Source organism: Syngnathus typhle, linkage group LG8, assembly GCF_033458585.1.
Source record: "Syngnathus typhle isolate RoL2023-S1 ecotype Sweden linkage group LG8, RoL_Styp_1.0, whole genome shotgun sequence".
Classification (NCBI taxonomy): domain Eukaryota; kingdom Metazoa; phylum Chordata; class Actinopteri; order Syngnathiformes; family Syngnathidae; genus Syngnathus; species Syngnathus typhle.
This window is the reverse complement of record NC_083745.1, coordinates 8,173,635-8,399,345: the sequence shown is the minus strand read 5'-3', so window position 1 is coordinate 8,399,345 and position 225,711 is coordinate 8,173,635. Positions and strand designations below refer to the sequence as shown.

Sequence of the window (225,711 nt, the reverse complement as noted above, 5' to 3'; positions counted from 1 at the left end):
TAATAAATAGTCATGTCTTGATAATAAAAAATAAATAACAACGGTGGATACGATAAAGCTTTCCACTGCGTGCCCTGCGCCAAAAAATATTTCACGCGAAGGGGAAACGCAGGAGCTGCAGACTGCACTGGCTCACTGGCGCGCAAATGACGAGCTCATTCCACTTTACCATCTCGCCACAAGAGAAAGGCACCCGACTGCTTTGTTGCATGGAACGTGTGAATGCAGACCACAAAAGTGCGTACGTCGTGTGCAGACCACAAAAGTGCGAACGTCGTGTGCCCAATATGCTTTTCAAAAGTTTTGCAGAAAGCTTTGAGCGTTTTCAAAGCGTCTTGACAAAAACACGTGAAATGACCACCTTTATACATGTGCAAAAGCAGCTTTTTCTTAATTATTTTTTTTTTTTAATAAGTAATAATGTTTTATTTATTAAGTTCTAACTGGGAATGACACTGGCTGGACAGCATTGAGATCCTGAAAAGTGAGTGGGGTCAATCCTAAATTGTTTAAAATATTGATAGTAGATGTAAATACCATTAAATAAATGTTAGAATTCTGAACTGTTGTCTCATCACCATCTTTTGATCACAAAATCAAATGTATTAGTTATAGAGTACAACAAAAGCACAGGAATTAACCTTGCTGTTCCAATATTTTTGGTGGAGACTTGTATACTTCTTGCAGTTTTTCTGCTTGATGAGCATTTACAGGGGCTTCAATTAGTGCCCACTAAAAGAACAGTATGTGTGTGTTACACCTTGGCAAAATCAATGGTGACCTCAAACTGCTGATCCATGAAGATGGCCAAGTAAGTATTGACTATTTCTTTCAAACATGAACGCTTGGATGTATGTGTTCCAAGAAACTCTCACTTTGTCACAGGAAGGAAGAAGACGATCAATGTGTTGTGTGACTGGGAATAATTTGGAAAATTGTAGAAAATTAGAGACTGCACATGTGGAAAATCTACTTTTGGAGTTTCCAAAGAGAGGACACGAGTGCTTATCCTGATTGCAAAATACTGCAGGTAGCTGGTTTGCCTTTTCTAATCGAATTAATAAATACAACCCCTTGATCCTCACGCTCCGCCCTCTATAGTTTCTTCTCAGGGTTATGTGGAGGGGCAAGGTCATTCCAAGATTTAATAAAAATGAAAACACTGCTTTGAATGTTAGCGAGACAAAAAACAACATTATTTATACACTTGTTTACAAAGTTATACCTTTTAAACTTTCAATATCAAACCAACAAGAGTAGCAACGTTGAAGTATGACCATGTTGGTGTCATGGTAAATCAATTCATGTATTACCGTTGTTTTTTTTCCAGCAGATCAAAATCAAGTCACACGCAGCAAAGTGTCCATCAAAGTAAAGCGGTATCGAATTAGAATTTGCATAGTAAAGTAATTGACTCGGCTTCGAGCTTGCACACATTTGTTGGAGAAGGACCCACTTGCAAGTCCCGTCCGTCAGCAAATGCTGAGCCGTGTCACTAATTTCAACAGCGCAAGCACCCAAACCATGGTAGCCCATAAGTGTACGATTACAAGAGATACAGAGGACATGTGGGCTAGACAGAGGTGAGGTTATCCTTCAAAATGCTGCAGGGAGAGCAGCTCCTCCAATGAATAATGATGAGAAAACAAGGGAGGACACACATGCACGTAGACTGAGAAATGAAGCAGCTGAGGGAGGGAGGGGGAGAGGGATTTCCTTTCACCCTGCTGAACGAAAGCGGCCTCGCCATCATTTCGAGGTGGAACCGACCCTTTGTCATCCAGGAAATAGTCGGGAGACAGGAATGCTCAGTGGTGGAATGGGATCTGATGAGTCCCGTGAAGTTCTCTAAAGGAAGGTTAAGACAGGACACTTGCCTGGTTACATTAAAATAAATTAGCGTTTATTGATCTAGCTCTGGCTTGACAAAGCAAATTAGGCCAGTCCTCTGAGTGTCCGGAAGAACACCACACAAAGTCATTTGTCATGGTGGTTTGAAGCAAAAATGAGAATGAGTAAAGAAGATGGGACTTGAATCTAGAAACTGTGGATTAGTAGACCAGCAGCACTTTAGCTTTCAGGCTGCTGGAATGTCACTTTTTTAACGAGGGAATTGCCAACCATGAGTCTCGTGCTTCATGAGATATTGTGGTTTGGTACACAAACGCCATAAATAATAAAGGCGTCTTTGATAACATTGGTAAGTGAGTGTCTGCCAGGCATTTCAATTCACTTTGACTGAAGCAAACAAAAGATTCATACTCCCAAATCGTATACATTTTTCTTTTTTTTCTTTTCGGATGTGTTGCTTGATCAGAATCATAAAGCTTTGCCTTTTCAGTGTGCTTTGCTTTTAAGTGTGTCGCTGGTAAATTGCAGCCATGATTACTAACTTATTTAACATTATTTATTTATTTATGCATACATTATATTGTCATAAATGATGCACAGTGAAAATACAAAAGCTTGACAGCCACCCACACTCCATTTGGGTACTTTTAACTGCTCTTTAAATGTAGAGCTTTAAATGGCAGAGGAGGAAAAGGGCCAACAATCTAACAACCCGTCGTGTTTTGTAGAGTAGTAACACTTTGTTTCTCAAGTGGCAACAGTGATTCATCGGCGTGAAGGAGCCAAGAATGTGTGACTGCATCGCTCACCGTTTGTCGTCTCTTCCCAGAGCTTCTCGCATATCGGGGGAAATGAAATGAACGTTCAGCCCAGTAAGCAAAATTCTGCATTTATATTGATTTAGCCCTGAATGCGTGTGAGTGTTTTGCAATTTTGTGTTAAACGTCCCTTGATGACACACTGTGTGACCAGAGTCCAGTGAAATCATGGAGGTGGACATTGGAAGGATTGCTGCAGTGTTTCATCCGCCCACCTTTTCTACAGCTCTCAGTGGAGAGGAGTCACAAAACTAAATATGCCTCAACTTCCCGATAAGCAACATAAATGTCCTATTCAACAAACATTTATATTCCTGCTTTTTATGTGTGACTCAAATTGATGAGGCAGAGCTACTCTGCATATTTGAAGAAATGCACCTCAATGAGGTCAAGTAAGGTTAAGAGTCACCCTGAGATTCTTCTCATTTCAGGAAAAAAAGCTGATGGGACATGTTCACAATTCCCAGGCTGCACCGGTGGATGCTGCGATTTTCCTGAAGCAGCAGATGTCTCAGTCAAGTCATTTTAAGTGGCACTTGCACAACCACAACAGTGCAGCTCTCCGTTGGGTCTTTTATTTGCCTACAAATTTAATACTAAGCAACTATTATTGGGTGAAGCAAGTGGCAAGTATACCATCACAAGAGGCATGGCAATAATACAGTAAATAATAACCCCAAATTAATGACTAAAGCTGCATAGAGGGTTAATTTAGCAATTTAATATTTTTTAATAATACATCTAATATTTGAGGTTCCTTATTTAACTTTTAAAAACAAAATATTTATTTTTATACTAGTCCATTCGGACTAGAAGTATATTTTTCTTACCGCTGTTGCTAATGAGATAATGCTATTGTTTCTAATTCTAACGCCAGTGAGTTTTGTTTCTCTCTTACTTCTTTTACCAGAAGAGGGAATTGCCCACGGGAAAACAAAAATCAATTGGAACCTATAGATTCTTCACGTTATGAGAAGAGGTCCTGAAAGCTTCGACTCACAGAGCCCACCGAGACTTTCAGTTGTACAGTGAAGGGAAACTAACTTGGTCCGATGCATTCATCATGCTGACAGACTCCAATAGGTTTCCTCTCCTTTCCTTCCATACGGGCTCTCTGTTTTCTCATTTAGATTTCTTGGTGTGATAGAATCAGCAAGTTTAAAATGCACACAAACAAATTATAAACATAATAGCAAGTTGCAAACTTGGGTTGTCAAATGAAATTTGATTATAAAATGACAGCATATAAAAAAAATGATGCATACAGAAGCTAAACTTGGACACAATAATGAAACGTTTACGCAAAATTTGAACGACTGCTATTCAGCGTTCAAAACTGTTCAGAATCACAAACTGGATGTTCAGCAGATGTGAAGGGCCCGAGGGAGTTGAACACTATGTCATGTTGTCGCAGCATGGACACTGTGTCTTCATCAAGCGATTGTGAAAGCTCGCTGCCCATGAGAGGAAACAAGGTTTTGACAAAGCCGACAGTGCACTTCATTCACTTAACAATGATAACAAAGCATTTTACATTTGTACTTGCATAGAATGAAAACTCAAATAAAAAGAACTACAAAAGAGCCTTTTTGATATTGATGGAGTTGCGTAATACAGCATACATCTATGAGAGTGTCCATCAAAATTGAGCTTTTTTTTTTCCATTTGGAGCTTTTTTTTGTTTTGGATGTCATGTGCAGGTCTGAGATTTTAAGTTGACACTGCGATAGGTACGAGTGTATGAATAGTTTAATTTTTTTATGCTAGTGCTCATAGCAACAAAAAAATCTTTGCATATTTTCCATAGAATAAACTCCGACAATACAGAATATCAATAACTTGGTGTAGTCTCAGATTATTCACCCCAGGTAGTTATATTAGGTTTAACAAAGCATAAAAATAAACACCCCTTAATTTTCACAATCCCTAGCAGTCTGTTTACCTTGTAAAAATCGGCAAAGTTCACGAAGAGCTGAATTCACTGTCACCCATAAGTCAAAGCAAAAAAAAAGGAATGTTTGGACAACACCATATCTCAAAGTGCCAATGTAATCCATCAACTGTATTCGGAATGTAGCCGGGGGGGTTTGAGATTTTGACGGATGCTTCATTTCTCCCTACAGGCCCCTCTTCCACTTCAATAGTTTCTCCCTCCATCTTAGACCCGCTGTCAGAACGGGGAAGGTGGGGAGCGAATGACAGTTATCAGCGGGATTGCTTTTATCATCTTACACAAAGCATCACTTTAGTATTACCACAGGCATGATGATGAGTGAGCAGATAACAACTCCACTCTGTTAATACAAGGTCACATGTGCAAACGTCCTCTTTTTGTCCAAGCCTATCGGAGGGCGTAGACTTAGACAACTGCATCTTCTTCGCTGGCAGATGCCTCGTTGTATCCCCGAACATTGGAGTGTATCTATCTGAACATGTGGTCGTGGCCTTGTACAAGCTAATAGGCGTTGAGAGATAAGGCTGAGGCCAGCAGTCGTTTTATTCAGTTTCTCCCTTCTGTCACTCCGTCATTACATATTACGTCCCTGTTGTAAAAATTTGACGACCCCATCTTTCACTTATAGCATATTTAAGATAACAACTCGCATAGGACAGTTTTGTATATTATGGATCATCAAGTTTCATGATATCAAGTTTCTGTTGCACGCAGATTTCAGCTTTAATCAATTTACAACCAAGTGCACAGTTCCCTGCAGAACGGCAAAAATAAATGGTACATATGTCTCCAAAGCGTTCATTTTATATTTTCTGGAAGCCTCGTTGATCTTATCAAATGATTAAAAAAATTATAGACGAAAAATGAGAAAAAGATCTATCGAGCTATTCTGTGAATTTCCTCTTGTAAAAAATACGCCTGTGGTATTTCTACTCAATATTAGCGGAGACAAAACCAAAGGTCATACATCATTTTGAATTCAAATAAAATTTTGGAAAAAATACACCCATACCAAATTTCAAAACACATATCTTGTCAAGCTACGGCATACAATGAATATGAAAATTCGAAACACTCCTGTTCGAATGCTCGCTTTTTGTGCGATAGAAAAACGAGACCCAGATAAGTAATTTCAAGATTTTCTCCACCATTAGTTTGACTGCTAACGTATGCAACACAATAACTGGGATCAGAGATTTCCCGTTGACACTTTTTCTTTAGATTTTCTTTGTTCTTTTGCATTTCACAAGAGGGCACCAGAAATAGTGAGATTGACCACAGAACCAGAAATAGAACTTACTGCGGTCCTCAGTGTATACGTTCTATGCTAATGAGTGGTTGAGGGAGGGGCGGGGATGAATATGCAGCTTTTCTGCACCATGGTGTTCATGCCATCTGGAAATGCCACTGGCTCTGTCCACTGAGGAAGATGGCAATCCGACTGCTAGAAATGAGTGTTACTGTGACGAGTGCAGCCTTGTGAGAAATTGGTCCCTGCTTCATAAAACATCTTCATTTAGCCATTTCTTCCCAAGGAGCTGTTGTAGCTTTGCGATGCATATGCACTCCATCACTCGGAAGCCCAAACAATTATGAGAAGAATTACGTCCTCATATGTTCTCATATCTCCCTCTTTCTCTCTCTTTATATATAGTCATTTTTTTCCCTTCCAATGCAATGCAGCATGACAGCAAATTTCAGCAGCTAAGTCAGCATCGCCTATGGGTAAGAGTCATCCTTTCTTGCTTCCCGTTGGGATTATAAAGAACGTTATTCTCCTGATTGATGACACAAAAGGTAGAATTTTAAAAAGTAATTATTTCCTAAGGGGCAGTGGGGGACTGATTATTGTGTGAATCCCTATCGCGGCAAATTCACTCTTCCATTCCTAGTAAAAGACTGTGATTTATCAGTTCACCATCATAAGCTCCTGATTAGTTTTCATGAGCACTCTACACTGGCAAGTTGAAAACATCAGCAATCGTGAGTTTTGCTCATAGCGAATCTTGTTCCATCCCACACTTATGTCACATTTATTTATGCATGCTGGGACATGATGCATGACTGTAAGCCAGCTTGTGCAACAAGACAACACCCTGAAGCTCAAACAGTAGAAGTCATTATGGGATATAAAATTTACGGTTTTATTTCTGTGAAAAAAACTTTACAGTAAAAAATTCATAGAAATTTATTAAATGAAACTCAAAGATTATAATCATTCCCCCTCGTGCTTTTGACACAGTGTCCATGTGAGAGATGACATTTAAATCATTTGACCTTCTGGTTTGCTACTTTCACTTGAAGAATGTTCACGTTTCGACAAAGTTCTCATTATGCCCCTCCTCTGTTCAAGTCTTTTTCACAGTTGTTTGAAAATATGTTTACATGGTCTTGTGGAACAGATGCTATTTACCAGTCGTCTATTGTTTCAGCCCGTGTCTAATACTCTTTTGCTTTTCTACTGTGAGTAGTGCAACATGTGCAAGCTGCTTCTCTGCAAAACTTCATGGCTTCATGGCGTTGGAAGGGAGCTTTGTTGTTGGTAACATCTGTGATGTCCCAAAATGACAAATTAAAAAGGGTTGCGGACGCAGTGGAATTGAACTTTTGTTGTTGCAGAATGACAATGATTTGGGGTTTGTTTTACTTATAGCCCGACTGGCAACAATATAACCATCTGCGCAAATTAATTTAGAGTCAATTACAATTGTGTCACAATTTCTGCTTTTACTGCGATAACAATGACAAGTTTCTGTATTGTGATCATGGTTTGGAGTGGCAAAATAGCTTTGAACCTCAGCCAGCTAAAGCTACCAAACACCAAAGAAAAAAAAGAAAAACACTTCTAAGATCATTTAACACAGCAATCAATATCAGTTACTTTCGTAACGGTAGAATACTTCATTTGGCTATTGTATTGGATCTCATTAAATTGTGCAGTCATAATGTTATGGACAGTAATTACGTTCTTTTTTTTTTACTAATATTTTGTGTGAACGTACACAGCAATACTCTTATCTTTGTAGTTAAAATACCAAATGCAAAATGAAGTGTTCTTTATGAAAAAAGCAAGGGATTGTTGTTGTATTTACATGATTTGGCTAAATGATCAATCCAGCAGAAATGCTTGCCATCAGCCTGCAAACATTTGGCCTCCATCACTGATTTCCATTTGGCAAAGGCCACATGATCATTTATTTGAATTAACATAATTAGTGCCCGCACTGTATCTTTTCCACTTCCTTGACACTGATGAAAATATGCGTTAATTCTACACTTGTTGGGGAACAATGCCCTTTAATGGCCACAAGTTTTTTGTTCATATGTAATGCTGTGCACAAACTGATTGTGCATTCAATCTGCCTTTTCCAGATAACATTATTGACATGAGGTCATCCGTCTTTCCATTTTCTATAATTCTCTCAATCAGTCTCATTATATTATGCATGTTAAATGCCATTTCAGCCATTGCATTGCGTACATAAAATTTCTCCTCTTAAGAAAACAAAACAAAAACAAGTCATTGTGCAATGAAGTGCAGCAATATACCGCTCTCTAGTGGACATCTCCCCCATCATTCAACAACCAAGTTGCCTTTTAATGCCAGATTGGAACTGACTGATCACTATTATTGATTAATTGATTAATATCCAACATTGCAAAATTGGGAACCAGACTTAGCAATACTCAATGATAACAAATAATAGACAGGTAATACTATAGGTGTACTATATTAAATCCACAATTAATAAAAGTCAACATTGACATCTCAGTGGCTTTCAGTCATTTCTAACTTCAGTATTTGTATTATACCAGCAACTCTGGTGTTCAACCTTTAAAACAATATTCTTTTGGTTAGTCTGATCATGTTTGTAAAGGCAAAATAGGACATACAACCCTCGGAGTTGGCTTGAATCACAGTGACAGAAGGCACTGCCACTTTCCAATGATGACGCCATATGAGATGCAAAAGAGTTGGTCAGTGTATCAGCCCTTAATTACTAATATAATTCCCAAAACAGTTGGTGTGTAAACGTGAGCAACAGATGCATGCAACCATAAAGACAAACTTCAAATAACATTTGGAAAGAAGTTGTTTGTGCTGCAACTGTTTTCTTTTCATTTGGCAGAAGCTGAAAACAAAATTCATAAATTAGACACGAAGCAGATGCATTTTATACATTTTCACCATGGCACATTAATTGCAGCATGTTGCTGGAATGCCATTAACCACCCATTGTGTAACTTGAAACCCATTGTTCCAAGCCCCCATGCATCAGTCATATGTATAGGAATGGCATAAAAAATAAAGACTTAATGTGATGCCTTAGGGCCCAGAAACTACTTATAATGTCACGATTTTCCACACTACAAAAAAAAAGTCAAACTATGTTTGCAGATGCAAAGTCCAAATGGAAATTAATTTCTTTTCCGTCAGCTTCTTGGCTCAGTTGGGAGGACATTATTGTGGTAGATTGGATCGAGCACTCGGTGCAGAAGAAAAACACACTTAAATATCCGCCCAGGGCGTTTTCTCTTCTTTTGTTTTCATTTTTCTCTTTTCTGTGGGTGTCATGACAGCTGGGGACTAGTCCTTTAAATCTCTGACGTTTCAGCTGTCTTCCACGTTGGCCGCACATGCGCAGAAAGCCTGGTCACCTGCACGAACAAGGAAGTAAAGAAGGATCACTGGATGTGAAATCAAAATACTTCTCCGATCGACAATTGTTATCCGATCGTCAACTTTTTTAAGCAACGTCGACGGGACAAGATGTTTAAAAAACTCAAGCAGAAGATAAACGAGGAGCAGTCGCCGCAGAGGAACGCGCAGACTCCCCAACAGGCCCAGGTTAGTTGTTGTGCCTTTGGGAGCTAACTGGCTAGGCTAACATCTGTTTACCGTGTAAACTTGTGGCCTTGGCGAACGATCGCAGAGCAAAGTGATCGTGACATTGGGATCGTTGATCGTTGTTTTCCTTATCCCTCTTACTAAGCTTATTAAGATGTAAAACGCTTCCTCGAGTTGTATTTTTAGTGCTTTGCCATCGTAGATGTATGCTAACAACTCTGCAACTCACTTCCAACATAGTGAAGTTATATGCTCGTTAGGAACGATCCAGGAAAAACTTCTTGTTGATTCTAATACTTGGGAGTGACTTTCACGAAGGGTACGGGACCTTCGCTCAAATGTGTTTATGGGCGTGGCTGTTGCTGTCAGTGGGCTGCAAGTGGAGTTCGGATCCCGTCGGTGCATGACAGCTGTCTGCTTACGAATATGTAAAAAGACTAAAGCAAATTCTACAGTGCATAATATTGACAGTAAGGGTGTTGGCAGATTAATATGATAAAAAAAAAAAAAAATCAAACGTGGCTATTCAGCATCGGTTTGCATGGGCATTGTCTGTCTGTCACGTGGTTGAACTCTTGATGTTCTATTATTTACTCATTTACTGCAAGGTTTTCACCAATACTGGTTGTCTTAAAGACATTTTTTGCCTAATGAGTAAGTCTGTTGATAGTTTAACTGTGCAACTCTAGATGTATACACTTAATTAGTTTGACGTTTTTTTTGTTTTGAAGTTTTTAATTGAGAGTTATTTGTGTGTAACTCACTAATGAAACATTTACAATCCATGTTACAGTGCTGTCGGTGGACATGGAATAAGAAACATTAAATCCCCGTCCGAATGAGTTGCACCACCAAGTAGTTAACAATGGCAATAAAAATTACATGATGAATAGATGTATTTTCTTTTCTTTCTTTCTGCCTGTGCGTGTCTCTCTCTCTCTCTTCTCTATCAGCTGGGGTCTGCAGACCACCGGAGCAGCCAAACCAGCCCGTTATACAATGACGCTGTTCCCTCTGCCAGTGACCGAGAGGTGAGCATGACGATGATATCCGATAGCTAGAGACAGCTATTTATATCTCCTCTGTTTTCTATACAAGAAAGTAAGTGCAATAATTGCGCAAGAATCCAGTTTGTTATGCTCTGATCTCCTTTAATAACAAGTCCTCAACTAATAAATGTAACCCAGCTACCCTGCAGCGCCTTTTAAACCTTTAAAGATGCTTCCAATGAATCCTCATAATATACATCGTCAATGACTGACTCACATTGAATTAAAAATATCTTCACTGTATGTTCCACACGTATCACAGTTGTCGGGATTAATTTCTGTCATTTTCTATATCAAGCCCTCGTCATTACTTTAAACCCATCATAATGACTTCGCACTGCTCTAGAGCAGCAATTATTGTAATGAAAAGCCAGATGCTTAATAAAGACTGTTTCTGATGTTTGACCCTGAAAAATCACAACAAAATATCATTTATTAAAGCTCGGTAATATAAGTGGATAAGCAAGTTGTTTCCCCATCATTGTACCAGAACCCACCATTAGGTTTCTGAATTGGAAGCATTGTAAAGGATGATTGAATGGTATAGAACAGACTACTTTTTAGTGCAGTGTATATTTTCATTAATAATGAATGCAACCTCAAGTGATTTCTATCCCTGGTGAGTTGTTGTATTTTCTTTTCTCCATAACAGTCTCAGTTTGAGGATATGGACAAGACGAAGGTAGATGATAATGGGTTGTCGCAGAATCAGGCTGAAAGAGCCTTAGATGTTTAGAAGTACCTCTGCTTTGGTTCAATTTCCATCAACATCAAATATTAGACTAGTGACGATACGGCCCAAATAGTCGTGGTCCTCCTTTATTTTCCTACATCTAGATTAAATTGATTGTAATTGAGGTCCTCCAGCCAGCCCTCCATTTTATGACATGTCATGATGGCAGCATCATTTTCACTTTGTAAATCTCCAACACTTTGACATCTTTGGGAGTGTGTTTTCAACTTTTACCAAAGGAAGAATTCATTGAATTTTTGTTGTTGTTCTTTTTTTAATTTTAAAGAACAAGACAATATTTACAACTTAAGTACATCAATGATCAATATGATTGTCCTGGCAAGACATGCAGAAGTTTCCACCTCTGGACAATTCAAATAAGAAATTGAAGCAGCTGCCCAACTTGAAGACCACTCACTTGGATGTTAAACTGTTACTTGTGACATTAACATTAACTATTTCATGTACCCGCTTCTCTTATTTTTCTTGCTCTTTCATTCTTGCTTATATAGTGGAGCCTCTATTGTTGAATCCTGTAAGAGTTCCATTTCCCTAGATGAAATTTGAACAGAGAAAAAAAAAGGGGGCTCATGTCAAGATCATATACTGTTGGTGTAAAATTAACTGTACAGCATGGTCAAGATTTGAATAACGTGTAAAACAACAAAACATAGCACTGTTAAGAAGACTTGCAAAGAATAAAATGCTCTTAATTTTAGTTGTCATCGTGCGTTGCTTTGCAGATGATTATAAATGATGAAATAGATTCAGAAAATAAAAAAAATGCATATCAATTTAATATGTTCTTTATTTCATTGAACTATTAATTGATTATATTTACATTATTACTAAATTCAGTTTCCGATTATTATCTCAAGTGATACCAGTGTCACATCTTTTCTCGAATGAATGAATGAATGAATGAATGAATGAATGAATGAATGAATAAAAATTTCAGCATGAAAGTTTGCTCCGGCCCATCTCGAAAGGCACAAAAGAAACCCTCCAAATGGTCAAATTATGAACTGCGTAACTTAATTCGACTATAGAGGTTCCATCTCTCTCTCTCTCACTTTGCCTCACACTCCCCACAGTGCCGTTCCACTGTCATGGTGTTGTTGTTTTTCTCATTGCTCTCTGTGTTCCTCTCCTCCCTCCACCTTTCGACCCGTAACTGCACTGATGGGGGGGTCAGGTGCTGGCCGGGATGATAGCAGAACCCGCTTTTCTCTCTGAGTATACTATCTTTGCTCTGGACCATTCAAAACGACCCAAAACGGCCCAGGTAGCCAGTGTGGTGAGTTTGTCCTCACGTCCTGCCTCTTCTTCCTCCGCATCGCTGCTCCTCCTCCTCCTTCCTCCTCCTCCTCCTGCTCTGGTCCTCCGTCCTGACTCTGTCCCCCTTTGGGGAAAGCGGAAGCGGGTTGCAGCCCATTTCGGGAGGGCCTGTTCCCTGCTCTTCTGTCGCCCATTTGCTTTTGGGTTTAGCGACAGGAAGGCATCTCCATTCAGGGATATCTCTGCATCTGATGAGCGTTTATAGCTTATGTTGTGGTATAAAAAAGCCTGTCTGCTTTTTGCTGTATGTGTTACGCCCACTTGTCACAATCTATACCCCTTGTCTTTTGTCCACAATTGCCTGCCTTCTTTAAACCCCCACCGATACAGCATCTTTTTTGGTCGCCTGAAAGTCCTTGCCCCCTTATGTGTGTTTATTCCAAATGGAGAGTTTATATTTCATAACTTTGCTTTGCTGTTATGATTTTTAAGCAATTGGGGGGGGGGTTAGTAGATAAACAGGATAACTGAAATAATTGTCATCATTTAAAATCTCGAGTATATAAGGGCGAGTATATATTCTTATTCTATAATTTTGTTCACATACTGCGATTTCAATCCTAATCTCTTTGCAAATACAGTGGCGAGAACGAGTATTTGATACACTGCTGATTTTTCAGGTTTTCCCACTTGAAAAGCATGTAGAAATCTGTCATTTCTATCATAGGTACTCTTCAACTGTGAGGGATGGAATCTAAAACAAAAATCCAGAAAATCACATTTTATGATTTTTCAATAATTAATTTTCATTTTATTGCATGAAACAAGTATTTGGTACATCAGAAAAACAGAACATAATATTTCGTGCAGAATTACAATTACAGAGATCAGACTGTTCTATCTCCATCTTGTCAAAATATTGTCATCAGGGCCACTCAAACTCTACAACTGTGTTTGGAGGTTTTTTTTTTTTCCTTTATTTCCTTATTAAAATGTTCTTGGAAAATCGAATAATTGATAATTGTAGTACAATGGACGTTTATGTGAAATATGTATGAAATATGAATGAAATATCTCCCTCGGAGCAAAAAATAAAATAAAAGATCAACAGGACTTAACGTCTATATATGTGCCTTTGGAATCTAAAATGTTGTGTATCATGAGGCCAGGGAAGCTTGGAGCTGGACAAGTGAGGAGAGAATAATTTGCTTTGCTAAATCTGCTTCTAACCAGTTGACTAAACCAGCTAAGCTGCTCAATGTTCAACTTGGCCCAGTTATAACTCTCTTGTGCTCTCTTAAGACCAACTCTCCGACTTGAATGTAACTGTCCGTCCGTTCTTGCTTTGTGGCTGGTCAGTCGCGTTTTAACCCTTTTGTTTTGTAGAGATGCCTTCGTTTTATGTCTTTAACTCCTCAGTTTCCCTCCCCTTTGAGTTGCATGAGGGTGCCCAATGCCCCTGCATTGCTCCCAGCAATACTAATATTGCTCCCGTCAGAGTAATCAGGGAGTCATGCGGGGTTTGGATAACTAACTGACCCAGGACATCAGTTCACCCGACATAGGAGTAACCGCTCTCTTTCTAATAAACGTTATCTCTGCAGAGTGCCTCTAAAGATCCAACCAGATCTCCCAGTGGAAGTATCAACGGGGATGGAAGTGTGTCTCCTCATGTGCGTCACCACACTCTTGTCCATCTTCATATATATATTTTTTTCCCCTTACCTGTTTTTAAGATTTTTTTTTTCCATTTGGACCAACTTTCTGACAGAGAGAAGAACCTCAGTCCTTTGCCCAAAAACTACAGCTGAAAGTACCCTCAATGGAGTCCATAATTCGAGGCGGCGCCAGTCGGGCTGAACTCCTCTTCCGCTCTCCCTCTAAAGAAAGCCTGGTTCGGAGCTCATCGCGCGAGTCCTTGACACATTTAGGAGAAAATGAAGCCTCTGGTGCCCCTTCGTATGACCCACCTTCAGACATTGAGAGCGAAGCTGAGGAGGCGCCAGGGAATGCAGAGTCTCTCCCCAAAGAGCAGCTTTTGCATCGGTTGGTCCGAGTGGAGACGAGCCTGGGGAAGTATCGCGGGAAGTACTCGGAGGTGAGTCGCCTTCAGGTCATTTCTGTTGACTAGTTGACCTAATTAACTTCATTGTCTACCCTGTAGCTGGTTACTGCATATCGCACAGTGCAGCGAGATAAAGAAAAAACACAGGTAACCTCTTGCAAAATCCGTCGTCGTGTTTCCCTTCCCCCTTTTAAAAATTTATTATATAAACATGTCCATTTTTCCTGCAAAGGCCATCCTAAGCCAGTGTCAAGACAAAGCTCTGCGCAGAATAGGAGAACTACGAGAGGTCAGGCTATATTAAAAATAATGTCTCCTAAGAGCAATCATTTTTATTTATTTAATGTGTTTTGTATGGTTAAGTGATGTTAAATCCTAGAATGATTTTAGGAGTTACAAATGGACCAGCAGGCAAAGAAGCACCTTCAAGATGAGTTTGATGCTACACTGGAGGAGAAAGACCAGATGATTACTGTCCTGCAAACTCAGGTAACTACCTCATTGTGTACTGTAGATGGTCACGTTGACTAGTCAAAAGGTAGGGAAGGAGTAGTTCTCATTGTGGATTTTGTTACTTGCATTAAATGAAGACTTTGAAGACTCTAAATTGTCTTCTATGTTTCCCTCCGTTTTTGCTTTTCTTTTAATCAAATTCTTTTTGACACAGGTTGCTTTGCTGAAGAAACGAGTTAAAGGAGTGTCTGAGGGTGCTTTGGTGGCTGAGGGTGAGCTGCCCGTTTCTACAGATGCCGCAGAATCCAAATCCACCAGCCCTTTAAATGACCAAGAAGTTGAGCCTGAAGTACCTGAGGGTGTGTTTTTATTTTTACCTTGGTAAAGTACAGTTGAACACAAACCTGGATTTAAATGGTGCATTCTATTTTATTACAGAAGAGGGCGTCAGTGATCCAGCGAAACTTTTGGAAGCGCTGCAGAAGCGAGTGAAGCGACAAGAGAACCTACTACAGAAGTGCAAAGAAATTATACGTGTGCACAAGGAGCGCAGCGTCCACATGAGTAGCGAGAATGAAACTCTGCAGGAGCAGCTGCAGGAGAGACTACAAGAACTTGAAAGGATGAAGGTGTGTATAAGCATTACCGTTGCCACTTTCAAAAAATGAGTCACAATAGCTCATGTCACAATTACAAGTTGGTTTGCAAAATATGTTGGTTATCATCCCAACATGTATTTTCCCACAGAATATCTCTGTTAGGCTGAGATAAAGCCAATCAGAGCAAGTAATCAATAGTTTCTTGAGAAAGGCTGTCCGAGTCAATATTACACAGACTTTTGTGACACTGTGGTGTCGAGTCGCTCAATCCAAACACTCAGCCAGGATGTTTGCTAATGCTGTGTCACTGTGACATGCCTGAATCATTGTGTGTGTGTAGGGGGGGGGGGGGGGGCGGTGGGGGTTAGTGCCTCAGTGGAATGATAATATTTTTTGTCATTTCTCGGATGTTTTTTAGTGCCTCTTAACACAAAGCAGATGATCTTGCAAAATCTTTGACAAAGCACACTGCATCATTAAACAGGAATCTATTAGTACTCTCTATGCTATCAGTGTTGGTCCTAATGCTCATAAGCTCAAACCTGGTTGTTAGTCCGGTCTGCGTGTGTGTCGTAGCCAACGGTCGTAAAACGTACATTGCTTCTACAAGCCACTACCACTAAACTGGGCTGTAATTTAGGTCAGTGTTTTGGGTTTATCTGGTTTTACACGGCGGTTTGGCTTGTGGGTGGTGGAGCAAGTGAAACTTATCATAAGCATTTACAATTTAGGTCCAAAGATCAAAAGTGAATGAACAATTTGGTGAGATTTGTTTTTGTTCATAATTTGTAGGAACGACACACGACTGAGAAGAGTAAGTTGATCAATCAGTTGCGTGATGTCAAGAACCAAAATGAACAGCTAGAGCAGGACAAGGTCAGTGGGAAGAGCTCTGAATTTTTGATGTTTTTCATCCGCTCAATGTTTGCACTAAATTTAAGACAAAACTAATTTGAATGGCTTTTAGGGTATGGTGATTGCTGAGACAAAACGGCAGATGCACGAGACTCTGGAAATGAAAGAAGAGGAGGTTGCACAGCTCCGCTCTAGGCTCCAGCTGGCCAATGCCCAGAATGAAGAGCTGCAGGACCAGAAGGAAAAAGCTGAGAAATCAGGTGTGTGAAATTACTTCCTGGAAGCACATATGGAACATCTTGGAGTAACAATCTATTCATGTGTTTATTATTTGTGCATTTCTTGTAGTATTTGAAGAGCTCGAGAGGGCATTGAGTGCAGCACATAAGGCCGAGGAAGCACGAAAGCAGCTGCAGGTTCAAATGGAGGACCAAATGAGTGAATCGGAAAGAATCAATGAAGAGGAGAGGAAGAGTCTGCAGCAGGAGCTTACACGAGTCAAACAGGAAGTTGTCACAATCATGAAGGTTAGAGCATGATATCTGCACTATATGTACAATAGCTCCATCCAGCTTTGCACTTAAAGCTGATTGCCCCTCATCAATATTTTGGTCAAGCAGTTGACTTTGTGAGCCACAAAATCACAATTTTATTTTTTTCCTCAACATTAGAAATCATCAGAAGAGAGGGAGGCCATTATGCAAAAATCCCACAGTGAAGCCCTGGCAGCCAAAGAAGAGGAGCTAAATGACAGAATCAGCAAAGCTGTGGTAAGTGTCAAAGTTGATCATTTCCTCACAACAAATTCCAATGGTTCTATGTCACCATTTCATGGGATTGCTGCACGGGTTTTCAGGAGCAATGTAAAGAGGAGTTTGCTCAGCGAATTGAGGAAAAAGAGCAGCAGGCTGCTCTTGCGCTGGAGGATGCAGAGTTGCAGAAGACGGCTCTTATTGCAGAGGGCGAGAATAGAGTTAAAGAGATGCGGCAAGAGTTGGAAGTAGCAAAAACTGTGAGTTGTGTTTTTTATAGGCAACTTTGAAGAATGTCATGTGCTAGTTTTATGCTTCCAACTTGTGCTGTGAAGCGCAACATTGTCAGCTATTTTTTATTTTTATTTATTTATAATATTGTCTGTTGTGATTGATGAACTACATCTTTTTTTTTGCATTGAATGAATCGCCCTATGCCTCCAGAAAATAATGGAGTTGGAGAGCTCCCTGGAGAAGATGTCCCAAGATGGATCAGATGAGCAATCCAATCTTCTGGACAAGATGAAGGATAACCACAAAGAGCAAATGTCAGCATTAGAGGAAGAGCACCAGGCACAGCTGGAAAAGCACAAGGACGCTTTATCCCAACAGCACAATGCTGCTCTGGAAGAGCTCAAGGAAAAACAGAGGGTTGAGTTGGAGACACTTCTGAAAGAGAAAGACCTGCAGATTCATCTGCACACAGAGGAGATGAGTCAGAGATTGGATGCAAAGCGGGTTGAGCATGAAGCAATTTCAGCTGAGCTCTCTGAAATTTTGAAGAGTAAACAACTTTTGGAACTGAAGTTGGTTGAAGTACAAGATGTGCATAATTTAGCTCTGCAGGATCTGGTGGTAAAGCACAGTGCAGAAATGGAAAATATTAAGCTGGTGCATGAACAGTCACTTGGGGGGATGGAGAAAACGCTGAAAGAGGAAGTTAATGCTTTGAACCTTATTTTAAGAGAAAAGGAAAATCAAATTAAAGAGCTCGTTCAAGGAGAGGAAGTTCTAAAAGAAAAATCGCATTGCAGTCTCGAAGCGCTCGATGTCAGAGCAAAGCAACTGGAAGATTTGCAGCAATCCTTATCACATCTCCAGCTGGAAAATTCAAACTTGAAAGAAGTTAAAGAAGAATCAAATAAAATCTCAAATGATCTTGAGCAGTCCAAGAAGGCCTTGATAGATTTGCAACATCAGCTTGAAGCGGCAAAAAAAGACTGTCAAGACAAAGAGTTATTACATCAAGAATTAGAGCAGCAATTACAGCAGAGCAAAAAGGAACTCGCCGAGGAGAAGTTGCACAGTGAAGATCTTAACACTAAAAAGGAAGAGCAAACAAGCCTTCTGAAAAAATTAGAGGATGAAAAAGCTGCTCATGAAAAGAAGCTGAACGACACTATCGCCGAGATGCAAGATAAACTGAAAACACAGGAAACTAAAATGGAAAAGATCAAACAAAAAGCCAAAGAAATGCAAGATCACTTTAAGAAAAAGATTCAGCAGAAAGAAGAATCCATGAAGATGGCACTTGCAAAGAAAGACGCAGAGCTTCAACAAAAGGAGCAGCAAGTTCAAGAGAAGATTTTAGAGATGGCCCAGAAAAATTCTCAAGGCTTAAGCAATACAATGGCAGAGCTGCAAGCTAACCATTTGGGGGAAGTGGAGAAACTACGGGAAAGCCATAAAGACGAGCTCGCTGAGACGGAGCGCCATTGGCAGGAGAAATTGGGACAGCAGGAGGAGGAATTAACGGAAAAACACTCGCACATACTCCAGGAAAAGATACAAGAATTGAAAGAATGCTCTTTAAAACTCAAAAGCAGCAAAGAAGACAATGAGCAACTACTTATTGTAATGAAGAACCAAAAGGAGGAGCTTGCGATTCAAGAAACAACAGTGCAAAAACTAAAAGAAGAACTTCACCATGTAGGGGTCAAGTTCGAAGGTTTGTCAACAAGTGACGCTATGCTGAGAGAGCAACTGGAGTCAGTGGAGAGGAACCTCGGGCAGGCTTTGAATGAGCGAAACTCCCTGCAGGACAAGCTCAACATAACAGACGAAGAGAGCAGAGAGAAAATCAAGACATTATCCGATAATTTGGTGGGTATGGAGAAGCAGCTTCAAGCCCTTGAAAGTGCCAGACGGAAGGAATGTGAGGACTTGCAGACTAAATCTGCGAAAGATGCAGTTCAGAGAGAGGCTTTGGAAGCCCAATTCCAACAGCAGTTCATTATGATCAGCAACCAAATGCAGCATTACTGTAAGGACGTCCAGTGCAAAATGGCCGACGGGGCCGCTGAACTTTGTCAGAAAGTTGAATGTCGAGTCTCGGATTTAAAAGAAAGACTTCTTTGTAGCCAGAAAAATATTGCGCACCTTAAAAATGTTGTCTCTGACAAAGTAGATCGAGTTTGCACTTTAGAGGAGGATCTCCGCCAGAAGTGTGAGGAGAAAAACAAACTATGCATTTCATTAGAACAGGCGACTGCTCAGGTAAATGCTCACATGGAGCAAATCAAAGCCTTAACGATTGAGAATGAGAAGAATTCTCTTTCGGCCAGTGAGACGGCTCAGAAGACAGAGGAGTTAAACCGAGTCATGTCAATGAGTCTGAAAGAAAATGAGTTGCAAGTGGTTAACTTGGAAAGCATCATCAGTGACTTGAAACATCAAGTAAACGGTAAGGAGAAAGCCATACTCGAGCTGAAGCAACAGCACGAAGAGGAGAGACAAAAAGCGTTAGTTGAAATGGAAGAGACCATTCAGGGGTTGAAGCAGGAGCGAGAGTCCACTTCGGAGCAGGCCAAGGCTCTCAAAGCTAGTCTGTCTGAAAGTGACGACACTGTAGCATCTTTGAAGACCAGACTGGAAGAGCTGGAACGCCTTGTCTCTGAGAAGAACGAAGCTTTGCAGAGGCTCACGATGAGCTTTGACAATCAGTCCATCAGCAAGTCGGAGATGGACCAAGTTTTGAGCGAGAAGGAGCAGAAGGTGAGCGGGCTGACTGCGGAACTGGAGAGTGCCAACCTTAGACTCTGTGAGCTCCAGGAGCAGTTGGCCTTGAAGATAAAAGAGTGTGAACAACTCTCACATGACCTCACACAGCAGCATAGCATCAGGGAGAACGAGAGGAAAGAATTGGTTGAAAAGCTTCAACGCAACGGGCATCTAGAGCAAGAGCTGGAAGAAAAACTGCACCATCTCCAGGAGGACAACCAAAAGAGCAAAAACCAACTCAAGACTCAGGAAGAAGAATTTGAAAGGTTGAAAGAGGAGATGATGAAAAGCAAAGAGCAGTGTGTGAAAGAAACCGAGGAGAGGTTGACAACAGAGAGCAGTCGTAAAATATCCGAGCTGAAGAAGAAAGCGGAACAAAAAATCGGACAAATCAAGAAGCAGCTGACGTCACAGCTCGATGAAAAAGATGAGCTGATCAAGAGTCTCGAGTCGAGCCACAAGGAGTTCAAGAAAAATGAAATCTCCAGTCAAGAATGCATTGACACATTAGAGGCAAAAAACAAATCTCTCGAGGAGGTTCTTGTCAAGCTCAAAGAAGTGCAGGCAAATGAACTGGAACAGACACAGGCTCGCGTGAAGCGGACATTGGAGGAGTCTTTCGAGGAACTGAGGTGCACGTATGAAGACAAGCTCTCGGCACTTCAAGATTCAGTCCATCAAATGAAGCTCAAACAAGCGGAAGCACTTGAAGTTGAATCGAGGCTTAAAGAATCTGAAAAGCAGAAAGAAGAGCTTCTTGAACAAGTTAGTGCTCTGAAAGAAGAAATCCAACAGAAGGTTGTTGAGTTTGAGCAACGTCAAGCTGCTTCGATGCAGGCCCACACATCAGTCGAAGTTGACAGCAGAACGGAACGAAATAGTCTTCAACAAACAAAGAGCGTGTTGGAAAATGAAATGGAAAACCACTTAGCCAAACCGGATGAGGATTCTCTCGATTCTCTCAAGAGCAAACTAAATCACATGAAGAGTGAGAAAGAGAAAATCCACAAAGATTTCACCAGGTTACAGAAAGACATCCGATTAATGAGGAAAGAGCACGAGCAGGAACTTGAATATGCAAAGAAGCAGCTGATAGACGAGAGTGAACAGAAGCTTAAGTAAGTCATGCCTTCAAAATGTCTTTTTTTTTTTTTTTCTTTTTTTTTTTTAAGACAGCTGTCATTAGATTATTGAGGTGTGCCATGAACTAAATGTTATTATCATGCTACTTTTTGACCCAACAGATTAGAATTAGAAGACCTTGAAATGAAGCACAACTCGGCAATCAAGCAGCTAATGATGGAGTTCAACACACAAATAGCCGTAAAAGAGAAAGAAGTTGACACAGCAGTGAAAGAAACCATCGGTAGGTGTATGATGTTTTCGTAAAAGGATTTTAGTGTCTCAATTTGGTTGTTACCCATTGCAGGTAAGGCCCAGGTTGTGGAGGCGGAGCTTCTCAGTAGCCATCGGGAGGAAACCAATCAGCTGAAGAAAGTGATTGCCCAGAGGGAGGAAGACTTGAACAAAACAGTTCAGAAATACGAGCAGGTCATACAGGTACTGAAGAAAATAATTCCAGCCAAGCTCCATCAGATGTACCCCGTTTAAAGGGTGGGAGTTTTGAAATAAGGCCGTGACGAGACCAACATACTTGAGTCGTGATGCTTTTGTGATACATAGGAAATGACTCAGTCGTTGTCATTTTCTTCAGAGTCGAGAGGAGGAGATGGGGACTCGAGTGTGGCAGGTCCAGAAAGAACTGGAGGACCTACAAGCTAGGAGCCACGACACGTCTCAGGTACCTAACGTCAAAAACATTTATTATAAGTTGCCAAGTAGTTCCAGTAAATTTTCCTTAAAGTTCAACTTTGCTCTCATACTCGAGTCCAATCCGTCCGTCTCTCTGGCCTCAGCCGAGTGGCGACTCTCCAAAGTGTACCGGAAGCTGCGGGGTTCATTTGAATGGCTCAGGAATTTTCTTTTTGGAAAACAAAAACTTGCGAGGCTGAGGCCAAACTCTGTCCCTGCTCTTAATTATTATTCGGAGGTGACTCAAGACCCTGGCCTCTTTCGGCAACACTATCATGCAAGAAAATGCACACTGGAAAGTGGCCAGGTAGGACAAAAGCACCTCAGGGAGACGCTTGACCCAGCTGATGTTACACTGTTTAGATCCAAGTGCTGATTCCTCTATCTTTACCACACTCGCTCAGATTTACAAGAATTAGTGTCTGTATGGCATATTTCCCCTGTGAGGTAATAACTTTAAGGATGGATTGTATAGTTTAATGCTCAGGGAGGCCTTCCCCTGCAAAGGGCCTCAGAAACCATTCGTCATCGGAAGAGTGGGTCAGTGTGTCTTTCCGCTGAGACGGCACACCAATACGCCGGTATTCAAGACTCACTTAGTTCCAAAACATGCCTTCTGAACATTCCTTTTAGCAGAATGTGCAAATAAAGTTGGTGAGAGTCTGGAGTAGTTTAGTCTCAGATGTGAGTTTATTGCAGGGGGAAAATAAATCTGTTCAGCAGCACACAGAGCCACTGATTTTCACTGAAGATGAGCTTTTTAAAAATGGAACACGACAGTATGCTCGGGTCGGGGGAAATAAAAGCAGCTGGGCCTCTAAAATAAATCTGCACATATTGTAACATGGGATGTTGTGTTTGTGTGTGGGGCTGTCCGCAATTGTGGAACTTAATTGAGGATTTACAGCGGCAGAATTTGGGAATGATTTCATGCCTCCTCTACAAGAGTTGAAGTTGAATGCAGTATTGTGGACGAATGTTAAGGACGTTAAGTTGTATAGTACACGATCAAAAAGGTTCTAGAAAAGAATGCTGATTAGATTTTTATATGAAACTGCATTAGGATGGTTGGGGCCTATCTGTAAAATGTATTTTACTTGTTAAACCCATCATCCTATTTTTAATTATTTACTTATTTTGGTATTTTTGGTAGGAGAAAAAGACCATGAGTGGATTCTTGAGCTCGTAAAAGTTTCAATTGGATTATAATATTAAAAATACAAAATATCTCCAATTTTGAATTGCTATGTACACAACATATTCCATTCCAATGACCTAAATACATATTTGTTTTCTTTTGCCTTTGACGCAGATGAGCTCTGAGGAACTGCAGGTATGTGCTGTGTTTTTCATTGTGAAAATGTTTCGTATGTTTTCCAACCCTAATTACTTTTTGTACCGTCCCCAAAAATAATAATAATAATCAAATTTGGAAATGCCATTCATTGAACACACATTGTATTGTTTTTTTTGCTTTTTAATAGCTGTGATGAAATTAACCCAATTAATTCATATTTGCAATCTCATTAGTTCTTGACAGATTTTTTTTTTGCTCGACGGGTTCGTTAGGACAACGTGAAACTACTTAAAGCATCAGTTAAGGTTAAGTAGCTTGTTTCCAAAGGCGGAATTCTTTTGGCCTGGCAGTGTTTTCCATAGCCTGATTGTAAGAACACACGCGTCCTCGCTTCCTGTTCAGATGTTACCCTTGGAGCTCTCACTGATCCCATCCTCTCATCCATCTGCACTGTAGGCGCAACTTGCCGAGAAGACGACTTTGCTGAGTGAAGCTCGGCTGAAGGAGCAGAGCTTTGTTGAGAAGGTGACTATTTGCAAGTGTGCTTTTCGGGACGAGTGAACGGCAAATCTGGAACAGTGTGTTGCCATGCTTTGGTGGCCTCCAGCCAGCGCTACGGCCCTCCCGCTGCAACGACTTAATTACTCCACATCTGTTTACATTTGTTGTTAGCCACATAAACAATCAGAGCAACGCCTCCCACGGTTTCTCTCCCATACATCATCGTTCTCACAAACATCCCGATCCCCAAGGACGTTCAGCAAAATGCTTCTCATTTGTCCCACATATCAATTAAGCTAATGGAGGAAATTAACCCGCTGGGGTCAAATGCTTTGTTTTATGGCAATTTCTCTGCTTGTTTTTAGATTCACTCGCTCGAGGACAAGATTAAATGTTTCCACCGGAATGCAGTCGTAACTCATCTGGGAAGCGCATACAAAGGTAACAGTGCAAATTGATTAGTTCAGCTTCTGGATTCCATTTCCCTTATTGTTGCTGGGTAACACCAAATTTTCAAAACGGAACTGCAGCCCCTAGACCGGAGCACATGCATATAAGCTTATCTGTCAGCGGCCATGTCTCCTTACACATCTGAGGGGGACACAGGATGTGCGGAGGTATTATGTGGAGGTGTTGTGGCATGTGGCCACGTGCTTTAGAGGACAGTATGGCTACGTATGATTGAGGCCTCAGTTGAGCTCTGCGGTTTGAACTGCCCTTTGGTCAAGGTTAGCATAAGAGGTATTCGGGGTCGTCGTGTAGCTGAACTCCCCTGGGATTATAAATCAGTGCCATGTCTCCATGTATACAGTATGATAAACCTGTCATGGGATCAAGTGAATTTCCCGTTTTGAACTTTTCCTGCTGCTGCTGCTGCTGTAAGAAAGTGAAGCTTCTGTCGGAAGGTGAAAGGTGGAAGGGAGGGGGGGGGGGTGCGGGGGGGTTCTGTGAAGCAGCTATTCATGAAAAGAATGACTTTTGCAGGCTGGGATGTTAAATTATTTGTCACTCTGACTCACAACTGCTGTTATCTTCTGAATCTGTTTTTTCCTCTCAAGCATTTTTTTAAAGGATACACAAGTACAACATAATGACATGTTGATGATTTTATTCATCATAAAATGCTTGGCGCATGGGTAATATATATAATATGTCTCATTGTAATATAATTATTATAACTGTGTTGCTATCTCAGGCACAGAATAAAGGGATCTGCACTTGGTTAAAATAGTAATAAAATCTTTGTATCCCAGTGGTAAGTGTTAACAGCCCTCAATAGCAATGTGCATCATTGATTTTGGAACTTTAATGTTATGTACCTTTAGGCGATGGATTAAAATGCTCTGCAGACCTGTTCACGCTGAGCTTGGACTCGCAAGCCCCCACTTTTATTTCGTGTTTAATTTGCATCCGTGCCACTGTGCAAAGTGGCGCCAATTGTTTGGTAGCACTGGGAGGAAGGGGGGGCTCTTACAACCGACATTTCTGACAGCTTGGGGCATGTCATTGGCTCATTAGTCACACTCGCGTGCTGTATCTGCTTAACTTTTATTTTGTCAACCCCCCCCCCCCCCCCCAAAGGTGCTGCACTCAACAATCCTGAGCCACTCTCCGAAGCCACTGAGATGGAGTACCTGAGGAAGGTGCTTTTTGAGTACATGATGGGACGTGAGACAAAAGTACGATTTTATTTATTTCTTTAATAACAGTGCACCAACAATGCGACTGAATCTTTTTTCCAACTCTGCAAATCGTTGCTGGACTGAGCTCTTGACATTGGCACAGAAACATAGTCATTTCCCTGTTTTCTCATTTCTGAAGTGAGGTTTGTTATATTTTATAGATCAATAAAAATATTTGAAATAAACCAAACGTTCATAACTGTGGAAGGTTTAAAATGTGGAGATTGGAAAAAAAATACAAACCCATTCTTATTTCAATATTTGTTCCTCTGCTTTATTTATTGTGGTAAGGAAAATACACATCATGGCAAAAATTTGTAATTCAGTTAAACATATACTTAAGATATTGTAATTGCCTGTTGTGTCATATTACTTTAAAGCCAAGGCATGAGAGCATCTTTCAGTCTTCCTATACAAAGCTTTACAGAATTACAAAATAATAGTCATGTTGTAATTAACATCAGAACGGAAAACTGCAAAGCTGCAGCAGCTGTACCTAATGGAGTGACCAAATGTGTCCACATTAGCTTGTTTGAACTTTATGGGAACATTACCTAATGACACGAGTACCTGATAATTGAGGTCTGCAGCACACAACGTGTGTCAACATCTAATTAGCATTGATCCCCCTAATTAACAGTGCTGTTGACATGGTCCTAAAGTCAGCAGGATTTTTCCAGCAGCTTCCAGAGCGTCCATGTTTATAGCAGCATGGTAGCGTTCCTTGTGTGCAGGATGTCCTGCAGGCAGACATAGAGCACATATGTGTTGCATGACGCACACATTTAAAGACACACTGCGCTTGTTTATTGTTAGACACGCAGTTGGGTTTCTCTGTTCGGCAGCTCTGTTCTTGATTATCCCCGTTTACGGCTTGGTGCATGCACCCTGGCAAGATAGGCCTGCTGTTGATTATGCACAGGATTTTTTTCTCATACTTAAATCATCCCTGATTTTTTTTCTTTTTAGTAGGATGAGTGCATCACACGTATATTTTATCCTGTGTATTTGTGCTAAAGCTATTTTTCTCTGCGTGACATAAAACTAATGAGTAAACATACATTTGTTGAAGATGTTAAACTAACTATTGAGTTTGAACTTTTATTTTGATTTCACTCGCAGACGATGGCCAAAGTGATAACATCCATGCTAAAGTTTCCTCCAGACCAGGCTCAAAAGGTTTTGGACAATGAGGAGTCCAAAGCAATGGTAGGGCTGTTCTTTTATTTTTACCTTATGACTGGAAGTGTGTCTAATTCGCATAAATATGAAATAAGCCACATAGAAAGGTGGACAGCAAGTCTTTTACCTTTGTACAAGTAAGGTGGTACAAATACGGTACTTCTTAAGTATTTCATTTAAAAACAGATACTTTAAAAAATACCTAGAAAACTACTTGAATGGCTGATTACTAAAAATTTGTTGACCGGAGTTATTGAGACCTGATTTCTTCAGCTTTTTTGTCTTTGGTTGTTTTTCCTCGAGTGTTTTTTTTTTTTTTTTAAATTATGTTGGGGATACAATATCTGATCAGAGAAGACTGATATATTTATTTTCTCTAAACGTCCTTTTACTGATGCACAACTGTCAGGTCAGACTGACAATTTTAAAAAATGTGACGAAATGTTTGTGAATGACAAAAGCCTGATAGTGGCTTGTACATGACTTTAGACATAAAGGTCAATAGACGTCAAGTGCTTATTTACAGAATACAGTCATGCAGTGTACAGACAATTGATGTTTGTTTCTCTGCAGCATTGGTTGAGCGTCTGATGCTTTGAGATGAAAATCATGCTGTTGCTGCTGCTGCTGCTGCTGAAAGGGAAGACTGCCAAGGATTTAATGACACCCTTCTCTCCCCATTATGTATTTGTATGTATGCACGTATGAATGGCCAGCAATTGAGATTTTAGTGCGCTTTGTATAGTTTGGTATGTATGAGTAACACTACAAGTATGAGGGAATTCAAACACAGATCTTCCACAAATCTGCTTTTTTTTTTTTTTTTTTTTTTAGATTAACTGGTGTTTTAGGAGGTATGATTTTTATTTAATGTGTTTATACAGATTGGCGTGTGCAATAAATGGTACTGTTATCACATATCGAAGGCGAGAGTCGGTTGATTTTAAAGTTTTCCTGTGCTTTTCTGTCATCTGGTTCACTTCCGCTGCAAACCTGTAAATGACCTTTTGACCTCTGCCCTCACTACATATTTAAGTTAGACGCCTGTTGATCTTTTTTTTCTTCCCCGAGCTTTGTATTCCATCCCACCAACCCCAACAACACTGCAATTTGTATTAAGATGTAAACTGTACTATAGGGCTCTATATAACTTGCTATACATTTTCTGTATAACAAATTAAATATTATTTACAGAATATATCCGGCGCCTAGCGCATCTCTTCTTCCCGCCCTATCACTTTTTGTACATATTCCAACTCGCTAGTGACGTGTCATCCAAATCTGTTATTCTCTCTGAATAGACCCAAGAAACATTTTTTTTAGCTCGTGTTTATTTCATCATTGAGAGAAAATGGTTCTGGTTCTCAGCTGCCTTCAATAACGGCCCTCTCAGTAGGGAGCACATTTACAGCAGGATATAAATAAACCCATAAAGCTTTTATAGCAAGTATGCACTCAGAAGAATCAGATCCCCAAACACCTGTATATTATTCAGGCCTAATTTCATTTTAATGAAACAAGAATACGTGTTTTCCTATGGTTTTTGTGCATGCACGACATGCGATACAACCACAGTATGCAGAATTTTTCCAACTTATAACTGTGCATTAATATGCAAAACAAAACACGAAAATAACTCAAATGTATTGTGTGTTGTATGGTAGAGCTCTGTTCTCTTTTGGTTTTGTTGGCTTTTGCAGACTTAAGTGTCCTGTGGCGTTTTCCAGAGGGCAACGTCAAGCAAAAAGTGAGTGGAGAGTGGAGATCTTAGTTGCACACAAAATAATAATAATATAGTAGCCCTTGTGATAATTGTTGCCATGTCTTTCTATGTCTTTCTCATCCATAGATTCTCTGAGTAAATGCAATTGCCCTCATTCATCCCATGCAACATTCCTCCTTCAGTTTTTAGTGATTTAAGTGAGGTTTGCACTCACTAGTCTACAACCGATAGAGAGCGACATTGCTCCCCGAACGCAGTGCCAAAGAAATTGAGAAATGCAATCACGTGTGAGCTGAAAATGATTTTGCGCCTCAACAGTCCAGATTTGTTGCCCTTTCAAAGTAAAACGGACTGCGACCAACTCCGTCGTCAATTTCTCCAAACGCTCATGCTTTTACTTTGTTTTTGTTTTTTTAACTTCCCATCGCTACTCCTTTATGTGAGTTTGATTTTGCAAGTCCGCGTTTATCTCATCCCGTCAGGCACTCTGGCAATCCACTGCAACTTTATCAGATGGACTCAGAATGGAGAGAAGCTGACGCACCGTTATTCTGTGGACCGTTAACTTTCCTCGGCGAAGTTTTTCCTCATGCCATTACAACCTATGTGCGACAATAAAGCAGGAACCGCGCTCCACATTATTTTGGAAACTTTTTGACCAGTGTGCAACTGACTTTGTTTTCCCTTTGGACACTTTTACTGCGCAATTACGCACGATACACAAAAAGGAATGGCTCCACGTCGGAGACAAAAAACGGGACTACAAACTATTTTGCATGTGTGCCTTTCTATTTCTGTGGTTTTCTCATACAATATAGACTTGGAACATCCCTTGGTGTTCCGTGGACCTAATTCTAGTTTTTTTGGCTATTCTGTGCTGGAGCATTATTATGACAACACACGCTGGTGAGTCCCATTTGTCCTTTTGCTGCTGTTTTGCTCATTTGTAAGATTTTATTAGCTAAAAGAAATCACACATTAACTATTTTATTGATTTATTAAGAAATGACGAGATGCGTTGAATATAAAGACACTTGAGGGATGCTCATTGACTTTTTATGGTGCGCACTCCTCTTCCCTCTCTTGGTTTATTCAGGGTCATCGTAGGGGCTCCCAGAGCCAACTCTACCTACAGTAGTTCAGTGCACGCTCCTGGTGCTGTGTTCAAGTGCAGAGTCCACAGCAACCCGGAGCGCCGCTGTACGGAGATGGACTTGGGAAGAGGTTAGTCGAGCTCGCAGCATCCACACCACAGCCATGTGATAAATTGTGACACCTTCCAAAATCTACAAAACTCCTCCAAACATCTGTTTTGTTTTATCACAATAATGCAGCTCTTGTCTTTTTTTTTTTTTAATCATAACCTGCAACATTCACGAGACAAGAGGCTTCTGTGCGCAGAAGTTTTTCTCACTACTTGCCTACATAAATATGATTTATTCCCCAGCTAATATTTCCTTCTGCATATGACAAAGCCAAAAAAAGCTTCCACCACCCACCGTCCACCCTCATTTTCTGTTCTTGTGAAGAACACCGGGGTTCGTGGATGACTTTGATATAATCAGCGTGTTACCAAAAACACATGCTGACAAACAGGAAGAATCATCTTGATAATTATAGACAACAAAGTGTCCAATCTGACCAACCTACCCATTACCAACATGCTTGAAAAAAAAAAAAAAACTGTCGTGCTTTTATCCTATCACAATACAATTAAACCTCTAAAGTTGAACATGCTGGTTAATTTTCAGTTTTACCCATTTGAAATCAATAAAAACTGAATTAATTTGCTGAAACTTCCACTATCATACAACCTTTATTGGAGATAAAAAATAAATAAAAATTCTATCTTTTACAAATGTAAAGAAAAGTTGGCCACTGCATAAGAAAACTAAAATTAAAAATACTCAGGCGTCAAGATGCCTGAAAGCCATGTGGCAAAAAACCCCGGCATCATTTATGTCCAAGCTAATCTGGTCATGGTGTTCATTAGCTATTAGGCTTATCTTCTATTTATCTCAGCATCTGTTTGGTAAAATTAGCTTTTGGATGCAAATAGGTTAGTTGCACTGCCCATTTTTTACATTCATCATCACAAGTTTCATTTACTATGTTCTATTCCGTGTTTTTTGTCTCGTTTTATAAGCCTTCCGTAGCATCACAAAAAAAGCCAAAGATAAAGCAAAATACTTTAATGGAGATTTTTTCTTATGTTTTTGAAGATTTGTCAATATCTAGTGTGACGTTAGACACAATGATGTTTAAGACCCTACTTAACACGAAATCCTTGATCGATCTCCAAATCAAGCCACCTTTGGAGCATTTTCCTTAAGCAATTCCACTGTACATGTATTCTCTTGGCTTGCAGCTACCTAGCAACCACATTTAAACAAACAAAAGACTTCCATGTTTTTAAAGCATCAGGATATTGTTTGCCAAGCTGACAGGACAAGACCCAAAAGTCCGACAATAGCGGACAATTTTTTTTTTTTTTTCCGGCAAGGCATCCTTTGTCCTGACGTTGTGACGTCTGCAAACTGCTCTCATTGTCCATCAGGAAACAAGCCCCGAGAGTCGTGCGGGAAGACGTGCCAAGGGGACAGAGATGACGAGTGGATGGGAGTAAGCTTAGCGCGTCAGAACAGAGCCGACGGCAAAATACTGGTGAGTTGATTAATGAGAGTTGGGCCTGATTACAGCGGCATCATTGTTTCAAAAAAGAGTTCAAGCATGTGGTTTCACATTATGTGTTAGTTTTCTCTCATTAACACAACAGTTGCCTTGTATAAGTTGCCTATCATGGGGGGTCTTTTATGTAGCTCAATTCCGTTTTATTTATATACAGTAGCACTGATTCACAAGTTATTCCAAAGGTCTTTTTATTATGTGTCATGGATTGAAAAGTATCACAAAATTCAAAGACAAAGCAAAATACCAAAATAAAATAAAATAAAAACTAAACGCACACAAGGGCAGACTCATGTTTTTCGCTGTTCCCCTTTGGTAAAGCTTTAAATTCCTCTTCGGCTTGTACGTACAATATGAGCTCTATTTTAGTAGACGGCGTGTTTGCGTTCGGCAGATACTGATTTCCATATCAGCACAGGCCCGCTGCACTTTTGCCTATTTGGCAGCTCGAGTGTCTTGCAGACGCACCTGGCATAGTGGTGATTTTGAAATTCATCCATTTCTTCCTTCATTTACTTCAGAAACATGTGAAGAGCGGCCATCAACTTGCAATATGTCTTTTAAATCAGCCCATTGGGCAGTTAGACTAATAATCTACTAAAAAAATATCTTTGACTCCAGATGTGTTTTATTTAATGCAACAACTTGATTAAATAAAATTGAGTACCTAAATTCAAATCACCATTTTTTTGTCAGTGCATACCTCATCCCCTCTATGGTGGTCCTTTATTAACCTCTTATAATGGGCGGCAGGGGAACCATCAGTTAGACAAGCAGGAAAAAGTCCAAGCCATTTTCAAAATCATCATGAGTCACACAGATTTACTGTAAATACTAATATTGGCTCGAAAAGCCTTCCGTCTGACTTCTTCGTCATGCAGGAAAAATCAGAGGAATCTTTATGTCTCTCAGGATTTACGGTTCAGCCTGTATGAATATATTTTATATGCCCTGGTGGAATCGATTGGCATGATTTTGCAGCATCCTGTTACCCCTGGCTGCTGTTTCAGGAATGTGAGTGAGAAGTTACTCCACCTTCACCTGCAAAGTGTTGCGGCTGTCTCGAGAAGTGTATGATTAAAAGAAAGGTGCTGACTCATCATATCCCAATGTGTTGCTAGGCTGCTCGACAGCCCGTAACATTTTTTGTTCTCGTCATCTGAATGAGCTCATGTTGGAACGCATCAGGAGGGAACCGTCTGCTTGGCAGATGTTTCTTCCAAGGCTCTCACTGAACAAGAACATGACAATAAGATGTGGCGCCATTCATATGGGAGGTTATTCTATTGCCACTTAAATGTGTGAGGTTAATTTCAATTAATCCTGGGCCTAAAAGATTGGCACTGTCGTTTTGTAAATACACTCAACCTTTTATAGCGTATACGGCAGTGAAGTGACTGGCCAACGTAAAGAGTCAAATCTGATTGGACAAGAAAATTGGAAGAAACTATAATAAATCTAGGGTCTTCACAGCAGTGAAGGAGACACTATTCTCCGCTTTTATAACCCAGTGTACCATACAAATGATTTGGGTGTTATTTTAGGGTCACATTTTTGTTGCCTCAAGCTTTTGGATTGCTTAAATTTAGATACAATTCCTCCACGCTGCATGTTTAATGCCATAAAGCCTGCGTTGACTTATGCACCCTGCAGAGTCATTGAAGAAGGTTCCACATCCTCTGAGACCCACTGACTCCAGCCCAGCGCGAGAGCGTCTTGAGCAAACACAATGCGGTCGAGGTCAATCTGCTTTCTGTAGACAGTTTAAAAGAGCAAAAGTTTTATTTTCTGCAGGCCTGTGCCCACCGCTGGAAAAACGTCTACTATGACTCGGAGCATATCCTGCCGCATGGATACTGTTCGATCATCCCGCCATCTCTCCAGGGCAGGACGCAACCCCTCATTCCATGTTACGAAGGTACGTAAAGTGGACCACTTGAACAACTGTGTTATAAAACTAAAATAAAGTAAATTCATACCATATTGTTGGTGGAACTGAAATTTGCACTTCAGTGATGTTTTTCTGATTGTTCAGCAATAAGTTCCATTTAAGAGTCTATGGTTACCATCACACAATCTCTCACCAAAATCCTTCCGTGGTGGTATCACCAAAAAAGCCAAAGAAAAAGCAGAACACACGACGTAGTAAATCGTTCAGAAACTTTTTGGTTGAACTCCAAATTGCTTTTGGATCATCCAGTGTTATGGTCTAATGATAATGACAGCTTTTGTTTATTTCGATTTTAATGATGTGATTTATATGTCGTGCCTGCAACTAAGGACATTTATTATCAACATAAGGATGATTCATATATAAATATTGTTTTTACTTCTCACCCATCTTGGGAAGCAACTTGTTTACTACTAGCATGTGTAGTCCCATTCTAGTCACGTGACATGCGTGCATGGTGCCGTCACAGAGGCGCACATCTGTTTTTGAGCCTCTGAAAACAGGTAGAGTGAATTGTGATCCCCCTCCACAAGGCCAACAAAAGTACAAAGTCAAAAGTATGCATTGCTCAGTCCTTGAAGGAGATTGGGTATCTGTTCGCCTCTATTGTGAAAAATTCACAGCATTTGTGCTGCCAATGACGTTCACCAGGTCGAACTCGCTCGCCTCGCTTCCAGTCTGCAGCAGCGGACTTGTGACTTGTCTTGTATTCAACTTACCGTGCATTTTACGCTGATCCGAGTTGAGCTTTTTTTGTAATCCGAGAGCGTCCCCCTCAAATTGAGTGGTCTCGTTGGATGTTGCGCGGCTCCTTTCTGCCTACACTCCGCTCCCCCAGATTCCTCTTGGATGTGACCCGCTCCTTGACTAACTCCATATGGAATGCCGAAAGAGCGAAAACTCCAGTAAATGTTGGATCAAGCACACAGTGAAATAATTTGTGGTTTGTTTTTTTGTGTCCAGATTATAAGCAGAAGTATGGGGAAGAGCACGGTTCCTGCCAAGCTGGGATAGCGGGAGTTTTTAAAGAGGTCAGTAACGGTGCTTGTTCATCTTCCTAATCTTCGTGACACACGCAGTGATGTGTATTTTCATGTTTTCATCGCGAATGCATAAAATGACTCCTTACTTATTTTTACTCTACTTTGTTGGAACACTACTGCAAGGCTCTATTTTTCTTCTTTGACTCTGTGGGATCATGAGAGGATTTTTTTTATGTTAGATTGTGAAATGAAGTCGAATCTCAAACTTAATAAGAAATCCATGTCGCCGATAACTGCAATTTTATGTTTCCGCCGGCTGCAGCGGCCTTTCCTCACCTCTGGGGTGGTTCCCCGCGATAAAAACGATTAAGAAAACACACATTTCCCTTTTCTGAAAATAGCGGGGCCGGGGGATGCACTGCTGACCGATGACATCATCCACTATCGCACAATAGCTTTTTTGTACAGCACTCCATCCTTAAACGGTCGCCCAAGTGAGTAGAACAGATGCGGTCCAGTTGCGTCTTTCTGTGAAATATACTGTCGAGTCCATATAAGGTATATGTTAAAATGTGACATTAGCTTGTCTGTACATTTGCGATATAATTTTTTCCCGATGGTGCTCAGAAGTCTCACATTGCAGTCAGAGCCAATTTAAGCAGAGGCCATCACAGACCTGTCTTTCTTTGAAATGCATGTTCCGTCTCTGGAGAATCAAATGTGACGTTTGAAGTAGTCTTATTTATTATACATATTGGTTACTGAGTGCAGCTGCATTACTGTGTCACATTACAGTTATACAAGTGTAAAAAATAAGTTAACCAGCTAATATTGAAACCCAATGGTAAGTCATTTAACACAAACATGAGTTAACTGTGGTAAAACGAAAATAACAAATACCCTGTCATAACATTGGGAGTGCACTGAGCATTTTGCCCAGGTTCAACAATCAATTTGAGAATTGTTGTTCCATAAAACACAATATAGATCAAACTGTGGAAATGCACGACATAGATTAAACGGTTTGCAGATTGAATAGAAATAGATAGATGGTTTTATATCATGTAACTTTTTTTGCTCTCATTTCAAATAAGTGTTTAGAATGTAGTTTGAAATGGACAAAAAGTGAAATCATCAAACAGTTGAATCGACAAAGGTTCACTGTTGAGCTATTTAGTCGTTTGAATGACACTCCACCCCCACCAACAAGCCCTCGCTCCTAAAGGAATGTATGGAATTCCTTCAAAGGATGTCCAACTGTTAAATCTTGGCTTCATCTGCACCGAGCTCACCGGTCACCAGATGTTTGGCATCTGTGACGGATCGCTCGGACTGCGTGTGTGAGTGTGTGTGCGCGTGCGTGACTGAGCAACAATAAGGTGATGACACATCCAAGCAAGATGTTGTTTGCTTTTGTTTTCATATTTGTGTGGAGCCCAATTCAATAAAAGAGAGACTGTCAGAGAAACATTGGAAGTGATTATGTGTGGCAAGCCTTTATTGTCACTGACCGCTCACTGCGACGTTTGCACCAAGCTGTCGCGGTGCAAAGCCGTGACTGAACAAGCCATCCCGCAGCTGTCAATTTTGCACGGGCTCCACATTCCTCGTCACACTTCTTGGCCTCCGACCGGTTGATTTAGCAGCAACCGTTTGTGGCCTTCGGTTAACCAAAATTTCACCCCGAGGCACTTGAGCTGTGCAGATGAAAGGTAATTCATGACCCCAAAGAGAGAATTATCTGAATGAATGTGGTGGGGGTTCATTTACAGGAGCTGGTGGTGATGGGGGCCCCCGGGTCTTACTACTGGACTGGGACAATCAAGGTTTACAACCTGACGTCTGACACCTTCTACAGTCCAAACAAAGATGATGTCGACTCCCACAGATACAGCTATCTTGGTGAGAGGCTGCTATTATGTCTTAATGTGGAATATAAAAGTCTAACAAATGAAACAGCTGACCCCAATGTGTTTTCAGGCTATGCTGTGACTGCTGGACACTTCTCCTCACCTAATGTGATCGACATAGCCGCAGGGGCGCCTCAGCACAACGGCAGTGGGAAGGTAGCCACCTCATCTTTCTGCTGTTTTCTATCTGGTGCAGACCGCAAGACTGATGTTTTTTTTTTCCACCCTCAGGTTTACATTTTCAAAATTGATGGCGTGTCGTTGGTGAAGAGTTTTCAAGCCTCAGGGAAAATGGTATGGCTTCAAATGTGGTTTAAATGTACACACTGACATTTCTGTTTTTGATTATTATGGCGAGGCTACTGTATGCCTTGTTTTATAGATTTATGTGATGTTGATGATGTTGACTATCTTATATCAAAATGTACTTTTAATTAATGTAGCTAATGTTTTCTATTTGTATTTAATTTTAAGTTGTTAAAAGGGAACATACCACCAGTCAAGACTGTCTGCATGTCAAAGATGAAATAGGAAAAAAAATGTCTGTGATCTGACCCAATGCTCTGTGGCTCGGCTTGGTTCCAGATGGGCTCTTACTTTGGCTCCTCATTGTGTGCAGTTGATCTGAACAAGGACGGTCTGTCAGACCTGCTGGTGGGGGCACCCATGCACAGCAAGCTACGGGATGAGGGCCGCGTAACTGTGTACCTCAGCAAGGGCAATGTAAGTGGGTTGGCACAATTCTATCATGTGAACTGTACATGTTTCAAAAATCTGAAGTTGCTTCCAAACTGGCGGCACACTCTCAGTCTTCACATGCAACTTCTGTAGATTTTTTTTTTCCGGTAGTGTTATGTGGGCAGTATTTTTCCTACCACCAAACACAGACGTTATTCTGCTTCAGAGCTCTGTGTGATTCCTTTCTGAGTTTTCGTTTCACATCAGGAGTTCTGTGTGTCTGTTTTTCTCACTGCGTGCTTGCATATCATTTTTCAGGGGGTGATGGAGGAGCAGGCCGTTTTGACCGGAGACAATGCTTACAACGCCCACTTTGGAGAGTACATTTCCTCGATTGGAGACGTCGATGATGATGGCTACCAAGGTCAGTGTAAAGTAATAGCATCACGGTTCACTTATCAGGGGCCAACGTAGGGCAGCATGGCTCAGGTGGTCCAGTGGCCATCAAGTAATTGCTGCTTGCTCCATATCGCTCTTCTGACGACAAAGCATGCTCAAGAGATCTATTTTGGTTAGCCTTCACATAATTTGCAGATTTTCTTGAGTCACAAGTCAAATATTAATTGTGCAATCAAGGAAGTGTTTCACTAACTTTCATTCACTACTGTTGTTGTGCTTTACTCACCGTCGTGGAATAAGTAGAGCTTCTAAAAGACGAGCAACTGATGAGGGTTCAGAACAAATTATTGTTTGTCCAACTTTCAAAGTTGGTTAAATTATAGCTCAAACTGTCATTCTGACATTTTATTAATATGGCTACTTTCCTGGCTTCTACCTGGCTTGGCTCTCGGTGTGCCACCTGGCACCCTTCTCATGCCCCACTATTTTCCAGTTTCAACAGTCTCTCGGCATGCAGCCTTGCACAGTTTTTGTGTGTCGTGGAAAAATAGTCAGTTCTAAATCATCTAATAACCCATCATTATAATTACCCCCTTGATGGCAAAAAGAGCCAAAGCATCTGAGTGACTGACAGTGTTCCCATTCAATTTCAAGCAACATATGTAGAAATAATTGTTTTTATGAGGATAACTTCTATGTTGAGTCATAATTAGTTAATTATTGTGTGTTGGATACTCAAACGTGCTATCCCTTTTTATAATTCTCGCTTCAGCTTATATGTGTTTTATTTGTGGAAATGGGATATGGTTATTTAACTGCTCTTGCCAGCACTTTATAGTCTTGTTTCCACTCCCTCAGAAGATCGTCCAACTTTTTCTAGCCACTAACAACACTTAATTGTCTATCTACAGTTAGCTGTTTGTGGCCCCAGTGTGTACTGTCCAACGTAACGCACACCCAAGCCTCAATGCTTCACAACCATACAGTCTACCATTGTTGTATTTCAATTCCCCTGCAGATGTAGCCATAGGTGCTCCTAAAGAGGATGACTATGGAGGAGCTGTTTATATCTATCACGGGGATGCCACAGGAATCATCAGCAAATATTCCATGGTGAGACATTGCCATTAATGTGCACCAATGCATGTATAATGTAGGCTATGTGCTGGATTTTAAATAGAAAACATATGGGCACCATGCATGTGTGTCGAATAACTTGAGTTAAAAGAGAACTGTGAGGAGAATGTGGTCTAGGGAATTAATGTTAGTCCTGAAAAGGCTTTAACTGAGCTATGACCATTATAACCCACAATGCACTTCTATGCTGAAAATTACTTGGGTAACCCCACAAGCCATTTTGGATCATCTCGCTTTAGTCGTAATACTGATGTATGGTTACAACTTTAATGATGAGAGTGCTGACTGTATTACAGTAATTTGTAAAAAAAAAAAAAGTAGGCTTGTGTTTCTGTTCTGTTCATAATCATCTGCATTGCATTGAAGGTCTGCTCATGAGAACATTTTATTTGTAATTTCGGTTGGGTATTTAACACAAGATGTCGAGATGTGATATAGTCTAACAGTCAAGAGCTAAAAGTCGTTGTGTTTTATCATGATATCATTGAAGTACCATATGAATGTATTTGATCCGCCACTTGTTTTTTAGATATATATAAAAAGCTACTTTTGGGACACTCTTCCGATTTTTGACATGTTTTGCTAATTATTCTTTATTAATGACTGCTCTTTGACTCGACCCCGAATGCTTTTAAATCTGTCACTGTGGGAAAACAAACATAAAGCAGGGTGCAAGTGTCACAGTCTTAATGTTATCTTGAACTTATTTTAATGGGTGCTATCTTGTGTTACAGAAAATATCTGGGCGTAGTGTCAATCCTGGTCTCCAGATGTTTGGTCAGGCGATATCTGGCAATGTAGACATGGACGGTAATGGATACACAGGTAGGGACGAATCAGATGGGATTGAGGTTTGATAGATTTCCCCAACCACTGCATAAAGATCGAATGAAAACCTCAAAAACACAGGGAAAGACCATTAACCATTTCATTTTTCATAGTCACAAGTTTTGGCCCTCATTCTCTTGTAATAGACTCGTGACAGAGGCATTTTGTTGACAGCATTCCTCAATCCGAACCACAATGACTCTCAGTGGTTCTTTGTTTAGCAATTACAGGTGTGTATCGAGTGATGTCACACACCGTATGATCAATCTTTGTGGCGTATTCTTGTTGCAGATATCACTATTGGAGCTTTCATGACGGATAGTGTGGTGCTACTAAGGTGAGCAATTATGGTAAAGCAGCAGTCTATTTTTTATTTATTTTATTTACACTAACTCGTAATCCCTGTGGTGCAAGGACCCGGCCTGTCGTTACAGTGGACGTCTCCATCTTCTTGCCTGTGTCCATCAACATTTCTGTACCTCAGTGCCACGAAGGCCAGAACATAAATTGCTTCAACATCACCGTTTGCATGCGCTTCCATGGAAGACAACTTCCTGGACAAATAGGTGAGGCTGAGAGAACATCAGTAAGTTTCAAACACACAGTCCATCGCCATTGTATTCCCACAGTGTGTTAACACTTCCACAAAACGAATGTCCGCTACTTGAAACACTTGAGAATTTTTGCAGCTGAAGATCAACATTTTTGCACCCTGCCTGCTCTCAATTCAGATGATAATGTGAAAATAATGTTGAAAGCCAAAAATCCCATTAGGCGTTTACTGGTGCTATTGCTCAAGTAAAAATCTTACTTTCTGACCTTTTGCTGCTCATTTAAACAGAAGAAATCTTTTAAAGAAAGATCATGTTGATTCTGCCAGGACAGGAAGAGAGTCTGTGTGCTTAGTCTTTGCTGAGGGCTTATGGTGGCGTTGAACGCTGAGGTGCTGTCCTGTTCTAGTGTTTGGGTGCGGTGTCTCCCAGCTCCCACCCCCCGGGGAGTAAGAGACGTGTTGCATAATGAGCGCTTGCCGGAATAAAGCCCCTCTGTTTGGTCATCTGGCAAAGCGCGTGGAAAGTGCAGCGCCATGTGTTTGGTGACGTCCACAATGCAACCTTGCCTCCTTGAGAGTGAGCTCATGGTGCTCCACTGGATGGAAGAAACAGAGGGGTTCGGTCCTACCTGGGTGTGTTTGTTGCCCCTCCCAGTCTTTTAGCAGTCTAACACCCTGTGAAGCAATTACTACAGACTGAGGTTGATTCATTCACTGTACTGGAGCTTGAATGACAGGAGACGTGTGTGTAGATTTCTCAGAAATGCCAGTAACACTTGACCTCGTACTTGTGATTCCTCTTCAAAATGAGAGTAGTTGTTCATTTTCTCCATCACTAAAGCCAGGGGTGGAACCAGCCGGGGTGTAATAAAAACATCGTCTGCTTGACCAGCTGGAGGATTGGTTTCCTTTTTCCAATGTTTTTCATCATCTTCTCACCTTAAACTCTGTTATTACACAAAGTTCTGCTTCATTCATCCCAGAATCAAAATAACTCATTTTATTAGTCACCTCGGAGATGACAATCTCCAAATAAAATCACCACTCTAAATGCCAATCAGATTAATACCCATTGGATTCAATTGACGCTGTGTGTATGATCCGGTTTAGAGCTGCTGTACAACTTGACGGCTGATGTGGACAAGAGACAAAAAAACCTGCCTTCACGGATCTACTTCATTCAAAGTGGCTCTCAGATCAGCCAGAAAAGCCAGCAGCTCAACCTGGACGTCAACAATGATAAGTGCCAGCGCTTCACTGCCTATGTCAAAGTAAGTTTGGACTGTCTGGTTCTTCGTGTTGGCTTGTTTTCTTTCTTGCTAACTCCCTTAAATAGTCTCTCAGTTTCTTTCCCACGACGGAAACACTCAATGTGACATTAGAACTATTTCCTTCAGAAGTTTGTTTTATCTTCATCTGTTTATTTTGGAGGCCAAGTGCACACTTTTCCAGTTAAAATGTTTACGCTCTGTAATACAAGCGAGCAAAATTCACAATCATGGACGTGCTCTGAGAATATTGGCATCCTCCCTACCAACAGTTGCTGAGGTTAATGTAACAGTCATGCGCTTGGTGAAATCATGCTGTCATAGGGCTCTGTGTTATTAGCCTCAAGTGTACAAGTCTCAGAAAAAGACAGAAACAAAGTTGCTTTTGTCATCACAGTCCCTCTATTGTGTTCCGCTGTGATTAGGTTTTGCAGCAACAGGGAGGGTCCACGTCCTGAGGGCACCGGCCATGCTTCCTTTTCTTATAGACGGAAGCCCATAATGCATGCTTGTAAAATTCATGACCATTTTATTTTTTTACAGAGCACTCTTTGTACTTTTTGTGTGGGAAGTTGTGTTGTCAAGCTTTTACTTGGTGACCTACAGACACAATAGTTTGCATCACACAGCACAAATGAAAAATAGTGATATTTCATGCTTTATCTATGATACTGTTCAATCCATACGTCTGTCGCAATGTTGATATTTTGTTCCACTGCTACTTTTCATTTTTTGTGTATGTGTTGTATCAACACCGACACATCTATAGGTGACTGGATGTCGTAGCGAAAGATGAAGTGGTGCACACATAATGACCTGGTGTGACTCTTTTTTCTTTTCCACCATGTGTTTGTCCTAAACTTTAAAGAATCAGCATTAGCAGAGATGATGTCCTTGCCCTTTTGAGGACTCTTCCTAACCAGTGGAGTCATTTATCTTTCTCACATGTTGTCCCACATCAACCAGTCAGTAGGCCCATTCCCCAGAAGCGGTATACTAATGGAAAGCATCTGGTTTCCCAGTTGCATCCTTATGGGTGGGTTGGAAGCTTCACCAGGGAGTCTTTGTATACAGTGAACAGGGTCGAGTGCCTCAGCAGGGTGTTGAGACTTGTGTTGCTTTTATGTCGGCCCCATGTCAAAGTTGATTTCTTGAACTGTGACGCGCCAAAGTTGCTAAACATTGACTCTGAGCTAGCAATTGAAAAATATATATTTGCAGCCAGCTAGTACAGATTACCTACCAGTCCTGAATGACCATTTAAATGAAGTAAAATTATACAGCGTTAAAGAAAAATCCAACGGACCGGAACAGACATGCTCAATTTCTACCATTCAAGTGAAAGTCTAGACCAGTAAATCACACTTTGTGAAAACATGTAACATAGCAGCAGGTATGCCGCATGCAGAGGCTCATATTCAGTATTACCTGCTGAAATTATGCAAGTCTTTCATGTTGACCGTTTTCAACCTGTTTTCATTGGCATGGACTTGCGCCATACCAGCCATCCAGATGGTCCATGTTTGGTTATTTTCGGCTTAATAAAACCACTCACACGCTTTTGCCCCTGTTTGGAGGGGAAAAAAAAGATTTTGCACAGTTATGAGTAATTAGGATTTGAATGACCAGAGGTGCTGTGTGCCACTGAGTCATATTGTCAGGCAAGCCAAATTCTTCATCGTGATTTGTTGCCTTAAATGATTTGGAATAATTGACGTCCTTTTCTGGGGTGGCGAGTTTTCAATACATTAGGCCAAAAGAAACACCTCTTAAAACTTTGGCAGATGTGGACATTGAACTGAAAATGAAAATATATATGCATATCTCTTTTTACTAAAGATACCTGGCGTGTTAGGTGACAACATTCTTAAGACCGCCATGTTATTGTGAACATGAAGTAGGAAACCACATAGAAAGTTAGAAAGAGTATTTGCCCAAACTGGGCAACTTTTCACTAAAACATCATTGTTATGCTTGGTTCCGTGCGTATTCATGCACAAATGTAAGTAATGAAACCCTTCAATTCTAAAAATAGAATAGAAGCAAACATGGACTGTAATGTACAATAAACCACGAGCGAAGGTGGAGTAAGGAAGATGATTTGCACTATTATTATTTATTATTATTATTATTAGCTGCTCAATGATGTATTTTTGTGCAAGTTGTTTGAACTTGCCCTATCGCCACAGTGATGCGTTTGTGGTACAGCGGTTTGTATAGTTGTCTTTGAGAACTGGCTCAGTGTGCTCTTCATCTGCAGAATGTTCAGTGGCACAACAGGTGCGGTGTTAATGTGACATTGATATAAACAGCCTGTCTCACTATAACATAGCTATTATTCACTATGTCTGTGCATGGAGTCTACATGTCTTGCATTGCTTTGATTCATTTGATTCATAGCTCGTCCGAGCCAACAACCCCCTTTCAACTAAGGCCTTATTAGGTGCTCTGCACTTCTCCTGAACTCTCTCTGGTCACGTGTCATGCTTATGGATTGTTTACATCAACTGCAAAGTGTCCATCGTCATACGTGTGTTTTTGTTACAGCGAGTCCATCATAGGTTCATGCATGTGTGCCTTGAAATTACAGCAAGAGCATTTGTGGACATTGACTGGTGTTTTGTAGGTCAGTGGATGCATCTCAGTCTCCAAGGAGGAGTTAAAATAGGCTGCTAAAGCCCTGCTCGAAACAGTTGTCCGTTTAATTTAGCTTGTAAGTGTCTTGCTTGCTACACCCCAACACGTGCATTTTGCTCTGGCCTATATTCCAGTGCCCCACTAACATTTGCCTGGCACCATTGCAATGCTGTAGTTTGTGGAACTTGTCTTTTACGTCCGGCCACGGGGAAAATACGATATCACCATTGTTTCCTTTGGTTACAGGCGTACGTTAAACTCCATTGATGGGCTTATTCTCACCGCCTTGACTTACTGTTGCTTTGTAATTAACAGTGCTATATCATGAAAATGATGGGCCTTTGTCAAGAAATGGCTGAAGACAATTTCACTTTTAATATATTCAGATTTCCAAACCATTTTTCCAAAGGAAAATAGAAAAATAACATCTATTACCAGCGCACACTGTTGCAATCACAAAACCCTTATTTACAGTGTAGACTTTTGAATTATTAACTGTCACACAATTGTTGACTAGTAATAATAATAAATTATAAGATAATACCTATGGCGACATCACCTCAGTTTTGTATATTTGCATATCTTTCTATGGTCATCTTTTAAAACTACTTTTGAGGCGGATTTGGGGAATAGCTGTCACACAAATTCAACAAAAAGGCTGCATATGAACTCAAAGATTCTGACTCCTGTATTCTGAATTGTTTGGAATTATAGGGGTTACTTCCACTGTAGTCAGTTTTAAGTCTTGTTTTTCTGTTGTGGAACAAAAGCGCCATTCAGATGTTAAAATTGAAAAGTGTATCAGTCGCTATTTACAGTATACACTGGTTCTTTTGTAGTTGCCATCTTTTTAAATTAATCAAATAAATGGATGCTTTGAAATCCTATAATCCACTCCTTTTAAGTGAGTGTTCAAATGTTCCATGTCATTGGCACCTAGCAGCTTTCTCTTGACAGACAAACAGGAAACCCTGGCGAGAGAAAAGCAAACCAGCAGTTCCTGTAACAACCTCCCAAAGAGTCCCCCATGTGGATCAAGTCTCAAAGACGGCATCGCTTGGCACGTGGGAGCCCTGAGCCGGGCCTGCTGTCACACTGCCTGCTTTGTTTGCCGCTTTACAGACAAAATACAGACTCACCCAAAACGTGCAGTTCCCTTGATGCCGCCCCCTTGGTTTCATTTACCGAGAGAGCTGATACAGTGAAAGTACGTAGCGGGAAGGTAATCATATCCAGCTGTCTTCTGTCACACACGGCTGCACGTCAAGCATCGTGTCTAAAGAATATAATTAAACTGTGCTGTAGCAATATCGAAAGTGGAAAACGTCAATGGCTAATACTTGGTGCTTTGTCCTGAAATTCCGGCTGTTTATATCACAAGGTTATAAAGATGAATTATCCCAGTTAAATTTAGCATTGACTAATATTTTTGCCAGGATTTCCCTACATGGTCGTGCCAGAGGGAATGTGAAACAGTTCTTCTTCAGCCTTGTTTTGGGAGTGCACAACCAGCCGATTTTCTTTTTCCCCCCTTGCAGTAAAACATCTGACGTTCTTATAAATGTGCAATCGAGTCATTAATGAGGTGTCGTTTCTACCGTGGATCGTTCTACCGAGTTTGGTCATGCCATCGTAAATTCATGGCCAAATCTGACTGACCCAAAGTTGCGCCGATTGGCTGACTTTGTTGACTTTGGCAGCTGGGCAAAATGGTTCTGCAGGATTTTGGCTGTATGCTTACCGCACGATGCCACCGCAAGGAAACATTATGGGTGGCCAAGTCTGGCCACAATGAGGGGGATTCTCTCGCCTTGTTTCCTCAACTTCCACGGCAAAGGAAACACAAGTAAAGAGAGCACAATCCTGTTATCCTATAGAGTGGGGCGGGGGGGGGCTGCCATTACTTCATCACTTGGAGACATGGCCGTGACCGTGTTATCATTTCCCACTTCTCTTTTTTATTGCTTGTTATTGTAGATATCAACATCACCCTCTGCTTCCTGCATTAAAAGCCAGCGTCTGCAGAAACGTAAACATAAAAATGTATACGTGAGATATCTGTTTATATCCAGCATAGAGAGCTCTTGAAGGATGTTTAGCACCATCACGTTTGTGTGTTGTAGCTTTATTGGGGTTGGGCCCATAAATAATGTCTCCAATGACAACAGTAAAGCAGAGTGGCCAAAGGCGTTTGCGCTGAGTGACGAAATCAGCTCCAGGAAGCATCTGGAGCCTTCTTCCATCACCAGGATGGAACGGTCTCAAACACAAACACTGCACTTTTTAAGCTGCCCCTCCCTGTAGCTTTCTTTTGCATTTAGCACTTTAAGGTAACTTTCCCAAAGATTCAATCATCACACTCGAGTTTTTCTAACTGTATCACGGAACTATTCGTATCCGGCTAGTTTTAACTGGTTGCATGAGTGTGGAGATAATGATCTTCTTGTTTCTAGATTAAATTTAATCACCATGTTGGAGGAAGTTAATTTCTCAAAGTGAGGAAGTCTTTAGAGGGATCCTTTTGTAAACAACAACAGAATTTTGGCTCGCTGAGTGAATTATTTAACAATGAAACTGCCTGCTTGCATGCTAATGAAAATGTTTATTTGGACACAATTAGTTACCTTTTTTATGAGCTCTTTGCTGCAGTGGTGACCGGACTCTTTGATTACCCGTTGTTAGGAACTGTTTCCTTAAAAGGATCTCATCTGTACTCTGGTCTTTTGTTTAGTTTAGTTTGTTGCACGTGACTCCACAGTGCACTCATCGCCAATGTTTCTGTGTAGAAGTGAAGGATTAATGATGATGATGATAATGATGATTACAATAATAAGTTGGGTTAAGAATTTGTGGAATGTCAAAGCTGGAAGAGTAAACCTTTTGACCAGCCCACCTCTTGGTTCTGCTACCGTGCTGCTTCGGGGTCATTTCCAGAATTAAATCCGGTGATGCTGAAAATAGAACAGAAGCATAGGCCTGATCAAAAATGTAGGAGGGTTGAATGAGAAAGCCGTGAGAAAATCACATCTGTGTATTTATAGGCGATTGGCAGTCCTTCACATTCATTTGGTACAGAACACAACTGTGGTAGCTGGCGCTGAATCAAGTAGCTGTTGATAGAATGTTGTAAAAATAACAACGCAGATGATTTTGGTATGTTTGACCGGTAGCCTAAGCTCATTCCATCTGCCTATTTCAAGCTGGAACTTCAGGCACCTAGCTCTCCTCTTTTATGAAACCCAGCTGTGGTTTTCACTATCCAAGGGTCAAATGTTGAATGCCTTCTTCATGATGCATTCGAGGCTATAAAAGTTGAACATCATTTGGATTTGTGATATTTGATGATATACATGTAATCCGTTTGCCAAAGTGTAAATGTTAGGTTTAGCGCCTTATCTGCACCCAGCAGGTTTTTGTTGACTCAGCTTTGCCACAACATTGCATGCAAAGAAAAAAAAAGTTGCGTTCCAGTCGTGGACTTTAAATAGCAAATTTCAAGCACTTTTGCAAATTATTAACACGCATGCCTGATATTGTGTAACAGCTTCTTGCATGACAGTCCAGATGGTTTCCGTCAGTTAAGTGATGGTCAGGAGGAAATATGTATTTGCTCATAGGATGTGTTTCAACACTGCCACACGCTGCATTTTGCAAGATTTGCCTTTTCATGGATAGTCGCAACCAAATAAGGTTCTAAATGAAACAAAAGCAAAGCTGAACTTGTTATTTTCTGATTTGTGGGTAGTGTAAAGGAGAACTGCACAAATAAATCAAATGAAGTAAAAAGCATTCAGAGACTACATAGCTCCCCAAAAAAAATTGACGCAGCGATAACTGTGGATCAATTGAAAAAATGACACAAGTGAATAAAACTTGTTCTCTTAAACATGATTAGTTGATTTAATAATACATTGCAGTAAGTAAACAACGTGAGTACTGCAAAGGGAACAGTGTGCACTGACCTCTTCAATGCTCAGTTTGTTTGGATTGTGTCATGTTCACTATGTTGTGATGGACCGCAGGTTTTGGAGGTTATCAGGGTAATGCCTGAAGCTGGACAAACATCTCTGCCTACCACGGACGGCCACTCACATCAGACAGGCCGAATGTTTGATCGTGTGTTGGATGTTTGTTGAAGTTTTTCAAAACATACATCTGGTGTGAGCTGGACTTTCCAATAGCTCTCAAGCTTCCAAAGTCCAAGTCCATGTTTTGTTGGCTTGTAAGCTTTTTTTTGTATTCAGGCTTGCAATTACAAACAGCGTTGTGCGATTTTAGAAGCCCTTGAATCTTGCAAAGGTTAAGTTTAGGAAAAGTAGGAAGCTATTTTGGTCAAACTCATGCATATGTATTTGCAGAATCTGTCAGAATAAGAACAGCTTGAATGAAACCCAGCCAGTCGCTCTGTCCTTGACTCTGACACAACAGGCCAACTGTTGCATGCAGGTGGCGGCTCTTTGCTTTGACGTGTATGTCAATTCATACCGACTGCAGAATGTACTGGCACAAAATGAAACACATCAACAAGAACGCATGACTTCACTTGACTTATCCACCAATAACTGCATTTGAGTGGTGACTGAAGTGCTTGTGGAATAAGCAAGTACTGTAATGGAATGCATTCTGATCAGACATTTTCTGGTGAGGTAACTTCCATGCATGTATTTTCTGTTCCCATCGGGCCTTTGTGGTGGATTGGTTCACATGTTGGCAGGGAATCGAATCTCTGACTTGCCCTGTGATTGACGGGTGACCAATCCTACTAAGTCTGATGTGTTCCTTTAGCTCGTGCTGGGACCCTGGACAGAATAAATAGTGTCGATGAATGAATGATATGTTTATGGGGTGTTTTGGGGCAAGAGAACTTTCCATTTTTGGGAGTCTATCATTGCAGTGTGACACTTTTAAATGGTGACATTTGATCATATTTCAGTGCTTGACTTTTTCCAATGAATTCTCTCAAGAGCAACTTGGGCGGTTAGAAAACACACCTACATGAGCTGAGAATCATTTCCCCGAGACATCGCTTCCCGTTACCACTTTAGTCCAGTCCAGACTTCTCACGTCTTCAATCAGGTTTGTGGTTCTTGTGGAGGACACCACTTCTCTTCACATTTCTGGACATTGTGCCATAGTACAGTATAGGCTGGATTTTTTTCTTGCTAGTAATACACGTCTCATTATACACACATCTCACGCTAACGTTGGACAGGCTGGATTCATTCATCACTTAACTCAAAAGCTTTTTCCATTCGGTCTAAGATTCTCTGGCGTTCAGCCCTCCAATGAAAAAGCCTCAAGCTGCAAGTCATCCAAATGTCTATTGTCCTAATAAGGAGTGTAGGGTTTGTGTGTGTTTCCCTCGCAAGTTAATAAAACTTCCCATGACCAGGATCCAACCATATGCTTTTGAGGGTTTGGCTGAGAGAGGAGCTCTTGTGCATTTCAGGCAAGCGTGAGGCGCTTAAAGATCAGAGCCTCTTACAGCCTGACGTCACTCTTCCCAATGAACCACTGCGGTGGAGCTAAACTCCGACCCAAAGGGGGTGGCGGGTTATGGGGGGGGGGGGGCGGGCTTGGTTTGTTACCCTTATGCCGATCAGATTAACGTGAGTATCCGAGCTTCTCGAGAAATACCAAGGTGGAGTTTTGCAATAAGCCTCATTCACTGAAGCCTTTTGAGTCCAAACATACATTCTGTTTATGCGATTGTAGAGTGAGCACATACCAAATACGCTGGCTCTGTGTGTGAACATAAACACCAAGCGTTGGCTCCAACTCGGTTCCAGAGTGAGGTGGTGGTGTCGATAAAGCTCTGTGCCACAGCTGTTTTCTTTCATAACCCAACGAAGGGCAAACCTCCTGCAATTTCATGAATACATACTATATGGAAAGAAAGAGCACTTACAAGAAAAACACAACTGTGGTAACATGTACATTTGTCATATTATATTTGAGAGCTTACGGTTGCCAAAGCAGAGTTGGAAAGAAAATAGTTCCTGCTGGGTTGCACACAGTGTGACTGGAAGCATTAACAAGTCAGTGATGAGATGGGGACAGAGGATTACAGTCACCATGCAGTAATTGTGACATTTTTATATAGTATACACACAACAATGTAGGAAATAGAAATGTTTAATACTCATCTAGTTGTCTAGGTTATTCAAATGGCTCAAGATTTGGAGTAATTTATGTCCGTTTGATTTTGTTGCGGTACTCCCTCGAGTAGATGTCAAAAGTCAGCAGTGCCGCCGGCTCTGCTCAACGAGCAATTCTTCGTCAAGCAATAGAAGTGTCTCGCTTTCTCTCATGTCATGTTGGCATGCTGCTGTGTTAGCCAGGGATTAAACGGTCATCCTATTGACTGAGGTCAAGTACCATGTCACAGGAGTTGTCAGATGACCCGGCAACAAAATACCCCCTAAAAATTCCGACACGCTGCACTTCCTGTACTAAGATGTTGGAGAATGTCACATATCATTGTGTCACTACTGAAGCTAATGGGCGTCAGGAGTTCTTCCGTTAAGACAGTCATGATTTGAGTCCGATACAAATTGATGAAGGAATCCTAATGTATTGCTAATCTTCTTGACTATTGTTGAAGTGATCTTGAGCAAAACATCACACCCATGATCAGCATGATAACCTCGTGAAAAATGAAGTCATATGAGATCAAGATGAGCTGTAGCCTTTCAGTGTGACATCTTTCTTAAAAGTGACTTCTTTTGTTCCCCTTTTTTTTTTCCGCATTTCAAATTATTTTATCAAAGCAGTCTTAAAAGAAGCATCGCATTCCCGGAAATGCTGTCATCTGACCCTTAAGGAGTCTTTTGATGTAAGAAAGGCCCCGCACAAGCTTTCTGTTGTCCACTGTTTAGCGTTAAACAGTTGTTAAGTTTATTTCCATCAACTCAGCCTGTAGTTAACACTATCCGAGTTGCCTTTTTAGCTGGTGCTCAAGAATGCTTGTATGTGATGTCGGCACAACATCGGGAGGTGTTTGATCCAGGGGTGTGGTGGCAATTGTGAGCATTGATCAAGGGATAAGTGAAATTCAGAAGACTTGTTGTTAGTAGACAGATTCCAGCTTGTAAGCCTGCTCAGTTAACAGTCGGCCGTCTTGTCAAGATGTCTGTATCTAATGAATGTTCTGTTCAAAAGAAATGTGGAAATCCCTTCACAGCATAGTCGTTTAATAGAATAATTATGCCTATTTAGTGGTCCAAAAAGTCACTCCTTCAGCCTGCAAAATTTCAAGTCATTATGCCCCATTCCTCGCTAAAGCCTTACTTCTCATGTGGCTTATGAAAACGTGAGATAAGCAGAGGGACTTTCGGGGCTCCACACCCGAGCAATGAACTCCCAGGGGGTTCAGTTCACACAGGGGCCATTAGAAGCATGCTGGTTTAATGGCTACTGAGGGTGGAGACAAGTCTGCCGCCATTTCTCATGGCTCCAACACTGGTCATGTTACCACCCTCCAATTGAACAGCAGCAAAACCCAACACAACACAATCTCTGTCCAATGCGGCATGAATCTCAGATGGCCAACTGATGGATTGAACTCTGACCTCTGTCTCTGGCCAGCTGCTTTATTAATATTGATCAGTAGAGTAAGTGACATATAATGACTTTTGGTCCTCAGGTGTCCAACTGAGTAACCGAAGGGAACCCATCCCTAATGGCTCAATCTACATGTTTCCACTTTTAAATCATAGTTTTGCTGAAAACGAGTGTTGGAAACCAAATTGAATGATGTCAGCTGTGTTTTCACTGTATGTACAGTATCATAGTAATCAAGGCTCAAATCATTCTACAAAGCCCCTTTTTTGCACTAGCAACTCACTGTTGTCGGCAACCAAATAATAAAGTGATATCATCTCAAGGCGGGCTCTTTATCTGCGTGCTACACCGCTTCCCAAAGCAGACCCAAATCTGTTTCTGTCTGTTCATGTCCTGCTCTAATGAGTGCTGTTTCCTGCTATTACTCTCTCACTGCTGATGAACTGGGTGGATTCACCACTCGTGATGCTCAGCATGTTCAAAAAGCCCAGACTGGCTGTGTGCCTGTGTGAGTAAAGAGGATGGGTGGGTGGTCAATGGAAAATCTTGTGAAAGTGGGCAAAATTGAGTGTGTGATGCCCGGAAACTGGGTGTTTTCATTGTGGATTTTGGCTCATCGTCCTTAGATTACTGATGAAGCCTCTGCGTGGTTGTACTGTTGACTTTGAGACAGTCTGACCTGACCCACTCGCTATATATAATGGACAAAGGAGATGAAAAGAGTTTTTTTCCAGATGATTCTGTCATCTAATGAAGATATGAGAGTTGATCAGATGTTGCTCTATTTTCCATGTCTCAACATGTTTCCAAAGCCGATGCCAAAACAAACTGTTCTCTCGTGGTCTCTGATTAAGGATATTTCTCATAGGCACAAGTTCAGGTTAAAAAAGTGCTGCACGTGTTCAGAATAATTACACCGAACGTCCTCATCAGCGGCTTCGCTTGCGTTACTTTCAGTAGATTGTCTTGATGAATTGAGTAAATCAGACAATAATAGCAATTGAGATGATCTTGTTTTGCAGGAATTCACTGCAGTCATTGATTGAAAACCGGATTGTATTTCATTTGTGTGTCATCAGTCTGTCCGTCTGCAAAATGTTTCATTTCATATCCGTGGATGTTGGATTACTAATGATTTGTCATTTTGTATTTCTTTTAAAATAATTATACAATTAAAATTCCAAACTGTTGTGGATCCCTTATTGTTCAATAAGAAAACAATTGTTCCTTACTTGACCATGAAGAGGCCAATTGGTTCTTTTGGTAGAGTAGAATTCACAGTAATTTCCTTTTTTTTTTTTTTTTTAAACAGAAGGATGTGAAGGACGTATTCACAGCCATCACGTTTGAGGTGGCATACAGCCTTGGGAAGCATGTACTGAGTGGACATCAGGACCGAGACTTGCCGGCTCTCACCCCTGTGCTTCGGTGGAGGAAAGGAAACAAGATCGCAGTGAGGAATGAGGTATAAGACAATAAAACATGGCCATGAGCCAAGTCTTGTTGTGGCTTCTCCAAGCTGATTTGCAATGATGCAGTGCATTTATTTTGTGGCCAAAGCCAATTATTCTGGTTTCAACCAAATTACAAACTGTTCCAACATCAAAGCTATACTATTTGAGTATGATGACGGACGTATCAGCAGGCAAATCATCAAAGTGTGGTGTAATACTTCACTGCTGCCAGCAGAGGCGCTGTTGCTTCGGCCACTAAATAAAAAATATCTCAGAATTTCAGCCGTACAAATTCAGAAATTCAGATCTACATTGGTAGTTACTAGCTTGTTATTATCTGTGTAAGATTTTCTTAATTCAAAAGACAGATTCATCTAATTTCACTTCACCAACTCTAACCTGGTCCACATGCTTCCAAGATGGGCGGCACTTCTTGAAAAGGAAGGATTTATGTCTTTCAGCACCCACAAAACCCATTTATCTATAATGAATCGATAATGTCGCATTAAAGAACATTCTGACCTGCTGCTCTTGAAGTTTCTCAGTATGAATCAACCTGATCATAGAAAGACTGATGAAAAAGTTCAATATAATAACCAAGACCTTCCCATTGCTGGCAGTCCGACATCAGTGCAACACTGCCCCCTAGATTGAGTTGAGGAAGCCTTTGTGAACTTTTGTGTTTCTTCTTCAGACTTGGTTTGAGAAGAACTGCCTCTCCGACGACTGTGCTGCGGACCTGCGTCTCCATGGGAAGCTGTTGCTCTCTGGGTAAAAACAAAACTACTACCTCATTGTTCTGATTAAGTCGGTTTTGGACCTTTTTGCAAAGAGGAGACATCAGCCTTGTGGGTGTGGGTCCATGACGCATGCTTGGAGGATATCCATATGTTTTTCCATGCACAGGGTGTTCCCTCTCTTTTTATGGCGTATTACTCTATGAATACTCACTGACAGTCTTGCTGGTTTCTTTTTTAACATTTTTATTATAAAGTACAGTTCAATGAAGCAACCCTGCCTCAATAGCATACGCTTGTAGAAAGACAGAGAAATTCTGCTACCTTCTCTTCAGATGTTCTCTTTTTGTCATTTATATTATTTATGGAGCTGTGGAAATTTTATTTGAATGCTCAGACAGATGTTTTCTTACTTTCATCCTCCCTCTTTTACATTAGTGAAAACCACCTGTTGGCATGCAAGAAGATTAGACACCTCCATAAAATGTTGGATTCATTTTACTATTGTATGACTTGTTTGACATCAAACAATGTGTGCATTATATTTTGTGGTCCAAAAATTGGCATTAAATCAACTATATTAAGTTAGGACATTAGGTGCAGTCTAATAATATCCAATACAACAGATGAATAAAAAGAAAATCCTAATTATTTCCTAAAACTGCCTCTCTGGCAAGAGCTTGATTATTGTTGAGGTTGTTTTTGTTTTGTTTAGTTTTTTTAGGAACAGCATCAAAACCGATCAAATACATAATAATCTTCATAAAAGCCAAAATTCTATAACTTGTATTAGCTGTCATTAGTCTTTAAGATCATCGAACGTTGTGGCTTTTGAGGAGTGAATGACCTTTCAGAAATTCTCTGTGACATTGCTCAGAGTTGTTTAGAAAATAGTTTATTGGCTGATATATTGTTTATTTTATGTTTCAATCAGAGCACACAGCAGGCCACATTTGGCTCTGGGAGGAGTAAGGAACGTGTCGTTGAACTTGACCATCTCAAATGCTGGTGACGACGCCTACGACACCAACGTCTATCTCAACTTCTCCCGGGAGGTTTTCTATATCAACTTCTGGCAGAAGGTCAGTTCCTCGCCTGGCTGGCTGTTTCTCTTTCTTCCATTTTACCCTTAAAGTTTGATTTAATACAATGATGGTAGGCTAAGCAATAGGAGATAAAAAAAACTGATATCCAATATCCGATTAGAGCTTCACTTTACTCATCATGGAAATCCATCATGATGTCACCTTTACAATAAAATTCAACCCACTACCATCTCCTGCCATACCTGGAGGAGAGATTTTCTTAATAGCAAATGGATTTCACAGTGGCAACCTCTGCCTTCGCTTACGTCAGTCGGAAGAGGAAGCGCTCAAATCTATATGAGCGCAGAGACACCCCATCAGTTTGCTCTTGGATGCTACACAGGGACCACATCCTATCTGCAGACTGTCATCAGACCCAAGTGATGGATGAAGGCTCACATCCAATGATGTAAAATAACAATAAAGATCAAATTTTATTTCAGTAGAACCGGAGGTATGGGCAAGTTTTATTAGAAAAGCAGATTTATAGTGCCCTAGTTAATTTAATGTCCCCTTATGACGTCATTTATCAGACTGCCAAGATTCACAGAGCCTCATGTGCAGCGGGAACCTGATAGTTTGGGTAACCTGCTGTACTGAGGAGATAGGGAGCCAATTTTATGAAGAGGTGACAAACTGGCCAGATTTAAAGCTCTTAGAGATACTTCTAATTACTACAGGAGAAGACCAAAGTAATGATATGTGCTGTATTTATGCAAAGCTGAGGCTAACTCTCAGTCCTCCCCAGAGGTAATTTCCTACGATAAACCCAGCGTGAACCTGTCTGTCCCTCAGATTTAAGAAGGAGGGGTTAGCTCACTGTTGTTCTTGCAATGTAATCTGTCAGAAAGCTGTGGAAGCCAATTGCTTGGACAACGCTGCTGGGACTACTGTGGTGCCGCAGTAGCTTCCTTTTTTAGTAATTCTTGGAAATATTTGCATTCGTCTGCTGTATGTGTGTTTGTTTTTTTCCCCCAAGAATATCATTAGGTCTCATATACCAGAAACTCAATCCATTTTTCAATTCCTCATGGCATTTATTATTATTACAGGCTCCCATCGCCCACTATTTAGGGTAGATAGGTACATGACATTGAATGGAAGAAATGCATTTTATCTTTAGAACTAGCAGGGGTACTATATCTTACATAATCCATATTGTGATTGTCTTGGGGGAGGTTGTTACAGAGGTGAGGGGAGGCAGAGTTGTGAAAGGATTGAAACCACATGAGGGTCATGGAGGACATGAGCGAGCGGGCTGATGTGATGTGTAGGAGTGCAGAGAGTGAGGTTATGGATGTCCTTTAATAGTGAGGAGCAGAATCTTGTAATCAATGTGGCATCTGACATGGATCTAGTGAAGATATAGATTGTATATGTAGAAAACTGATGTTATATTTACAGAAAATATTGCTAAGTGGAGAAAGACATATGATAAACACAAGGAGACCAAGAACAGAACCCTGTGGAACGCCAGATGTGATTGGAGAGCCAACTGTATAAACATACAGATGCTGAAGCGATGCAAAAAAACAGCACCGCCTGTGAATTGTCATCCTGATGAGTTTCCTCCATGAGAGGTTTGGGATGACGCTAAACAACACTAACCAGTCCAAATAACACTTTGGGGCCCGACATTTGTGAGAATCCCAATGTTTGTGCGTGCATGTGTTTTCATGTGAGACTTAACAAAGTAAGCAAGCGACAGAAAGTGAAGAAGCGCTGAATAAACAATCTTGTCATTTTCCCCATGGAGGAACTTTAGGACATTTCTGTGCTCTGTTCTTGCTCAAGGACTGCCAGGTGGGTGATGAGTAAACAGCCCGTCTTCCCTCGTGCACTGCATGCACAGCCCCACGGGATGGGTGCTGTTTGCACAGAGGAATACAGGAAATTCCATCATTGCCACTTGTGCTTGCCCCCCACCCCCAAAAGAGAGAAGCTTGTTTAAATTGAGTTAATGATGATGAGGTACCCTGCCCCACCCTGCTGAATCAGCAGAACCCAAGTAAGGATCATACAAATGTGTCACCATTGCAGCTCACTGGAAGTGTTTTCAACAGGCTTCTTAAAACTTGGCAGCAATGTGTGCATTCAGACCTCATCCTCCAAGGCCGACCCCCTGCAGAATGATCCGGGAGGGTCTTTTTCAGTTGTGTCTCTCCACCCTCGTCCATGCTCCCACAACACAGGCTCGGCCAAAAGCCTCCCAGTGAACCTCTGGCTAAAAGATTCCGTACTACTCACGGGGTCGGGGCCTGAATGTTTACACAGTGCAGCCGGTGGAGCTCCATATTGTTTAGACAAGCTTCCAAACAGACAACCTGGAGCACGGCCAACTTACCCACTCGTCAAGATTAGTATACGAGTGTGTGTGTGTCATCTCTGCTTTGTACAATGTAACACTCGTTTAAAATGAAGCAATCCTTAACAATAGCTACTAATGACGTTATGATCTCTCCATTATGCTGTGCAGAAGGTCATTCTGTTACGACATGATGCCCTAGCGGTTATTAAGTTTATCACACAGTTGTGAGGTGGAGTTTGAATCTCAGCTCAGGTTTTCTTGTGGAGTTTGCATGATTTCACCTTTCTTGTTTGGTTTTTCAAGAGATAAATTGTTGATAACTGCTTTTCTACCTTTATGGGAATGGAAAGCTATTTAGTGTCCTTCAGTGCACAAAGGAAGGTCCATAAAGGCATGCTAGGATGAGTATGGTGTTACGTAACTTGACCTCATGCTGATTAAACACCCTTGAGATGAATTTAAAAAAAAAGAGAGATTTTGAGCAGGCCAACTTTCAAGTTTAATCTTCACAAATGTTCCAAGTGAATGGACAAAAAAAAAAAAAAAACATTGGCGAAAGTCTTACCAGTTTTTTTTCTCATTTTCACTATCTGGAAGTGCAATGAGCAGTTGTCCCAACATTATTTTCTTTAGTGTACACACGCTGCCACTGACAACCTTCACTTTTTAACTTTTTATCAGACACGATTGCTCTGTCATTAGATTAGAGTCTCGTCTTTGAAATGGCTTCCTCTTTACAATCCCCATGTTACCTACTCCGTCTCCAGTCCGTCTGGCTCCCCGATTATTCCGTCTATCTTTCTCTTTGCAGGAAGAGAAGGGCATTTCCTGTGAACTTGTCGACTTGGACTTCCTCCGGTGCAGCGTGGGATTTCCTTTCATGAGAGCACAGACAAAGGTAAGAAAGATGGGATGGAGTTGTCAGAGTTAGTAAAGAAGTTTACGGTATAAGTAAAAACAGTTCAATAAGGTTTATTCTGTTTTTCTTTGCTTGCCTTTAGTATCATTTTGCAATCCTTTTTGACACCAGTCGAATTTCTGGCGAAAATGACACTTTGCAGTTCTTGGTGCAAGCAAAGAGGTACGTTTTTACCAGACATTTTATTTGGAGCGTCTATAGACAATTTTCCTAATATAATAGCTGTATATAAAATAAACCAACATAATGATCAATGTGTTTCATATTATTTAACCAGTTTGCTTCTTTGTTTGTTTTAGTGCCAATCCGGAGCACAACCTCTCAGACAATATTCTGGATATATCCATCCCGCTGATTCATGAGACTGATACAACAATTACAGGGTAAGAACCAATTAAAAAAAAAAAAAAAATGCTAATGCCTTAAATGTGCACAAAATGGCCATATGGCTTGAGTGCCAGCGTGCTCAGGAAATAAGGGAGTACTGTTGTCACACTGGAGGAGCACATCAACATGAAAGTCCTTATCACAAAATGTTTTATCACCGGGCGAAAGGGAGAGAGATGTAAAACAGGCTAAATCCACCAGAACTTTGACATCTGATAAGGCTGCTATGTCTGCTGTCTGTAACGCAAAGGGAGGCGTCAAAGCACATCTGGCTCTTATCTCAACTACTACAGTATACAGGGATGCTCATAGAGACTTATAAATCCCATACACCAAAAATGTAAACATTTTTCTCCTGTTTTCTGCAGCGTGGTGGCGCCGAGCTCCTTTGTGTACGGAAACTCCATCGACGCCTCACGCTTCGTCCAGCTTGAAGACATGGAGTGCAGCTTCCAGCCTCTCAATGTCACTTTCCAGGTAACACCAACACGCTGCACACGCTGTATTTATTTAGATTTACGTGTGTGTTGATGTTTTCTCTTTCCAATGTGTTCCAGGTGATAAATAACGGGCCCAGTCGGCTGCCGGGCTCCACTGTGGACATTAGGATACCCAACCGGTTGGCTGGCAATGGAGCTGATATGTTCCACATTGTTGAGACACAGGTGGATGATTGAATTTCCAGACTGAAACATTGATTGTTTGTTTATTCACCTGCAGGCAGTCACATCTTGCCCTCATTTATCCAGCTTATTGTCTAACTGACCTCTTGTGGCGTCGCAGCAGGGTGTGAGGCGAAAAGTAGAACTGTTGACGTTGCTACTGAACCTAGCCAATCATTTGGTTTCACAACATTTTGCATTAAGACGAAGGAACACAATATTCCCAGTTGGTTTGGATATTTTCCTAACCTTTCCATTGGCCTTTTCATTGAGGTAGATCATGGGGGTTGGGGCTCAAGCTGTTAATTGTATTTACTATGAATGGACGGACGGGGTTGACTATATCCCACCCGACTTAAACCATCTGGAATCACTTTGAAGGGATCAGACAGCTTGCACGAAATGGGAATGGGACACCTGTGGAGCAGGCTACTGCAATATACCTTACTAGCCGAGGACCACATTACAAAAAGGCCTTGAAATAATCACCTAAAGAACACCAGATAGTTGCACACTCGTATTTTAGTTCTATATATTCTTACTTTTAACACAATTGTTTTGAGTATGACATCCACTTTCTTGGCTCTTGCCCCATATGTTCCTACTTTTCCACGCAAATCCCTCAATCTCGCTTATTTGACGTGTAAATACGCTTTTCCCAGGGAAGAATCCAGCAGGTTTAGGGCCGATGAATCATCGCAGCAGCGATGGCAGGATGAAGGCAGAAAGTAATGTAGTAAAGTGTGCGGTCTGGCGTGTTGGGTGGCAGCAGAGCACACAGGAAGTTTGAAAGAAATTGCTCATTCGTTTAAGCTTATTTTCCTATATCAGCGTCTTACATTGATTGTGGCCGGGATTTTGAGAGTCGGCTATATTTTATTATGAAGTCACCTTGCACTTTCTTGATCAGTAGTCGGATTTCAGATGTATGACCCCTGGCGATGGGAGAGGTTCACCTAGAGATTTTCGGGTCAGAGTGAAGAGAGGGGAAAAAGGGAAGTGTTCCCTTGAGGGAGCGCTGAGCTGTAAAGCAGCTACCTTTAAATCACTCCATATGAGAAACCTGAGGAAGGGTGCAACTACTTGTTTGGAAAGACCTCCTACTTTCCCCGGTTGGGCAATTTTTGCATTTACATCATTATCATTCTGACTTGTTTCCTTCTCAAAACTTAATGTTGTGATGCTCAGTAAAGAAACATTTTCCCCGTTATTGTCTTTTTTTTTCAGGTTGCCGACGGCCGAGGAAACTGCACCCCACATAGGAACCCAACACCTTGCACGATTCCCCAGGATCGAGAAAGCATCTTCCACACTATATTTGCTTTTTTCACCAAATCAGGTCGCAAAGTCTTGGTAAGTATGCGCCATGCTCATGTTTGCCCGACAGCCATCTTGTTTTTTGTTCAACATGTTTCCTCTACCATCTGTATCAGGACTGTGACCGACCAGGAAGAGCGTGTATGACCATCTCCTGCCATCTGGGGCCGCAGCTGAAAGAAGAAGCGTTGAATATAGATATCAAGCTATTACTCAATACTGAAATTCTAAAGACGGTAAGAGATGTTTGACCAATAGTAGTCAATCGCTTGTAAGTTGTTGTGACCTTGGCCAAAGGCTAAATGCAATGCTATATATTCTGCAGGATACATCCTCTGTAATTCAGTTTGTAACACGTGGCCATGTGCAAGTAAATGAGAGGACAGTGGAGATGCCCAAAGGCCTGCCAGAGGACATCGCTGTGAGTACAAAATATTGTTCTAGATATTTGTTCTGCAAAGCCTGCAAAAAAGGCTGCTGTGAAAATGTGTTTGTTCAAATTCCAATAAGAAACGTTCACGTTGAGGTTTGTGGCCGCGGAACTCTCAGGAGATGCATACCTTAAAACCTCACCAAAAAATTAGAAAAACATCAGTTCATGTTATGGGAAATGTTTGGAACGAATTGTCCTTTCAAGTAGTGACCGGTCCAGTATGTACCTAAATGGGACTTTAATGAGTATGAACGCTAACGAAAATGTGATAACCCTATTTTTTTTTTGGTATTTATTTGACTTTATTATTTTTTTATGCTAACAAAAAATATATAAATCCACGTGAAAATGTGTTACATTACCATCTGCTCTCAGATAGTAATGTGTTGATCCCTCTGTGGAACAGCTGGAGCCTTTTGGTATGTGGTGGCACTTCTGCTGGGAGCAAGGACAAGCGCTGCTCCCCGCTGATTGAATGGCTCAGAAGATCATGATGATTAAATTGAGCACCCGCGATGCTTTAGGTAGCATCTCTCAAATAATTACGTTAGTGACCAAACCGCAGGCTTCCTGACCCTGAGCTCCAGGCATGCTCACCCCCCACCCCACCCACCACCATTAAGTAGTAAACACACACACTTCAAAGTCTGATTTGTAGTCCCAGGTTGCATCACTTGCGGCCTGCCAGCAAGCTGGGTTTCTCATCACTTATTTTATGTCAACACACCAACATAAATCCATGATGTATGAACTTTACATTGAAGTTCGAGTTCAACAATGAACAGATTGTACAATGACCAGAGGGGGATATTCATCTGTCCATGCAGTTGTTGAATTCCAACACGACAACTCGGGCGAAGGTGTTAATGCGAGAAACGATTCAGCAGAGATTATCTTCATTTGTGTTCTCTCGTCATCTCGTGCGACATTTGCCACATTTCAAAGGCCAGATGGCACTTCAGAGCCAGGCAGCTGCATTTACGATGACGTCCTGCCTTTTGTGGAGCGTTCTTGTGGACCTGAACAAATGGACAAAATTTGCATTTGTCCGAGATCATTTTTGTACAAGTAACTAAATAAATGCATCTCACGGCCGTTCATTAGATTCCTGCACGCCAGCATTAACACAGGCGAGTTTGAGTTGTTTCAGAGGAATGCTAGTTTTCACTCAAGTTAATGCAGTGGGAATACATGAAAGCAGTCAAAGTAATGATGTTGGAAATGAATATTAAATTAAATTACTCCCGAAACAAAGATTATCATGTAACTGTGATGGAAACAGAAAGAAATCGTGAGAAAATTAAGCAAAAAAAAAAAAAGCACTCATGGTAATAATAAGTACATGCTAATACAAGATTTTGCGGTGAACTGCTACATTTTGCATTCATTTAAAAAAAACTGGACTTGCTGACAATGATGGATGAGCCAAGAGGTCGATGTACTGGGAAGCAGGCTAAACTTATGAGCTGTGAAGGAAAAAATACTTCTGATATATGGAGACTCTAAATTTTAAAAAGGGAGTGGATGATTTAAAGATCCTCCAACCTAATAGGATGAATGCATGCAATGCATTGCCCTCCACCTGTGTGATCATTTTTATAGAATATTAATAATATTAAGTTATATTTTAGGGAAACGGTCACTAAAAAAAACACCATTTATCAGAAAACATATTAAATAATGCAGCATTTCTAAAAAAAAAAAAAACATGACATGGATTAGAAATATTGTCCCTTCCAAAGTAATGAAAATACACCATGTATTTTTATTCTGCACAAATATGTACAAAGTGCAGTATAAACTCTTTGAATGCTCATGCATCAATTGCAATTAAATACTTTTTTTTTTTTATGAGAGTGGGCAGAGCAAAGTTTCTGTGGATACTGGTTCATGCAAGTGAAGATTTAATCATTCATTTGGTCGTTTGTGTTTACCTCGACATAAAAACAATATTCTGTGACTGTTGAAGACACTAAATTGTCTGGCACTCAATAGGTTCTCTTTTTCATGGCTGGCATTGGAAGAGTTAACACACCTGACAAAAAGTGTATACACGTGTGTTACAGCTGATCTTCGAGGCACTGCACAGTCAGGAGCCCAGAGGCTATGTAGTGGGCTGGATCATCGCTATCAGTCTGCTGGTGGGGATCCTCATCTTTCTGCTCCTAGCTGTGCTGCTATGGAAGGTAAAACTACTCAAGATTGTATGTTTTCACATTTTTTTACAAACCCAAAATATTCTTCAAAAAAGGCCCCCGCAGCCCCTCGTCCAGCTCTGCCAGTGTTACAAACCAACAAAAGTTCTTTTCTATGTACTACAATGTATTGCACTTGCAAAGTCCGTTAAAGTGTATTTGTCAAATAAATTTGGTAAGCACTGTAAATGTAATAACAGAGGAGCAGTCCAAGCTAAACATTTGTTGTCTTTGACAGATGGGCTTCTTCCGTCGGCGGTATCGCGAGATCATTGAGGCCGAGCGGAACAGGAAGGACAGCGATGATAGCTGGGACTGGATGGAAAAGAACCATTGATACTCGTGCTGGCGATGGTGGTGGAGGTCCCGTTGGCGCCAAAGACATTTCCGAATTGTGTCAGGATGAAGCCAGCGGCACGGGGCTCCTTTCCAGCCCTGCCGCCGCAATGGCACCGGGCCCATCAAGCCTTCCATATGTGGAAGAAGAATATTCTCCATATTTTCTGGAGACTTGATATGTTTTCGAGGGTGGGAGTCCAGGAACTTGTGAGGTGACAGCGTGGCCTGCCAGAGGATGAAGAATTACGATAACTTACAGTTGGCGGCGTGGCGCTGCCAGTTGAAAGTCCTAATGTGGATACTGGTGGACAACAAAAACCTCAGGGCTGTGTTACATAGCAACTTTATTTTTGTACACTTTAAGCCATATTGTGCAAAAGGTGGTCTTGGAGAAGAGGTGGGGCCATTGTGTCTGTAGTATGTTTTCCTAAAAGCACTGATACGTCTGGATGCCTCAGCTACGGAGTATATCCTGCCCAGAACAAATTGGACATGTTCCTTATTGAAAGTGGAAGATTGTGTTCTCTCTTTGATTATCATTTCAAGTTTTTGGTGTCTTTTGAGACACAAACACACGCGCGCGCACACCGTTTCAAACACTGTAGCCTCTGTGGCTTTCGGCGGAATTGGCCCTCGAGTGACTGAGGTCATTAGAAATATGAACACTTTAAGGGTCGGGCTTTTCCATCTTTTACACCAGCAGTCGCCAACATTTATTGAGCCAAGGCACACATTTTACATTCATCTCGGATGCCACTAACAATGATAACCAAGTACGCCGCCTTTATTTTTTGTATTAAGGATTTGTTTTGAATGTGTAATGTGTTAATTAGTCCCAAAATAATTATTTGGTATGAAGATGACTGACCGCAAAATTAGTAGATAAATTTGCTGCAAATAAAAATTCCTATTTTGAATAACCCACTTTTGATTCACAGTGTTATACTGACAGGTTTTATCTAATGTTATGATTGGATTATTTTGATTGGACATGAGAATGAAAACCTACGAACAGCTGTCAGTGTGATATTGTGCAAACTTAAACCACAATAACAAACAGTTCATTTTTCAAAGACAGCATTTTTTAGATCGATGAGATTGCGCCGATGTGCCTAACGTTGTATCCAGCCCATCTTAACGGATCATGTTCGAAATTCTCAAGGAAATGTTTGACTAAATGTCATGAGATAAGATGTTATGATTTATGTGCAAGCTAACGACAGCTGCAAGTATTAAGTTTGACTATGATGTAAAAGTATACTGCTATATAGTGTGGTTATAGTATCATATGGAGTCTGGAGTAAGAAACCTGAGCTACATGGCCCTCCACAGCCAGATGTATGTGTGGGATTGGACCCCCTCATGGGCCTGTAGTGTGACTCATGCCCTAAAAATAGGCAACAATATATTACACGACATAAAATAACTTTTTAGAGATCATTGTAAGATAACATGAAGAGTCAGCCTAAAAACATAATTGCCTAAATCCAATTGCCTCAATTCTTCCTTTTCAATTTCATGACCTGGATGAATGAGAATCTACGCAGATGTAAAGAAACATCTTTTTTTAGCACATACGTTGGTATTTTGACTTGGGCAAGTATTCTATTAGGGTAATAAAATGTTAGCGAACTGAAAATAGTGCTTAACTGCCCCCCAGCCACGTCATTGAGACTTATGTGAAATACAGTGAAAGGAAATGTATATAAAATGTCCCCCAAAATGTAACATTTTTAAGTATTTTCAAGTTCTCCATTGCAAATCTAAAAGTTTGAATGCGATTTTTTCACGTGTTTTTAGCTCACTTTTAAATAGACACTCATATCCAGTGTGTTTGGATGAAATGAAATGTGCAATGACAAAGATCGATGTATATATTGAGGTGTACTTCAGACTTTGTCCAAGGTTGCAATGTTGAGAGGCTCACTATGTTTTTTTTTTCTACTTCCTGTTGTGTTCTGTTGATTGACTTTTAATGTTACCAATGAATTTCACTGGCATGATAGCATTTATCATCTTCAGTCAGCTTCATTGATCATTCAAAATTTAATGCAGATACAAGAAACACTCGACGTTTCATTGGGGGTCAATTTGAACTGTGATGGAAATAGTTTTGATGGTTTTGCTTGTTCCCAATATACTACTGTCACACATTATCATTTCCATTATAGTGTTGGATGTTGTATTGAGGTTGTATATTTATCGAATGATAAATAATTTTTGAGTGGAAAAAATAAATGCTGTTTTTTTATTATTTTTTTAATATTAATTTGATTGATAGTGTCTGGCGCCTTCTACTGGTTGTTGTGCCCCAAACGAACAGGCAACTCAACCTCATTGCGTTCATCATTGATAAAAAAAATATATATATATATATATATATATATATATATATATATATATATATATATATATATATATATATATATGCAATATACATATATCTTCAAGTCCAAGAAGCATATAGAATAACATTTTTACATTTCAGGTAAGAATGTAAGTCACGGCCATGCCAGCGCACGCTCGTCCGTCAACTTCCCTCAGCCGCACCCCTTCGTTATCGTCACCTCTGTCACCTGCACCCTCTTGTTACCATCCATCCATCCATTTTCTGTACCGCTTAGTCCCCACGGGGGTCGCGGGCGTGCTGTAGTCTATCCCAGCCGTCATCGGGCAGTAGGCGGGGGACACCCTGAACCGGTTGCCAGCCGATCGCAGGGCACACAGAGACAAACAACCATTCGCACTCGCACTCACACTTAGGGACAATTTGGAGTGCTCAATCGGCCTACCAAGCATGTTTTTGGGATGTGGGAGGAAACCGGAGTGCCTGGAGAAAACCCACGCGGGCCCGGGGAGAACATGCAAACTCCACACAGGGACGGCCGGAGGTGGAATCGAACCCGCACCCTCCTAACTGTGAGGCGGACGTGCTACCCAGATGTATTTAAACCCTGCCTGTGTGTTCCTCCTTTTTGGTGTCTACGGTTGTGTTCCGTCCATGTCCGTGCCCAATGTTCCTGTTCCTGTCGTCTGTTTTTTCCCTAGGTCTGTCTGGAGGCTCACGGTCAGAATTCTATCCTTGTCCAAGTGGACTTATGTCGGTCGGTCTGTCAGTTTGCTGGCCGTGAGTCTCTATCCTGTCTGTGTCTTCGGTTCCCCACCTACCTCTTTTCCAACTCCCTTTCCCTTCACTAAATCGTGGTTCAAGCTGCATTTGGTCGCCCTGGCTCAACTCATTCCTGACAAAAAGTAAAACCACGATTGAGCAAATGTTAGGCAAACAATTTTATTTTTTTACAGTTTGCACAAAAGGTTTTTCAAATTAAAAAGCAAAAAATAAAATCTGAAGCATAACCTTTCCAGCTTGGAAATAAACTTAAAATTCTGTATTAGTCACTCAATTTTGGGTACATCTGCTCTGAAAAATCAAAAGTTCTTCCTTTTTGCTCAAACTTTTTATATTGTAAGTCAAAAATAATGTAGCATGACTTTTTGGTCACGTGACACCCGTTGCTGGGGAGACAATGTTATCAAGCACTTGTTGCGGAGTGCACTGAATTATTAACAAACTGCTTAGAACATCTTTGTTTAGACCTGCAAGAAGCTCTCTGTAAACTAAGCTACAAATATGTCTTCATTACTGGACCACGGCCTGATAAGAACAACAGCGGCAGACCAGGTGGTTGCTCCGTTTGCATGTCACCTGTGTCACCTTGTGCTGCTATGTGACAGCCTAGAGGAGCCCGAACACTTCAGCCAGTTGGAAGAAGCAGCTCGGACTGTAGCTAAAGCTACTAGCAACATGGCTGCAGTGGCTTCCAGGTGTGTGTTAATCATTGATGGGCCGATAATACACTTTTATGTCCAAATTAACATCATTTCTCCATTTCCAGACATGGCACTGACACGGACGATGATGTGCTGCGTAAAGAGATGGTCTCCCTACTGGAGCCCATCACTCTGTCAGGGCAACATGTGCTGCTGGCGGCCCAGAAGCTCAGCATCCAGCCCAATTTGACTGCGCACAAAGAGGAACTCATCACTGCTGCACAAGCCGTTTTCCTAGGAATAGTCAAAGTAAGGATGAAATCTTTGGACAAAAGTGGATGGTATACTCATCATCTGAAGATCTTTAATTTTGTTATACGGTAAACTCCAACATAGTTGCGCAAGACCAGATGTTTTGGTGCAGATGTTGTATCTCATAAATTTCTGCAGCTATACTCAAGTATAGCAAAAATAGATTATAGGAGAGGTTGGAATTTTAATATGCACAGTCTCCATAAATGTTAATATTCCCTAAACAAAGTGATGAATTATCGCAATCGTGGCCCTAGAAAGTAGCTGCTCGTACTAACTTTTTCTTTTTCTTCCCTCAGGTTCTCTTAGTGCATGATGACTCTGTGGTGAGAGAAATCCTTGCAGCTGCCGCTCAAGTGTCTGAGCATCTCTCTGAGCTCTCCTCCTGTTCAGACCTCCAGTCCCTGGTCCAAGTCTTTCAGGCGTTCTCTGATGCCTTGCTCCTCCTCAGCCGCCTGACCACGGAGAGAGCAGATTCCTTAAAGGACCCCTGGCAGGCCCAAAAACTTGGATACTCCTTGGAGACCCTAAGGAGGTGCATCCCTATGATGCATACTGCTACCTGCACCACTATCAAGCACCCACTGAGCAAGGAAGCCCAAGCTGCAAAGCGCTACATACTTGACACGGTGAGGAGCACAGTGGACGACATCGTGAGCACCCTAAAAAGCCAATGTCAAAGAGGACTTTTTGGAGATTGTGGTTTTTATACCGAGAAGAGGAAATGTTTGTCACAGCTGCTGGAAGGTTGGTCTAACTCATTGTTGTTACCAGGTCGTGACTTGGACATTCTGGTTCGAGATCTTGTCTTTCACTACATGACTGTGGCCAACTGTTCTCAAACAGAATTCCAGCAACAAGTAGTGCTCCACACTCGACATGTTCTCCACTTGTGGTCTGACATAAAACTGATCTTAAAGTCCCCGGAGAATCACGAGGGGCATTTTCAAAACATCTGCGCTTCATTAGAGGAGCTCCTAGAAGATCTCGATAGAGCAATGATGGCAGCCATTCTTCATCGATTGTTAGACACATTTTTGTGTGCAGCATCTGCATTCGAAGAACTTTCACGGTTGGTGAGTCAAACTCTGATTGCAGATTCCTCCATAGAAACCGACGTGAGCTTTCTTCAGTCACCAGTGGAAGAGTTCATCTCCTCCTTGGATAGACTCATCCAAGTTGCCAGCTTTTTTTCTGCCGCAGCCAAAGATCCAAAGAGCTTAGAGAATGTGGAGAACTCCCGAATGTGTCTTACCAGACTCCAAGCTCAGATTGCTCCTCTGTCTCTGGAACTGGTTGACAACTCTATGCAGACGCTTCGAAAGCTTCAAGAAATGTTTCCCATATGGGAAGAAGTGATGAAAGATCTCCAGGATGCTCTCAGTGGCGTGATGGATGTCAAGGAGTTTACGAGTCTCGCCATTAACGAGATAACAAATGACCGTGGCGGTTGTGACGCCGCGTACAGACAGCAAAGCTACGAACTCTTTAGTCAACATGCGGTCGACCTAAGACGTCACATGCAGCTGGTTATGTACTCAGTCAGGACGTACTTGGACCACAGCGAGGACCCCATCTACAGAAACGGTCTCCTGGTACTGCTGAAACAAGCTCAGCTTTGTCAAAGCAAAATGAACCAATCGGTCACCGACATGCTTTTAGGTCACAGTTTGAATGTGGAGCACTATTCGACCTTTTCTGACAATGCGTCTGCTGTTATTCATCACTTTAAAGTCCTCAGAGAGGGTCTGGATGGCCACCAGCATCCACATCTACTCAGTCCTCTGCGGGAGGGCGCCCGTCAGTCAGATTTTTCCGAAGACGAGTCTTGTGATCTGAATGAGGATCGTGGGCTGAGAAGTTTGGATTCCTCCATCCTGGATGTGATTGAAACAGAAACAGAAAATGAGGAGGAGTCCAATGGAGAATGCGTGGAATTGGAGCTTTCTGCTAAATATGATTATGAGTTAGACATAGATGATTGCTTAGAGGAACCCAAAATGATCCAGATGACTTTCGACTTTGAACTCATACCCCTCTTACAAGAACTCATGATTGTGACCAAAGAAAAAGATGTTGCAGTCCTCAGCCGAGTGTGCACTGGTGTTCTTGAGCTCTCAAACTGCTATTCCCAAGCAACGAGAGAAGCTTTAGCCATCGTAGATGACTCCAGCTGTAAGAATTCGGAACGCTTTCGAGCTGAACTAGTGTCACTGACACCTCTGCTGGTCCAGACGGCTCAAGAGACGGCAATGAGCTCGTCGCTAGGCACAGAAAACATCTGCAGACTCTGTACGCGGTTTTCTGACCTCATTGCAAACATTCGAAAAGTTCTGCTGCCAGGAAGCCAACCTTGGTATCACGTCATTTACACCGAGCTAAGGCGAGCTCAAGTAACTAAGACAACGGATGTGAAACAGCAGCTCAGTGAAGTGATGAACTGGTGCGCTGACACCGTGCAGGTGCTCAAGTCATCACATGTGACCCTTCAAAGCGAAAACCAGGAGACCATGACTCTTTTGCACAACAAACTGCACAAAGCCCAAAACAACACAAGACATCTGATGGAGTTTACAACCTCATCTGATGGTCAGCTGGATCAGCTCGAGGGTCTGTGCATCCACTGGGGTCTCTCCATTTGCATTTTGTTTAATTCTCTGGATAGGATTTTGGGAACGTCTGGCGCTATGACCCAACACTCTCCTCAAAAGCAACTTTTCATCTTATCGGAAGGCTCACTGAGAATCCAGGAAGCTGCAAGGCTCACCAGCCTAACTTGTAGAAGTGATTTTAAATCAAAAGAGCTGACGGCTTACCGGAGTGAGTTGAAGACACTGACTGAGCGCTACCTTCAAGCAGCGGAGGACCTCGCTGTACCACCAAGTATCATGCAGCTTGCAAAGCCAGAGCTTCTTCGGAGGAACCTCATTATTAAGATAAAAGAGCTCGCCGGGCTTTTGAGTAAAACAAATACATATTATGACACTCCACTCCACAATGTTGTCAGCATTGCTCATTTGGCAGCAAAGCAAACAGAGAAGAACAAATCAGATGACGTACAGCAAAGACTTGAACATTCCGTTAGTTTACTCCTTGAGAATGTAACAGATGCCACCAAAAAAGTAGAAGAGAGCTTCGTCTACATGCGGGATACACGTGAACGTGCCGACCTGCGCTCCATTAACACACATTTGTCATTTGTGATGTCTGACATCATCGGCATGGTGCGTCTCATGGCGCAAACAAGCTCAATCCATGACATCTTCAACCTGGAGGTGAAGATTCAGTGCTGGTCAGCTGAAGCTCACTATCTGGTAGAGGAGATCAGTAAGCAAGATAGAATCAACCAAGAAGTAAAGGACAATATCAGAGCAGGCCTTCAGGGCATGACATCAGATGGATGCATCCAGAATGTCACTATGACATGTGATGGAAAGAGATATAAAGAAGCTTCTTGGCATATATGTGAAGATGCTGTAAAATCAGAAGTGTCAGCTTGGAAGAAAGATGGAGCCACAAATATAGTAAAGGATGTAAGTATTTAAATAATTTGTGGCCACGGAATAGCTCCATATTGGTCTGTTGGGTAAGCAAATAGAGTGCATGTTCCATAGATATTTATATGTATTTGTATATTGATCTATGCAATTTTCCACCCCATGTCTGGCATTTTGTTCAAGATTCATGCCCTCATATTTCTCTGCAGGTTGCGTCTGGCTTTAAAGATGCGTCTTCTCTGACCTCCACCTCCTTTTTGCTGAAGCAAGAAAGCGCCAGTTGGGACCCAAAAGACAACAAGATAGTCCAGGAGACCAGGAAAATGGCGAACACACTGTACCATATGACCCAATACCTGAGGAATAGAGGCCCAATACTGGTAAGCCCCACTAGAGGGCACCCTTATGCATTTTGTTTTTAACTATCATGTAACAGCTTTGGGCTTTGTTTTAATCTTAGAACAAAGAAGCGTTTGTGTGTGCAGCCAAAGATGTGATGACAAGCGGCCAATCGGTGACCAAGTTTATTCAAGTCATAGCTAACCACTGCCTGGATGCACAGTGTGCGCTGGACCTTTCCCTTATAGTGGAGCAGATTCTCACCATCACCAACCAGCTTAGCATCCTTTCCAGGTATGATTAATCAAACAGAAAAAAGTGAATGCAATGAGATCTTCTTATGTACTGCAGTGTCAATTCTGTAACACCCGGCTGTAAATCATCTGATGAGATCCTGGTGAAGAACACACAGAACCTCCTCCATACAGTCCTTAAAGGGGTTCATGCAGCAGAGACCTCCTGCATCACAGTAAACAGAACAGACCGGCATTTACATATTATAAAACAACATTAAAGATCCTTTAAAGTTGCATCTCTTCTTTTGTCTGAGGGTTTAAAGCAGCCGGAGCCCAACTCAGATGGAGCCGAAGCGACTGCCTTGTGTTTCCAATGGAAGAAGAACCTGCAGATCCACCGAGCCCAGCAGACCTCCAACCTCAAAACGGATGAGCTGGGTTTGAGGAGGATTTCATCACAATCAGTCGTACCAAGTCTGGCGTCTCCAGTACAAGACGGCTCCAACTTGACACTTCAATTAAGAGGTTACAATAATAGATCACAATATTTGCTGTAAGGAGATCACCCTTAGCTTTGACAATGTCCGAGAGGTATTTAATATTGCTGTGTAGTGTCTTGCATAACTTGTGTAGCTGCAGTAAAAACGATTCATTCAATGCAATTTTAGGTCAGGTTGTAAACATTTAATTCACATCAAGATATGTACAGTGGACTGTATTTAAAAGGTGATTAAATGTACACAGAAAACAAAGCTCACCACAAATAGACATACAATAAACATGTATTTAAAAGGCTGCAAAAACAATACAAATAAAAGCTCCAAAATGGCTTAAAATACTCATACAAGCTCATTTTAAGGCAGTGCTTCTCAATTATTTTCTGTTACGCCCCCCCCTAGCAAGAAGAAAACTATTCGCGCCCCCCCTCCCCACCGTGACTATCCTAACTTGTCTTGTAAGTCGTAAAATGTTGCACTGTCGCAAACGTGACAGAAGTAACAATGAGAGCGCCACTGCCCCCTGCTGTAGTAAACGCGCAATTACACTTTATTCTAGTACTGCCAAAAAAAAAGCCTGTTCCCCAGGGTCACACGCGCCCCCCCAGGAATAGCACCGCGCCCCCCTTGAGAAGCACTGGCCTAGGTGACTGATTCACAATTTGGTTTTGTCTGATATCAGAGATTAAATAAAGAAAACCAACTGGCTGATTGATTTGTTTTAATTGAGAGGGAAAAAAAAACAGCAAAAGCATTTCACTAGCTGACCAGGAGATGGCGACAGCGTGGCATCTGAAGACCATGGATTGTTTGTTCTGCTATAGCCTAGGTGACTGATTCACAATTTGGTTTTGTCTGATAATAGATATTAAATAAAGAAAACCAACTGGCTAATTGATTTGTTTTAATTGAGAGAAAAAAAAACATCAGCAAAAGCATTTCACTAACTGACCAGGAGATGGCGACAGCGCGGCATCTGAAGACCATGGATCGTTCTGCTATGCCGGTTTAAAAAAAAAAAAAAAACGTAATTAGCTAGGGGTCAAAGGTCAAAGTTTACGGTTCAAAGTTCACCCAGGGGTCAAAGGTCGGTTCAAAGTTCACGGGGTCATGTGCACATTTTCGATTTTTAACTAGAGTTGAAAGTTCAGGGTTCAAAGGTCACCCAGGGGTCACCACGGGGTCACCACGGGGTCACCGCGGGGTCACCGCGGGTTCAAAGTTCAGGGTTCACTTTTTTTTTTTTTTTTTTTTTAAAAAACAGCAAAAGCATTTCACTAGCTGACCAGGAGATGGCGACAGCGTGGCATCTGAAGACCATGGATTGTTTGTTCTGCTATAGCCTAGGTGACTGATTCACAATTTGGTTTTGTCTGATATCAGATATTAAATAAAGAAAGCCAACTGGCTGATTGATTTGTTTTAATTGAGAGGGAAAAAAAACAGCAAAAGCATTTCACTAGCTGACCAGGAGATGGCGACAGCGTGGCATCTGAAGACCATGGATTGTTTGTTCTGCTATAGCCTAGGTGACTGATTCACAATTTGGTTTTGTCTGATAATAGATATTAAATAAAGAAAACCAACTGGCTAATTGATTTGTTTTAATTGAGAGAAAAAAAAACATCAGCAAAAGCATTTCACTAACTGACCAGGAGATGGCGACAGCGCGGCATCTGAAGACCATGTATCGTTCTTCTATGCCGGTTTAAAAAAAAAAAAAAACGTAATTAGCTAGGGGTCAAAGGTCAAAGTTTACGGTTCAAAGTTCACCCAGGGGTCAAAGGTCGGTTCACTTTTTTTTTTTTTTTTTTTTTTTTTTTAGGTTAACCTTTATTTAACCCAGTGCTTCTCAATTATTTTCTGTTACGCCCCCCCCTAGCAAGAAGAAAACTATTCGCGCCCCCCCTCCCCACCGTGACTATCCTAACTTGTCTTGTAAGTCGTAAAATGTTGCACTGTCGCAAACGTGACAGAAGTAACAATGAGAGCGCCACTGCCCCCTGCTGTAGTAAACGCGCATTTACACTTTATTCTAGTACTGCCAAAAAAAAAGCCTGTTCCCCAGGGTCACACGCGCCCCCCCAGGAATAGCACCGCGCCCCACTATTTGAGAAGCACTGTTTTAAGGTAACACGTTTGATATAAAAACAGCTACAATAAGTGTTAAACTGTTATTTACAAGTGCATCTCAATGAATGTATTACTTCAGCACAATAAAGAAAACGTTAATTAAATACAGGAAAATAACTTGAACAAGACTGATTCCTACCTACTTTCTAAATGAAGACATTTGGATTATATGTAATATTCCGATTTCTTGAGAAGGGGAATTTTAGATTTGCATTAACCTGTATACCACCTTGATTATCAATGTTTTCTAAATGAACTAGAAAAGGATTTTCTAATTTGTTACTTGTCAATAGGAAATTGATTATTTGAAAATGATTATTTGACGTTTAATGGACTTCACAACTCGAATGCATGTAGACCATATTAACAGAACAATTTTGTACACATTAAAATTGAAACACTAAGTATAGTTAAAAGTCCACTTCACGATTCAAGTAGAAATATACTGCAGGGAAATGGAAAAGTGTCTTTCTGACAAATCAACAATCGAATAAAAAATAGAGATGTTAACATGCGCACTGCCATACCATCCACTTATGAATATGTATAAAGTGAATGTACAGGAATAAATAGGATTATAGCTCAATAATGATTGGCATGTGTCACCAAGATAGCAATTCAATGCAGTTTACTGGGAGAAAGGAGAAGCTGTGGGGTCAAAAGTCTTGAAGACATCTTTGAGAGTCCTGTCTTCGAGCTCCTCCTCGTCCATCTGCTTGGGTTCCTCTACGAGAACTTCCTTCTGCTCCTTCTGTTCCTCTGCATCCTCTTGTGCCCCTGCAGACCCTGGTCCTGCCAGTTTGGCCTGCCTGGCGTCAGTGTATTGGGGTCGGATCAAGCCTGCCAACGCCTGGACTGGAAGATTATGCACTGCGTGGGGAGTGACGATGGAGTCCTGAGAAGATGGCTGTGGACTGTCGTGTGGAGTATGATCGTTCTTGGAGGTATTGTCCGTAGCTTTCATCTCCTCCAAAGAGACACGGCCTTGACTTGGGGAGGTGGCTTGTTTTGAAGGAGTGTCTTTCTTCACTGGATGTTTGAGAATGCCTGCTTTTTTCGGAGGTTCTACCTGATCCCTCTGAACCGACTCTGTCTGATTTCGGGGGTCATACAGACTGATTCCTCCCAGGATTGTCGTGGGGCTTTCCAGGACACCCCCAGATGAAGCCAGCCGTGGCGCGTAGGGTGGCAGCTGCTCGGAAAGGGAGGGGCTAGCACTGGTCTTTTGTAACCTGGCTTCTACAACTCCTCCCGTAGCTTCCTTCTGACCCAGCAGCTTGGAGTCCAGACTTGTTGTACGCCTGATTCTGGGGTCTATATTCTTTTGCTGACGTGGATCTACAGGTCTCTCTGTTAAGGATCCAGATGGCAGACGAGCGAGACGATCCTTTAAACGAGTGGCCGCCAGTCTGGGGTCAGTCAATGGGGGGCTGGAGGCAGGGGGTTGCTCTGGCACACTTGTTCTGTTCATCTGAGCATCAGCGATTAAAGGTGGCAGGGGTAGGTTGATGCTATGCTCCTGTTTGGGGATCAAAGATGGGATCAGGTCTTCAGGAGCCCAGACTACCATTTGGGCGAAGGCTGGACGTTGAAGCAGAATGTCCACCCGAATGTGGCTAAACTGCTTCAGCTGGCAGCGGGGGTCCCGTAGCACCACATCCGGACTGGCCTCCAATGGGATGAGAGCCGCTCTGTCTCGGAGTTCCCTCTCTCCTTCATCATCCTCTTCACCAGCAGGCTTTTTTGGGCCAGTCGGCTGGTTTGGCTGGCGGTAGGTGTTCGAATCCATAGGTCTCGGTTTCCTGGGGTCCCTGGACAGTCGTGGATCCAAACTTGCATCAGACTCCTTTTTCACATCGGGAGGTCTCTGTCGAGGGTCTGCCTTTACACGTGGGTCACTTGGTTGACTTCTGTCTTTGACAAGTCGTGGGTCGCCCAGAGGTGCTGCAGGAGCCTGTGTTGGAGTCTTGGACTGCTGCATCTCACTCTGCCTTTTCAGACATTTGAGGATGGACGCGACACTACTGCCACCCTCTTCGTCGCTGGAATACCAGTTTGTTGTTTCATCTGGAGGAAAAGATCAAACAAGTTAGACTGGGCTTTTGGTGGAACCTGTTTACGATCGGAAGGGACAATCACCTCTGTTTGTATTATCATTTTGGCTCTCTGCTCTCTGTGGCTCGCTCTCATGTGGCTTGGACTCGGTCTGGTTCTGAGTCAGGTGTAAAATGATGGCTTTTTGCACCACTGGAGGTAAAGACTGCAACTGAACATCCGGACCAATTTTCTGCTGCAGGTTTTGGACCTCGTTCATTGCAGGCTCTACTAATATAACAAAAATAAAGATGCAATGTACCTTAAGCAACTCAGAATTCGCACCGGTGATTGTGACACAAACCGTGATGGCCCGCTGGCTGGTTTTGGAGCAAGTTGTTGAGGACCTCAAGTGGGTTCTGGCCCAACGATGGAAATGGAAATATATTTTGCAGCATCTGAAGTTCTGGCACTGCAGGGAATGGAGGCCTCTGCATATTCACGTGATGATTTATATTTCCATGAAACCCTGGCGGCTGACCAGGTGGAATTGGCTGCTGCATTGGGTAGCCATGAGGCAGCTGCGGTCCAGGAGGGCTCTGGGCGCTCATGGGTGGTCCTGTTGGGTAACCCACAGAACTTGGCGACCCCAAGGAAGGGAGTGTGGTGCCGTCAGAGACTGAAGACACCAAAGCTCCACTTTGTGTTTCTTCTGATCCGCCACTAATTTGCTCAGTGCCTTCATTGGAATCCTGGTAGTTGGTCTCACTGGTATTGAGGAAAAAAATGATTTAAAGGTTCCTTATAAAACACAACCTAATTTTGGTTTGACTTACTTTGAGGCAATTTTATGCGCCAGGTCGACTGTAGGATGAACCTTGATTTCGAATAGGGAGGGGATCTTCCCTCCCTGAGAAGACTCATCTGTCGGGCTGCTCTGACCCGGCGTGGGGAGCAAGCCCACCCCTGGAGGCGGCTTGGGAAGTGGGGCGATGCCTTGTTTTCTCAGGTCCTCTAGCTCCAACTCATCCTCACGGGCGTTCTCCTCCTCAGTATTAATGATCTTATCATGTGTGCAGAAAAGATACTATTAATTGCTTTTGACTATTAATTGCTTTTGGATTCCCATGAATTGCGCATTTGTTACACTTTAAACACGTCTCACCTTATCGAGCAACTCTTTCGTCACATCAGTCAGAGCATCATGGGAAAATTTACAGTTGTCCCCTTGATAGCATTTGGCTCCGGTGTGAAAGAACTTGCAGGGATATTCACGTTGGGTCGCAAATTAAGGAGTCTCACTGAATGGTCAGGTTACTTTTACAAAGTCATGTATGATTGTTAATGAAGGATATTGTGCATGTAAATGCAATGGTCTCCCTTGCTGCAGTATCCCTGGAGGTAGAACTTACAAAGTTCCTTCTTCTTATCTGGGATGACCAGCTCATGCTCAAACTTACACTGCTCCCCCTACAGGAAGAGATGAGCACTTGTCTTTTGAGTTTAGCATTTTTAAACTCAGTATACAGAGAATGCCAGCCAACTTAATCAAACTTTGACATTTACAGATTTTTTTGAAGAACTATCATCCACTATTAGGTTTTTGTCCTTGGTGTCTAGAAAGTATGTTGAAGTAAGTTGAGGAGATTCACACAACCGTAATTGTACTTTGCTACCATTTTGTGGAATCTATGGGCAATTACAAGCATTTTTTAGTGGTCACTGCAATCACATGCAGATTTAAATGATTCAAGATGACCTAAGATGACCTAGAAATAAGGAATGTTCGGGGAAAAAAAGCTCAGAGTTAGTTAAAAAGAAAATGCGATTACTTCTTGCTTCCATCACGCATCCCTATGTAAAACCTTTACAAAGAACAGCTCAAGCAGCAAACAGTAGAACTTCTTCGAAGTAGCGTACCTTGATACATCGACCCTCCAGGAAATACTTGCAAATGTATCTTCCATTGTGTTCCACTGTGTGTTGACTGATAAATTCTTTGCTCATAATCAGTCGCTTCTTCTGAAACCCAGAATTTTTCACTTCCTGTCAAATAAATAAGAACATGTTAGTGGCCCATAACAATTTGCTGAAAATAGAAGATTTGATGGGCATACAGGAGCGACGTCTTCCATGTCCTGGTCAGCCCCTCTGCCTCGTCCTCCACGTCCCATCCAGGGTTTGCCGCCCTTCATCTTTTTGTTCTTATTGAGCATCCCCCGTCCTCTTCCCGGTCCACTTCCTCTGCCTCTTCCTCTGGGCCCAACTGCAGTGAAACAAATCTGTGTTTTTTTTATTGCTATTTAACGTGTTTGGGATGAAAGATTAGTTTGATGCTTTCTCACATGGTCTCATGCCCCTCATGTTCCCCCTCTTCCCTATCATCTGCTCTTTCGCATAGCGGCCTCTTCCTGGCCCGGGTATTGAATCTTTCGACTGGTGGTACTCTGACTCATCTTCATAATGATCCTCCTCATCTTCATAGTCATCGCTGTAATCACTGTACTTGTCAAAATTGCTGCTTTTGTGAGGCAGCGGCGGTGACTTGTGCATGTTGCCGCGTGACGCTTTTTGGTCTCTTCCATACTGGAAAATAAACGGACTCATTAACTGCATCAATATACAGTGGGGTGCATACACTCACCTGAGTATTCTGGATGTCACAATCACGTCCAGATCCATGACTCGGCCTGTTTTTGGGTCTCTCTGGACGGTCGTAGTCAGAGTCGTAACTGTCAGAACTGGAGCTACTTGAAGATGAGTGATGCTGAGGAGACAGACAGACAGAAACAAATTACATAATGGAATCAATTCAATTTAAATTGTAAGGTCAAGTAGATTACTTTTTGCCTGTCCCGTCTCCTCCTTTTCGACTTTCTCTTCTCTCGTGTCTTTTTGTAGCGTTTCCTTGAGTGCCTGTGAGACTTGTCTTCTTTTTCTTTCGCTTTGTCCCGTTCCTTCTCTTTTGGCTTGTCTTCATTTGCCTCGAGGGCCTCTTTGTTTTCTTCCTCTATCCCGATTCCCTCATCGTCTATTTCGCCATCTTCCAACTCACCATCCTCCCTGAAATGTCATTTAAAAGGTGAGTACTTCGGTAACTAAAGTCTATGAATAAAGCAAATCCGCGCCCTAAATTATTTGATTCAATTGATAAATTGATCCATTTCAAGCAGTAACGTGTAACAACGGTATTAAAAAAAGATGTATATTGGATCGCATGCCTTTTGCTAGACATTTTTTTTCTACTAAGGCTGGGAAAGCCAAGGCTATTAACATATGTGCAAAATCCACTTCCATTAAACTTTTATACAGTTTTAACTTTGTTTTGAGTCAGTTTTTTAAATGTGGGAGGAAGAAAACCCATGCAAGCACAGGTAGAACATGCAAACTCTACACAGGAAGGCCAGAGTTGAATTTTGCATACCATGCACGCTGACTGTGCAAAACACATGCAAAATTCTTCAATGTACCAGATGTAATTACTTTGATTCTGACAAGAGGGTTGGTCTCTCATTACAAGTTATTGTGCAATCAAATCAAAAGTCAAATCCTAAATAAATATTGCTGCTTTGATGCCAATATTGTTAGCATATTTAGTGGACAATAGACCACCCCAATACTCATTTTGCTCTTGTGTATTTGCATATTTGCAATTCATATTCCAATCCCGTTTTTTTTTTTTTTTTGTAAATTTGGGGGTGGGTTTTTGAATATAATTTCTTAATGAGAAAAAACTGCACCAGTCCTCTACTGAAGCGTCGGATAGCAACTTGTACAATTTTATGATGTACATGGATATTAGAGTAGATAAAAACTATCGTAAGTGCTCAATCGTCACCATCACCATCATATCATCCCTGGGTGAACATGGTGCAGTACCGCCTAGCGGCCAGCTAAGGAACGAACGTTACTAAAAATGGGCGTGCCATTACGTCATCCCCTGGAGATGGCAACAACGCAGCAATGGATTAAATCCAACACTACAGTGCACATAATTATGTTTCCCGTCGCATGGAAATGTACGTGAATGAATCGTTTCGACAGACAGGCAGGAAAACTGCAGGCAATCAATGCACTGAAAAGGCATGCAAGAATTGTAAAAGGGGCACCAGGAAATGTATAAACCCCTAAATGTGTGATGAGGAGAAAAAAAATGAAAACAATAATGTCGATGCACAGCACTGAAATGCACAGATGATTGTGTTAAGAATTGCATTAAGATTGTTACTCGACCTTTCGTCCCCTGCCAGCTCAGAGTCTGTCATGTTTTTGTCAAAAACAGGGGCTGGGGGACTGGAAACAAGGCTCACAGAGGCCATTGGAAATCAAATCTGCTTCACTTCTCTGTCCAGTACAAGAGTGAATTAACTCAAGAAGTCAATGAGACGTTGTGTTGTGACAGATGCTGGAAGATGTTCAGACTGCAGGAAACAAAAGAACTCACGGTGTTTCATGTCTCGACTGAGACAATGTACAGACACTCTCCTCTTTCATACCAATGACGTTTTAACTCTGTGAGCACAGCTCGATACCCCGCTTTGCTAATGTCCCGTCGGTTGACAGCTGCCATGGTGAAAGAAGAGAGGAGACGGAGGGAGAAACAATCTGTGTTGTAACCATGTTCGTTGATTTCAGCATCTTCACGGGATTTCTCAACAGCGATATCATCTCAAAATGGCTACTCTGCCTCGTCGCGCACATTCCCAAATGGTGTATTCGTCCGCACGTTTCAAACGCATTGCAGAGCTAACTAACTGGAGCCCAACAATCGCCGCCTGTGATTGGTCAATTCTTTGTTGGCGTCATCAAAACGGCGTTTGTGATTGGTGTAAATTGATGTCAGTTCTCCCACACACGCACTCTTTCGCACATATATTTCCATCTGTCTGCGACTAACTTGAAATTAGAGGATTTGTTCTTGGGAGAATTTTTTTATTTTCGTAATTTAGTTCCACAGCCGAATTTTAATATATATATTTTAAATCTACACAAATGTTTGAGAAAGCAACAACTGAGCCCTGAGTACTCGCGCTTTCCACTTTGACCACAGTGTGTCGCTGTAACTCTCTAAAAATATGAAGCGCAAACAGTAAAAATTACGGTTGGAAGCACCAAACCAGAGAAAAATCCAATATTGAAATTAAAATTACTGTTGAAAATGTGAATTCCATTACTTATAAATACGAGTTCTCCCGACAGGCATAATATTGAATATCAACTACAGTTTAGATTAGGCAACAATTAGTGATAATTGTTAATTGAAACGCACGCACTTACGTGTGCGCGCGCACACGCACGCACTAATGTTGCTATTCTAAAAGAATGTTTTTGGAACACTTATGGAGTTATTAACTGATCACAATGAAGCTATTTCCATTCCGTTTGAAAGTGGAGATTACAGCCTTGGTGGGAGGGATTCTTGCAGCAGAAGCAGGGCGACGTGTAAGAAGTCAGAGCACAAACTTTCCAGGAGCACCGATCCATCTTAGACACCTGATGAGCATCCCACTAAAACGATCCGAGTCCAACTGAAGGACGCTTATATTAACTTGACTGTTAGGTGCAACAGGGTCTTCCTATAAGAGGAGCAAATTAGTTATTGGACGTGGAGATATGGGGCTACCTTTTTGGTGCAGGTGTTTCCTTTTGTTGTGTTTGACAGCTGTTCATGGCCATGCTGCAGTTCAGGTAAGAATATAGTTGTCTAACATGATTTTTGGAAGTGTTGTTTGAGAGCATCTTTTCTCTTTTTTTTTATTTTTTTTATATCATTCAGAAAAATAATACTAGTGATTTTGCTGGAAGATTTGGAGTGCTCATGTCTTGTCAACGAGAGGCATGTAGGGCACTAGCAACAACCACAGATTGAAACTTGGTACAATATGATTTTTAATTCCTGGAAGCTAGTTGCTGATGTAGTAAGCCCCCCTCCTTATAAATAGGAGTACAGGAATTCAAGGTATGCCGCCCTTGAGAAATTGCTTCAATGAGCATGTGATTAATAAACCTTGCAGGAAGGATTAAACACAACTCTGTACTGAGTTGGCATCAAATCTTGCTCAAGTAACTGATTGTGGTATCTATTCCGCTTTCATTTTGGCCATTCTGGATCACCCAATAAGCTTACTGTCCTGCTGCCATGCAAAATATACAAAGAAGCAGCGTTTGGACTCGTGTCCTACAGACATCTGCCAGACAGATTTTGTCTTGCTGTGTTTGGGATGCACTTAGAAATGGAATAGGCTGAGGTTGTTTATCTTCTGATTGAAAGTAGTGGAGTATGTTAAACACGAGAAAATGTAATGACAATTGCAAACATAATGCATACATACTTCAATAAGGGTGACTTGTTTTCCAATATCCTTGCTTTGATCCACAGACCTGCATGGATAAACATCAAGTGGTTGGGGTGTTGCGACAGATGGAGAAGTTTCTGAAAGGCCAAGAGGTTCGATTCACCGAGGGCTTCCGGATCATGAAGTCAAAACTGGCAACGCTACAAAATTCTGTCTCCAAGTTGCCTCAAGCAGATCAGTCAGCTGGTGAGTGATAAACTGTCATATCATCTATGATTGTAGTTTACCAAGACGCAAAACTATACTGGAGAATGCTGACATTTAGATTATCTACATGAAAAGTGCAAAGTATTTCAAACGTAATGCAGTTTGGGTACCCTCATAATCCAAATACACCAGTTCGACATGCCAAAACGCCATGGGAAATACGGTATATATATTTTAAACATTTTCCCCTAAACTTAACTAAACTCAAATGAAATAATTGCAGCATTTATTGATTGTTGCAAGACGATGAGCATTGTTTCCACAATAACAACATAACTGCAAACAGAGAGTAACTAGTTTACACAGTCAGTACTGCCAATTTGGGGTTTCGGAGCTATATATTTGGAGATCATCCCAATCGCTCGACTGACTATTTTAGAGTTTAATTCCCATTGAAACATGAGCAGAATCATTTTCACATTATTTTCTTTATAAAGCCCTTTGGAACAAGCAAGTCAAATTTTGGCCCAAATTTAAAGCAGCAAGGAGTAATTAGTTTAGTATTTGGGATTCGAGGACCCACAGGGGTACAGGGGGTCCAGTTTAAAAATCACTGTGTTTGTAGCGTGTAAATGAATGGCATCACGGAAGTAATTCAGTGCTCTTCTAAGGTTAAAAGGCATCATACTACGGTATATGAAAAGGTGACTAATAATACAGAATACTCTACACGTAATATATGTATGATACATCAGTCTTCCAAATAAAACAGCAGATTCCAGGTCATCTGTCACTGCGGTGGCCATTCAAAAAAGGAAGTAGAATTGTGGGATTGTTGTGTTACTTGGCTGTTTTGTGAGGGTAATCTCTAGGTCAAAACTCCTCATCATTTTTCACCGAATGCCAAAATCTAAAACTATAAACCGGTTCAATTAAGGTTTTGCTTGGCTTCAGACATTCACAATTGAAAATCTAAAAAACAAAAAACAGCTTTACGCCTTCCCTTTCTTGTTCCTGTGCACACATTTTTCTCATGTGGCGTGATTCCGTCACGAAGCTTATCCTGTTCATCTGGAAAACATTGAACTGCAAAATTGGTCTCAAGGCACAAAAGAACAGAACTGCGAGTTGTTATTAAATGCTTTCTCACAATCGGCGAAGGAAGCCGAAACGTGTAATAAAAATGAAAATTGAGTGTCCATTTATAATGTTATGTAATGTTAATACTGTGTTTTATGCAGGCATTCAACTTTCCAGTCTGCTGCTAATGATGCGTTTTAGACTGCTCAGTGACACGTGTCCATCTGCAGGCAGTGAGGATGTTGGGAGGCTTGTTGTTCTCCACGTGTGATCAGCCTCTCTCTTCTTCTTTTTCTTCTTCATAGCTCCCGCCACCTGTCGGCCTCTGGATGAACTGGAGCACGGGACAAAGTTTGGATCCAAACACCTGGCTGGACATGAGGTGCATTTTGCTTGCTCGCAGGGCTACCACCTCGTGGGTTCAGCTACACGTGTGTGCCAAGACAATGGCACATGGAGCGGTGTGGACGCCGTCTGTAAAGGTGAGGTGATCGCCATTTAACCTGCTACTAAATGGAAAAAGTCTAGTGTGAGACTAAAATGTCGGTCCGTTCCAATTCAAAGTGCCATTCAATTCCACTTTTGATGTCAATTGAATTCCAAGATAATTTCATTCATCATTTATTTATTTATGTTTTCTTCATTTTGCAAAAACACACCCAGACTGCATGGAGGTCATGCAAGTGAACCACTACACTATCAGGCACACTCATTTCATTGCAGTTCACTTTTCATTCAGCTACTTTGTATTTTAAATTCAACTATTTTCAATATTCAGTCCAAATCTGATTCCAGTTTTATTACAATGCCATTTCAAATTCAAGTTCGATCCCATTCCCATACCGATTCAGATTCCAAATTCAAATCCACTTTTTATTCCATTTCCAATTGCATTTCAGAATAGATGTCAAATTCACAAGTTTATTTGTCCACAGGGGGGTTAATAAAGGCACTGCACAACATTTCAGTAAATAAACATCCACCAGCCCCCCAAAAATCCAGAATGCAGTTTCTTCACAATGCTTGCAGCTCTTTGATATTCTGCAAGAAGGCCTAATTGAATGTGGAATCCAATATCCACTATCGCAATCCACTTTATTTCATTCCACTGTGGGATGCATTTGCTATAGCCAGCTTTGTGCCTCTCCTGAATAGCAGTGCATTGGGTAACTGTCAGACCCCCTCTCGTTTCACTCTTTCTTCTCCTCTCACTATCTTGCTCATGTTTCTTGACAGTGGTGTCCCGGTTGATGGGATTTGGACCTGAAATGATATCCCACCCATGGTCTGATAGCGCAGAAGTATGCTAAGCATGCAGTTCATAGCCCCATCGACCTGCAGTGGCAGCACTTTTCCTCCCCCAAAAGGCCACATTTTTCAACATGTGTTTATTGATATTCCCCTTTAGAGCAACACGAGAAGGCATGACCCTGTAACAGTATTATTTTTTCAAAACCTAGGATCAGCATTCTAATTTTAGCCACACTTAACAAACAACATTGACATGGTGCGTTGATTTGAATCGAAATGAGTTTAAAAATATTTTGTTTAAGGTCTTCAATTGAAAATCTTGTTTTTTATTGTGTGCAATCTTTTAACACTGAAGTAAGGAAAAGAAAATATTTATAAGGATTCATCATGAGGCTACACAAAGGGTACACAGACGTCTACTGTACGTAAATAAAACCAGACTGCCAACATCCCTATTACAGATAATATTTTATGGAGTGTCCTGCGATTGGCTGGCAAAATTTTACTGTGTTAGGCTCCATCACACCCGCAACTCTACTGAGGGTAAGAAGTCCAGACGGTTTTATAGGGATCTGTTGCCATATGGTTCTTTGTAGCTCTTGTCTCTATGTGTATTTATTCCCCCTTTCACCAGCCTTATTATTATCTTGTCATTTTCTTATATGCGGTGCTTCAGTTGATGTAGTTTGTGCACATTTAAGCGGAAATAATCACGTGTCAGGAGAATTCACAGATATGGATGTGTCCATTTGCAGACAGTGATGAGTTAGTAGACAGTGTCAATGCCCAGAGAACTCTTGAAATAACAGTTTTAACATCATAGTCATTGTTTCCCTTGTATCCGAATTTTAAGGTTCCTGTTTTCAAGATTTACTTTTGGAATATTCGAGTCAGCACGAGAAATGAAGGCAGCAAGTAGCAGTACCAAGTAAAATGGCAGAATGGATTTGTTTTCTGCTTAATTTATATTTCAGACATGCAAATAGGAAATACTTTTTAAAAGAAAACCATTGACTTGACTCCCATCAATACTATCAGGACAAGTATAATGGAAAATAGATAGCTGTGTCAGTATTGTAACGTAACTCAGGAGAATGTTTATATTTGTGTTACCCTGTGTCTCCTGCTACTTCAGACCTCAGTGAATGTGCAAGTAACCCCTGCCAAAATGGAGGTACCTGCGTGGAAGGTGTCAATCAATACAAATGCACCTGCTCACAGAGCTGGAGTGGTTCTCACTGCCAGCACCACACTCAGACCGGTAGGATGTAACTCAATACGAACCACACTGCTTTTTATTAAGCCCGATTCTATTTCCTTTATTTCAGCTCCTCCCGAGTGGAGCGTAATGAATGACCCAGCGTTCAGCCGAAAACCTCGCTGCGCCCAGGTGAACCGGGCCCAACACTGCAGTTGTGATGCAGGCTTCCACATGAGTGGAACATCTGATAACAGCATCTGCCAAGGTGACCTCCTGTTGACTGTAATGTCTTTCTTCATTCCTGTCAAGAACCTTATGTTGACACTTGGCCATAAACGGTGCAAGAAAACATCCACTAAATAACTGAATCTTCGACTGCTAATCAGTGGAGGCCAGTTTGTAACAAACAAAATAATCCTATCGAGAGGTCACAAGCTGATTAGCATTCATTTAGGTCACAGTTCAGGTACTCTGATGTACCGTTATTGTGTGAATGGTTAAGAGACAAGCTATGTTAAAGGATGCAAGGGCATCTTAATATTTTGAAACATTTCATTTGTGTCTTTACAATGTACACAATAGGCAGCAGCACACTCAGACGGGTAGGTACTGAATAAACCACACAGGCAACCTGGTAGACAGAAACAGTCTTCCCATATGTTTGTTCCAGAATGTGCTTTTAATATGGTGAATTTCCTCCATCCCAAACATTCCTGCCGCCCTGTGTACAGCAGCCCTGCACGGTCCTGAGATGCCTGCCTTTTCCTGTTTTTAACAGATGTCAATGAGTGTGAAGTCTACCGTCTGGACCAGGGAGGGACTTTATGCGTCCATGAATGTGTCAACGTCCCGGGCTCATACCACTGCTCCTGTCCCAGTGGCTATAAGTTGCTCCCAGATGGGCGGAGCTGTGAGGGTGAGCGACAGGAGGGCACAGGGGACAAAGGCTCATTCACAAGGCGTTGACATCTGCAGATCTGACTTTGTGTGTGTGTGTGGTTACCTGTGATTTTATTTACCACAGTGCAAAATTTTTGGAGCAAAATGTTTGGCCCAGGGATGAATGAGCTCAGCATTTCCCAGCAGGAATGATCTTTAGAACATGAAGCATTTAAGTGAGACTGACCCGAAAAACCAAATAAACAAATGGAGCTCAGCACCCGGTGCTCAGACTGAGGACGGTCTGGCTGCAAGCCCCTCCACTCTACTTACATGCCTCTACTGTTTTGTCTTCCAGATGTGGACGAATGTTTAAACCAGCAGCACAACTGTAGCCGAGGAACAACATGTATCAACACCGGGGGAGGCTTTCAGTGCGTCAACCCAGACTGTCCTCGTTCCCATGGCAACATCAGCTACGTTAAAACATCACCTCTGTACGTGTACCTTTCTGGCTCTTTTATCTTTAAGTAGTGCAACTGGGCTCCTGGTGCGACATTTTGACTAATGGCAGGAAAAAGGAGAGTAAAGTTTGCATTCACATTTATTTATGACTCTCAAAACATTTCCAAATTTCCCTTGTAAATCAGGTCTGAATGTGGAGGGTAGCTCACTCAAGAAGAAGCTAATAGTAGTTCCTTAAAACAAAGACAACTACAGATTTCATTCATGTTGACTCTTGTTCTGTTGCTTTATGTCAACACAATATTTGCTAAAAATCATAAACTAAGCTTTTTTTCTGTACCTCTCAACTAGTTAGGGAAAGGGTAAATAAGGTCATCATCAGAATATTTGAAACAGTATTGCAGTGTGTGTATGCTTTAACGCCACACCAATTATATGACGTTAGTATAGACATAATTTTCTATGAAGCTCTTGAATGGGATATCATCGCATGTTGTGACTGGTGAGTGTATTTCATCATTATTAACCTTGGAGTGCATCTCAAAGGAGGAAGACGAGATGATTGTACACACACACACACAGAAGCCACATGAGAAGCCCAAAACTACAAAAATAAAATTTGTGGTTCAAGCTGTATAATAGTGAAGCAAACCATATGTGACAAGAGCATGCATACTCAGCAGAACCTCATTGCCAAACATTATTTTCTCTTTAATGCTGTCCAATTGCTGAGAAACATTACAACGTCTCTGTCAAGCCAAGCTGCCCGGTCGAAAGGACTGAAACATAGCACTGTGTGCTCTTACTGAACCAGCAGTGTGGTTGAACAGCGATGCCAGCAGAGGAGATGACTGAAGCTTTTGGCAGACGCTAACATGGACAAAGCAAAGCATTGCTTAGCACCGTAGCTTAGCCCAATCAGATGTTACATTCCAAAATGTGCAGCCTCACCAGACTCAAAAATTTAAAATAATCATGCAAAGTTTCGATTAAGACTAAAAATGTCAGTGTAAAAATGACACTTTGACTCTCGGCTCTCATAGTGGATAGAGTTCATCAGATGCAGATGTACTTAATAGAATGTCCATTGACTGGATGTCATTGTTTATTCTTCATAACCACGTTCGTTTTCCATGCGTTCTAAATGATACCGACTGAAGGAAACAATCATCTTAAAAGGAAATTGAAAATGCCGCACATTTCCCATAATTTGCAAGATTTTATTGTAGCCACAATATAATTGGAACGGTTCTATTAAAGACACAGACACACAAAAATGTGATTTTAATAAGATGGACATGATTCTAGAAATTTCCCCCCAGCTTGCATTCAGGTTCTGAGACACTCTCAGAGTTTTATGTCAAGGGTCTCCACTTAGGAAATATAACCGCAGATGGAATGGAAATCAAAGAGTATTTATCTTTCTTGTCCCTCTAACATGTGTTCCTTGATTTTTTTTTTTTTTGTAGTCAGTGTGAGAGGAATCCCTGCCCCATGGAAAGCCGTTCTTGCCACCTCGCTCCAAAGACCGTCTCGTTCCACTACCTCTCCCTTCCCTCCAACGTACAGACCCCCGCCACCCTTTTCCGTATGGCCACCGCCGGGGCCCCCGGGCGCGCAGGGCCCGACAGCCTGCGCTTTGGCATTGTTGGAGGAAACTCCCGGGGTACCTTTGTCATGCAACGCTCAGACAGACAAACCGGCGAGCTGATCCTGGTTCAGCAGCTGCGCGGGCCGCAGGAGATCAACGTGGACGTGGACATGTCGGAATATGCCGACCGCACGTTCCAAGCTAAGCATGTGGCCAGAGTCCATGTTCTAGTGTCACCCTACAACTTCTGAGATGAGGAGGAACCGATCGTACTGCCCACCTTCATTCCATTGCGGCCGGTCGCAGGACAGAGGGTGATTCACTCAAAGATTTTCTAGTTAAAGTACTCAAACGACTGTGCAGTAAAAATATGGCAGCAGTAAAATGTCACTCAGTGACAAAGCACAGACATCCATTGGGGCCAAAAAAAACTACATTGAGGCAGCATAAAATTGTACACCCACAAATATTCCCATTTGTTTTGCAGCGACTGCTCTCTCAAGACCAACAGAAAATTGAAGAACAGACCTCGAATTCAGATTTGCATTTTTAAAAACTTGTGGACACTTTCCAGAGGAACGTATTTGAGGAACATATTTTTTAAAATATTCATTTGGAAGAGCAGGACACTTTCCATGGCACTAAATGCGAATTGGGTATCAACCGGAAAATTTGGGTAATTCTCCTTTCAAACGTTAACACATGCAGGAATATATTTGCTGGAGTGGAGCGGAATCCTTGTACCTCCAAAATCATCACTGTTCAGGAATAAAAATGACACAATTTGGAAAATTGTGACATGGAAAATATCAAATTCCTGAACCAGAGAGCATAACTTTTGACAATAACACCACTGTCCTGTCCCCCCTGTTTTAACGATGATTTACTCACTACTAGACACATGGACACCTATCAAGTTAGTGTATATTTTGGATATTTTATTACTGGTTCTTGCATTAACTTCCATCACATACTGTATATACACACTATTCAATCTTTCTTTTATTTTTGTGGGGAGTGGAAAGTGGATAATCAACAGTAGCAGGAAATTTCATATACCACACTTGATACATCATGTATTTTTGAGGATGATAACAACTGGATGAGTTTAAATATTGTCTCTACATAAATAAAATAAACTCAGTATAACATCTCAGCTTTTTACCTCACTCAATGCCGACTAGTGTGCCACTACTTGAAACCAAAGCACAGGGGATTAATAAATCCTGGATAATGATCAAATGTTCTCTGAATAGATGACAGGGAAGGTTTTAGCAAACTTTCAAAGCAGTTTGGATCTCATCCGAGACGCGGGAACTGTCAAATATGTAAAAACACATCTCACGGTGTCTTTTTTTTTTTTTTTTAATAAGACACTAATGTTCAACGTGTGTGGTCTTCCTTCCCTCTGTCCTCTCACGTCTGCATCCAGGGCTTTACATTTGCACTAAAATCCAGAGGGCAGGGGGTGCATGCTCTATTTTATTTTTTTGCCGTCTTGTATGCTGTCATGGGAAATGTTTCCAAACGTTGCTCAACGTTACCGTATAACCCTCAAGAGCTCAGTTCAGTGAGCATCATGCTAACTGTAGGGGTTTTGCCTTATCTTATACTGTTTATTTTCTTAATCTCAGAAGATCAACCGGTCCAAACAAGGGGTGTCAAAAGAAGGCGAAAGTCAGGAGAGAAGAAAAATACACACAGGAAATTTTTAATAGCGTAAGCAAACATGACTATTTATTGACGTTAAGGCAGTGGTGTTTGTATTGTTTTAACATTTTACAAACTTATTTTGTGCGATGAATAAGGATTTTGGAAAAAGAAAACGCTTCCTGTCATGAAAGCTGACATTTAAAGTGCCTCTGATTAACCCCAAATAGGGTTAGCTGCTCATTTTTGTAGTCACAACTTACTGAGCAATTCACAGTACGCAAAGAACCTCCTCAGAATCACGTAGCTCTCAATGTTCAAAGATATTAATCAAAAGAATGGTGCAAAGGAATTTCCAATGCATTTAATATTCCACAGTGCACTCAATCATCATCAAGCGGAGAAAACATGGCACACAGTGACATTACCAGGAACTATTAGAGTTTTTCCCCCTCTCAAAATAATTGATTTGATTTGATTTATTTTTCAATGGAGGTACTGGTCACCAAAGTTGTGTCTCTTTGCCTCTACAGTTAATAAAGAATCCAAATCAGAGTTTGGGGAGCATTCCATAACCAGCTGTGTTCAACCTCAAAGGTTCTACACTCCTCGTACTGGAGCGTTTAGTTTGTCCTCAGACTTGTCCTCAGCTAGGCACATGTTGCATCCATTTTGACGAGGAGGAAGGATGTTGCCAGAGACAATTGGAGAATGTCTGGCTTGCTAACGCAAGCCATTTGCTGGGGGGGGGGGGGGGGGGGGGGGGAGAGAGAAAGAGGCCTTGAGACAGGTCCAGGTTCCAGTGTGTTTTGGCCCGCGGGTCTCAAACCTGCGGTGGCTTGAGTCCTCGCAGCAGTCCAAACTTGCAGGGGAGGACGATATGAGTAAGTTAGAAGCACCTAAATGCTCAACTAAAAAGTTGATGCAGTTTACACTTTTGGGGATCCAACGCACCTTTTTTCCTAATGATTAAATGTGTTAATTGTGAAATTTATTTTAATTGAATTTTACCCATAAAATCTTATTTTTGTTGAGAAAGAAGAATTAACAGATGTGAGCTTGGCAATTAATTTATTTCAATCCGTAAATCAGAAACTCAATAAAAGATCACATCCATCAACATGCGGATGTTAGTATTCTGTCACGTTCTGGTCACAGTGGCCCCGTTCTCAATGAAAAACTCAAATGATGAGTTTGAACCGAGAAAGCAGCTCACCCTTAGCAACCATGTTGAGGAGCTACCTCAACAGATTTTCCCATTTTACTACAAAAAGAAGCCATCTCTGATGTGATATTACAAACCAAGGAACACAGGAGCAACTTGTCCCATGATTTGGCAATTTACAGGCACATCATAATGATCCACTGAAAGTTGTTGAATGTTTTTGTTCACCTTTTCAAAGATAATGCTCAGTTCGTATTAAATCCATCATAGAGGTAGAACTAATATTTTCATTTTCTCGTTTACATTTTACATCTTTGAAATGCATTTCTATAGGTAAAGGGATGCTGCTGTATGTTAATGTTTGATACACTCTAGTAAAACTGGAAGAAAGCAGAAGTCACATGTTCAACTCTGAATAACATCAACACCAAATTTCGAATTCGGCCGAATTTCAAAGGAACTTCTGTGTTCCAAAATTGAGTTTAAGTAGGCAAAAGTATGTCAGAATTTGTAGTGATATGCCAAATAAATTAGATTGAAGTGGCAAGGCCTTCAAGATCAAACAGCTCAATTTTCACTCAGTGTTCTTCTTTCAAACTTTTCCGCTGTGTTTCATTAGCATTTGTCAAATGCTGCAGCGCTTGGATCTGATTTCTCTTTGAAGCCACTTTAGAAAGAAACACATTAAGGGATGACACATCCTAACGACCACTGTAAAATACTTCCTTTTATTGCGGTAATAACAGAGAAGATTATAGTCCAGGAAAGCGACATATTCCTGTATATAATTATGATTTAAACACTTCCCAACATGGAAAAGGTAAGAAAAAAAATGCATGAAAAACAATCTTATTAAAAAGAAAACAAACAAAAATGACATGCAAAACCCCTCACAACTCAGGCTTTGACCAAATCAGGCAACTGTAAAAATATTCAAGGTGCAGATGTTTGTAATTTATATAACCCAAGTATCACTTGCCATCATAGACACAAACTGTTTCCAACAACCCCTGAAACAGAAACTATTATCAACATTGACAGAATAGTCTAACGATCCTGTTGAGGTGATCCACCTTGTGCTTTTGCTAACCACTCAAAGCATCCCACAAAGCATGACAGCAGTGCTGCTCCTCTCAATTACCATGACAACACCATTCAGCAGACATTTTCAGACAATAACTGAAAAAAAGAGGAAAATTAACACAGAAAGAAAAGTTGGTCATGGAAAAGAAACAAATTGCCATTTGCCCAGAACATTGAGATTGGTCCAGCTCTGAAGAAGACAGTGTAAACAAAATATGGGTAAACTTGGCTGACACGTTACTTATAAGTACACTTTCATTGCCAATAAATAAGAATGACACGACACAATTCCTTTTTGACATACAGTATATATTGCTCCAAAGACACGCACATGAGGACCCTGCTAGGACTTAACTACTGAACTTGTGGTTTAAGTGTAGATGTGACAGTGTTCAATCTTCTCACGCAAACGCTAAATGATGCATCAAAACTGAGGTGATTGGAATATCACATCAGGCCTCATAGAAGAACAACATATAGGCACAGTTTCAATGGTGGAATTGCATAGAAGCAAAATCTCAACACCACATGACACATGCATGTTTCTAGTTCAGTTAATTCCTGATTTGGGACGTAACTATCTCCACTTTTATAAATAAGCATATCGTTTGAAACCCCAAAACAACACAGCGTGTGTCTGTCTGTGAGGATGTTCGTGCATGAGGCCCTCTGTTTTTACTTGAAAAAAATATTGGATACATAATGCTAATAAATACAGCACTTAATATTAAATCATCTCATCTCTTTGGAAAGAAAGGTTCAAACTGATTCTGTCGGGAAAAGATGAACCCATTGTTGAGGGGGAGGGGGTCGATAGTAGAAAGGCATTAGTAGGGCTCCACAATAGCCCCACCACCAGCAATAAGGTGTCATTCTGCACAAAAGACAGCTTTAGAGTCACAACTAGCCGTTTGCCCTCATCATCATCCCTTGAGGGCTTCGAAGGTTTCCTCTCATTCCAGCTTGGACATCTCATACTTGGTCGTCATGATTTCCTACACAGTAATAACAGCAGTGTGAACTGTTGTCCAACTTTTAACACGGGAATTATATAGTATAGCACAACAAGTGCATAGACTTAAAAAGCAATACCTCATCAGAGTCAAGCAAGACCGGAAGAGCTCTGAAAAGACAAAAGGACAGTTTGAATCCTTGTCATTAATTCAACTCAGGTTGCTAAACTGAATAATGATTGGTGTTAAATGACTTACAAATCAGAGAGAGCGCTAGGAATGTTTTCCTCAACCCACTTCAAGTCTTCTTCCTAGATGGAGAAAAATATAGTAAACACTGCTACCTGTAGGAAACTGCTTGTGACTGCAGATCCCTAACTGGCTCTATTTCACTCTCTTTCCCAAACATCAAAACCCAAACCAGGAATTGGCTTTCTCCCAACGGGTCAACTTATTAAACACATTATAATGTACATTATAAATACATTATGTATGACCAGAATATCAACATTCTTCCTAAAAAAAAAAAAAAAAAGATTCTTCAACTCAACTGTGTGCCTGTTTGATGATCAAGAGCATTTTATTTTTGGGAAACCCTTTTCTAATGAAAACCATCAAGTTTAAAAGATAAAACAATTACATGTGCATTACTGACCGTGTTTGATTCAGGTGATTTCACTGTACCATTTGTCTCATTTTTTGTGGTTCTCAGTTTCATGCCAGCTGTGGAGGAAAAACGAGCTGTTACCAGAGTAGAAAAGGCTGCGCGTTGCGTGATAAAACCAAGACTAGGTAGGTTATCGTACCCATGTTTGCAGAGGCAACAAACTCCTCAATTTCCTCATCATCTGAGTCGTCGATAAGAGGTGTGAAGGCATACCTGTGTGTATTAAAAATCAATGAAGGGATGGAACAAAAGGGCAGGCAACAGGGTGCGGCGGCCACAATCTATTAGAACTTGCCTTTGGTTGTTAGCAGATGGTCTCCATAGGAACATGATGACAAGTAGAATGAGGGAGAATAAAAACCTCCAGAAGGCATCTTCCACCCACAGTTCGATCCAATCCTGAGCACAAATGAGGTCCTTGTTAAAAATGTAGTTGACATCTAATGAATTCGAATTAAGACAGATCTGCCAAGCATACTCACCGACTGGCAATCGACAAGACGGAATTTCTTTGCTGTCCAACCCATGAAAATGATGGAAGCTAAAGGATGGACCATAAAAGGAAAATAGGTATGGTAACTGTAAGACATGCACGTGTTGTCAAGCATTGTGTATTCCACTCACCAATGACTGCAAATATGAGTGTGTTTGTGAAGTGCCTGTAGAGGGACAACTTAACCGGGTTTTTTCTCAGCTTCAGAGTCTTGATGGTTTGAGCAAGGCTGACAAATATGTAATTGGCAGTCAAGGCAAACGCACAGCTCCACTCAAATGAACCTCCATGCTTTGTATCAAATGAACATAAGCGGACTGTTTGAAACGTTGACATTGAAATTGGTACACTTGAACAAAAAAATGTTTTTATTAACCAAAATCCATCGGGAGGTTTATTATTATTAAAGCCTTAAAAATCATGCTGAGACTATAAAAATCTGAGAAAAACACAACTTGCATAATAATTTGGAAAGTGGCGTTTGAGACACTATCGTTTAGTTGCATAACTCGAGGTATGAAGTGCAGGTGCACAAGCACAATAATGAACAATAATGTGGTAACTGAATACCTCTATGACAATGCCAGTAAAACTGAGTGTTATTTTTGTAAAGGCAGAATTCTAAATGCAGGTGTGTGTGAGCCAGAGCCAGGTTTATGGTGAGTGAGTGTCATGGCATGCAGAAGCAGAAGAAGAAGAATGCATGCAAATCTTCTTAGACCAAGAGATGTCATTCGTGGCAACAAGGCATGACAATTGTGCATATCCTACTCTTGGTCTAAGAGCTTCAAAAGCAAGAGAGACAGAGGGAAAGGGAAGGATATCCACCAGCATAGAGAAGAGTCAAGCAGAGCCAGGGGAATGTTGGCCAGCAGGGCCAGGTCTGAGTCTTTAGCCTGGAAAGAAGGACACATTGGGACAATCACATGTGGACACGAAGAAGAGGAGTAAAGCTCACAGAAGTGCACAAAGGGAATCCGGTAACCCGACCCATTAGGCCACAGTTTTAGCAGAGTGGAGTTGACTTTTGAGAGTAAAACGCTGAAAGGATATGAACCAGATGATGAATGAGTCTAATACAGCCAGAACAATTGCTGTAATGAGAGCAGGGCCATTGTCTCGACCCTTAAATACATACAAGCACAAAAAACACACTTTTGGATTCTTGTTGTAACACTGAGCATGAGTGCACTTTAGGTTATGTTGTTTATGCACCATCATATTTTGTTACCTTAACTGATTGTTGCCATGTGTTAAAAGAAACATTGTCTTACATTACAGGGGACAAAGTCTCACCCCAGTTATCCTCAGTACACCTTCAATGGCAGCAAAGACAAAGTAGAGAACCCCGAGACCAACCACTCGATGCATCACCGTGCCTAATCGAGGCCTGTGAGGACAAAAGATTGCAAGTATTCTTAATCAACTGACATGTCACTCCCTTTGAAATTAGTTCTAGTGTGTGCATATAAGTTGACATACTTGACAATGCCATAGCCCAGGCTAACGATGATGACGAGCAATCGGGCTATAGTTCTCTTGAGGGCCGAAACCAGCTCGGCAAAAATCAGCAGGCCAGAAGCTGAAGAACCCAAACAGCGTGACCATTAGCAACAATGGTGGGGAATGTTTCTTTCAATTAAGCATGTGAGCAGACACTCACAAGCAGAGCCGACAATATTGGTGTTTTCGTATTCAGCGCAGAAGACCGCCTTCTCCACCATCCCCAGGAAGATAACCCCTGCGATCCAAAACTGGATCCTCAATATATCTTTCCAGTAGCAGGCAGCCCAGATGAACCACAACAGGGCGAAGAGGATGTACACCACACACATGACCATGTAGAACTGTTGACAAATAGGAGCAAAAGTCTTTTGAGAAACAGCAAATTGATCATAATTACAATATGTTGTCTACTTACGATCATGAGAGGGTATTCTGTAATGGAAATGAACCCATGCCTGCCTTTCATCACCACACTCACTGAAATGATATTTTGTTTATTACATCAGCATTATGCGAGGAAAAATGACTTGTGAAATGTAATAATGTGAAAAATAACTCCTCACTAGTTAAATTCCAGTTCGCATCTTGTTTACTGGGCACAATCTTCACCACGAGTAGGTAAGGGCCATCCTTCCATGTGGAGGCTATGACATTATCTTTGTTTTTGACCACAGTGCTGCTGTTTGTCACCGTGCCGCCATCATACTCTTCAGTAATCCATCGGATGTCGCTTTCATCCTGCAGCGAATTTGCAAAAATAAAACACAGATTACAACGTTGGCCTCAAATTGCTATCAAAATTCCTAATATTACTGACCAACGTTTTTCCCTCAACAGGCGGACTGACAGTTCGTGGCTCTGCCTTGGCTTTCTGAAGGAAGTGGAGGAGGTGAGAGCAGAAGACAATCTTAAGTATAGTATGTGACTCTCACAATAATGCAATCAAAACCTACTTTTAACACTGGAAAGGAGCGCAGATTGCTGTTACACTCTATCGGTTTGTGTTTGTGCTCGATGTACTCTCCTTTTATGAGGGGATTGGGATCTAAGCTCTGCCCGCGGCTCAGCGGCGTTCGCTCGTACATTTCCTACAAAGGGCAAAACATTTATTTTGTCATCAAGCAATGACAACATCGATAAATATTTAAAAAGAGTCATACTCACATCAAGATTATTGAAATCATTGTGGCAGGGGTAGTATTTCAAATACCACTGAATGGTGAATGTTACCTCATCAGGGCAGCCAAATGACACAACTGCAACAACAAATAAGTCAGGGTGAACACCAAATGGGAGTCTGTTAATTGTGAAATCATCAAACTGTATTTTTTCACGTCTTACCTTTCAGTTCAACGTTGGTGTCTTTGAACATGGACTTTCTTAACAGTAGCGGTCTTGAGGTCTGTTGGAAAGCAAATTATTATTTTTCTTTTATACATCAGAATCAGCTTTATTGCCAATTGTTCATCCTTCCAGGTTAATAATACCATCATACTGCAACTGGACAGTGCGGGTCAAAACTGAAACGTTCTCTGCATTTCTTGATTAGTATTTAGCTTCAATGGAAAGGACTGATCTTTAAATAAAACAGTCAATGACAAGCTTCTGTTCTGCTTCATGTTAAAACGTCTAAGCAGATATCTAAAGAAAACACTCCAATAAATGTGTTTTGTTTTCCAACTATTGTAGGACCTCTTTAAAAAAAATTAAAGTACAGTACAATACAATACAGTAGTAATATATTAGTAATAGTAGTAGTAGCAGTCGTAGTACATGGACGAGCCAATCTGGGGCTAGCTACCAGTCACGAAAACAACAGCGTTTTTCTTTCACGACAGCTATTTATATGTCCCACGACATACGTATAAAGAGCAAAACGAAGCCCAATATTTTAAATTATTTTGTTATGACGTGTATCAGTTAATAGACGGAGAAGGTTAACCGCCGATTCTTCCATGGCAGCAAGCTAGCATCACACAGCTAAAACAGTTAGCCGTATCAACTGTTAATTTGTTACTCTTTACTTACACTTGAAGCGGTTATTTTCCATGATCCCGTCTCTGGAGCAGATGCAACTGTTTTTATGGTAACGAGTGAGAGTACATAAAGAAGTGTCCATGTATAGAAACGTTCCTTGTTCAAGCAGCTCCACGTACTCATTGGAACAGCTGCCATGTTGCAGCGCGTGAATACTTTAATTCTCGAGGCGTCCTGAACGCACCACAGCAGAAAGCATAGGTCGCATTCACTTGCATCGTACCTGGACGATCCAGTTCTACGTTTTCATCCAATATGCAATTATGTAACTAGAGAAATAAAGACTAGATAGAAACTTGACTTTTCATGACACCATGATTACTTATAAATATAATGTATATGAATTTTAAGGATCAATTGATTTGCACGAGACCAGCAGTCTCAAACAGATCTGTATTTTTTTCCCACTAGAAATCTTACAAAACACAGAAACGAGTCCTTCCACTCCATAGTTTTTTTTCCGTTTAAAATACTTGATGAATAGTATAGTTGTCAATTAATTTTGACACCTCTACACTGAACTGTTTCCAATCAGGCTCTCACCTTTTATTGCCCCTGCCCTAACTCTTTTGGAATGTGTCACCTTCAAAATCAGAGAATATTTGCACAATAACAATAACACATTAGTTTGAAGTTCAAACTTTGAACATTAAATATTTTGACTTTGTAGTGTATTCATTTGAGTATGGGTCAAAAACCATTTATGAATAATTGTGATTGGGTTTTATATAAAATATGTATAACCACTTTGAGGACCACAAAAACATTTTAATGATGTTACAATGATAGGCCTGAAATACTGTATTCTATAAATTATTTATTCTTCCACTATACAATGCATTTATGTAGGTTATTTACATTACATTATCCACATCAACAGCAACAAAACACAAAAGTAAACCATTTCACAGTTTGTGGATTCTAAACATATGTGCAAACATCAACAAGGTTGAACTCAGGTTGACAACAACAATGCCATTAAGAGGATCAAATCATCATTTGTTTATAAAATTAAATTACACTACAGATGGTTTTAGTGGAGCATAGCAAAATGTTTAGTACTCAACCACTGTAGGGAAATTTTAATACAATTCAGTATGGTACAAAATACAATACAATACAATATCTTAGAACTTCTTGACAACCAAACTTTTACAGCAGGTGGGAAATATCACTGAAGTTGTGATCTGTCCGTGTACCATCTGGAACCATGCTGCCATTTGAGCGACTTGACGAACCACTCGACAAAAGAGGAGTGTCCAGTGTTGGAGATCTCAGTGACGTATCTGGGGAGATAACCACCACATAACGACTATCGTCATCCTCCATGCTCCCGTGAACATCTGCAGTAACTATTGCGTTTTCTGCTTCCTGGTGGCTGCAGGAAGGTGAGGAGCTGAGCATAGGATCTTCCGTGGCCTCTCCATCAGGGCTCTCATCCTGGAAGCTGGTGTTGATGTAGATGATATCTTCTTTGCTAAAAGCCTCTGGAAACCTTTCTGTGATTTTTTCCAGCATTTCACGCAGTTGGTAAAAAAGGGGTCGGTCCAGAGGATCAGCCCTCCAACAGCTATACATGATCTCATACCTAGTCACAAGGATAAAAACGTTTAGACAAAAAAGTCAAAATGAGTGATCTGAGTAGAAAACACTCACAGATCATCCAAACAGTCTGTTGGTTGCTTCAGCCTGTGTCCTTCAAGGAGGTAGTCATAAATCTCGTGGTTCTGAATGCCAGGATATGGTGTCATCCCTCGTGTAGCGATCTCCCACATGGTAACACCGAATGCCCACTGCCAGATGAAATGGAAGGTACGATTTGGATTTTATCTAGAGCTCAGCAGTTGTTGTGATCATTGAAAATTAAAACAAGAGCTGTAGAAATTATATTGCATATTAACATTTATCAATATCCCTCATCATAAATCATTATTGACAATTACTATAATCAGTGTTTTCATCCAACAAGTCACTCTCAGTTTTAAAAGTTTGGTGACCCCTGCACTATTGACTCTAAATGTAGATTTGTACAGAGTAATAAGTGGGGCACTTACCACATCGCTTTTGACAGTAAATACTCTGTCCGCCAGACTCTCAACTGCTATCCATTTGACAGGCATTTTAGCAATTCTGCCTTGCCGGTAATAATCTCCACTGTAGATCTTCTTGGATAAGCCAAAATCGGCAACACATACCGTCATGTCATCTCGCAGCCTAAGGGGGAAACCGATCAACAGATAAGTAAATATTAAACATATTAAAAAGTAACTCAGACCAGATCAATAACTCACATGCAGTTGCGAGCGGCCAGGTCGCGATGCAGAAAGTTCCGCCCGCTGAGATACTCCATTCCAGTGGCAATGTCCACCATGAACTTTAGGAGTGTCTGTGTTGGTAGGAACTGTGGAATAACATTAATATGGCAGATTATATATGATGAGATGTGCTTATATTATACACAATATCTGATTCCTTACAACTGGATTCTCTCCCAAGCGTGATCGCAGCAGGAAGGTGTGTAGGTCTCCGTATTTCATAAAGGGCAGGATGACCATTGGCTTGGGGAAATGTCCAGCTCCCGTTTCCAGGCACACACCTAAAGAGGGTGACAATGTTACACAAACTCAAAAAGTGTGTGCGTTTTTTTTCTTTTTAACAAAACACTGAAAATGTGTTGTGTTGGTCCTAACCAAGTAGCCTGATGACATTAGGATGGTGGAAATCTTTCATGCAGGCTGCCTCATTCAGGAACTCCTCTATTTCCCTCTGGGAGAAACTATCCACTGTTTCAAAAACAGGAAAAAATAGTATTGCAATTAAATCATTGCAAAATTTGCTTTAAAAAGAAAGAACGAAAGAAAAGGACTTGCATTTCATTGTCTTCACAGCAACCTTTTCTGATATTCCATCTGGTTGTCTTAAATGACCCTCCATCACTGAGCCAAATTCACCTGACGGGGTAAGAAAAATACTGTTAAATTTAGTCTGGAGTAAATATCCATGTTTTTCTGGTTGTCCATTCCCCCATTCACCTTCTCCAAGCACCTTTCCTATGGTTAGCAAGTTCCTCATGACCATCACATCCTGCAGTTTGGCATGGAGTTCATCGCTGACACCAAAGTTTACAACTGCAGACAAAGTTAGGTATGTTAAGATGGATCGTTTTAGATTTGTTTGTGCCAAATTCAAATATCAATATCAATGAAAATCATTAAATCACTCAAGTGCAATATATGTTGATATGACCATGAATTTAAAAGTGTTCCATTTTGTGACTGCTGTACTGATATTATATTTGGAAACATACGAGTTATTCCGACAGCAGACCGATTGTAGGATCTCTGAGGTTTGTACTGGACCATCATCGGCTGTTGCTTTTGTCCACTTCCCAACAACCGCCTGCAGGGGGAGATAGTGAGACAGAAAAGAACATCAGAAACTGCCCACACTTAGGTCATTATAGTGAGTGAGATTCAGTACAATAGACAGTCAAAACATGGACTCTCTCTGAGTTGTTTTTGGAATTCAGCTGCTGTTTTCCTAACTGTGTGTGGTGACAAAATTCTATCTGCATCCTGAGAGGCAAGACTGAGTCACTGACTTCAAGTGACTTGTTGTGAACCTTTGCAAACCAGCAGCTGCACAGAAACACTAGGGGAGTGATTAAGAGGAAGCAAAGACACTTTATGGAAGTGTCACTTTTTTTTTCTAGTCTCCAGAAGCTCATGCAGTAAAAAGATGAGTCAACTACTGATCACTTTACGAGACGAGAAAGCAAAGCGAAGCTATTTCAAAGATAAGATTATCAAGTTTAGAGAAAGGTTTTTGATTGGATCGACTTTGAGTCCAGAAATCTCAGCATACCCAAGCCAAGAGTCAGATGTCCTGTTGCGTACACAGATAGCCACCCAGAGGACAAGCATCAAAAGACAGACTCCAGACACCACACCCAGAACAACACTGACAGAATCTGGAATCTTTGTGCCGGGGCTTGTGGACGGTGATGGACCTGATTCTAAAACAGAGAAATTAAAATTTTTAAAATTCAAATTCAATTGAAAGCCATACAGTATATGGATCAGTCATATTGTAGGGAGGGAACTGTTAAAAGCACAGCATGGACAAATAGTATTCATTCAGTTAATTCAATAGTCAAGATCCAATTTGTTCAAATTTAGAATTGTTTTCAAAAGAAATAATGGCAAATTGTCAATTTTCTAAATCAGTTCCTGTGTCAAAACAAGTAAATGCTCTTCTGCGGGATGGCAAACAGTACAAGAGTATAATGTCATTTTTCTCTTCTCACTTATGTCCAAAACAAATTTGGGCCAGTTCAAGTATGAGGAAATAAATCACGAGCGTGGCTTACTGTCTTCTGGCACAAACAGCCAGACTCGTGGGCTGACCATGCCGCTCCCAGCACGTGTGCATGCAGCCACCTCCACACTGTACGTGGTGTTGAAATCGTGCAGCGCCACAAAGGCCGTGTTGGTGTAACTGTGGATCTGAACATAAATAACGGTGCCACAATATTATAATCTGCTAAGCAATTATCTTAAAAGTTAATCATTACAAGTAGATAAGAATCCGAAAGAATAAGGTCAAAGGTTGAATGGTTTCAAAAAGACAAGAATACACAAGTGAAACATGAGCACGCCGTGTAACCTCTCGTACCACAACCTTGAGTTTGTTGACATAACATCTTCCAGCCACATTTACAGGAATAAACCTCCGCTCCCACATAATTCCCCACAAAAAAACAGTGTGCGCAGGCTACCAGTAACAATTCCCTGAAAAAAGGAAACATGGCCAGCTGCAATGGAGGTCACCATGTGACAGACAGTCTCGTATTTCACAACATTACATGGTAGCATCTATGGTTCCTCCAATATGCTGACCGACTGACAGGGGACGCAGAACCCATGATTCATTTCTGTCTGTAGCACCAATACATTGATAGCTATGAGCGCATTTCCAGTCAGTGCTGATGTCGGAAGGCTTTTGTACACCATGCGCTGTTGTGACGTCAGCAACAATGGACAACACAAAGGAGATTTAAGCCTACTATGCACATCCTGTTGTATTCATATTCCATCGACTTTGTGGTGATTCACAGCCACATGACAGATGAATAAAAACATTGACAATTTATTTTTTCACAATCGCTTCCTTAACATACACACAGACAGGAAGACCAGGAAATATGCCATTGTCTTAGAAAGCACTACTGCAGGGCCACAAGCGATAACCCCGTAATGGAAAAAAGAAATCACTATTATTGGTTAATATAACAACTGCGCGGGAGAGTCTATAACGTTCCTTGCATTCTTTCTTTTCCGTCTTCCTTAGTTTGTTGACAGAGGAATTTGCTGACCATAGGCTCAGTCACATTCTCGTCATATTTGTCATCCTCTGTTAGTAAGTTTCTCGAATTATGTAATGCTTGGCTATTTACTGAAAATCCACAATTTGGCCACAAATCGGTTGTAATGATATATGTTTCTTGCATACCTAATTACATAGTACATGATACAACTAGTAGGAGTTGGTCATGTAAGTGTCTTATATCAAAATAGGAAAAGTGAATCCCCAATTAATCAATTGGTAGTTATTTAACTAGAAGTTATGTAAATATGACTTTAATGGCATGGGAAATATTCAGCATGTTTTGAATTCCTCTTTCCATGCACGCACGTAATCTACAAATAATGCTGCACAGAGCAAATGTCTGCATGGAAGTACCTCAATTTGCCATGTCTGATGTCTTTAAAACTAAAGCAGAATCACTTGCTCACCTTGTTCACATGCGTTCCATGTCGGACAATTATGTCATAGCCTTGCAGGATACCATTTATCTTATCATCCGGTGGAGGCTTCCACCTGATCACCAGCCACGTTTCATTCAGCTGCACGGTGACATTTCGAGGATAGACTGATGGCACTGGATAACAGAAAGATGATAGTAACATGGCACCATAATACTTTTTATGTGGAAAAAAATGCAATCATGTAAAGAATGTCCAGTTTAAACTTTGATAACAGTTTGGTATGTGGTCCTTTCCTGGCTAAAATATCCCCCACAGTGTCCCTTGAAGGGAAACTCCACCCTGTAGGAACTCTTTTGGTGAGACCGCTCCTATTTCCGAAATGCCTCGAGGAAAACTGGAGGACCTTGACAGATATAGAGCAGGTAGAACATTCCAATCCCAATAGCTTTTTCTGCAGGGTATTTAAAATGGATTGAAATTGTATCTCAAGACTGATAATATTTGCAGTAGTCTTTGTAGCTTTCTGTTGTTGCGGTTTTTTGCTGTGTGTAGGTGGGAGTCAAAAAGTGGTCCATTCAAAACTTGCTTCATATAAAAAGTACTTTAAGGTATCTTTTGGTATGACTCAAAGCAATAAAAGAAATGTACAACTATTTAACCATAATTGATGCCATGTTACTTAATGAAATAGCAAAAGACGCAGATGACATTCAACCTCAATGGAAATTATATTTGCTTGTAAACTGTTGGATGGGTCCTAAAGTAGTCACGCACCTCCCTCAGTTGTGTTGCTTTGAATCCAAGGTGAGAGCGGAGAAGCCCCCACCTCATTGCTGCAGGAAACACTCATGTTGTAAGACGTCATGGCTTGAAGTCCAGTGACTTCACACTGGAATGGCGGCACCGTGGCGTTGATGAACCTGGTTATGGTCACCTCCCCTATCCTGCGACTCACCATTTTCAACTTGGATCACACGGAAAACATGCAGTGATATATCTGAGGAGGGTTAATAAAAATAAAGGAGCAGATGTGACACTCACTCTAATGTGGCATTTTGATAACGGAGAGAAACCGTCATGTCCGGGCACCCAGCTTAGTATCAATTTATTGGACTCCCTTGCAATCACAGTCAAGTTAGACACAGTCTTTGGAAGCACTGAAAAACACAGTCAAATCTAACATTGGCAAAAACACAATCCATTAAAACCTCAGTTAATAGTAAATGTTTCCAAAAACTCTTCTACAAGACTGCAACATACAAGTACATTCAAGGACAAGAGAAAATATTTTGAATCTTCCAAAAACAAGTTGCTATTTTTTATTGTCATCAGCATTTGTGGCATACCTTTAATGTTGATGTTTGCTTCTCTGGATGTACTGACCCCCTTCTTGTTGTATGCTTCGCAGTTGAACTGAGTGTACTTGTTGACACCTTTAGTAAACACATTAGAGAGGATGACTCAGTGTTAAGTATCTGCTGATTATTTGGTGGAAACACTGAATGTCTAATAACGTTAATTTCGACCATAACTAGGTATTCTCTTTGTGCAGACGAAAGACGGAACAGGTCTCGTCTCTTCTTCAGAAGTGAGAATGTCATCAACCTATAAAATGACACATTATTTTTGAATTTCTTCTTCACTATACTCAATGGTTAGAAAAAATGCCTGGCTTTCTGTCAGTCAAAAGCCTCAAACATTTGAAAAATACTGCAACATATGCCCCTTTTGTGCTCAATTTCGGAAGCCGAGCTAAGCAAACAGCAGCCAGAGAGAAAGTACTGGATGTTTTGTTTATATTTTTAAGAGTGTCTTGACCTTCCCCGGAGCACTAGTGTAAACAGTGCCATGCTTTTTACACAAACACAAACTGCACCACATGTTTCTGCTTTTAACTCTAAATGACAGTGACTCTCAAAGTCTGATGTGCAAATAACTGAGGAGTTTTGGGGAGTAATGGGCAAATACCTTAGCACATTTTTGGCCAAGTTGCAAAAATGCCATGACTACAAGCCTTAGCCTTTGAGTGCACAGCCAACAGATGTTGGAAGCAAAATGGAGAGTGAGCAGGTTTGACTCAAGTTGCAACTGGAATAAGTCATTCTTGTTAAATGTGGAAAAACAAAATGGGAAACTTCAATCATGACTGGTTTTTGGAGAAGAGTGTCACACCAAAATCCTTTTTTGTAAAATTAAGACGCTTAAAAAATATTATTTACATGCAAAAGGTTGTTTAAAGGTTTTAATCCAATAATTGAGAAGTTAAGTCTGCTCCAGCATTCCATGAACTAATGGTCCACCCAAAATATAATTACAGAAAACCAGTTTCTATTCTAATGTGTTGATGTGTAAAAAAGGAAGAGCTAAAAAATATATATATTTGGCACTAAAAATACACAAAGATGAGGCATTTGTATTCTGGTTTTATGGTAAGCACGGGTAAATTGATGACTGAGATGGAAACAACCAGTTCAGAGTAGCAAGTGGGTTGGCTGGGAGTACAGTAGAAGAAGTTTTGCAGCATAGGTCGAGCAACCTATCATTTTGAGGTTGTTGTAAAACTGCCAGAAATGTTAGCTTTCCATTTATAAAGCCAATTAAAGAGACTTTGTTTTCTTGCTGTGCACACCACATTTCAGTGAACCCGACTAGATTTTGCTTCATGTGAAGTAAACTCTACAATCATTTTACGAAGCACCGTTGCCATGATTCAGACTGTAAAACTGATTAGTATTGCAAACGTGCACAGAAATTTTAAGCCATTCCAGATGACAAATATGATCAAATGTTTTCATGGTTTACAACTTGTGAGACATTAGTGTCTCTCACTACAGCTCAGTAAGCATCAGAGGATTGACATTTTGGTATAGTTTTGGACTTTTTTTTTTTTTTTGCAAGATGATAAGTAAAGAAGAAGAATACAAAAGATAATTGCATGCACTGATACAAATGGAGAGCAGTAGAACTTTTGTGCGTGTCTAAATACTAACATTATCAATGGCCTCAATGACACCAGCCTTGGTGGTACAAATCTCTTTGGATCAGCACAGTGGAGATGCTTAGGCAGCGAAGATGAAGCAGAATAGAAACCGCTTGCAGACCAAAACACACAAGCTCGTGATAGCCGCTCACGAACTACCCACTGACTGGCAAGCTTCTATATGGGTCATCACTTATTCTCAAAGGCGGAGTAAATTTACCATTTGATTTTTGAATTGTATATTTTACAAAGATGTGTGAGGTGAAATTGTGATATTTAATAACAAATAGGCGGTCAAACAGATTGTGTAGTGTTCTTTAACACTTGACATGAACTCTTCCAGATGCCTTATGTGGAAATAGGAGCACTTGCCGCATAAAACAAGTGCAACGTGTGTAGTGAAAGTACCGAGTTCTGGTAGCTTGCAGCCTTCAGCCCCTCCTTGCTTGGGAAGTGGGCTGTCCTGTGAATGAGGTCTTTGTCTCCGGAGCCAACCCCCGAACGGAATGCATGTATAACCCCCCACTCCAGCCCTTCCTGCCCGGGCCCTTGCACACACTGGACCAAAAAGCACAGCTCTGAACATTTAACCCATTGCGCAACCTGATGTGTTGCCCCACAGGAGGAGCCTTTAGCCTGAAGGACACACTGAGCCAAGAATATATCCTCGTCATAACAAATGTTTTTCATCCAATATTAAAATCAAGTAGGGTTTTATTAAGTTAACAGGTTCACCTCAGAATTTTCAAGGGACTTTAGTTTGTCTATCCTAAAAAAAAAAATTAAAGGCAATAAGGCCCGAAATAATAGCCTTCTAATATAGTGTAGTGATTAAATCTTGTACATGAATAGCGCCAATGATTGCATAAAAATCTCTGAAACAGAACAGAAACCACCAACAAACAAATGCAATTTCAGGTCACGCCAGCTCAATTTGTCTCTATTATAAGAAATCATTTTCTCTCTATTTGTTGGTTTGATAATAATACTCAAGAGTTTCTCCAGTGAGCTACTTTAACAGTCATGCATTTGTGCAAGACAGTTACAATGTGCAATTTTGACAACAACAAGGTTTGCTCACCTTCCACATGGTAAGTACTGGGTGAACTATGATAGTCACCATCGGGAATTCCATCAATCAGCCAGCGGATCTTAACGGGGTCTGGAGGTCCGACTGCCTCACATGACAGAGTGAAAGGAGTGTCCTTTGTTGTGTTTCTGTCCTCAGGTTGCTGGATAAAGGTTGGAAGACCTACAAAATAGAAATAATTGCGATAAGTGCGGAGTTCTAAACAAGTGCCCGATGCCACTTTGGACTTACCTTCTACCTTGATGGTGATAGGTTGAGACTCCACCGTCCTGTTGCCGATGCTGAGCCTGCAACGGTACTCGCCAGCGTCTGCCCTTTGCACCTGGGTAATGCTGTGACACCATTTTAAAATGTCAAAGTTCAATTCAGAAATAAATGCAGGTCCTAGACAAATTATTACTATTACTACTATTATTACTATTGCCTTAAATAAAGTTAAAGAAGGCTAAAGAGAACTTCAGGGCCACATATACGTACCTGACAGTGGAAAGGAGCGTTGTTGCCTTGTCTGTGATGGTCTGCAGTTCATTAATCATTACTTGCATGTTCGTAGCCAGGTCCTGGCCGTTCTTCATCCACAAGATGGTGGGTTCAAGCTGGGTATCGGAAATGTCAATGGAGCAGCTGAACTTTGCCTCATGTCCTTCCGACAACTGGATGAAATCTGTGGTGGTCTTAAAATTGAGCAGTTTTAGCTCATCCGGGCTGAGGTACATCTTGGAAGCATGGCCTGACACAACAAGGGGCTCAGAGGTCCTGATGGGCCGATGGAGATGCTTGCTGGATTCCTGGGCTGTTTACACAGTCACATTAGGTTGGAATGAAATTAGGTTTTATAAACAGTGTACTAGGATTGCTAATATCACATTATTTTGTATAATACAACTTTTTTCTTTTTTAAAACCTTATAAACACACAAACTAAATTTGGGGGGAAATCAATCCAATGAAAACATGTCAATATTTACATATCATAAGGCTGTTGAGTTACAGTATTTATTCTGTTCAAAAATTGGAAAGTCAGACACTATTGACACAAAGTCCAAGATCCAAAATACCAGTTAGTTTTCTTCAAAATTGTGCCCAATAATTATTTTCATTAGTTTTGCGCGGCATTAGTTGTATTAATCACTATCACGTACGAATAGGTGGGGAAAACAAATTTAAGAAGTAGTCGGTACACAATCAATGCCAATATGCGTTATAATTGAGAGTTGCAAGTCAGTGTGATAAACATATGGTCTTAAGTTTATTCTAACGTGACGTGCGAGCCAAAACGTAAACTTTTTTTTTTCAATTAGATTTACAAAGAAACAATCAAGATTTGATGACATTAGTGAGATAAGACGCACAAATAGATCAACCCAAAGGAGACAGCTTTGCTCTCTTCAGGTCTTCTAAGTGCGCTCACAGGTTCAGGTTGGCACTTTGAAAGCGTTTAATTTTGTCTGAGCTGCAATTACGGACAATTATTCTTGCATCGAGTCAAATTTCCTTGCGTCGAGGCGTGAAATTAATTAAACACATTACCACTGCTGGAATTCCACACAGTCAGTGCCATGGTTACGGTGGAGAGTATAAATCCCAACCAGGCATCTGAAGTCAGCTTCTTTGCCATTTTTCCTCTGCACTTCTCAGTCCAAGCAGGCAGAAAATACCCACAACAATGATACCAGCGCACACTCGATTGCACGACGACTGACAAGGGATTCTTCCCTCTGCTTTCTACCTCTCAATGAAGTCAATGAGACCTACATCACCCAGGAGAGTTTAGGCGCTGTGTGTGGAGACTTGTTGTTACCAAATAACGTTGGCCTCTGGGTAGAAAAGTTTACTTACCGCAACGTCACAGGAGGCGGTCCGGGTAGGAGAAAATAATTGAAATATGAAGAAAAACCTAACAAAACAATTGTTGGCATGTTAAACATATGGAAGTCCCTTTCTACTTAGTCAAAATGTGCATAATAAAAAATACCATTAAAATCGCGTCTGTTTTTGTTCCCTTTTGTTTTTTTCGACACATAATTAGGCCCATACTCTAAACCTGTACGGACCTAGAATTACTAACTAAGGTAATATTTATTATTTGTCTCTAAATATTTTTTTCCCACCATAAATAAACAATTTGGGTTATCTGCGCAACTTCGTCACCGTGTGGTCAAGACTAGACACTGCAGTACCATAAAAGCCGTCTGTTTCGTTTCTGCGTTTGAGAATAAAGACGCCCTTCTCGTAACCTTCCCAATGATTGTTAAAAGTTCCATTTTCATCTGATTGTCGACGAATGCATTTCTGTCCGTGACAAAAGAACGTCTCCAACTCTCCATAGATGATGAATCACACTTTTCTGCCTCGCTGCATATGTCAAGCTTTGTCAAAAATGTTATTTCGCAAATATCCATGTAATCGTCCATACAATGCATTGGTCGTAGAGACTAATTCTAATTAGTTTTAAAAACTCACAAAGTAGGGGCGAATTGTCAGGAGCGCGTATATTTTAAGCTGTGCCACCGCTTTAATACACTAGGTGGGGTCAAAAAGCAAAGGGATAGACTCTAGCCGTATCATGTGACTGATCATTTTATTTAACAATATAAATTGAAATCAATAAGTAAATAATCAACGATCAAATCCATATTGGTGTCGTCAAAACAACATCCAAAACCCAATATTATATTTTCAAACAGTTCGTGCGGACGTTTCACAGGAAGTGGAAGAGGCGATAAAGGAAGACGACACCCGGCCAGAGCAATACTGATCTGGAATCAGTTGTTTAGACCATGAAACGCGCTCAGCTAACGTAACTTTCAGCATCATATTTGACCTCAAGTCAGTTTATAAGAGTGGGCCGATTCGGGGAGTCAGGAAGTCCACAGTGCTCGAACTTCTGACAATATTCTCCCAATGCACACAAGTAATCATAGAAATTGGGGTTGTATTACACCGACGTCTAATTAATTTGTCATCTTCCCGAGACCATGGACAAACTTCGTCGTGTGCTAAACGGCCGAGAAGAGAACGAAGAACTTGGTCTCACGACTCAGGTAGCGCATGATTGCAGTAAACTGCACGATACGATGCTAATGGGCGCAACAGTTTCAAGTAACAAGCGTTACCTTGATAGAACTGCACTAAACGTACTGATCTGCCAATAATTGATGATAATTACTTTTTATATTCCCTATAATGTTAATCGATGGTTGTCGATGCTGTGAAGTGTACTGGAGTTTTTCAGTTCAGTCAATAATGTCCATTAAACTTTATACTTTTCTGCTTTATATACATTTCTATATTTGTATGTTTATGCGTTTATGCCTTGATGCTTGTTACATGCTATCCAAAGGATGCTAAAATAAGGTAAGAATCTGACATTACACTCCATCTTGTCAGCCGATCAGTGTATTTTTTAACTTTAGTTTATACTCGAGTTCATCATCTGATGATGAAGGCAGTTATGTGAATGAGATGACGCAACTATTCTATAATGTATTCTATAAATGACAACTTGCCTAAATTGGGTCTGGTACAGGACTGTCTCAGAAAATTAGAATATTGTGATAAAGTTCTTTATTTTCTGTAATGCAATTAAAAAAGAAAAATTAAATTAATAAAAGGCTTGCAATATTTCAGTTGATTTGTGATGAATCCCGAATGTATGACGTTTTTGTTTTTTTAATTGCATTACAGAAAATAAAACACTTTATCACAATATCCTAATTTTCTGAGACAGTCCTGTACATATCCACGCCAGCGCAACATCTCAGCATGTCAGAGGTTGCAGAATCTGGTTAACTGTGTCTTCTAATTGTCAACTATGGTGTCTTTTAGTATTTGAAATTTCAGCAAGTATACAATGCCATCCGGAAGTGTGCAGCCCTCAGTGTGGATGACATAAGCTTTTCGTATGACTTCCTCCTTTTGTTGTCACTAGGTCCTCGATGTTTCCTCGCTCAGCTACAGCACCAGGGTGAAATGGTTTGTCATATGCTTCGCCTCAGGCATCTTGTGCTCAATACTTGTGAGTGCTGCCGCCTTGCTTTCATATTTCATTAGCTGTCTGGTGTGTATTTATTAATACCCTGGGGATACAGCACAAAAGTAAATCAATGATATCGAGAAAACAGTCCTTGTGTGTATGCAGTGAATTTGTCTTATATCATGCGGTCAAGACCTAAAATGGGCCATGGGTTTATCATTTATACTGTTGCCAACTGTCGATTAAATGCTCAAACCAATTTTGTAATCAATATACACACAAAATCATGATGAAAAGCCTTGGTATCATTAGTGAAATCATACTTTATCCTTGTCATTATCCTTATTTTATGTAGAGTTACAAATAAAATAATTCTTATTTTCAGTCGCTAATAGAAATGATATATTTTTTTTACATTTCAGGGCTCAGCTCTGCTGTTCCTTCCAAATGGAATCAAACTCTTTGCCGTTTTCTACACATTGGGCAATGTTGCAGCTCTTTCCAGGTGGGACTTAATCATAGCGTGACATATAGTGAGGGGTACTAAGATTGCTAACATTGACAGCTTGTCATTATTTTCCATGTTTACTCTTTAGGAAACTAGGTCATAGCCCAGGTTCTAATCCTGAGCAAGACAGGATCATAAAAAGCAATTTTAACGTTCCTATTATGATACATGACAGTTAATGACTTTCTCAATGCAGTATAATGTGTGTGTATCAGCCCTCTGAGCGTCAGCGCAGTGCCGACAGCGTCTCATCTAGCAGATGTGACGCTCCACAGGCACCATCCTCCCACTCATAGCTCAGCTGAGCATAGAGCTGTGCTTTGTCATTGGGGGAAGCTTCCGTCAGGATGCAATCACTGACGTCATCGAAGTATCAGGAAACTTTGATTGTGTTCTCCTGGCGTGGGGTTTTAAATATTGATACGATATGTTATGTTGGCCAGTCTCCACATTTTTAATTGTTTGGAAATAAATGAATGAATGCTACCTTAAATTTTATTTATTTTTTTGTTTATAGCTTAAAAATCATGAATGAAATTCACCTGTAATGTTTGATTTATTTTTAAAGATACTGTGTAACTATCTTTTCTTCAATAGCACCTGCTTCCTTATGGGACCAGTAAAGCAGTTAAAGCGCATGTTTGAGCCAACTCGACTAATAGCAACCATTGTTATGCTGGTAAGAACATTGTTACTGGCACCGCTATCTTAATGTTTTCACAAAGTCTTAATTCTGTTCAAACACATTTTCAAGGACTAGACCGTATAACGTTAATGTGAATGACTAATAACACGTCTTTCATTTTCCCCAACAAGCTCTGCCTCGTCTTAACACTATGCGCAGTGTTTTGGGTAAGTTGACAAGAGGCAAAGCGCTTTCCAGTGTTTTGATGGAGTCTTTACAATGCTTAAAATACATAATTTATTTTTTACAGTGGCACAAAAAGGGACTGGCCATCATCTTTTGTATTCTCCAGTTTCTCGCAATGACGTGGTAAGTGCGAACAATAAATGCCAAAAGTGTTTTCTTTAACGTTGACCAAATTGCTGAAATTGTGGTTGGCCTGGAATTTGTTGCATTTTGTGCTTGACTTATGGAATTATTTGAAACATTGGCTACAGCAAAAAGGACAGTCTTTGCAGCGGTCCGATTCTGACTGTTGGTAAAAAGCTAGGAGTTGGGAGCATTTAAGAGCTGAGAAAGCTCTGAGATGCATAGATGAAGATTTTACATTTCCCCCTGTCCTTGCATACTATTTCCAGTGTGAATTGATACATTGTTGGCACTTATGTTATCATATATCACCCCAGTGAGAGAAACTGCTGAGGCAGAGCCAAGGGGATTTTACATTGTGCCCTGTGGTCAGTTTGCATTTTAAAGGAGATTAGTTCAAGTGACAACATTCTAACTATTGTTATGCTTGCAAAAAGCTTTATGGCAACCTGAGTGGAGAAAATGCTGATGCACGTCATTGATGAGCATTTTCATTCTGGCTTGTGGCCAGGAACAAACAAGCATGCTAACAGTTGCTCTGCAAATATGATGTAACAATTTAGTATATCTGTCAGAATAATTAAACTGCCACGGAAAACGCCAGGTATGTGTTTGAAAAGCAAGTTTAAGCTGTGTTTTTTTTTTTAAAAAAAGTGTTTGTTGATTCAATCTTTCCACTGATATTGTGCTTTACATTGATCTTCGTAAGGTGTCCGTATAGTTCACAACTAGCTGTTATGTTATCCTACCCAGATATGTCGCAATGTTCAAAACGGCGGTGAAACCTGCACCAATTCCTGCAGATGGAATGCAGCAGGCTTAGTTTAGGTCTTGTCTGATTGTTCGCCAGCTAGGTCAGCGTGGTTTTGGTCAGGTGGTGCCTGACTTGGCGTGGACCTACTTTAGTCTTACTCAGACAGTATGTGGTCCTGGCAAGTGGAAGATAGTTTTTATTGAACTGCTCTGTCTGTTTATACTCAGGACAAAGCCTCTGTACTTGGCCATCATAATTTATAATACATGTCATCCCATTCCATTTCCATTTACTTTTTCAACTGAATGGCTGGTGTAAATGATATATCAACATTCTTAACTGCCAAAATGATGTTAATAGCTTTTTAGCAGAAGAATAGAGTAATATCAGTTGGCATAATAGTAGTTAGTTAGATTCTTTGGTTGTGGACTTGTGGGTGTCAGTGAAAGACCTTGGAAAGCTCTGTGGGTGGGGGGAAAAAAAAAAAAAGCATTCTGTCAGCATGACTGTCCATCTCGCAACAACCGTCAATTTCACCTACGTCTGGAACATGCATTTCCGCTTTTGCCAGCATTCCTCAAGGCATCACCACGGAAACCACTAGTCACACATCCATCCCAGGCTCATTCTGCACAGACACTATGGTAGAGTACACGCCCACGCGAGAGCTGAGGCGTCTGCGTGAAACATAGACACTGACCCACACACTAGACTGGGCAAAGTTCAGATTTCAGGCTGAATGCTGCAAGCCTAAAACAGGATCACATGACCTAAAACAGAGTGTTGTTATTTTATTTTATTAGATTAATTTAGCACAAATGTGCACACAATAGCACCCATTGATGTTAACAGCTAAAAGCTGCTGTTAATGGCTTGCCTAGCTCAAGCTATTGTTAATCATTCAACTGCTGTAGATTCCTCTCATATTTGTGACAGTCACTTATAAAATAGTCACTAACTACACTCTTTAGCCCACAGTCTTTGGTCTTGTTTTGAAATCTCTTCATTGGCACAATGATTGATGTTCTGTACTCATGATAGTACTGATCCTAATCTAGTTCACTTACAAATGCAGTACTCTGTTTTGTGTTTTTCTTTTCTGCCACGTTTTAACCTTTACAACCCCACCACATGCCGAATATGTAAATCAAGCATATAGTAAAATGTCAAATTCTGCTGAGAGATCATGTGTGTAAAGGGCATTTTTATAGAAATTGTATCTTACTCTATATTTTCTTCTCTGTTTTCTTTTTTTGTCATTCAGGTACAGCATCTCCTACATTCCTTTTGCCAGGTAAGACAATCATGATGAAAAGTGATGAGGGATTCTCCCATCTGCAGTCCGTCATCAATTTTTTTTAAAGTTTTTTCCTTGCCCTACTAAGCCAATGACGCAAGAAAGAGTTATCATTGAGACCAGTGAAAAACATGTTTTTATTTACTTCTAAAGGTCCTACTGTTTGCTTTCCCCATTTGGAGGTAATCCTCCCCCCTCCCTCCCTCCCTGTACTACTCAGTCACCCCTCTTAAAAGTCAGACAAATTGATGCTTGTTGTTTCACAGGCGCTTTGTTGCGTTGACGTTTTCTTTTGTCATAATATAATTTTTTTTTTCTCTAATACAATAATACCACTCCCTTGGCCAGAGCTGGGTCTGACGTAGCTCTAATTAGTTTATCCCTCTACAAAGGGATGCTCTAAGGAACATTTTCCTGAGATCTGGACATGAATACTAAAATGTTAATCTCATAATCACAGGAACTTGTTGCCACCATTTTAGATGTGAACAATGGAGAGTGTAAATGGCTTGAACACATACTGACAGTGAATACATTTTTGGTATTCCCCCAGTCGTGACGGTTAAGACAGACATTACTACCCGTCACATTCCTCCATATGGCCATCCTCCAAGCACAAGCACGAGGTGTGATGTTGTTTTGCCAATCCAGATGCGGGCAGGATTATGTCCAATTTGTAGAGTGGGCCTGGGTACTGTGTGTGTTTTGGTGACCCCATAATCCCTCCCAACAGCTGAGAAACCTGCTATAACCTCCCCATAGTCCCCCTCCCCCCTTGTCCAAAGGCTGACAACAAAACAAAGACGGTCTTGCATGCTGCCCTTCCCTTCCACAAGCTAAATTCTTGAGAATCAAAGTATGACATTCTAATGCTTATTTATTGTTCATTTTGCTCATTGTTTAAATTTGTTGGTCAGCTCATTAGTGGCCTTCATTGACAAGCTTTTAAAGGCGAGGTTACTTTCTATAACACGCTCAAACTGAATTAGGGCCACCCTTATGGCAAGAGGACTTGATCCTTTAATGTGTTTTACTTGTCTTCCTGTTTATAAGCTTCCTCACCGAAAGTAGGTGAAGAACAGAATCATGCCATATGTGCAATTCCCACAGTGCTTTGAGGCTAACATTGCTCTACATTTTCATACGAAACGGGGGAGGTCTCAGATGTGTGTTATTTATTCATGGAGTTGTGAAGTGATGCAAAAAATAGCATCAAGAGAAACAAAACATAAAAAAAACTGAGGCAGATGGAAAAGGATGCTGGCGTACATAGCCAAAGCTTGAGAAGGAGCGAGGCTCCTTTCTTGCAAACTGACCTGCCCTCCCCCCCAAGCCAGGCTATGATTCACCCCCCTTCTCCTTTTAACCTTGACGGGCTTCACACCTCCTCCACTGAAATGTAACTGAGGCTGCAGGCGAAGTCTGCATAGCAACGCTCTCATGGCAAGAACAGAATGTGGCGAGGGGAACGGAGATGGCAATGGTTTGTGGTTGCCATGGCGATGACTCCTCTTGCATCATTGCTCAACACTGAGCACCTGGCAAAACGGGGCCCCACCACTGCCATGAACATACGGAGCTTCCCCGCCAAAACATTCTCACTTATTTATGAGATGCCCCACCCGAATTATAGTGAGATAGCCCGGAAGAGCTCTTTTGTCACTTTGCATTTTACATGCATGACAGCATTCTGTCCTCTGGGATGTCAGCCCATTTATCCCTGGATGATTTGGGGGGTTCGTACGTTCCATAAGATATTTCCGTTACATGGCTGTTCATCATAAATTGTATTTATGTGCTTGATCTAATGAGACCATTTGCCTCCTCCTACAGAGACGCTGTGATGAAATGCTTCACTACCTGTCTGAGCTAAGATTCTGGAGTACACTCTTTCATTTGGAGACTGGTCCTCATATGCAAGAACAATAACTCTACAATATACATATAATTGTTGTTTTTTTTACTGCTTATTATAGTAGCCTTTTTGAGTTAACCGAAGGTCTATTCCTTGGATCAGATTTTACTTTTGTACTTTATGCTGTGAGTGCATTTAATGCTTAATATATTTAAAGATTCAATAGATATTTCAGGTTGGTTGAGGCTGCTTGAGTGCTCATGAAGTAATTTAAATTTCCTGTGCGTCGCAATCCGCTATACAAGTGCAGGGGGGGGGAAATATCCTTAAATACGACTATTTATCAATTAAATCTTGCTTGACGTGTGCTTTCTTAAACTCTATTCAAATTAGAACACGGACACTGCTGCCAAAACACATTTCGGTTTTTGTTTTCATATGAGCGTCTGCCTTCTATGTTTTAATAGATATTAAAAAAAAAATACCCTCAAGCTTATGAGGCACTGATGTTTGCACTGGCATGTTTGAACTCCACAGCTCTTGAGTTTTTCCCACTTAAACTGTAAAATTAGGCGCGCGTGTTGGTAGGCTTTGTGTATATTAGCCCCCTCCCCCACTCAGTAAATTACATTAAAATTGAGCATTTTAAAATTTTATTCTCAGCCAGACGCAACAATGACCCATTTAGTTACGCTTTCCTGAGCAATGTGGTTTTCGTGACCTAATAACTCGATATAGCTTCCAACAGGATCCTTGTATGCTCCAGCATGATGGCATCATAGCCTTTGAGAATTGAGTTGTCATGACAACCTCTGCCGGAAGATTCATTACTTTAGCTACCCCCATCATAGGTGCAGATTGTTTGTATTATGGTGACAGAAAGACATATGCTTTTGTATGAAAATACAACAAAACACATTTTTCATACACAAAACCTGACATTTTACAGGTGCTTTGTTCTTTATTTTTAAGAAGTCACATGTTGCGCTCTTTCCATATGCCAAACAACTGCATTGCAATTCGTGTTGCGCAAAGACCTCCCCTCATCATTTTGTTAGGCTTTTGCAAAGAAGGATTATGGACAAAGTCTCCCTTCAGTACAATTTATTCAAGTAACTTAAGTAACAAGCAAATCTCTGAAATCTGAGGGGTCAAATATTGCTGCAGAATGAAGGCATTCCTTCCTTCATTCATTCATTCCTAATCCAAACCCATTTGGTCTTTTCGGATCCCAAAGAAGTTGTAAAGAGGGATACAAAGGTATACAACAGCACAAGCAGTTTAGGGGGATATTAAAATTATGGAGAACTATTATTGTAGTCTTAATACATATTATGTTTGTCTTTCCTTATGAAGTCCTGTTTATAATGTGATCATCTGTACACTGAAACATTGTAAATGACATCTGAGGCTCTCATTCTATGATGAGGTAATCGATTATGTGCAAAATGAAATAAAATGATCAAGCAATTTTTAATAAATACAGATTGAATGATTCCTCTCATCCAAAGCCCTTACATTTTTAATCCATTTTCAGACTCAAAAGTCATGAAATCTGAGTGTGAGGAATAGAAATCAATGTATAGAGCCTTTTTTTTTTTTCCTCCACTGGCCGAACCCTCATAGTGCCACAATAGACCCTCGATTCACATGAGTAAAATAACATTTTGTATTGACAGAAGGGTTCCAATCAAAAGTATGGGCGAGACATGCTTTTTTTTTTTCTTTTAATATTTAATATCCAGCTTGATAAAGGCCCCTATATAACGGGCCAAAACATTAGAAACGTGTAGCCATCATTTTAAAATAGAGGGGCAATCCAACTTTTAGGAGGAAATGCATTCAACTGCGCTTTTCCATCGTGGCAAAAGAACTGAATGTACTGACTGTCTTCCCATTAAAACCTTTAATCACACATTTCTACGACGTATGATGAGACTGGGATCAATAGTTCCCAAAGACTTTTCAAATCCGTTTTACGCGTGGTGTTGCTGAACGTTTTGAGAGTAGTACACGTTCTTTCATGTGATATGATGACAACACCAGGACTGAAGCAGACCCCACTCATCTCACACTTTAGTGTGTATGATTCATATTTCGTCGCGTGTGATATGTCTCTCATCGGAAGTGAATAGCTTCATGACATCAGCGCCTCCTCGCAGTGTCTTTGTTTGGCGTTTCTCCTGACCACGCCCCCTCGCTTTTGCTCCCATAAAGGAGTGCTCGCAGCGGAATTCCACGCTCACTTGTGTGGACAACAGGTGCACCCTCTCCGGATGATGCCCTTAGAGTGCTGGTGTCGATTTGCACTTTGAAGCATTTTTTTTTGCACATTTTTATAATCCAATTTGCGTTCTGAAAATGCCTTTCCCACCTATTAGTCTCCAACAGAAGATCCCGTCTCCTGCAAGGGATCTATTCAGCAAAAAGAAAAGCAGTGGTGAGAAGAGAGACCCCGGGAAGGAGAAGCAGACCACATCATGGACAACAGCTAATTTAAGGAATTTGGGGCGCAAGACAAAACAGGAGAAGTCTCAAAACCCGCCGCAGAAGGAGGTGCAGGGAAAATGCTCGTGGCTGACCTCGACTAAAGCTCAGGAATCAATCGCCGAAGTGAGGCGCTCCTCCTCCGCGCACTCCGGCAGACCCCTCGCCAGCAAAGAGGACGCAACAAAGAAGGAGCTCCAGTTCACGCTCAGCCTCACACCGGAGGCTATCCTTGTTATTCAGAAGAGAAATCTGGAGAAGCAGATGCTGGCGAAACAGCAAAAATGCTGCGCTTCCGCGGACTTCCGCCACAGGCGTGTTTTCCCGTCCAAAAAAGCATCACAGGGGAGCTCCAAAGGCGCACAGGTGACCAAGCTGGAGGATGGAGAACAGGACATCACAGCCATCGTTAAGATCTCGCTTTTGAACGACCAGCATAAATATGACGATGTTGAGTATGAGGAAGAGGACGGAGACGTAGACGAGACTGTGATGAGGAAATGTAAAGAGTGGCTCAAGGGGGTCGAAAGTGCAGCAGCTTTGGGAAAGGTTGACAAACTTTCTGCACTCCCCCACCTCAAAGGCTGCTGATAGCTGGACACAAGCCATGAAAACACTTCATCTTAATTCATCTCCAATAATGCAATGAAAACTCACAAAGTCTTCAGGTTGTTTGGAATGAAAGATTACGGAGGAATGTCTGCTGGCCCTAGAATACTCCCCCTAATGACTTGAAAGTGCTGCGTTTCAAGCTTCCTACGTTTTTTGAAGTTTGAATTCAGTGATTTGCACATACGATTTTTATTTCCACTGGGGGCGCCTCTTGTGGTCTAAAGCAGGGATTTTCGCTGAAGAAGCCCTTTGTGTAAGAGAACAAAACGCTGTCAACAATTAGGTTTTATGCCCTGCTGCTAAAACCAAACAACGGTCTTATTTCCTATCAAAAGAGGCTTCTATATTCTGATGTACAGTATTTATTAATATTTGTACCTTGAAATTGAAAGTGTGTGCCATTTAAAGTGAAGGATTTTGTACTATCCACACAACTTCTGAATATGATTGTGCCTCATGTTTTGTATGATGTTGATTGACTCACTTTGACTTTAGTTGGATATCAGAGGCTCTTTGTTGCCATTGTAGCTACCTGCGGCCATGTGGGCATTAGTGTACTAAGCCTCTTACATTTCCTACTAAGCAGGGTTGACCAGTGTACTGTCGGGGGCCAGGTACTGGAGCTCCATCAGGAAATTGCCTCTCATTTTTGTATTACCCAAGTAAACAATGCACATCCCCATGAGACAGTGTCTTGAGACTTTTATTTTCTTTTAATACTGAAGTGTACAATTCCAAGCAAGTGATTGATGCAAATGTATTTATTGTTTAAGCCCAATTAGGTCTCCTTACCATGAATCCATGTGTCCATTGAATAGAAGACAGTGTCTTGCAACAATAATGGATGTTTGAAGTGGGATGCAGTCAAGATTGAAACCGTTTCTGTATTCACATGCAAGTGAAATATCCACTGTAATTTGCAAATCCAAATTGTGCATCAGCATTTTTTTTTTCTATTCCTTGTAACTTGGAAACCACAATACACTCATTAATTGTACTTTATTGCCTTTCTAACATGAATACATTTCTGTGATTCTCTTAATTCCTCCAGACTGCTCCTACATGGTGACATATTGCTCCTAAAATTTAGTGCAGCTAAAATTTTGCGCCTGAGCAACCAGTAGATTTGCGAAATTGTGTAATGTCCTAAGTATGTCACTAAGTGGGAGTGTAGACTTCTGAGGCCAAAATTCCAAGAAATTGTAAGTCATTTTGTATTTGTCCATTGTTTGTGTGATACTTTGAGTCATGGATGAAGGGCAGTGCTATTCTTATTCTGGCTGAAGAATGTAGTCCATTGACGCCACAGTGGTGAAAATAAATTCTTCTAACTCTTATTTTACAGATTTTATTTATTAATGTACATTTCTATGAATCTTCCCCGCTTCTTTGAAGGTATTTTGGCTTAATGAGCAAAATGGTCCAATTGTCTCTGGTTTGAATGGTGCTTTTCCAGAAGACTCAAAGAAGGACACTTGAGAATAGTCCAATGTTTTGCTCCCAATCAATCTTGGATATTTTTAGCTGTGTTTTAGGTCATTATCCTGTTGCAAGACTGATGGCCTGTGACTGAGACACGCGGCAGCATATACTTAGTAACATGTCAAGAACAACAGCCAGTGTTGTAGATTTGCAGGTGGTGAACAAACAAGTGGATGAATGTCCGAGCTATTGCAGATATCACTGTGTACAGACACACAAAGTGCATGTATTGTAACAGCATGCAGCAGGCTGAGATCATGGCTGAGAGCTCGTACCAGGACTTAACTGCCCCTTATCCCCATGATGCCCTGCTGCTGATGATACTATCATCTGACTCGGTGACGCAAAATTGTGTAATCCTTGTGAAGTTGGCCTATTCATTGAACTGTGCATTAGGTCTGATAACAATATACACTGCTTAATATCTTTGTCATCAATTTCTTATCATACTCAACCATCTTGGACAATTTCTTTTTTTCATGTGCACCTTTGGGGTCTTTTTATTTTCATGGCCACCTTAATGTGGCATTCATCTTAAGCTGTCACTAGACCCTTATTCCTCAAGTGATAGCTGGTAGCATTGGATTGTAGATACGTGCTGCCTCTGGCTCCTCAATGACACAGCAGACAGTGTGCAACCGGTTAGATAAATACTATGCCTCAAACAGCTACCGTGGATACAAATAATAATAATAATACACTAATAAAGACACCTCAAGGACAAAGACGGGCCTTAAAACGCAATCAGCTCATTGAGGGACACAGAACCTGCAGAAAATACACCACACGAGAATAGGTAGAATCATAAAGCTCAGTGTTGCATCTTCAATTTAAATATTTATGTTTCTCCAGGGATTTATTAAGTGCGTGCTATTGAACGCACTTGTATTATATATTATTAAAATGTGCTGCAGCGCCGCTGCGTGGCTTCTTGGTGCATGTATTGCCTTAGAGACGCTCTTCCTCACCATCATGCTGCTTTGCGCGAACAGAAGCTCCATTAACAAATTTTCGCTGTGCAGCACGGAGACAAACCGACAATAAACCACTCAATGATGGCAACCAGATAAAAGACATTGTTACATTAGGTCCAGATATAGTTGAACGTTAAATGACTTTTTAACAATTGATATTGCTATATAATGCAAAAGTACAGAAAAAGGCATTTTAAACAATGCGATAATTACAGTAAATCAACATTTAAGTCTTTTTTAAAAACATGTAATCAAAAAAACACGCAATAACACTGAATAACATGATAGAGGCTAAAGTTGCAAGGGTGATCTTGCCTTACTGGGTAAACGTCATTATCTCGGTAACTACATTCAATAATAATAATAATAATAATAATAATAATAATAATAATAATAATAATAATAATAATAATAATAATAATAATAATAATAATAATAATAATAATAATAAATGAACGAATCAATTAGTAAAAATGACGACACATTATGCATGTCTACATTGAAAGACTTACAATTTTGGGCGTGACACCCTTTCAGAAAAAAATGAAAATAACAAATTAAAAAAAAAAATCAACACATCCAATCCCCCAACAAATCCATCCATCCCTTTTTTTCTTCACCATTTAGCCTCACTAGGGTTGTGACTCGTGGGTGTGCTAGAACCTATCCCAGCTGACTTTGGGCAAGAGGCAAGTTGACCTTGAACCCAATCACAGTCATTGTCAAACAATGATCATATTTATAAATTGTAAATTATGATTGTGGTGTCTTAATAACTGCGGGAAAAAGTAAGATGAATGAAACTACCAGATAAAACAGAACATTAACACACAGTGCATTATGGGTATTTAGATCACTAAACTTCCTGACTGATGAGCCAGACTTATTACCTTTCTCCTAGTGACACTTTCACTGGGCTCAAATACACAAAACGCCAAATCAAAGCGCATCTGTTCTAACTGTGATTCCGACACGTTCCCCTTTGAGTCCTCAAGTGGCATGAATATTCATGAAAACTATCACAGCAGTACATCTGCAACTTTGTATCTCTTAGAAAAGAGAAGTAAATGATTTCATAAACCTGTTGTAACTTTTTTGGGGACCAGATTAAGTTTTTGGAGTGATATTTGAGCTTGCTCGGGAAGGACTCTACTGGGTTTGACTTTGATTTTGACTCTTTTGCAGTTGTGACGAGGTGTGAAGAGAGCAATAAGCTTCAGAGAGCGTCCACTTTGGAGGGGGGCGCGGGGGTCAAACATGAGAGAGATCCTGTCTTATCTAGCCCTCCTGTAAAAGCAAGTCTTCTATACAGAGGATGTAATTGTCCTCTCTAATGACTTGCACTTGGCGGGGAGGAGACAAAGAGAATGCCATAAAGAACTTTAGAGGCCTTTCAGTACGAAAACCTGTGCCTTGAACTGCTCAGCAAATGAAACTGACTGTTGTTTCCTTACCTCAGATGGAGAGGCTCCATCATACAAACTTCACTGAAGTGAAGCCGGACCAAACAAGACGAACGCAAGGACACCTGCGGAGGCCTAATTGGTCCTCGCTGCCATTAATGGCTTCCTGTGGCTGTGTGTTTACTTCTCATTTGTTCTGTGTGTTCTGTTTCCCAGCCACTGACACAAGGGAGACTCACTTTAAATCCGTTTCCCACCATCGTCTGTCTTCTCTCCATCCACTGACTGTCTGCCATCTTTGGATAGAAACGATACGTTAGCTTTCAATGGCTCATACTGTTTATTTTGCTATTTAATCTTCATTTAACCAGTTAAGACTAAGGTGTAATTGACGATGGTGACTCGGCCCAGTGGTCAGCAGTAGCTATACGTCTCACAAAAGTATTCCTTACACATTAGTGTTACATAGTATTGTTGAACTTTTGATGCTACTCAATAAGAGTAGACTGTGGCAATGAAGTCCAGATTTTGTTTGCTTTTTGGTGAGACTATACAGTAAGTGTGGAGTTTGATGTTTGAAAGATATAGCCAGAGCAAGCAATGGGCATACAGCATGACTTTAGAAGGTATGTAACCAAGAGGCCATAACCACCAGGCCCTCTGGCTCAGTGTTTGGCCTGTCTTGAAGAGCAAACACAGTCTCCAGTGGATGCTTGTTTGGCGTGGACCCTCCTGAAAGAGAGATCTGATTACTCACATAGAAGTGAGATGGCCAAACACCATCTTGACCCTTCGTCTTTTTTTGGAAATGCATCTCTTTGGAAACTTTTACCAGCATCATACTGGTCGGAATATGTTGTGATTATAGCCACCACAAAATGTTTTTTGTGCTGGTGGTGTAATGTCATCCCAACACTGTCTGCTGACCTACTGTAGATATTAAAATGTTTATACTCTTTATAGCTATTATGAACTTTATGAGAATCGGCAATGTATAGCTGTGTGTCATCAGCATAACTATGGAAGCTGATGCCATGCCTCCTCGTGACAACACCAAGGGCAAGCGTACATAGATTCAACTGAAATGAACCCACAATTAATTAACCCTTTGGGTACCCCTCCTTTAATAACACGATTTCCAGAAGAATATGTATCCATACTTACAAAGAAACTTTGCTGAAATCCAGAAAGACGAGGACTTGGAGTTGAGGTCAGTTTTTTTCTTGTACTGTTTTATTCTACAATTTTATTTAAGAACCAATTTAATTGGTTGACACATTTTCAAAGATTTTACTTTAAAACAGTAAGCTGCATACAGGTCGGTAACTATTTAAAATGTTGGTGTCTAAAAGACTTCTTCCTCAGAAAAGGCTTGCACTGCCTTTTTCATTTAAAATCTGTTTCTCAAAGAAACGCTAAAATGTTTATAAAAGCGAAGTGGGAATTTAACCTTAAAAATGGTGCTAAAATGGAATATCATCATTTCAGAGTCAGAGTCAGAGTTGAAAAGTCTTATTTTTTTAACAGCGTGCTAGTAATGCATTTTATTTCAATGTACAGATGTATCTAATATGACGATAGGATTTTCAACATGCTGACTTGTGTTTTTATAATCAGCATTTGCATAGTGTGAAGAAGATGGAAAGGACCTGCCTGTGTGACTGCACCAGTGTTTGTTAAAAACATACAGTACACGGCATGACGTTCGGATGAGGCCCCCGCTGTGACCACCACATTGGCTCCGAGACATCGGGAGTTCGCTCAGAAGGCGAGTGAGGTCTTGACGCTGACAAGTCTTCTAGCGGTGTGAAATCCCACCATTGCACAGACAAACATGGCGAGACAGCAGCTACCGGGGGGCTCCGCCTCAACCCTTCCGTAAAAGTACATTCCGCACATGCACGAGAAATACCCAAAATAAAATCAATTAGAGCGCAAGCCAAAACATGTCGACAACTGGCATGATCTAAGATATGTTTTTCATTCGATTCATACAATCAATGTCTCTAATCGTCTATTAATAAATATAATTGTTTGCACTTCACGATTTATTCATATCTCAATAGCATTATTTGCTGTGTCTGTGGCCATCTTGTCATAATCTCTTCAGCATGTTGAATTTCACAAGTATGCCTCACTGGCCTGCAAAATTAGATTGACCTGAACATACACCGTACACACGTGTACTGGATATTACTAAATGTGTCTCTGATAGGACCTTCTAGTTTGTATACACACTTGCAACATGTGACATGCAAGACTTTCTAGTTAATCATGCAAAGAATGCTCCAATGCTAAAGAATGAAGTTTTTTAAATATACTTTTGTATTGATCTAATCAGATTGTTCATGTGTACGTAATAAAGCAGTTTGAGGTCCAGTTCCAGTGCAGGTGGGGTTTGTAAAAATCTGTGAGCTGCTTCACAGTCCTGTGAGTAAACGCTGCCTTGCTCAGGAGTCTACTTAGGAGCCAGTTTGCACCCACCAGACAAAGTGTGCTGTCACCCGAGTGTGCAGTGTTATCGGTGTGAGTTGCACCACGCTCAGGCTTCTCTTGAGAAGTCGCACACCATTAGGAATATATTAACAAGTTGACATTTTGTGTACAGGTCACACATCACAGCAGGAAGCGATAGTCAGCCAGTTGACAAGGATGTTTTTACATGTTTTCAAATATTGTATCATTACTCATTGGCAATGTGGATTAACTCAAATGTGTGCAATATGTTAGAAGCATCTTCACGTGAGAGTTTAGCACAGCAGATATTTGAAGACAGGGTCACATTTTCATGACGCTGTCATTTGTGCAAAACTAGTAATACCCCAACGTACACGGAAAAAAATATTTTTATCGAGACATCACCGTGTAAACGTACTCTCAAGCAAATTATCGATCATTGGCATGTAATCAAAATTGACATGAACATTCTTTTGTGCAATGTTAAAGTGAAACATTGACTCAGGTGGCTTTGTTTGACATTTTCATATAATGTCAGCAGGGCTTGGGGAGAGTGAGGAAAGTGCAAACAGTTGGAGGTGAGGTGAAGCTATTGTACTGACACACACACACACACACACAAGCAGGACTCATCCTTCTCTCACTCCTGTGACAAAATGGGCCAGGAGGGGATGAGGCTGTCTAGAGGGAGGGAGCACAAACATTGGTCAGATGAGACATAGCCACTCAGCTCGGCTCCTTGGTGACAAAGCAAATCCTCCATGGCCATTCACACATGAAATTTGTCCTCAATTTGTGGTATCATTCTCCCAAATTTGCACACCGTTATCGTTTTCTGTCTGACTCATTTCATTCTCGATTGGAGAGCATTTATTTCTTTTGCATTGAATCAAATAAACAATGGAAATGATTTAATTCAGTTACACCAGCTACCCTTCACCATACATTACATTATAAATCATAAATGAATCTCAAATTCTGGAAACTTGTTGACTGATCCTTAAATCTAAACACAAGAAAGGATGACTGACTGCAGACTTGAAAGGTATTTTTATTTTTATTTTAGTTCCAACTGCATTGTCCTGTGTGGGGCCATATAGCGCCATACAGACCAACAACGTTAATTCACAGTGCTGCAGCCCCACACAGGAAGTGGCCTAGTGTGACACTTAGCGCTGTCCGGGGTGTTGGAGGAGGAGAGCGAGGCTCCAAATGGAACACCGGGACTGTGGGAAATGACACTGGCTATTACACCTCCGACTTTTACATCTCACTCACCTAAGCTCCTGTAGAAAAAAAAAAGGCAGGGGGTGCTTTTTTCCACTCACAGTATTCATTGAGAAGGAAATGATAAATAAATGTCCTGTGCCACCCACATATGAAAGTGCCCTCATTTGCAAACCTACAACCCAACTTTATATGGAACTTCTGAAATAAGATATGATATTTGGTAGGTCATTTAATTAGTGATGTATGACTTAATGCTTTTGCCTGAATCATAGGCCCCACAGAAAAGCTAGAAAGCAAAATTTACCTGGGAGGGTTGAAGAAAATGTGCTATATTTGCCTGAGCATCATGGTGTTTTCCCAAAGGTTAGTGAGCTGCGTGAAATACTCCAAGATGGATGATTCGACCCATTTAAATGGAACCTTATGTAACATTTAGAGCAACTGCGGACACACTGAAGAAGTCTTTTTAACTGCCCCTTAAACTGACTTGGTTTGTTTTTCTCTGCTTGCTGTGAACTCGGTTCCAGACTTCTGGACATGCAGACAGACTCTCATTGCTGGCTGCAGCAGGAACGAGGCGTCCAAGATTTGGTTAGTAACACAAACCAGCCACAACACAACACCACAGAGCTACGGAAGCTTGCATGTAGCTGTTACACACTTCAGCCTGTAATGTTTATTTTTGTTTTGTTGCGTAACTGTAGAAACGGGTTACCCGAAATGGAATTAGCAAAAGTCACTCACCTATTTAAATGCACTGCAGTACTTCAAGGTAGGCAGCCACAATAGGGACATTTGAGATACCTAGAATCTAATTAACATATGAAATGCAGTGTAAAAGTGCTAAACACCGGTTACATTATGCATTTAAGAAAAGTGTAAAAAAATTAAGATTCCTTGAATTGCTTGAATAATTTTATATATTGTTATTTTGAATTCTAGGCAGCAGACAAAGCCAATTCAACCAAACAAATACCCAGTATTTTCATTTGTATACTGGAAGCCTGAAATATCATTGGTCTTATTCATTTAAAATGTTTTAGTTATTTTGACTGCTTTGCTTTTATGAGCTTTGTGATTTTATAGCTAAAATACTCAACTAATATTGCTAGCAATCTTTATTCAGACATGCATTCTAACTACTATAAGGCCTGTCATTAAAATTTGAATGCAAAACTGCAACCAGAAAAGATGGTTTTTAGGATGGGATAAAATGTTTGTGTTCACCCAAGTGTAAAATAAATATTAAGTCAAGTGAATTGAAGACATTTGCTACAAAGAATAGCATCATGTTGTATAATTTTGGAATTTTGTCCATCATACCAGTTCAAAATTAAATAAGCGAAACCCAATATCTCTTGACTCTCACAAAATAAAATTGTGTGAGGTAAATTGGTTTATGTTTTGAGTGCAATTTGACTAATTTAGCCTTCTCCTTGAAAATCTGGAGGGCAAACAATGGAATAAAATGTAAATGTGTGCAGGCGATCGGGCAGTGTGGCTTGTGCAAGTGAGCTTTGATCTAAGTGTCAATATTTACTAGTTCTTGTAATCAAGTGGGTCAGGCTGCTTCTTTCAGGACCCTGGGTTCCTGTGGATTCAATGGACTTCTTTTAGCCAATCGGTGCCAAGCTGCCAAAGATCAAAGTAAGGATGAGCCAACCAGTTTTGTTCCAAGCAGCCATCCTTCCATGCAACTTCTCCTCTGTCTATATAGTTGACCTTCTCATCCCCGAGAGAGGACCCGCAAAAGTGGCTATTTGAGATTCATTCATATTTTTGGGGAGGTAGTAATTCCACCTTACTCGGGCGCGCAGTTGCAGGAAAGGATGTCCATAGCGGGGGTGAGCGAGTGTCCGGGGAAGGCCGGCCAATACCGGGTGGATCACCTCTTGAGCGCCGTGCAAAGTGAGCTGCAGGCCGGCAGTGAGAAGGGCGACCCCACGGAGAGGGAGCTGAAGCTATCTCTGGATGAGAGCGAACTTTGGGGCAAATTTAAGGATCTTACGAACGAGATGATTGTGACAAAAAATGGCAGGTGAGCCCAAATGCTTTGTGCGTAATTTCCCCACATATATACTTGAAAGTAATCTTTTGGTTGTTTTCTTGAAGACGCATGTTTCCCGTGATGAAAGTCAACGTGTCAGGACTGGACCCGAACGCCATGTATTCTTTCTTGCTGGACTTTGTATCCGCGGACAACCACAGGTGGAAGTACGTGAGCGGGGAGTGGGTACCCGGGGGGAAACCAGAACCTCAGACCCCTAGCTGTGTCTACATCCACCCGGACTCACCAAACTTCGGCGCACACTGGATGAAAGCGCCAGTCTCTTTTAGCAAAGTCAAACTCACCAATAAACTAAACGGTGGTGGTCAAGTAAGAACAGGACTTCTCGTGCACTATTTATGGTTGCTTTTTGCATTGAAATAATTTTCTCCCCTCACTTTTATTGTCTCGATAGATCATGTTAAACTCCTTACACAAGTACGAGCCACGCATCCACATCGTGCGTGTTGGAGGCCCACGTAGGATGGTCACCAGTCATTCTTTCCCAGAGACCCAATTTATTGCCGTGACAGCATACCAAAATGAAGAGGTCGGTAACATTTAAAGATAATAGATTATAACTTGATTGTGCGTGTGGTGTTGTGCGTAAATGCGCGTGGCGTTTACGCACAGTTTGTTTGTTGCGTGTCATTTAGCCTATTTTAATTGTTGTATTTTAGATAACTGCTTTAAAAATAAAGCACAACCCCTTTGCCAAGGCCTTCCTGGATGCAAAGGAAAGGTAAAGAGATTTTAATATAATTCAAATGTCAATTGCAAAATTGTGAATCCCAAGAGGGTTTTTGCAGTGTTTATTTTTACTTGAATGTTTTCAATTATTTTTTTTTATCAAATTCATTGCATTTATAAATATGTGATATCAATTAGATAATAAACATTTATTTTTAATATATTTGTTGTTAAGTTGCATTTTTATGTTATTATTATTTGACGTTGTTATCAAATTTATAGTTATGAAAATATTAGTATTGCTTTTGTACTGTTGTAATGTCTAAGTTATCGAGTATGGTTTCTTTCATTTTATATTTTGTTTAATAGATATTGAAGTGAAAACTTTTTTTAAATTTCTACAGATGTGATGACAAAGATATTAAGGATGAAACAATTGAACACCAGCAGTCAACGTACTCACCGTGTAAGTGTCTTTATGCCTTTGAATGAATTTTAATTCAATTTCCATTTATTCAAATGGATTTAAATGTATCGACATGGCTGATGAATTCTTTTATGCATCACTCCCAACCTGTGTCTTCCTTCTTTGGAGCCAGTAGGTGGTTGGTTTCTGCCTGCATCAGGCTCCCTCTGCCCTCCTGCAACTGCAAGTCCCCATAGTCAATTTGGAAGCCCCATCGCCCTCTCGCCGTCCCACGGATGTGAGCGCTATTCCACGCTCAGGACCCACCGCTCAGCACCCTACAGCGCCTCTTCTTACAGCCATCGGACTAACTCGCCCAGTGAGTCAGCGCCCCCCTTCATACATACATTCTCAACAACTCTTAACAAGAAAGTGAAACAAATGTTATGGGTTGAGGCATAGTCTGCATTCCACTTGCTTTTGTTCGAGTGGAGCCCCAAAGTTGTAAACTCTCTCAGACGAGGAATGTTTACACCTTGATTTGAAGGGGCAAAGGCCGGGTGGGTCATGGCACAGAAGCTCGCTGAGGTGACTGAATGCTTTGCATCAATAATATCTGCATTAAAATCAGTGTAAAACCGTGCTGCTTTTGTTTTTGTCGCAGCAGGTTACACTGATAACTCCTCAGCATGTCTGCCAATGCTGTCTAGTCAAGACAACTGGTGTGGTCTCCAGATGCCAACACACTCCAGCATGATGTCCATGACCCACAATTCAACCTCAGCTACCAACTCTAGGTAAGTTCTATCAAAAACAACACATATTTGTGATCATATTTGTGGAGACATTTAATTTATTCAAATTCAATTGTATTGGCTACACCAATCAAGTCAATCTTTACAAAAAGATCAGTTACCAGACTATTAATGATTGTTGTGGTAGTTTGTATGGATAATCATTTTTTTTATATAAATTTAAAGGAATAAACAAAAATGGCTACTTAGTGCACATCTTGTAATTTAAATACAGGTTAATACATTATCGCTGTTAAAATCAGCTAAATTAATGCAAATGGTTGATTTTTTTTTTTCAAAATATTCCATATTATGTCAATTTCACATTTCAATTTCATTTTTTTCTAAATTCTTCAGCAAACGTTTTTTGTATTGCTCATAGCCAAATTACTGCAAACATCTTTAGCACAATAATAAATGCTTACATTAGAGTGGCAATAAAAGAAAAAACTTCCTTATCAATCAGAACTGCTATCAGCTTGCATGAGTGCTCCTAATACTATGCTCGGTTAGTATTGATGTCGCTTAAGTTCATCATAACTGCTTGGTAATTGATTTGTTGGAGGTGTCATCAACCTGTCTTGTCCATCCATGTCTTCATAAAGTCAGTACACCAGCCTATGGTCTATGAGCAATACACCGCTGACCCCAGTCACCCCGGTGTCCCACCACTCTGGGGGAATCATGAACACCAACAACAACAATCTAAGCTCCCAGTTCCTGAGAGGGTCCGGCAGTCACTATCCCAACCTTGCTCACTCGGTCCCAGCGCCCTCCACTGGCTCGCCGATGTATGACAGCAGCACCAGCACCACGGAGGGGCACGACTCAGCTCAGTATGATGCCTCTCTGCAGCGACATTCTCCAGCCTGGACTCCTGCCACGCTCCCCTCCATGTGATGGAGTACCTACAGTTCAATGTTTTCTTTTCTTAATGCCAAGACTTTTTTGAAATGACATTTCCCGAGGCTCAAGGAGATGAATTTGACATCTTCAGATGTTAATATCTGATTTTGTTTGTTACTAAGAGAAATCAGCAGGTGAGGTTCTGTGCTTTTAAATCGGAAACAAGATCTGTAATTAATATATTTATGATCATTAGCATAACTGAATGTTTATCATATTGTTGGAAGTCCAATTCAGTTTTCAATGCGCTTATATTAAGCGCAATTCCATGATGAAGTACGATTACAGTTCTAAAAGGGTTCAAAAATTGACTATAGTGCAAATAGGCAAGGGACTTGCATACTTTAAACAGCTTTTTACGCAAATACTAAAACATAATAGAGAAATTCTTCAAATGTCAAAATGTAAGGAAAACTGCATCCAATGTCAGGTGGGGATGGCATTTCAAGTTTCGCTCAGAATTTTCCTTAGATATTAACATCACAATACGATGCACCTCCTTAGGCAAACCAACTCCACTTATGAAAAACATACTTGGAAACTAATCAATACTTAAACACTATATATTTACCCTATACTACACTGCTATATGACAACACCAAACCTGCAACCTAAGTTTTCTGATTGTAAATGTGTCAGAAGTTTCATATTTGGGATAAAACTGTCAACAAAAAAGTGTGCCATCAGTGATTACTGATTTGCAGAAAATTTATTAACTTTGCTACAAAATGTTAGAATGAGGATAAATCTGCCAAAATCATGCAGGGTCATGGTTTACCTGGGAAAATATATTAACTATGATATGCTTATTGACAATCTGACTTGTGATGTTCACATTTGTATATAACTGACAGGTCGGTGTGATATGCTTGTTTTTCCACAATGTTTTCATGGAAATATTTTTTGTCTTTCTAAGTAGTGTCACTGATTGGTTTGGAAAAAGTGCATGGTTCCACTGTATGATGACCATTTTGGAAAACAATTTTGGACATGTCATATGAAAATCATGATGGACACATTATTAGGTCTGCATAGTTACTGTTCATTGGTTTTGAACTGCACTCCATCATACAGGCATCTAGTATTTTAGTAACAGGGAAACGTATTTAAAAATATTTGTTGGCAATAACGCAAGGCATTTCTACACCACAGCAATAATTCTCACAGTGTCAATCAAAATGGAGAATAAAGATGTCTTGTATTGTATTTTTGCATAAGCAGGATTGTTGTCTCTGCTTTTGTGCAGAAGTACCTAATAAGACGGGTCATTTCGATTGTACATGTTGACAGTGGCGGTTTCTAGCATGTGCATTACGTATGACCTCATATGGCACCACCACTGGGAGGGGGGCAACGTGCTCCAAAAAAAAGCTTTGTCAAATAGTTTCTATTGTGTATTCCATGACATGTCATTGGCATTTTTTAAGGCAAGCATGCGCCCCCTTGTGGCCTCAGTATTCATTAGAATCAAAAGGGGGCTTGCCTAGGGTCACATTCAAGCTAGGGCCGCCCCTGCATGATGTTTACTGACCTAAGCAGTTCAAAACTAAATATGATATTGCTTTCTTTCATTGCTTGTGAATAATATTACTAAGCCACCTATGCTCTAACGTTTTTTGCAAACGCTGTAGAAAAAAAGTCAGATTACTGCTGAGGTGGAGAATTTAACAAGCGCATATTTGAACATGCTGGCAGCCAATGACTCAAAGTGTGCATGTAAGTCGAGTTAAGACACTGTAGCCAGTATGCGAGGTAAATCAAGGCTGACCGACGGGAAGCCGAGTACATTCGTTGCTGAAGGTCAGCGCTTAAGGACATCATAACATCCTCCTGCATATCACACATCCACACTGACAGAGTTGATTTTTTTGTGACCATCTCTTACGGAAATGTTATCTATGCATGCTTGCATATTGTGCAGCGACTGCAACTTCCTTGTTTTTATATTTGTGCATGTTCTTTTGATTTTTCTTTCAAGTCTAAAAAGATTGTTTGAAAGAGATAAAGAGATCGTAAGCCCTCTTTGATCATAATCATAAGAAGAAGGAAGGAAAGAAAAAGATGGGTCGTTTGATCATGTTTTTGAGAAATGTATGTAGAAAAAAACGTGAAGGCAGGGTATTTCTCTAAATCTAATAATCCCATTATGATCACAATGAAAAAAGCCTCTCTGCCAAAGCAGGCAGCATTGACGCAAGCATGTGTTGACGTCAGCAGCTGCAGTAGAAGAGGGAGGTAGGGTGGGAGAGAAAGAGCGAGAGAGAGAGAAATAGAGAGAGGGGTGTTTGCATATAGAAAATACCACCAAACACCGGCGTCAGCGAATAAAAGCCCTTACAATTAAAGTGAGCGTGCAAAGAAGCAGCAACAATTGAATTTGTTATTAGAAATAATAAAACACAAAGTCCCCCTGAGCTCAAATGTGCAGCTTTGGGCGTTACACTGTAAATGTAATCCAGATGTGAGGAAAGGAATATGATCTAGTGACCCTCATGGTGTGTTCAGGAATAAATCAGGATGTGGGAGAATTGAGAGGAGGAGGGGGGGGGGGGGGGGGGGTCAGTACGTGCGTGTGTGTGCTCAACTGGTGGCACCCATCTGTGACTTTTTGGGAAAGGAGAGACAATGTGTAGTGTTTGGTTGTCACTGCCTGTCTTTTAAACAATTGGAACAGCCACACATGCGCAGAAACCTTCCTTGGATGTTATTGTTATCATTATTTTGAATCATTTGTATTCCCAGGCTTTCAAAACTGAGACATGCAGGTAATTTTGATTTGCGCTATATCAAGGTTGCAGTTTCATGTTTTTATTTTTGTATTAGTTGCTGTGTGGCCCGTAAGTGAAACAAAGGCTATTCCTAGATGGTTTTCATTACACAATGCACGCTGGGTCCATTAATGTCATTCTCACGCGTGGATTAGTGTTCTTCGTCGACCAAAAAGCTTGGTGGGAATTATGGATCCCTAAAAGAAAAGGTAGAGTACGCGCGCGCACTCCACACTATGAGTTCACCAAATTTACGCACACGCGTTCACCAATACACATGTAGACAAGTGCAATTGACAGGAATCGCCTATTTCATGCATGTCAAGGGTAAATTATTTTATGTTTAGCGAAAACTCCAGCGAGATATCCAAGAGTTGTCAGCATTGCGTCATACACGCACGATTAGATAGATGGTCTGACGTCGCCGTGAGCCATTCGCTCAAAAATAAATCAATCCGTGGAACGTTTTCAAATGGGAATCGATCGTTTCAAAGCTAGAGCGGGCACCAGTGAATAAATCCAGGTTTACGCGTACGTGGTGAAATAAGGCACCATGCCAACCTCGTGCGTAAATTCACATTTGATCGTACCACATTGTAATCCGCCGCACACGTGAGGGACAAATCGCTTCATATTTCTCGTTCGCGTGGACCTACGCGGCCACACACTGAACCCGATCGCGACAAAGTGAGCAGGCTGGCTGGATTACGTGCACAGAGGACTCTTGGAAGGACGCACGCACGCACACGCGTCTGAATGAGCGCGCGTCACCCCTCTTGTCACCCCACGCAGACTGTTCCACGTGTTGTGTATCCCGCCGGTTGACAAAGGCGCCCCAAATTGCCCAACACACATCAGCAGGGGGGATTCTGTCACGTCCAGCAAATGTCGAAGAAACGGAAAAGTCTTGACGATCTGGGATTCGAGGAGTCTTCCCTGCAAGGATGCAGTGATCAAGGTAGGAAACACAATTTCTTCAGGCTTTGTTCACTTGCGTTAGAAGAGTGAAGCGCGCATTTAATCATGCCTCTCGCTATTTTTTAATCTCAATCTTGTGTGTGGCTGCGGATTATTTTCTATAATCTCTTATCTGTCAAGTCACATTTGATGTGTTTAAAGTGTTGTAGACTTGGAGAGTAGACGTTGTGAGGATGCATAAACAAGGAAGTAGTTAAATGACTGACAAAGTGGGGAACAATTCATTCTGTCCTTTCTGGTTGACTTTTATATTGTTCAAATCTATAATCTTCGATAGAAATAACAAAGTGAATGACTTTCAATCTTGTTGTTGTAATGATGTTTTCCTCTTTGCCATTATTGGTGGCAGTGACAAAACACTTGAACTGCTCACTGTGCTGACAGCATTGACAGATTTGACCAAGTGTGGTATAATGTGACACATGGGAAATATTTGGTTGAATTCCAAACTATGTGACCGTATGAACAAGCAATAAAGAACACAGCAGAAATGTCATGAATCCAAATAGCCCCACCCCTTTGCCAAAAATCCTATTGATGAGAAAAGGTGTTTTCTGAGGCCCATTTAAAACCTTTTTGACCCTAGATGTTCAATAAATACATTCCCACATGCATGTTATCGTAAAGTGTGTTCCTGATAGTTTGACAATTGTTTCAACATTTGCAAATCTTTAAATCTTGACAAATATTTCCCCAATTCTCGAGTTTGACTGTTGTGTGCAAGAAGTTCCCTGCTTGACAATAACATCCATTCTCCCTTTTTGTGCCCTGGAGTCATGTCATTTCCTCACAATACTAGCACACTATGCTGAATTGGGGGTGGGGGGGGGGGGGGGGGGAGTGATGTCACAAGTCATGTTCGTACAGGCCAGACAGAACATTTACATCAATGCGTGTGAAACTCATCTAGTGGTGTCAAACTGCGCAATGCAAAACAACCAACTGGAGGATGTTGATGTTGTACTCGAGTATTATTATTGTACACTTGCCGGCACTTGTTTATCCAAACAATTGGATTAAAATTACACAATTGCAAAGGTGTCACTCAGTTGAAAACAAATGCTGTTGTGCCCTCTATTTGTCATTTATTTCTTCTTAGTATTCTACTTCCTGGTTCATGGATGACAACAATAGACGTAATGAACAACTCAATCAGGACGTCAAAATGTCATTAAATAGTCGTCGGTATCTGGGATTTTTTTTTCCTCTCCTAGGACTGAAGAGGCCTGACCAATTGAAGGCTGAGAAAAAAATAGATAAATATATTTTAAAATATCAAATGAAATGCTGGAGGTGCTTTGCTGTGGCTACATAGTTAGTCTATCACATGTTCTGTGGCATTTGCGTCACAAATTTTGGGTTTTCTGGGCCCACACCCAAGTGAGAGTTTCCTCTGGCTAACACAGACGGAGAATACGGGCACTTCCTTACCACGACTGTGCCTGACATCTGTGACTACTCAGGGGGTGCACGCCTACTCAATATGTTACTATCTTGCGTTTCACGGTGATGGAGTCAGAAGCCTGCACATTGGCCACAATGGTATTTTGTCGTCTGCTTTAATTTTGACTAATGGCTTAAGAGACATAAGAGCGTGTAAAGTCATTCATCATCATTTTCAGTCCACATTGACCCCTGTGGCCCCTATGGCTGCTTATCAGTGATTATAAGTGAGACACTTAGAATTAGCTGATACTATGCATTTGTACTCTTTCATTTTCAGTGATTTATTGACATAAACCATTTCAAACAAGAATGTGCAATTTCAAACTGACTTCAATTCAAGTATTCAAGCATAAAAAAGTGTCTCCTGTTTTAGAGGAACGAATTTTGCTACTTTCATATTATGTATTTGGAAATTGATTGACTTGGAATGATAGGTTAAAAAATGTATGTCATCAACATATTTGTAGTGCTGAGCTGTGCAGGTGTGCATATATCTAGTTTCCTCCTTTGCATTATAAATCTTGATACTGCCTACTAGTGGTCTTGGTATAACTTGCTGGTTATTATTGAGCTGTTGGGAAACAGAGAGGTTGCTCAAATGTCTTTTCTGTATCATACCTGTCACATTGAATGAAACTGCTGACCTTTCATAACCTGTCATCTCCATCGAATGCCTCCATCACGACCTTTAAACTTAATCCACGACAGACACTAGGTGGCGCCAGAGTATAAGAAAAGAGCAACATAAGGGAAAGACACCACTAATATATATTTTAGGAGGGACCCAGTCCTACTCCTGAAAGACGCCACAAAACAAGATCATTTATAATAAAAGCATCTTGTATGTATGTATGTAAATAAATGAATAAATAAATAAATAAATAAATAAATAAATAAATAAATAAATAAATAAATAAATAAATAAATAAATAAATAAATAAATAAATAAATAAATAAATAAATAAATAAATAAATAAATAAATAAATAAATAAATAAATAAATAACTTTATTTCTGTATGAGAGAGTGAACATTTTGACACACCATGGTCAATGATTTACAATTTTAAAGTAGAAGGCGTCTTGTCAACAAAACATTGTCTTGAATTACTGCCAGCACGTGTCTCAAATGATACGTACATCTGTCTGTCTGTCTATCGCTCTACTCCATATGCGTATGTAATTTGAGAAAAAAGAAGACATATGCTTTTCATCAGACAAATAATACGGCATGAGATGCATGGCGAGTGTGTGTATCCATGTGTTATCGGTAAACATGCGGAGCTGACGTCTGGCTGTTCCTCTTATTTGGCCGACACACTGACAAGCCGAGACGTCATCACCCATATTTCTCACCTATGATTCATACTCACTTTATTTGGCTTGTGATGAGGGCCGCGGCAGGCAGCCGACTTGCACTCATCTTCTCAACCACTCCCTCAGTTCTTGGCACTTGACATCCTGAAGGTCTCCCTATCTTTTTTCTTCAAGGCCTCTGATGAACTTTTATCACTGTGCTGAGATTAGTAGTCTTTTTCAGTCTCTTTCTAATAAATTCTCTGGGCTTCTCCCACAGAGCAACACAAACATTTGGTAGGCTGCAATAATACTAGCTATCAGATATCAATCTGTTCATGTTTTAATTTCGTTCAACTCAACTCGTAACTCATTGATTGTAAAATTGAAGACAAATTCTTGAAGCTAAATTCTTCATCGAAAGAGAAAGTGATTTAAGTAGAATTAGAATAAGCGTGTGGGAATATGAACAGTTGTATAAAAAAGCAGTAGTTACATAAATTGTAAAAGATGCAAAATATTCTGAATTAAAAGAATAAGAGTAAAGTTAATTTTAGTCTTAGTGTCTCCATATGTGAGTTAAGCAGACACCTGACGCAATCACTTGACATACATACACAACCTCCTTGTGAGACTAAACCCTTGACATCACATCTCCTGTCGTGGGGTCATTTCTTTAATTTTGGCTAGTTTGAACAATAAAAATGATGGGACGAGCTCCTTTCAACCCCATTAGACTGGGAGAGTGTGTGTGTGGTGTGTGTGTGTCTGCGTGCGAGTGTGTCTGTGTGTGTGGTTAGTGGTTTGAAGAGGGCTGCCACATGTCTCGCGTGTTTGCGTCATCACGTTTAAAAAAAAAAAAAAAGGGGTTTCATCTCACAAGCCAGTTCAAGTTATATTGTGTTAGCAGCACAAATCTACACATAGGCTAATGAGCACCGGTAGACACTCGTGTTTGTTCTTATTGAAGACACACACACGCACACACTTCATATTGCAGTTTTACAAGATTGGACAGTGAAGCGTTTGCTGTGGCCTAGTGACGTCAGCAAACCAAAGTGAACCACATGCTCGTCATCATTGTCGTCTTCCTCTCCAATTACACATGCAAAAATCTAGGTCACAATTGAGCGCCACTAGAAATGGGCAGGATTTGTAATAGCGGGAGACGCATGAGTGTGTGTATGAAATTAATTTTGTACGTTGGTATATTACATTCAGAATTAGGGATGGGATTTTAATAAGAGAATCTCCCTCTGAATATTAGGAACTCCCGTTTCCAGACAAGTTTTGTATGGAGTAGATTAATGCAGTGTAATCAAGATCAAATTTCAATAACTCATGTCATGTTGTTCATCATTTGAGACTGCAAAATGTCTTAGACCATCAGTACCACTGCTGGTTGAAGCATTTCAACGATCACTTCCAAACAACTAATCCAATTATTGACAAAATATGGAACGATTATTCAGAATTACCCAATTAGCTTATTTAAATAGTACAAATACAATAGTTAATGACATACTGACATAAGAAAAGATTTGCCATGCGTTCATTATTAGTTTACTGTAACTGGTTACAGATGCATAATACATATGGATTGCATCTAAAGTTCCCAAGTAAGATTGCTTCCCTCTAGCCTAATAGTCTTAATAGATCATAATGCATCATCGTCATGCAGTGTACAGGACTGCACATCGACATTGTAGGCCATTGGACATCAACATCATTCAATTAGATAAATGAAATCAATAAAACACTGTGTTTGCTACCATATCAAATAAAGTGCTCGTTGCTTGAACACTATTTAGATGAAAAAAACTCGGACCTGCAAATTATTATCATGATTTCATCATGTTGAAACAATTTGCTCAATCAAAACATGTTCAATAAAAGATTATTAGTGTCTTGACATCATTTTCAAACCAGCGAGCTGCATCTTGAGGGTCGGCAAAATAGCTTGGAATAAATGACAATTTTGTACCTTTCATACCCACCAGCGCACCAGGCCAACAATAAAGCTAAACCAAATATTCCAATCTACCTTGACTTACCTACCTTCCTTGACAAATCGCATAAATCTGACACCCCTGCATGAGTGAGTATGCAAGTTGCTTTTTGAAAAATAGGCCATGACAGGGGTTGGAAAAGTCACTAAATATAGCGACCAAATGACTGTGGTTTTGTACATTAGCTCTTCTCTGTTTGCACTCGCAGCCATGTTGTTAGTGGAAGCGTTGCCCGTGAGCTAGTGATAAAAAATAAATTATAACCACACCACATTTATCAATATCCACAGTTTAAAATACTGAATATTATTGTAAAATGTCAGCTTCTGTCATTTAAAAAAACAACAACATTTAATTAACTACACTGCTTATATTTTACTGAGCAGCCAGGTCAGATATGTGGATATTGCTTTTAGTACGGTAGGGTATGCTGATATAACCTTTTCTTCTATTTGAAACAAACCATTCCCCTATATGGAAGCGCCGCAAAACACACACAAAAAAAAAGCCACACACACATCTGTGGAGTTAATTGATGCTTACTGAACTCTCACGAAACTTGCTAAAGCCTTGTATGACATCACGCACTTACTATATGGCCTAGTTTACCCTGTTTTTTTTTTTTTTTTACAAAATGACAAGGGTAATTAAAATTTATATTGTCATGTGAAAATATATACAATACTAGAAAAAAAGCTACACTGTACTGAGGTCATTAAAAAGTCTCGTGTGTGTGTGTGTGTGTGTGTGTGTGTGTGTGTGTGTGTGTGTGTGTGTGTGTGTGTGTGTGTGTGTGTGTATGTAATACGCATATATTCCATTCTACATAATGTGTGCAACACAGTGAGGCGGGCATAATTAGTGCCAGCTCTGTGACGTAGACAACGTGTGGCCCAAATGGCCGCTGTGAGTGGCGGTAACAGCATCTCCTGCTCCAGCCCGCCAGCCTCCATCTCTGACTTCATTTCCTCCCGCTCTGACGCAGATGCCCCCCACCACCACCATCCCCCCTCCGCCTAACTTAACACACACACATGCACAACCCTGCCTCCCCCACCCCCAGCATCCATCTCTCATCATGTTTTTTTTTCTCACTCAGTTAAACGTCCTCTTTTTTTTTTATTCATACGCTAAGCCTCGCGCTGCAGTGCTCCACATACCTGCGTGATGTATTCTGTCTATGCAAGCTTTGACTCATGCTTTCAAATTGCAACCACATTCTCATCTCTAATTGTGTTCGTAGAATAGTGGACGGGCCTCCTTTTTGAGTTTAAAAATAAAAAAAAAGAATTGTAATACTTCACAAACACATTTGAGCTCTTCAAAAATGTAAGGAAGCTTCTCCTCTGTTTAACCTGAATATGTTTTTATGCGTCACATTGTGTTAGTGTACATTAAGTTAGTTTTACAGAACTAGACTTTGATTAAGCCACAAAGTTAAAGGAGATACAAACTGGAGAAGATGATGCCCAACTAATGCAGTACGACGCCACTAAATTTATCCCGGACGCAGAATCCAACGTATGGCATAATGCGTCATGATACAGGAAATAGTATTTGAGAGTGGATGTATCAACCCCACACCAAAGTTAGCCACCGTTATCCTCCTCAGGTTGCCATAAAAGGCAACCCTTCACTTGATCAGCCCATTTCCTCTTGATGTGCCTGCACTGCGTCCACCTCTTCTTCAAGTCATGTTAGTTCGATGCATCATGAACAGCAATCTGAGTAGTGCCCACAATTTGAATGTCAAGCATCTTGCAACTACAACACAAATACAAATAATGAAATTCTTTGGGTTAAAAGTAACTTCAAATTCATTTTTTTCTTTTTCAAAATTGACCTTGAAATCATTTTTTGTAAATAACAACAAACTGTTTTGTCTTGAGTTCATCCTTAATGAAGCCCAACTGAGAAAATGCATGCAAACGATGAACCTCAAAACTGTCAAACAGTCAAGCTACAACCGCTGTTGCTACTGTTTTGTAATATACGTGATCGTAAAATAAACATAAACCAAATTCTCTGCATTATGATTCCAAGTAATTCTCACTGTTTTCTTCATATTTGTCACTCTCGAGCTTGTTTAATTTTTAAATTCTAGCAACATCATAGGCTAAATTGCTGTGCTCGTGTGCATTCTGGCTCGAAGAGAGCCAGGAAAACATTGACTGTTAGGTAATGTCAGGCTGTAAATGACAGCAGGGTGAAGTGCAAAATGAATGCCTCTCAAGTCCTAATGGCGACTTCGCTGTAAAATCCAAACAAAGATGTTGAGAACAACGAATTATAAACAAAGATGTCATCTTTTCTCCGGGGCCTATGCATCTCCTTTGGGTGTGTTCATTTACTCCAGTCTCTTACAAGGCACCTACTTTAATGATGTGCTCTGATTTGTATTTCCATTAACCCAAATTATGTACTTATCTCACATTTGTCCTAATGGATCACGGTGCACGGTGACGTCCATTGACGTCACAGTGAGATGATCCGCAATGCAGTCGCATGCAAATGTATCCATGCTGGGCTTCTCCTCCTTCTTCTTCTTCTTTAATGAATGCATTTTCAGACAAATAAAGGAGCGAGCGTAAGCGTGATCTGCCGCTTGGTTGTGGAAGCTAGTTACGAGCCAAGCTGTGAAGATGTGCATAGCTCCCTCAGCCCCCCAGGGACCCTGTATTTTCATGGGCCTGCCTCTGACGTCAATGCGCCGGCTGTCCTGTGGATTGTCAGAACAGACTATTCAGTTGGGGGGGAGGGGACTGCAAGTCACTGTGCTGTGTCTGCATGTGTGTTCTGCATGTGATGTGTGAGAGTGTGCCTGTGTGCCTCTGTAAATGGGACCATGCACCTCTGTGTGTGTGTTCATTTTTCTATACCGGCATGTGATCTGTAAATGTTTCACTCGCACCTCAAGCCTGTGTGCATCCGTCCGTCTATGCAGTGCACAGAACAAACGCCTAGATTTCCTTGAATTGGAAATGTACTTAAGTGGATAAGGTCGGTAATAAAGGGGTCGGGGGCAAATGTGAGTGTGTGAACAAGCGCTCATGTCTGCGGATGCCGGGAGACAGAGGTTGCCGTTATCAGGAGGATGTTTGTTCAAAAACAGCCAAGAGGGCAGAATGTTTCATTATGGCTGCCAACCGCTTTGAGTCAGATGGTGATCCCGCTGTAGACACGAGCGCCGCTATGATCTTAGGAGCTACTCTAGACATGTGACAGACAGACAAACGGACATACGGTGGCTAGATGATGTACACATACAATATATTACTGTATAACTCCACACCCATGTACTAATTTGCTCGTATGAGAATCGTGGATAAAAACGGCTTTACTAGGAGGCCAGATGAAGAGTTGCGGCCTTCCTTGTGATCTCCCGCGTTTCCCTTCAGGTTGTTTATCCAGAACCAGTCACGAACGTTTCACTTTAAAGCATTTGTTTTCTATTTTAATAATCAGATGGCTGTTTTTAATGTGCTCTCTGAATAACCTTTTCTTGAAGTTTTTTTACTTTTTGAATTGATCACTGCTACAACAATCCCAGAAAATTAGAATTTCCCCATCACAAGTGAGCTACCTTTAGAACAGTGCAGCTGGCTACTCTTGTGGCTGTTGGTGACCCTGGTTTACGTAATCCAGTATTAAATCATGCAATACTTTTATTGTATGATTCACTATTATTGCAGCATCCAGCCAACTATCATGATGATGTCACGAAAGGTTTCTGCAGTAATCGATATTAACTGTCGGTAGAAAGTCGGCGACTTCAGAATGTCAAACAGGTGCTGTGGAACTCAATGTTCTCTAAATATATATATATATACGTATATAATCTCCCCAGCAAGGAGGAAATCTTCTACACAACTGTACTACACTTGCGGTGTTATTTACCAAAAGAAGTATTGATCAGTGAATAATACACGCAAATGAAGGTTATTGAAAAATGTGCTTGCAAACAAAAGAAAATTAGTGTTTTTTGTTTGCATGGCACATCAGAATTTTCATGCCCAGGAGGAAACTAATATCATCGAGGTACCAGAGTAGAAATTGGTATAATAATCAATTAATCCATTTTAGAGGTCCTGCAAATATTAAAAGACCAACTTGAGGGGAATTGTAGCTCGTCTCTGTTTCCATTGGAATAATCAGTGGAGGTCCTGGCCCGGTGTCCAAAATGAAAAGTGCTCCCTATCTGCTGGGCATTCAAAGATGTGCACTTGACTTATTAGCACTGAGCGCGCCACCTCAGCAGCTCGCCAGAGTGGTCAGGCAACATGATCCAGCATAAACCCTCTGTGCCGCAGCGCTATATTCTGATCATCTAGAGAGTCAGTGAGGAAGGTGTGGGAGTGGCGGCGGGTTACGTCAGCCTGTGCGCTATCAATCACTGGCATTCCTACACTCTCCAGCAGCTGGTCCATTCAGAGGTCACGTACTGTAGAACATAATGGATTCTCTCTGACGCATTCTGTCGCTTTTCTCTTCTACTGGGTGAAGAAGTGTATAAAGATACAAACATCTGGCTGGGACTATTTAAGCGTGACCAAAAAAAAGCCATGCAAACATCAAATATTAATTGTGTGTGTTCAATATGGGGAGAAGGTAAAAAAAGCCTATGACAGCGTGAACGCTGACCTGGGTGGCACAAAAATCCTGGATGAAGGTGTGTGACGGATAAGATGAGTGTGCATGTGCACAAGTGGTGGAAAGTCATTGTGAAAAAGGCCCACAAGTTTCTATAGCAAGGGCGACTATTGTCTGTGTGCTGCTGAAGGATGGAATAAAGCCTTCAGTTTAATGTGCGTGACAATATTTGCCCTGTACTCCAGAGTTGAAGGTTATGACAGAGAAGATAACAACTAGCAAATTGGGGGAGCGTAATATTTATGAGTTCATAGAAACAAAATAGCTTTTGAAGGGCAATTTTGGTTGCCGTGAAATACACAGGTAGGTGTTGTTCTCGATAAAGTTTGTGTGGTCAGGAAAAATTAACTAAACTACCCCAAAAATTTCATTAGCCACAGTCAATGATTTAACATGTGTGGCAAGTACTTTTTTCGCACTTGGCCAAGTCTCTGAAAAATTTTTTTGCTTCGTAATAACAAAAAAATCACAATTTTAAAAGATGCATTTTTTTAAAGTTAACTTGGGAGCTATATTTGTCCGATATTTACATTTGATTGATGAGCTAAAACATCAAAGGGGGAAAACGATTTTAAAGCGTATGAATTTGAGAAGAGGAAAAATACTTTTTCACCGCACTTAAATGACTTTAAGTTCAGTTTGTGGTCGTGGGCAACTGGATTCTATCCAAGTACATTAAATGAATGTACAACAGCGATGGGAATTGCACAAGTCTTTTAGTGACGCTGTAAGAGACAAACAAATGATATTCACGTCACACAAGAGAACTTTACGTAATCTCTTGGTAGATAAGAAACAAAAAAGGCCTTGGTATATTGAATATTTAGTCTAATGCGCCACACACTCTCATGCCAACCACTAAATGTCTCATACAGCCAAAAACTGGATTTACACTGCAAGTGGTCAAATTTTGTATCATACCGTTTGGTTGATCTGGACTGATGCTCACCTGTTAGTTTAAATGAGTGTTACCTGGCACCTTTTATTTATTATGTTTAGAGATGGGGTAGTCTTTCACTCTAATCTACATGTAGAGCAGATATTTTAAATATGATTATTGGTGTTGTTTGGATATATCTCGCTGATTGCTGTATTTTGATGGCATTAGGCTTGCACTGACTGGGTATCTGACATCTGTCCATTTATGCGCCAGAACATGAAAACTCCACACCTACTAGTCAAATTCAAACCCCAAATCTCTGAGGCAGATGCGCAATCCATTTGGCAACCGCGTTGCTCTGAGCTAGAGCATATGTCCAATAATTTGGGTACCTTTTTAAAAATGGTAACAGTACTATCAATCATCTCATCTCAACCACATATTTTGCACCGTCAAGTCTCAATATCTAGCACTTATTCTCTGGATTTAATTAGGCAACATAGTGCTCAGCAACACCAACAAGATGTTGCTTTGTCAGTAACTCACCACGTCCAAAGAAATGCGCATATGTCGTTTTATTGTGAAACCAAATCATCGGAAAACGTTCGCTTGTGGCTGACTTGACACCGCACGCTCTTTCTCGCTTCCCTTCTCCGCGTGCGCGAGTGTGTGTGAGCGCTTCTGCGTGCGTGTGCGCGTATTTGACTGCGCTCGCTTCCTCCGCCGTCGCCCCTGCTTGCCCAGTCTTCTGCTGCACATCCACGGCGGAACTAGACGCCGAGGAGGCGGACGGACTGGAGCTACACCTCGGCCAGCGGTGCTGGGTGGAGGTGCGGTGGCGGCGGTGGTGGGGGGCAGCACACGACCCTCCTCGCCCTTCCCAAAATTAAGGACCCATCGTGTCCTGGAGTAGTTTTATTTTTCCCCCTTTTTCCCTTAAAAAAAAAAATAAATCACAATATATGTTCTTGGTGTTGGGCGCACTTTTCTCCGCGGCTCATCTCTCAGTTTGCGCTCACTGTCCGTCATGGAAGATGGTCCGTCTTCGACAAGCTGTTTCAGAAGGTTAACGGACTGCTTCTTGGGTGCAAGTAGGTACACTTTTATATATGCAAGATATCTTCTGTCAAATGATAACGATGATGCCCAATGCTTGGAGCGCAGCGCGCAGCAACAGTTCCGTGCGAACGCTTCAGCATTTGACGTCTTGTCTCCCTCCTCATGTGAGCCCACTTAAGTTTATGAATGACACATTGATGGCTCCTCCACGGGTGGGGACCTGGAAGCAGCCTCATTCGCTGCTTGTATAGCGTGTGCGGTCCGGTTTAATAAAACATGCAGCGTGTTGGTTGTGAGTCACGCTGAGGACCAAGCATGGCTCCAACCAAGCAATCAACAAATGCAACCATCCCGTTTGGATATTATTTACAACCCATTTCGGGATATGCCTTAATTATCACATTTCGTGTACAACATTGAAATAAATGTAGCCTTTATATTCAGAGCTGGCCCACAGACCCCTTGGGACATAAGAAATATGCAATTTTGGGGCCCCGTCAATAATAATTATTACTGAACGTTCATACATCTACTATAAAGCTATTGCAGAAGTGTAGTAGACTGTAAATTTGTCATCAAGTTTATTATGTTTGGTTTAGATAAAAAGCCACAAGCAACAATTCAGTGCAAGAACAGAAATGATCATTCCTGTTCTTGCACTGAATTGTTGCCTTCGAAGGCTTACAAAAAAGGTAAATTGCTTAGATTTGTAAAATAACTCAACACTCATAAACAAGTATTAAATACTGTAATACAATCTCGAGCAAATACCTAATAAAAATACCCATAAAAAATATTAAATACTGTAATACAATGTCAAGCAAATACCTAAATAATGATGTAGAAGAGAAAAGTGGAACAAAGTGGGGGACAGGAAGGGGATAGAACTGCTTTTAAAAATATAATAATATAACGTTGAATTATTAGTTCTGAAAATGATGCAAAAACACAGAAAAGCTTTAGTAAATAATAAAATAAAATACCTGATTACAAAAATATTTTTTATTACTTTAGTACTTTAGCCTCTTTTGACTGCTGATTGTTCCCGAGTGGCCACAGAACCCAGCTAACAGGTGCTTAAATCGCTCTTTATAAATTATTAATGATAATAATGCATTTAATTTACATAGCACTTTTATGGACACTGAAAAAGATACTTTAAAAATGGATGTAACCTTTTATATCTAAACTAAACATAGCAACTATAAATATGTTATTTAACAACCCCAGAATGTAACAGAAAAGTGCTTTCCTGGTAAAATTAGTGCCATTTAGCTAATGTGTAACTTTAAAAAGTTTCTCGAAAGTCACCAGTTTCCCTGCTCAGACACACTCTCATTTACACAGAGAGAATGAAATGAAATGGAATGAAAGCCACTGTCTTTGAGCTTCTATTATATGTCGTTCTGCAGTACAGTCTCGCGCAAGGATAATGTTGTGTTTGAGTATTTGCGATTATCTTACACGCATTCTATCACGCCACTTGAGATATAGCGTCAGTGAGTCCGGTGACTTTTTAGGGAATGTGCATTTCTTGGAATACGAGTGATGTAAAACTACACATGCGAAAATGTAATATTCAAGTACTGAATACTAGAATACTGTATGTATGTATGTATGTATGTATGTATGTATGTATGTATGTATGTATGTATGTATGTATGTATGTATGTATGTATGTATGTATGTATGTATGTATGTATGTATGTATGTATGTATGTATGTATGTATGCATGTATGTCTGTCTATGTCTAAATATATGCATATATATATATATATGTATAATATATAAATATATTTATAATGAATATATTTATATTTATAATATTTATATTTATATTTATATTTATAATATATATATATATATATCCTATTGGGTACATGGTCACATGACACACTATACAATTAAGACAATATGGTAGAATGAAGCTAGAATGCTTCCTCAAAAACAACTAAAAGACATTAGGGAAGAGTAAAAAAAAAAAATGTTTACAAAGAGTAGGCAAATATACCAGCGCTACTAATAAGTTGAGAGGAAGTGCTATCCAAATAGCGAGGAAAGAGTAGAGAAAGGAGGATGACCAGGAAATCAACAGAACGTTCTGGGGAGAACAAAGTACACCCAAAAAATAAATAATGGAAGGATAATACAAGATGGGAGTGAAACAAAATGAGGAACAATCTGGCATCTTCCTAGTATGGCTGCACACTTTAAAATGGAAGTTTATCTCCTAGGTACCCATCTCCCGGCTAGATTTTGCGCAACTGAGGGGGAACCATGTAAAAACACATTTTGTTTTATTTACCGCCACCTTCTCATTGGTCAGTCACTGCACTTTTTTGAATGTCTACACTTTGTTCGTCATAGTAGTCCATATAGTTCGATAGCTTGAAGAGTAGTTGCATGTGAAGTCACATCCGAAGATTTTAGTTAATAAATATTCTGGATTGTTTGTCCGGTGACTAAAACCTTAACCAATGACAGATCACGCCGGGCGGAAACCCAGAAAGAAACCCATGTCACTGAGAGAGGAATAGAATGTGCTGATGGGATCGATTGGGATCAGATTATCTTATCTTCTCTGGATAATGTTTTATAGCTCCAAATTTTTGACATCATCTGGCCTGAACAAGGTTAAATTGCATTGTAACGTCACTTCCAAAATCTCATTAGCAATGCCTTACACTGCTGCTATGAGGTCATCCTGTGGCATGCTGGTATAAATGCAAAGTCACTTTTAACTCAAATGGAAAAACTTAAAAATCTTTGGCCAAGATTTTCTCTGCTCGTATATCACATTATAAAAATATATAAACACGTGGGAAAGGTAAAGCTATTAGGAGTGATGTTACATGGTGTCCCATTTCTGTCAAGCAACCTATTTTGTGTCTTTTTATTTTCCCAATTGTTCCTACTGGTGAAGACGTGTCTATAATCATTATAAAACATTTACAAAACAACAAATCTAGTAGTTGTGACATGGGTCTTGCACAGTAGCAAGTGTACACCAAATGGGACTTGATGCAAGAGTGGCGAGCTAATGCTGACTTGGGTGTGACTGCTCATCTGATTGTAAACCGCGCGATTCATGGATGACTAAGGTGTGAGTTGCTGAAATTGAAGGAGTTTGATTTATTTTATTGTGTTTAAAAATCATCTTTGCATAACTGCCATGATTTACAGAATTTTTAGTCATGGGACATTTAGTTCTTCGGCCTCTTCAAAGAGTAGCAGTTGATTTCAAGATGATCATTTGAGATTTAATGACTTTGTCAGCATGCCAAGTTCTTGAATTCTCCTCTTTGCTTGATTTAAAAAAAGAAAAAAACGTAAAACGTATTTCCAAATCTTCTTTGTCGTTGTTTTGTTTTTACTTGTAACGCAAAGCAATTTTTTGGGGGGAGTAGGCGAGTAAAAATATACATACTTTACATTTGACAATGACTAAAACGATGCTTCTCTGTGTATTTGCTATAGTGTTATGAGTTTGTTTACATTTAATACCTTTAGGGAGAGCCTTGGAGCAAGACCTTTTTAAATACACAAGAAGCCAAAGCAAATAAGCCTGAGATGCAATTTGATACCTTTTATGTCCAAATCTTTGGCGCACTGGATCAGCGCCAGGGCACAGTGCGTGATACAGTATTAGTGACAAAACAGATGACATTCTCCTCAAGGCATTCTCCATCCATTGACCCTTCTATCAGCTGGTGGAAGTTTTGATATCTGAGGGGATGGGAAAAGGCCACAGACGGATAGATTCCCTTCCAACTTGTCCTCATGTTGGAGCTCATTGAAAAACGTGATACAGGAGAAGACACGGGATCTGAGTTCTGTGGTTCTCATTAGCAGCTTCCCATCAGTTCAACATCAGTCCAGATGTGCGATGACGAACGTGACCCCATCGTTGATGGAGCTCTGGGAAGCGGTGGAGGTAGTGGGAGGGGGGTTGTGGTGCAGCAGCATTTACATCATTTGGACAAGAGGCACGCTCTGAAGCATAATGATTGTTGCCATACTCGGAAATCTCATCAAATGAAGCAAGTTGATATATAAATTATCTTGCTCAACACTCATTTTCATGCAGCCAGTGCAGGCTTGACTCTCGCTCAGTTGGTCATCACCTGTGGTTGACAGGCGATCAGTCCAGGAGGGTGTCCGCTGTCAGCTGGCTTTGACTCAACTTTTTCTGTAACCCTGAACAGGATGAGAGGTATAGAACAAGGATGCACTGCAGTGCAATCAGAGTTGAAAGGTGATGTACCTCTTGATATGTGTCTGTAGCGTGTCGCTGCTTGCCCGTGAGCACACACACCAAGATGTCTTATCTACATCTCAGTTTGCCATTTACAGCCCTCACCCTTTACATGTAATGACCTCGGCCAAAGAAGTGGAAATAATGCAAATTACATTTCCATGGAGATCCTCCCTCCCTTCCTCTCTCTCTCTTTCTCTCTCTCTCTCGCACTCTCTCTCTCGCTCTCTCTCTCGCACTCTCTCTCGCTCTCTCTCGTTCTCTCTCTCTCGCTCTCTCGCTCTCTCTCTTTCTCTTTCTCGTTTATTTTTATTTATTTTTTATTTTTATCAATTAAAAATGTCACCTTTTCACTTTCTTTCAACCTCTCCAACCTCAACCTTTTTTTTGTTTTGCATAATCTAGTTTCTAGGAGACATGTCTATATGTGACATATGATACAAGTCCGAAGGATGTTGTCTGAGTGCTTACACATGTCGCAAAACTCTTTAATTCATGAAAAAACAACACAAATTTGTATGCCTAATCGAAAAGCGTGATGTTCATCTATTTAATCTGCCACCTTTGAACTGACTCGTATTGATTTAGCAGTGTAGGTCAGGACACACTGCAGAGGAGGACAAGAAGTATGTGTGTGCACTCACCTGTATTTGCCCACACATGCACACACTCTCCTCCCGCCTTGATGAATAAATGAGGTGAAAAGTAGGAGAGTGGAGTCAAAGCTTATTCATCGTCACTTTCGGTGCCCACTGAATGGCTGTGTTGGCCGCTGTGCTGCGCCCCTCTCACACAGGAGATAAGATAAGAACCACATGCTCTTCAAACCTCCTGGCAAGGGAGTCCCAGGCGGAGCTGCTGACGCACGCACCCTGCATCGAGCCCGCCATTCCCCACCCCTCACACATCCTCTCCCTTCCTGCCTCAAACTCTTGTCATGAAAAGTGAAAAGTAGTACCCTGGCAGCTTGCCCTTGACTCTGTGCCAGGCAGAGTAAGCTTTAATAGAAGCAGTCCTTTCCCCTTTTCGCTCATTTTTCACAAGTGTGTCATAGAGGAGAAACATGTTGGCCACTAAAAATCAGCTAGACTTATGACATGACCACTTGACATCATCTGACCCAAGCATTAAATGCACAAGCTCACTTAACATGCTTCTGCATGGCTCACTAAGGTCATGTCCAGGTCACCTCTACTCATATTTAAAAAAAATAACATCTATAGATAGCAGCATTTGATTGATATGGTCAATAAAAGAAACCCAATTTGTTGTGGGTGTTGTTTTGTCAAACAGCAGAATTGGCTTGTGAGTGACATATCCGACATAGCTGGCACATTGCTGTTTATGCCACAGTTTTATATTGTTCCCGTGTCAAACTGTTCTCCTCCATGTCATGTAATTCTCAATAGATTCAATGGGACTTTGTGTGTCTAGCAAGTAATAGTATTGCATTATTATGAGTTCTTCACGTCATTAAAGGACTTTCTCTTTTGCAAAATTATCCATGGTTAAGATGGAAATTTCTTTTATTGGGGATTCTTTAATTGACGTGTCATGCAATTAGTTATAGACCAACCTTGGCTTTTTTTTTGTCACCTATGTAGTAGTCATGGGTGGAACGTCCATCTGCATGATCCTAGCTGCCTTCAATGGAAGCACATTAACAGTGTGTCAAGCAGTGCCAAGTTGAGCAGGCACTGTGCAGCTGAAAAGAAAATTCAAGTTACTAGAGGTTATAGTGCCACCTGTTGCTTCGGCATTCTATCGACATGTGGGCAGAGATTTGGAAAAGGCTTTGGTGCGCCATTTTCCATGATCCTCCACTGGATAGATTACATTCTGTGACCTTCTTACCAACATGGATTCTTTCACTTCCTTCCTCATCTTCTCCATTCCGTCACGTCACCGAGCCAGGCAGTGTGTGCACCGGCACCAACAGTGCTGGGAAGGGTCCCACGCAAACTCCAGCTGAGCTGAGAAGCTTCCCGCACTAAAATCTCCACATAACAGGACGTTCTATACCTAACAATATTTTTCACCTCATTGGCAGTGCAACAGTAGACTGGACTGAGCTTTTTAACTCAGAGTCAACAACTCAAAAGTTTGTTTAGACGTCTGAGCGGGAATTGTTGTGTCTATGTTTTACTAAGATTTTTAGATCCTTTGCCTCGTGAGTAATTTGATGTTTAGTCTTGCTAATATACAAACAGTTCCTGAATGCGAAGAGGACGTTTCTTTTTAATGTAATCGTAGAGTTAGGTTTAGGGTGGAGGGGGCTTTGTCTCTTCCCGTATCTTGCCAGGAATTATACAGCAAAAACCCAGCCCAATGTGGATGTAGTCATAGCACCAAGATGGACATCTTCTGCGTCGTGTATCAGTTTGAAGCTTTGCCATCTTAAGTCTGTGACTGAGATTTCATTCATTTTATTCTAATGAATCTAGCAGCCTTGCAACAGTAATAAAAACACAGAAAGTCAAATACGTTGCTCAAGAGTACAGTAGAGAACATTCCCATGCAATCCCAATTATTGTTCTTCACAAAGGCTGTGTGGCTAGAGAAATAAGGCCTTGCTCCATAGCACTTTCTTTTTTTCCAGCAAGTCTCTAAAGGAGCTTCATATAAAAGAAATGTGGCGTCAAATAGACCCTGGGGCTTTGTCTTCTTGTGTGAAAGTGTAACAGGTCAGATGTCATCAAGCAGTTCGCCATTTTCCAGTCCTGATTGAGAAGAGGGGGGTAATATAGCAGAAGGATGTTGGATTTATTAATACATTATATTGCTGTTAGGTGGCTTGCTTTAGAATCACTATAGAAGAAAAAGCCTGCAAAATACTTAATGAAAACACTTCCCTGTCCTCTCGTGTAAAGCCAGCCCTTACCTAATTCAGTAAAAATCCTCAAGACTGGGATTGTACCTAGCAAGAATCCACTGTTTCGCCAAATCTCTGCACACAATTTTCACCCACTACACAATGAAGCCAAATATTGTTGATTGATTGCAAGACTTTTCATGCTTAATTTTTGAAATCCAGACAGACTGTGACTCGTTTGGCCTTCCCTTTCCCAGTGTCAGGGTGTGGCGTGTTGTCGTCCAGATAAGTATTACGTAACAATACCTCACTGCATGAACTCAGGCTTCAGCTTTTACACAGGAAGCACAAGTCTGAGTCAAGCACCACATCTCTGCCAAATGGGCTCGACTCACCCGTGAACATGCAGCGCAACAAGCTGCTGACCGCCAAAACATGACTCGAAGGGTACTGCAAATCAGTCAAAATACTTCAGAACTCAGTTTTTTTTTTTTGGGTGAAGTATAGTTGTTATACTAGTCATACTTAAAAATCAGGGAAGGGTCTGCTTTGGGACGTTCTTGGTTCATGGTGTAATGGTGAACAGTTAGATATCGCGAATGCATAATCATGCCTTAATCAATTTGGTTTTAATAATAGCCATATGCTTGCTCTGTCCTTTTTTATCGCTCATTTTAGTGCCTCTCTCCTGGGAAGTCTGGAAGCTGTTGATTGTTGTCGCAATCGAGTCCAATTTTGAAAACAATAGAAGTGCCACTCGAACGAGTCCCCTCACTTAGTGGCTGTCACTGTAGGCATTTTTGCAAATGTCACAATCTGAAAAGATGGTCAGCCAGATTACTCCTATAGTTGTTCTAAATCAGTGGTTCTTAACCCACCAGTTTCATATGCGCATTCACCGAACCCCTGGTTAGTGAAATTATTATTTTTTTTTTAAATTCAAGACATAGATGTTTTTTACGGGTGCACAAAATGAGCCGTGCATGAAGATCACCTTGTTCAAAGAACAAAACAATGCATGAACTCACAACAAATTATATACTGGTATACCGGAATTTACACAATAAATCAGGTTCGTTCGGACCTCCTCAGTGGAGGCTCTGTCGAACCCCTGAGGCCGACTCACCGAACCCAGGTTAAGAACCACTGTTCTAAATCAATGTTGCTGCGTTGGATTGGTAGGCCGACTCCAGAATTGTTGCTCCTGAATATTCATTTCTCTCCCCAGCGTCAGATAATTTGGCAGTACATGCAACCGGCCTCGCAACTGTAGGCCAAGTGTGCCACACCAGTTCATGACCTCCAAACCCAGCATCTTCACAGCACACCACATAGCATAATGCATCACAAAAAGTGGATATGCAGGTTAATTATTAATTATTTTCGTCATCACTAGTATTAAGAGACCGCTTTCATTATATTGAAGATTATGTCGACAAGCTTTTCTTCAGACAGATTTGACTTTATGCTCATATTGAACACATCGATTAGCCTTACTTTGTCATCATACTGCTTGACCTGCACACATCCCCCCAAATTACACCGTCACGTTGAAGTAAACACTCTCTAGAGGATCAGTTCCACAGCTGAACATCCTCCAAAAGAAACATCCCGTTCTCATCCTGTTAACATTTGCTAAAAACGACAGAGCTTAGCTATTTTTTAGGGAAATGAAAGCATGTACGCGTCATCACGTTTTAAAGTGCAAGATCACTCATGACATGGCTGTAACAAAGTCTTGTGGAAATATATTTTGTTCATTCGAATATCTATCTATCTATCGACCGATTATAAAGATGTCTGGGTAAATTCAAAGACCATCTTTGCTTTTTTTGATTTTAAATACATCTTTAAGTGCTGCTTATGACTTTTACTTGTTCCAAATTGCCCAACTGTTTCAGCAATGCTGTGCTCCTGTTTCTGTCTACAGCAGCTGTCCCCCCCCCTCTGGCCCCCTCCCAAGTTGCTTTGATTTATTAAGCCATATTCCGACGATTTGCGTCAGAGCTGGCCAGGAGTTTCATGAGGCCTTGCACTTTTGAAACCCGGTGTCTCGTGTCTGGACAGTGTCAGACTGCAAAGCAACACCCTGCACCCTCCGAAGCCTCCTTACCTCTACCTTCCATTTCCTTATTTGCCTGCTAATGCACGACCCGTGTGTCCTTAACACACACGTATGTTTATTTCTGTGTTTGAGCTAATATTTAGTTCTTATTAAAAGACAGTCACTGATATGTAGGGGTACAGTCACGTGACTTTGGTGCGTCCTGTGTGGGGTCTGTTACCACAGTGATGGTATGACCAACCAACCAAAAGGGTAGATAAAAAAGAAAAACCTGACCTTAATCTGTCTTTTTAATATAATGAGAGCAAGACTTTGTGGTTTTCTGTTTTAGAATGATTTTCCTCAGTTTGATAAAATATTAGTTCCATGTCATGGAGCGCATTTTTACAAATACTATAATATATTGTACAATATACATTTCATTTACTACACAATCATTTCCGAGGGTATAAGAACTTGAAGTTGAAAATGTGTTTTCTTCTATGTATTACGGGTAAAATATTGCACATCCTGTGATTAATTGTAGATCTTTTGGTGTCTGTAAAGATGCTTCTTATATCCTTGAAAAACAAAACTAAAACATGAATCCGGTATTGGCAAATAACTTTTATCATTTCTCACAGTTGAATGGTATTTTCGATGGAATGTCCTGTCCAGCACTCGGAGGACCTAAACACATTGGTTTCTCTCATGAACAGAATCAGCGAGCAGACGCCAGTGGCGCATACAAAACAAATTCCCTTCACCAATAATCTGGCAAAAGGCTTTTTCCCTGACAACAAAGACAGTAAACAGCAGCATTTAGCGACCTCTCAAGAACCTAATTGCCTATTAAGCACTATCGAGTCCTCCTTTATTCTGCTGCCTCTGTTGGGGGCTTCCATCCCTCGAGACGCAGCTTGACTGTAAACATAAGATGAGCATGAGCCCGCTTAAGGTGCTCCCATGCTTACCTAACTCGAACAGCATGTCACATGTTGTCACCCAACTTATTTTGTCCTCCTATATCTTGTTTTCCTCAGAGCTTCCCGAAACCCCCCCCCCCCCCCCCATCTCCCTGCATTAGTTATTCATGAACAAAGCTGTGCTGTAATTGAGTTAAAACAGTCTTTTGCTTCTGTGCTTCTCAGGCTTGACAGATGAGAAAGTGAAGGCCTACCTCTCTCTGCACCCGCAGATGCTGGATGACTTTGTGCTAGAGAGTGTGAGCGCCGAGACGTTGGACAGATGGTTGAAGAGGAAGACCAGCAGCAGGCCTGCAGGTACAACCACTGACACACACGCACTTTCAAACTTTTCGGCATCACTCTGACATCATGACTGGATCTGCTCATTTCAGTTTATTAGAAGTTCTGTCATGTGTGCCTTTGGTTTCATGTTTTTGAGCATACATGCTCCAGAATAAGTCAACCATAAATCGGGCTGCCTTAAAATTCCATGTAACCTTTAGTTTGCTTAACCCCTCCCTCCTTAAAGGACACGTCTTAATGTATTCACACTTGTTCTTACTCTCTGTAACGTACAACTGACTGATTCAACCCCAAAAAATCAAAGAGGAACTCAACCCCAGATGTTAAAACTTCCTGTTATAACGTTGTAAATGCACAAATCTTCCTTACTTGATGCGGCTTAATTAAATACACCGAATATTTATTCTAAAAAATACAATTAAAATACTGCATCTACCCGCCCTTTTTTAAACGGACGAATGGAGTTGTGGCCATCAGTGTCTGTTGTGGCGGCAAGCCCTGAACTGGTTTGTGGAAAACTGGAGGCTGCCCTTTGTCACTTATTCTGTTCATAACATCTATGGATAGAATATCTAGGCACAGTCGAGGCATTTAAAAACCCATTAAAAAACCAGAATACAGAACTATGACGTCTGTAGTAAATGTTGCTCATGAACATAGTGCTTCTTCAGAGTAGTTTCTGGAGTGTGTCTTTCTGTTTTTCTGTTCCTCTTTTCTACTCAAACTGTCTAGTGGTAGGGGCTAGAATATTTCCTTTTTCTCATTGGGTTCTTTTACTTAGCAGCAAGAGGCTGGACAAACATTGACGTTAACAGAAACAATCGTGTAGGCTATATCATAGCTTTGTGTTCATTTAAACTCGCCCCGATTTCTCACCGACTAAGTCACTTTGTAAACAAATTGAGATGAGATCATCATCATTTCCGTAATTATTCATTTTGTGTTTTGTCTAGTGTTGTGACATGGGGTTATGTAAAACGGGTGCCTTGGCGCAATACATTGGTGTACTTTCGAGAGGACTGTTGTCTGCTTGGTATGTTAGCGGTTGGAGCCCCACCAGTTTTCTCTTCATATAAAAAATGCCACTGCACCAAAACACTTTTCCTGGAGTGAACCCGTGTGCACTTTTTGGGGGACATTACTTTATTATTTAGGTCTTTTTTTGTTCTTTAAAAATGCCTCACCTTCACATATTCTCCTTTTCCAAAGTATATGATGGACAGAAGAAAAAGAGGGAACGGCCCTGTCGATTGTTTACAGGTTGTTGGATGTGTTTGAGCGGACCATGTTGAGTGTGTACCGCTCCGCACTCAGTGAGCTGTTTCCCAGACCAACGGCATCCATCAAGGGCCAACAGCGCTGGCGCACAGCCCAGTCGAGCTGCTGACGTCAGAGGCGTCCTCCAGAGACATGCAGCTTGGCTGAAGGGGGCCCAGGGGAGGGGGGGCAGTAGGGGTTTGGGTTGTCGGCGGTGACAGCGAGGGCCCCGGCACTGCGTGTGTTGTCGCTAAAGAGGAAACTGGCATATGATAGATTTGTCACATTTTGTAGCAACTCTCTCTATACAAATAGAAGTGTGTCCGTTTCTTTAGGCCCATGGTGGTAATCAAATCCTCTGGCGCCAAATAGGAATAACCCACTGGAGTCATTCAACTTGGGTCAGCGCAGCGGAATCAGAGCAGAACTTTATCACAGAGCAGTGAGGGAGAAGTTGTGAGATCATTTTACGGAGGCATTTAGCCTGTTTAGTGCAAAAACATGAAGAGTACCAAACACCCTTTACACTTTCTGGCACTCAAAACACAAGAAGTTACTGCAATGGTAATTGATGATGAGGCTGAAAGACCTTGGCAAAATCTGAATTTGGGCCCCCCTAACCCTAAATTGTACATTGAAATAGTGATTGCTTTCTCAACATTGGACTCAAATTATTCAAAATAGTTCAATTTGGATTGAAGTCCCAACAAATTGGAGTTCCACCAACTCTGGATTTGTGTCACAGCTATTGCCAATCCGAATTTTACAGTGTTTTTCTCTTTTTCCATCTGCTTTTTTCTCAGCTAAATTCTACTACGATTAAATACTCTTCTTGTTGCTCCTTAACATATTGAAAACATATTGTTAAGTGTGGCACACGTTAGTTTTTACGAAAAACAAATACAGTAGGAAAAATCTGCTGTGTTTGTGTTGTAATCCTTCAAGTGATTGTGAGGCCTTGACCTGAAATATCAGAGACAGTGGTAGGTAAAACTAGATCTTAAAGATATGAAGGCTGCATAGCATTTAATCAAATACCTGAGAAGAATTGATAATACATATATATGTTATGTTTACCGAAGTTGATGATGCATTGTCAGGGTCGTTGTCCGAGCCAAACCTTATTTGATGGCTTCTCCTTAGATTAAATACGCAGTATAATGAACAACATTGTGTTTGCTCCACATGCCTATTTAGTTCCCAAAGAATCAAGTTTCTGCAAGCAGTGCTGGCTTTAATGAAGTTGAATCTAATGTTAGGTTGGGCAGTACCAGTATAATTACTCTAACGTTTCTTTTTTGGTAAGCCGTTTGGTGGTGCTGGGTTAGCCTTGTGAACGGGTCCATAAATTTAACGGGTGTAGCCTCTGCCTCAGCAAAGATTTTTATTTTTTAGAGTTAGAGCATCCATGGTTCATATCTTGGATATGTATTTTTCGAAATGAAATCAAATTCCACTTTTTGAAATAGTCTCTCTGATGGGGACTTAACTTCCTTCAAGCTTCCTTTACAGAACCTGGTAAAACTATTTGTTATCCTACCAACAGTTCACATGAACATTTTGTCCAGTCCCATGAGGTTCTTGAAATAGTACCTGAATACTCTCAGCTGTTAATTGATTTTAAGGTCCACATTTTTTGCTTCTTCAAAAAAAAGAGGAACAACATTATAGTCAAAACAGACTGAAAATGTACAGAATGTCATGTGACAACTTTTTCTTTTGTTCTCTTTGCACATTTGTGGTAATTAAAGCAGCTATTTTTCCATTTTGATGTCTCCATTTTTCATATTTTGGTGACACCTTTAAGAGCTGATGAGTTTTTATATTGTTTCTAAGCTCCGCCAGCCTTGTCATCATGTGATCAATATTGAGTTAACCGCTTCCTGGAAGCAGTCCCTGCAGCGTGTCCCGTTCTTTCGGCTCATGTGATGGACAACATTGGATTACATCTGATTTACCCACAAGTGTGTGTGAGTGTGTATGAGAGAAGGGAGAGAGAGACAGAGAGAAAGAGAGAGAGAGCGAGAGAGAGAAATACTAATGCAGATTCTATTTTGTACATAGTAACACAAATGCATGATTTCATGTTTTTGCATACAAATTTGTTGTTTAGTATTGACCATTATATTCATCTCATAGGTTTTTATTTTGTTTTGTTGCGTGTTCATGTTATTATCCACAGATATACATTATTAGTGATTGGTCCCTGTCCCCAATGGATAGCAGGGGTTCTGTATAACTGTGATAATTTAAATCAGGACGGTTATCTGTCCATCCCAATCCTCCTTTGAAAAAGTGCTTGAAAAATGTGTATTCTGTTTCGGATTAGACTGTTTCAACTGAGCCTAAAGGGCAAGCGTGTTAAGCAGCTGATTTCCCATTTTAGTTCAGAGTGTGGATGGCAGTGACACAGAGACAAAGATGTGTTTGTGTGGCATGCCCCAATTCCACATACCCCCCACTGGTGGGATAAGAGCTCCGTCTCACCTGCAGGGCTTGTGATCAGGGAGAGGGAGGAGATGCGGGTGCTCATGCCAGCATAACTCAACACCCTTTTGGTTCTTCAAATGCTGGAAAATATTACACAAAAACATTATCAACGAGATGTTGGGATCTGTTCGAAATGAAGCCTGTTGTCTCATTAACTAATAATTAAGTGAGGAATAAACGTGAGATGCAAAATATGCTGCATTTAAAAAAAAAAAAAATGGAAAGCATAATTAATTTTTGCCATAACAAATTAATCTATTCAAGAGGTTGGACTTTCAGAATTACAAAACCTTTAAAAACTTTTAAAGACACATTGTAACTTACAATAAAATGTGTACAAAATGTTCACTTTGATGCATAAAACGTTGATGAGTACCCATCACCAAAGTCCCCATCGGTTTATCATCCCCGGTCCCTTGTGAAAGCGAGCAAACATAGCGATTGTATAGCCAATGAATACAGATAAATGCGGTTTCTATTGTGTGTTAGTTGATGATTAACGAATGTTGTGTGACAGCAACAGTTTGCCAGGTCAAGGGAGGTCGATTTGCTCCACCTTTGCTAGTCAGAACTCCAGCTCATGGGTGGCATTCTTTTGCATTTTTCAAAGAGGGAGTTCTGTGATTTCCAATTTGCCAGATTCCTGAAATTTAGCAGGACATCATCTAGAGCTAGTATATCCTCCATAAACGAGATCAATTAAAGACCACCACTTGGCTGACACCTAGAGCGCTGAGTCAGTCTGGCCGGTTTGTGTCCTGTGGAGATTTTATGTAACCGTTGCAGCAGATCAATAAAGCTCCCGTCAATGATCCTGCAAGTTAGACTCAGCCGACTGAGGGATTATGCAGAGTTAAAAGGTCTCCGTCCAGAGTAGTGGACACACACCTTCTCATTCATGTTAGTGTCTCATCGATACTTCACCAGCTTTTCCTATACTGAATGAGGTATTCACAATTTTCTAAGAAAAGGCCTGACCTCAGTTTAGTGTTTACTGAAAGCATGGGCGATGCTTGAAAATAGGGGTTGCCATTAGAATGGGCTAGTTCTTGTCAGTGTTGGGAACGTGGACACTCGGGACTCTATTTTTGTAGCCGGCACATGCGGATATGCTGGCGTATCCTGATTTTCATGCAGGCACAACCCTCATTGTGCCCTGGGAAACTTTGCTTGACCATTCTGGACTGAGGTTCATGTTACAGCATAGCGTGGGTGTGTGCTTTGCCATGCGCTAAATTGCTAATAATTTGGTGGTTGAAAGTTGTCGAAGATAAACGTCTGCTGGAATTCCATCTAAGTCCGGTGCAGTGGGGACACCAATGGCCTAACGCAATTTTGGTGAATTTGATCGGAGAAGATCCAGACAGATTCTGAGGTACATGGATTTCCTTATATTTTGTTCATAAATATGAAAGCAAACAGACTGCCTGAAAAACAGATTTTTTTTTTCTTAATTTTCTCAAAGGCTTTGCATTCTTTAAGTGGACCCCCTCTCCTCCCGTCTTCTGTTTGACGTCACACATGGCCAGAAGTTCACTCTAAAATAGCTCTCACGGCTAAGTTAGGAAACTAAGAGAGGCATGTTTAAAACAGCAAACAATGTGGCCGGCTGTAATTCTTTCTTCACATGCACAGAGGGTTGTTTCAAAGCTTGCACCAGCTTGAGTCAGTAAGATTTCGTCTCTCCAGTGCACCCGAGGCTTTTCATGGTTGGATCACATGAAACGTTATCAAAGAGATCGGAGCCGTTTCTGCTCTTGTGCTCTGTTGACTCATGTGCACTGAAAACTGTTCAAACTGTGTGAATGATTTTATTTTCATCCAAAGTAGCTCTCCCAGAGTATAAATCCAGTAACTGTTATCATTGGCTATCATTAAATATCGTCAATGTCCAAAGTCAATTTTCATGTGTTTGACTGTCTTCTCAATAGCCTCAAATCCCTTCTGGAATTTGCTGTAGAGCTCTCGGAAATTTTGTACTTGTCAAGTAAAATGATTTCTCTCTGGATTTTACTTTTAATAGCTTCATAATTGCTACAAATGTCTCCCTGAGTAAAAGAAGAGGAAATATAAATCCACAATTTATGTGCGATTTGTAGTCCTTCTTTTAATTTACTCATTCACTTGTAATTTTGCATCCAGCACTGATAATTCACCCAGCCTTCAAGTGGCCATTTCCTGTCCACAGGAAGGCTCCAGCCTTCTGTTATTTGCATTAATATTGGAGAAAAAAAAAAAAAAGAATGTAGTGGAACACTACACTGAATGAGTTCATCGGTGAAATTACAAGTTGATTGTGACTCGTGAGTGACTGTTCACCAAGTTGCTCACATCAAGTGTTTCCAGTCATTACGTTCAATAGCCAACCAATTACTCACACGTGTAGCAGTGGTAAGGAAAGTCCACCAGATTTATGACCAGTACTAGCATACAAATTTCTAATTAAAGACAACTTTTGTAGATGAAGACATAACCTTGCTCCCAAAAATCATTTTTCAGTTCACATTGCCCCGATATAATTCTTCGGCGGGAGTGGCGACTACAGGGTGGTCACATGTGAGTCGTTCACTCCTAAAATGTGTCTAACCAGTGGTTGACTTGCATAAATAACAAAGCAGTTGACTAAAAATAAAAGTTGTTGTTAAGTGCAGCTTGATTGTATAACTGGATCTCCTTCATTCCTGTAAATTATTACCATGGAATTATTGTTATTGATAACACCTACAGTTTTGCTACCCACATTATATTCTTGTTTCTGTTCTGTACATGCGGACATTTTATCTAGCTCTAATCTAGTCCAAAATTGTGCTCTGGCTGTTTGGTTTCTCCAAATGTCCAGTATGTCTTGACCTTGTAGTGAGCTAATTTCTCTCTGGGGGTGTTGCTCGGTTTAATGTCTAGTTGGTGAAATGTTTCGAGGTTTTTCTTTGATAAGGTTTTTCTATGTGACACCCCAAAGAAGTCCAGTTGCTCCAGATTCAGTACTTCAAGAATATGACCTTTGCGCAAGTATTGAGTTCTCCTCACCATTGGGTCCTAAAAATATTTACTAGCATTTACTTACCAGTTGAAATGTAACCAAATTCTTGTGGAGCCTAAATGCTTTCTGCAGTGTTAAGGAGTGAATTATGTATAGCGTAGAAAATGATTGCTTGAACAATGACACACACAAAAACAAGGATATTAAAGCCCCTCAATAGTCAGACAATGAAACATTCAGACTAAGATCATGAAAGACCAACTGGGTTAGCGGCTCGGTAATCCTATAAGCGAATTTGCTTTTTATGGATGTATTGTTTGTCATTTTGTGTAATGTGTTTGTTTTCTCTTTACAGATGACACATCATCTAAAGAGGTCAGCAGGGTAGGTTTTGTCTCATTGTGAACATATACTTTCATGTATTGAGTGTATAGGAAGTAAAATGGCAAAAGTTTGCAGATTTTGTGCGATTTCTCACAAAAGGGTTTAAAGGCAGTTAAGAGGGTTATATTTATTGGTACACACCTGTGTCGGAGAAATTTCCCTTGTGCAGCCACGCTGAGCTCACATCTTATTTTGACGCCTCTCTGCCCACTGGAGTCAGTATCTCAGATGGCTCAGTGGGATTCATGACCTTAATGAAAGGGACTTACAAAGTCGTATAGGCAGAAGAAAATGAGGGTCAGTCAACCTTTGGGTGCGTCATCCATACGTCTGTGCAAACAGGATGTGGGAGGGTGGAATGAATCCCTAGAGGGAAGCTTTCTAGTGCGGCGCTCCCCCTGCCGCGCCCCCATCCTCACCCTCCCTGTAGGCGCAGACATGACAGGTTTTTGGCCCTGCGCAAGGCAGGAGGTCTGCCTGTTACATAAGCAAACTTTTAAGACGAATGTGAGCATCAAAGCCTTTTATCCTCAATGGCCTCCTCTCGGGATGCGGGGTAGGTGATCCGGGTGAGGATGCGGGTAATGTGATAAAAGGTCTTTGTGAATGGTGGGAAGATCCAAGTTCATTCAACAACAATAAAAAGCTGCCAGTTGTTTTCCGTATTGTTGTTCACGCATGTCGGATGGTATGGAAATACGTGTTTTTGTGTCCAGCAGTACCAGGATGCAAACATGCAGGGTGTGGTGTATGAACTCAACAGCTACATGGAGCAGCGCCTGGACACTGGAGGAGACAACAAGCTGCTGCTCTATGAACTCTGCAACATCGTTAAAACAGGTATTAGGATTATTTATCTTTTTGCATTAAAAAAAAACAAACAAAAAAAACAGCAAGTTTAGACAACTTGAGAAGAATTTTTGTATCTTTGTCTTCCTGCAGCAACAAAAGCTGATGGATTTGCACTTTACTTTTTGGGAGAATGCAACAATGTAAGTGCAATGGAAGTGAAGTCTAGTTTTGTGTTTGAGAGTTCCTTCACACTTTGTCGTTTCTCTCCCATGCTTCCAAACAGAGTTTATTGTTGTTCACCCCAACGAGGATCAAGGACGGTCCCCCAAGCCTTGTTCCTTCTGGCCCCATCGCATTTGGGACAACCATTGCAGCTCATGTGGCCAAGACTCGCAAAACACTCCTAGTGGAAGACATCATGGGGGTAAGGTTGTTATTTGTCAATCTATATTTTGTGAGAAATTAAAAAGGAAGGTGTTTTGTATTGCTGCATCGCTGGGCCGTAGTGAGCTAACTTTCCGGAATGACCTTCATTGTTCCAGGACGAGCGCTTCCCAGATGGCACAGGGCAGGACTCAGGGATCCGTGTTCATTCTGTCTTGTGCCTCCCCATCCTCACTGCCATCGGGGACCTCATTGCCATCCTGGAGCTGCGTCGGCACTGGGGAAAGGAGCCCTTCAACCTCAGCCACCAAGAGGTCAGTTCTACTAAGATAAAACACACCAGATATGAAAAATAGAGCCTGGCCTAGTAGTCACTCCAATCTGAAACTCAATCCTTAATGGTGGCATTCGGATTTATTTATGTTTACATGATGGTTCTTTCTATGAAACAAATACACTGCCAAGTGTTGATTAAACCTAAATATCAAGTCTCACTCATTTTATTGATTAATTATTATTGCTTTAAAGTACACCAATTTTCTTTTTTCTTAATTTTAGGTTGCAACTGCAAACTTAGCGTGGGCCTCAGTTGCCATTCATCAAGTACAGGTAAGCAAATGTCAACAGGGACCTGTGCAAAAAAACTGTTGCAATTATTATCATGATGTTCGTGGCATTGCTTTTTTTTCTGCACTACTGTTTTTAAATGGAAAAATCCACTGTGTACTGGAACGGCGTTGTAACCGGGCCCTGTCCAATCAGCTGAGCTGTACATTCAACAAACAAGGTCTCCGAGGACGTCATTATGCCCCAGCATTGTTTTTATGTGAAACCATAGTGTAACACCTAGGAGAAACAGTGTCCCACTGCAGGACTGGCCACAGTGGGACTCTGTGAGCTGCATAGGACTGCAGCGCACGGCACTCCTGGGCTGGCTGTTTGCTGCAAAACACTGTTGCGAGACAGACGTGTTGGTGTGTTTGGAGTACAAGCAGGATGGTGCAATTGGGCTATGGGAAATGCACGAGCCCACCTATGACCTGACCTTCTTCGTCTTCTTCTTCTTGTAGGTGTGCCGAGGCCTCGCCAAACAGACTGAGCTCAATGACTTCCTACTAGATGTGTCAAAGTAAGAGTCACTCTTGACAGCACTGTAATTTCACCTCTGCATTAGCATAATATCAAGCAAAGAATTTTTTTTAATTCCCTTTCATGTCTTGAATGTTTTGTCAAACATGTCATTCTATCCTGTCTTCTCCTCACAGAACATACTTTGATAATATTGTGGCAATAGATTCTCTACTTGAACACATCATGGTAAGTCTACTTTCCTTTCTTTAATTAATGAAAGACCAAAATTGTCTATTTGTTCTAATGGATAGCTTTGTATTCTTTACAGATATATGCAAAAAACCTGGTGAATGCCGACAGATGTGCACTCTTCCAGGTAGATCAAAACAACAAAGAACTGTATTCTGACCTGTTCGATATCGGTGAGGAGAAAGAAGGCAGGCCGGTCTTTAGGAAAACCAAAGAAATTAGGTGTGTGATGTCACCGTTCTGCCAGCTGCTACACATTCATCCATCCTTGACTCTTTTTTTATTCTCAATCTGATAAACATCTGCCGTGTTAATCGAGTGATCCCCTCTCATATGTTCCTGCAGGTTTTCTATAGAGAAAGGAATAGCTGGTCAAGTGGCTCAGACAGGGGAAGTCTTAAATATCCCAGATGCCTATGCAGATCCGCGGTTTAACCGGTAAGCGGCCGAAACGTCTTTTCATTGAACAACAACCAATGCATTCAACTGACTTTGTGATGGTTGGATCTTATTTGCCAGAGAGGTGGACCTGAAAACAGGTTACACCACGCGGAACATCCTGTGCATGCCCATCGTGAGCAGGGGGACTGTTATTGGAGTAGTGCAGATGGTGAATAAGTTAAGCGGTAGTGCCTTCACTAAAACAGATGAGAACAACTTCAAGATGTTTGCTGTCTTCTGTGCCCTGGCCTTACACTGTGCAAATGTGAGTTGGTGCACACCTACGCTCATATTACTTATCAATGAAAAAATATTTCACAGCATAGATTCATAATGGCAAGATATGACTCCCATACCGGAGTGTTGATTAGTTTTAGAATTTAAATGATTGTTGCTGTGAGTTAATGTGGTATTTGATCGAGACTATATGAACAAAAGCATTGCTACACCAGCAGAATGATAGAATGGAGCCAGCTGGAACAATTTTAGAGTGTGTGGAACTTTTTGCTTGTTATTTGTATCAAACTCTCTCAAGCTCATCCAACTGTCTTTTCTGGACCATGCTGGAATTAGGTATTTAAAATGCGTTGCTAAGATGCTTGGAGGTGTGTTTCAATACTTTTGTCCATATGTTGTAAATTGGATTTGTCAGAAATGGATTGCCGGTACTGAATTTTCATAATTGTGATAGTTGCTATTGCTTGTGTTGTGTGTTTTTTTTTCTTTCATGAAGGCTTTTCTGTGATTTTCCCGTGTGTGTTTTGTGCATAGATGTACCATCGAATTCGCCACTCTGAATGCATTTACAGAGTGACAATGGAAAAACTGTCTTACCACAGCATCTGCACCTCAGAAGAATGGAAAACCCTCACTCAGCTCAACCTTCCCACTCCCATTTATAAAGAGATCGAAATGTGAGTCTTCGAATGCTTTATGGCTTTCACCTCATGAGGCCTGCAGAAATGTATTAGTGGTTCCGTGTACGGTGCTGAATGGATTCCAGTCCTCATTTCATCTGTGTTGCCACCAAGTTGTTTTACATACAAAACATAGTGTGAAAAATTCAAATGACATCCAGACAATTTTACAGACCAACCTGGCAAATGTGACTCCTCTTCCAGGTTTCACTTTGACATAAGTCCCTTTGAGGAGATCTGGCCTGCAGTTTTCATCTATATGGTTCACAGCTCCTGTGGAAAGACCAGGTAAAGTACTGAAGAGCTGTTAAGGTGCCAGCATCTGATCTCAGGGTCATTTCATATTTGTCTCTTTTCTGGCTCGGTCTAGCTTTGAGCTGGAGAAGCTGTGTCGATTCACTATGTCTGTACGCAAAAACTACCGGCGTGTGCCCTACCACAACTGGAAGCACGCCGTGACCGTGGCCCACTGTATGTATGCCATCCTACAGAAGACCCCTGAAACCTTCACAGAGCTTGAGGTCCGCTGCCCATTTAAAAAAAAATCACATTTTAAAATAACATGAAATGAGTCTGTAGTGTGTGGCTAATAACGCTTATCCTTTCATTTACAGAAGAAGGGACTCTTGATAGCCTGCCTTTGTCATGATCTGGACCATCGAGGGTACAGCAACACTTATCTGCAGAAATTTGACCACCCACTGGCTGCTCTCTACTCCACCTCCACCATGGAGCAGCATCACTTCTCTCAGACTGTCTCCATTTTGCAGGTAAAGCTCTACTATGCAACATCAACTTTACGTCGACAGACAAATTATGCATAATCCCAGTGGCACAGCTAAAGTTTTGCAGTTCTCGGATCAGACCAGACGGTGGTGCTGCCAGGCATACAGTTCCAATTATTTTTACTTGGCAATTTGTTTTTTAATAGGGATATAACAATTTCCCCAAGCCGCAATTCGATTCAATTTTTGAATTTCTTTTTTTTTTTTTGTGAGGGGTTAGGGTTGGGTTTGGGACCCCGTCATGAATCTTACCGCACGTCACTGCTAGTACAGCATATACCTTCCATGTCCAACAAGCCAGGGTGCCATAGTGTAGCGGTTAGCTCTCTGGACTCTGGTCCCAGTGATATGAGTTCAAATCTCAATTTTTTTAGCCTGGAAAAAATGGCAACATAGTTACTTGGTGCTCCCCCATAAAACCATTTTGGCATTGATCTATTCTTATCTATACTAGGCGCTTGTTAGCTGGTCGATAAGACCATATACGTATATTGCATACCATGTAAATCAGGTTTCCATAGTGTAGTGGTTAGGGCTCTGGATTCTGGACCCAGTGATGCAAGTTCTAATCTCAGAGGGACCTCAAAGTTTTAATCCTGAAAAAATTTATAACACTATTCGCTTGTTAGCTGCTCAATAAAACCATACATCTTGCATACAATACAAGCCGTGGTTCCATAGTGTAGTAGTCAGTGTTCTACCCTTGGAACCCAGCAATCTAAGTTCAAATCTCAGTGGAACTTTTGAACTATTGAAAATTTGCAATAGTTGCTTGGTGTTCCCCCATAAAACCATTTTGGCATTGATCTATTATCCATACTATTCGCTTGTTAGCTGATCGATGAAACCACATATCTTGTATGTCATTCTATACAGCGTTCCATAGTGTAGTGGTCAGTGCACTGGACTCTGAACCCCGTGATGTAAGTTCAAATCTCAATGGAAAATTTATACTTTTTAGCCTGGGAAAATTTGCAACACAGTTGCTTGGTGCTCCCCCAAGAGAACATTTTGGCATTAATCTATTCTACTATTCGCTTGGTAGCTCATCGATAAAACCATATATCTTGCATACTTCATAACCCTGTTTCCCATAGTGTAGTGCATAGTTAACTGCACTCTGAAGCCAGCAGACAGAGTTCAAACCTCAGAGGTACCTCTAACATCTTATCCTGAAGAAAATTGTAGCACTATTCGCTTGTTAGCTGCTCAATAAAACCATATATCCTGCATCCTGCATCCTGTACAAGACAGCGTTACATAGTCTAGTGGTTAGTCTGCTGGTCTCTGAACCCAGCCACCTGAGTTCAAATCTCAGAAGGACTTAAGACATTTTATCCTGGAAAAATCCAACCCAACCCTTGCCATAACCCTATTCCCAAAAATTGTTGCTCATCTGCTACCCCATAAAACCATATACCTCCCTAAGGGTTCGGGTTGGGGGGGAATTGGGTTAAGGCTAGGGTTAGGGCAAGGGTTGAGTTAAGGTTAAATAAATAAATAAATAAATAATGTCAGTTATACCGTAATTTTTGGACTATAAGTCGCACCGGAGTATTTGTCGCACCAGCCATAAAATGCCCAAAAAAGTGAAAAAAAAAACATATATATAAGTCGCTCATGAGTATAAGTCGCCCCCCCGCCCAAATTATGAAAAAACCCCCGCAACTTATAGTCCGAAAATTACGGTACTTGTTTTTATGCCAGTCGTATCATTTTATTTCATCGTATTTATATATGTACTATAAATGTATTGTGTATTTATATAAGTGTATAATTTATTCATGTAAAGGTCGGTCCACGAAAATATTTCTGACACGTAACCGGTCCGTGGCGCAAAAAACGTTGGGGACCGCTGCTCTTAAAGACCATCGTTGAGGATATAGTGCTTGGACAAATGGTCAACAGATCTGTGATGGTTAAAACTCTTGTCAATCTCTTGTAGTCTAGCTGAACTGAACGCCTCATAAGTGGAGCCTTTGCTTTTTTATTGATCTCTTTGTTTCTCATAGCTGGAAGGGCACAATATTTTCTCCAACCTGAATTCCAGCGAGTACGAACAGGTGCTTGAGATCATCCGAAAGGCCATCATCGCCACGGACCTGGCCCTTTACTTCAATAACCACCAGCAACTGTCAGAGCTTCTCACCTCAGGTGGTCTCAACTTTAACAACCTTTCACACAGGTGAGACCATGGTGAGGGAAATCCTTGAAATCCTTGAGGCTTTCAAGTTGTCCTGTTTTGGTTCCTAGTCCTCACTCATCTTTTTAATTCAATGCCTTGTATTTTGATTATATTACAGCAATTTACTTGTTACCTTCAAATTGTTGTCTGTATTGGCATTCAGGCAGAAGGATGGAAAAATTGGAGTTTACAGTCACAACATCTTGGTTTGAATTTATTTTGGAACATCTTTGACAGAGAATTTTCATATATAATACACATAGGTTGTACACACAGACACACTAGTGAACAGTATGTCAGCACTCAAGGCGATAACGTAGCTTTGCTCGCCTCCAGGGACCGTGTGATTGGTCTGATGATGACAGCATGTGACCTGTGTTCTGTAACTAAGCAATGGCCGATCACACGACTCACAGCCAATGACATCTATGCTGAATTCTGGGCCGAGGTACAACACCATACAAGTTTAGATTGATGTGTTTCAAGACTTTCAATCTATGTGAACTTTTATTATATACACGTATGCCATCCTTTGCTTTCCCACAGGGAGATGAGATGAAGAAGATTGGGATGCAACCCATTTCAATGATGGATCGAGACAAGAAGGATGAAGTCCCTCAAGGCCAAGTAAGACCGCTCACTTACTCTTATCGCCAGCGCCTTAAAAACAAGGTTATAATTTGAATTTAAATTACATTCAATTGCTATACAATCTATAACACACTCAGAAAACACATACACACTGTTGTTTAATTTGAATAAGGCATATAGACAGGCATCATATTTTTTTCACAGCCACTTCAATGTTCTTACATTTTGTGAAATAGTTTTTTAATATTCTGCATTTTTAGGTGGGATTCTACAATGCTGTAGCAATTCCATGTTATACGACTCTCGCAGATCTTTTCCCTCCATCCAGTCCACTTCTAAAAGCCTGCAAGTAAGGATCTTATCATAGTTTTAGTCTCACAGCCTCTAAAGGGATTTATTGTTTTGTTTGAGATGTTTGAATGTGACACTAAAGCAGGTGATGTGTGTGTGTGTGTGTGTGTGTGTGTGTGTGTGTGTGTGTGTGTGTGTGTGTGTGTGTGTGTGTGTGTGTGTGTGTGTGCGTGCGTGCGTGCGTGCGTGCGTGCGTGTGCGTGTGCGTGTGTATCACAGCGAGAACTTGAGCCAATGGGAGAAGATCGTGCACGGTGAGGTGGAGGATGTCGTTCCTAGCCGGCCTTCCGATTCAGGACCTGTCAAAGTGGACAACTGACTACCAAAGGGTTGACTGCTTATCATAACAAGTTCAAACTGAACCTTGCCACAGTTATGAAGCTTTTTTTAGGGGGAGTGGGGGGGAGCAGGAGCTGGATCAGCAAAATGGCGCCCTGACTTAACAAAAAACACAAGTTACCTCAATGGGTGACGGTCGACGGAGGTGTCAATGCTGATGGTTTTACCGATCCCAGAGACTGACTGACAGCTAACGGGGAGGAACTAAAATTCATCATCCTCCGTTTGGGAATTTATTTGTTAGAATGGATTTGTGCCATTTTGGTTGTTTATGTGTTATGTTTTTATTATTATTACTATCTTATTATTGTTATTCTAATTATTATTTGAGTTGATTCTTTGTGGTCTTGTATTTGAGAGGCCTTACAATGAACCTTTCACAAGGAGGTAATGTGAAACCTTGTTGTGCGGGTTCATATCCTTTTCAAATGGTACTGTTTGCCTTCTGTGGTAAATGAGTCAATACTACTTCAGCAAGGTATTCAGAGACAGAAGGAATGTGTAGTACATTGAACATGCATGGTGTAACAATGCCACCTTATAGATGGGGGGACGTCAGAATGTTTTTTTTCCTTTCTTACTTTTGAGCAAATATCCTTTGCAGTACTTGAAAAAAGACACACAACTTGTTTAAACACAGAGGTGGCAGAAATCTCGCGCGATATGTTTTACAACAAAAACAAAGAATGGCCACGAGAAGAAGGGGATTATTGTATGTCAACACTGTCACAAGAGAGTCACAATGTGTGGCCCCGAAGTTGATCCCCATTACAGCACTGCCCCCAGGCCATCACTAGCACTTGGAACCTTCTGCAAGCAGTCACATATGTTTAAGACAGCTTGTAAACACTTTCCTGGAATTTCCACACATAGAAGATAAGACGTGATTGATGGAAATGCGACTTGAGCACTATTCCTTGTCATCAGTGTCAAATCTGATAAGATGCATGTAACTCTGGGATTGTCCTGCAAGATTGTTGCTTGACTTTTTGCAGGTGTGTTTAACACGTCACCATCCGCTCAGTGTGCTGCAAATGATTTTCCAAGAACTTCCTGAATACTTTTTCTAGGTCTGTTCTGACAGGTTGTTCCAGTGGACGTAGTCGCGCTAATAATTTGATTATAAATGCTGAAGTGGCCCCAACAGTGTGAATGTTCATTTACCGTGGATATATAAAAAGTCTGCACACCCCTCTTCAAATGCCAGCTTTAAAGAGAAGTCCTTACAAAACGTCCATTATTAATGTCATCTACCAAACGTATAACTCAAATTGGGCAAAAAGTCTTTTTGTGTGGGGAATTAAAATCAAACACATGAGAGAAAGTGGTTGCACGTGCGCACACCTCGGCATTTGAACAGGGATATGTATGAAGGCGGAAGATTCCGCCGAAACATGTCAGGTAAATGAACCTAAAACAAATTTGTTTGATATAGAAGAACCAGAGAAGTAAGGGATATGTAAACTTTTGCATCCAATGTGTGTTTTGTTGATCCCCCTGAATGTGGCATGTGCATTGATGCGTTCTGTCTTACTGTTCAAATTGCTTCCAGTAAGTTCCAACCAAGAGCAACAATTAGCATGCACTTAAACTGAAGTTGATATATAATTTACATATAAAGTACAGTAATAGGTGTACTGTGTACAATCTAGAATCTATATTTGCTCTAATGGTGCTAAACTGAATGGCAGTCATGCACTTTCAGTGTGTGTGTGTGTGTGTGTGTGTGTGTGTGTCTGTGTCTGCAAGAGCGTATGAGTGTGTATTAACGTTCACCCCACATGGTTGAGAACTCGGTGACGTCCACAACACTGCACTGTTCTACTTTTCAGCACCAGTTATATCATTATCTGCACTATGTTTAGCATATCTTTATTCTCTGTGATGATAATTATTGATTATTAATATTATTGATATTATACCTATTATTTTCTTAATTAGAATTCAATTTAAATTAACTTATATTTTTTATACAAAGAAAAATAATGTTGGCCTTTTTTTGTTTGAGACGAAACAAAATGGTCCATACATGTTACTGTTACCCAGAATAATTGAGGAATGTTTCAAATGTAAACGTAAAAGCACTAGCCAAAATGACTTTTAATAAATACCTGTAAAATATTTTTTGTGTGTGTTGTAGTTATTATTTCTTTCCTCCAGAAATTTCAATATCGTTGAAGGTTGACATTTATTTCATATTGTCGCTCATTCTTACTTGTGATTTGCAACTTTGATGGCTGTAGCATGGGTGTTAAATGATTTTTATTTCTAATTCAATAGCACAAGCTCATCATGTGTTGTCAGGCGCAAAATGTAGCAGTCCAACAGTACAATTATTGTTGTAAGACCTTGAGTACACGAACAAGAACTCAACCTGTTTCCCTGACAACCGAGTGACGATGAAGTTCAAAAGTTCATTCAGTAGTGTAGATGAAGTTCATTCCGTCATATATCAATTATATAAGAATATATATTTCATAACATTTTTCTTCTCTATGTGCCTTTTCATTTTGATTTTGTGGTCTTATTTCTAATATGTAATGATTTTAATTTAAGAAATAAATGATTTATTTGTTATTCATTTATTTCTTCTTGGCCACATTCACACCTTTGCAATCCTCATTACATGTTGCGCAAGTGTGTCATCGTCAGGATCTGAAGACGGTGTCAGAGCAGAGATCGCCTGGCAGTGTTCACTGACGTCTTTGATGATGTGTGTGAAGGCTAATCTGTATTTGGATGCATCCTGGGGGAAATTAAGCTTGTTCCATTTCCACTGTAGCCACCGGCAGATTTTTTTGAGCATGTGTCGTCACATGTGTTAGGCAGGATAGTGAGTCCCTGGCGTGTTGGGTGGGCAAAAGTAGCAGCAGTTGTGGTGTGTCAAGCCAGTGGATCAGCAGTGAACTATGACTCCAATGATGCTTATTCATAAATGTCTACACACAAATGGAAAGTTGTAGTTTGTTATTATATTAATTATATATTATATTTCATTACATGACATTATATGAATTATATTTATTATTGGGATTTGCACATAATGAAACTATAAACGAATAAAAAGTCATACATGTTTATTTATTCATATTATTTCAACTCTTGGAAGTAGATTTGAGGTACTGAATGTTCCTTTTCTGTATTTCGTTATCATTCGAATGAACAATTATTATTCAAGAGCTCAAGAATAGAACAAAGTATTTAGAAAAATAGCAGGATTTTGTCTTTCAAACTTCATCCAAACTTATTTGCCTCAAAAGAAAACAGGATGGATATTGTGTGTGATCATTAAACCTTTCTACAATAATATTCAATGTTAACAAGTTGTGATGTTTGTTTTTTTTACTGAATGACTGGCAAAAATCAAATGGCTCTACTACTTTACAATGAGGTGTTATTTTCAATTCAAGCTCTTTGCTTTAGGATACATACGCCTTAATATAGCATGAGAATGAAACAAACCCACACACACATTCAATAACAGAATGTTCTATCCATAAGAGGCCCGGGGGAGCAAAACTTAAAGCGTAGTTCTTGAGACACTGCACAGTTGTATGTAAAACCACCTTCACGTCAGTCAGGACATTATGTTTTGGGGCTATTCCACATGCTAACTTCAAATCATATGCTCTGAGCGCTTCTGTGAACAAATCATTACTTTGTCATTGCAACAGGCACAAAGAGGGTCCAGTGGACCGATTTGGAATAAGTCCTCACGAGAGTTTAGTTGGAAATAATTAAAAAAGAAAAGAAAAAATGGTTTAATTGATTTCAAGGAAGCTGAATATTTTCCAGGGGCTTTTACAGAATGAACAGGAATAGCATAAAGTTGTTCTAGTTCGAGGAAATAATTTTCAGGGCATACCAGATGGTTGCTTGGATATAGCCAACATTTGCCCCATGTGCAATTTTCCGTCTTCTCTCAATGTAACAAATGTTTCACCATTGACATTTCCTTGGTTTCTATGTTGGGTGTACATCAGACAAGTATAAATGCCGTTTGCACAAAATCTTAAACTGAGTGCAGGCATTCAGCACTTTTTATTATTTGGATACATCTGGGCAACAAAACACACATCATGTGTTCCAATTCTTTTTGCTCACAGGAAAATGGGTGGGCAAAAGGTGCAATGTCTTATATCCTCATACAATAAAAAAACAAAACAAAAAAAAGAGCTGGCAATTAAAATATCAAACCAGAACGTTTGTCAATTATTGCTTCTAAGCACAGGATTTTGTCTGCTTTCTTCCCAACTGGGATAAAGACTCCAATGGCCTCAATCTGAAATCAGCTAACAAGACAAAGGAGTTTGACCTTTTAGACTCCTTGTCAACGCTTACTTTTCAGTTTTGAAGATAACAAGAGCTACTGGCCTGTAGCTGAACACTGCAGTCAATTTTTATATTTTATTTTTTACTAAAAAAGGCTTACGATACATGTTTTGAACACAAAAAAGCCTTAGGTCGTTTTTTAACTAAAAAAAAAAACAAACTTACTATACACTTTTAGATTGTAGGGCGATAGCATCACCCTGATACTTGTGTGAATGGAATAGGTGAAAACAATGAGAAAATGTCAATATGCTCACAGCAACCTTTTATTTTTTGATTGGGGGAAGAAAAAAACTATAAACTTTTCATTTTTGGAACGATGGCCTTCGTTCATAAAATTTCAATCATGAATTGAACTAAATCTTGAACTAGTACATGTAGAAAATGAACTTTCCCAACACTGATCTTGGTCAACCAATATACTGGAGCAGCCATCCAGTACCAGCCGGACCACACACGCCACGATTGTTTCTTTTAGATGGCAACTGGTCCACGTATTCTGCCTCTAAAGTCAGCATTACATAATTGACAGTGGAGTATTTTTTTCATTTGAACACTAGAGGACAGCGTTGACTTGAATATGAATAGTTAAGGTCAGTTTTCATTAAACTCGAATGTAACATGTAATTCCTAATAGAAATAAATATTTTAACGCCAAATTAGAGTTCAATATCTTGCACATTTTTTACCGTTATTTTCATCCCTTACGATGGCATTTGTTTAGGGATGATATGACGTCATGATACAGTATGTAAATCACTAAAGGGCAAGTCATGGAAAACCCATTTGCACTACAGATAAATTTGTAACGGCATCAGCTCACTGATATGCTCAATAACCAGAAAATGGGGAAGAAGAAAAAGAATAGGCAAGCATTATAGATTGATGGGACTTGACTTTTGCCCCCTTACAGGAGTGAGTGCCCCGCTGTCTGTTGGAGCCTAATCACAGGTCAAAGTCTACTTCCAGTAAGACCTGTTGTCGGCGCTCACTCGCAAAGTTCCTCTCACCCTGTTAGCAACACAGCTGAATTTTTTACCACCATGCTGCTCCGGAGTTTTACTCTTCTGCTGCTCTTTTGTGTGAGTGCTCATGAGTGTGCCACTCTGGGCCACTACCAATCCACAGCACCTGAGGTGGAGGTTCCTGTGGTGGAGCCACAAAACACTACTATAGAAGACCAGCACAAAGAACTCTCTGAGGTATTGCCAAACAAAACTCCTGAAGCTGTCAAAGAACCAGGAGAAAGCAGCCAAGATGTGGAAGCCCAGGATCTACTCAAGGATGAAGAAGAAATGGGGGAGGACAACGAGATTAAGTCAGTCCAGATAAACACTTCCACATCAACTGAGCAAAACAACAGTAGCTGGAGCCTCATTAGAAACAGTTTCCAAACGATGCATGGCTACTTTGACTCCCTTGTGGAGCTGGTGGGGGGCCACGATGGCGTTTGTCAGTACCGCTGCAGATATGGTGAGTATGTTATCTTATACATATTCCTCATATTTGGACAATAAAAATAATGTCTTGGAATGATAACACTCATGAAATGCATTCCGTATATGGATTTGCTGATACAAAACAATCCAACAAAATTCGGGATGTTGGAAGGATTTCGCAGGTTACATAATAGAGAGCCAACTGCGTTACATCTTATCTGTTAATGGAACGTTTAACATCACACGGAGGGCCGATGACATTACTCTGACCCTGACAACGTCTAATGAAACAAAGAAACAGCTCTCATGACTACCGTTTATTTTTATTAGGATAATATGTCTTTATCAAAGGTTAAAACATTTTGTGAATGTTATTTTCTACCTTAGGAGAACATCCTCAGCCCCGTCCTGGCTACAAGCACCAAGAGCCCAATGGCTGCAGCTCTTCCATGGTGGGATTCCAGGTGGCTGTTGCCCTCAGTGGCTTGTACATGGCACCAAAGAGCCAACACGCAAGGTTTAATTCGCTTTTGTAACAAGCGTTTCTCCTGTGCCAGATTGATCTTGGCATCCCAGCCATGACTGAGTGCTGTAACCAACTTGATGTGTGCTACGACAACTGCGGCATCAACAAGTACGACTGTGACACCAAGTTCCGTTCTTGTCTTCAGAACATTTGCTCAGACCTTAAGAGGAGTCTTGGCTTTGTGTCCAAAGTTCAAGGTGAGACACAAGGTGATATCTATTATGTGTATCAAATATAGATAATAATGGAGTTTTGACAGCCAATCTATAGTTACAATCTATTTAAATCTATCAATCTTTATGCCATCCAAAGAATACCTCTCTGATAACGTGAATCAAAAGCGTCCATTATTATCTTTGATTTTGATCTTGTGTAGGATTTTATGACATTTTTTTGTTTGTACTTAATGCTCTAAATACTCTGCTTGTGGCTTTCCCTTCTCTTAGCCTGTGAGTCAATGGCAGATGCTATGTACAACACAGTGTGGGCACTTGGATGCCGGCCCTACATGAACAGCCAGAGGGCAGCATGTGTGTGTGATGGAGAGGAGAGGGATGAACTGTGACACTGAACACCATGGACCACTTTTACAGGGAGAGCAGGGAGAAGGACCGTTTTGCACATATCGTGGTATTTCAGAGCACGCCCAAATTGCCCCTAAAAAGGACCTGAATGTTGAAATTCACTGACATTGATTACTTGGGCGTTACAACAAATAATGCATGATGAGACAGGATGATGCATTCACGTGCAGGCCAATTCTTAGGCCTATATAACTCCATTAACATTTATTTCTTATGACTCCAAAGGAAGTGTTTTATAGAAATAAAATACCAATACACTGAGCAGGCTAATTGCTCTCAGGAAATAAGTTATTTGCTATTTATGAATGTTAGAGGAACTGCTCATTGTTCACGCTCACCAGCATTAGGTATGATGCAATATAATTTAAAATGATGTCAAATTTCATTTTACAATAAGAATGCTAGAAATGATAATTATCCTGTAATATAATCTGCACCTACAAGAATGAACTCCTCTTCATGTTGCAGTGATTACAGATGAGGCACAGTGATGACTTCATATACAGTAAATGTCACTTACTATAATGTCTGCAAATTGTGGTGTCAGCAAAGAGGCGCAGATGTTTAACCCACTTTCCTCCAAGCAGGCTTTGGTTCTGCTCAAAATGTAACATAGAAACCTTAAACAAGACTTTGTATTTCAATTAGGGACAGCAATACCTGTGACAAGTATTTAAATGTTTGACCTCATAGTCACCAATGAATTGAGCAACCTAACACACCACAGTCAGCAGCTGTATTTTCTACAACGCCAAGCTTAGTTCCACCCTTGGTGCTGCACCACTGAAGTTGGTGAGTGAAAGTGCTCCAATTTGTTATCTCTTTATTATGAATAGAAAGTAGAAATAAAAACAAATTAAATTGAGAGTTAAAGAAGAGTAGAGTTAAAGAGTTAAATTGAAGAATGTACTCGCCTGATATTGACCTGCAGTCATCAAACACATTTCGACCAATGCCAATCCGTGCACCTTTATTGACAATCAGCTGCTTAAACTTTTGTCATCCAAGTCAACACTTGGTCCAATAAAACAACCGTTTCATCAGGGTCGAGTCTTTGTCTTCAACACAATGTGAATGGAGGACCTGTTTTCATTGGCACAGTGAAGAACGCAAATACAAACTTTAAATTCATACATGCCTGGTTGGTCAGTTAAATGTCTGCATTTGACACATTTGTGGCATTCGGATCCGTCTGGCTGCTCGTTTCGGGTAGGATGAAGATGGGGCCCCCACTCAATGTGTGCTGACGCTCAGATGGGGCACTACGACGCACACGTCGTCGACAAGGCTGGGTGCAGCGAGAGTCTCTCAGGCTGCATACCAACACCTGACAGTGGAGGAAGACCTGCTGCAAATACACAGGATGAACCTGCTGTAATCATCTTTATCATCATCGCAATATGTATACCGTACCTGTATAGTAAAAATTATTTGTATTGCACATTCATTGATCTCAATGCAAGAGTGCAAGTGTGAACGAATTTCCAAATTAGATAAATCAATGGAATTAGATCCCATTATCAAATGATCAGAAACAATGAGTAATTCACAAAAGGATGACTAATAATCACTGATGTATGCAACATACTGTCACGCAAACATAAGCCCACGCAGTACCTCTCAAGCCAGCTGGCTCCCAGCAGGTTGCTTTACTCACCCGGTTCTCCTTGCCAATGAACTTGAAGACAGGGACCTGGTAGTGCCTGGAGAGTTGGTCCTTGGATGAGTACTGAATAACTGTTTCATCCGAGATACACCTGCTCACAAGACACAGAGGTTAAGCCATATCCATCCATCCATTCTCTCCACTGCTTATGCTCGCTAGACTGGTGGCTGTGCTGAAGCCCATTATGACTGATTTAAGTGCCACTGAATTAGCATTTTATCTGCATTCCCCACTTTTAATTTAATTAAGTATTGATTGTTTTTATTTTATGGAATAGGTTTATTTGCCTTCTTGTAATTTTATGCAGTTGTAAAGCATTTTAAATTGCTTTATGTCCAAACTGCGCTTACAAATAAAATTGCCTTGCCTTAAAATGTTGGGGGTTTGAAAGAAAAAAAAAAAAAAATCAATTGTGTTTTTCTCAGCAGATCATCAGCAGCCAAGGTCATTGGTGTTTGACATTTGATGCAATGCATGAGATTTACTGTCCTATAAACTGTCAATCATTCGATTCCCATGGCGGCAGACGTTTGCTGCAAAATCAATCGGAATTCTTTCTCAAATCAGAAGAGCATGATCGTCACAATGAAGTGTGATATTTTTTCCTAATCACAAATTAACTTGCATCTGGTGAAATTGAATTGAAGGGGATTTGTTTCCCTCTTGGTTTATTCCAAAATCTGTTCTCTCGCTAGAAAGGTGCGACATTTCAAAGAGTGGGAGAGGGTGTTCATTTCTTTCTTTGTTTAACTCCATGCTTTTCTCACATTCTGGACACAAAGAATAGAGGTAGCATGTTTATTTATGACAGCACTGTTGTTAACAAGCAGGCGCTTTAGGGTTTGCATTTTCTTTCTTTCAAATTATATAGGCAACAATTGTTTGCATAGCCATATAATGAAAGTAACTCGATGTTTATTTGAAGTAATTTGTTTGACTTAAACCACGTCTTAATACTACCACTATCAATTAAACAACAATTAAAGGGACCGTCAATTCTATACCAAAATGCAATTGTGTAACAGAAGGCAAATGTGCCTTGCTCATTATCTGGAGCAGTTTTAGAACTAGATTTATCTAACAAAATAGCAGATTAAAAACTGATCCTGGACTTTGTTCTGCTACTGTGCCCTTATCTAATTTGTGCAGCAGCTAATTTCAAAATGTATTCGACTCGGAGACAACTCACCCGTCTTTAATGAGGTAATACTTGAGGGCCTGGTCAGCTTTGGGCCCCGGTGTCGCAAAGCAGCTCTCTACCAAGGCAGAGAGACCCTCCACTCTCTCTTTGGGCTCCACCCCGAAGAAGAGCAAGTCATGAAGATCCAGATGAGGCGGTGTACGGTAAGGTTCTGAAAAGTCAGCGTTCTTAAAGAGCTCCAGCGAGAAGGGGAAGATTCCCTCGCTGTGGCCAGCCAGCTCCAAGGGTGATCCCCGCTGACTCGCCTGGTATCCGTCTGACACTTGGTACTCTCTGGGGAACTCGCAGGTGATTGGCACTACTAGCTTCGTGGTGCGTACTATCAGGTCCCCGCTGCTACCTGGACTGGTCCTGGGAACGCCTGTCACCAAGTTGGTTGCCACTATCTTGTCATCTGTCACCTAGGAAGGAGGTGTCCATATTACCATGAGTTCCCTGAAGCACAGAGATGAAATTACCAAGTGTGACTGACTTCTACAGCCGTGCCACACATCTTGAGGCTGAAGTTGAGGTTGATGTGTGTGCCGTTGGAGATACCACGACATGACGAATTGGAAAGAAAGAGGTCCAGTCCTCCAACGATGTCCTTTGGTACTGACACTGTAATGGAATTGGGGTTGCACTCCACTGGCACTGCAATGTAGTATATATTCACATTAGAAGGGAATTATTATTATTATTATCATTATTATTATTATCACAAATGCCTACCCTGACATGTGCGTGCGTCACGGCTCAGCTGCAGCCCTCTAGGACAGTGACACCGGTAGGAATCTTTGAGCGATGAGCAGCCATGGCTGCAGCCTCCATTGTTTACATGGCAACCTGCCATCTCTACAAGATCCACGCATGAAAGCAGAAAGGAACATTACATTGAGCATTTGAAAAGGGCCAATGTGGAGAATTCAATGCAGTACCTCGACAGTTGAGCCCAAGCTCATCCAGTACACGACTTGAATGGCACTCACATCGTCTGGATCCTTTGGTGTTGACGCAGACTTCTGCACAGCCACCGTTGGCCGTCTCGCACTCATTCACATCTGAATATAACACACACGCACACCTGGGTCACACAGCACATGGCTTTTAATTGACTTGAGTGCTGGAGGCTCTTGATGAGTCATCTACAGGGATGAGGATGACAAATCCTTTCAGGGCGGACTTTTTTTGCTACATTTATTCTATGCAAACTAATGAGATACAAAGATAATAAGGCTCATAAAGGTGTACCTAATGTAGGGGGATTAATATGTCAGAGGTGTTAGTTCTCTTATTTTGTCGTTGTTTCATGTTTTCCTGGTTATCGTCATCCGTAGAAAATCCTTCACTCTTGCTTCCTATCAGTAAATCTCACCAAGGCACGTTTGTCCGTCTGGTCCCAAAACAGTTCCAGGAGCACAGCGACATTCCGACTTGGGACATTTTGGACCGGTGCATGAAACGTCATCACATATGTCATAAAAATCTGTGGGACACAAATAATCATAATTTATGTGGGAGAAGATCAGTGAGAGAATAGATTGAAGGTTTGACTCACGACCACAGTAGACATGGAAGCAAACTGAAGGTCTGGGCAGGCGGTACACAAAGTAACCTCCAGTGCAGGCTTTCACGTCCACACTGGCATTCCATTGGCAGCAATTATCTCCAAAGCTGGCACACGCTGGCAGAGTGACAATGCCTTCCTGTAGCTGAGGGTGGCTGCCATTGAGCCAGATGGGCGCGTTGGTGCCGCAATGGTTCTCAGAGATGCAGAAGGTGGGCATGGCGTCCCCTGCCATTCCCGTGAAGCGATACCACTCCCCGGACATTTGGCTATCACAGACAGGACTCCCGGAAGACTGGTTGATGTGATACTCCGTGTTCCTCCATGGTTCATTCAGACTGGTGTAGGCAGAACACGGATCCAGTGCTGAGGGCAAAAATAATGGATAATAAAATAAGAATAGTGAAATGATAACTTGGATTTATGCGGAATCTTTTCTCCAAGCCAAGGACACCTTTATAATATTATGTCTGGGCGATTAGGATGATGACTTAATAAGACAATAATGGGTTCGGATTGTCGTTTGAAAAGTGTTATAAAACCACTCTGGTGGTTTGTCAAAGAGCTTCCCAATGGGGCAGATAATCACAAAAGCCACATTGTATCCTCACATGCAAAACTAACCCAGGCCCAGTTTGGAGTCCAAGCCCTAAATTTGGTTTATGTTTGTGTTCAGCAGTGATAAACTGCGACTTGCTACTTGTAAACAGGCGAGGCAATATTATTTTAGCTATTTGTGTTAACTAACCATGTAACTGTGTATATTGTAATGTTTGTTACGGTTGTCAGGAAGCAGATTGACAATGCAAAGTTTACATAAAAATTAACAGAAGCATAGCTTCAATAAATCTAATTAACGTTTTAGAATGGTACAAACACAGGCCAGGCTCAGTTGAAAATTTGTGGGGTAATCTGAAGGGGACTGTACAAGAGATGTCCTTGAAATTGAAAAGCCGCTTGCAAGGAAACCAAGTCAGCTCTATTCTGGGATGTGGCGTGCAGGCCGATGTAAAAAAAAAAAAAAGGGATGGGGGGGTTGATGTGAGCGTGAATGCAATCCCTTCGAATGTCACACACACGCACAAACTTTGACATTGCAATACTTCTACAGTCAACTCTGATTTAAGTTAAAATCTGATAGACTGGTCTACACACAGATCAGCTATCTGCAAAGGGAAGAAACACAAAAGATTGCATTCCGCTGACCACTGTAAAATGTTTATGGTCCCTCCAGAGGATTTATCAGCTCAGAGAAAAGGGCAGCAGAAGAAGCTTATTGAACATAACAATTTGGGCTTAAAAGAAACACGAGTGAATGGTCCGACAGGCTGTTGAGATACATACAATTAAGACTGGGCTGTTTTAGTGCTATACATGCATAATAAGTAAGTATGAATATGTCGCTGCCTATAAAAAGACAGACACGGGAGAAGGGTTAGGGAAGGACGCCCACGTTATTTTTGGGGAGACGTATTTGACATAAGCATGTGAAAATGTTTTTTTTTTTACTCTCATCAGAGAAGTTCTTTTCCGTCATCAATCCAGCCTCGTTTAGCAGGCACGCCAGTTCAGAGGGTCGCTAGGATGAAAGAAAACATACTACGATGACCTCTGCTCTTAACCAAAAATGATCAATACATCCAATACAGAATCATTTTATTAAAACAAAAGAGAATGAAAAACACAAAATGGTTTCTCTTTAAATATCCATTGTAGTTGATTGAAAGTGTGCTCAATTCCTTATTTATAGTGTGCCAAATCACAACAGAAGTTATCTCAAGGCAAAATTGCCTGCTTCCTAACAGAACAGTACGATGGACGCTATGGGGGGGGGGGGCCACCATCTGCCTCAAACAGTTGGGTTGAGTTAGAGATAGGAGAAGCGGGATACTAAGGATGTTATTGTACACACAAAAGTAATAGCAGGAAATTCACAGAATCAGATTAATACCCATAAACATTTCTAATGATATTAACAATGAAAAATCAGCTCTGGAAACTTAACAAGATGATATAAAGATCCTTAGCGGATGCTTAGACATGGAATGTGGAAGGAACAAAACATATTTGAAGACAATCAACAAAATGAGCAATTGATGCAATTCTCTTATGTATAATTAAAATGCAAAACGGGCGGTGGAGGAGCGTAATGACATTTTTATTTCCATTTAGCTAAACTGATACATAAAAGTTTATGGTAACATTCACAGCAAATTACACTAAAGCCTGCGGAATTTGCCACAGTGGACAAAAGCATTGTGATCAGTTTAGAAATAAATAAAAGCTAGACAACCTCTACCTAGCTTACTCTAAATATTAATTTAAACATGCAGACACATATTTTTTTATATACTCACTGACAGCTGTGACCTGAAAAGCTTCTATGAGTAGAACACTAACCCAAAAAATCATTTTGTTGGAAAAATGATATTGCACCAACAAGTCAGTATGGAGTTGCACTTATTGTCCATCCGCTGGCGTGGTCGGCTTTTAATAGGCGCCTCTTATCTGGACGTGTGTGACTGTCATGGCTCACCTTGACCTCCTATTTGCCAAATCACAGAATTGCATTTCCTTTGTTTCCCACTGTACATTCCACCCACCATGCACAACAATCACAATTTCCTTTAGGTGTAAATAAAGATCATTTGAACATAAGTGCAGCAGAGGCCCATGTGCAAAGTATATTGGCCAAAATATTAGGGATGCTTCCTTCCTTCTTTTTTTCCATTTACAGAAAGTAACATTTTTTTAATTTCATTTATTACTTTCTAGAGTTTTTGACCCAATCAAATCATTCCATCTTCAATATGTTCTGCTCATTCCAGGTCAGTGTATATCATTCGATTTCATTCAATATCATTTCTTCCTCAATGTTACTATTCATGAGTGATAGAAAATCTGTTAATCTGCTAAAATCGTAGACGGCTCCTTTGATGGGCACTTTGTCTTCACAAAGACTCAAGCAGTGGTTATTTTCGGCTTACGTTTTCAGTTTCTTATATGTAATTAAATCAATGAAGATGTTCATTCAAGTTGCTCCTTAAGGCTAATGAGGTGGAAAATGCCATGCTTTTCTTTTGTGACTACTCCTGGAAATAAGACATTGATTTCCTTCTTGGCTCAGGCAAGTTTAATCAGCTTTGTAGACTTGGAAAACGTGTTGCAGCCTAATACTCAGCTTAAGCAACAACTGGCACAACAGATCAATGTAATGCCAGCCAGGACAGAGCTGAGTGTTTCTCTTAAAAAAAAAAAAAAAAGTTACCTATAGTTATGTGTGCAAGTTATTTCCTTTTCAGTTGAATTTTAAAGGGCACCATTAATTTTGTTTGTTATCTTTTAGGGCAGCTAGATGGATGACAGAACTCTCGTATATGATTCCGTTTATCTTTAGACAGTTTAAGATTTGTTGCTTTTACTATGCATTTGTAAAATACATTCCTGGTGCATAAGCACTCACTTCTTGTCACATCTATCGCACAGGATATGCAAAGGAAGAGCCTGAGAAGACAGTCAAGGCCTTGTAAACATTAGCAACAGGATATATCAATCCTAGGTAGGACACAAAAATAAAGCTGACAAAAGAGCCAGGGGACCACAAGCTCCAAAACCTGGATAAGGATTTTATTGATAATTGAATTACATTTCTCTTTTATACATATTTCATAAATGATACAGGATTTTACACATTCTTTTTTTGCCAATATTACAGCATCATGTTAACAGAAACATAATGTCCAGAAAGAAATAATACAAATAAAAAATAGGAGGTCAGAATGGAGTACATTGTCATTTCACTCGTAGACGCTTCACTCTTTTAAACATATTTGGAAGTGCACAGCAGAAATTCAAAAAACACACATTCAAGACAGAAAAGTCATTTTGGGCAACAAAAGAGGGCATGAGGACAATAAGAGTGGGATGTGTTTGGAGGTGTTGGCCTCCAAAAGCTACCACGTGGCACCTGACATTTTCCTCCAGAATCAGAAGCAGGACATTAGCAAGTGAGGTCAGCAGTCAAAAAGCCTCTTTACTAGTGCACAGAAGATGGACTTTTTTTTTTTTTCATTCTGGGGGGATAAATGCAATGTAGTTAAAAAAAATAAATAAAAAAATGGATGTGGTTGTGGTGTGATGGAGAGCAGGTGATCGGCAAGGATCAAGTTCGGCAGAACTAATTCTAAACACGCAGGCCGGTCCACTGCTAGGAATCTCTACTAACAACGTCCCTAAAGTTTCTTTGCCTTTTTTGTATACATCTTTTTTTTTGTACATAATTTCCCATGTAAACATACATTCATGCAACACCCTCTTTATATAAATATCTCTATATTTGATGTATTCAGACTTTTAAAAACACATGGGGGTCGGGGAAGTAAATGAGGGACGGTTGTGAGTTAACAAAACAAAAACAGCGCTGCTAAGTGAGGACAACGATCAACTCCAACAAGGGAAACAACTTCACTGTGTGCGCAACAGGAAAATCATTGTAAGCCATTGATGGATATGAATGGGATGAGGGTGGAAGGGATTTATCACTATTGACAAGATGCAATGGTGGTAAAGGAGTCAATCTGATGGTTCACTCAATTAACAAACCCATTCAACAAATGTCATTTAAAACATTCCGACCATCAGTGACTTTTTACCCCATTGCTTGTATGGCAACAGTGTTAAAATCCTTAATCATCCCAAAAGGCACCTTCTCCCCTTAAGAGATAATGCACACGCACACGATAAACAAATCCTATCTGGACTGGTAACTTTTTATTGGCTTTAAACAGAAGCAATTTAATAAGAAATTTGGAGGATCTGCTCGTAGGGTACACACACAGAGGATGGAATGGCAGGACAATATCGGCACTCAGTGGTCATGAGTGAGGTTTGTTAACAGGGGTGGGGTGGGGGGGGGGGGGGGTTAAAATGAGTTTAGACCTTTCTGTGCAAAGGAGTATTGCGGACACAGAGAAAAGTAAAAAGAAATGAGAAAAATTCGGTAGGACATAAGTTGTAACGCAATTTTACAGTTGAGGAAATGTCAACATTTCCAGATAGATGCAAGTATCTGAGACCAGCAGTCTCTAAATACATTCTATGCAATAAAAGTGAGGATTTTCTTACCATAAAAAAAGTGAGTTCTAGTTTTTTTTTTTGCTTATGCTTTAAACTTACCAGCTTCATTTACAGTTATAATTTTTAATAATAATATTATCATTAACTTTACAACTTTATTCTAAAATGAAATATTTTTTTCTTGCATGATTACAACCTCTTTCTCATTAACATATCACTCTCACAGTCTCATCTTTTTTTTTCTTTTCTGTATGTTCCTAATACTCCTTTGCATTTTTGGAGGCATGGACAAAACAGGGAGAGGAAGGGTCACCGATCAAAGACCACCACACGGAAATATATTTTTGTCCTTAACGTACAGTATGGCTTCGATAAACAGACTTAAACAAACAGGGGAGTGACAGAGTGCCTTATCCACTAAAAGCTATATGAGACAAAGAACAGTTTCCATTGGAGTAGAAAATGACTATGGCGTGCCTACACATTCACAAACCTCTACTGAGGGCGTACCACAGCATGCAGTCTACCCTGCCTTGTCATGGAGGGAGCAGGGAGGTGGAACAGCGACAGTGGGGAGAGAACGCTCTAACAATGAGGCTTTTATTTCATTTCACCTCAAGAGTGGAAATTGATGTGCTCAACCCAAACTATGGGGATGTGATGACATTTTTCTTAAAAAAGAAAAAAAAATGCACCCATCTGACAGCTAAATTGGACTTGTTCTAGTAGAACATTGGAGTTAAAGAAAAGAGGTGTCTAATGCTCTTTCTGTGTCTATACGACAACATGATGAAACTACATGGCGTGAGTGACATTTTAAGACGAGCTCCTCCCCCCACTGGGAAACAACTAGCATCTGGTCATTCAGTTTATTTGATTGTATACATATAGATTTATTTTATATTCATTTCATAACAAATATACTATGGCTTTCAAAATAAAAAGTGCCAAAATATTTTTTGGGGTGGGGAATTAAAGAACACACAGTGATGTTGTTGTCGGTAGTACTTCTCATACTTGGCAGGATGGGCTGCCCGGGAAGAGGAAACGGGGTTCTAAACGGACTCCTATCAAAGGTCAAGTTGAGGAAGGATGGCGGTCCGTCAACCTGGAGGAGGCGTGGCCAGAGTGTGAAGAGGCAGCAGAGTTCAGCCACGGGAAGACAGCGTCTCTTTGAGCCTTGTAAACTTGTTTCATGGGTGGGATAGAGACGTTCCTCAGAACCTGACCCCCAGCCAGTGTGTGTGTGCGTGTGTGTGTCAATGGCAAATGTTGGCTCTGCTTGCATGTGACACACACATACATACACAAGTAGTACACAGAAAAAACTTCTGCTGTGCAAGAGGGTCAGGTTGTGGTATTTCCTGTTTGCCCCTCAGGTTCACTGCAGTATGTCCATTCAGAGGCTAAACCACTTAGCCAAGTAGCAAGTTTAACTCCACCATCACTGTGAGTTTTTTTTTTGTTTCAGCTCACCAACATTCCCTTCTGTGATTTTCAGTTGCAATTCCATACAGTTGGTTCAGTCATGGAAGTAAAAAGGAAACGGCGGGGAGGCGGGGATTCCCAACTTGAAGACGGGGGGGGGGGATGCAGGAGAGTTGTAGAGGAGGGCAGGTTTCATATAAGGCAGGGTGAGGGGTGGTGGGGGGTTGGCTAGGGATAGAAAAGGGAATGCCGGCAAAAGAGGGAGGTGTTACTCTTCCCATCAATCTTTACCAACATTGAGCTGTTGAACTGGGAGCTGAAGCTGTAGTGGGTCCCTAAGACGTTTCAGATCCAACTCCACCTGGAGGTCAGGTAAGCAGTGAAGAAAATAAGTAAAGCACATCTATAGTATATGAAAAAAGTCTACACACACCTGTTGTGCCCAAAAAAACATCTAAACTTGTTGACATTAATTAAACATTTTGAGATCATTTATCTTGGTCTGTTTATCTTGAGCAGGGGTGTGTAGACTTTATTTCCACCGTTCTGTATAGCAAGTGCAAGCACAAAAACGTTTTGAGAACCAATTGTACCTCCGAGATATCCTCTTTGAGCTTGTTATACTTCTCTACGTCAAAGCGTGTCCTTTTCACCCCCTTGTGGAGGAAGAGCAGATACTGTCTGTCTCTGGCGTCGGGGTACACGTACTCCTGCAAGTGACAAAGAAACCGCATTTCCCAAGCATTATCAGAGGTTTTTTTGTGATGCACTGCCTGACAGATCAGATTAGGGTTATTGAAAGAGCTTGGCTAGAGGTGAATTACGAATGCTGAGAAAAGGGCAACACTTACATTGTCAGCCTTTCAAAACATACAAAATTAGGGCAGGACGTGGAGAGTTTGCTGTAATACTGCAAATGCTGTTTTTTAAATTTGTCTTCAATTTAACAGGGGAGAATCAATGGGTTCACATTTTGGAGGAAAGTGCCAGCAGTTATAACTGAGCCTATTCTCCCTCATATTAATGTCAGATTTCATTTAATCAGCGGAAAGAACATTTTGTCCACTGTGACAAAGAATGAAAAGAAAAGAATTGGGATTTTATAATCAGTTACTAACGTTTAGATTGTTTTACTAATGGATGGCAAGTGGCAGAAAGGCAGTGGCGGGGCAGCAACAGTCACCTAAATGAATCATGTTATAGATTTATCATGAAAAACCTTTGCCCATGTCAAAATAAAATAAGCACCTATACTGCCGCTTGTATGAAGTTAGCAACCTTTCAAATCAGTTAATGTGACATGAAAATACTCGACTCAATGCCTGTCAAAAACATTTTTTCTTTTTGTACTTTAATACCATATACAACGTTATAATAGCAATTGTATAGCAATAACGTCTGTGTCTTACATTCTATAATGGTGGTGCCAGGAACGTTTGTGTTCCTGTCGCTAGCAGTCCCTGTTTTGTCGACGTGAGTGCAACATCGGTTACTATTGCAACTGTTACTAAGCAAAGCTAATGGGGCAGCAAGGTGAAACGGCAGTAGCCGGTAATGGTTGTGTAAAAAGCGCGAAGGGTTCTCGAGGGCAGGCTGACAACTGTACTCCAGGATTTCATGCCAAATTATATTCTCTCTGATAATGCTGAGAGACAGTCTAGAATATATATGAAGTTGAGGTGAAAACTGGTAATGGCAAAGGCCAGAGATGAGTCAAATGATTTCCATAATCATCAAAACATTCATGACCCCCTTCTGTCGTCTGGAGGAAACACAATCAGCATTCTATTTCAAAACCGGGATATTCACTTCAATCTATGTGGATTGGCAGCAGTGTCAATTTTCTTACCTGACGCGTGAGTACAAAATATGCATACATGGCCATGGCTGTGCCGTATGTGATGAAATAGGTGACAGGCTCCATGATATCCCAGGAGTACTCCCACCATGTCAGCCTGGCCAGGATGCCGAACTGGGTGGCCATGTACGCCATGCCGCCCCACAGCACCAAAGTAGTGCGTCGCTCTGCCTTTCTACTCAGCTCCTGCTTCACCTACATGTGGAAAAAAAGTGAGAGGAGCAACTCATGAACAATGTGCCAAACAGACCAACATTAAGAAACAATCTTATGAATAGTGATAAAAATTTAATCCTGCTAACCCCCAAAATACATACAAATTTGAACGACAAATAATCTATTATTTTGGTATAAATTTAGCAGATATTAAGTGATTATTCACCTTTACCAGAGAGCCTGATTGGCATAGCAATGAATAGAAAGGTCCTTCATTAATCAGGTACCCAATGCATATATTAGTGCTATGATATGTTGAAATTTTTTTCAGACTCTATGCTCAACACGCAGCTGCAGACCTTCTCAAGGGGGCGCAGCTGAGAGTTGAGCTCCTCGAGTCGTCCAATCAGCTCACGCTCTTTGCTGAGTTGGTGCTCTTCAATGCACAGGGTGGTATAGAGCTGCTGCACCAAGAACTTGACGTCATTCAGCCTTTCTGTCTCCTCGTGGGGCAGCAACTCTGATGGGAAGACAAATAAACCACGATTAATGGTTTTCTTCTTTGCCTTATTCCTATAACCGTGACGTGAACATCCGCACCTCTCCTCGGTGGCCGGACAAGGTGGGTGGTGTCGTTAATGACGAGCTTGAAATCATCCAGTAACAAGATGTCAATGCCTGTAGAGGAGGCGACTCTGGCTCCATCTGGAGAAAGTAAAAAAGATAGAAATATAGCGCAAAAGGGGAGCAATAAGAGTTGCCGCTTAACCACTCCATACACCCCCGAGCTCTCTTGACCATGGGGCTCGTTTCGCTCTGATTATCACGAGAGGGAGAGCAGAAGCACTTCCACGCTGAGAGAAGATTCAGAGTGCCAATTGTTCTAGTATAATGAAGCATCGAAGCGGGGCAAATTTACTTCACAGCACATGTGAAAGGATTAAATTCTGTTGCCAAGCCGCAGCAGCAGGAACACTTAACGGCATCAAAATACACTTGAAAGTATGAAAGGGCAAGCACATGCGTAATCTACTAGAGGAGATGGATAGAATGTGTGTGAATGCGTGTAAAAGAGAGAGAGAGAGAGAGAGAGAGAGAGAGACAGAGAGAAAGTGAGAGAGCGTACCCGTGGAGTAGATGGCTACCCGATCGATGCCTCTGTCCTCTGCTTGGAGTTGTTGCAGGAAAACTCCCACGCAATCACTCAGCGGCTTGAGGGTGAACTGACAGCGTTCTCGCCTGGACGGCAAACTAACCGAGATGACTGGCAGTCCGTTCTGGTACACCACTGTCACCTCTGGGTGGCGGTTGAGGCACAAAGACAAAGATTAATACCATTTGTGATCAAGACGTTCCATTGAGAGAGATTAGCTGGAGAGAAAACAGAAGGTGGGAAAGTCACAGCGTGAGAGTAATGGATTTTTTTTTTCTTATATATACACATGTTCTTAAAACAGAGAAAGCCACTTGAAATCGGAAAAATGTAAAATGGTCACTCAGATCTACAGGAAAGAAACAAAAGTTAATCAATTTCATCAAGTGGAGCCAAAATTCAGCAAAGGCTGAAAGGCAAACTTTTTTTTTCTTCTAAGTGCCACCACACAAGCAGCTTAGCAAAAATTTGATTCCTGGTCGGCTGGAGATGTCTGATAAATGTAAGAGGTTTATCAGAAAAGTAAACAAAAAAACGTATAAAATAAGCATCTAGCAATGCACGCAAAAGGACAGTTTCATCAAAGTAAGCCCTGCCAAGCCTGGACGATCAATACATTGTAATATAGCTGACCTTTCCCTCTTAGAGCAGTTATGTCAATTTACTGATGCCAACTATTGATATTTTGTATTCCCTTGGATAGCCTTAAAGACCTCTACATTATGCCTGCGTGATTAGACTGACAATTGTGCAACTTAAAGAACATGCAATTTATTCAAAACTCATTTTCAAGAGGAAAAGAATCAACTTGACACATGAGTGGGTCTTAATGACAAGAGGGCAATAAATCCAATTCAATTCCACAATGGACGTAATCCAAGCTGCAGTACTGCTGCCGCCACGGTAAACTCCCTCCTCAAAACCACTGCAGTGAATCAGCACATCATCATTTGGCAATGGCGGCACCGGCCGGGTCCAGCTACTTTGGATCGTCACCAAATACACAAAGGTGCGCGCATTAATTTCCCCACCCACCACTGCGCTTCTCTCCACCTCCTCCTGCTGCCTTTATCTTGCCCTGTGCAGCCATCATCGCTTAGGGTATCTCCCATCTCACAATCCCACAGCTATTACAGCCGACTTTAAGATAAAATCAGCAAATTGTCACCTGAAAACTTTTCATTCCTCCTGCCAATCACTCTCTACCCTAAGAGATCCTACAATGACAGCTACATTACGCTCCACTGTGGGAATCAATGCACAATTTTGTTACAGACAAGATTCGAGGCAAAGTCAGGGCTTTCCTTCAGCAAAAAAGGAAGCTTTTGCTACACCTCAGGGTTTTTGATCATATGTTTGGGAATAAACAGCATCTGTGACGAAAGGAGAAGGAAGGGGAGGGAGAGAACTTACCCTCTGTAGAAGCCGGGGTACACAACATTCTCTGGCCGTGCCATGAAGGGGAGCCCCTCCAAATCTGCAGACAAGGAGGGGGAAAAAAAAAGGGCTTCATATTAAGGAGAATATACATATTTACATTATAAAGATATGATATGAATGATAATATTTGGTTGTTGATCCAAAGTGAAGCAGGGAATTTTGCAGAAAACATTTGTTCCTGGATCACATTAGCATTTTCACCCTAACCCATTTTAAACGGGGAAAAAAAGCATTTGAGTAAAACCTACCGATTGTGCAGCAAAACCCAAATTTACACAATAATACTAACACCAATAAAACATGTCACACATTTTTCTGAGTTATGGTGTATTTATTCTTGGCTGAGATGCCCCAAATAAATTCTAAAATGTATGTTTTGTTTATTGCAAAATGTATAAACGTGTGGGGGTGGGGCGTTGGGTGGTAGTGAAAGGATTTCGTTTGCTATGCCGCTGAGACAAAAATAACTCAAAGCAACAGACCCACTTCAATGAGCTGTCTCGGCCTGCATGTATGGTGCGCACTAGGGCTGGGATGAGAGCAGATGGCCAAGTTACTATAGGAAATTACGGTTCATTTGGGTTTAGATAAATAAACACATATGGACATTTTGTTTGGTAACAAGACATACTATATGCTAATACAATTTTTGACTGTGCCCCATGATCTCTTGCCTACTGTCAGCTGGGAATAGCCCTAATTTGCCCATGACCATAATGAGGAGAAGTTGCATATAGATTTTATAAATGCATGTGCGTAATTGATTTAATAATACTAAATTACTTCAATTGAACATCTAAAAAAAAAAAAAAAAAGGAAAATTCAATTCTTTGGCTATATTTTAAAACTGCTCAATGCAAAAGGTACATGGCCTGAAATTGCTTGATGTCGTGTGTGTGTCTGTTTTAAGTAATATTTAGCTTTTTTATTAAAGATCAATAGTTCACATACTTTCTTAATTTCCATAATGTTATATATAACCCTAGCCACACCCCACAAATTAAATTGTTGAATTCATTGATTTTTTTTTTCAAATCCATTGCCTCACATTCTATATCAATTAAACAATATCTAGAGCACCATTGGCAGAAAAACACTGCAGTGGGTGACAAAGACGGCGGCAGCCTCAATGTGTGCCTCAGTTGTGTCAGACACTGAGGGGAGGGGGCGGGTGCAGTTGAGCACAGCTTGGGGAAACCCTTTTTTTAATGCTGCAAAAGTAGGAGTCCATTTGCACACCACATTTCCAATCACACAACTCAAGCCCTTTTCTAGGAGCAGCAATGAAGCCTTTTAAGGCATTAAATTAGATGTCACATCCGCTTACATGCATGCACAGTGGAGCAAGGTATAATGAGGCAGTGGAAATACAGCAAAGAACAACAAAGGCAGTAAACTTTTCCGATGTTTGAAATTATTCGCATGGGTGAGCTACTGTTATGCTACAATCATAACAACAGCTAAGTGTGCTCCTGAAGGCACAATGAAGAGACAGAAATAAGCAATTTTTCATATTGCCGAACATATGCAATATATGTGTATGGCATTCACATATCTTTTGAGTATTTTGAGAACCAGCTATGACTATTGCCCACAGTATCCACTGCAACTATAGTGTACTATTTCTTGAATCTTACTGAGCAAAAGAACAATGATGCAAGTTTCTATTTATAACTGTCCACTGACAGTTCTGGGATACGGACGTCTAAGAAAGCATCATAGTACAGGTATAAATGGACACATTTGTGAACCAGGACATGAATTTGATAGTTGTTTTTCTTGTCAGAATCCCCAGAGATGGGATAACCTGCCTTCCCCAGACTAATGCAAGGCAGAGCTGTTGGTGATTAAATGTCTCTGCTTTTTATCAGGGTGTCTGATTGCCAATCACATCCTTCGCACTGTTGTTTAATCCAGAGACGCAAATCCAACTGCAAAGAGTAAAGGCATTGACAGCGCTGAGTTGATTCGAGGAACAAAGACGACGGGTATGTCAAAGCTAGACTCCATCTATTTTCTATCACTCATTCAGGGTCACGGGGGAGCTGGAGCCCATCCCAGCTGACAGTGTGAGAGAAACAGGGAGACAGCCTGAACTGGTTGCCAGTCAACCACACGGCAAATACAAACAGCCATTTCCACTCATGAGCAGCAATTTCCACATTGTCCCTGTTCCGATCAGGAAAAAACTCCACATGAAGAGGTGGGTCTCTACAACAACTAATATTTGGTGGCATCATCTCATAAGGCAAACAAGGTTCTTAAAATACCCTTATCTAATAATTACAGCTATCGGGTATGTTACGGTGACAATGGCTGTAAATGCTACTGTATGAATTCTGCAACATTCCACATCATATTAGTATTCAAAATCACCAAAAGCGTCTCTGGTGGTTGGCACAAGGATATTTTATGTGAAGGCTATACACAAACAAGCGCACACACAAAGAAATGTGTGTCCTGCAGTGATTGCTGTCCCATGGTATCATGGGAGCTCAAACAGTGATTAGGCTGCTGATCAGATGACAAGCTGAGAGAGGCATTCGAGACTGTCTTGAATTGCCCCAGTGCTCATTTGCTGACTTTAAGCTCCCATGAACGATTGCAGCCGGGTGGAATCATGAACATAGGCAAATGATTGTGAATGTGACGTGTGTGCGTCCATTTGTGGTGATGTATCTGCATCTATTTGCAGGTGGTGTGTGTGTGTGTGTGTTTGTCCACCCGTCTGTTCACCAGCCTGCTTGACAGCAGCAGTGGCAGAACGTCTGAGCAAAGCAAAGCCACCAGCGCCACACCACTTTACATCTTCTCGCCCGCCTCGCATTGCCCCTCGCGCTTCTCGGCACGCAGCCGGCGCTGAGATACTGCGTGAAATATTTAAGCGCGTAGCTGCAGTCAATAGCAAAACAACCTTGGAATCAATGTCATGCAAATAAAAGAGTGGGACAAAGACAGACACTGAGCGCAAACAGGAGGACGGACAGATGATATGAAAGGGAGGGACGGAGGATGAGGGGAATGTAAGGATAAATGGAGTGGCAGGAGGGAGAGTCATCGAGATGAATGATGGCCGGAGTAAGAGTCACCAGTGTGCTGCTGCATGCATACACTGTGCCCTGCAGCACACACACCGTGTCTCAAACGTGACTTCCTTTCATTGAGTTGGAGGGGTAGGGTGAGGGGGAGCAGCAGCAAGTAGGGAGGAGGGGAGAGGGAAGGCGGCGGTTGCTGATCACTGCAGTAGAGGAATTCCTCGTCTTGAATCAGGGGGTTGCCCCTCGCCGTACCCCTCCTCTCGCCGTCTAGCTCTCACTGAATCCTGATAAGCTGGTCTCAACATCTTTCTTCTCTCATCTGCACTGCGCCTTACCTTACACTGCATTTTACTGTACTACCGGACGGTTGTGATTGATGCAGAATTTGAGGACTTGGTTAACAGTGAAGTTGTTCAAACATTCAGTTTTTGGAGCTTGTATGTATGTCACAGAGACAAATCTAAATGATGCTTGGCATTATTTTTTTTGGGGCATTTCAGACAAAATAATTCACAATCTCCACTAAAAACCTAACTTAAATCTTGACAGCTGAACTGAACACAAACTGACAAAGCAGTTTCCCTCAGAACGCATCAGAACAAAAACCGTGTTGAAGAATCATGTCGCTGACATAATTCCCATTTCATGATGCCCTTGCGGGGATTTGCAGCACTCTGTCATTTATCTGCACAATGGCTGTATCCATCTATGTGCTAATACGCTTTTCTGGGCGGCAACATCCTGGATAACATGGACGATTTCCCAAAGTGATTGTTGAAATATTTCATACAGAATATACAAGAGCCCATGTTATTATCTATCGACGGTACGCTACTGAAGCAAGCAGTGCTTATTCTCGCCATCGCTGGAAATGGAAATTGCTTTCATATTAATTCTATTTATCGGACATTACACTTTGCTGGTTAGAGTCCAAAGACAAGGACAGATTTACAATCAATCAAATGGATATGGGGTCAAGTTCCCAGCAGCCGAGTCATTAGGTACCCTATCGTGTTAGCATCATAGAAAATGCTAGAACCACGGTCAAGGTAGAGTTAACCGAGAGGTCACACCGTAAAGATATAAATGCGGAGTACACAGTACATCGCCTAAAATTAGCCGACACACACACTTCACAATTTTGAGAACAAATTCTGTGTGAATTGTAAGTTAAGAATAAGCCAAACGGGGTTTATGAGCTATTAAATTAGAAAGGCAGTGTATCTACGGTCTCATGACTCTCATCACTCGTGAGAAGGAATGAAAGAAAACGAGAATCCCATTCATTAATCCAGTGAGGCAATGCAGAGTGTGTGTTGCTTTCCTCTGGTTGTTTCCAGATTTATTGCTCTTCCATATTACATTAAGGGACTGCTGAGTCTTGTACTTTAAAATCTATTTTCGGTACACTTGCATTAGTACATAATTCACTATGTCTAAGAAATAAGCAAATGTTAACTAAATGAATGCAAGAAATAAACACAGGCCTTTTGGCAATAATAGGATGAACCACAGTTGTAGCTGTATGTAATTTTATTCAAGATTTCAAAACCGAATTCTGGAGAATATCCCATCTTTTCATACAACGGCTTCAGTTAGTTTACCCAAACGAAAGAGTGCTGCTTGTCAACTTATGCACGTTAAGAAGACTACACAAGAATTTTAAATAAACATGAAAATATTAATTTATACTGTATTATATATATTGGCAGATCATTTCCATAATCCGTTGAATTTATGCCAATTCAGAATAAAGTCAAAAACATAAAAACAAAATGCATATTTAAAAGTTAAAGATTGATTCGATTCAGAAGCCAATATTTTTCAGTTGCATTGTTTGAGATCCGATGAGTACAATGAGAACAATCATTTACTTCCGCTCAAGGGACTTTGCAGGCTAGACATGAATGCCGTAGGGTTAAAACGGAACAAAAACCAGAAACTAAACTAAATAAATCTGCTACCCAAAGATAAGACAACCACTCTGCACTTGCAAGAGACCAAAACGGAATTGTGTGTGAACGTTAACACAGTCGACTTTATGCAATAGAGAAAAAGCTGCGTCGTTGACAGACAATGAAATCCCCGGTCCCGTTTTTCAGCACCACCATATTACACCATCTCCGCTCACAGGTTGCACAAACTGTTACAAACCATGGATTTAAGATGGTGACAACCTGATTTCTCTACTGCACTGCAGAGTTGACTGCGATTTGGCTAATTCGAACGTCAAAACGCCACAGCCGTTACTGCACGCAATAAACGAATAGATTAGTTCCATCTTAATTTGGTAAATTGGCTTTCGGACCCTGAGTATGCTTTGATTAATTAATGTCTACTCAAGCTTTGCATAATCCACAGGATAAAACAGAGCTGTACATTAATTTTATACCATTTGAGCAGGAATCATAAACATCACGGCCAGTCGCCCACCTCACAAGACTTCTCCGCGCCTGCTTGGGACCGGCAACGTGAGAACCGGCTGCATTATTAAACAGCAAAACAGGCTTCCACGCCTGAAACCGCCGCTCCATTGTGAGATCCTCTTTGCTTGAATAATGTGTTTACACAGTATACACAATATGCCTGCATATAGACGTGCGTGGGAGCAGGTGTTTATTTTACAGGCACGATATGACCCTTTCTGATCACTCATAGCAGATGGCACTTGCTGCTCACGTCCGTGATAATTGCATTGTGAGTCACGCAACTCTCAGCCCTTTTCTGAGCTACAGTGCCATAATGCACGGACGGACCAATGCCCCCCCACCCCCCCTTCTTCATTCGCTCTTTCATCAATTCCCCTCCAAGCTGAAGGATTTTCAAAGACATGCGCCAATCCTGGCCTATACATATATATCTCACACACTTGCTATTCCTTAGACTGGGTCCTTTATCTTAAGGTGATCCAACTCGGTTGCAGCTCACATAAAGCAAACCCCTGGAATCAATGCAGCTGAAGAAGCACTTTCAGTCCAATAATGCATCCCGAATTCCTTTTTCTCACCATTATCAGGAGCTTGAGGGGTATGCATCTAGCTTTTCTGCCCACTCGACTTAATTAGGACTATAATTTGGTCCTTGTAAAGTACTAATATATAATCTATATGTGCTGACCTAGATTGTGACCAACTTTAAATAGTCAAAGGTTGAGTATTGTTCAAACAGCTCCTGCCTGACTGCTCAATGCTTTGAGCATCTTCTGTGAGCAGCAATTTATTCAGCTGTCGCAGCTTGAGGCAACAAAGACTTTGTACAGAGGTTTACAAAAATGTTAAGGTTTTGGAAAGTCTTCCAAATCTGGTCTCCCTCTGGGTGTGAGAAAACAGACACCAAAAAAATACAACTGTGTAAAACATTCATTTTGGGATCTGTCAGGGGACATCCATCATGGCTGTTATTAAAACTTACATTAGCATTAGGATATCACCAATTTTCATCTGCAATGCTGATGGGTATATAATATGTCCTACTTTTCGCACTGCATCTCTGCCTTGCTTTCAAAACCTGATCCGATATTATTGACAAATAAAAGTAAATAAAATAGAAAAAATATGTAATTAATTGTAAGTGTTAAAGTTGAGATCAAAATTATCTGCCAACCCTTGGAAGCCTGTAAAGGATATTGTTTTTTTCCCACTATGTTGCTCTTCTGTATAATTGTGACAGACGCAAATTGGAGTGCTGTCCATGTGCATCAAAAATGATCCAAGGGGTGCTTGTTTCCACACTCTGGGTGCCACTTCCGCTTGTAGAAGCCAGCCACCGCGAACATTCACAGGCAGGAGAGGAGAAAACCAAATGACAGCAGGAACGTGCTAGCACGATGGTGTCAATCCAACAAAAGTCGGGCAGGCCCGTGGTTCAGCAGTATGCGGAGCACGATGATTCAGGTCTGTCCAACCAAGATCTGATTTGACCATGGCAAGAGAAATGCTGTAAATTTGATCCATTTTGACAAAAGTATGAGATGTTAAGACACGTGGGAACTCTTTTTAGTTGTGAACCAAATGCATAAGAATGCCTATGAGTTTCAGTGTGCCTCTGAGTGTATGCAAGGCTGACTAGGCAGACTACAGAACAGCATTCCACTTAAGGCAATATATTTCTCCGGAGGCCGAAGCTGCTATTTATGAAGCAGAGCATTGGAATGTTCCTTTTGAGGAAACATTGACTGGATTGCGCTTCATGACAGCCTAGTTCCAACGCCCCAAAATGCCTTGGCCATGACTGAGGCAATAGAAGGCCTTTCTGTTACCGCACTGATCCTCCATGCAAGATAAGACAACTCAAGACTTCAGCAATCAATCAGCCTCAGTAGATGTCTGATTACATCACTTTGTGCTCAATGGCGAGAGAGAGAGCGCGAGAGACGCCTCGAAATCGGACTCCATGGAATTGCTGGCTGCTCTCTGCGTTCCCGGCTGTGTCAGCAGCTCGCTCTAAGTTTTACTTTGCTCCAGTCCACATGGACGTGGTATAGCAAGCAGCAGGAAATGTTGTAATTAACTGACATGGACTGGACCAGACACTGTGGAGGTGGCTGTGCATTTTTAATTTGGCACTTTCCCCATTGGAGGGATGGATGGTACAGATCTCATCACTCAGGCCGATGTGATACACATTATGTTACACTGCCAACAATAAAATACATTTGAGATTGGTAGTACTCAAATCGCAAAGAAATACCAGTCCAATTAGGATGGGACGGAATCCAAATTGCTTGCTAGTGGTACAGTGTGTGAAAAAGACTGTTCAAAGGTCAAATAAGATGACAAATGCTTTAATTGTTTATTACTATGGAAGATTATTATTTCATTTTCTTGCTTTTTATATTGAAGCCATGCAAAATGTGACAACTTGCCAGGATGGATTCTGTAGGGCCTAAAATTGGCTGTTTATTTATCCTAATAGAAGCCTTTGGCGAGTGAATATAACTTAATAATACCAACACCAATTACAGTAAGGTTGCTTCAAGGTGCCAAAATCATCCATAAAAATAAAGTGCCCATAGCAGATCTTATTCCTCAGCATCCAAGTCAAATGGAGAGGCAACAGGGAGCAGAAATAAGGCAGAGGAGGCGTGATCGACCACAGAAGCCGAGAATCGAGAAGACAAGTCACAACTTGAAGGAAATGTAAAAACATGTCCTGCATACTAATGCAGCCAAAGGAAATACTGAGTCAGCGAGATATGAAGACGATGACTTTGTTCTAAGGATTATTGAGACTCACTTGCTAAATTTGAGGTCATTTAGGGCACATAAAAGGAGCAACAATGGAGGACACGCTGAACTCAGATTAGAGGAAAGGGACAAATTCAATAATAGACGTAGTTGAACTGTGGAGTTGGATCCGGCGCTAATCTCTACTGACTTCATTAGCCATTTTTCAGCCTTGTCAGTCCTCCTTGCCTCCTTCTGTGTGGTCTGTGTGCTGTGTTTTCCGTCAGTCCCAAAGCTGGGAAAGCTGGAACCAACACGTCACACTCACAGAAACAAAAAGGAGGCAATGAAATACTGTCCGAGACCCTTTTCCCGGCTGGAAATTGGACTGCTTGCTTATTTGACCGGTGCATCCATTCTCTTCCGCATAAGTTCCGCTGAACTGCTTAGTAGTGAAAGTATTTTTTTTTAACAACATTCAAGGCTTGTACACTATTAACTCCGTGACGTTAGTTCATTTTGCAAACCATCGCTGGAAAATGTAAACAGAACTCAACAGAACCAAATGACTAATCTAGAAACAAGAAACAGTCAATCAATAATGTCATTAGTCATCACAATGGGATCTCGGCGTTACAGCCCACTGTAGGCGTTTCGAAGCAGTCAAGTGTTTGTTCCCATGTGACATGATGGAATAATCAATTTCATTTCAAACTCAATGCCTAGTAGAACAACATGGTCAATGTGCAGTTTGGCTATGCAAGACTTACTGAGGTCATTTAGATTGAGAGTAATATGACAAATATATTTTCATATTTCGCTGCTAACATTGACAAACAAAGAAAATGGAATTTTAGCTCATTCATTCCCCAAGAAAGCACTGTGCAGATTTATAGAAATGAACCATCAGAGTCAGCAAGAAATTCCCATCAATCTGTTCTTCGGGATTTCGCTGTCAACTCCCAATTGGAGCTGCACACACCGTGACAGATAAATTGGTGTAAAAACAGCACCAGGCTGCACAAATAACAAACGGACCACTTTTGAGCAACACCTTTCTACCTAACAAGGACACACATTCGGTATTTTTATTTTTTTACTTTTCAAAACATTGCACAAGTGTTTTATTAACATGCTGGCAAACACCTTCGTCAAAATACCTCAAGGGTTAAGAACATTAAACACATTTTAAGCACCCTATTATCTGTTTGGCTGAAATTAGGCCCGATGTCATGCAAACGATTCATCCCGACATACGGCTGGGCTAATGGCATCTATTGATTTTGTTATTTCTAATAACGGATAATGTATTTTACGATATCGATTCTCTGGAAAATTGTGTTCTGAATTCAACTAATGTTCAGGTTGACTAGCAGACTAGAATAAATGGGTTTTTTTTTTGCTTTGACGTTCTACAAAAATATAAACAGGACTAACCCTTTAGTTTTGACAAAGCACAACGTAACGAAGCTAAAAATGTCTACCCGTACCGAAAGGCAGGGCTCTTACTCAAAAGCTAAATGAAATAAAAGTCAGGGTCTCAAATGAGAAATATTTGAAGACATTTATTTATGGCCCATCAAAGCAAATGTCAGAGCACACGAAAGCAAAACAAGACGAGTAGAAATGCACACTATAAACTTTGATAAGAAAATGGGGAGAGACATATGGTTCACTACTTGTGTTCTAAATGGCAAGTGCAATATATCAATCTAATGGCAACAAAATTCTTTTGCGACTGTCTTTAAAACGCACATGCTTTGTAGAGGAAAACTGAAGCCATTGTTCTCTGCAGCTAATTCGCTTACTCCTCCAAACAATGATGGACCCTGAAAGATTGGAAAACATTTATCTTCCTTACTACCAGGAATAAAAAGATCTCAAATCTCATGAGTCAATTTAAAAGAGCCTGTCGAACATTTACTTTGTTTGCCCAACCCACGCAACACCTTTTATGACTTCTATCAATTGCATTTCTCTCTTTGACGTCATCTATAGTCGGAATTAACAGACAAAAACCCAACAAGCTTCCTGAAGCCAAATACTTCCTCATTCAGCTTTCACTCCTTCCAAGAAATGAGTCATGGATGGCTCAAAGAAGTCAGCGTGTGAATGGTTGCGTGCGTGTGTGTGTGTGTAGCCATCATCCAGTAAATCTCACGGGAAACTGCAGTGAAATTGATGCATGCCAAGTAGCGACACGTGGATGGATGGATTGGGAGCATACAGCCTTTGCCAAGGGGAAGATAAGTGCTGATGCTGCAGTAATGGAGTGATGGAGAAGGATGATGTTGGAATAGAAAGGGAGAAATAGCCAAAAAGGTGAAAACAATACAGGTAGTATAACAGGCATAGCTAGAATTGACAATTTCAAGGTGAACTGACCTTCACTCCGGCTGATATATAATATTACAGCTTTGCTGATTGGCCCAACGCTCACAATAAGCCTTGGCAAGGAAAACACTCCCACCTGAACCTCCTGTGTCTCCTCCTTAAACAAACAGCTATCCCCTCTAGGGGCAATGTGTCAAGGGAGAGGCACACATTGGTGTTGGTCCTCTCAATAAAAAATAAATTTAAAAAATGTATAATGATTACAAAACAATTAAGTTTTTTTTTTTCTGAACCCCCAACTTTCAAAAAGAGTACAATCAAATGAGAATGACATTCTAAATACACCTTAAAGTGTTCCAGGTACATGCCAGGGTGGTTGCCTAGGTGTCCTAAACATTTTTTGCAAAGAAAATAGCATTTCAATAAACATGATCCCAACTCTAGCCCAAACATGAAACACTGCTACAAAGGAAACACTACAAAAGGGGGTATTGGGTTGGTGATGAATTGCTCTTCAAGAATTTAATCGAGCCTTGAAGCTATTAAAGTGAAATGAGGTGCATTACTTGGCTGCAACTAAAAAAAGTGTAATATTTTCAATCTTAAGTAGCTTGTGGCATGAAGAAGGGATGTCAACTAGGGCCTAAATTCAGTAGACATTTATCATTCAACCACAGCAATAACAATGTTCTTCAATAATTTCACTAATGACGTGTAAACAACACCTTATACCACCCATTTTCTGTTGTTTAACTTAGGCATAGCTTTGGTGATAAGATTATTTTTTCCTATTACCCAGCAGGAGAAGAAAACCATTCCTCTGTTGTCATTTTCCAACCACACCTAATGCAGTTAAATGTAAACGCATGCCGAGGGTAACATGCGCTCATTTGTCATTGTACAATTGCCCCAATTGTCCATTTTATTGGCCAATGAGACAAAATACACATGTGCCCCACGACAAATAAAGCACATTCGCTCACTCCCACAAAGCCAACGTACACGCATGAGTAAGAGTTGCTGGGCTAATGCACTAAACAGAGCAAAACTGTAAACACTAAAGACGCAAATATCCTGTTCGCATAAAATTTTAAAACTGGTTTGTGAACCTTATATTGGTGAAAAACATGCCCTCTTGAACTTGAGTTGATTTTAGAATATCTGTTGTTCCTTAATTGTTAATTCGTTGTCAAAACAGAAACATATTGGAAATAAGTATAATAATTGCTCTAAAAGAACATCAAATAAAAACCTTAAAATGTTGCTTCAACTGTTAGAATAGTCGTACCAGACTCGTACAAGGCTTAGTCATGTCAAAATTTTGCCAATTTTTCTATTTCCGATTTTCATATTAAAAAGCCGTACGGAAAAAAAGAAATAAATGAATAAATAAATACTAACCTGCGGGGATAGGGCAGTGGGAGGCTGAGTGAAGAGTGTAGAGTGGGCTGCTGACCGAAGGCCATGCGCTCTCCTGACAGTCTGGCGCGTGATTGGCGCAGACAGTACCTCCTGCTAAAAAGAAATAAGAAATAAATTAGCCAACATCTCTCATCATCAGCTCAAATTGGAAATAAAGTGGCTGTGATGTAGCAAAGTTAAACACCAGCAGGGTTTACAGAAGCTTCCTCAAAAGAGGATTAAAATTATGAAGCGTGAAAGTGGATGCTGTTCGCGTCCGTCTTCTCGTCGTAGACTACAGTGGTTGACTTTTTGCTGCAATTTAAATACGTTATGTGGTTGCATAAGTCTGTGCAATATGTTAGCAAGCAACCCATCTGTGTGTATTTCCATTATTCAAACTCAGAATTTAAAGTAAATATACTCAGTTACCAAACTGAATTAAAGACCTCTCATAACTATTACTATTATACGTATACCCGTGTCTGCGTTTTGTCTTTTTATTCCTTAGAGGTCTGATGACAAATCAATTTGGTGCAACATTGCAACCTCTAAAGTCTAATGTCTGAGGAATGGATGATTTCTATTTCCACGATTTGCTCGGGGACGAGGTCGACCAGCATTCCGGAACGGAATGTGTTTGACCTTAGAAGAATGATAAACAGCAGCAATCACTTTTAAAAACTTTGCCGGTACATTTTAAGGGCATGTTATATCAAATTTGTCAGTAAAGTAACACATAGACTTTGCAGTACATAACAGGTTCAGACTTTATCCCTAATAAATTGAATAACACTGAATGAAATGAAAGGACTGCAGCTACTTCGGAACTTGTTGTGCTCCACACAGTGACAATGATGCAATGTACAAGAAATGAAAATTCCCTAAAGAAAAGAACAAATGTTCACAATAAATAATCTCTATCACTAATGTAATCCTGCACTGGGGGGGAAAAAGCTACAGATTGCAGTTTTTAAGAACATTTTTAATTGAGGGTATTAATCTGTAGACTTGCAATAAAGACAGTTGCTTATTTGCGTGAATACAAATCTAAAATAGAATGCTGCACCTTATCCGATCCATGAGTGATCTCAGTGCAGGCAATATTCAGTCAACCATAAAAGGCTTTACACATAAAATATTCAAGAGTAAGAATGTTAAGGTAAAGTGAATTTCATTTTTTGCACAGTTCCTCAAGTCCTTATTAGTTACAGAGGACTGACACTTGCTGGAAAAGACCTCAAGAAAACAGGTGCCTTGTGACACATTGGTCCACTAGTTCAATTATATTCTGGTATGAATAAAGACAAAACCCTTTGTAATACATATTAGTGATCACAGTACAGTATTGAGTTCAGTATAAAAAAAGACCAGGCTGGACCAATATTAAGACCACCGTAAAGCGGCATATCTGGAGATACCATGGGGATGACAAATTTCCTTATTGCAACTCAATGTACCATTAAAATTCTTTTAAAGGTATTTTAAAGAGTCTTCATGGGTTTCATGGCCAGCTCATGGTTCTATTTATGGTTCACGACGGATAGCTATTCACACGAGCTTTCCGAGTTCACCTTAATTCACTATTGGTAATCATACAAAGGCAGTTGGCACAGATTGTCATAACATATGTAACTGCATTGATTTAAAAAAATCCTTGCAAAAAGCTAAAACAAGTTATTGTTATATTGAACCAAGACTATACTCACAGCTAAAGTGCAGCAAGTCACAGTGCATAGGCAAATGTGACTTTATTGTTAGAAAATCCATCATACATTCAACGGTTCAATACCGCTGAAGTTGGAACACTAGTGAGAATCGATGATTGTTTGCCTTGCCAATGACTTGAAGTAAAGACTATGAGGTAGCCGGTTAATAGAAGCTTTTTTGATTATAAATCACAAATGTGCGAGCAGGACTTGGAAAATAAACGACAGCAACTTCTTTTGACCCGGGCTACTAGACAATTCAATGCATGGCCGCTCTACCAGGACACTCAAGCTCACCATTAAGATAAGCAGTGAACCTTGGTACTATGATCAAGTGTTGCTCCAGGATTATTGCTTCTTGCTTATCTATTTTAAGTCAGGCATACTGCATCAACGCTCACATGGGGCGTGCCTTCAAACCTCCAGTGACTAACAACAGTGACTATGAACAAGACACGAGACTTTCTTCTAGTTTAATCCTATGAAGGAACAACTTATTAACACGAGAATGTCACTGTGGTTCAAACAATGCAATAAAATTAGCGATTGCTTTCTTTCCAAGTGTGGAATACAACATATGAAATGTGTGTGGGAGGGTATTAAGTATGACCTATCTGCACCATCAGGCCTGTGGGCCACGGAGAGGAGGACCAATCTATTTCTGGACATTTGATCATCAGAGAAGACAGCAGCTGTTCTCTCTAGATACCTGCTCTACAACAAACAAAGTGGAATCATACAGCTATCCATACACGTACAAAAAACACGCTCCAGTCTCTTGACCCGAGAAGATCAGTAGATTTGCTTTTCTTCTTATGTGGAACCAACAAGGTCTGAACATTTCCTCCCGGAGTGGTAAGTCAACTGCAAGGTTTAAGGATAGGAAAATGTCCTCAAAGTCACTGTCAGTGGTTCTGTCCACAGACTGAAGTTTAGGATTTAGATTTGCAATTCAAGACTTGTACTGATGCATTTGTTTCCAAGTGACTTCACCCAAATTCCAAGTTGTATGTCCCAAAAGATTTGACTGAAACTTGTAATTTCTTAGGTGGTTAGATTAGTCTTTGGTTCAGCTCAGCAGCACATACACTATTAAAATTTTACATTGTGAAAGATTTTGAGGTGATAGAGTTGTCGCTAGAGAGAATAAAAAGGAATGCAGTTTACACAATATCCCTCAAACAAACCTTTTTTTTTAATAAACAGTCACATACCAAAGTCAAGATACATGAAATGCTGAGATGGAAAGCAGACCAAGGTTTACAATCCTAACAGTGGTGAGTTGAACTGAACCATACCGGCATAGTGGAAAAGGGGCTGCAGAGAACATGCCATAAGAGTCAAACACTTGTCGGAGCCTGACATCTATTTGTGGTAGACAACAGCAGATCATATAAGGCTAGTAGAGGTAGAAGCTTCTGAGAGTATCATTCACTCATTCATTGATCTACTGTATCGCTCATTCTCACGAGGGTTACGGGCGTACCGGAGCCTATCCGAGAAGTCTTAGGGTGGTAGACAGGGGACACCCTGAACTGGTCGAGAGTAATTGCAGACAACTTAACAGGAATGGTATTGCTTCCTAGTTAAGCAATCACAAAGATCAACCAAGTTTGTCGAAGGAAGCCTTTATCATATTCTCTTGTCCTCATTTTCTCAAATGCACGTACTGACAAAAGTTTGACATTAGTCTGCGATTTCAGCATTACTGCAAAGGTGATAATGCAGAAGAAATATTACCTGTGTGATAAATGTGCTTTCTTATCCAACCATCTCTCTTTTTTCCTATCTTTCAGTTCTTCCAGTTATTACTCATTCACCATCCCCACACTTGTAAGGGAAAAGCAGTTAGGTTGCTGGAGAAGAGGAAAGATGGCTGGCAGGCCAAAGGCAATCACACAGGCCACAGAGAATAGAATTAAGGGAGGATGACAGAAGTGGGGAAAGGAAGTGAAAAATGGTATTTCCAGCACATTAAGCACTTAGAGTAAAACTAGACAAAAGAGGCTGGGTGACTGACTGTTGAGTCACCGCAAGCCAATGATGACATTTGGAGCGGAGGAGAATTGATCCGGTCAGTGGGGTTTCCCTGGACGTTTACTGAAGACAAGAAGGCACTCAAGAAAACAAAACAACATGTACACCAAGGAGGTCTGAAGGACACAAGTTGAATTTTCACCCAAATGAAAAGCTAATCAACTTTAGTTCATTGAAAAGTGCACGCAGTATGCGGGCACACCAGATGTGGAACATATTCTATGATGTAGAACATCTATTCTAGAAATATGGAAAGATCTTGGACAAACCAAGTTGGAAAAGGGACCACATATCCAAGCAGACAGAAGGGGAGATGGGTGCATCATCAGTATCGGGCTTCACAAGTTATCACCCAACAAACATGGAGACACTCACCCACGCACATGTGTGATGTAATCACAACTTTCATGCATACGCACAAAGAAGAATCGGGGTCATGGATGCGAGCGTGCAGGCAAGAGGCTGGCAGATTAGCATCACTCGCTGCAGTGCTGATAAACGGGCACACTCCAGACTGCTTTCATTGATAATGAAAAAGAGTAACTTATGAGGATTCTGGCCAGGTGTGTGGTGAACAAAAGAAAAATAACAGAAGCAAGCAGAAAAAAAACAGCCCTTGTGCCGTTCAATCATTTCCCAATGTATTCATTATGGTGTCATCGGAATACATCCTTATCAAATCATAAAGTTGGAAAGGACAATTTAACCAAAAGTAACAAAACCAACTCCTCCGACTGAATTCCGTGCAGTCCCGTGTTGATTTTAAATGGGGCTCCTCGGGGCTTTTAAGGAATATTCAATCAATCAATCAATCAATCAATATGAAAAAGGGAAGGACAGCAACTATTTAGAAAAGACCTGGGAGGCATCTAAAAACATTGCAAGGAATTTGCAGTGTGTTTAATTTCATACAAAAGGCACCAACACACCCCTCCGGCCACCCGGATGAAGCTGAAGATCATCAGAATGCAAAAGTGTAGATTTGAGCGGAAGGCACACAAAAGGAAACAAGTGAAAACGTAATAGAAATGAGTTATACAGATGGGTTATAAATTGTAGCTTGATACACGTCTGCTGCAAATGTTTTCACAAAGCACCCATCCTCAACATCACCTGCCGACTGCCACCGCCACAGTTCATCGCCAAGGTCGTTTGAATATATCCACAGTGCATGAAATCAGCTCTCAACATTCTCTGGATCTACATCGGTCTAATTCGACATATGAAAGACTTGTGTTGACTCAAAATATTCTGCATTTATGTTGTTGATATGTTAACCATCCACTCCCGAGGGTTTGTGGAGTAAGCATATGTAAGTATGACGCGATGAATCTGCGTTCTAACTTAAGTTGACCACATAAATCTCATTTTACTGCTTTTTCTCTGCTGAGCTGACATATTATGTTGGATGGCTCCCTTCGGAATAAGATTCAATTCAGAAGACATATCTACTCACGTTCACATTCACTGAACGTACCATCGCACCCACCGTGGCAACCAGCCCGGCCGGCATTACAAAATGTTTACCAACCTTTGGATTGAGATTATAGATAATATTCAAACAATTATGACAGATCTAAGTGGTTGGAGATGGCAGATGTGCAATAAACTGGCCATAATCAATTAACTTTGGGATATCTACTGTAGACATGTTTATTGAAAGAGATACGGCGAGAACATGTTGCGAAAGGGGATAATGAATTGGGTGACCTCTATTTTGCTATAGTGGTGTTCATATAGTAGTTACCTTGGCAACAACAGCACAGCAGCTTAAAAAGCCCATAACACATTTATGAATTATATTTCAAAATGAACCTATGTTTCAGTCAAGCAGAAAGACGCAGTTCGTAGCCATTCAATAAAAATTAAAAAAATCCTGGCACGCCACATTAGAAATATGGCCTCAGGCTGACAATGCAAAAGCATTGAAATGAATCCTCCCACGAAAAGTCCATGCCCCTTTCATTTAATCCTTCCATTGCCTCTGCTTTGTTCATCAAGTTCATATACAGGTTGGGTTATCCCGAGGGTTGCCTCCTTAAGACCAAATCCAGTAAGGGCTCAAGCAGTAACTGCAGATTTGCTTTAGTGATAGTTTCTAACACAGAGTGCTGGTATTCTGCCAACCAGTTGTTTTTTTAGTAAGATGACAGTTGTTGATACATGGTCAACATTTAATTTTTCCATCTACAAAAAAATTAAAACACAACAAAGGGGTGTTGGATTCTCTCAAAGACTACATGTCCCACGTACTCCACAAATAACAGCAGTGTTTCCATAAATAGAGCCTCTGCACCACCAATGGAACACAATGCTATTTTAAATTGTTATGGCATGTGCTCAGAAATAAAAGATTCTCACGTGTAACTCATGATTCTAGACAGACCAGTTGTGTCATGTCTGCCTTTTTCTTACCTTACCCAAGAGTGTAAAAGAAGAAATGTATTGTACGCTGATTAGGTTAGATTAAATAGCCTTTATTAGTCATACAATTAGGAAAACTGCATTGTTTCAGAAGCAGTGTTGGTTGCAAGCAAAAGATCTAAAAAGATATAGCAAGTAAGAAATGTAGGCCATCCATTCATTCTAGACACAACATCCATGAACCTGTACACGGTGCAGAGCCAATAATGCAACAACCTTTGAAATGAATCTGAGATGTGCTGAATATCCAAAGGGAGGGAACGGGCCCAAATCATTTTTATTATGTGTGATAGCAAGTTAAAGACATGACCTTCAGGGTTTTATTCATGTGTTTGGTGCAATTTCCCCAAATCACAGTGGTATTTATTTATTCTAGACTACAAGGACTGGGATGACTCAGACCTTTAAAATCACAAGACCAGGCTTTCAAATTAATTGTTTGATTTTTTTAGAAGATTCTTTTAGAACCTTTTTGAATACTGCCCTAAATGCATTATTAAAGCAGAAGCTAAACACTGTCTCCATGGTAATTCTCTAGCAGAAGTGTCCTCCAACATCTCCTGCATCCTATTTATAGACGAGTGGATGACTAGTTAGTTGGCAAAGGATGAGTAACACCGGAGTGAAACTGGAAACATTTCTGAAACCTCTGCGTGTCATTTGTCTTGCATCTTTGCTTTCTAACAAAAGACTTTGAACAAGCAGAACAATCACTAGAGTTAGTACAAAGAGCAGGTTCAATGTGTCTGAAACGTGACGGGCTTGAAAGCTCTGAGGCAGTGGAACACATTCAAGATATGCACATTCAGTGAAACCACTGATGACAAACAACCTTGACGTCGTACAAATCAATGAATACACGACAAGCAGTAGTTCTGGGAGGGCTCCTCAATCTTTCCTACACCTGACGAAAGGCTTGAGATGGAACCCTGCATCCATTCATCCATCCAGCCATTTTCTGAACCAATTTACTCAACCAAAATCAAGGAGCAAAAGAAGACCCATATATTAAGCATCTTGGTGTCATATTAGATCCATCATCAACAATGGATTAAAGTTGCAGGGCGATTCACATAAGCAATTCCGTGACTGGCCAGCCTCCTAAAGGTGCCTTTGAGAAGAGGGATAGGATTGTATCCATCATATCATCCTGTTAGACCCACTTGACTTTCATATGACACAAGACAAGAAGGAACATTTTAGTCCAAATAAAGGTATGGCACTTAATGCCAAGGTTAGGCCACATACTTAGTCATTTAGAAATCACTTTCATTTTAGTTATTAAAGCCAAAGTCCACAACAAATAAGACTTTTTCAGAATTAGCTACCAAACAGTTTTTGCTTGCTGATTTTTGTCATATTATTAATGCAAAATGACTTGCAAAAAAACCCCCAACAAAGCCTCCAGTCATTCGAAGTTAGACTACTAATTTTCTAACTAAACTCATGTAATATTGACTGGAAGCTATTCAAACTTGATGGGTATTCTCATTAAAAGCAGTGTAGTTTGTTAAATACATTTTTCAATTAACTTTTGACTGAGTTTTAAAATACACTCCTGTTGCTGTCCTGCATCACAACGTAAAACTGATCTGTATGACTCATATTGTTATGCACAAACTGAACATTAGACTCAAGTTACAGTACAAAAAGAGTAGTTTGGTAGTGCTATAAGCAACCAAAAAGAGAGTATGGAGATCAACAATTAAAAAATAAAAATTCATATAAAAATTAATAGTTTGGTAGACACTGAGAATGAACAAAAGATATTAGAGTCGGACAATAAGTATGCAACTAAATGCTTCGGGAGGTCTGCCGAAAAGAGTAGTGCGTCATTATCCGAATGCAAAATGTATCTCCTGTGTCTGCCCTGCATGGCAATACTCCAGCATGTGTAATTACAGTGTAAACAAGGCAGGCGATGCAATTCCAGTTCCCTGAGCCTTCATGTGCTCAGAGACTCATTTGTTGCAGTTAAGACTCAGTACTTGACTCCTGCCAACATCTCTCACAAATACAAAGGGATCATTTCAGGATTAAAAGAGGGAGAAAGGCCACGGCAGTTATGAAGTTTACTGGATGATCCGTTTGTCTCTGCCGTAAAAAATAAAAAAAAACGAATGTGTATCTTGCGGGATGTTTACTAATTTAATATCGTAATTCTTTCACTTTCTACTGCTTGCTTAATCTGTTCAGGGTGGTGGGGTGAGATGGAGCCCATTTCAACTGACCCAGATCGTCAATCCTGAGTCATATGCAGACAATCACTCGTAAACATTAACACCCCAAGTCTTGACTGTGACGCACCATCATGCCACCCTAATTTATTACAGTCATTGTTCAAAGGTGGTACTCAAGAATCTTTTTCAACAATGGATGGAAAGGCCAAAAAAGTACCGTACATTTCTAAACGTTAGTGTGATCCATGGTAAAACAATGCTATGCTAGTCTATCTGTATTCTATCTCAATCTGTTTAATTTACATTGATCAGGGATTGATGACTACCATTCATCTGCTTAAGTTCTATTTTAATAGCCGTGTTTAATCTTCACGCTCATTTAATTGCTCCAGCCACAAGTACAGAGTAGTAATAAAGCTCCCAAGTGATGGCTGCAACTAACATGTGCCAACTGCTCAAGAGTTGAATAGGGGGGGACCCAGACAAAAAGGAAACAACCAACCAACAAACAGCAGGCCACTTTGCAACATGCATTTCTAGGAAACTGTGGAGAAAGAATCTTCTCAAGTGGAAAGAAACATGGACTCCTATTAACCATGATGCCCTCAACACAAGAGTGATGTCACATTCATCCAGTTTAACTGCGACCGGCAAAGTCCTCATTAGCATGGTGACGGAACACCGTGAGGTCGTACCCAGCAGGGAAAGTCTGTATGATGACGGTTTAGCAGCAGAGTAGTCTGATCTCTCTTGTGTACATTGGAGCAGACACCTGATCTTATGCGCAAATAAATCAGACAATAGTTGCGGTTTGTAATGCAGCAATAAAAAAAGGGTGGAGGGGGAAAAAATAAAAATAGACCAGTTTTTCCTGCTTAGCTTGATATGCCTGTGGTGACTATTTAAAAAAAAAAAAAATTGCAGTATTACATTGCAGTTTCCAGGACGGCTGGGTGATATATCGTCATCGAATTGATACCTAGATATCAACATTCAAGATGATAAGCACTGTCATTCATATATCTTAAATATCTTTCAAGTTTTGTCGTATGGATGTTTTTATTGTGTACTGCACAAGTCAGCCATCAGAAAGAATCTCCTCTACCAGATAGATACTCAATCAATACTGTGGTTTGTTGTTTCATTATATATGTCTGAAAGCAGAAATAAAGCTTTTACATTAAAGTTGCATGTAGTGGCCAGCTCCACAATGGAAAAAAGGTTTTCCTGGTTGCATGCTGCATTGAGTTACTATGGTGCTGCCAGCCTGTTTTCTTCTTGAGCGAAAGAGGTGAGCTTGAGGGCGAGGGAATCCTCTGTCATTACCAGGCTTCTTTCATACGTCGCAGCAAGAAATTAAAAAGCGCCTCACTGTTAACAAGATGATGATTTTCCACTGTTGCCAATTAATCGTTGATGCGTCTTCTCTATCTGTCCTGCTCTGATATGATTCTCCCTTTTTAGTACTGTTATAATTATTCATCTGCCTCTTTCAACTCACATCGTATTGTTTTCAATTCAGCAAATCTGTGAAAAATAGAGGCAAAGGGTCACAGAATGGGTTTCAGCATGTATAATACCTAATACTGTATAATATTAACAATACCATTAAATCTTGTGTTAATGTGTCCTTATGTCACTGTCTAGCTGTTTTACTGGAAGGTGTGAGACACACAATGGAGTTAAGTGGACAAACAATCAGCAGTCAGTGAAACACTACTTTTTAATTGAAATTCATGGTTCTACAATTACTTTAAGATCTATGACATAACTAATACCAAAACTGAAATAAGAGGTATCATTTTGGACTACGTTGGGAAAAAGAACGTTATAAACACACACCTCTCTGGTGGTTACTATATTTTGCCTCAACTGATTCAAGATGTGATTACTCTGTAAGACAAGACCAAGATCAAACATTTTGGTTCTCCAAGTTCTCAGTGTTCTCGATCTTGGCAACATCACCTCTACTCTGCTGCTTGCATTAATTTGAACCTGCATAAACAAGGGTACAAACAATCAATACTTGGTGAAGGAGAGGTCAAGTCGAGCCTTGCTATCCATAATAAGCTGCATAAATTAGACAGTCTTCATGTTTTTGGAGGGCAGATCGCTATCGATTTGACCTATATGGGAAGCATACTAGGTGGAGGAATTTAAAGAAAGAAAGCACAAACGTTGTGGGTCAATAGCCACTATTTCAAATTCATTACTTATGTTTGCTTGGACCTTAAAGTAAAACCACTAACAAGTGATTTTAGCTACTGTGCCACAATTTCAAGGAAATAAACATATGAAGGGAATCACATTCTGGAAATGTGTTCTGCTTTCACAGTAATGCGCTACGTATCATATTAGACGACTCGAAAGTGAAGGTGATGACCTTCGTCTCGTAACAGCAACCTCACCTGTCCTCCTGGCAGCGGACACAGCGCCAGCTCGCTGTCCTCGAGATGCGGGGTGACCAAGCGGTGCGCCCATCCATCACCACATTACACACATTGCCCGAGTTTAATGTCCTTTGCAGACTTGAATAGAGCTACATATGGCCACCCTGAAACACGGGCAGCTAATTAGTCAATGACAAGAGTTGAGCGTTCACTAGTTATTTACCACCTCGAGGGTGTAATCCCTTCCAGTATGTTAATGAGGACCTCGCCAATCACCATAGCCTCATCCATGACTGCACCAACCTCGGCACTATGAAGAGTAGATTTTTGTGGCAGGGGGCCATGCAGTCACTGCAGGATCCGCCTGACAAGAGGTTTGAGAATGAATGATATTGCACTGTGCATTCTGATGAGGCAGCAGGAAGAGAGAGCGAGAAAGAGAGATAGCACTTTCTGCATTTCTACAAGTGCCAATCAATGAAGAAATCCAGGCCAGGACTGTCAGGCAACAGGCAAACAGCTGGTGAGGGTGACAAAAGGTACATACTCATATTTACAACATGCACATTGGGAAAGGACTGAGAGAATGTACAGACGAAAAAAGGTCAAGAGAAATGCAGTTCGATGCTCAATATCGTCTTGTGTCCCACGACACCGTATACCGTATTTCCCGCACTATAAGGCGCACCTAAAAACCTCCAATTTTCTCAAAAGCCAACAGTGCGCCTTATAATTAGGTGCGCCTTATATATGGACCAATATTGAGACACTACAGCAGGCGTGTCCAAAGTCCAGCCTGCGGGGCAAATGTATATATCTTATATATGGACAAAGTTTTAAAATGGGCCATTCATTGAAGGTGCGCCTTATGATCCGGTCCGCCTTATAGTGCGGAAAATACGGTACTCTGTTGAGGATTTTCTCTGAACTTGTCGTAATAGTTTTTGTCGTCTGGGAAGAATATCAAGACTGAAAATTTGGCCGTATCCCCCAGCCCAACTTGATACCATCAATTTTAAGTAGAAGTATCTGCACAGAGAAAAAAAATATGCAGTGAAGCAGATCAACTCTAGCGTAATTATTAAAATAAAAATAAAAAAGTAGACCGCCCTGTCTCATTTAGATGAGGCAGATTTGTTGAACAAATAAAAAAACACTCTAAAGCACTCCAAATTAGAGAGCAGAGTGCTTGCCAGAACTCCGGCACACCACACAAATTATAGAAGTCCACGCTTGCTGGGCTTTTGCACCGCAGTGGACAGGAAGGAAGTATGTCAGAGGCAGAGGGCGTCATCTCCAAAATGTCAAGAAATATTTGGTATTTTGTTCAGAGTGCGAATAAATGCCTAACAACATACATGTCAGCAAACGCAGGGACTAACTTTTAAGAGACTTCTTCAATATGACGGTTAATGTCTGCCACACATTCTTTACTCGCATCTAGCATGTATCCGTAAAAGCATAATCATTAAATCTATATGTGCTACTGTAAAACAAAGAATATAAAACTGCAGTAACAGGGCTTTCTTTAAGCGAGGCTTCTCCCAAGATGAACAAGACAAACACAAAGGGCTCATTGCGCTTGTCAAACGTAACATTTTATTGCTCGACAGTATCCTCAAGAAATCTGTCAATTAAAATTAAATGCTTTTGTGCCGAGAAACAAGGCTAACAGCTGCAGCGCGAACTGACATGGCCGGCTGGAGACACAACAATATCTGTCTGCTCTCTACTTCCTGTATCTGGCTTTGCCGCCCGCTGTGGAAACTTCAATCCAAAACATTTGAAGGCAGAGCATCATTAAGCATCATCATTTCTATAAACTTGTCAATATCAGCTACATCAACTATCAGTTCTTATTTTGGCAAAACAGTAACGGAAATATATGCAATATGCTCTCGGTTATGTTACAGAACTTGGTCAAGATTCTACAGATGACCCAGCAGGACCTTACAGACATAGAAATGAGGAGAACCTATTATCTGAAATCAGGTCTTTTGTGAAGAACATTATCGTGTGCTGGTTATTGCAGCACATTATGTAATAGGATAAAACAATTATGCATACTGGTTGATTTAAGAACACAATCATCACTCTATTATCATAATTGTTAAAAAAATAGGGCTTCAATATTTTTTATTTTAATGTATTTAATGCTGTAACGTTGTGATGGCCTGAATCGAAATACCAACATACGAATGTCATCATCGAGGAAAATCTTTATTAAATGATGAATTACATTTTACCAAATTTGTTTTCAACTGTAGTAAAGAAAACAAGTCCGTTACGAGTAAATCGGGTCTTCGGAGTCAAGCTTAAAGCCCCTAACAAACAAATAAGGTCGTTAGATAGCTTGAGCACAGACAAAAGTTTGCTTTCTAATTAGTTCAATGTACAAATGTCTTCTTCTGAAGACCAATGAAATGATGAAGACATGAAATCATACGTTAGACCTCACACTTGAGCGTCAAGGGTAAGATCGCAGTCAAGCGACAACTTCCGACGACAGCTTTGTCACTCATTTAAGCGAATGGTCTCCTCCCAGACGATCGCCACTCTCTTATCACACTAATCAGGATTACTTCAGTCCTATGTCAGTGAAGGCGGCATGGATAAATGAGTTTACTCCTACGTTGATTGGATTATATAGCAGAAGATGCTTGACCTGATGGCCACCACCACGAGCTGACGAGCTTAATGAACACAAGAGCGTTAATAGCAAAATCAGAAAATGAGCAGAAATATATTTTTACCTTCACCAATAATCTGTCTACTCTATGTGCTGTATGATAACTTCAGAATATATTGATTCATACTATTAATATTCAACTGCTGTTTTATTCCATGTAGTCTTACAAGGATGGCTTACCCCAATGATTCAACTTGCGAGACTCATTTAAGGGGCGCTGCATTTATATGACAGAAGACTCAATAGTAATCTGTTGGAGGTTAAATGTGAGTCTCAAGGGTCCAGAGGCTGCTTTGCATTTATGAGGAGATGAAATGCTGCAACCACACCAAAAAGTGTCTTTTTTTTTTTATTTGTGTCTGTCCCACTTGCAAAACAACGACGACGCTGGATGCATAAAGGAAAAAAAACGAAGCGACTCAAGACAGGAGCTTTATAGACAGAATTTTGAAACTGAGCTCTACTGCTGCAACGAGGGACTCATAAAAGTCCACTGGATCAGCAGCAGGGATGCTTGCACTGTATGACCGGCAAGTAAATCTGAGCAGATGAATTTCAAGTGTCGTACTACTTTCATCTTGATTACACTTTGTAAAAGAGAATGGAAAGAAATTCTATTTCATTAAGTTTCATCATATTTTCATATTCATGCTATTCATAAAAAAGCATGCATTGGGGGGCTTTAATGGAGTCAGTAAATTTAAATGGGGACATCTTGATTACTGATCACGTTACTCGACAAGTCAAGCTGTACCGTTTTAGGATGAGGCAGGATTATGTGTGAGGACGGGTTACAAGCAAACAGAGGTATCGAAAGCTTTGCGTGGGCTTCCTCATTCTTCAGTCCAGGTAGGAACACGATGAGCAACTACTGCATTGTAGGCCAACAGTTTAAAGTCTAATCTGCACTCGCCTGCAGGAAAACACACGGATCTCCCAGATGAATGGGGAAACACCCGCAGGGAGGGGAAAGCCAGCGAGCAAGCTGTCTGACATCATCCACGCCTGCATGTCTCATGTTTAATGTCTGTCTTTATGTTCATGTCAATTCAAGGCACACAAGTGGCTTTTGAGGATTTGTGCAGCCATTGATGGTACTGCAGTAGAAACTACACACATCCCACTCGCACGCTGCAGTTTCACATAGAAGGAAAGAGAAGGAGGTTGCCCCGCTGAAGATCACGAGCTCAACATTTATGACAGACTCACCCAACACCCTTCAAGAAATGACACGTGTACACTGACACTCCCACACGAGCAAATAAATCAACAAAATTGACGGATTATGACGGCAGGTAAAGGGACTAGTGAGCGGCCGGGGCAGCGCCAGATGATGGTCTTCATCAGCAGGCGCTTCAAACAACTGCAATGCCTCCTTGTCAAAGCTCCACGTCCCACTCTGCGTGGAAATACACTAACTCGCAGGCGACAGGAGATCGAGACGCATTTGCTGTCTCGCAATGAATCCAAACGTTTACGCAATCTTAAAACAAGAGCAGTGCAGGAAACCCAAAGGCTAGTTAGCGCTACTTCCGTAGCAAACCCAACCGGCCGACACCGTGCGCTTCGCTCCGGGCAGCCAGTTCCTCCGCGTCCCTCTCACCCCCCCCCCCCCCCCCCCCCCCCTCTCGAACACGTCCTGGGACTTACCGATCTTACGTGCTGGTGCAGCGGGGAAGGAGCGATGAGTGCGGGGAGGCTGCCGGCCGCCGCTCCACCGTTTCGGGACAACAGCAAGACTGATCTGCACACTTTCGCAGCCATCTCTGAAGTGAAATCTCGCCGTGGAAGGAGACTGCTGCGGGCGGACCGAGACGCACCAAAGGGAAGAGGGAGGGAGGGTGGCGGAGGAGGAGGAGGAGGAAGGGGTGCTAGTGGTGGGCGGGTTTGCGGGGCCGGTGTGCGTACGGCACGGCAAAATAATTTGCATGTTTCCACGAACCTTGAAGCAGAAACTCTATTGTAATCCCTAATTACTGCTTTGACTTTGGAGATAAAGAATGATAATTATTCACAAATTTGTGGTGGTAAAATAATGCTGGTGAACATATATATAAATCAATCAGCTAATCTTCAAGACCTCTGTTCTAAGGTCAGGGTCACACAGGTCATGTTTGAAGGCTCTGCTAAACAGCCTTTTTTATTTAAATGTTGCATTGTTTCTTTCAATGCAAGAACCGGATGATTGGGAAATGCAGCTAAACTACAAAAAACAAGTCTGACTGGGAGGAACTGCTAAGCCAATTAACTCCCTGGAACATGAACTGGAACATACGGTGTTCAACATACAGAGGTAGCAATGCGACAGTATGCTCTCAACATAATATAAGATCAGACTGTACAGAAAAGTTCTATGCAACATGCAGAAATGATACACACTGTTTAATTTGGGAGACTTTTTATAGATTTTGGTGCTGCTGTTTTGGGTAGCAGAGCCAAGGAGCGTCATGTGGGGTGTTAGCACATTAGCCTTGTAAAGACAAGTGATATATGAGCTAAAGGCCTCATTTAGTTAATAAGTGTCCAGCAGACCCTCCTTGGTGCAATGTGATCTGATCTTTGACCAAGGGGTTTCATCTGCCACACCTGTTAAAGAAAAAAACAAACAGATGACAAAAGTACCTGTTGAATGATTGATATAGAATATAAAAGGAATGTTCTTATGACTTTTGCCCTTTTGTACTAGCAATTGTGTGTATTATTTTGTCACGGCATCATTAGGCTATCAGTATTTATTCTGGGGATTGGCGGCAATACTAGAGCCCCATCAAGACACTCGAGTGTCGCAGCTCCAAATGAAGATTATCCAAAATTATAATTATTAAATATGTAATATCAGAGGTACTGGAACAGCAAATGTTTTTGTTGTATACTGAAGTCATTTGGGCCTCAGCTCAAAAGATGAGACAAAGGTTTACACGTCTGACCACTTTCCTGTGCTTTATAGTCAATTACATGTGAATTATACTAAACACTATCAGGACTCTTTTGAATGACTAAAGGAAATTAATGATACAAAATGGTATACAATTATTAATAGATTTTTTTTAAATAAATTTTACCTCAACAGTTGTGTACCGTACTACCTACACGTTGTTTATCCCATCCAAACACATTGAAATAAAGCCCATGAAGGTTCAAATGTATTTTCAGGCATGAATCAACTGCCACACAATTCATACATGCTGTTTTTATTCAGCATGGCAAACTACATAAAAGCATTGTTTGCTTTTTGTCTTGTGCACACAAAGACTCGGGCCCGCCACATGGCAACATGTCCATTGAAACTGGAGCCCGCTTTTCATCGCGTGGCCTTATAGATAAGCAATCTTTCATCAGTGAACAGAGACAGTGACTGGGTCAAGTTTCATTGTAGTGTTTATACAGAAAGGCAGCGTGATTTAACTTGTCGCAGCAATACATATATCCGTTGCCAATTTTCCATTCAGTTTTGAATTAGTAATTATAATGCTTCGTTGCTGTATATTTTAGATTGCACACCGCTCAGATAACCAGATCACGCAGATGCAGACATGCCAGGACGGATGCCAGAGTGAAAGGATTGTGCAAACAGTTGATCTGGGATGGGTGAGGTGTTGGGGCATCTCTTTCCAAAAACTACTGGTTGTTGCCTTTTTTCTCTCCTTGTCCACAACAGGACTGGAAGAGTAACACTTTGGTTCTAAAGCTCGAGTCCGTATAGATAAGCTAATGCTACCCAAAGTGAACACTCCCAAAAGATTAAATGTGCAGTTCTAAAGATTAAAAAGACTGGTAAACGACCTTAAAGTCAAAGCAATAACAACAATTAAACTGTTGATCAGTTGTTGTTTTTTTAAATGCTTTAAACAGATCGATCAGACCATGTTTGTGTTTTTGAAAGTTTTTTTTTTTTTAACAGTTCCAGGCTGGATTTGGGAGCCAAATTCCTTTATCATGTCCATATTTCCTGCTTTGTAATTGCTAGCCGGTGTAAAAAAAAGATTCTCCACACACAAGTTGTACAAAGTTGTAAAGCAGGGGTAGCCAAACATTTTCATTCAAGGGCTGCCAGAAATATGCAAGGATAGAAGGGCCGCTTTGACAGTGACAGTGTTTCATTAAACAAAATAAAAACAGTTGAGCTATCATGTCTGAGAGGTAAATAGCAGTTCTTTGGGTTTGTTGTCATTTTTCACGTAATAAAGTTGATAAGACAAACAGTTACAGATTTCTACATGATTTTGGGGTGGCCAACAGCCCTTTATCACACTCGAATAAACCCGCCTCTGCCCTTAGTGCAACACATTCGCAATTAAAGCAAGAGTAATCAGAAAAATA

The 225,711-nt window shown here is 40.8% G+C and overlaps 13 protein-coding genes and 1 long non-coding RNA gene across 31 annotated transcripts; 9 read left to right on the top strand and 5 right to left on the bottom strand.

Annotated features, from left to right (window-relative positions):
- The first annotated feature begins 9,255 nt into the window (after positions 1-9,255).
- On the top strand, positions 9,256-27,928 carry golga4 (golgin A4). The gene is made up of 24 exons (XM_061285304.1): positions 9,256-9,472; positions 10,426-10,503; positions 14,137-14,205; positions 14,304-14,630; positions 14,697-14,744; positions 14,830-14,886; positions 14,988-15,086; positions 15,265-15,409; positions 15,489-15,679; positions 16,442-16,525; positions 16,617-16,764; positions 16,853-17,031; positions 17,176-17,274; positions 17,361-17,516; positions 17,701-21,374; positions 21,501-21,622; positions 21,686-21,816; positions 21,971-22,057; positions 23,381-23,401; positions 23,822-23,890; positions 24,232-24,307; positions 25,448-25,545; positions 26,671-26,757; positions 27,304-27,928. Exons 1-24 carry the CDS (start codon positions 9,395-9,397, stop codon positions 27,319-27,321), a joined length of 6,141 nt encoding a protein of 2,046 aa, XP_061141288.1. The 5' UTR covers positions 9,256-9,394; the 3' UTR covers positions 27,322-27,928.
- Positions 27,929-28,479: 551 nt separating this feature from the next.
- On the top strand, positions 28,480-65,138 carry itga9 (integrin, alpha 9). The gene is made up of 28 exons (XM_061285338.1): positions 28,480-29,359; positions 29,550-29,677; positions 31,011-31,117; positions 32,936-33,059; positions 34,056-34,123; positions 35,848-35,977; positions 36,056-36,141; positions 36,217-36,279; positions 36,571-36,708; positions 36,982-37,087; positions 38,081-38,175; positions 38,934-39,024; positions 39,319-39,364; positions 39,442-39,593; positions 40,691-40,851; positions 52,361-52,513; positions 53,197-53,273; positions 54,174-54,321; positions 57,444-57,530; positions 57,634-57,713; positions 57,851-57,934; positions 58,307-58,415; positions 58,496-58,603; positions 59,828-59,953; positions 60,034-60,153; positions 60,243-60,338; positions 62,417-62,536; positions 62,784-65,138. Exons 1-28 carry the CDS (start codon positions 29,184-29,186, stop codon positions 62,880-62,882), a joined length of 3,078 nt encoding a protein of 1,025 aa, XP_061141322.1. The 5' UTR covers positions 28,480-29,183; the 3' UTR covers positions 62,883-65,138.
- A 5,550-nt stretch (positions 65,139-70,688) lies between these two features.
- LOC133158246 (uncharacterized) lies at positions 70,689-72,142 on the top strand. Its single transcript, XR_009715173.1, has 3 exons — positions 70,689-70,844; positions 70,925-71,272; positions 71,354-72,142. It is a non-coding gene; the product is annotated as an uncharacterized LOC133158246 (long non-coding RNA).
- A 1,828-nt stretch (positions 72,143-73,970) lies between these two features.
- Positions 73,971-80,443, bottom strand: LOC133158245 (zinc finger CCCH domain-containing protein 6). 6 transcript variants are annotated; one of them, XM_061285297.1, is made up of 13 exons: positions 80,148-80,443; positions 79,937-80,047; positions 78,547-78,766; positions 78,348-78,470; positions 78,049-78,289; positions 77,821-77,969; positions 77,624-77,749; positions 77,059-77,173; positions 76,869-76,978; positions 76,540-76,790; positions 76,068-76,471; positions 75,809-75,994; positions 73,971-75,736 (listed from the first exon to the last, which is right to left on the bottom strand). In XM_061285297.1, exons 2-13 carry the CDS (start codon positions 80,020-80,022, stop codon positions 74,298-74,300), a joined length of 3,450 nt encoding a protein of 1,149 aa, XP_061141281.1. In that variant the 5' UTR covers positions 80,023-80,047; positions 80,148-80,443; the 3' UTR covers positions 73,971-74,297. The 6 variants fall into 6 exon arrangements, with proteins under 6 accessions (XP_061141281.1, XP_061141282.1, XP_061141280.1 ...); XM_061285298.1 differs by having other exon boundaries at positions 79,937-80,124; positions 80,200-80,443; XM_061285296.1 differs by having other exon boundaries at positions 79,937-80,443.
- Positions 80,444-81,090: 647 nt separating this feature from the next.
- LOC133158061 (fibulin-7) lies at positions 81,091-89,829 on the top strand. The gene is made up of 8 exons (XM_061284896.1): positions 81,091-81,391; positions 82,083-82,245; positions 83,592-83,768; positions 85,673-85,798; positions 85,866-86,003; positions 86,517-86,654; positions 86,976-87,114; positions 88,552-89,829. Exons 1-8 carry the CDS (start codon positions 81,317-81,319, stop codon positions 88,922-88,924), a joined length of 1,329 nt encoding a protein of 442 aa, XP_061140880.1. The 5' UTR covers positions 81,091-81,316; the 3' UTR covers positions 88,925-89,829.
- A 2,368-nt stretch (positions 89,830-92,197) lies between these two features.
- On the bottom strand, positions 92,198-98,385 carry tmem87b (transmembrane protein 87B). The gene is made up of 19 exons (XM_061284895.1): positions 98,219-98,385; positions 97,532-97,592; positions 97,355-97,446; positions 97,144-97,278; positions 97,008-97,061; positions 96,754-96,928; positions 96,606-96,667; positions 96,348-96,531; positions 96,167-96,266; positions 95,981-96,074; positions 95,739-95,809; positions 94,816-94,925; positions 94,674-94,732; positions 94,487-94,590; positions 94,331-94,404; positions 94,180-94,247; positions 93,783-93,835; positions 93,664-93,694; positions 92,198-93,566 (listed from the first exon to the last, which is right to left on the bottom strand). Exons 1-19 carry the CDS (start codon positions 98,363-98,365, stop codon positions 93,525-93,527), a joined length of 1,716 nt encoding a protein of 571 aa, XP_061140879.1. The 5' UTR covers positions 98,366-98,385; the 3' UTR covers positions 92,198-93,524.
- A 639-nt stretch (positions 98,386-99,024) lies between these two features.
- Positions 99,025-109,893, bottom strand: mertka (c-mer proto-oncogene tyrosine kinase a). 2 transcript variants are annotated; one of them, XM_061285562.1, is made up of 19 exons: positions 109,595-109,893; positions 108,543-108,858; positions 108,297-108,397; positions 108,057-108,227; positions 105,342-105,428; positions 105,037-105,152; positions 104,770-104,959; positions 104,023-104,168; positions 102,597-102,732; positions 102,092-102,242; positions 101,535-101,626; positions 101,260-101,355; positions 101,098-101,178; positions 100,918-101,010; positions 100,705-100,823; positions 100,519-100,628; positions 100,282-100,441; positions 99,884-100,020; positions 99,025-99,815 (listed from the first exon to the last, which is right to left on the bottom strand). In XM_061285562.1, exons 1-19 carry the CDS (start codon positions 109,680-109,682, stop codon positions 99,380-99,382), a joined length of 2,826 nt encoding a protein of 941 aa, XP_061141546.1. In that variant the 5' UTR covers positions 109,683-109,893; the 3' UTR covers positions 99,025-99,379. The 2 variants fall into 2 exon arrangements, with proteins under 2 accessions (XP_061141546.1, XP_061141548.1); XM_061285564.1 differs by lacking the exons at positions 108,057-108,227; positions 108,297-108,397; positions 108,543-108,858; positions 109,595-109,893 and adding an exon at positions 107,384-107,993.
- A 1,000-nt stretch (positions 109,894-110,893) lies between these two features.
- sft2d1 (SFT2 domain containing 1) lies at positions 110,894-118,929 on the top strand. The gene is made up of 8 exons (XM_061285240.1): positions 110,894-111,108; positions 111,996-112,082; positions 112,463-112,545; positions 113,146-113,227; positions 113,365-113,400; positions 113,484-113,542; positions 115,561-115,590; positions 117,427-118,929. The coding sequence occupies exons 1-8, from the start codon at positions 111,043-111,045 to the stop codon at positions 117,464-117,466; spliced, it is 483 nt and encodes a 160-aa protein (XP_061141224.1). The 5' UTR covers positions 110,894-111,042; the 3' UTR covers positions 117,467-118,929.
- A 138-nt stretch (positions 118,930-119,067) lies between these two features.
- Positions 119,068-121,870, top strand: prr18 (proline rich 18). Its single transcript, XM_061285239.1, has one exon. The coding sequence runs from the start codon at positions 119,810-119,812 to the stop codon at positions 120,524-120,526; it is 717 nt and encodes a 238-aa protein (XP_061141223.1). The 5' UTR covers positions 119,068-119,809; the 3' UTR covers positions 120,527-121,870.
- An 8,019-nt stretch (positions 121,871-129,889) lies between these two features.
- Positions 129,890-134,121, top strand: tbxtb (T-box transcription factor Tb). The gene is made up of 8 exons (XM_061285374.1): positions 129,890-130,131; positions 130,206-130,470; positions 130,556-130,690; positions 130,821-130,882; positions 131,235-131,296; positions 131,430-131,615; positions 131,901-132,033; positions 132,636-134,121. Exons 1-8 carry the CDS (start codon positions 129,923-129,925, stop codon positions 132,928-132,930), a joined length of 1,347 nt encoding a protein of 448 aa, XP_061141358.1. The 5' UTR covers positions 129,890-129,922; the 3' UTR covers positions 132,931-134,121.
- A 1,396-nt stretch (positions 134,122-135,517) lies between these two features.
- Positions 135,518-174,237, top strand: pde10a (phosphodiesterase 10A). Of its 10 annotated transcripts, none has more exons than XM_061285253.1 (23): positions 135,519-135,701; positions 136,497-136,662; positions 158,284-158,415; positions 165,486-165,514; positions 166,231-166,354; positions 166,457-166,506; positions 166,590-166,730; positions 166,849-167,004; positions 167,249-167,299; positions 167,761-167,819; positions 167,956-168,007; positions 168,090-168,232; positions 168,356-168,448; positions 168,530-168,716; positions 169,223-169,365; positions 169,573-169,656; positions 169,739-169,889; positions 169,983-170,138; positions 172,166-172,338; positions 172,675-172,786; positions 172,885-172,965; positions 173,190-173,278; positions 173,500-174,237. In XM_061285253.1, the coding sequence occupies exons 2-23, from the start codon at positions 136,590-136,592 to the stop codon at positions 173,597-173,599; spliced, it is 2,379 nt and encodes a 792-aa protein (XP_061141237.1). In that variant the 5' UTR covers positions 135,519-135,701; positions 136,497-136,589; the 3' UTR covers positions 173,600-174,237. The 10 variants fall into 10 exon arrangements, with proteins under 10 accessions (XP_061141240.1, XP_061141237.1, XP_061141236.1 ...); XM_061285252.1 differs by having other exon boundaries at positions 135,519-135,913; XM_061285256.1 differs by having other exon boundaries at positions 135,518-136,662; positions 169,983-170,139; positions 172,170-172,338.
- Positions 174,238-178,994: 4,757 nt separating this feature from the next.
- Positions 178,995-180,481, top strand: pla2g12b (phospholipase A2, group XIIB). Its single transcript, XM_061285957.1, has 4 exons — positions 178,995-179,424; positions 179,778-179,854; positions 179,948-180,113; positions 180,363-180,481. The coding sequence occupies exons 1-4, from the start codon at positions 178,995-178,997 to the stop codon at positions 180,479-180,481; spliced, it is 792 nt and encodes a 263-aa protein (XP_061141941.1).
- A 972-nt stretch (positions 180,482-181,453) lies between these two features.
- On the bottom strand, positions 181,454-187,398 carry oit3 (oncoprotein induced transcript 3). 2 transcript variants are annotated; one of them, XM_061285955.1, is made up of 9 exons: positions 187,271-187,398; positions 184,905-185,279; positions 184,722-184,832; positions 184,285-184,407; positions 184,079-184,201; positions 183,840-184,000; positions 183,356-183,768; positions 182,158-182,257; positions 181,454-181,848 (listed from the first exon to the last, which is right to left on the bottom strand). In XM_061285955.1, the coding sequence occupies exons 1-9, from the start codon at positions 187,323-187,325 to the stop codon at positions 181,651-181,653; spliced, it is 1,659 nt and encodes a 552-aa protein (XP_061141939.1). In that variant the 5' UTR covers positions 187,326-187,398; the 3' UTR covers positions 181,454-181,650. The 2 variants fall into 2 exon arrangements, with proteins under 2 accessions (XP_061141939.1, XP_061141940.1); XM_061285956.1 differs by having other exon boundaries at positions 181,454-181,845.
- Positions 187,399-188,519: 1,121 nt separating this feature from the next.
- mcu (mitochondrial calcium uniporter) lies at positions 188,520-223,238 on the bottom strand. 2 transcript variants are annotated; one of them, XM_061285918.1, is made up of 9 exons: positions 223,042-223,238; positions 207,963-208,073; positions 195,998-196,061; positions 194,558-194,728; positions 194,032-194,136; positions 193,791-193,951; positions 193,267-193,470; positions 192,011-192,127; positions 188,520-191,778 (listed from the first exon to the last, which is right to left on the bottom strand). In XM_061285918.1, the coding sequence occupies exons 1-9, from the start codon at positions 223,153-223,155 to the stop codon at positions 191,698-191,700; spliced, it is 1,128 nt and encodes a 375-aa protein (XP_061141902.1). In that variant the 5' UTR covers positions 223,156-223,238; the 3' UTR covers positions 188,520-191,697. The 2 variants fall into 2 exon arrangements, with proteins under 2 accessions (XP_061141902.1, XP_061141901.1); XM_061285917.1 differs by having other exon boundaries at positions 207,963-208,076; positions 223,042-223,236.
- Positions 223,239-225,711: the final 2,473 nt, after the last annotated feature.

Excerpts from the sequence above, each read along its gene's own strand:
- sft2d1 (XM_061285240.1), top strand. The coding sequence starts at position 111,043 with ATGGACAAACTTCGTCGTGTGCTAAACGGCCGAGAAGAGAACGAAGAA. Across the intron at positions 112,083-112,462 it reads GCATCTTGTGCTCAATACTT|GGCTCAGCTCTGCTGTTCCT; the intron begins GTGAGTGCTGCC and ends TTTACATTTCAG. Across the intron at positions 113,228-113,364 it reads TAGCAACCATTGTTATGCTG|CTCTGCCTCGTCTTAACACT; the intron begins GTAAGAACATTG and ends TTCCCCAACAAG.
- oit3 (XM_061285955.1), bottom strand. The coding sequence starts at position 187,325 with ATGATTTTTTGGGTTAGTGTTCTACTCATAGAAGCTTTTCAGGTCACA. Across the intron at positions 184,202-184,284 it reads GCTTGGGCTCAACTGTCGAG|AGATGGCAGGTTGCCATGTA; the intron begins GTACTGCATTGA and ends TGGATCTTGTAG. Across the intron at positions 182,258-183,355 it reads TATTACCTCATTAAAGACGG|GTGTATCTCGGATGAAACAG; the intron begins GTGAGTTGTCTC and ends TCTTGTGAGCAG.
- LOC133158245 (XM_061285296.1), bottom strand. The coding sequence starts at position 80,022 with ATGGCCTCTGTGAGCCTTGTTTCCAGTCCCCCAGCCCCTGTTTTTGAC. Across the intron at positions 77,970-78,048 it reads CATGAGGGGCATGAGACCAT|TTGGGCCCAGAGGAAGAGGC; the intron begins GTGAGAAAGCAT and ends GTTTCACTGCAG. Across the intron at positions 77,750-77,820 it reads ACATGGAAGACGTCGCTCCT|GAAGTGAAAAATTCTGGGTT; the intron begins GTATGCCCATCA and ends TTTATTTGACAG.
- golga4 (XM_061285304.1), top strand. The coding sequence starts at position 9,395 with ATGTTTAAAAAACTCAAGCAGAAGATAAACGAGGAGCAGTCGCCGCAG. Across the intron at positions 21,817-21,970 it reads AATACGAGCAGGTCATACAG|AGTCGAGAGGAGGAGATGGG; the intron begins GTACTGAAGAAA and ends CATTTTCTTCAG. Across the intron at positions 24,308-25,447 it reads TCTGGGAAGCGCATACAAAG|GTGCTGCACTCAACAATCCT; the intron begins GTAACAGTGCAA and ends CCCCCCCCAAAG.
- pde10a (XM_061285253.1), top strand. The coding sequence starts at position 136,590 with ATGTCGAAGAAACGGAAAAGTCTTGACGATCTGGGATTCGAGGAGTCT. Across the intron at positions 166,507-166,589 it reads TTTTGGGAGAATGCAACAAT|AGTTTATTGTTGTTCACCCC; the intron begins GTAAGTGCAATG and ends GCTTCCAAACAG. Across the intron at positions 173,279-173,499 it reads CCACTTCTAAAAGCCTGCAA|CGAGAACTTGAGCCAATGGG; the intron begins GTAAGGATCTTA and ends TGTGTATCACAG.
- itga9 (XM_061285338.1), top strand. The coding sequence starts at position 29,184 with ATGGCTCCACGTCGGAGACAAAAAACGGGACTACAAACTATTTTGCAT. Across the intron at positions 36,709-36,981 it reads TGTACCTCAGCAAGGGCAAT|GGGGTGATGGAGGAGCAGGC; the intron begins GTAAGTGGGTTG and ends ATCATTTTTCAG. Across the intron at positions 38,176-38,933 it reads TCATCAGCAAATATTCCATG|AAAATATCTGGGCGTAGTGT; the intron begins GTGAGACATTGC and ends CTTGTGTTACAG.
- tbxtb (XM_061285374.1), top strand. The coding sequence starts at position 129,923 with ATGTCCATAGCGGGGGTGAGCGAGTGTCCGGGGAAGGCCGGCCAATAC. Across the intron at positions 130,883-131,234 it reads TTCCTGGATGCAAAGGAAAG|ATGTGATGACAAAGATATTA; the intron begins GTAAAGAGATTT and ends AAATTTCTACAG. Across the intron at positions 131,297-131,429 it reads GCAGTCAACGTACTCACCGT|TAGGTGGTTGGTTTCTGCCT; the intron begins GTAAGTGTCTTT and ends CTTTGGAGCCAG.
- prr18 (XM_061285239.1), top strand. The coding sequence starts at position 119,810 with ATGCCTTTCCCACCTATTAGTCTCCAACAGAAGATCCCGTCTCCTGCA.
- mcu (XM_061285917.1), bottom strand. The coding sequence starts at position 223,155 with ATGGCTGCGAAAGTGTGCAGATCAGTCTTGCTGTTGTCCCGAAACGGT. Across the intron at positions 194,729-195,997 it reads TACCCCGGCTTCTACAGAGG|AGGTGACAGTGGTGTACCAG; the intron begins GTAAGTTCTCTC and ends ACCGCCACCCAG. Across the intron at positions 193,471-193,790 it reads AGCTGCGCCCCCTTGAGAAG|GTGAAGCAGGAGCTGAGTAG; the intron begins GTCTGCAGCTGC and ends TTCCACATGTAG.
- pla2g12b (XM_061285957.1), top strand. The coding sequence starts at position 178,995 with ATGCTGCTCCGGAGTTTTACTCTTCTGCTGCTCTTTTGTGTGAGTGCT. Across the intron at positions 179,855-179,947 it reads CTTCCATGGTGGGATTCCAG|ATTGATCTTGGCATCCCAGC; the intron begins GTGGCTGTTGCC and ends CTCCTGTGCCAG. Across the intron at positions 180,114-180,362 it reads CTTTGTGTCCAAAGTTCAAG|CCTGTGAGTCAATGGCAGAT; the intron begins GTGAGACACAAG and ends CCCTTCTCTTAG.
- LOC133158061 (XM_061284896.1), top strand. The coding sequence starts at position 81,317 with ATGGGGCTACCTTTTTGGTGCAGGTGTTTCCTTTTGTTGTGTTTGACA. Across the intron at positions 83,769-85,672 it reads TGTGGACGCCGTCTGTAAAG|ACCTCAGTGAATGTGCAAGT; the intron begins GTGAGGTGATCG and ends CTGCTACTTCAG. Across the intron at positions 86,004-86,516 it reads TGATAACAGCATCTGCCAAG|ATGTCAATGAGTGTGAAGTC; the intron begins GTGACCTCCTGT and ends TGTTTTTAACAG.
- mertka (XM_061285562.1), bottom strand. The coding sequence starts at position 109,682 with ATGGCAAAGAAGCTGACTTCAGATGCCTGGTTGGGATTTATACTCTCC. Across the intron at positions 101,011-101,097 it reads TGCTGTGAAGACAATGAAAT|TGGATAGTTTCTCCCAGAGG; the intron begins GCAAGTCCTTTT and ends TTTTTGAAACAG. Across the intron at positions 100,442-100,518 it reads CTGGCCGCTCGCAACTGCAT|GCTGCGAGATGACATGACGG; the intron begins GTGAGTTATTGA and ends TTTCCCCCTTAG.
- tmem87b (XM_061284895.1), bottom strand. The coding sequence starts at position 98,365 with ATGGCAGCTGTTCCAATGAGTACGTGGAGCTGCTTGAACAAGGAACGT. Across the intron at positions 97,062-97,143 it reads GCTCCTTTCCAGTGTTAAAA|AAAGCCAAGGCAGAGCCACG; the intron begins GTAGGTTTTGAT and ends CACTTCCTTCAG. Across the intron at positions 94,733-94,815 it reads ACTCATATTTGCAGTCATTG|CTTCCATCATTTTCATGGGT; the intron begins GTGAGTGGAATA and ends TCCATCCTTTAG.